General features: G+C 27.8%; 3 protein-coding genes across 7 annotated transcripts; 1 reads left to right on the forward strand and 2 right to left on the reverse strand.

The window, feature by feature from the left end:
• Positions 1–418: 418 nt before the first annotated feature.
• On the reverse strand, positions 419–32,406 carry LOC129957697 (serine/threonine-protein phosphatase 4 regulatory subunit 3-like). 3 transcript variants are annotated; one of them, XM_056070156.1, is made up of 18 exons: positions 32,006–32,405; positions 31,349–31,564; positions 28,168–28,223; positions 27,657–27,779; positions 18,234–18,857; positions 12,715–12,864; positions 11,775–11,819; positions 11,534–11,653; positions 11,208–11,282; positions 10,872–10,926; positions 10,707–10,783; positions 10,292–10,385; positions 4,249–4,407; positions 3,925–4,094; positions 2,695–2,837; positions 2,423–2,601; positions 1,458–1,609; positions 419–890 (listed from the first exon to the last, which is right to left on the reverse strand). In XM_056070156.1, the coding sequence occupies exons 2-18, from the start codon at positions 31,488–31,490 to the stop codon at positions 786–788; spliced, it is 2,469 nt and encodes an 822-aa protein (XP_055926131.1). In that variant the 5' UTR covers positions 31,491–31,564; positions 32,006–32,405; the 3' UTR covers positions 419–785. The 3 variants fall into 3 exon arrangements, with proteins under 3 accessions (XP_055926131.1, XP_055926133.1, XP_055926132.1); XM_056070158.1 differs by having other exon boundaries at positions 27,681–27,779; positions 31,349–32,406; XM_056070157.1 differs by having other exon boundaries at positions 2,695–2,834; positions 31,349–32,406.
• Positions 32,407–54,085: 21,679 nt separating this feature from the next.
• LOC129957028 (thyroid adenoma-associated protein homolog) lies at positions 54,086–152,390 on the reverse strand. 2 transcript variants are annotated; one of them, XM_056069137.1, is made up of 32 exons: positions 152,337–152,390; positions 150,783–150,898; positions 149,204–149,326; positions 145,193–145,322; positions 141,093–141,781; positions 138,094–138,203; positions 136,952–137,041; positions 135,174–135,342; positions 132,210–132,303; positions 126,446–126,679; positions 124,698–124,850; positions 122,986–123,095; positions 121,259–121,425; positions 118,128–118,264; positions 115,265–115,438; positions 113,811–113,941; positions 109,188–109,319; positions 105,037–105,141; positions 103,106–103,213; positions 99,256–99,505; positions 98,225–98,450; positions 75,742–75,966; positions 75,429–75,618; positions 72,408–72,620; positions 69,856–70,103; positions 68,827–69,000; positions 66,696–66,792; positions 65,943–65,975; positions 63,853–63,986; positions 61,632–61,716; positions 58,865–58,991; positions 54,086–55,516 (listed from the first exon to the last, which is right to left on the reverse strand). In XM_056069137.1, exons 2-32 carry the CDS (start codon positions 150,879–150,881, stop codon positions 55,314–55,316), a joined length of 5,160 nt encoding a protein of 1,719 aa, XP_055925112.1. In that variant the 5' UTR covers positions 150,882–150,898; positions 152,337–152,390; the 3' UTR covers positions 54,086–55,313. The 2 variants fall into 2 exon arrangements, with proteins under 2 accessions (XP_055925112.1, XP_055925115.1); XM_056069140.1 differs by lacking the exon at positions 152,337–152,390 and adding an exon at positions 152,161–152,206.
• Positions 152,391–152,898: 508 nt separating this feature from the next.
• LOC129956915 (ral GTPase-activating protein subunit alpha-1-like) lies at positions 152,899–222,401 on the forward strand. 2 transcript variants are annotated; one of them, XM_056068950.1, is made up of 45 exons: positions 152,899–153,307; positions 159,307–159,417; positions 160,104–160,156; positions 160,275–160,376; positions 161,088–161,334; positions 163,258–163,373; positions 165,134–165,278; positions 167,949–168,123; positions 168,620–168,842; positions 170,896–170,973; positions 171,117–171,212; positions 172,000–172,194; positions 172,286–172,359; positions 172,644–172,755; positions 174,696–174,818; positions 176,327–176,567; positions 179,410–179,541; positions 182,246–182,314; positions 184,694–184,819; positions 186,621–186,773; positions 189,581–189,777; positions 191,560–191,658; positions 193,102–193,257; positions 194,067–194,198; positions 197,468–197,593; positions 197,794–197,852; positions 198,245–198,353; positions 198,611–198,640; positions 200,382–200,492; positions 201,013–201,081; positions 202,787–202,894; positions 204,161–204,412; positions 206,411–206,614; positions 208,874–209,021; positions 210,809–210,981; positions 211,683–211,864; positions 214,120–214,227; positions 214,312–214,383; positions 214,695–214,818; positions 215,187–215,345; positions 218,782–218,940; positions 219,085–219,212; positions 219,841–219,971; positions 220,889–221,065; positions 222,056–222,401. In XM_056068950.1, the coding sequence occupies exons 1-45, from the start codon at positions 153,202–153,204 to the stop codon at positions 222,088–222,090; spliced, it is 5,925 nt and encodes a 1,974-aa protein (XP_055924925.1). In that variant the 5' UTR covers positions 152,899–153,201; the 3' UTR covers positions 222,091–222,401. The 2 variants fall into 2 exon arrangements, with proteins under 2 accessions (XP_055924925.1, XP_055924926.1); XM_056068951.1 differs by lacking the exon at positions 198,611–198,640.
• Positions 222,402–288,358: the final 65,957 nt, after the last annotated feature.

Below are 288,358 nucleotides of genomic sequence, written 5' to 3' on the forward strand. Positions count from 1 at the left end.
CATAATTCTACACTTAAGTGAATTACGTAATATTGCGACATGATGGTTAGCAGAAGTGTATAAAAATATCTTGCTGGACATAGGGCTTTTTATTTAAATTATTCTTTTTACACTGAGCTTAAGGAGGTAGCTTTCTGCTCAAACTGGCTTCAATTACCTAAACAGAAATTACTTATTACACTGTATGGAAGATCAAACTAATAGTACACATTTTTCTCATTAAACAATTGTTTTCTTTATTAACCAAACAAAATGAGATTTTAAATACAACTTTCCATCATTGCACTGTCATGTCTTATAAATATACATTCAGTTGGCTAACTAAAGACAATGCAACGATCAAAAGAAAAATATGCTCTTTAATAAATAAGCATAATTTTTGTGACTATGCTTTTTAATTTTCAATATTTTCCAACTGTTCTTTTTTTTTTTTTTTTTCCTTCCAACAAATCAAGATGACAAATTTAGAAATTAGACCCTTCCACTGGCATACATACAGCAAGTAAATAATTCAGTTCAAAACAAATATGGAATTTTTTTCTCTTAACAAGATAAAATTCTGTCTAGTGAATGACAATTAAATGCTCCCCCCCTTTGAAAAATTGTTCCACAGAATTTACCAATGAATAATGTCAGTGGACTGACAGGCACAGATGGCAGCTGACAATGAAAATAAGGGGGCAGTGGTGTGGAATTTTCTTGTGGTAGATTGAAATTGTGGTGATTAAAAACTGAGAACCCTTTTGTACAGCGCCGTCGGTGAAGTGCGAATTTTAAAAAATATGCTATGATGACACTCGTAGACGTTTTGTTGGTGGTGTGCTGTTAGTTTCTTCATCATCGTCATCTTCTTCTTCAGAATCTTCATCTGGGTAATCAACTAATCCTCCCTGAAAAAAAAAAAAATGTGATAAATTACAAACAAATTGATTAAAGAATTAATATATTTTTAAGTCATATTATCAATAAAGTGTAAATTTCATCAATTAACCAATGAAATTCTTAACCTATTTGATCAGATCTTCAATTCTACAGAAATTTTGCAGGAAGGAAAAGCTGATTAAATGAATACTAAAAATTACAATAAGATTAATGTTCCATTTTGAAATTATACAAGTACTTTTTTGAGATGACTTCAGAATTTTAAAACTGTAGTCAAATAACAAGACGAAATCTCAGCTGTCCACCCACTCTTGAAATCTATGTTCGACAAACATGATAAGAATTTTTTGAAGTACAAAAATTTCCATGTGAATAATTTGTTCTCTTTATATATATAAAGTGGGGATAAGTAGCTAGATGTATTTTTGGAAAACTGAATTCAATAATATAACTAAAATAACGGCAGAGAATCTTTTAAATGGTGCTTCAAAATGTTATAAATTTATATAGTAATGACTTTGAAAACAAAGTTACATTTTCTGCTACAATTACCCAACAGTAATAATATACAATACCTTTCTTGTTAACTGTGGAGTTTTTACTTCCACTGTTGGACTTGCAGGTGGTGTTATACTGGATGGGCTATTGCTCCTTCTGTTATTCATTACAGGTGAAAATGATCTGAGCGGAACATTTTTAACATTTTCTTTACCTTCTGCTTCCCGAGCTAAAAAGTAAAAAAATTATCTCTTAGATATTCTTTAAGTACAATTCGCTGATACTCATTACAATTACCAAATACTTTATAATTTCTTCATTAAATTCAAGAACCAAAGAAAACTCATACATGATGAACATATAACAGTCAATTTGTTTGCTGCCTAAAATTTGTACTTTTTCAATGAAATGTTTATCATTAATTAATTATTAACATTTCTTAGTATAATTTTACTTTTAGAAACAAAACATAATTTCAGTAATTTCAAGACAAAAACTCAATTCTTCATTTATCAAATTACCTTACCATCAATTTTTCAATTTTATTTTTGCATCCAGTTTGGATGCAAAATAAGCCCATAAAAGAGCAGAAAAAACTAATTAATAAAGATTTTTAGTTTCTACTTACAGATATTATCTGCTTGCTATTGGTTATGCTTTTTTGTGCTCTTTTAAATATCATTAGAAAAAGCAATCATAATGAAGATATAAGAACTTTCAAGTATCATTAAATAAAAGATTAATAAGTTAAAAAATGGTATAAAAATATATTAATTGTATTAAAATACATGTTGGTATTATACTGAATTACAAGAATTAGTATGAAATCATTTATTAAAGTCGTTCTTTAAAATGATAAAAAAAATCAAATAAGGAAATAGTTAAAAGCACTAGCAGTTCTAAATATTAAGATATAAAAAAGATGCGCATATTTAACTTTAATATGATTTAAGAAATGATACTACCATTAAAAAAACAATATACAGCATTCCTTGTAATTTTAACTAACAGTGGAGAAATAAGTTTTAAAATATAGACATACCTCGTTTATCCAAGATTTTCCCCAGTCCTATTTGATCAAATTCATCATCTAAATCTTTATTTTCATTAATTGGCTCTTCATCTTCAATTTCATCATCATCATTAAACCACATTTCTTCATCTTCTTCTAACTGTCTTGGATCACGCCTGTACCTGCTGTTCCTCATTATCAAAGAAACACTAAAAATACAAAAACAATTTTTTTAATTTCTGAGCATTTACACAACCAAACAATATATAAACATATATGGAAATTATATTTCAAATACATACTTATCAACAGAGGATCTATCTTTCCTATCAAGGTATTGCTCATATCGCAACCTTAGAGATTTGAATGTTTGCACATAGTCCACTTTGTCGAGTAACTTTCCATAACGTTCAACTACGTGGCTGCAGAGTGTTTTAATATCCTCCTAGGCAAAATTATTATGGAAACTTAATGCAATATCCACCTTATTACATCCAATATTATCAAGAGCAGAACAATAAATACCAAATAATTTCTAAGACATGCCAAAAATGGGGAAGAGAATATAAAGCAATGTATCTTCCTGGTTATAAGAAAATACTCTCAATAACAAATTATATTAAAGCACAGATTAATTCATTTTTATGATTAAAAGAATATGCTACCTCCTTTTCCCATTTAATCTGATACAGTATATTCATGCAAAATAATACAGTACAAAGGTATTTTAAGAAACAAATGTACATTATTGGTTTTCATGGATTTAACCAATGCTAATATTTTAAGCAAACTTGAAATGTTAAGTCATTTTCAAATACTAACAAAAATCAAAATTCTTCAAGAAATATTATTTTTAATATTAATTGATATTTGTGCAACTTCCAAATACAACTTTTTCCCTTGAGCATTTAGTGGTTTTTTTTCCCCTTCTTTCCTCTCCTCCCATGTTGGAATACTGTTTGTTTCAGTAACTTCACACTTTTTTGGCGATTCTTATCAAATTAAAAGATAGAAGTTGGAAGAATGAGAATATTTCCAGAATTCTTTGTCATTCCTTTACCTTGACTTGAATTTTCCTACATTCATGACACATTTTAAATTAAAATGAGTTTTGCAATTTTTTTTAGAAGTAACAGTGGTTGAAAATTAAAATTAAAAAAAAAAGAAAAAGGAATAATTCTTTCTTTTAAGGAATTTAGCTTAAATATTAAGAGCTGAAACTTCCTTATAAATAATATTCAACTTTACATTTGTGTGAAATTAGCAACAAATTATTAACCTCATAATTCAAATTAGCTCTCAATATTTGGAAGTATTTACACATGAGTTTCTAATGAAGCCACACACAAACACAAAAAAAAGTAATGTTAAAGTGAATTTTAGATGTGTATATCATGGCTAAATGAAACAGAAATAACTATAAGCATAACAATTAATTATAATTAGCTATCAGCTAAGGACATAAAAGTTAATAGTGTCAGAACTGACCCCCAATTATATAAATTTTACAAATATAACAAAGTAAAACTTACCACTTTAATGAATTCAAACATCTCTACTATGGCAGAATCTAGAAGATTATATCTACCATTGTTCCTTTTAAAAGCTTCAACAACAGGCTGAAATAGATTTCCACTAATTATGTAACGATTATAGAATTCATCTTTCATGCCTATAATTTTGCGCATAAATCTAAGAGCACCTGAAATATCAAAAATAGTAATATTTACATTGCTGAAAAGTCAAAATATATTCATTTACATGTTTAAAATCTTTAAAAACATATATATTTCATCAAATATGATAAATAAATATTATTACAAATTATTAATACAAATTAATAAAATATAGCTTACATAAAGCAAGGAATGTATGCTTGGATTTCATCAATACTAATATTTTACTCAGTAGATTTCTATTCATTACATAATTCTTAACATGATAAGTATGATGTTCCACGCAGAATGACAACAGTTCTAATATTAAGCCCATCAGTTGTGCAGTTTGGTTGTCTTCTGCAAGAAAATAAATAAACATTTTAGTTATAACAGTACAGAACTTTTAAAACATTTGAAATTCAAGATATATTTACTCATTTAAAACTAAGAGCAGAAAAATGAACAAAATGCTATTCCTTTATTTAAAACACTTCATTCGTTGCAAGTATTTTCCATTAGTTATTAAAATTGTATAACACTAAGAGAATCTAGACCTCATAGACTACAGCAGAAATTATAAGTTATTATTCAGCTATTAAAGCAGTAAAAAAAAAAAAAAAAAAAAAAAGATTATGATAAAGTTTAAAAAATAGAAAAAGTTGGAAAATTTTTAATATTGAATATTTCAATCATTATAATAGTTTCACTTATTAATATTCCATTTTAAATTACTATAAGTTCAGAATTAATTTAAAAAATTATAAGTCAAAACATTCTGTAATTTCATGCAGTTCAATGGACCAAAAGCTTCAGTATTTGGATAATTTTTACAGTTATGCAATAGCTAACAAATAAAAATGCTCACTTATTACTATCCATATATAATTAACTACTTTTATCTATAATTTTGTAATTATATTTAAATATACTATTTTTATGATAAGATAAGGACATCAAAGTTGATTGAGTTGATAAGTAAATCTTATTAATTAATAGCTATCTTTGACCTCCAAATTAAAGGTATTAATATAGTCGGGTCAGCTAATTTTGATGAAATACATATTATAGAAACAAAAGTGCTGTTTTAAATTATAATAAAATAATAATGATAAAGCATTTTAATTTATTAGCTATTTTAGAAAAATGGGTGAAGAAAAGTGGCAAAATCTGTTCAATCACTAAGTTGATATACTTTAATTTTATTTTGTAATATTTTTTGAATGTGGAAGTGAAGATAGTTGGAGAGGAGATGATCTTTGATGATAAATTTAAACTATTAAATAAAATTTGATATTTTTAAAGCAGGTATTTAATTTAACAATTAAGAACAGGAACTATCAAGACTTTCAATGAGAAAACGAACAGTAAACTAAGGTTGTTGAAGAATTGTAAGTAAAATTAATGATGGTAGAGTGCAGGAGGTCCCACTGATGATGTATCTATGCATCAACTTTCATGTGAATACAAATTTAGTGAAATGTATTATATCAAATTTCCCTAAATATAAACATAGAAGCTGTGTTTTTAAAAAAATTATAGGCCAAAAATAGTTTTTTTAATACTTACAAAATGGATCAAAAGCTTAAAAATGTATATTTTGTGCTTTCATTATTTTATACTTGAATATTAGGTAAACATAACTGATTTGAAAAAAATTCACTGAAAAATATCATCTTATTAGTCAATGTAAAATCGCATGTTATAAAAGAATTTTTATAAGATTAGAAGGGTTTCCCCCTCCCATATATCAGTATTTTATTTGAAGATTTATATCAACTTTAAAGTTTTGTAATCTAAAATATGACAAGATTCAAACAAAGGCAAGCAAAAATTCTTATTCTCTTTCAGATAATGTTAATCATTAAAATTAGGTTAAAACTAGAAAAATGAAAAATTTAAAAAATTATTTAATTGTTCATTAATCTTTAAGTTGATGACTTGACCAATATGTATAAGATGCAAGAATATATTTATATTAAAACAGAAAAAAAAAAAGTAATTCTTGCAGAGAATGCTTTTATTGAAAGCTATATATTTGGCCCTTAGTAAATTCAATTCATTTTATCATTGAGAAATTAACAGAAAAGAGAGTTTTTCTAAAATTCTAAATATTTTAATAGGTTATTTGTTTAATTCTTCAAACAACAGGGATGAATAACTTGTTATCAAGTATGCAACACTAATAATATATATATATATACATATATATATATCTCAAAAACACTGGTAGTATTGATTGGAATGATCTTAAACTATATAGTGTGTACAGGTAATATTTTTGATGAGAATTCTCAACAGTATGCAAATGTACATTTATTATATAAATCTGCAAATCAAAATTCGGTAATTCTAGGGCTCAAAGTGAGAACAACCACTTATTTTTTAAATTAGCAAACCACAACAAATATCTTTACGATCCAACAAAATAATAAAATTTTACATAATTTTTTTTTTACTTTAATTTATAGAATTCCTAACTATATTTTATAACAAATCTAATTTGGAAGAACTGCATATCACCAAAAAGATATATATATATATATATGCACACACACATAATTTTAATATTTGGAGTTTCATCAGAAAAAAATTTAAATATTAAAATCCTTAAAGGAAAAGCCTTCTTTGCCACTTTCAATTTCACCAAATATATGGAATGAATACATAACCATGTGCAAATGGATATAATAATGGTCTATTATTTTAAAATGTATAGACAATTGATGCACAGATTTGCTGGAAGTTGGAATTCTTGAATTTCCTGTTAATTTCAGAATTATGGACATTCACCTTTGACTGTTTTTAAATTAATCAAAACAAATAAAAATCTTTTGAAGTAAACATGATGGTAGCAGAGAAGATATACTAAATGTAAAAAAAAAAAAAAAAAAAATCATTTCCCTTTGGAGCAAACCTTAATAACCCCTTTGAAGTGCACAAATATAAATTTTCTGAATTTTTAAAAATTATGCAATTAATTTATCCGTTTAGGGTCTAAAGAAAAAGAAAATACATTTAAAGAAAATTATAATGAACTGCACCACGAAAGAGGGGGGGGGGGCACTTGAGTACCACTGCTCACCTACGACATTTTTCTTACCACTAATAAATACATTTTAATTCGTTTTGTAACATAATTACTCATTATTTTTTAATGGAAATGCTAAAATATACAATATTATTAATGAAAACTAATACAATCTCACAACATGCAAAATAAATAAATAACAAGTAATTCTCAAATAAAGCTAATAATTGCAAGTTTTTTAAGTTGCATTTAGACTTTAAATACAATCAACACTATATTCAAGTTATGAAGAAACATAATATTTAAATTAAACATTTAAAAATTAAGAAAATTATAATATATTAGAAAATATATTTAACATCCCCATAATATGGATGCTTGCTAATACAAGAAGGCAATTGAGAAGTGAAAATTTCAACCATCCTATTCGTATAAACCATACTCAAATATAAATAAATCCCTTCCCCACAAAACTCATAGCAAAATACGCATAAATTATGAACCACTTGACTAAGAGAGTCAGGGGAAGGAAAATAGATTGGTTTCGCTACCACATTTCAAGTGGTAGAAAATCTCATGCCATAGGTGAGCGGTGGTATGTCTCTGATACCACCCAAAAAGACATCAAGTATGAAGAACTTTTCTTTTACGATTTGATTTGAAAAAAATGTGTATGTTGTAGACAGCTTTCATACAACAAATTTATGAAGGCATTTTGAATTTGTTTATTTTTTTGCTTGATAAAAAAAAATTAATTGAAAATATTAAGAAAAAGATTTTAAAATGATGTATTTTTCTGTACGCAAAAGGGATATTAACTAGCGTGCTGACATCTACAGACAATTATTAAAGCTATAACATTATTTTAGAACCTTTGGTTTCGAACAGAAACCACAGCACGTTTAGAAATAATTTTTAGAAAGTAGTGGTTTCACTGTGAAACCACCGCATGTCAAAGGGTTAAGTGATTCTTGAATAATGTTACATTACCCAATTCGATTACTTGTTAAAGGGTTTTTGCATTTTATTTAGACTTCATCTGAAAAATTTAAAATACTTTCATATAGAATTTATATTGTTTCATTCAGAAATTAGTATGCATCTGATAAAACACACATCTTTACAAAATTAATTTGATCAGTGAATAGCATAGCAAGATACTTTTCAACTTCCAATAAATATTTTTACTGGGCAATTATTTATAAAAAATTAATTAATCAAATATTTCTCTTAAAATTTTGAACATTAGAGCATTTGTATACAGCATATAAAAATCAGGGTTGGTTGGAAAAATTAAACACCTTTGAAAAAAATGCATACAAAGGCTTCAGTATTTTCTAAGAAAAATTTCTGTTTTATAAAAAATTTCTTACAGAATTTTTTTTTTAAAAAATTAATTTTAAATATGTATTTTTAAATTTTAATTTGATGTCTGCACAATGTTTTCTATTTTAAAACAAAAGAATTATTTTCGGTTTGACGTAAAGAAAAAAAAGGTGTAAACTATCATTACCAAAAAATTAAGTCCAACTTTTATAACAATAAAAATCTGTATTTTCAACAAATTATTAATCAATTTAGATGGACAACATCAATGCTGAATATGTTAGCTTTGATGCAAAAAAAAAAAAAAAACATAACCAAAAATTTTGAATCTGTATTTATATATCCAGCAACAATCATGCAAAAAGTAAATTTCAGCTTGTGCTTATTACTTCTGAAGTTTAATAATGAGCTTTCTGGAATATTTCAGATTTAGAAAATCAGGGGTGTTTGTGGGACCCCAAAAAATCCCCGGAAACTTTTACGGACTTACTATTGACATTTTGGAGTTTCGAGAAGGGGGGGAGGGAGAAATGAAAAATTACGATTATGAAGTATTGAATGACCTAATTATAAAAGTTCAATGAATTACTTTTTTTGCAAAATTAAGACCTTTGAACCCAGGTCACGTGATCGCACATCTGGTCGAACGAAGTCTCTCCCTTTTTTTTCTGCCGCGCCTACTTGCCGAAAAGAATCCAGAAGAGAATGTCCGAGAACCGGGGGAATGAGTCATAACTCGCAATAAGGAAAGAACAAAAAAGAAGTTTTTCCCCCTTTTCACGCATTATTACTGCCTTTGGAGAAAGAAAGGAAAAGTTTTCACCACACACACTGACCTTGCATTTTCTGCTTTCAAAGCAAACAAAATTACCCAGATCAAAATAAATATTCATTATTATTCCTACTTCCTTTTGAACGACGATCCCCGAAACTTCCGGGTATCGAAGTTCAAAATCCCCGGAATTCCGGGGTTTCCCCGGAGCACAAACACCCCTGGAAAATTACAATATACTGCTTTTGAACCTTTACACAAACACCAATGCATCCTTGAAAATTCCTTTTATACTATCTTTAATGAACCTCAGCACAAATTCACAAAAAAAATTTATCCTCCATGAATATTTTTTTCACTGAAATTGAAATCAAAGTGTTCTTTCCCTCTGCCTTATATCAAATAATTTTGAAAACCATATCACTGATGTCAAATATTTTAGATTGTCCTTAATAACTATAAAGTTCTACAACAAGAAACAGTTCTTTCCCAGTAAGAATTGGGGGGGGGGGGGAATAATAAAATTTTTTAGGTAACAAAAATGATGAATGACTTTACTACCTTGAATCATTATTTGTTCTTATTCATAATGCTAATATGGTATAATTCGAACTCAAAATTTAAGAAACAAATAGTTTAAATTATTTAAACAGCTTCTAGGTGTAAATTAATTCTAATTTGAGAAAAAAAATTTAATTGGTTTTATCAAGAAATTATATGCTAAAAGAACATAAAATGACTACAATCAAAATTTCTGTAATTAAAGTTAAAACCTTTAAAAATAGCATAATAAATTGCATCAAATAAAATCTTGGTAAAAAGATTTCAATACATATCTATTATATCATAAAAATGCAATTAGGATAAAATTATATATAATAATATTTATGAGAACACTTCATTTTATTTTATTTCAGAAATATTCTCTAAATGAGCTGAAGCATGCAATTTGTTAAAGAATGAATAAAAAGAAATAGTAACATAAGACAAACAAAATCCAATTATTAGTCTATATTACTTGACATTATAAAAAAAACTATTAATTTAAAAAAAACTAATATTTTCAAATCAAAAAACAAAATAAAGAAATAAATAGGTCATTAAAAATCATTTACCTTTGCTGGGCTTGTCCTCAGCTGTAATTGCCAAGACTGGAGCAATCAGGACATGCATACAGCACTTGTAAAAATAGTTGAGAAAATCGGATTTCTGAAAGATAAAATAAGGCAAATAATTATTAAAACTGTTTAATAACTCCATTTTGCACTTTTATAGCGCACATTAGTTATAAATAGGTACCAAAATTTAAGGAAATTTACACACACACAAACTCTCTCTCCCACACACACACACGCAGCATCACAAGCCAAATATCTTTATTAAAGGTTTATCACTATATCAATGTGATTACATAAAAAGTAGATATAAAAATTATGCTGATTTAGTGCTTTATCAAACAATTCACCAATGCCACTTTTAAAGCAAATAAAACATGATTGTAATGGTTTGAAAAGAGAAACAAATACTTACATTTACATTTGCTAACATATTTTCTGGATCAAGTAAAATTTTTAGTATGCCGCAGAGATGTACGGCTCCACCCATTTCTGTGAAATAAAAATAATATGATCAAGTACATAAAATTAAAAAACAAAAGGCACTGCAATGAATAGGTACTTAATAAATAAATCTTACCTGGATCAGTATCACTAATCATCTGTTCAATAATAACAGTTATAAGGAAGTGATCCTATAAGAAAATTTCACATGATATATATATTGTTAAGATCAAGATAAAATTAAAAAGAAAGAAAAATGCAATTATAAAAATGAATAAAAACAATATCACACTTCTAAACTTCATGTTTAATTCAATATTAAATTTAAAAAAATATTTTCAACTATCAACAAGTTAAAATTTTCACAATTACTTCATTGCATTTTATTCACAAATAATATTGTGCTTTATTTGTTATATTGATCAATTAGTAGATAAAAATGATATAAATTTAATTATAACATAAAACTTACAGATATATTTTCATTAGGGTCGTCTGGAGGTTGATTCCAGGCACCTTGTCGGCTATTTCCTTTCTTAGGCGCCATCTGCCATAAAAAATGTTTTAAAAATTTAATTTTCTAAATAAAAAGTTAGCATTTATTGCTTTCAATTAAAATTCTTTTAATTGAAAGCAATAATTTCTGAATAATGCATTTCAGCAAGAGCATAAAAATCAAAAATAAGTTTTTAATAAAAATTCAATGATTGCTAAAGCTTAACATTTATGTTAATTACTGTGCTACATAGCAAGTTTTTAACATGCAACAAAAATTTATTTACAACAGACTAAACTTACTTCTTCCATTAGTTTGTTCGACTGCTGTAAAGCATATTCACGGACCATGGACGGATTAAAATCCACAATGTACGATAATATATCTGTTGATGCTGACTTGATAGCTGGGTCGCTCATACTCTACATTTTAAAAAAAATTTAAAAATTAATAAAATCTTGAAACTTTTCAACTAAATAATTGGCTAACATTATTCTATGCATTGTAAGAGAAACTACTGAAAACAGAAAAAATATAACTTACCAGAGTTATTTCTAATGCTTGTAAAACTCCAAGAGTAGACAATGTCTGGAAAATAAGAAAATACAAAATTTCAAAAGAACTATCTCAGCATATTGGTAACTTAATACAGATGAAAAAGATTGAAGAATAATTTTCAGAATGGAATGTTATTCAAGTTATAGTTAAGTTATATCAACATCCCATTTTTAAAGAAACTAGGGCTATTTTAGAACGGACTTCATAATTTTAAGTCTCAGTCAGAGACGAGATCGACCTGATTAAAGTTAAAGACTAATAAATGAAATACACTGTAAAAACAAAATGTGTAAAAACATCCATTTGTTTCTTTGAAAAAACTACAGTATTTAGGATAATAAAAGAATTTCACTATTAAAAAGAGGTAATTAATTGATACAATCCCAATAAAAAGGGCTTAAGCTCTACAGATATTTTAAAAGGAGATTGGTCCAGTAAAAGGAATTTATGTTAACACCTAACTAAAAAAAATAATAAACAAATAAAAGAAAACATCAGGGAAGTACATAATTTCCCGCCATGGTGATTCATCTATGATTTGCATGTTCCCTGCTGCAATCATGAATGATCCAATTTTAGAAGTGGAAAAGAATGAGATTTTAATCAAGAGGTCAAACAAAGGTAACTGATTCTAGCATCATAAGATGAAAAGTCTTTTACAGAAAACTTGGAAAATATATTAACATAATATCAATAAAACTCAATTCAAAGTCTATTTTAGATATATTTGGAATTTTTATTATAATAAAAATTAGCAAACTAACTATATCAAAAAGCTATATACCCATTTTTAATATAAAGTTTTTAGTATATAAAAAATATATCTACTGACTATATCATTTTTTAAAATTTGTTAACAATTAAGAAAATGTTAATAATTCTAATGATTTTAAAACAAATACAACTAAAAATATAATAAATATACCTTAAAAAAGGATTCCCTGCTTTGTGGTTGTAATGTCTGAGAAAACATACAGTATTCTTTGAGAAATAAGATAAGTTCTTTCCTTTTCTGATCATCTGTAGACTCATCAGTTAACTGAGCAAACAATTCTGATAAATATTTGGGATCATCCTATAAAAATAAATAAATAAAAAAAGGGCATACAGATTTCATTTTGAGAAAAGAAAAATATTTTTCATATATGAATGGTGCTAAAGTCTAAGAAGAACTAATCTATGCAAGAACATATTAATTATGATTAAAAATTGCACAAAAAACAGATAGATTAAAACTTTTAAAAATCAATGGAGCTTGGGGAAAAGAAATATATAAATGCTTAATATGCCTATCTTTTATAAAATTCACAAATATAATCCACAGTATAGAAAACTGAAACAATTTTTTAAAAATTTATTTAGTCCTTTTAATTTTCTATTTGCAAATATATTAAAATAAGAATATAATTTTTAAATCAAAACTAAAAACCAGATTAAAATTTTTTCATTTCAACTATTTTCATTTAATAAATGTCTACATCTTTCATTCACAATTATAGCATGTGAATAAATGTTAGTTAGTAAAAATAAATTTTTACAGCCTTTTTATTTCAAATATCATTTTGTTTCATCAATCACAATTCTCCAATACCTTTAAAAGCACTGTGCAAATTAGTTTGGACAAGATTAATTTTTCTTAAATATTGTCTTTTTACAAGGATTTCCAACCTCAAACAAATTAAAACTGTATTTTGTTAAGAAGCGATATTCACTCTGACTTATGTAAACTAATCTGATTATGCAATCATCATATGTGGAGCATTTTCACATCAATTATATTTAAATTGTTGTTGCAAGTGGTCAAGTGAATAAATTTTATTTTTCTCATCACAAAATAACAGATATCATATGCCAGAGGAAGTACTAGAATTGTTACCTCAAATCAGCATATCTGTATCACTATGAAGGATATTACTGAAGTAATTGGAAAAATCTAGTATTTCCTAAATTATTAATTGGAAATATAAGTCTGGGATAAAATGTGGACACAAACAAAAGATTGAAGCAAATTTCTTGATCAAAATAGTAAAATTTTCCTTTCTAGACATGTACAGATCTTCAGAGGGAATTATCGGCCTCTGGTGCGAGTGCTGACTCATAAAGCAGAGTTGGACAAGAACATCAATTCATAAAAGTTATAAATAATTGCAATAAAGTGGCAACATTTGTATTAGGTGAGAAAATAGCAGTCCTAGAATGCACAAGACTTGAATAAAGTTCAATACAGAGACAAAATACATTTTTGTGCAAGGGTTGCAATCAACATGTCAAGTGAAGTTCTTGAGAATTTATTAATGAATATCTTAACAATTAGGCAATATAAAAAGTGCATGCGTGGAAATTATTTTAGATCTGAAGAACTTAAAAGTGCCAGTTGATGGAATAATTAATTTCAAAAAATAAATTTCAATACTAGGTGACAAGATTGTATCTTTCATGCAAACATTTACTAGTAGTGAAGGTATATCTCAACACGATCTTTTCCCCTGCCTTAATTCAAAGCTTTTTCTTTAAAAAAAATAAACTGACCTATTAATTATCCAGATGCAGATCTCATAAAAAATTTGTGAAGCATTACGAAGAAGTGTGTAATATGAATAGCTCACCCACAAGAAAAATAACTGATAATGGTCAATAAAAGTATAACTCTTTTGATGACATGCTATGCTAAATATTCATGTTCTAAATTAATGGAATCTGTACTAAATGCTTACATGATATCACTAAAGCTAGAGGTGGATATAATTTTTTTTACTTAATTCCTATATCACCCATGTAGTTATACTAATTAAACTACAAATAAAAATATTTTTATATTTGTTCTAATTTGCACAGTAAAATCCAGTTTTTCTTGATTCTAATTTTTACCTACATTTAATTTTTATAGAAGCTTTGTCAGCTTCAAACCAAGTTCTAATATACAACATTCTATCCCTGCCTCGCCCTTTTTACCATACATTCCACATGAAATTTTTTCAAACAACTATACTTCATTTGTCAATTAAAAAATTTTTTTTCAATAACAACTATCATTGCATATATTTTTATTATTAAAAATATATTCTACACAATTTTTTCCAGCAAGATTTAAATTAAATATGCCTCTCATCAAATGCAATTCTTTATCAATATCAGCATGGCATATAGCCTGCAAACAAAAACGTCTTTCTAACAACTTGAGGAAATAGATAGTTTTTAAATCAATTGCATTTTAATGGAAAAAATTATATCCTTCCTATTTTCTTTTTGCTCCATACATAAATTTCATATAAATGCCATGGAAAGCATGATCTAACAGAATAAATTTTGTATCCAATAAAATATATAAACACAGCTAAAAATAACTAATTACAAAAAAAGCTTTATAAAAACTAAATATATATTTGAGCACACTTTTCAATAGTACTTAAAGTGTACAAAATTTGATTTTTTACCAACTTTAAGCCAAATATTGAAAAAAACTTGCCATATGTTCTCAAGATGTCAATAACTGGCTTACAACATTTAGTAAGCTACTATCAAAGAAAAATTTAAATTTGACAATGATACCAAACTATTTTAATTTGGCTCAGTATCAAAATTACATTAAAGAAATTTATATATATAAAAAAGGGCTTTAAGGTTCATTTCCTTTTGAAGGATTTTGTAAACAAAACTTTAAGAAGGGATTTAAATTACACCAATAATGCATTTTAATCCAGTTACTTTATAACAAATAACTGGGTGATAATTCAGAGAAAATTTATTTTTAAAAGTATCACAGAATCAATATGGATAAATATAAATCAGGTCAGGTATGTATCTGTCAGGTATGCTACATTTCCATAAAATTTAATAACTAGTATATTAATATATATCTAATCAGTAATTAGGTCGTAAAATAAGAGTCAAATGACTGTTATAATTATAATTAACATATTTTAATATCTTTAACAAAAATCATAATCCTATATCTATCTTCACTATACATATGCATATAAAGAGACAGTTCACTATACATATGCATATAAAGAGAGACAGTTGATCTATAATTTTCAAATTACAAAATACTGTAAAAAAAAATTATCCAAGTGAGGGGGCTACATTTCTATGTTATATAATATAAAAATATACTCCAAAGTTTTGTTCTGCAAAATAGTTTAGTACTAATTATTATGTTGAACTAATTATATATGTAATTAATTTTTTTAATATGTTTGACCACACACAGTATACATATAATTAAAGGGTCTTCTATTTAAATTTAATAAGAAATTATAAATTAACACAATTATATTTCTAACATATTCAACAAATTTGAAATGTAACCTATGATAGAAATTTAAAAATTCCATTTATTAACAAGTAATTAAGAATCTGCTTTATTTCAAAACATTTCTGTTTCGAAAATGTGGATGTAAAAAAAAGGAATTTTTCTATAATTTTGAATATTTTTATAAAAATGCTCTTCCCAAAGGTAATATTTTCCAATTTTCTTCAAAGCACTTATTATCATAAGAAAACGCTATATCTTACAAGAAAATGTCAACATGATCACAGAATATGCAATAAATTGATCCATTCTGACAGAAGCCTATTCAGGCACAACATATTTTTGATACAAATAAAAATTTATCTAAAAAGAGAAATCAGTGCTTTCCTTCAAATTAAAAACTAGAATTTTTTTTTTTTTTTTAAATAAAGCATCTATAGTTATAAAATAATCTTATTTGCAGTTTTGGCCACACAAACTTTAAAATTTCTGAATAAATAATAATAATAATTTCTGAATAAATAATAGAATAATTAATAATAAATAATTTCAAATAAATGCATTGGGGCAAAAAATGCAAACATGACACAGCTTGAAACTAAAACCGGGTTTCACAAAATAATGAACTGTATTAAATATAAATACTGAGAAATAAAATCTCATTAATTGAACAATAAAATGGGTATATTTATACACAAAATGCATGACAAAAAAAAATTGTAGATTCATTGCATAAAAGAAAAATTTATCGCAAGAATGATAAAATTCAATTCTGAAAAGATTGAGAAATATGGAATCAAGCAGAAATGCATCATATCTGAAAATGGCTTTCAGTCACAGAGTTTAATGGACGCATCCATAATTTTTCATATTTTTTTAAAATTTACACAGCAATAAAAAAAATCAATGTTAAGGCTAGCCGTAGTAATAACTCAACCTGAAAAATTACTTGATATAATTTTTAAAAAATTGGTTACGTAGAAGGATTAAGAAAATATAAAAATTGTTTACATTTTATTTAAAAAACAAATGTACAGAAGAGATTTTTTTCTTTCTTTTTGCTGTCATAAATGCATAATCAATAAACAATAAATATGATTATGATATAAACATTTTTATAAGAACCACTAATAAAACAAAACAGCACTATCATTAGGTTTAAAAAGGGAAAGGAAAGTTGATTTTCTCACCAATAGTTTATAATATATTTAATTATCATGTTATACAATTTATTAATCTAATTTGTGTTTTGAAACCTTCAACATCTAAAATAATATATATGATGCAACAACATCTTCTTAAATCAAATCAATAGTTAAGGTTATTTTTTTACTGGCAGACTTGAAAAATACAGCTTAATTCATAGAAGTTTCTCACAAATTTTCATAATTTTAGACAAGTTAAGAATTTTAATCTTAGAATTACAAAGATTAAGAGAAAAAAATTTATGTGAAATTATCATTTAGAAACATTTTAAACATTAATACATTTAAAAATAAATGTATTAATAGATCAGATATTTTTAAAAATGCAAAAGTCATGCAACTACTGAAATTAAAAAACACGGATATTTTGAAGATATTACTAATTTATTTCACACTTCAACAATGACATTATTTTAATCCTCTATTCACTTCTTTCAAATTTCTCTCTAATGAAACTATACATTTCAGAACATAATTCAAATGAAAGAAATGCCAAAATAAATAATATCTACTTTAAAAAAGAATTGAAAGAAATATATGGATTTAATCAATGTTTCAGCTTTTATCAATTTAATTGCAAAAAAAATTTCCTAATACTAATATATATTTATATTTGAAAACAATCTTTTATATATCAACTAAATATTTTAATGAATAAAAATAGTATAGAAAATTTGTTTCAGTGAAATTTTTCACAATTGCATAATATTACGTATAAAATAAAGTATAAATTGAATAAAAATGCAAATATAATTTTCAGAAATTAAAATCATGAGTGAAGAGCAGTTATGTACAGACAAGATATTTTTTTTTTTTTTTTTGTCAGGACCTCAAATTTTATATACTTTTTAAGTCATTTAGAAATAAAAATTATTTTATAATTTTGAAGAATCAAATAAATAAATTAATAATTAAGTTTTAAAAATCAAATAAAAAATCATTTTTAAACAATCAATTTTTTAAAATATAAAACTAAAGGCTACTTACCTGAATCATAGACACTATTTCAACCTTATTGAAGAAAATAAAAGAACTAAGCGTAGACAGCATATTCTCTTCGAAGACTGAAGGAGTAGGAAAGCACACATCCTGAATGTACTGGACGCGATATGTCTGATGGATTTTTGCTATGAGTTCCTGATTTGAGATGGGGATGACTTCCTTGAAATGAGAAACATTACGCAAAAAGTCCCTGTGCCTCTTTGGAGTAGGGCTTGAGGGGTCATATTCTAGTGCCCCCACAACGTCAAATATCGTGTCCTCAGCAAACATCACTTCAAACAAAGCGTTCTTGTTAAGCATAAATATATTCCTAAAAATTTCATATAGTTGATGTAGTCCTTCTATATTATCTAGGTCTTCACAGACATGGAATAGTTTAAGAAGTTTTTTTATATAATTCTCAGACTCGAGAATAATTGCTAGTTTTTCCCTCCGAGCAGGTGAGGGTAAACAGCTGCTAATGACTTCAGTTAGTTCCTCTAACCTGCTAAGCTCACAAGGAGGCAGTTCAATTGGAGGGGCGGAATCGGATACGTCCTCAAAGCGTTCATCTTCAGATTCTTCAACTAAGTCTTGCGTTATATCCACTGAAGGATCTTTTCCTTGAACCTGGAGAAGAAGAGAAACAATCATAAGTACTCAAAAATTTAACTTAATTTCAAATTTCATAACATCATAAATTAAACAATGCAAATATTAATCACATATTAATTACAAAAATCAAATAATTCTGATATTTTACTATTTTATTTTATTCATTACATATTTGAAATAATTTTTAGAAATGATGCAGGCTTGAGACAAAAAATGTTAAACTTCTAGAATAATGAATTGTTACTAAACATAATATGGAGAAATAAAATAAGTGTATTATAATTGAACTGTAAAACGAATAAATTTACACAAAAAGTGATTGAGATATTTAAAATATTAGATTTTGAAATAATTGTAAACAGCAAATTTCTTAATTAGGAACATACTGAATTTAAGAATCATTTCTTATTTAATTGATATAAATTTAGAAATAATTATAACATTTTTTTTTTTTTTTTTTTTGCTTTTTAACAGTTTGACATGAATTGTTTAAAATTAAATTGTCTTCTAAAAATAATATACTTGTGCACACAATTTGCATTTTTAATAAAAAAAAATTGCAAACAACATTATCTGACTTAAAGTCAATAAAATATAGGTGCGAAATTAAATTTAAAAAAAATGTTAAAAGTAAAAGAAATACAATATTTTCCTTAGTTGTTAATTTATAGATAATACAGACACAATATTTTGAATGTACATGTATTCTGGTTGTTGTGCACTAACAGAAAAGTATTATACATTATAATATTTTTAATGAATGATTTCAAAATAATCTGTAGATCAAGTTCTTGAAATGATTTATCATTAATGTGATTTCCATTAAGTAAATTATTATTTAATTTCTAACTCAAATTTCTAAAAAGAGTTACAAATGTATAATAATTCAGAAAACAATCATTCATTTAAATTTAATTGCTCAGTTAAAAAATTGAATAAAACCTGAATGCAATTTAAATTTAAAAAACAAACTTGAAGAAATGAACTTGCAATTATCATATGAATTAAAATAACTCTAATATTTTTAAAAAATAGCTTATAAAAGAATCATCACAAACTAAAATAACTGTCTGAATTCTATTTAATCTCACACATTACCATTTTTTAACAATCTAAATGATTATGTTTTAAAATTTATCCATTTAAAAGTATTTTTAGAAATAAAAAATGCATAAAATAGTAAATTTAACGCTACATTAACTATCCACTCTGAATCAGAGAAATAATTTTAAATCAAGTATAGCTTTAATTATCTCCATAATTAAATGGGAAGATGGGAAAAAAAACTTAAATCAATTGTTTATTAACTTTAAAAAAAAAAAAAAAAAAAAAGCTATCAGAATTTTAAGGAGGAAATCTGCATATAAATAGAATCCAAATGTTTCATTATTTAAATAAGATATAAACTGTCAAATAAATAAAGTGAAATTTTAAAAAAAATTAAATTAAAAAAAAATTAAATTTAAAAAAAACTTTTCTGTAAAAAAATTGTGAATGTGGAATAATATACGGGTTATTTATCGGTATATATCTTGAAACATTTGGCAAACATAAAATTTAGTTAGTTTTTTCAGCTTTTCTTTAAAAATGGAAACATGCATTTGAAAATTAAAAAAAAAAAAAAAAAAATTATAAAATAATTCATCTATGTGTAACACAGTTTAATAGGCACAATTATCATAAACTGATAATGAAAACTTATTGCATATTTATGACAAAATAAACAGCAAGAAAATCGGGATATAACATATTTGGGATGTTAAGGTCAAGAAAATTTGCATTAATGTACTGTTAGTAGCAAGAATTTAATATGAGTATTTTCATTGAAATTTTTGAATTCAGAAACTTTTAAAACACTGGACATCATAAAGAAACTTTTACACTTTCGTCCCAAAAGTCTACAGATAGTTATATATTTAAAAAATTGAAATTTGTAAAACCAAATTTAAAATCTCTTCATAAAAAATTTTTAGATAATTTTTTTTCTTAAATATGCTTATTCTTATTTTTTAAATATATGTATATATATATGGCTAATTAATTTTAAAAAATTGTAAAATATCCCAAATTAACTATAAGCCTACTTAATTGTAAAAAATATTGATTTCATACAAGTATAGGTGACAATAACTATTAGGAAAAAATAATTTTATTCATTCTTACTTTTACTTACAGTTTAAAGATAATGTTAATTTTGGATGCACATATAAACTATCAACAATTTGTAAAAATGATTAATTTATTTAGGGTACCCCATAAGTTTCTTTCCTTTTTTATACATGATTTTCCACAATTTGTTGTTTAAGATTGATTTACTGTATTAAATATGAATTAATCTCTGTCCTCTCTATCCTGTTCTTCCATTGATCAGAAAGCCTCATTACCCACCCCTTTCTTAAATTGTTAGAATTTACAGGGGTGTTTGTGGGACCCCAAAAAATCCCCGGAAACTTTTACGGACTTACTACCGACATTTTGGAGTTTCGAGAAGGGGGGGGGGAGAAATGAAAAATTACGATTATGAAGTATTGAATGACCTAATTATAAAAGTTCAATGAATTACTTTTTTTGCAAAATTAATAACCATTAATTTTGCAAAATTAAGACCTTTGAACCAGGTCACGTGATCGCACATCTGGTCGAACGAAGTCTCTCCCTTTTTTTTCTGCCGCGCCGAAAGAATCCAGAAGAGAATGTCCGAGAACCGGGGGAATGAGTCATAACTCGCAATAAGGAAAGAACAAAAAAGAAGTTTTTTTTCCCCTTTTCACGCATTATCACTGCCTTTGGAGAAAGAAAGGAAAAGTTTTCACCACACACACTGACCTTGCGTTTTCTGCTTTCAAAGCAAACAAAATTACCCAGATCAAAATAAATAATTCATTATTATTCCTACTTCCTTTTGAACGACGATCCCCGGAATTTCCGGGTATCGAAGTTCAAAATCCCCGGAATTCCGGGGTTTCCCCGGAGCACAAACACCCCTGAATTTACCAAAAGCTACAAGTTAGCCAACAAGTTAATTTTACCACAAGTTCATAACTACGGCTTGGCTACTCCGTTCCACTTAAATATAAAGCATAAGAATTAAATATGAATAACTGGATCGCAGAGTATTGGTGGGAGCTAAGGTTGAGTTCCTAAGGGTAATTAATCAATGACTAAGGTACAACCTTTCCCATGGAAAGCACATTCCATCATTGTAGGAGGTAGCTGATCCCCACCACTTCTGCACCCCATCTGGATGGTGAGAACCAATCACCATGCTAGAAGCTTCTCATCCTCATATCTCAGGTACCCCTCACCCCCTTTTCCCTTATGGAATGGAAACTTTTGATAATTTTTGCAAGTAACTGTGATAATATTTTTATGATACGAACAAAAAACAATTGGATATAACAAGATCTGGAGAGTAAAGGAGATGCAGCAGAAAATCTTCATCAAAATGTAACAACGATTAATTTGCAGCCCATGCAAATGCAGTTTTGTATGCCATGATTAAAAAAATGCCTTCATAGCTTGCTTTTTTTTTTTTTTTTTTTGCTAAGATGGTTTTTAATTTATAAGACTGATTGCAGTACTTAGCAGTATTGATGACTTCCACCTGAGGAAGGAACTTGTATTAGACTACATCTTTCCAGTCTTACCAAATGGGCAATAAATTTTTTGGGAGAAACAGGTTTTACAACAGTCAAAATCTATAGTCCTTAAACCAAGTTTGTTCCTGATGCACATGTTAATACAAAATTCATCTCTAGTGACAAGTATCTTTAACACATTCATCAATAAGGATGAATTAGATAAAAACTCCATGAAAAGTCAAACATCAATTCTTCTGGCTGTTGACATTTTTTATACAAAAAATAAATGAAAAAAAGTAAAGGTATTCTTCAGATATGTATTAGAAAGTTCAACCTATCTATCTAAACTGGCATAAGAGACAAATTTTAGACCACAGAAACCTGTAATTGAAAGTATCTGAAAGATGAGATATCTCGTCGGTAGCGTTGAAAGTGTTAAGAAACGTTCTTTTTCATGTTGCTGGGTAAGCAAATCGCACATTGAGACATCAACAGATGTGGAATCCATTCATGCTGATTTCACATATCTCATCCTATCAGGTTATTATGTATCAGTGTCCTAAGAATGTTAATGATATTCAATACCTCATGCGCATTCTATCACATAGTTTAACTGAACATGTCCTTAACAAGATCTATATCAATCCTTGTCATCGTCCACTATAGCATTAATCTTTCAGGTCATAATTGACAGCTTTTAAATCCCTTAAATGAATCACAGATGGTTGTAATCTTAGTGCCACTTCCACCTTTTTTTTTAAAACAAAGAAGCATAACTTGCCACAAATATTTCCTTTAGCTAGAGAGAGTGTCACAATGAAATGTACTTTAAAAGACAATTAAAATGTCAATGCCCTAAATGTTGATAGATAAGGCTACATGTTTTTTATCAACATAGCTACCTAAAGTAATTGAAGTGGTGTAAAAGAAACTTATGAGACATCCCAATAACACGACTATTTCCTGATTATATTAAGAGCATTGTTTAAAATAGAAGCATTTAAATAATGAACCAGAGGAAGAATAAAATATTATATGATCTTAAAATTATGTATTCTACTATAAAGATTTTTAAAACGTATCATAAAAATAAGGAGTGAATAAGAATTATTTCCATTAACAAATCAAAAATCTGATGCAAAAGGGTTGGGGACTATGTGAAAACCACATTTCATGTTCAGAAAAATGAAATTAATTGCATATCCATTTATGTGCTATTTGAAAATAACTATACTATTTTGAAACTATTTTTGAGTTCTCTTTATTAAAATAATTTAATATTTTTGCTTCAATCTTTGATTTCTTTGTAACCCAACAAATTATTTGAAAGAAACAATGATAAAATCAATAGAATTTTGTCTCAGATCACAAAATCCAGGGTGCGTAGTCAGATTTTATTTTAAAATATAAGTATTTTTTAAGACATCAGAAAAAGATAAAAAATTTTTTATTATAAAACAAAATGTTATAATGAAATGAATTTTGGATATTAATCAAATATCCAACTTCATAAAATATTAAAAAAATACCACCAATAATTGTTGACTATTTTTCACCAACACTAAAATTAAATTATTTAAAATGTCTTTTTTGCAAGTTTTTGTTTGAAAAATCTTATTAAAGCACATTTATTGCAAATCTAAAATAATTTCATTATTCTAAGTTATATTACGCAAGAAAAATCAGTTTAGTGCTACTTCATTAACATTTCAAAGTAAGCAAAAGATGGGATATAAAAATTATGATGAATTTATTAAACATAAAAACTTGTTTCATTAAAAATATTTTCTAATAAGTTCCTTCAATTTTCTTTCTAATAGCTTTTTGCAACTTATCAGAATTTTTTTATTAAGAAAATCTCCAGCTTGATGATAAAATGCTTCTTTATATTCAATTTCTATAATTCCTTTTGCTAAAGAAATTTCTTTTTCTCAAAAAATATCAAGACATAAAAATTCTAGCTTTATTTATGTCATTTACAGGTATTTATTAAAGCCATTTGTTTCTCAAAAAATGTGATCATTTTTTAATGAGTTGATGTTGATAATATTTTCAATTCTTTAGTAATTTTAAATAACAGATCCTGCCTGACTGCTTTACATGGTAATAGATCACAATCACACATTTTGAAACATGATACTTATCATCAGATGCTCGTTCATGAGAAATAATGAAAAATTTTTATTCCCACAATTTTGAATATGTACTGTCTTCCAATAAAGGATTTAAAAAGCAATCCAACCACACTTTCTTGACATTAAAATTTTTCAAATAGAGTACAGGTGATCAGAAAATCATCCATATACTCCAAGAAATGAACTTATGTTTCCATGAGAACAGATCCCCCTCATCTTCATCCTTTCTGATGTAAAAACAACATAGCATGTTCCTTTCTTTTTCTTTTTCTCCCCCATACTTACTATACCAAAACAACATTTTTTAAAACAAGCTACTGACAATCATGGTTGACAGCATATATTTTTATTAGATATTTCTTTTGTGGAATGTAAAGCTTTCCATAATTTCTCATTGCTTGCACATGCAATCACTCTATCAATTGCAGAACATGGTGCATTATTAGAAAAATTAAACTTTCATTAGCTATTAAGTGAAGAAATTTCACACAAGAAATTGGCTTTCAAATTTTTTTTTTTTTAATACAATGATTATTTAGTTAACTCATGAATAGCAGATGCATAAGAAAGCAAAAGAGAGTCGTCACTTTGATTTGAAGAAATGACTTAATAAGGTATGCAATAAATGTGACAGTAACAGAGGTAGTTTCTTCAAAACTCTTTTATACTCCCCAATAAAAGTGTTACAGATCATCCTTCCCTCTTACATAAAAATTTGGGGCACTGTCAAGGCAACAAAAGATGTGAACACTCAAATTTATATTTTCAGAATCTTGCTCACAAGTGTTTTGTGCTTCACAATACAACAAAGAAAACCAGGTATGTATTTTTGAAGCTTTTTTTGGTAGACCAACTGACAGAGAATTACAATTTTAGCAACAAGAATATTTTAAAAATTTCATTTACCTAAGCTGTTGTAGTTCTGCATTATTGTGATTACATGCATGAAAATATCATACAGATGACCAACTCTTTGATGGATTGGTTCATAAACTGATATTGATTTATACTCTAGATGCTGAAACTGCATCATTTTTTTTATAACTTTTGCCATTTTAAAGTTATAATGTTCACTTGCACTCAGATAAACAGACAGGAAAAAAAAAAAAAAAAATCAAGTAAGCAGAATTTATTCAAAATTTGAGGGAAATCTGCAAGCGTGGTATTATGATATTATACCAAGCTTCATCTTTCAAAAATGGAGTATTTTTAAGTTGCTGTTTACAAACAGATTCCAAAACTTTGTTTTTGATAGGTCTGAATATGTGGAGATCACCAAAATTTCAAGCTTAAATTTTTTGATGATTATAATTCTTTTTTTTTTTTTTTTTTTTTCCTATCAGAAAGGTAAAGGTTCACTGGTATTATTTTATTTATGATATCTTGAATAATACTATTAAGTAATGAACCACAAATAATTTTAAAGCACTATAAACTATAGGTTCATTTTTATTTAATGAAGTTTTGAACAATTGAGTGTATTAACCTTTGAAAATCCATGGTTAATTAAAAAATATATTTCCTCTACATATTGTTAAAAAGTTACATAGTTTTTTTGTTTGTATGTGCACAAAAATTTCTTGCATTAAAAAATTTAAATAAAGTATAATTGGTGGTTTATTATACTAAGTTGAAATAACAAATGTGCAACAAAATAAACCAGTGTGAATAAGCACAGAGCTATTGGCCGAAATTACATCGTTTTACACGAATATATAAAATTAGCACTAAAAAGCAATAATTAATCCCCCATCTAAACAAGAAAAAGGATAAGAATCAAGTAAATGAACAAAAATATATTTTCTCCATATTATCAGTATTTTCCTAAGCTGAGATAAAACTTATTTTCAAATTTCCCAATCCATTAAGACCCTATCAGAAATGGACATTCGACTATAGCAAAGAGGATGCAGTCATATAATATGAATGATGCAGCATAATTCTGTATTGTGGAGAATTTTTTTTTTTTTTTTCCCTCCAGAAAGAAAAATCAGCACTTATAGACACACACAAAAAAAAAAAAAAAAATCAGCATTTTTAAGAATCTTATCTAAAAGAAACATTAAAAATAACTGTCTTAAAGTATTTTTCATGACACTACGCACCCTGATTTATGTTTAAAAAAATGCATAGAAATTATAAACATATTAATGTAAAACTTCCCTATTTGGATATTTTATTAAAACAATAATTTGAAGATTTTTAAACATTAGCGATCATTTATTAAATTTGTATTAGTTGAAATTAAGTTTTTAACTAATAACTTTACATAAAGTAATTTATTTAGTTAGTGCCAAATTTGAATATCCATAAATTAGGGAAGTTTTGTGATTTTAACAAATATATTTTCAAACTTAGTGAACCAGGTTTTTTTTTCCCCAAATAGAAGGTAACTTTTAATAATTATTTTAAAAGTTACTGATTAATTTATTATTTAAAATACCAAAAAAAAATTAAATTCAGAAACTAAATTTGTAAAAATAAATACCTAGTAAACACTGCACTGCAGAGTAAAATTTAATTTTGTAACATTGTTTTATCAGTCATATTAACTTTAACAACTATTTGTATTTAGTTAATTGACTTCATTTTAGAAGAGAGAGTTTAATTAAACAGGCAGAAAAATAGAACATGTAAAATACAGATAATTCAAAGAGAATAGCCATAATAAACAATGCAAAAACAAAAATAAATAAAATTATTTCAAAAGATTAGACAGTTATTTAATAAAGAAATAATTCAGCAATTCAAAATGTTACATGGAAAAAAAATCATAATAAGCAAGAGAGGAGATTTTGCAATATAATTTCACAATCAAAAATTACTTACTGTGAAGCCTATACAAAAATAAACAATTCTAATATCTACTCATTCATGAAAGCTAAAGAATTCAGAATCACAATTTGATTACTTAAAATCAAATCACGAAATAAAATCCTTTAATAAAAAATCGATACACAGTACAAATCCATTTGGCACTGCTTCACGAATATTGAATCAATATCAAATTCAATAAAAAAAATGTTAAAAAAAAAACCTGGTCACTAGCAAATAAAGTTTTAAAAATTTTTCAGGAATGAGTAAGATAATATACTTACATTTAGAATACTTCGCGAACTTACTTGACATATCTTCTCCCATATCTCATCACAACCTGCTTTTTCTTGAAAACTAAGAGCTAAATCAAAATTGTCACCTTCAGACCAAACAATAAGTGTTTCCTACAATAATGAAATATATAAATATTTCATAGTAATTCCTAACACAACTAAAAATAGTATACAAAGTGTAGACTAAAATAAAGTACATAGTGTGCTAAGGGAAAACTATGTAGTTTTTTTTTTCCCTTTGTACACTATGTAAACAAAAGAATTTCTCACAATAAATTATTGCAATCATATTACATTACACAATTTTATTTTATTATTTGAGAGCATATAAATAATAATAAATGCCACTGTCATAACATACAAACATTTATTTGTTCTTCCTTATTTAGAGATGAAAACATATATAATTTTAAAGTTACATTTAAATTTATTTCTAAAACATCTTTTATAAATGTCCAAAAATTTTATTGTGGAACAGAAAACATTAAAATCTGCTTACTTGTTGCTTTTGATAAGCAGTGTCTGGTAGAATTTTAGATTCTAAAAGGACAGATCCTAAAAAAAAGATTAAATAAATTTAAATAAAACATATTCAATACTTTTATGTTTAAATTCCCATTTATCCAAACAAAACTTTATTTCGTCTAATATATCTATGTATAAACTTTCAACTATAAAGTAAATCTAAATATGAAAAAATTACATAAAAGTTTGTTCAACATGAAATAAACACAATGAAGGGAACATATTCCTTTATTACAAAACATAAAAAAATAGTCAAATAATTAATAAGCTACCAATAGCTAAAAAAAAAAAAAAAAAAATTAATCCCAAATTTAAAAATTGAACAGAAGCAATATTAATTAACATTCACATTATGTTAAAACAGAAATAAATCTTTTCATTTGTCTCCCAAATATATTAAAACTGAAAGATATTTATCAGTTTTTCTTTAAACCCTGTAGGTTTTTTTTATTATTAAAATGCTCTAATAATATATTTAAATTACATAATATGTTTCTGTTTAAATTTGATTTTATTCAGCTTTTTCACATATATTAGCATGTAACCCAACTTTCATTACTTTTTTAAAGGGTGGGAGAAATAGCATTGAGAATTTATTTACAACTTATAGGATAATTTAGACTGCAGAACTGCTCAACATTCTTAATTATAACACAATAGTACTTACGGATAAGACTTAAAAGCATTGTAAGGTAATTCTATATAAGTATGTGAGACACATTATTCAATAAAATCATTTATTTAAATCTTTTTAAAAAAGGGTTATATTTATAAGTAAATTAATAACTTAAAAAAATATTATGAGCTTAAAAAATCTGATTTCCTCCGCTAATATTCAACATCCCTAACACCGCCATTTAACTGAATAGGTAGATGGTCCACAGTGCTACACATTTATTATTTTTTTAGGAATGATATCAAGAAAACAAAACTCTTAAATTGCTATCTTGATGCATGATATACATCTTGAAATGTATAAAGATTTAATTCCAATATTTAATATTTTTGGTAATAATGGGCTTGTAATACTGTGCCCCACTTTTAGGACATAGTGTGGTACATATAACAGTTAAGTGTTACTTTATAATAGCAATGATTAATAGAAAGAATGGGCTTTTATAAATGCATTTGTAATAAAAGATACAAGATTATCTAATGTCTTCTTCAGCAAAAACAGATATGAATTTGTATATAATAGCTATACATGCAGAAGAAATTATAAAGTATGCCATTTTCACGTATTCTCCAGATACTAAGCCTAACTTTCTTTGTCTATTTCCCATGCTTAAATATTAAAAACAAAGTATAAGCAATTGTTAATATGATAAAACTGTTAATAATGTAAAGAAATATACTAAAAAACATCCTGTGATAAGATATATAAAGCTATATAGTGAAAAAGCTTATGGAAAATAAAATCTATTTATGTTACCAGTGATATTATTAAAATATGTAATTAAAAATTGCAGTACTACTAGGATTAATGAAACTCATGTCATGAAAATATGCTTAACAGAAATATGTTAAATATATTATATATGTAACAGAGTACCCAATTCTATTCTGGAATACTGTATCCCATTTGACACAATTTATGGCTAAATAACATGAATTAAATCATCTATTTTAACTTAACAGGACCTAAATACAATTAGCTGTACTACTAAAACTTTACTCAATATAAAATTAGGTATTTGTGTATTAATCATATGCCACTGGAAAACTTTTGGTTTAATCTCATATCTTTGAGGAACATAGTTAATAGATTAATATGATCTCTAATAATTTTTTGGTAAACACTGGTTGTAATAAACATGATATTTTAGGTGATTAATTCCTGGCACACAATTAATACACAAAATACTTAAAATTAAAACTACCTATTAATAGAGAAAACTGAATTATCAACATAAAATTTCACTTTTCAACTTGTAAAAATGTAGGTTTATTTTTTTTAAATATAACTAACTGTGCAAATTCTTTCAAAACATATGGCCAAAACTTTAATTAAAAAGAGATGAAAATATATATGTTATTCATAGTCTGTCACTTTTTGTTCAAAAGCTGTGTATTAAGTGTATTTGGTTTTATGTAGTTTCAAAATAAATTTTGATATTTGTATCAGCAGTTATTATCACTTACTATTAAAAGGAGATAATTAAAGTTAGGAAATCCATTAAAAATAAGAATGAATTATTAATACAGCTCACAAGATACAAATACATGTTGTTAATCGTACATTCTGACTATCATGTTTTTTATAAAGCAAAAACAGAATATATAAATATATTGAGTAAATAAATTTATGTAATAAATTTATTACATAAATAGATAATAACACACATCTATTTAATTACACATTTAATTTTAAAAATATTTTTCATTAATATAATGAGATTAAATATAAATATTTTTTCCAGACACAATAACAGTTAAATGAGCAATATTTGCTCAGACTTTTGTTTAGAATGCATGTAATTACAACATAATTCATTAACTCTTCAAGCCATTCCTAAATTCAATAAAAAAAAATATAATAATCAACATCAGAATATTTGATGATTTTAAAATGTAAATTAAGAGAAAAAAAACTTTATTGGAAATTAGGTTTAAAATTTAAAAAAAAATTAGAATAAATAATTAATAAATTTCTAACATTAATTAAAATATATCAATTAACAAAAAAAATTTTAATTTTTATATGGACAAAACATTAGAACAAAACAAATATGCAATACTACCACAAAAAAAATGGCTGGTTGAAAATTTATGTAAAAAAAAAGTGTTATCATTATATCATCATAGATTGTTGAAATTACTTCATTAACTTAATTACTACTTCTATAATGCACGATATAAACTGTACAACTAATATTCTTAAAATTACAAAATAATTTTAGAGAGAAACAAGTTCTTCATGCTAATAACAAATATTAAAATTATTAACGGATGTAAATATTAAACCTATAAATTAAAAATAGTACACATAATAAGATAATAAATCAAACTGATAAGCTATATAATACTTAAAAAAATTTGTTACATGTCACTTTTTATAAATGGTATTTCCTAAGGTCTTTTTATGAATTCATACTCTCACAGCACATGCAATTAAAAAAACTTTATTGATTCAATGAAGTGTAGGAGACTCTTACCATCTGATTCAGCACGTACTAATAATGACATGCCTTTTAATCTATCAATATATGATGATGAAACATGTCCAGTTCCTCTGTCATCCCACTGTCGATCAGCATTTAAAGCATAAAGTTTAACACGGCGCCTTGTATCAGCCATGCTGTTATATAATAGATTACAGGTTCAATAAACCTGCATTATAATGCTAAAAACCACATCTTCTGTGACAATGGCTAAAAAGAAGACAAAAAATACCGTTTTCAATGATGTATCTCCAATCAAAATTACTTTTGAACTCTTACTTCAACACACATATGGCAAACATATAGAAGAATTTCTATTAGCTTCTATATCATGCAACTACTATGCAAAGTACTCACTATTTATTTACAAAAACGGTACAGTATTAAAAATGGAATATGATCAAATGCTTTGTGCGATTTTTTTTAAAATTCGGAAACATATAACGTCGATACACAATATCACATTTATTTATATGATTTTATCCTTGATAAATTTCATGTATTATATCAAAGATATATCGAATATTACTTCGTCTGATATTCAAATACGTTCAAGATGATTTTCATTCACAACATTGGATAATATTCGATTGTATTCGGTACACTAGTGCAATGTAAACAAGACGATGGATTGACAATTGACGAACTCACCAATTAATTCTTAATGCTTAATACTGTGACACACAAAAAGATTTCATTTCCCGTCTTTCAAACTATTTTTTAAAACACAAACACAACAAATATATCTGTCTTTATAAAATGATGAACGAGCATTCCAAGTTATTGAAACGACGGTCAACAGTTGCCCTAGCTGGCGCTAGGCACTCGGGATTCCAAAACACCGCAAGTAAACATGGAGAATATATTTTAAAACAATACAGGCAACACCAAAGCACCTCTCAAAATTATTGCACTTAACACACTTCACACCACAACTACAACGGTGCACTTTCAGATGACTACGATTTTCGCAGGTTCAGATTTTTCAGATATCCATCACAAACACTCACCGATAAGAAGACGCCATATTGAAAACAGCTCACATCTACGGGGTTAACGAAGTACCTTCATGGAGTAGCGCCATTTTTCGAAACGAAATTTTTGTAAGGTATGCTTATGCAATAAAATATTTTTTTTAAATCTTCGAGGGAAAATGAACTAAGGGTTTTAATTAAAATAGTATTTGATTCTTAAAGAATGAAATTTAACATCAATGGCAAATTTAACTTTGTAAATACTCACAGAATAAGATGCCCTTATTCTAGAAAAAGATGTTGTAGAATGAGATATTTCGAAAACGTTATTTTATGTCTAAACCATTTCTTAAAAAATGAATACTTTTTCTGTTCATATTCGAAATTCTTCGTTTCAAACATCTTTTTTTATCATTTTCATTTAAGTAGAATTAACTCATTTTTTTTTTTTTTCAATCTTATGTGTAATATTTCTTTGTAATACTATTCGACTTGCGTACAAAAAAAAGCATTTCTAATCTTTGAATTACAAATTACGGTATTACGTATTTTAGGAGAATTGCTTCGAATATCTGTCTGTTTAGAGCAAACAAGAGATTTGAAATTAGAAAAGACGATCTAACCCTCCCCCCCCCTTCTTTTTCGCTTTTATTGTCTTTGGATCTTTCTAACGGAATGGCCCCAGTTTTTGATTTGAATTTATTGTTTCACCAATAAGATAATTGATAACAATAAAGCGTTTCCAATAAAAATAAGGTTTTAAACAGAACTTTCCTTTATTCTATTTCGATTATTTCTGAAATCTTAAAGAGTTTTTTTCCTTGTTATTTCTATTGAAAGCTCAAATGTCTAATGAAAATATAAACCAAACCACTTTTACTATTTCCTAACGATGTAATCCATCCATCCAAAGAAAGTTCGATTCGTACATTTAATTTTGCAAACTAACGTTTCATAAAACTTCAGTTGAATTAAAAATAAAACTAATTCTTCTTTAACTACTCAAGATTGGAAGGACGAGGAGAGGGGAAAGAGGGAGCGATCGTAAGTTCATGGGCAAATTAAGCATGGACGATCTCCCAGTTTTATAATTAACAGCACTTTATATTAAAATAATCCTTTGGTATAATCAATCACCAAGACCTTTTGAAATATGTTTAGACTGCAAAATTTAAAGGAATGTCATATCTTTCACACACACACAAAAAAAAAAAAAAAAAAAAAAAAAAAAAGGATTTCTGTATTTTCATAATTTTTTTAACCGATCATTTACAAAAGGCAAATACATCCATCTTGAATATGCAGTCAAACCTCGCTTGAAACAAATGATTCATATAACGAGAGCAAAGAAAAGGTAAGAAAGTGACCAGCTTAACTATATAGAGATGTTTCGCAAAACGAGTGGTGAGGGTATACCACAGGCACCTCAATCTCAGGAGACACCCGAGCACAAATCGAACCTGATTGGTTCGTTTAATCACATGACTTCAAACTATTTGTCATGGGAAATCTTCTGTTGGCTATTTATCTTTCCCTTTGGCAATTAGATGCGTACTTAGGCGAAATTAATTTGGGAATAGATATCAATACTGTAGTATTTTGCTTTGTAATTCAGTTGATTAAAATTTACAGTCACATCTATTTTATAATGAAGCTTATATAGAAGAAATCAAGGTCTGCTACATGTTTCTAAGTTTATTTACAAGTATACATGCATATTTTTTCGAAAGTATTATATGAAATAAATTAATTGTATATGTTAACTGAAATTTTTCTCGAATCCTTATTTTCAATTTTTTTTTTTATTTTCGAATCAAGAATTCCTTACACCCAAAAAGTGAGGTATGTCATTTAAAACTAACAATACTAAGGGTGTATGAACTTCATTTTGTGTTGCATATTGACTATAGTTTCTAACTTTATTTCAGCTTAAAAAAAGTAATTGATGGAGTAAAAGTAAAAGGCAAAAACTGAATTTTATTAAAAAATATTAATTTTTAATTTAAAGTACAATTGTTTTTATTTTCCAAAAATAAACCATATAATGACTATGGCAATTAGTGAAACTAATACTTTAAATAAAATTGCTTCATTTTTCTTCCTGGCACATAATATTTTCCCTCACAACGTAATGAATTTCCCCCACGTGTGTCGATAAACTTTTTTTTGGATGCGAAATGTTTTTCGCAATATACACATACAAAATCACTTTCAAAATTTTTGTTATCACTTTTTACTTCATGAAAGCGTGATAAATGACTTGTAAATTGCGTTTTTTATAAAATTCAGCGCCGCATTGTGCACACTTAAATTCCATGCTTATTGCTTATCCTTGCAATAAGGAACAATGCTTACCGCTTCGCGGATAAAAATTGGTTACTATAAAATTGGCGGGAAACGCATTTGGCGGTTTTCAATTCACTGATCTGACAAACCAATCATGTTCGACTTCTGCCCGGATGTCTCCTGAGATTGAGGCGCCTCTGGATATAACCTGGATGCTGCATGCAGGATTGGTGCATCTCGGACATCGGTTTATTTCGAGCGTATATTTGAAGAAAATTATTTCTTTTTCTCTTATTTCTGCATGGCAAAAGCTTTGGACTGAGCATTATCGAATGCGATTCCAAAGGATTTGAGAAGTTTCTGCCACCCTTAATATGTTCTCTGACAAGATTATGACGCAAGAAGTTGAAGTTAAATTTTACTGACTTGTTTTCTAGAAAATACAATGGGTAAGAGGTAGATAGCAATGACATCGATAAATTGATGGAAGGACGTTATCAGAATTGTCGAAGAATTTATAAAACAGCATTTTGTGTCACAGTATAAAGCTCTGAAGAAGATTTTGTGACTTAAGAAGGAAATAATAGACTCATCAGAGTAATAACTTTTTAATAAAATAAAGGAGATTTTGGATGCATGTGGAATTATTGCATCGTACTTTGTGGGGCTTCACCATAATAAGGCAGTAGATATGAGCACTACAAATTCATTTAACGATAATGCTATGTCCCATTGTTTTCAAATTGCGCAGCATATCTATGTCTTTAGAGAACTTCCTTACAAAAAGAATACATCATAAATCATAGAATTATAAATTTGTTTAAGTAATTTTTTTCTCGAATGGAATGCATTCTCTAATTTTACGTGGGAAAAAATCGTTTTACTTACTGAGTGCTTTGCTTATAAGTAAGATTTGGGAATGAATTATGCTCATTCCACTGTACATTGGAAATAGTTTTATATTCTAATGATTAAAAATTTTAAGAAATACAACACGTCTTCTTTTCATATATGTTCTTCCACAGATATATTGACTTGTAGACTGTTGTGAACATGCCAACATTCAACATTCCATAATATTTAGAGTATAATATGGGAATTTTTCTTGTGCCAATAATAACATTTAAATTATTTATACTGCCAAACACTGTGTATTAGAATTTCAAAAAACTGATGAAAAAAGATGTATAAATTCGAAAGCATATTACAAATAAAAAAAATATTGAAAATTTAGTGCAATTAATGCAAATTTATTTGAAAGCAATTATTATTTTTTTAAAAAAATAGAATCAATATATTGCTGAAGGAGTTCTAAAACTTCTAAAGACTGCTAAAGACTTGTCTTAGAAACAGAATCTACAACGATCTTTAACGCACCATTTTTTTTTTTTTTTTGGTAAAGAATAGCATGAGTTTTCCCCGAAACAAATATTATGGACTAGAATGGTGTTTTAATGGATAAAAAAAGCATTTATTATTAAATATATATTTCAAAAAATTTTAGCACATAGCTTAATGAAGATTTTACGCCTGCATCCCAATTTTGCAAATTGCGGAAACATAGAGACATATATATTCAATATCTTATCATGAACTATAAAAAATTGATTCGTGATCTTCATTTCGGGACCCCCCTGCATTACTTCACAATATTGAAGAAAACATTGTAAATTGTAAAATTGAGAAAATTCATGCTTCTTATTTTAGATTGTTTATTTGTGAATAATAAATGCATTATATGTAGATCCAAGTTCAATGAATATTTTTTCATTAATATTTTGGTGCACAAGATTACCAAGAGTGGCGGTTCAGGCTCACTCAAAAGCATTTGAATAAATTGAATGATCGGAACGCGGCGACAGCATATAGGTGAAAATACAATTGAAAACAGCGTTCACACGAGGCTGACTATTGCCCACAATAGAAAGTCACACCTACTTCAGTAGCATCACGTGACCTCAATGGGACAATGGCAAATGGTTGTCTCACCCGGACAACTATTCGGCTACGGTACAACTCCTCCATAGGGCAGGGATTAGCCGATCCCACACCATTTCTGTATCCATCAGGGTGGCGTAAAATAATCTCTAAATTGAAGACTTCTTATCCCCATATCTGAGATGCCCCCCTTGGGGGATTTTTAAGCAAAAGAAGTTCAAAGTTTTTCAATATTGCCAACTAAGCGTTAAAAAAACTTCTTCATATTATTTTATTAATTAAATTGACACAAAATAAATGGATTTTTATTGATGCGCCATTTAGAAATAATTCCAAAGCTAAGATATTTATATTACAAGGAAAGGAACATTAAGGATTGCTGCAGGAAAGGTGTAAATTTTAAAAAGTGCGAAAAATATATAACCAAATATTGCGTTACGCATTTCATATTGCGTAAAAGAAGCACATTGTGGTTATTACAATGCGCGAGAAACAATCAAGATATAAAAAAAGACATAAATCCAGAAATGTATAATCGGTCCTTTAAGTTTATTGCAAATTTTATTAAGTACTATCCGCCTTTGGGAACCGGCCGCTTCGGTGAAATTAATGGTCGTTAATATTTTATGTAATTTGGTCTCAATAGGTTTCTGCAGCAAGGTGTTTTAAGCTTTAAATTTTGACAGATATATGATTCATACTTAAAAAACCTTACACCGTTCGGTTCATTGTATAATCCATTTTGTCAGCTCCCCTAAAATACGAAATAATAATAATAATAATAATAATAATGGTTACACTTTAACAATGCAATCTAATTTCTAACCTAAAAAGGAAAATTTCTCAATTTTTCTGCATATTAATAGTATTTTAAGTATAAATTTAGATCTTTTTCAAATTATTCCAGCTTTTAAGTAAATGTAATGCTTGCTTCCCTGAAATATGGTTTACTGAATAATAATTTGTGTTAAGTACAAGATAGTAATTCGGATTGTCAAACAAAAACGAAAAACTGTTTGCAAAGTTAATAGTTTATTATCTAAATTATATAGATTGTTATAGTTTTTATCAACAACTTTACTCTTTTTTCAAAATTCTTTTTATGTTATCGTTCATGATAATTCGTTCAGAATTCTTAGAATTAATTCTTTTTAGAAAATACGGTTAAAGGATCTTTTTAAATTTGATTAATATATACATAAATATATTCATACAGTAAATATATTGATATTATTGAAAAGATAATTTTATGAATTTTTAAGATGGTGTAAAAATCATTTTTGTATTATAACATTTTTGAAAATTACAGTGGAAAAACGTCATTTTTTAAAAAAATTTTTTTTAATTAAACTTGTAATGAAAATTTTAAAAAATAGCTCCTAATTGCACATTCCCAACCCTCGAAGTATAAACGTGTCTTGTTTGGTAGCTCTAGATCTAACAGTCTGATCTGTTTAGAGCCACCACACACACAAACACACATACACGCACACATTCATGCTGGTTCGCTAAAACTTCCAATTAAATATTTTATGTAAATTTGTATCTTAATTAGTTTCTTCAACAAAATATTTTTAAGCTTAAAATTTTGATAATCATATAATTCATGCTATTAGATAATCTTTAAACTCTTCCGTGTATTGTATTATGTATCTCTCTAATTTTTTGTCAACTCAGCTAAAATTTGAATTAAAGTGGAAGTGATTAAACTTCAATTAATACAAAAAAATTTATTTGTTGAATCCAAGCATAATTTTTTTAAAGTTCATCTATTTTCTAACTTTCATGATGTTATAATTTTTTTTTTGTATCTGTCTTAAAAACTACACGAATATTACCCCCCCCCCCTTTTTTTAGCTTTCATCAATGGAAGAAAATTAAGCGATCAGATAGTAGATGAAATAATGAAAGCGGTGTGAACTTCACGGCAACAATGTTGGCAACTATTGTTGGGAAATAGGCAAAAAGAATATTTTTAAAAAATGTCAAATTTGAGCAAAAATTCATATGTCTATTAAATTGCTATCGTGAAAAAGAATATATTTTTAAAAATTTTGAACAGTCTAAAATTTATTTTTGTGCGACAATATTTTCGGAAATTATAGCAGAAAAACGTCAAAATTCAGCTTAATTTTTAATTAATTAAAATTTTTAAAAAATTGCTCCAAGATTCACATTTCTGATTTCCAAATATATACATGTGCCGAATTTGGTAGCTGTAGGGCAAACGGTCTGGCCAATAGAGCGTTAGCAAACACACACACACACACACACACACACACACACACACACACACACAGAAAATTCATCTTTATTATAAGTAAAGAAGTTTGGCAATTTTAAGTCAAACAGTCTAATCTGTAGAGCGCCAGTACATATATGTACGCACAAACAAACACTCCTTTTTTTTATAAGTAACAATTTTTTTAGAATTATTAAATCTAACATTTATACATACTGACAACAATCAACATTTGATAGGGACATTATATTGACAGGGGTGGGATTGACCAAAAGACGAAAAATAGAAGAAAATCGAAAAGTGCGAGATGAAACAATGTACGAAGGAAAAATACGCAAAAAGTATGAATTAAATGATCAATGTAAAGAAATATTATCAAAACTAATACCACAGTTGAGTTTTATATTCATTTCAAAATATTTAGTAAAATAAGAGTGGCAATCAGAAGTGACCCGGCTTGAATCGCTGATAATTTCCCCTCCCCCATTCCCATCCAAAATTCGCCTTCGTTTTCTCAAGGCTTTTTCTGCTTTATCTCTCTAATTGGATGCTTATGATCTTTAATATCGATTCTTGTTGTCCTGACAGAAACATGATATTTATTGTATATTCATCTTCTTTGGATAGAGAGGAAGAAAGATAAAAGAATTTTTCTAAAACTTTATTCAGATGAAAATTTTTATGAGGGTTTAGTTATTTTTAATTATTGCATTTAAAAAACGATGAAGGTTTCAGTTGATTTATTGCAAATCTTATTTGATATAGTTTATTTAATACATTTGAAACACAACAAGTTTCAAATATGACTTTAAAATTAAAAATATTTGATTATTCATTAGCAAAGCATTTTTTTTTCTAAATTGAAATCTCTTGTTGAATAATTATTACCGCATTGCTAATTTTCATGCTGACCAGCCGCCTTTGATTAAGGATTAAAAAAATATATAATACAATTTTAGTGGCTCTACAACACCAAATTTACTTTATTTTCGACTAGCTAGTATTCAAAGTTTAACTTTTGAGTTGCATGGGTTTTTCCATTTCAACATTTCAGAGTTTGTGTACATGTTTCTAAAATAAATGCAGTCGCAGCTAAATCCTCTTCTGAAGCCGTATAAATACTTAATGCCTTCCCACAGTCTCTTTTCTCGTGCTTTCTGATTTCTTATTCGGACTACATTACTATCTAGTTTTAGATTTAACAAAGAACATTTAGAAGAATCAGAAAATAAAGTATTTTTGAGTTGATATAGTTTATATATTATAAATAACCTTGAAATGGTATTATATAAATTACACTAATTTAAAAGGGTTTTATGATTCCTTTAATCTAAAAGAATTTAATGCATCCCAGCTTTAATCTCTTAATCGGTAATCTCTTAATCGGTAATCTCAAGCGTGCATCGATTTTCGACATCTTTATCCACAACTAGTTAAGGGATTAATCACTCACATAGAATTCAAATAAGGAATAATTCATATTAAAATTATAAAAATATAAAATGGATTTTCTTGAGATGGATCTTGTACTCCAAAAACTTTTTTTAAATATGCATAAGTCGCGTAATCCACAAGAAAATACTTATAAATGCAAATAAAAACTCTGAAATATATTGTTCACAGAGATAAAATATAAAAACCTTTGTAATTAACTTTATTCACATTATAATACCAGCTGCATTTCATGACATTTTACCAAATTTGGAAAATTCAGATACATAGCTTCGCTTGATTCGTGAGATATTATGAACATTAAAAAAATACATGTATTTAATTATTTTTGTCTCATGAGCGAATCATTTTTCATTTCTACATATCAACTCTAAAGAAAGAAAATATTTTTTATTCCTATCAGAACGCAAACGATTATTTAGAAAATGTAAAGGTATTGTGCTAAAATTGTAATCCGGTTCTGAATTCTTTTAGTGAAAGTAAAGTTGTTTTGAAACTCAAAGATTTCTTTTTTATAGCATATAAAATCAACTATTATTTTTTACAAATCATTTCGTTTATTTATTTCATCCTGAATTTTTTTGGATCATTTGAATGAATTTTAATTTTTAAATGCGAATTTGTACTTTGTTGCTGTTATTTCTATTTTCTGGAGTCCATTGACATGGAGTGATTTCTGATTCAAAACAAGTTTCAAGCAGTCAAATGTTTTAAAAATATAGGATTTGTTCTTCACTGAAAAAATAGGTGAAACATTGTCTCAAAAGGTCACCATTTCGAAACTGAAGGAAATTATTTTAAAAAGAAAAGAATATTTTGGAAAATTCATAATTGGTTACAAATATTTTGGTTACAGCTATCAATGATCGAAACAAAAAGAGAAATGACTAAGACAAGTAGAATATGAAGAATGGGAAAGACTAAGATAGCACGAACTGGAGTTGGCGCGAATTTCATGGTAAATGAGTATCAAAATCCTGTTATTGCTGGTGTAAAAAAGAAATTTAATCTACTGTAGTCCAGATAGTTTAATGGTAATATCAAGGTTAGCTACTATTTTAGAGCCAATTATAACATATTCAAAATGATGAAGGAACTGGGTTTTAAAAATAAGTCGTAGAAAAATTCCCACCAACAGAAGTCAACTATGCCAAAGCTGTTGATAATTTAAGAACACGATTCGGGTAAAATAAAATTTTGGTTGCATTTTTTTTTTTTTTTTTTTTTTTGTTTTTGTTTTTGGTTGAATGAATTTTATATTACAAAATTACTAAAAGTGATAATCTTGGTTCAGGAACATGGAAAATATGCAACGATATCTCTATGATTAACTCGAATCATATTCAAGAGTAGTGGACAGATAGAGATTGCTTGTTGATAAATAAATTCGAAATTCTACGCTATTGTTAAATTTTGTTTTTAAGAAAAATTCCTAAAATCATAGAATAGAAGTGCTTTTTCGGAAGCTTCAACTAATGCTGAAGAGCGTTTAATTAATCTAATAGCTTTCCTGGCAAAAAAAAGAAGAAAGAATTAATCGAGTCATGGCTGAATGTAGAACGGGTGCAGAGGAAACCAGCTAATAATAAAACGGAAAATCGGTAAATACGTGTCGAATCTGTTAGCTCCATAAAGTATCCGATTATGTTGAAAACACCAACATCCCACCATTTGGGCGAAAAAAAAAATTACTTTTTTTTTCTAGATCTGTGCTTTTTCCAAAGCTGCTAATCTTTTTTATTTTCTCATATACGTTGTATAAAGTATAGTAATCGTCAAAAAATTCGAACTCGAGATTTTGACGAATCTCCACGTTTTAGGCCTCTGTGAGTTTAAAAAACAAATTTTTGGAAAATATCCGTTTGTCTGTTACAATGATAACTGTCATGAAGACGGATAACCGTGATCTAGACGGATAAAATTTTGCATACGGTCTTTATACGAATTTTTAAAATTTATTTCAAATTCTGTGCAAAATTTGCTTGGAGGAAGTCTGTTTGAATATCATTTAAAACGAGAGATAGAGAGAGAGCTAGACAGATGAAATTCGATTCGCAGAATTAACATCTATAATCTAGAAACCATTCAAATTTTTAACCAAATCCAGTAAGAGATTGACCGTCTGTCGGTCTGTATGTTCAGAAATATGTAAACGCGCTAATTCAAAAACGCAATGATTTAAATATATCACATTTTGGTGCCAGATTTTGTGATTACAATTGTAATTCTATGTCAAATTTTTGTTGCAGTCTGTTGGGAAAAGCGTCTGAAACACAAATTCGATTTTCAGACACTATTAACCGTATGCCAAGGATTAATTGTAATTAATTCGTCAAGGATAACACAATAGAAACACTATATTCTAGCCAAAGGTTGATATTTCGTAACTATTGTACACAAATACCATACAAGGCGTTCTCTGATATAACTATGCGAAAACGATCAGTTTCTCTGGTTTTCTGAGTGTATTAAAAGAAAAAAAAAAATTACAGCGATTGCAATATATTTAGTCTGAAGGAAATTGGAAGTAGCATTCCGAAACAGAAATTGTCCTTAAAATTGTAATATTTTACTTTCTTTTTTGCGTTTTTACATATAATACAGTAGATGATATTTATAGTGTGAAATTTGTAAAAAAATTAGAATGTATTAGGCTTATACAGCACAATATTGGAGGGAAAAAAAAAAAGAAATCGAAATTGACCTATGTTATATCGATAAATTGCAAAATTACTGTGGAATTACAATTTGTAGCAACAAAGATAACTTACAACAATAATAAAAAAACAATGTGCTATTATTGCAGTATTTTTACCTTTTCATACACAAAGTACAGAGAAAGTATTGTAATCGTCAAAATATTCGAACTGGTGATTTTGTCGAATCTCCACTATTTAGACCTCTCTGAGATCGAAAAACACATTTTTAGAAAAGGTCTGTCAGTAACAAACAATTTAAAGTTGAGAATTGAAAATTACATGTTAATTGGATTAACATTAATTAAAAATGAGCCAATTAATGATTCCAAAAGACATTCTCCAACAAAAGCAAAAACTCAACAACATTTATAAAGATTCTTTTTGCCAAACAAAATTAGAAATGCTCCAAATAAGATAAAAGGTCGGATCAATCATTCTGAGAAATTTTGAACTTCTCAGAATGATTGATCCGACCTTTTATCAAACTTTGGAATCATGCTTTTCAATTAAGACTCATGACTTTTGGAATTATGATTTTTAATTAAAGGAAATCTTAAGCTGCAATTTTTTTGAAATGTTATTTTTCATAAAAATTTTCCACAGTTAACACCCCCCCCCGAAAAAAAACCCCTCGAAACCTAATAAAATTTATCGTCTAAAACTTACAGTAGAGGTTGCAAATAAGGTAGAAAATTAAACGAGGCAAATAGTTTTTGCAGTTGTTTCATATCGATTTGATTTAAATAACTCAACTTAATGATTTCTGGAAAAAACGCAAACGATAATTTAAGGATTTTTTTTTTTTTTTGTGTGTGTGTGTGTGGTAAATATTATGCCGGGATTACACTCGGCAGTTATAAGATGACCAGTAGGCAGCGCATTTGCAAAAAGGGATTGATTTATGTTTGCCATAATTTCATAAAATAGATTCAGGCATTCCATGCTTGGCTATAAACTGCCGTTTTGGCGCACCTGAATCTTTCTTTTTCCACTGTGTATAATATTGAAATGATGGATATTTGCACACACACACACAAAAAAAAACAGGGTCAGATAAAAAAAAAGTCATTCCTGTGTCAATGTGGAAAACTATAAAAAAAAGGAAGGTCGAATAAAATAAAAGAAAAAACACAACCTCGCATCAGAAGCAAAAGCAAAAAATATCGGAAATAATCTATGATAAATGATCAATTTTTTCACGCCAAAAAAACCCCGCCAAATTATACAAACGCATGCGCAGTAAGAAAAAAATACAACACAGCGGCATGTTGTCCCGTCGGGACAATTACTTGCCATCGACCGAACAGCATTTTTCAGCCTTTTTACACATGCGTTGTCTACTGTTTTACCGTTACCGTTTTATAATTGACCGAGTATAAACCCGGCATTAGATTTATTAAAATTCTTTTTTTTTTTTTTTCAACTGTGAGCGTTATTTTGTCACACAAGCAAATTTGCCTAGTTCCCTAACAATCTTGCGGATTACTGATGTTCTAGCATTTTGACAGAGAAATAATTTCATATTTTAGTCGATACTAAATGCGGATGCAACAGATGAAATAATTTTCATTTTATAGTCGTTTATATCAAAATTCAGCTGGAAATTTATTGAAAAATGTATATTTACATACATTTTCCCCAATTTACTTGTTTTTCAAATATTTTTAAATTTTGTGTTATTTCATAGATTATTATTTCCTATAACTTGGGTATAAAGAAAATTGTGATTGCAGTTTGGTGCAGAATGTTAACCGTTTTGGTAAAATTTCTCAGTTTCTGAAAACAATATTTTAATAAACCTAAAAAATAAATTAAAAAAAAATTTAAAAAATTAAAAAATATTATAAAATATACTTCTTAAATAAATTTTTTCATCATTTTCATATTTATAATTCAAAATGTATTTGAAAACAATAAAAGTTATTGAAGGATTCAATTTTCGAATAATTTTGTTCCGAACATAGTCGGTCACCTTAAAAAGCGTTTGTATGTAGAAATTAAAAAGCTTGATTCCTGAATTTGTGACATAGCAGCATCTGGCTTTAAAAGAGCGAGGAAAATCAAGACTAAAAACTTTTGAAAGCTATTGGCATCACCATAAGTTTAATAAAAAAAAGCCGCAGATGCGCCTGTTGCATTTTTGTGAAAAAAGAGTCGAAGGACGTGAAGACGACAATTACTTTACCGAAAAATTCTCATCGCTTATTCGTTAGATAGACTTAAGGATGTAAATTTTTTGAACATTGGATTTGATATTTTAACCATTAAAACTGCAAAAAAAAAAAAAAGACTAATATGTATTTATTAATTAACGGTAAAGAATTGGCGATAATTTCGTTGGCAAAAACAAACAAATAAATAAAATGTTTATTAGTTTTCTATAAACAGCGTAAACAGACGCTTATTTTCTTCTCTTAAGTTAGAAGCGTGCTCATAGGATTGCAATGCCAATTTGGTTTTGGTGCTACATTTGGCGAGTTTTGGCTCTTTCACTGTTAATTAATAAGTACCGACTAATCAAATGATTCATTTTGTAGCTAAATCTTCTTCAATTCAGGTACATATTATATTTCAGAAGATATTTTGATAGGAAATATTTCAACTCCCATAATAGGCACAGATTTCTCGTATAACTTCAAATTGATACCAAGTGCTCGAGAAATTTTTTTTATCGATTTTATAACGCATCAGCTCTCAGTGATTTTTGTGGGGCAGCGATATCCATCCGGTGAAAACAGTATCTGAAAACAAGAGTATATGAAAAATTACTATTGAAATTTCCAGAAATAACGAAACTTACTCGCTCAGATTAACGCTTGGTGATTCACTTCATACAAACAAGAGGTTAATTTGACATATGATTAATTGAAAATCGCGAAAATAGAAATCCAAAACACGATTAGATAATACCAAGCGACCTTCAAGAGGAATATGTTTTATTGTTACATATAGCATCCATTACTATACATTCAAGCCGTCGTCCTGGCACGGGGGTAGCGCGTCTTCCCCGTGATCTGGGCGTCCAGGTTCGGGCATGGTTGTTCTTCATCTGTGAGGTGTGTGAATGTGGCCCCTTGTAAAAAGAGGTTGTGCAAGCGAATGTGACGCATAAGTAGCTAAGACTTACTCTTGGCCCTAGATGGCGCCACTAAAACAAGAGACACTATCTCGGCTTAAAATCACTAACTCCATCAACGGGCTTGTCTAAGTGCCATTAAAAAACAACAACAACTATGTATTCGATGCTCAGGTGATAACAATCGAAAGCCAAATGTTTCAAATTTATGTCCGAATTAAATATTGCAGAAATCTTTTCCCTCAAATCTCATATAGTAATCTCAAATATATTAAATTTATATCCTCGAATCCCAATGCATACTGATGATGTCAACAAAAGTGCCATAACAACACCTACGGCACTTATTATAGCACTCGCATGTAGTAATTGCATGGCTGCCTTTTAACGCTTCATTGACGATTATTCGTGACCTAAAATTTGTCTATGCTTTTTTGATAGCCTTCTCGCAAATTATTAATTTTAGAGAAACCTCTGAGCACCTCAGAATTTTGTTCGAACGTTTACAAAATTACGAAATTAGTTTAAAGCCAATTAAATGCATATTCGGAATTACAATAGAATTTTTACTTAATTGTATGCGATGTATACAACAGAAAATATTGTAAACGAGTAAAAAAAAAAAAAAAAAAAAAAAAAAAATCAACTTGGGATTTTGACGAATCTTCTTATTTCAAACTTCCGTGAGTCCGAAAAACTCACTTTCGAATTTATGCTTGTCTGTCAGTGGGCACATAACTCAAACACTCTTTGGGCAAGATAGATAAAATGTGTTTTACGTTCTTTATACCACAATTATAGATTTCTATCAGAATTTGAGTGAAATCCCTTCAAAAGTCTACCTATCCGAGTACAACTGAGCACGATAAGTACAAAATCAAGAGAATTAAATGGATTACTGTACTTTCATAAGCATGAAACGCGATACCTCAAAAACGCATTGATTTAAATATATAAAATTTGGTACATGATTTTGTGACTACAATAGTAGAGCTCTGTAACAAATATTGATTTTAAACGTCCCGAAAAAAGACTATTAAACACACAATTAATTTTTAGTACTTTTGTGTAAACCATTTTCCAGCGAATAATCGACAAAGACCGAACTTTAACAGGCTCTTTCATAATGCCTAACGTTCAATAATACAACAAGTATATTTATTAGAGAGCTTTTTATTACAAAGTTTAAAGAGATCACGTCCGAAATAATTAATTAAAAACTTAAATTAATTTCAGAATCCAGAAATGAACCATAATGAGAGAGGATAGAACCTGGGATCTTGTGGTTCGCAGCCCAGTAACAGGACCACAATACAAAAGCAATTGTTAACTGGCTCATAAGCTTTCACTACAAGGACATCAGGTAGATTGAAATTTCCAAGAACAAATACAATAACCCAGTAATGAGTTTTTCAGTCATTTCACTTTCTCGTATATGTAATATAGAGGAAGTATAGTAATCGTCAAAAAAATACGAACCGGAGATTTTGACGCATATCTGCGTTTTATATCTTCCTGAGTTCGAAAAACGCATTTTTGGGAAAAGTCCACCTATTTGTCTGTCTTCTTGTGACTCAAAAACATTTTGAGCTAGACAGACGGCATTTAGCATACGACTGTGCGGGCTGAGGTTCGAACTCGCAACGTTAGGGTTCATAGCCGAGTAACATAACCACTAGACAAAAGAGTTCTCTCTTCTCCGGAAGTTGTTATCTGGCTTATAATGTTACCACTACACGACCTTTACATCAATTCATAAATTTCTGTCAAATTTTGATCAAAATCTGTTTATCCGGCTGTTCGAATATAAGTTAACCCAATAGTTACAAAACGAAGAGAGCTAGACGGATGAAATTCTTTACTCAGATTTAAAGTATGTAGAATTGACGCTTATGAAATTTTGAGCCAAGTTCAACAAGAGGCCAACAGTTTGTCGATCTGTACTTTCGAGAAAATGTAAACGTGAAAAACACATTTTTCGGAAAATGTCCGTCTGTCGGTCTCTGACAAAGACAACTCAAAAACGTTTTGAGCTCAATGGATGAAACTGATACTCGGTCTTAATATCGAATTTACCAAATTTTGAGCAAATTCCGTCCAGAGGATGTCTGTCTGTCCAAATATAAGTTAAAACAATAACAACAAAATGAAGAGATCTAGAGAGAATAAAATTCGGTACGCAGAATCAACATCTATAATCTAGACACATATCGAATTTTGAGCCAAAATCCAAAAAGGAGGAGATAGTCAGTCGGTCTGTATTTTTAGAAACATGTAAACAAGATAACTCAAAAACAAGGCGATATAAATACATCAAATCTGGTATACGATTTTTTTTATTGCAGTTGTAACTTTGGGTTAATTTTTGTTTCAATCGGGTGGGAAAACGCATCTAAAACACGAATTCGATTTTCGGATGCTATTAATAGCACGCCAGGGATTAATCGCCAAAACACTCGCCAAGGATTACATGGTAGATTTAATAAAAATGCTAAATTCACGTCAGTTTAGTTATATTAACGACCCGTTTTAAAGCAACACTAGGGCTATTTTGGGATGGACTTCGTAATTTGACCTCGTTCAGATGGCGAGGATGACACATGAGCTGGCACCCTAATGTCTACACCACACCAGCGGGAGGACGTTTGGCTTTAAGGTGCACCAGACCCGTTTACACGACGGTTCTTCGGTGGAATCGAGTCATGAACCTGAAACCCTTGGTTCCGAAGCCGAGACCTTACCGCGACCCAAATTCATGTCAGAGGTTAATGTTTTGTAACTATTGTGCGACAATGCTATTCAAGGCATTCTCGGAGTGTCACCTTTATTGCGAGAAAGTTTTGAGGTGACTACTTCCACTGATTAATTTTAATCTATAGTTCCTACCTCTCCAAAAGCTGCATATTTTGGTGCCATTAAATAAGTTTTTATAAGGTATTAAAAATAAAAGCGAATCAATTAAAATAAAAGAAGCAAAGTTAACCCACAAAATGTACTTTAAAATGGAAACAGTCGGGTAGGCATTTAATGATGCGGAAAAGTTCAAGCTGCTGCAACTCCTTTCCATAATTCAATTCCTAAAACAAAATTGTTTATGGGTCAATGCTAGTCATCACATTGTTGATAGCTCATCGATGTAACAGAATAGTCCTAATTAAGAGCCAATTGCTTTTCTATCGGTAAAGTTAATAAAATTTTAACAACGGTTTCCCATATTACTACAGGGAACTATTAGCCATATATATTGCCATAAATAATTATACACACGCTAGAGAATTGAAATTTTACTATATATATCAACTAAATATCTTTAATTTATACATTAAAGCAAAACTTGGATTGGATAAATGCAGTTTTAGGCGTTTTTGGCATACCCTACACAATATAATTGTCAATGTCCGTTCTAGAATTATAATAAATCAAAATTTTGATCCAGCATTTTTAAATTCAATGCCTTTGCAATTATCCAACAAATGAACCCGAAATAATACCTTGTCCATTTATTAAACATAACTTTTATTTGATACCTCAACTGATGCACCAAGGCCATTTGTGCAAGAACCTTTTCAGAGAATCCTATTTAAACACTTCCATATGCAAGAATAGAAAGAATATTAAAGTTAATTTCATCTAGATATATGTGCCACAATACGAGAAAAGATATCAAGATACGAGTCAAAGGTTGCATGGCACATTAATAACAAAAAGTTGTATTGCACGTTAACAATCAAAGGAACAGATGAATGTAAAGACATTTCTTATCACTGCTGCATTATCTGATTCGAGGTTTTCTCTTATTCACATTGATATAATAAATGCCATACCTTCAACAGAAGTAAAAGGCTACTGTTTGACCATTATGAATCATTATATATCCCGAAGTTATATCTCCTGCTGATATATCTGCAGAAGCCATTTGTCATCCCTGTTTGGTGGTTGGATCTGTCCTTTTGGATATTCTTTCATTATAACAACAAATCAGAGTGGGAATTTAAATCCTCTCCTCTAATTAAAATGAAATAGTTATTCGGTATGACCTAAATAAGAAAAAACTTTTTATCATTCACAAGTAAATGGCATGGCAGTGTTTCAATGTTCCTAGAATGTGCTTTAAAGGTGTTTGAAAATCTTAAGTGAACAGAAACACTTTCAGTAAATTTTCTGGCAGTTAGAAAGGTATAGCCCTAGCGTTGCTTTAAAACGGGACGTTCATAAAACTAAACTAAACCAAACTAAACTGGATATTAGAGCAATAATGAAAATAAAGATCAAGATTTTCAATGCTGTCTTAATGCATGACACTTCTTTGAGACTTCCAACTGAAATGTGCACAAAAACAATACTTCAGACTTGTTCTACGTATAATTTTGCGCAACAGCTGCGAGAAAAAAATGCACAATGTTGAATTTTATCTATTAAATTCTTCCAGTAAGATTTAATTATGAACAATTGTGCATGAAATAAACCTTTAATTTTTATTAGAAGAACTTGGTTCATTTCATAATTCATACATATTGTTAATTAAAATTATATTATTGATATGGATATAGTTGTAATTCGAAAGTTCATATTCAACACTTTTTCAAAAATATCTAATGACTTCGGATTATTTATTGCTACGTTTACGCTAGGCATTTTCCATAAATTTTTATTTATTTATTTCAGGCACATTATCTTATTTCCTTTCAATTCCATTCTTCTGATGATGTGTCTATGACTCCAGAGCGAGCATTCACTAAAATCACTTATTAAGCGCTAACAGCATTTTCGTCTTCTTGGTAATATTTCACTATCATTAGTTCCATTATCAGTATCAGGTAAATGTATGCTTATTTCACCTGATTTTCCTGAAACACGCTAATCACCTTGATCTTCATAGTTTACACTATTCTTATTCATTACGATGTTTATTTCGCAAATTCACTGACTAACAACAATTTGGCCGGACTTGTACCAAGGCAATCTAACAGCAAACAATATGAGATAGTGACTTACGATATCAACTTAAGTAATAAAAGTGCTGCCGGATTCAGTGCACTAGAAATTTAAACCAAATTTATTATTATATTCAACAGTAACTTCAGTCGCATGACGAATATAACTCGTCATTGCGCTGTATGGCATGAAAAACCAATGACGAGTTGTACTCGTCATTTTACCGGAAGGGGGTTAACAGTTTCAAACAGCTATATGACTTTTGTGCCAAAAGAATTAAAATACTGCCCACATGTTTTTCTTTGAATGGAAATGAAGTGTTATTCTGTTTAGGTTAATTAAATTAACGCCCCGTTTTAAAGCAACACTATTGTTATTTTGAAACAGACCTCGTAATTTTGAGCTGCGGTCAAATGACGAGGATGATACCTGAGCTGACATCCTCTCCAAACTTCCACACCACATCAGCGGAAGGACGTTTGGCCCCGAACGGATTTGGCGTGCACCAGGTCTGCTCATACGTCGCTTCTTCGGTGGAATCGGGTCTCGAATCTGAAACCCTCGGGTTCCGAAGCCGAGAACTTACCACTGGTCACCGCAGCACCATGGAGGAAGGGATATCCTCGAATCTGAAACCCTCCGGTTCCGAAGCCGAGAACTTACCACTGGTCACCGCAGCACCATGGAGGAAGGGATATCCTGGAATCTGAAACCTTCCGTTTCCGAAGCCGAGACTTTACCGCGGCCCTCAACAGATGTGGAATTCATTCATGTTGATTCACATATCTCATCCTATCAGGTAAGTATGCATCATTGTCGTGGGAGTGTTAATATTTGATATTATATCACGGGTTTTAAGCGAACACGTCTTTAACATCTATACCCATCCTTGCCGTCGTCCATTACAACATTCATTTTTCTATTTAAGTCAAGCGTGACCAGGGTTCTATGCTGGATTTTTTTTACTTTTCATTTCCTTCCAAAAATATTTCACAATTTACAAATAGTTTTAATCAATATGCTTTTAATTTTCAAAAGAAAAATAATTCTAAATTTTGATGTTTTTTTTAAAGATAATAAATATTTAAATTGATTTCATAGCTTAAAGGCTATTTCAATTTAATAGATTTCTAATTTCAATATTATTTATTTTAATTTGATATATTATTAATTTTCTATAAAAGCTTTTCAATTTAATGCATCATTAATTTCCAATTTGGTATGTCACTAATTTTTTATGAACAATTATGTTCATTCACATGGTACTGGAAATGTAATAATAATTAAATTTTCAAACATTAAAATATAAATACACCTTTAAAGATGATAAATAATTTAAATTATAATAATCTTAAAATATGAAAAGTTATAAAATTTTTTGATTCCAATCAAGTTTAATTTTTTGTTCTAACTCAACAAAATTGTATTTACAATGAAAATTAAAGAGAGCAGGTAATACTTCATTAAATATGGCAGCAAACGTTTTCCCAATATTAAAATCGAAAAGAAACAGAAAGAAGGTGTTAAGTTGTTGAATGCAAAGGCAGATGGTTCAAAATTTTTAATAACATAATACAGAATGCTTCAGTAGATTCCCCAAATTTCTGACAAAAAACAAAATGTAAACGAAAAATGTTTTCCTATAGATCTATTTAATATTGATCTTGTGAACAATCATCAATTGTGCAAGGTGTTAAAAAGTATTTTATTTCCAATGATTCTATGATAAATACCATTTTCATTCTTTATTGTCATTGAAAGTAATAAACTCATAGAAATATTAAGTAAAATTTTTTTGAAAAAAATGCATCAATATTTATAATTATTTTTCTTTTAAGAATTAAATTACAATTTGAGTATTAAGAGAAAAACATTAATTTTTATATACAAAAGTAAATAACATTGATTGAAATTATGGATAAATTAATAATTTAAATAATTTTGAACATTTTTGAAAAATGCATTTGAATTTATAATTATTTCTCCTTTTAAAAATAAATTATAATTCAAAAATTAGGAGAATAAATGTTTGCCTTTGCTTAAAAAAACATTATAATAAAATTTCTGCAAGGGGTTAATTCAATTTAAATATTTTTTATATTATTAAAAACACATCTAAATTTAAAAATATTTTTCTCTTAAAAATTAAAAGCATATTGATTAAAATTATCTGTAAATTAAAAAAAATTTTTGAAAGGGGGGAAAAAAAAAGTATGAGAAATTTAAATGTTTTTAATCTCGAACATGGAGTGGGTATTCTTCCAATTGCACCATCAGGACTTACAGCGACCGCTGCAGATTACAAGTATATAAGGTATACTCAAAGTTTGAATCTTTAACTCAATTTCCCAGTTCATGCCCTTCCTTTGTAAGTTACTATCTGGCAACATAAATTGTTGATGTTAAAAACAGTCAAAATTAGGGCTTGAAAATATCTTTTCAGCTTCTAACTTCTAAGATATTGCAGTTATTGAAAAACTTTAAATACAAAAGCTATTCATCTTAATGAGTTGCTAATTTGGCTAATTGGATTTATTTTTCTGTTTTCAATATTAAGAAAATTACAGCGAAATGAACATTTTAACCCCCTTTCAGCAAGATGGGCCATGTACGAATTCATCCGAGATTTTTACATTTCTAACAACATATTCCAAGCCAGTTAAAATCCAAACAAAATTACTCGAGTTATCCTATTCACAAGATAACATAAGCAAAGCGTTATATACATATACTTTTGAACGAAGGGTGGTTTTGGGTTCTAAGGACCATGATCGGTAAAGGACTGAAGTAATTTTCCTGAAGACAATCACTGCAATAGGTAGTCTTCCTATATATATCTACCTAAATTATTATTTGTAGTATACTTTAAATGCAAATAAATAATAACATTAGAAATTGTGTTTCCTTGCGATGAGATCTTCTCTTCTGATAACACTAACTAATACTCAAATCAAAACTAATCACCAAAATCGTTTTGAAACAAGTAGTCATCCATTAACAGAGAACAATAGAACAACACAATGCCAAATACAAAAATTTAAAAAAAACTGGTGAAAATAAATATTAGGAATAACCTTCAGTTGGTATATGAAGTGTGATTACAAAATAATAAAAACTACGAACCTCAGCTCACAGACTTTTGTTATTTATTCATTCTTAGGGTTTATTCATACATGGATAAATCAGCCAATTTAAACATAAAAGAATGACTTAGTTACTATATGCCAACACAGAAATTGGGATTTGCACATCCGCTAATGGTCACAGATAGAAGGGATGGGGTTATTTTAACTACAATTAGCATTACAGATGGCAGTGGACAATTATACATTCAGTCTCAACCTACAAAGGTACACCAGAATTTGGGAATCTACTGTTCATCATTTCAAAGGAATTCTTGTGACAAAAAATTCATGCATTTTATATTTTACAGATATAGATTATATACACATGTATATTAACACAAGTGTTATTGTACTGAAAGAACATAATTACCATAGCTTAGTTAGGAACATTTTAAACAGACTTCAACAGAAACAAACATTTAATTGGAAATTGCCAATTTTTATGCTCCTCGATTAACTGGTGATATTCAGATTACACCAAGTTCCATTATACATAAAATGCCAAGTGGGTGTATTCCTAGATTTATTTGCTGCATTTGTTTATTTTTATAGCCCTCCAAGTTTACTTGGCGATTTTCAGATTATGCCAAATGCAGTTGGAGGAGATACGAGTTTTCTGACGATTTATTATTGGAGCTATAAAAAGTAAACAAATGCTGTCTCACAGATATAAAATATATGCATGTATCACATGTGCAATTGTAAGACAGAAATCTCAACAGAAATAAAAATTTTATTTACATATAAATTAAAAACGTCTCCAATTATAAAAATCTTCAGAAATTTACAGTTTATATAAAAAAATAAAAAAACTGTACATTTTAATAATTTCTCCATTTCTTTCCATTTACAGGTAATTCTCCCTAACTGTTCTTGCAAATGAACATCTATGCTCAAGTGTATCCTTAGAGGAACTAAGATTTGAACTTAACACTGCAGCTTTTTCAAAGCTGGTGAACCATGCTGCATTTATTTATTTTTATAGCTCCCAAGTTTACTTGGCAATTTTCAGATTACGCCAAGATTGCCAAATGCAGTTGGAGGAGATATGAGTTTTCTGACGATTTATTATGGGAGCCATAAAAAGTAAACAAATGTTATGCCTCATACATATAAACTATATGCATATATATTAGCACCTATGCAACTGTAAAACAAAAATCTCAACACAAACAATAATTTTATTTACATATAAATTAAAAATGTTTCCAATTATAAAATTTTTTAGAAATTTACAGTTTTAAAAAAAACCAAGAAACTGTACATCTCAGTAACTTCTCCAATTCTTTCCATTTACAGGCAATCTCCTCTAAATGTTCTTGCACTAGAACATGTACACTCGGGCGTGTCCTTAGAGGAACTAAGATTTGAACTTGGCACTGCAGCTTTTTCATAGCTAGTAAACCATGTGGAGGGAAGACCAATCCACAAAGACCTGAAATGAAAAATATGAATCAATATAATAGAAAAAAAATATTTAAAGGACATTAAACTTTGGTTTGAAACAGCATTGCATGCTATTATCTCATCTGAATATGCTCATACAAGGGTTGTAAATAAAGCAACATATTTCAGACACATTGGCAACATATTTCAGAAACATTTTTTTTTAATGTATGTACAAGCAAGATTACATTACATTTTTACAATTTAATCATCAGCAAAGTCTTGTACCTTTTACTAGATGCCAGAGAGTCGTACGATACCATTGGTAAGGTGTTATTTTTGTTGTCAGCAATGGAGAGCCCTACTGCTCAGTTCACAGATGGCATGTCAGGAAGTCAAATGATTCAAAGGAGTTGTTTCAACTTAGGAAAGAAGTCATAGTAGCGAAGATTCATTCAATACCTCCCAAGACCACTGGCGCAAAAGATGATTTACAGCTTGTGCAACATAATAACAAACATTGTCATGCAACATGAGAGAGAGATTGTCTGTATGTTAGAGGATCGACGCGGAACACAGCGGGAAGAAAATTTCCTCATGTAAAGAGTTTTCTTCAGTATGTACCACACTGTTTGTTGACTGAGCCCAACTTAAATGGATAATTCATGGAGAGTCCAGTGCGGGGCTATGGAAAGGAGACTACTAATGATGTTGATGCGACATTGAGGAATGGATGAAACTTGTGTGGTGCAAATTCAGTCTCAATCCGACCTGCCTTAAACACTTTGACCCATCAAACAATCTCTTATACAGTAATGCATTCTTCACATAGCCTTCAAATAATCCTTGATAACAATGCAATGCATTTTTTCCATAGAGAACCTTGTTTTTAATCTATGACCACTGAGCACTTTTTGTAAACATGATTTAGAGCGATCAAAACACTATTGTGGATGTAAACACAATGTCATTCAGCAACTACTATTTTTACTGGATTGATGGTTTTATGTATTCTGCACATCGACAAACAGTACCATCTAACTGTTCTGATATCCTGCCTGTGCATCCCTGCTGTTCTGCGACTTTCTGAGTTACGTTGCCCTTACTTCATTTATAATTCTTGTGTAATTTTTAAAAGTTGCTTTTAATCACTTAGATACAGTAATGAACACACAGAAAAGTATTTATTACTGCAGCAAAACATTAGGGCATAAATTCTTAAATATTACAGTGAAGAATATTGTTGCAAAATATGGAACACATATTCTGACCATTAAAAAAAAAATGTAAATATTTGAAAAAAAAAATTGCAATTCTTCATTTCATTTAAAACCAGATAATAAATGATATAGTGTGGCAATTGGTTATGAAAGTAGTGAAAGTACAATTTCTATAAATATAATTGGTGAAGTTACATTTGCTTTATTTCACATGCCAAAAATGAAGTTACTAATTTAAATTTCTTCAAAAAATGGATAATTTCATTATTAGGTAAGAAGAAATAAATCAATATTATTTTATAAAATTGATAATCAAAATAATAGCATTATTTTATGTAAAGTTAATAATATATAAATGTAATTAATATTCAAAATAAAAAAAAATATTACTGCTATTTTAATTCTAGCTATTATTTATAAATAAATTTGGATTAATACAAAATATATTTTAAATGATATTTAATTTTTAATAATTGAAATGAAATGCTTCTTATAATTGAATAATTATACAAATGAAGTAAGTAATTCCATTCACAACCCATAAATAAATATTATTTTAGTTGAATTCATGTAAAAGAAACTTATAAAATGAAATTACATATTGATAAATTAACAGAAACTAAACAGACAAGACATTATGAATTCAAATTTTTGAATTGATTAAAATGCTAACCATTTATTTTTCTCAAAACAAGAAAAAATGTACTAGCAATACTTTCAAAATAATACTTAACATATTTTGTCCATATACTTAAACATATTTTTTGAAAATTTATTAAATTTAGAGAAAAAAAATCGTAAGAAAAAAAATGGTATTACAGGAAACTAATCTTTTAAAGTATGTAAAACTAATTTTTGCGCAATAATAATAGACCTTTTTGGTATGATGCAGATAATTTGATGGAGACAAAAGTTTATTTAAATTTTCATGTATTTTAATTCAAATACAATACATGCATACTAACAATTTTATGAGATGACATATTACTAGCAGAAAAAGAATGCTCCACTGATAAATAAAAAAAATATGGGTAAACTATCTATTAAATAAGTTTGCTTTAATTACATGGTCAAGAGAAGTATTATTTAACAAGAAATCTGAGAGGTCTCAACTTTCCAAACAAGAAATTTAATCTGTTATTAACGCTGTTCAAAAGTTTTAGATTTATGTAATTTTTGAATGTTATGCTTAATCTCAAACAAAATTTGAGAAGAGAATCCATATTTCATTAATTTGGAATTTCTCTTATTTCTAGAACATAATCCCATTTGACCTTATTTTAGAAAGTGTTGAGAATAGAAATCATATATAGTATTATAATTTTATTTATTTTTTTATAACTTATATAGTTATCAATTTTATTTTTTTATAATTTATTTATAAAGCATATTCAATATTAAAATTTAAAAATAAGCACAAAAAATAATAAGATCGAAAGTAGTTTGGCATTTATAATATTAAGTTTTGATATAAGCAATTTAACACATAATTAATGTTAAAAGGTGATAACCGAATTTACAAAAACAACTTCCTGACAACTTTTATCGACATATCTAAAAAAGACAATAAAACTTCTATCTATAGCAAATATCTACATAGATTCCCATTATGGCAACCATAGCACTGAGAAATAATGACTCCTATGAACAATAGCAATTATAAAATCAGTTGAATAATGTCGTTCATTGTGGTTCTGAATTCAAGTATGCAATACAAACAAAATGTAACAAACAGTATGCAATTTTAAATATTTTTCATTTTATGTTTTTTTTATTACTGCAAACACTTAAGGAAATTATTATATACAATGTAATTTTTCCAACACTATTTTAACATCAATTATTTGGCATATCACGGGCAAAAATGGTTAATATACCACTACATTGCATACAACCAATCATTTATAGCAGTCACAATAAACTATTAATTCTATTTGAATTCAGAAACTATTATAAGATCACCTTTATTAGAAGTGGGAAAAAAACCATGAGACTAAAAAAAGCTGGGAATTTATATATGTTCTTTTAAACAAAACTTATATGGAGAAGCAAAAATTTTTAGTTTTGTTTGAAATACTCATTCTCAAAATGCTGAATATTATTATTTACTGTACATATATTTTGACCAGACAAATTTAATTATTTTACTACTTTTTATCAATGAAAAATATATTTACTTATTGTCCTGCTGTCTTTGACAACAAGAAGGAGATCACTAATTTCCTGGAGCAAATCAATCGTAAACATTTCGAGAGTATGTGTCCAGAAAGAAGGGTTTTTTGAATGCTGTTCCTCTAAAGTCGCCTGCAATAAAATAAAAAGCTTAACATTTTCGAAAATTATTCAATATGCATCTAAATAAAATGGAATATACTGTTTATAGATTTTTCATAATTAGAAGTAGTAGACTTCATATATTAATTAATTGAAACGTCAATGATATATTTTGGTATTGGACCAAAACTTCACTATTTCAAGTGATTAACAATTTAATTCTACATTTCACATATTATTTTCATAAATGCTGATAAAGCACAATTATTAATATTCTGTATCAATAAGAAATTTGATGCTTGATAGACAATATAGGCATACAATATATACATTGGCCTATATTGCCCTATACACAATCAAGTCCACATAGATTATGGATCTTTGATGAGGTTAGAACTTGAATCAGAAATTTTTTTTTTTTTATATAAAAACTTTCACTGCCACTGTAAATTATTATTTTAGATCAATACTCATAATATTAAGAAATTTTTGGGGAATAACTTAGGAAATTTTGAATTGATAGTGATTAATTTTGAATTTGGAACCAAATTCGTCAAGGGGTTGATCATCTGTTGGTCTGTACTTTTGAATGTAATGATTTATATAAATGTCATCTAGTATGTTATGTATCTGGTATGTTATGACTACAATTCTAGCTTTATGCCAAATTATTACTTCAATTAATTATGGAAAAAAGTAGTTCACAATACATATCCCCACCCCTCTTGTATTTGTGTGCCAACTGCATGACAGTGATTAATCCCGTCCTCCCCAAAGAAATGCCACTCCCCCAATTGCATGCTAAATTCAAGCCAGAGATCGATATTTGAGAGTTAGTGCATTCCAGTGGCTCACAGTTAATATATAAGAAGTTTCCTTTATTTTGTTAAGAAGCACACAAGTCTTAACTACGGGGCTTGGAAAACATCTTCAGGATTTGTATTCAAAAGCTGCAGCAGATTTTCATTTATTATATTGGTTAACTTTGAATAAAAATTTTGAGTACAAAATAAAATAATAATAATAAAATAAGATCAATAAATGCTACAGCTTTGTAAAGATTTGTTTTTTTATGCAAAACTACAAACAGTTTTAAATTAAATTGTTTATAAAGTGCAAAATCTTAGATTTTAGTTCAATCTTGTTCATCTGCTTTTTTAAAATTAAACATTGGTCTATCATTTTAGATGAACGTTTGATTCTTAGAGATGCTTTTTTTATATCATCTCAAACATTTTTAAAGTGGCAATTGTAAAATAAAAACATGCACACACATTTCTTATATTCTATAATAATTCAACAATTTAGGTAGTCTAAAAAGTAAAATTTATTTTCATATTTAAATAAGATGATTAATTTAGATGAAAGATATAAAATTTGAAGGAAAAAATGTATATAAGCAAGCATTTAAAGTGAACCATTCTTAATACAATTCATCACACCAGTTTCCAACTCAAGAAATATTACTAATTTTTCTTTATATTTGAAATAAAAAGTTATCAAATAGACCAAAAACAATACATACATTTTTTTAACATGCTAAATAAAGTATAAAAATGAATCTTTAATATTGAAACAATTAAAACTATCAACACTGATTGCATACGGTAAAATTGATTTGTAAGAATACTTCATATGATTATAAAAAATTCTCATATTTTTTTATTTATTATGTTAATTTACCAGACAGGATAGTAGTCTTCCTCATATAATCACAGTTCAAGATCATAAAAGCCTTTCCTATAGTTTTTGTGTAGCAATAAAGTAGGATAATAAATCAATTTATATTTAATAAATGATCATGCATTAATGCATTGGGGCATTTTATTGGCAATAAAATTTATAATCCATTACAACTGAAAATAAATAATTCAATTTTAAGAATAAATATTGATTGAACAATGATAAAGTGCCATATCATGCATTTAGTATTTTTTTTTTTTTCAAATATGCAAGTCCAATATTCAAATGCTGTTTGGTAAAATTCTGTTAACATTAAGGAAAAAAAAAGTTTTAAAATCTTTGCTCTACATAATGAAATGTGACAATTTTATTATATTAACTATTCTATTTACTTAAAAAATTAACTGCTAAAATTCAATAATATTTGAAATGCACTTATAATAAGCAAAGTTAATTATTCCAAGAAAACTTCGACAACAATTATACCAAATTTAAATACGATTTTCAGTCTGAAATATTGAAATAGAATCAGCAATAATATTTTCATACTTTGATAATACATTTACAAACATTTAATAATTTTTTTTCAGTGAAAAAATATCTGAAGAAATTTTTATGCAATAAAATATCAAATTAAATAAAAAAAAACAACATATTATGTTTTTTAAATTTGTAAATGTCTCTTTTGCCTTCAAATGTTTTCTGATCTGAGAAAAAAGAAATCTATACAAGAGAAAATTAAAACAATAATTATTGAAATATAAAAAAGAGAAAATTTTTGTTTTATGGAAATGCCAAGCAAGCAGATTAAAAAAGCATAAATAAATAAATAATAATGCTCATCCAAACAAATAACAGTCTCGCAAATAATAATACTCATTGTTTGACCTGCAAAGCTGCAGCTCAAACAAATAATAATGCTAATAAAAATATGATAAAATTTTTTGAAATTTTCTTTTTTATGCATCCAAATTTAATGAATCATACCATTAAAAGACTTCGGTATTCCAAAAGAAGATTAACTGGTTCAGCATATACATTAACTACTTCTTGCTCAAACAGTGAATAATGCCTATAATAAACAGAAAAATTATTATATTTAAATAAAAATTTTAATAATTGTAAAACATTGTTAAAATGCCTATAATAAACAGAAAAATTATTATATTTAAATAAAAATTTTAATAATTGTAAAACATTGTTAAAATGCCTATAATAAACAGAAAAATTATTACATTTAAATAAAAATCTTAATAATTGTAAAAAACTGTTAAAAACTTTTTAATCTGATGTATTTTGTTTCAGTTAATTATATATATGTTAAATATAAGATTATTTTTAATTGTAAATGACAAATGAAAATTGGTTGAAGACATCAATCAGGAAGTAAATTTTTTCAGATTATTCTTCAATTTTCACAAGCAGTGATATTGGGACTACTTGTTCAAAAAAAAAAAAAAAAAAAGAATAGAAATAGATATAATACTAACAGTTTAATAAAAATAGTTAAAAAAATATTTATTAGTGTACTAAAAATTTTAATTTTTATTAGCTTTATTTGTTTCTATGCTTTTAGAAGTATAAATAAACAGATTTTTTTCCACAAATTCATTATCAGGTGGTGCTACTTTCATGGAATCAAAATGAAATTACACTGGTTTGTGAACTGATAATTTAGTATTAGAAATATTACTATTTTGTACAGTTCATACCTCAATTAATTAGCACTTCTCATAATAAATAACACAAAATGTTAAAAAAAAATGACTCTCTTAAATGAGTGACAAGAAGATTCAGGCCATCACATGCAGGATTGGGCTGTATCTTGGATATAATTCTATTATGCTACGTGTTCATTAGAAGAGAATTGTTATTTAAGCATGGAAGAAGTTTCGGCTGGATAACATTGTCGAAAGTGACTCAAGGGATTTGAGCAAGTGTTTGCGAAACTTTAATTCATGAGATTGTATCTTGATCAATTTGATCGACCAATGAGATTATGAGATTAGAAATTTACTTATTTATTACAAATGCTCAGAAGATTGGCTATGATGCTACTAAATCTCTAGCCTTCCAATATTTATGAACTTTACAATTTAAAAACATAAGTGCAGAGCACGAGTCAAAATAAGTAGCACCAAAAATTTGATGTTGTCCACAAGGATGTTTGTAACTCTCCCTTATGTCCAGAGGACATAAGGGGGAGTTATAAAGTCCAAGCCAATACAAGTTTGTGGCCAAATAGTCATGGCCTGCGAAGCAGTGAGACGGCCTATGGCTTACAGAGTCAAATGGTACTGTCTGCTTTATCCTGGTGACATATCTTCTTTTTATCAGGAGTTTAAATGAAATGAGAAGCTTTTCAAAGGTCTCTGGAGGACTCTTGAACCTCCTTCCCACCAAAAAAAGTCAGCAGCCTCATTCTCAAGAATCCCACAGTAAGCTGGGATCCATTGGAAAGAAACAGAGATTGACACTAAGAGCTCTCTCCACTCTAGTATATGGGTATTATCTATTTGCAAGAAATTGAAGAGCAGATAGGGAGTCTGACAAAATAACTGCTCTGCAGAATGACGAGGGGGTGCGGTTACAAATAGATAGCAACAACATAGACAAGCTGGACGAAAAACAGAGCCAGAACTACTAAAAGTTAATGAAGCTGTAATCTATATTAATGCAAAATGTTTTGGATGGGATTTAATCAGAAGTGGGAGAAATAGTAGTATCAGTAGAGCAACAACTTTCCAGTGAAATAAGAGAGATATTGAAAGCATTGTATGATAGAGATATAGAATAGCAGTATCGAGATTGCACTGTAATGTTAAGAGGCACCAATCACCTTAATCACAGAAATACTGTGTCTCACTTTTGCCAAATTTTGAAGCATATCTAAAGACAATGATACTGGATAATTTTCTTATAAAAATGCATTAAAATAAACTACATAATTATGACTTTGTTTGAACATTTTTTGGGCGAATGGAAGAATACTATTCACATTATGAGTAATACTCAGGAATTATACAAAACTCCAGTACACAAGAAAAGAGCAAAAAAAAAAAAAAAAAAAAAAAAAAAAAAAAAAATCAGTAATAAAATTTTATCTTTATATACAATAAGCAAGTTAAACAAAATTATGCAATACAATTTAAATCTCCAAATATTGGATAATGATGGCTAATTTAACAATAAAAGAAAATGGACATACGCAATGTTGGTAACAGAGTAGTTTATACTCATCAGAATTTTAGAGGTAGATGGAAAATTCTGAAGTCTATTCCATAAATAAAACACAAAATAGTCATTATCATGCAGCAAGTGAAACATGTGTTGAAGTATAACCTGAAAGAAATATTAAAAACATATATAATGATCATCTTAAAAAAAGATTTAAAAATTATGATAACACAGAAACAATTAAATATTGATACATTTTATATTGTTATAGAATGAAATAATCAATTAGAGGAGAAACCTAATATTTATAATGAATAAGAGAATTTAAAAAGAAATATAAAATTATAAACATAGTTTATAATCAATAGACATGCATTAACAATATAGTTCGTTTTATTTTTGTATTATAAAGATTTCATTAATATATATTTGAAAATAAAATTTGCTATATCATAGCAGATATGTAAATTGCATTTTTTATAGGAAAAATATATTTAAGATTTAGTGCATAATATCAGGTTTAAGTACATTACTTTCTCATTACAAATCAGTTGATTTTTAATGCCAGAATTCTAACTTAAATAAATAATAATAAATCTTCTTAGTTTTATAAAAAATGATGGTTTAGAAGATACAGGCTCTATTTTCCCAGTCATTATTCTTTTTTTATTGCTAAACAAGGGAAATATAATTTATATTGTAAAATAAGTTGGTGATAATTTATATTTACATCGTTAAAAAAATCTCAGCTGGCACCATGCAAAATGTTACTAAATTATTACTTCATAAAGATTCGATAGCTTTAAATATATCACTTTTACATATATGAAATGGATATGTAAGTTTGATATTTAACACATATTATTTAAGACATATTATTATACATCACTTTATTTCAAATGTTGATTTTTTTCAAAAATTGATACATATATATAATAATAAGAATTTCTGATTAATCTACAATCTGAAAATAATTTCCCAATCACTTTGGCTTCATTGTAACTTTAACTTCTGAATTCTCTGTTATTCTTCTCATGGAAACAAAATGCCTTGTAAATTCTTTTCTAAAACTATTTTATCTCTGAATATTTTCATATGGTCACTCTTTCCCGCTTTCTGCATTTCTATTCGATACGACTTGAACAAAGATCTTGACAAAAACTAACAGTTGAATCAGTTCTTCAAAGTTATGAAGAATAAAAAAAATTAAACTCAATAACTATTCCTTCAAATCATGCTTTATGCAGTAGACTCCCGAGTATCCGGCCTAATGTGGTGGAAGTACAGGCTGGATAACAAAAAAGCCGGATAGGCTGGAGTTCTTTGAAATCATTTCTTTGCCAACAACACCAGAAGACAAAGTTTCTATACCAAAACTCACTGTTTTAATACATCTTTTCTCATTGAGTACTAAGCCAGTCCATTGATCAGAAACCACGTGGAATGTGAGCGCAGCTGCGCCCTGGTGAATCATAGAAGCAGTTGCCGGTACTATCTCGTGTTAAAATAGAAGCCTTTGTACTGGCAATTTATAAATGTTTACACATTGCACTGTATGTTTCAAAAATTTATGAGAGGAAAAAATAAGTTAAAGGATATAAACTGTTCATATTTTAACCTAAATTCTGTAATCTTCACTGTTGTACACTTAAAAAAAAAACATTAAGTATACCCCAAGAACAATTTACGAATACTTTATGTACTATGCAGTCATAATCAGGAACAAGTGCAACAATTGAGGTCTGTTACACACTATGAAACAATGAACATCGATTTTTCAGGTCGAAACAGGTCAATTTTTCAATGTCAAGTATTTGTATTGCTCTGTATGAATTATAATTTTTACTATCATTATTTGAATTTTTTTTACTTATAACTTTAATATGTCTTTCACTGAGGTGCACCTTCTACATCATGAGAAGTGAGTACTATTCTAAACATGATGTATCAAAAATAGAGAACTCTTCATATAGCATTTTGTATATGTTCATTTTGAAAATACATGAGCTATAAATAGTAAAGCATATTTGAAAAAAAAATTTAAACTTTTCATGCATAAAATGTAATTTTCAAGAATGTAAAATCTGTTTTTTTCACAGACAATAAAAACATGAAACTTACTTGAAGCCCAATATTATACTGCAGAGAGTTAACCTGAAAATAAACAATTACAACTTAAGTAAAGAAAAAAATACGAGCAATAACAATAAAATTTAGTATTATAAAAGATTATTCTATATAAAGGATATTATGAGCATCATAATACTATACAGAATTTGATTAACTGCAAAATGTTAAATTATTTAACATGATAATACATGCTATTCTGATCTCTTGATAAATGAATTAAATTATCTAACAATTGGATGTTAAAGCTATATTAGACATTTAAGAATACTTCTGCAGATGTCAATTGTCTTTAATTGAATGCTTATTCATTTGTTAATCAAAAAGATTTCTATAAAATCAGGTTGTGCATATATATATATATATATATTCATTTAGAAAATTATTCTTAATTTTCTAAGAAAATATATAGATTAAAAATTTAAAAAAAAAATACTTAAAAAATTAAGGTTTACATTTCATATGAAAATTATGAATTATATTTCGTTTACAATGTAATAAATTTTTTTGGAAGAAGATGAAGAATTTCTTTAAGGTCAAATATGGGGAGTAATGTCACAATTTTGTAATTTTACAAAAGGAAAAATTATAGTTTCAAATAGTCCATCAAAATAAATAAATAAATATAAAAATGATATCTAATTATTAACAAAAATATAGGCACCATGAACATATTTTCATAGCTTAATTAATTTAATTTATATTATTTTGTCTGATATATTTAGGAAGTAATTTTTAATGACATACCTCATATTTATGATGGATAAAAGATGGAAATTCACAAGTTTTATTTCTTATTTCTTCATCTTCATCTTGCAATAGCACTATACTATTTTCACATAAACTATACAAAAAAACGAAAACAAATCATTTTTTAAAAAAGAAATTTAAAAAACAAACAAACCCTTATCTAAATTATAATGATAACAACCAGCAATAATAAAATTACAATTTGAATAGAAACAGTAATTTTTCAGAATAACTTCTTCAAATAATAAATGAAAGAAATATTATAATAATGATGACTTTTAAACACATAATAGTTATAATAAATTTTTGAGAATAAAATTTTATTTTATGAAAATGATTTTATACAATATTAAATGTTTGAAAAGTCTACCTTTGTCTAGACTATATATAAAGAACTACAAAAGAGCAACACATATCTAGTATTTAAAACATGACTACATATTTAAATAATTTTGAACTGCAATAATTTTGAAACTGTAATGATATCAGTCACATCTAACAATAATATATGAAGTTACAAGACACATATTAAATTCCAATTTTACAATTGATACAGAATATTTGTTTAGAATATTATTCTTGTTAATTAATAAAAATGGAAAAAAAAATGTTTAAAAGTACAAAAAATTAAAAATATCTAAAATAATATTTTTAGTAATAAAATTCAAGATAAAAGGTTTAATTTTTTAAAACTTTTCTAAAAATAAAATTCACATATTTCCACAAAAACTAAACTAAATTTAAACTTTTCAATTAATGCATGACTTTAATTTACAGAAAAACTAAATTCTCCATGAGGTAAAAAGTTGGGTAAAACCAAGCAGTTTAGATCAGAATTATTATATATAATTAATCATTTGGTCTTTATAGAGGACCCGTAAAAATTATTTAAGAGAGGATTTGATTTTTAAATATATATGACTGTTACAGTCAGAAATTAAAAATCAAAATTGAATCCTCCTTGAAAGACTAGTTGGTTTGGATTAACAAAGGTTTCTTTTTCAACTATTTTATGACTTTCAATTATATTATAATTTATTGATTTTAAATACAGGAACTCAAAACATTTTTTTTATATTGCTGAGTATAAGACAGAAACATTTAAGGTATCTGTCTACGTTTAAAAGTCAGTTTTTGGTCCAAATTCATAGCTTTTTTTATTGTTTTATTTTAAAACCCATTTATTTAGGTTTCCAAATTTGTGTTTGTTTTAATTCAACGATAAATAGAAATTGAGATATGGTATTTTTTATTAACACTGTAGCTGAAAAAGAAACTGGAAGTACCAACTGAAAGGTGAATGTTTCCCACGATTTTATCAAATGCATGCTTCTCTGAAATATAATTTATTTTATAACTTGTTCCATCAGCAAACCATGTGTACTAGAAAATATTTTGAGTAGTTTTTATGCCGAAAGGAATGGCATTTACATCTGCTTTAGAACACTGTTTATGATTATAAAGCATTTTTAGTACAAGACAAATGAAAACTTTAAATGCATTTTTTGAAAAACTTGGATTTTGCAAAAATTTTCATGCACTAAACATGATATCTTAAAAACTTATTAATATATAACCTTTGCATATATGTTACCTTAAATGTTCCAAAGGTAATGAACTAGGGATATAACTTTGAACTGGTTAGTTTTTGTTTTAGAGCTGCTTAAAGTAATTTTCAACAAATTTTGTCAAATTTTCAATACAGAAATGCTCGATTAGATATAACTTTTTTGAAAATGCATATATTTTTTAGACTCTAGTTCATTCCCTTCACCACAGCTGTAAGTATGTTATGTATAAAAATAAGGGTAATAAATTTTTGTAGAGTGTTTCACTTTTTATTGCAATTTTCCTAATTTTTTTTATCAAAATTGACACATTTTACAGAATCACAATTGACACAGAATTCTCTGATCAATATTTTTCTTATTTGCAATCACATTGATTCAGAAAATTGACTGGAATAGTTAATAAGAAGGATTTTTCAAAAATTTGTCTTCGGAAGTAGACAGATACCTTAAAGTTTATTTATGCAAAAATAAATATAGAACAAAATGCAAAGAATAAATAATGGTTAGATTTCATAAAATAGAAAAATATTAAATGAGAAATCTCATATTGAACTTACTTAAGGTAGAGGTAAACAGATTTCTCACATCCCTTGTTAATTTTTTTAGTCAAATGTTCAACAAGAACTGGACCAACACAAGCAATTGAACATGCAGCTTGCATTCTCAAAACATCTGAACTGCGTGGTTGAGAATAAGAACTGAACAACATGATCCATTTTTCAAGATAATAACTGTAAATATAAATTAAAATATAAGTTTTATGCTTATAAATAAAGGTACAAGCAATGACAATTGATACAAAGCAAAAACTAGTTATTGTCATATAAAGTCCCATTAAAGTATAAATTCATAATCTGTAAATTTAACATTTAAAGCAGCTAAACAAGTAAAAAAAAAAAAAAAAAAAAAAAAAAAATTAAATCATAAATATTTAATTTTAATACTGAACAACTATCCAATACAAAATATTTATTATATATAATTTTCCCCACTATAGAACATCAGATTAGTTTAGAAATATATAATGTTTAAAATGAAAATAATGCATTTTAATAATAGATATTTTTTGTTAACAAGAATACTTTAACAATTTAATTTTTTAGTTTTAGTTATATTATAGTCCTGTTTTTTAAAGAATACTTTTATAAGCAAAACTAGCAAATTTCAGATCTTGTATTTATATTGCATGAAACAAAGTATGAAAATAATAAAACATGTAGTAAAAAATATTCCTATTTCTTTTTCAAATAAGTGTAATTTATAACTGCAAAGAAGAATTCTGAACGAATATGAGAGAGAGAGGGAGAGAGAAAGAGAGAGAGAGAGAAATTGAAAAGAAAAAGAAATACAGATGCATAAAACAAAAATTAATAAAGAATTATTGAACTCATGAAAGAATATTAGTGACATTTTCTACATGTACTTTAATTTCAACTTTTATATTACAGCAACATTTATTACCTAACTTCAAACATGAACTATTTATGAAAAAAAGTAACAAACTTTGCAAAATCACGCAAATGGATAGAAATGGATGCAATTTGAAACAGAATGAACTAACATGAACTTTAGAAAATATTACATACATATCTTTTACTCGCCGAAGACTGCTCTTTAAACATAGTGATAACAAAGTCAAAGAATATGCAGAAGTTGATAAGCCTGTTTTCATATCCAAATGATGATGAAGCCTGTCTTCAAGAGCTTTACAAAGTATAGGATCGATGATATAGGCTCCAATTTTCCAATCACAGCACAAATCAATATAAAATTTCAAGGAATCCAGAATTACGCTTGGATGCCTTTCTGATTCAATGAAACTCAGTAATGCAATCTTAAAAGAAAAAAGAAAGTGAATAAAGTAAAAGGTTAAAAGTACATAAAATTTTTTTAAACAATACAAGTTTCCATCTTTTATGAATTCTTTTTCTTCAGTCATACCAAAACTAGATGAGATATTCCTTGTGAAACAAACTTTGATCAAATATTATATAACAGTACCTAATACAAAGTCACAAACAAGAATTTCAGCAAAGTACAACCATTCAATACAGAATTTGTTTTATACCTATTTTAAGTAATAATAATATAATAATAAACCCAATTTTTAAAATTTTATTCTAATAATCAGTATGTTTTCATTAAGTTACAGATACATTAGAAATAAATTACCGATTATTGCTGACTGTGGCAGATCTTGTGTCTTGCAGCCACAGGCAGTGTATAAAACTCACTTTTAATAAAATATTTAAACTAATTTAAAATTTCAGCACATTTTCTAAACATATTGATAATTTATATACAGGGCAGTTATAATTAAAGTTCTACTTTGAAATGGTTGTAAAAGGAAAACTACTGGATCAAATGGCATCAAACTTGTGAATAATTTAAAAAAGGCCATGGGAACTTTTTTTTTTTTTTTTTTTTTTTTTAAAGAAAAGAAGAATTCTGAATTACTAATGAATTCAGTAGTTCAGGCGCTGAATCAATATTGTTCAGCAAAATAAGACATGAAAACACAGGTTTAAAATGTGTTTAATCGTTTCTGAAACATGTTATAAAGCAAGTTCAATGTGTGTTATCTCAAAAGCACTGTTTATGGTGATAACCTAAACAATTTGGTGGAACTGAAAGATGCGATATACTGACATATGTGTAACATTCCTCATGATAGGCTAAGAGCTACTGTTGAGAATGCAGTAATGCACTTTAACTTGCTTTCAAGAAATGGTGGATGTTACATTGAAAAGATTAAACAGTGCTTTTGAGATAACATACATTGAAAATGCTTCGTAACACATTTCAGAAACAATAAAACACATTCTAAACTGATGTCTTCACATCCTATTTTGCTTAACAATATTGCATACAGTGCCATTTTTGCTTTTGTGGTGAGTTTTTTAAACATTTTTTGGAGGAAAAGAAATTTTCCTGACCTCCTTTAAACTATTACCAAGTTTGATAGCATGTGGCCCGGTAGTTTTCCTTTTATGACCATTTCAAAAGTGGAACTTTAATTATAACCACCCTGTACTTTGCTTACAATCATGTATCTAACACATGAATTGAATCATTGAAATTTTAATATTTAAATATACAATTAAGTGAAAGTATTTAGTAATTTAAATGCAAAAAAAAAAAAAAAAAAGCTTCAAGAGTGCTTTCAAGTCCCAACTGTCTTTATATGTTATTACTGATATTTAAATCACAATAAATATCCAATATCGGGTGTGCCATCTAATGAATGTCAAGAGATTATGCTTGGTTCTAGAAAATCAAATCATGCATGAATAGAAAAAGTGAACTGATGCAAAATTTTGGAAAAATGCCTTTTCTAAGCTTATGGGAATTGAATTTATTGCTCCAGAAATTTAACTTTTACAAGTTTATGAAAAGTGAACTAGGCACAATTACAAAAATGAATTCATGCACGGTTCTAGAAAGTGACATTATGTATAGTTCTAGGAAGTGAACTCGTGCATAGTTATGGAAATTTCATTGATGCAAAGTAATAGAAAATGAACTTTTACAGAACTTTTGAAAGAAGATGATGAAAGAGAGAAAGAGTTATGTGGATAGATTTCATTCTTCAGAGTTTTTTTTTTTTTATTATTGCTAACAAACACTTTTCCGCCTTTTCGTTTTATCAACAATATAATTTTTCTCAACATTTTTTTAACCATCTAACTACTGTTGGGTTAATATTCAACTATAAAAATAAGGAAAATTAAAAAAAAATTTTAAACACAAATTTTCAGCTTATATATAATGATAAGAAAACCTTACCTACTTTGAAACAAAGACATATTGGGTAACTTATTTTATTAATTAACTATTTAACTTTTGAAGACTTATTCAAAATGTAAGCATTGCAAATATGTAGTATTGAATTAAAAAATATAAAATTAAAACCAATAATTATTATAATTACATATCTGCTTTAAATAGATTATACTTTTTATGTGCATTAGGTTAAATTTACAATATGTTCATCTTGGAACTACAACTCCTTTTCTGAAAAAATCTCTGGTTTGTGAATGGACCTCTAACAGTCTTTCAGTTTAGTGACAAATATGAAATTTATAGAAAAACTTTTAACATGCAGCACAAAAAGGACAAAATAAAGTTTATAACTTACACAAATTTCTTTCCAAAATTTCAGATTTTTTTCAGAATGAAACTCTGATTTAGAACGTTCAGAATTGAGCATTTCAGTAAGAAATTGAAGACATTCATTCACAATAGATGTATCCTTTTGTGCCTGTTCTTTAATGATAGACGGAATCTCAGATCTTTCAGCAAATCTTAGTCTGAATATTATAGCCCTGCTTTCATAATAATAAGATCCAAGCTGAAATTATACATTATACATTTCAGGACATTTGATTTACATGATGTAATTATTAAAACAATAAAATTTTAATATCATATTAGTTAATATAGTTATAATACAGAGCGAATACAAATGATGGGCCCATTTTTAAAAAATCATATTTTCGAAACTACTGCACATATTACAATAAGTGATACATGAATTTAAAGAGAAATATACCAAGTTTTTTCAGTTACAAATGTTTGATATACGAGCCTCTTGTTACACGGCATATGTCCAATCTGTAATCCAGTTCGATCCAAAAATTTTGTAACATCAATTTGTTAATGGTTCTGAATGCTGCACAAATATTTCTTTAAGTTCTGGCAGAGTCTTTGGCATTGGTGGTACATAAACTATGTACCACCAATATATATTATGTACATAAACTATGTACCACCAATGATTTCTTTTGTGGGGTCATGCCAAAGATAACAGACAAAACAAAATGCTACAAAATGTTTGAAATGAACTGGATTACAGATTGGATGTATATAATGTAACAAGAGGACACACATTAGACACTTGTAACAGAAACTCCTCCCCCCCCCCCAAAAAAATACTTGGTATATTTCTCTTTAAATTCACATATCACTTATTGTAATATGTGCAGTGATTTCGAAAATATGATTTTTTAAAATCGGGTCCATCATTTGTACTCATCCTGTATACTGCTAAAACAAAAATGGGAAGATTAGAAATGAAACAGAAAAGCACAAGCTTAGTAATTTTTAAGGAGAAGGGGGGGGGGAGAGAAGAAATAGAATATTAAAATAATTTTGTCTAATAAACCAAGATTCAAAATTTAACAGCAAGAAAATGAATTTGGTAAAAAAAATCATTAAAAAATCATCTAGCAGATATGTATCTATTTATATTGAGTGTCTGTTTTAATTATGATTCAGTACATAATTTCCAATTTGTTAGAGATGCATATGTTTCTAGATGAAAATTATTGAATTCTTTAAATGTACTTTTAAAAAATTAGAAAATCTTAATTTTACACAGTTTCCTAATCCTATTTAGTAAAATATTCTTAACACCATAATATTTTAAACAAAGAAAGTTTCATTTTTCTGTGATCAAAGTTTACCAAGTGATGAAGCATCAAATATAACTATTTTGAACATTCAAATAGGGGGAGGAATATTCATAATTTGATATTTTTTAATGAAAAAGAGTGTTTTTCTTTATTATTATTGTTAGTTAGGTTTTTTGGAAACTAAGGTTGGGAAATTTTTTCTCAAAGCAAGCTTTCAATAAAAACTTGAACATTTTTTGCCTTTCTTTTAATAATGCTTGCTGAAAGCTCTTCTAGCCACCTGTAGTGTTAATGAGTTATCTGTTCTCTACACAGTTAGTGGGTTCTCAGTTGCACCCCCTCCCCCAAAATGGTATCAAATCCCCGTTTTAGTTAATTCGTTTTTAAAAAAATGCTAATTCATTAATTTTGCAGTTGAGGCTATTAAATTAAATATCACAATACTGAATAAATTATATGATCTTTTTCTACTGCATACTAATTGGGCACATCAACAATTTTGATCAATTTTATAATCACATATAAATAATATGATTAAAAAGCTGCACCATAATTGTTTTGGAATGTGAAATTATTTGAAATTTAATATTTTTTTCAAGCTAAAACTATGAGTTTTAAAATAAACTTGTAATTTTTTCTTATTTTTAATCTTTCAGCTAAACAATTTTTAATAAAAAACGTAGGAATTTATGTTTAACATTGTAAGATTCTAATTGCTTCTATTTTCTTTTTAAACTCTTCTCTTTGTGTATCATATAGATTACATTCTTCTGCTATTCCACAGACTAAAATAATTCATTATGTTTTATATTCATATATTGCATACAATATATACATATATGTGGTTCAAATCTCTTATAACCAAAATTACAAAACTTGATAAAATTCAACCAAAGTAACATTGAATATGGTTTACTTAGAATTGGATATACATTAATAATCTCTCATTTGTTAATGTATACTTATAAGACAATATAATCAGTATTGCTTACAATTACCACTTTGTGGCATAATATTATAGATATGGTAGTATTAAGCTGAAAAAAAAAGTTAAATGAAATGAATGAAAATATCGGTATAGAAGAGTAAGAATTTTTGTATATGGGATGAAGTTTATGAACTACAGGAACAAGTTGCACTTGAAGTTGCAAAATTCTGCTTAAAGCCATGGACGATTGTCTGTGGGCTTTGCATGAGTTAAACTGTTGATACAGTACCTGTTGTTGTGACAGATACAGAAACAGTCTATTGTGAGTACTTAGGATTTTTAATTGATTGATAATAGAGTGTATTAATAAAAATAATTTTGATCTTTAACTATCTGATACTTACATATTTTTACTTTTTAAAACATTTACATATATATGCCTATGCAACTAGATAATTTTAATTTTAGAAATTGTTGATGTAGCTTTAGTAATCGATAAAAATTAATGTTAGCAGTGTTTGAAACAATCAAAATATTTTATTTTTAGAAATGAATGTATTTATAATTTCTTATTTCCAGCAGAAATGTATAACTGTATGGTATGAAGCAAGCTGGAATCATTTAGTGTTTTAAAAGAATCAATGTGATTATTGGGAGTTTGTGAGAAAAGTGAACAGTTTACATAACCTTCCCAGTATACTTATAATTCTAAACTGTTTATCATTGCAAAAATCCTGATATGTAAAAAACTGTTTCCAAACTCAGGGTCAAAACTGTGAAGAAAAAAATTTATAGAATATATGTAAGAAAAATTTACCATAGAGCTACTTTTGTTTTCCAAGTTACGTAATGATTTATAAATTCCCTTCAATGTCGAAATTTCACAGTTTCTTGTTGTTACTAAGATAGTATCCAAAAGAATTCCAAGCAATAGTTGGCAGTTTCTTTTCTGAAGAATTTCATACAATTTCATTAAAAATTTCACAATATTGTAATTCGCAGAAGATCTAGAAAGAAAGAGGCACATAAATGAAATATCACATTTAAAACTGAAATAAATAAATAAATAATAAAAATTTATAGTAATAAAAAAATAGCATGTGAAACAAGATATACTAAAAATTACTCACAATTTATCGCGCTTTGAAACTTTTTGTATTAGGAGCATTATTCCATGAATTTTGTTACAGTTAATACCATGGGAATGCATTTCTTGGTTTAATTCTTCTACCTTCTGCCAAGCGTCATCAACTGTGATGAAGACAGAAAGAACCGAAGATACTAAATCACGAACTTTCCAAATAGGAGTATCAATAAGATCCATCAATAACGTGTTCAATTCTGTTACAAAATCTCTGAAAGAAAATTGTACACATAAATACAAACTGCTACTGGTTAAAAAAAAAAAATAGCAATGAATACATACCAAAACATGTTTAATCACTAATAAATACACTTTGGGAAAAATCTAGGAAAATATATAATTTTAAAAGGCTAATAGTGAACTTTTTAAAACCTATATCAAGCAAAAGACTGAAAAAGTTCTCTTTTTAACACACCCCTTAATCTGGTTGAGTATTATTTGTACACGCTTTCAATATAAAATTGACTCTCTTCAAGAAATTAAAATAATAAATATTGTATATTGTCAATATATTTCAAATTTAAAATCAATTATAGATCTCATAGTAGACATAACAACTAGTTGCTATGTCTACTATGGAGATTTTTTTTATTTTTTTTTTAATTCTCATTGGAACATTTATTATTTGATCTTCAAACACAGATGTTTTTCTAAATGTCAGTGATAAAGGATATATATTTATATATACATAAAAAATAAATAAATAGAAACCAATCTTTTAATCTTTAAGCAAAGCTGCACTAAATATTATGATCAAAAGTACAAAATGTTGGTTATAACAAAATCACACAGAATAAAAGAGAAAACTCCCAATTTAGTAGAATGCAATAGTAGTAATAAAATGCAATTTGCTACTCATTATTTTGTTCAGAATTCTGTAGACAGTTATGAGAAGTCTAATACAGCTAGCTAGCTGCCTTGAAACAGTCATAATAATAACAGTGTAAAGTTGATTTAATTTCAATGATGAACAGCACACTGAGGAAAAAAGGGCAATAAATATTTTTCCTAGCTCAATAATATCTATGAAGGAATTGTATATAACTTACAGACAATAGATTTCAAAAATCAACAGAATTTAATTTTATTTACTTAAAACCAGATAATTTATCTACAGTAAGCACTATTTTATGTTCATTTTGGTCAATGTTATAATTCGTTTTATATTCTCAAAATGCTCTGGTTCCGAACTGATGTGCTCATTATACAAAAAAATTATTCATTTCATGTGATCACTATATTGCTTAATGTTATCAGTTTTGAAGTAGATGATTGACCGATTCTTCACTTTCAACCATGACTGGCATTTTAATGTTTGTTACTTGAGAAAAATTTTTTTGACATTCCCCTTTTCTCTTATAAGGGAACAGAAGTATCTTTTCATGTGATATTAATAAAAAGATACCTATAGAAATAACATATTTTGTTTGGATTAGAATGTTTAAACAATCAGTTAAGCTGTCAGATTTGGTTTGAAATCTATTGAACAGCCAAAAAAGGCAATTTGAAATTTTAAAGGGGGGATAAATAAAATTCTTAACAAACAAAAATGTAACTAAAACAAGTCAACACAAGACTGAGTAACCATGAGCAAATCAAATACTAAACACTGCTGATTCTGAAAAGATAACTGCCTTGAAGAAAACCTACGAAAAAATTCCAAAACAAATGAAGCACTTGATATTTTGAAATCTGGTGTAGAGCATCATTCAACAATTTTTTTAAAAAAAATACAATTATGAACAGTATAAAAACAGTTAAGGAATAATTGTCCATAAACAATAATTATAGAATATTTTTAGTTGTTATTTTAGAAAAAAAATTATAGATTAAGCCAGAGATAAGTGCACTTTTCTTTCCCTTTGATATGATAGAAATATAGTTGACTTCACCTAATTCAATTATTGTTAGCAAGTGGTTGATGCGTCAAAATTATGAAGTCCCAAAATGACTACAATAAGTAGCATTTACTGTATTTAAAATATCTAGCAAAATCAAGTACAAGTCTCGCAGAACAAACGTTTAATCTGTTTTTGCCTATTTTTGGTTCCTATGAAATCTCATAACCTACAGATAAGTCATTATATGTTGCCTGCACCCATCTCTTTTCATATTAGAGAGAAATTTCAGAAACATTATTTCTCTGTACATTCTTTAAGGAAAACAAATCTTGATAGAGAGCCTCCACCATAGTCATTGTACCGATTTTGCTAATTAGGTAGATTTCTTATAGGAAGACTATCTATTGCAATAATTCTCATGAAATCTTTGTAGATCTTCATTGACCATATCTAGAATCCAAAACTAATCTTCAATCAAAAATTTATATACATATATGCAAATAACACTCTGTCAAAGCTATCTTGTTAACACGATAATAAGAGCAATTTTGGTGGATTTTAACCGGATGGGATATATTGCAGGGAGAATAAAAATCTCGGATAAATTCATAGATGGACCATCTAACTCAAAAGGAGCAGAAATAGTGAGGTGCAGAAATTTTTAGGTAAAATTCTAGTTTAGTGTACCCTTTACTTCGCCAAGGATGCTAACAGTGCCAAATCGCTGATCAAGATGGGGGACCAGTTAACAATCCTATGAAATAATTACAGTTAGCTATTATTTTTGTTAAAATTATGAGCTATATTAATCACTATTGTTTTATGTCAGAAGACTTCTTTTTAAACTTTTATGGATCCCTAATGCTCAATATTGTTTCAATTCTGAAATAAACAAGTAATACATAATTTTTTTTAAAAAAGTCAATTCTTACAAAAAAAAAAAAAAAAAAAAAAAAGAAAAAAAAAGCTTTTTATTAAATAATTACAATTAATATAAATATGTATATACATATGGCAGAATTATAATATTACGTAGCAAAATAGAGCTTGGCGATCATTTGATGACGGATTTGGCAACCAAATAGAAATTACTAGACAAATTTAATTATCGATCAAACAAACAAAATTTAAATTTGTTTGGTTTATTTTTAAAAAACGTTGCGCGAGTTAGGCAATAGCACTGTGATTTCCAAGGGAAATACTACAACAGCAGACGATAGATAGTTCAAAAGCTATACAGTGAAAGCCGACTTCAAAATAAAACTACATTAGCAGACGATAGATCAAAAGCTATACAGTGAAAGCCGACTTCAAAATAAAACTACATTAGCAGACGATAGATATTTCAAAAGCTTTGAAACTGTGAAAGCCGATTCCAAAATAAAAAAAAAGGATAATTTGTTGCCTATGCATTTTGAGGCTTCAACAATTTGTTGCCTTCAAATCGCTTCAAAAACCTCAAGCCAAAGCAATATCATGTTCTCACATGATAATAGTAAATAAAACATTCCTAATAGTGAAGCTACTAGGGGTGTATTATTTACTATCTTTAGTACAGAAGAAATTTCAAATAATTAATGCACTTTCTTCATTTAATTAATCTCCCATAACGAGAGGAAACGCACCACTTATTTTCGTGAAGAAATGACAGATTATCAAGGGAAAAGTTAATTCAAGAAAAGGATGTTTAAAAATGCAAAGAATTCCGTTGCAGAATGAATGGAAAAATTCTTTATAGATTTAACCAGATTATAAAGAATATTTCACATTAATAATGCAGACGATTTCAAAAAGTTTCTACAGACGTTTTTTAACTAAAATAATAAATTCATTTATTACGAATTGTTAAAGAAAAAAAAAAAAAAAAAAAAAAACAAACAAAAAAAAACACCCCTTTGGATTTTTTAAAAAATATTATTAAATTTTTTTTCTTCCAAAAAATAATTTTAATTATAAAAAATTAGATATAGATTTTAATTAAATTCTTTGTACCAGTAATGAATCATTTTTTACTCTCAGTTCAGATATAATCCTAAAAAGATATTTTTAATTAACATGAATTACAAAGGAAAAAATATCTGTTCGTAATTCATATCAAAAATAACATTAAAATGTTTCATTAGCAACACAATTTTTAAAAATTATAATATACAATTAAATTATATTCTTTAATTGATATTTATTTACGGATTATTTTTAATTTAACATTTCTCATAAAATAACCGTAGTTCATTCACAACTCAACAAACGCGCGCGCGCAAAAAAAAAAAAAAAAAAAAAAAAAAATCACTATTAGGGTTGCTGAAAGAGTGCTTGTTTGGGTTACCATATTGGCCACAAACTCGAGAGGTACATTAAACTAGGATTCAACCCAATTTTTGCACTGAATGTCTTTCTATCACTGCAATTGCTTAGAAATTTGAGGTTAAAAATGATATTCAACTCCTAAATTGGATTATTTGTAACATCAACAAATCATGTTGCCAATTAAAAAAAAAAAAATTTTTTTTACCTTTACTTCATTTCGATACTTTAAAATAGTTTTAAAAGCATGTGAACTAAAATTTAATGTCTTGAATAAAACTAATTAAATAAAAATAAAGAAGCAGAGAGATTTATTGGCATAATTATGTATAAATGATCAGCTTAAAAAATTGGAAGAATTCCGATTGGGATGACAGCCTTTGTAGCTAAAAATCCCTAAATCCCCCTCATTCAAACAAACAAAGATTTCCGATTGCAGCATCGACATGAGCCATTTGTGAGTCGGATCTGTGCTTTACAACATAAACAAACAGGTTCTGTAGCTCAAGCCATTTTGCTATTTACGAATTTATTTTCTTACGCCTGTTTAAATAAATAACTGCAATAAAGCCCATCATTAGCATAGATGGAAGACCAAGAAGCAATAACTAAATAACTAATAACCACACCACCATCAAGAGCTCCAACCGACTGGAATGGAAATTTTCTTCAAGGGTAGAATGAATGTCTGTTAACGCAATAAACAAAATGAAGAACATTATTTTCATCCCTTTAAAATAATATTCTGGATACTCTTGCGAAACTGGCAGCACCTTTTCTAACCATTATTGAATTGGGAAACTCGATTACATCCTTTACAATAAGCAAATTAAGTCCTTGATATGCATAATTGGAAAAAATAGTTTCGTTTCTTCTAAGGCTAACTTATCAATAGTGATAACTGCTATACAAATTCCAAACGATTTTGTCATTCCACCAATTTCTCGTATTATAGTAACATAGTAACCAAGAATAGCTGCATATTTGATCATTAAATTTCAGCAGTATCCATCAAAGCTTCTGTTACAATTCCATTGATAGTCACAATTTTCGTAATTACATGCTTCTCTGGATGTGATGATGATGAAATATTTACCAACGGATTACTGGATGTTTTGGAGCAGACTTTGGTTACATGCCCATCAGCTCGGTAAAAAGTACAAAGCTCGAGTCGTCAGGGTTTTGGTCTGTCAAGTGAAAATATACTTATTCCTAACAATTGTAATACCATCAAAAACATAACTTGTAAAAAAAAACCAAGTCTCGCAGCTCATATCTTCTATCGTAAAAAGTTGTGAGATCCATGTAATACCAAGTCGGTCAATTTATTCAGTCCCTACTTAAGGGTCCTTCTGTCTTAAGTTATTACGTAATTAGCTAACTTAACAACATCGTATAGTAACCATATCAATATTAAAAATCTTTTATGGTTAAAATAAATAGATTAACTTGGCCATCGCATAGATTGACTTGGCTTCTCGGTGAACTTCGGGATGAGACCCCATCGCATGAAATCACAATGTATCTATACATTAAATTAGATTACATTAACATATTATATTAAATTAGATTGTTTGGTGCGATTGCCAAGTCAATCTATTTATTTTAACCATAAAAGATTTTTAATATTGATATGGTTACTATACGATGTTGTTAAGTTAGCTAATTACGTAATAACTTAAGACAGAAGGACCCTTAAGTAGGGACTGAATAAATTGACCGACTTGGTATTACATGGATCTCACAACTTTTTACGATAGAAGATATGAGCTGCGAGACTTGGTTTTTTTTACAAGTTATGTTTTTGATGGTATCTCATTTCTTTTTGTATGTAGTCTTCCTCTTTTTCTTTTCCGATACTACTTCTTGAGCTTCAGCTACATTTTTTCTTAAAGCCCACTCCCTGTCTCTATGGGTTTTTCTCGTAAGCTTTGATGTCACAATTTTTGACAAGTCTGGACGGTAAATGCTTCTTAGTCTGTTGTATTCACAAACTGAGGATTCCTGCGCTTTAATGCTTCCAAAGTCGACATTAATTAGATGTAAGCCATCCAAACTTGTAACTCTCGAAAGTGCCACATAAGCTTGACCGGATGTGAATACTGCAGAACCTATATCCATCAGTGCATTATTTAGACTTAGGCCTTGACTTTTGTGTATGGTAATAGCATAGGCTATACATATGGGAAACTGTTCGCGATGAACATAAGCTCTATTAATAATTTCAAATTTAGTTTTGACCGGACTAAGCTCGTAAACATGTTCTTTATTAAATGTGATGTATATTTTCTTAATTATTTTTGTATTTTCCGGATCAACCTTTACTCTTTTCACTATACCGATAGAACCATTAACTAAACCAAGACTCACGTCAATATTTCGCCTTAACATGACTTTTGCTCCTATTTTTATAATTATGTTCTCTTCGAGGCCTGCAGTCATAGAAGCATCGTTTTCATATTTTTTTATGCATTCACGAGCTCTTTTTGTTAAGTATCTGGGGCAATCTATGCTATCTACAGCTGCAAGTTTTATTTCGGGATGTGGAAGAGATTTAAGCATTGCAGTATTTAATTGTTGACACATGTTTTTTGTAGGTAATAAGCAAACGGTATCATCAGGAAATTTCGAGAGGTGTTCAATTATTTCAATTAATCTGTTTTCATTTGAATTGGATTTGAGAGTTATTAATCTAGTCAAGAGTAAGTCGCGGTCTTTTTCTGTAGTTACACCTAATCTTATTCTATTTAGCATTTCAACAAAGTTAGAATCATTGAGCTGTCGCATGTTAATAGTAAGTTCATCGTATATGAACAGTTCAATCCACAGATTCAGTATAGTGAGGGAACTTAATAACTTGTTAGTTTCAGCAGTTGATAGTTTTTCAAAAGGTGACTTTTCTCTTACCGGCGGAAGCTGTAAGAGATCTCCGAAAACTACAAGATGTTTTTTTCCAAACCACCCATTCTGATCGTCGTTTGTGTCGAATATTTCAGATAAGCGTAAATGAATATATGTTAAAGTAACATTGGATATCATCGACACTTCGTCTATGATAAACAACACTGCTTCTTTCAAATCTGATCTCAGAACTTGGAGCACTTCATCAGAAAGTGGCTTGTACTTCGGTGTTTGCTTGTGTTCTACAGGCAGCTGCAATAGTCTATGAATAGTCAATCCATTCACGTTGAATGCAGCTATTCCTGTTGGAGCACTAACTGCCACTTTTTTGTTTAAATAAGTCTTAACCCAAACTTTCAGAGTTTGCATTAAAAAGCTCTTTCCAGTGCCACCAGTTCCACTCACAAAAAAGCGTAAAACGTCAGCGTTAGTATCAGGTGTGTCCATTTTATTTGTGATCATATCGAAGACTCTTTTTTGATCGCCATTAAGTTTTGCAATCATACTTTGAAGATCAGTTTGCTCTTCTTCTACCAGATTGATTCTCTGAAAGTCACTCATTGCGTTTGCAGCTTCCACAGCTTCAAAGTCTAAAGGATTTTCAGGACCATCGTCATCATCAACAATTTCCCGTTCTTCGTTTATCTCAGCAACTTTAGATTCTATCATTTCAAATGCTTTTTGTATCTTGTATCTTGACTCTATCATTGAATTACCATAATTGACTCCTTCTTTTAAATCTTCTTTTTCCAAATTAAAGGCCTCCGTGTAAGTATCACACCCCATTTTGAGTTCATCTAAGGAACGCCATGGCTTGAATAAAAGAAGTAAAGAGAAGAAGTATTTCTCTGGTACTTGTTCGCCGTCGTAGAAATAGTGATTGATCAAATATGGGTTAGCTCTTCTTTTCAGAAACTTTTTACCGTTATTTATCTCGTAGCACTCGACTTTAGAGCAGACTGGGCGTGTTTTAACAATATCGTAATTTTGAGCGAAACTGTACAAGTTAGTAGTCTCCAACTCTTTAGGCCGTTTAGGATAGTGGTCATCAATCCAAGACTCGTAATAAATATCGGTGGACTCCGGTTCTAGCATCATCATATCAGATTTAGATTTAACGCGCCGGTTGCGAAAAATGTTGACGTCCAGCCATCGAATTGTTGTGGTAGGATCTGTACCGTACAAAGGAATACCAAGTAGAGTGTCACTGGCTTCCAAAGAGCCGCACTCTCTACTAGATAAAACTCTAAGGCCAATGTTAAACAGGCGGCTTCTTAAAGGTTTTGTAGAGTTTATGTCTTGAAACATATCAGCAACGTGAGTTTTCTCACTTTTGGTGGTATATTTAGTGACGTAATAATTTAAAATAGCTGTTTTTTCGCCAACATATTGAATGTCTGTGTTGCCATTCCATGCCAACAAAACCGCGGGATTATAATCATTAACCATAACCCATTCTTTTTTGCGTACAATATAGTAAAGTCTACTATTAGGCGACAATGTTTTTCTTGCAGCTATTGATTCTGTTATATCTCTAATAGTAAGTACTTCTGTGACCGGGCGGGGGAATCCGAAACGACAAACTTTTACGAAACCTCTTCTAGTTTTCTTTTGTCGCATGCAATATTTATTATGTTTATGAGTCTGATATGACATAACTCGTTGATAGAGTGTTGGTGAAATATTCTTGTCAGGTATAGCACAAGTTATGTATTTTGAAATGAATGATGCAACTTCATCAAGTGAGGACTCGCGAAGTATGGGGGCGTCTTTTACCCATAACATTAAATGAAAATGTTGCACGCCACGTGATTGATACTCTCGTCTCCAAAAGTAATGTATTACTTTTCCAAGTGGCTCATTGGATGACATAAGGAAGTCCAACATAGCCTTAAACTTGTTATCAATAAATCGAGAAGTGGAGACAGGATCTAGTGCAACTAATTCACTTATGCTCTTGTTCGCCATTTCGGGACTATTAACTTCCTTAAGGTACTCACCTAAATCATCCCACATCCATTCTGAAGGACTCATGGTGAGAAACCAGGTTGCTGGCCCGTAGTGTTGTGTCATACAGTTGACATCATTTCTCGGTTTTTTCCAAAACTGTTCCGTATTTCTTAACCTACCAAATATCGCTGTTAAGTCACCTTCTAACTCATCTTTATTAAGCATCTCAAAATACTGTTCAGCTGTAATTTTTTGTTTTTGATTTACGCAATTCATTTTATAAAATATGCCTGAATTTATTTGACGTATATTAACATCATTAAGTAGAAAAAATAAATATTGTTGATTTAGGCGGAATTGAGAGTGTTTTGACATTAGTCTTGCTTTAATATATTCACTAGATGTTAACTTTTGCTGCCGAGCATAAAACTGTCCATATTTACCTTCAACATAAAGATCAGGAAAGCACTTTACATCCAAATCTTTATCTCTAGAATCAATTGGAGCAGCGTTGACTTTGAGCATTTGGTAGAGTTCTGAAATAGGAGCGTTTCTCCTTCTTTCATGCAAGGGGTAAATAGTGTATTGTTCATAGTCAGCCATTTTTTCTGATGTAACTTGTGTTAGTAGCCCATCGTTTCCTTCTACAACGTTATCTACTTGAGATTCTAATTGGTCAACTATATGATGGATATTGTCCTCTTCGTTAATATAATCGATCAGTTGTTGAGGTGAGTATGGAAGTTGTATTTGAGAGTAAAGCGCATTTACACTTTTTAAATATTGTAAGGCTTTGTAAACCTTATTGACATCTACAATATTCTCCCACACTATTTTTGATTTTGTTGGCGTACCTCGTACCATAATATACATTTCAGGCTTAGTAATCGGGTGTTCTGGTCTAGGCAGCTTTTTCAAAGTTTCTTCAAGAGGCAAAGGAAGGTGGAAAGTTCTGCCTTTTACTTTTTTCACCATATGCCTATTAGGTAAATGTTTGTTTGCAACGGGATTCATTTGCATTACTACCTGAAATGCTTTGGCGCGTTGAATTAATATCTTTTCATAGTCATTTAACTCGGTTATCTGAGGTGGGACAGTACTAACGTGTAGATCATTTAGAAAACAGGCTGCTGTCAGTTGATTTGCTCTAATTTTTTGTAAACACAAGTGACAAATATATGGACTGTGATCTAGATTGTTCGTTTTATAATAATTGAGAAGATTTTTCCAAATACTGGTGTCTATAGCTTTTCTTAATCTGTTTAGGAATGAAATATCTCTTGAATAACAAAGTTTTATACAGGACATGCATTCAAGCTTTGGAGTATCAAGACACTTTAGTTTTAGAGATTTAAACGCAGCCTTATGCTTATCTATGACCTCATCCTCTATAATTTCATGTGACTCTTCACTTTCCACAACAATACTGCAAACTTTTTGTTGTTTTCCGTGTTCTTTAATTCTTTCTTCGTCAGATTTTTCTAATGATTCATCAATATCTTTTAAAATGTTAAAAATACTCTGCACTTGATATATTTCTCTTGAAATTGTCCTTAGACGAGGAAAATGCGCTTTGTAAATGTTAATATAATTTAAATACTCTAATATTTTTTCTTTTACAATTAATGTGTAGTACTGAGCTGCACTTTTGTTCACCAAGCTTTCGAAAATGTTTTTTAATTGTATGATTACATTCTCATCAAGTGCACACAGATCATTACAAGACCAAACTAAACTATGGCCATGCTTTTTTACATTCCCAAAGACCGCTTTTCCTGTATCGTCAATTTCGATGGCTTTGTTCTTGTTTTCACATAAATTGTAAGCTTCTTCTGCGTAATATGGCTCCTGGTTACTTCTATGCTCTGAGTTTCCAAGAAAACATTCTAACTTGTCATTTAAAGAACTATCTGGAGGGCACGAACTTAATTTTTCTAACGATACTTTAAATTTATCTTTCAATTTATCAATAGTTTTATTAAAGTTTCCTAATGTTTGCTGCCTGTTATGAACTGTCCATTTAATTAGTTTCTCCGCTTCTAATCTGTTTTTAATTTTATTTGTTAGCGCTTGAGTAATTTTTTCTAAATTGTTTAGTTGAAATTGTAATTTTTTGTTTGATCTTTTCCTTTGGACAGATTTAAGATTTAGCTCAGGGTGTAAATCCTTATAACGTGCCACAGCTTCTCGGTGAACTTCGGGATGAGAAGCAGTATAACGTGACACTGCTTCTCGGTGAGTTTCGGGATGAGACACAGTATAACGTGACACTGCTTCTTGGTGAACTTCGGGATGAGATGCAGTGTAACGAGCTACAGCTTCTCGGTGAACTTTGGGATGAGATGCAGTGTAACGAGCTACAGCTTCTCGGTGAACTTTGGGATGAGAAGCAGTATAACGTGACACTACTTCTCGGTGAACTTCGGGATGACACGCAGTGTAACAAGCTACAGCTGCTCTGTGAGCTTCCGGACATGAAGAACTGTAACGATTTAATGTCTTACGTTTTTCGGGGTTGTTCTTGCGATAACGAGCCGCTGCTTCTTTGATTTGTTGAGAACGGGATAGCACATAAGTTTTAGGTCTTCCTTTATTAATCTTTTTAGGTCTTCCGCCCTTTTTAGGTAGGTTTATATTATTTTTATTCGAAGTTTCATCATTTGGAGGCATTTCTTGAAGGAGTACTTCATAATGACCGCCTAAGAAACTTCCAGAAAATCGTAAACGTTTCACCGGATTACCAGAATCACCACCGAATGATCCTCTCAAAATGCCGTTTTCGTAAACCTCGAAAGCATACGGATACAAAGCGGCGGCCGCCATAAGTTCAGACACGGAACCATAGGTAGTAGTTTTTACCATTGCCGTCCTGTACAAATCAGCGTTAATGTAAGGGTTTCCGCGCCCGTCACAAGTATACAGTTGTAACTCATCCCAACGCGCTTCCACATACTCGGCTATAGCAAGTCTAATCTCATACGGCGACTCAATATTCTTATACATAGAGAATGACAAAGAATGAAATAAACACGAACCATCGCCAGGTATAGGGACAATCCAGTGTGGGCAAGGATGGCCATTCACATACAGTATTTCCGAATCCATTGCGACTTCTAGTACTGGGACGCAAGAGTTTTTTTGTGTAAGAATACGGTTAATAGATAAACGTGACTTTAAGTACTTAAAACGTATTAATATATTTTAAAATCATCCAAACAACGTCCAAATCGTAAGCAAATAATATCAGTAAACTAATGAGTAAGCCTTTCAGTCGTCAAACAAATATAGCAATTGAAATTATGAACGAAAATCGCAAATTTATAAGTAAGATTTCTAGGCAAATTCAAAAGCAAGAGGTCGCTCGCGCGTATGAGCGTGGTTGCTCGGGCGCATTCACTTCTACGCGCCCCGCGCTCGCATTCACGTTTGCGCGAGCGCGGCTATTTACAACCTTACTTAAGCACATATGAATACGCACGTACGTAACTGGCATGGCAACACTCATTAAACATTCATATAAGTATGCATTATATATATGCATGTATTCATAATAATAAGCGCATATATATATATACTTATTATTTCATTATTATTATTTATACATATACTGGTACACTGAGTCATTCACTGCAAATGTAACTTTGTAATCTGGGGGCATGGCATCCTATATATTATATATATTTATATGGGATTGCAAAGTTATTTATGCAGTTGGTGTATCTAGAAAACTAGACGAAATTGCTAAATATTTTAGTTTTTCCTTGATTTATACACTAAACACTAATTGTATTCTAAATTTGAAGCTTCTATACGTCTTAACCCAAACTTTCAGAGATTTTGTTAAAAAGCTCTTTCCAGTGCCACCAGTTCCACTCACAAAACAGCGTAAAACGTCAGCGTTATTATCAGTTGTGTCCATTTTATTTGTGATCATATCGACTTTTTTTAAATCGGCATTAAGTTTTGCGATCATACTTTGAAGATCAGTTTGCTCTTCTTCTACCAGATTTGTTGAGACTCTACCTGAATTTCATTTCATTCAGTCGTTTCTCCGCTAATAAGATTCCAAGATGTGGGATCGTAATGTGAAATAATCCACTTGTTTTTAATCTGACTCCATTTTATTATCTATCCATATTACAATTCTATTTACATGCTATATTTATATTTAGTTGCCATATACAAAAACATACATTGGTTTCGCGCGCAGTTAATTCTGATTTTAGAGTTGTAAAAACAAGTTATAACTCTAGTATGATTAGAGTTAAAATTAGTTTTTTAGCCAAAGGCGCTCGTAACATCCTCCCACCTTTTGATTTTTAAATTAGGAGGTTACAAAATCAAAATTAACAAAATATTGCATTCAAAATATTTAGAAATCAAAACATGAAATGCACATATTTGAAAAGTACATAATAAAGTTCAAAAGTTAGTTAAAACGTGAAGGTTTAACCACTCTTCTTCCACTTCTAGTTTTTGTTTCATAGTTGTTATTTTCCGAGCTTGGGATTTCGATTTCTTCATACGAAGCAACCGGTTCGTTTTTTCTCGCACCCACAGGATCGTCATGGTCTAATTCCAAGGGGTATAAACGTTGCACTGGACGCACAAGTTCCCCACTCGCTGTTTTTAGCTTCACTACTCGGATGCAGCCATCTTTCCCAGGAAACACTTCGATTACCAATCCCAAAGGCCAGTCTAGTCGCTTTTTGATATCACTTTCAATTATAACAATATCTCCCACTTGCACTTGTCTAGATTCCTTTCCTTTTGGCTTCTTCTGGATTAACAAGCTTAGATATTCTTTTCGAAATCTTTTCCTCAAGTCCTCTCGTAATTTTTGTTGATACTGATATCGTTTGGAGATATTTACTTTATCCAAAGTATCCAAATCGGGAACTCCTACCTTTGTAGTCTCTTGAATGAACATTAAGGGAGTCAGTGGAATTAAATCATTCGGATCTTCCGATAGATAATTCAAAGGTCTAGAATTGATGTTGGCTTCTACGTCACAAAGAATAGTGAACATTTCTTCGTAATGAAGCGATGCCTTTCCTAAAACTCTTCTTAAAAGCTTCTTCACCATCTTAATCATGCTCTCAAAAAATCCGCCCCACCAAGCAGCTGTTGGGGGGTTAAATTTCCACTGAATTCTTAAGACGGAGGCGTCATTGACAATCTTGTCCCAATCAAGAGAACCCATCAAATTATTTGTTCCAGTAAAATTTGTTCCGTTATCGCTGTATATAGTCCTAGGTCGCCCTCGTCTTGCGACGAATCTTCTAAAACCTAGAAGGAATCCATTAGTTGAAAGACTCTGTATTAATTCCAAATGAACGGCCCTATATACAGCGCAAGTAAAAAGCAAGATCCAGGCCTTTTTCCCATCCTTTAAATGAAGCGGCCCTGCTAAATCCACTCCAGTGACTTCGAATATCAAGGCGTCCCGTACACGATCTTCCGGTAGGGGCGCAGGAATTGATTCAATTTTCTTGCTCGTATATCTTTTGCATCTTATACACCTTGAGAGCACTTTCTGGACAGTTTTTCGGCCCTGCAGAATCCAAAATTTTTGACGGATATCTGTTAGGACAACTTGAACTCCAGCATGGGAAGAGATCAAATGATGTTCGAAAATCAATCTCTCCACTAATGGGTGCTTACAAGGCAATACTAGAGGGTATCTAAAATTTTCTTCATCATCTCGTCTAGTAATTTTAGTTTTCAATCTAATTAGTCCATCAGAATCATTAAACACACAGAGTGATTTAAGTTTTGATCTTGCATCTTCGTTATTAAAGGTTTCTTGTTGCACGATTTGTATCACCTTTCTTTCGGCGGCATCTAGTTCTGCAACAGTTAAAAGATCTTTCATCTTGTTAATTGGATTTCGGCAATTTTGTACAAATCGTAGCATCCATGCTATCATTCGCACAATTTTGGAATATCTTGAGAACTTGTACAAATACCAGGATTTATTCAGATCTGTAGAGTTGACTAAAGTTACGACCCTCTTTTTCCTTTCCCGGAAAACCTCTTCAAAATTGTATTCAGAGTCTGTCGCTGGCCATTCTTCTTCTGGAAGTTTCAACCACTGTGGGCCCTCCCACCATCTCGATTTCAAAAATCCTTGGATTGAACAACCACGGGAAGGGAGATCAGCAGGATTGCAAGTGCCTGGGAGATGCTTCCAAGCATCCTTTGAAGAAAGTCTTCTTATTTCTTCTACTCTGTTATTCACGAACGTACCCCAATGATCTTCTTTTTGAATCCAATGAAGAGCAACAGAAGAATCTGTCCAATAAAAAGTAGGTACGTCTCTCAAAGACATAGAATTTTTAATATCTGAAGTTAACCTAGCTCCAATGCAGCATGCTAGTAATTCTAGACGAGGTATTGTAATAACCTTTAAAGGTGCTACTCTACTTTTTGCCTCTATAAAATATATTTTGACTTCCTCTCCCAAGGTATTTCTCAAAAATACGACAGTACTGTATGCAACTTTGCTGGCATCACAAAAGGTATGAAGACTTAGTCCTTCTGTGCAGCCATTGATCTTTACACACCTAGGGATCTTAACTTCAGACAGCAATTTCAAATCAACAATCAAAGTTTTGAATTTTTTCTGAATGTCATCTGGTAGAATTTCATCCCACCCTAAGTTTCTTTTCCAAATATTTTGCACTAAGAGTTTTAAACATATTGTCACAGGACATAAAAATCCAAGTGGATCAAATATCTTTTGAGACGTTGACAGAATATTTCTTTTACTGCAAACATCAAAATTAAATTCTGTATTTTGTAAATCACAGAAAAGGAAATCTTCATTTGTATTCCATAACAGTCCAAGTACTGAGGTTGGAACAGTTGGCTCGTCCCGACTTAGGTCCCTTGTATATTCCCAACCTCGAAGATCAAAACAAGCCTTGGAAAGCAACAGCTTTGCTTCTTGAATGAATCGGGTAAGATCATCTTCATTGCGCACGGATGTCACACAGTTATCTACATAAAAGGAATTCTTCAATATTTCGGAGGTTTCAGGAAAGCACTCTTTACTTTCCTCTAGATGATTCATCAAAACCGCTGCCAAGAGGAAAGGACTACAAGTGAGGCCAAAAACAAGACGGCGGTGACGAAGTATCTCAAATTTTCTTGTTTCGTAATCTTTCCACCAAAGAAATCGCAAAACATCTTGATCCTCTTTTGCAATTGAGATTTGAAGAAAGGCTTTTTTAATATCAGAAATTACCCCAATGTTATTTTGTCTGAATTTTCTTAAAATGGGTGGAATTTGCTCTATTAAATTTGGTCCCTTTTCCAGACAGTCATTTAAGGACGGAACTTTCTTAACTCGACAAGAAGCGTCAAACACTGGACGTACTTTGGTTGATGAGTTTTCCTTAAAAACACCTCGGTGCGGCAAATAATAACTTGGATTTCCTTCCTCCATTTTGGGCACTTTCTCTATTATATTTTCCTCAAGCCATTCTTCAAAAACAGCTTCATATTCTGCATATTTCTTTTCACCTTTTAACTTTTGTGAAGTACGGATACAACGTAGTTCAGCTGTTGATCTATTGTCTTGTAGAATTTCTTTTGCTTCTATCCAAGGTAGCTTAACTATGTATCTGCCATTTTCATCTCTATCCACTGTTTTCATAAAATGATCCATTGCGTTTCTTTTCATTTCTTCTTTAGATTTAGTTTCAACTGGATCCATAATACCTAAAGTTTCTAATTTCCAAAGATCAGCGATAGAGCTATTTTGTATTAGCATTGAAGTCACCAGTTGAGCGGAAGTATTTTCCTCTTTTCCTCCAAAAACTTTACCCATGATCAGCCAGCCTAATTTTGTTTCATATGCTACTAATCCACATTTCAGAGCATATATATTTCCTGAGAATAACTGTCCGCAAAAGTCAGATCCTATCAGCAATTCAATGTCCGGACAATCTTTGCCTTGATCAGAGAGTATTATATTCTTTTTCTTCAACTCCTTTTGCCAATTTCCTTTGTGGATCCGAGGTATTTTTCCGCATATAATTGGTTGATCGAGGACTTGCATATCGTAAGTGAATCCCGTATTCAAATTCTGAAGGGTTATTTCATATAGTCCATGATCTTGTTTTTCTAACGTAGATCCACCAAATACCGAATGTATGATATTTTTAACTTCAATGGGCCTCAGATTCATTTCTTTAATTGTTTTCTCTAATAAGTATGATCGCTGCGAACCACTGTCAATAAGAGCTCGTACTCTGCGTGTTTTTCCTTCTGCTTTAATATTAACTTGCAATGTTTGAAGGAGAACTTCTTCAGCAGCACACTGATTGGATAAATTGACATTTAGATTCTCTTCCACCTCAGGTGTTTTGACTTTTGGTTTGTTTGTTGGCAGATCTGGACACATCAAAGTCCAATGCCTCTTATTACAAAGCAGGCACTGTACATTTGACTTGCAAATTCTTGACCTATGGCCAGGCTTTAAACAAGTGAAGCAGCATTTTTTATTTTTCAAAATCTTTTGTTTCTTTTCAAAATCAAATTTTTTGGCATTGTAACATTCTTTGCTTTCGTGAGGGTTTTCACAAAAAACGCAGATGGTATTATGTTTTCTTTTTTCTGTACCTCCTGAAAACAAATCTGTAGCAGTAGCCACAGAATCAGAATTCCTCTCCTTACACACCTTAGGTGCAAATCCTGATTTCGCTAAGCGAATTCTTTCCTCACCTTCTATTTCTGTTTTCAGAAAGAGTAATAAGTTTTTCAGTTTTTCTGAATAAGCATTGCTTTCCGGGTCATGATTTGCTATTATAATTGGATTACGCAGCCATACCCTGAAAATATCTTCAGGTATGCAGGATTCCACCAGGGGGAAAAGCATTGCTGAATACTTGTCTGATGTTAAACCAATTGATTCTAGAGCTCTTAAGTAAGTTTCTAATTTATCATAAATTTGCGACGTGCTTAATTTCCTTTTAGCTTCTGAAGCATTTATTATAACTAATTTTAGTAGCTCACGAACGTAGTATTCAATAAGCAACTCATCCTTTCCGAAACGCGATTTTAAACTTTCTATTGCCTTGCAATAATTCGCATTTGTTGGAGGATAACTGTCTATAATTTCCCGAGCTCTAGTTCCTTCACTTACACATTGGATCAAATATTGAAATTTGTCTTCATTTTCTAATTTATCATCATCATGAATACGCTTAAATTGACTCCAGAAAGCCAGCCAATTTTTAATTTCACCGTTAAATTTAACGAGTTCTATTTTAGGTAACTTAAGTTTTCGTTTAATTCTAGGAGAAACAGAACCAACGCTTTCCTTTTCAGCGTAAGAAAGTTTAGTCAAATATATGTCCACATTTACTTTCGCATCAATCATTTTTGTGCTGTATTCTTCGATTTTCAAATACTCATCTTCATACTTTTCGGTATCCGAATTTTCCAGATGAAAACTACATATTTCATTATCTAATTTGGCCAAATCCGAATAAATTCGTTCCAAATTGCCGAAAAGTGATTTAATTTCTTTTTCCTTAGGTTCATCGACCTTTAATCTTTCAATTAAAACATTATACGTTTTCGTAAAGTTAGATCTAATAGGTGATCGCTTCTTAACGGACATCTCCATTTTTATTTCACTACTTAATTCTTATTGCAAATAAAAACAGACGTACCGTATTTTTAGCAATCACGTCCGGGTTCACCACAATGTTGAGACTCTACCTGAATTTCATTTCATTCAGTCGTTTCTCCGCTAATAAGATTCCAAGATGTGGGATCGTAATGTGAAATAATCCACTCGTTTTTAATCTGACTCCATTTTATTATCTATCCATATTACAATTCTATTTACATGCTATATTTATATTTAGTTGCCATATACAAAAACATACATTGGTTTCGCGCGCAGTTAATTCTGATTTTAGAGTTGTAAAAACAAGTTATAACTCTAGTATGATTGGAGTTAAAATTAGTTTTTTAGCCAAAGGCGCTCGTAACAAGATTGATTCTCTGAAAGTCACCAGTTGCGTTTGCAGTTTCTACAGCTTCAAATTGAATTATTTCAAATTTGATATTGTTACAAACCTGTAATTTTCCTTCCCAGCACAAATAGTGTCATCATAAGAAAGACCGTTTTACAGTAATCTGAATTGGATGCTGTCGGATGCTGAGCCAGTGATACGAGAGCTTGGTGACAAACTTGGCGACCATTTGGCGACGAATTTGCCGACAAAATGGATTATGCTCGAAACTTCGAAAAATTAATCGATCCGTCCATTATTACATGGATATTTTAGTTTTTCCTTGATTTATACACTAAACACTAATTGTATTCTAAATTTGAAGCTTCTATGTCTGCTAGAAGTGCCTTAGAGTTTTGATGATCTGTCAGTCAGTCAGTGACAAAATTCACAAACTTTGACTAGTTATAATTCTTAAACTACTGGTTCAAATTTAATGAAATTTGAAATATACCGTGTTTATATAATGCCTGCTTGGTTACTGAAAATTCAGGCTTCTAGTGTTATCCACAACGAAGTTATAGAGGGTTGAAAATGGCCTGAACTGCTTCGAGAAAAGGATAGTACGGCCGTGCCGCTTGTTTTTTTTTTGCTCGACTTGGTGGGGGCACTGCCGTGCCCCCAGATAAATATTTGATTCGAATCCTCTATGATTAATTTGAAGAGAATCTATCTTTTTAGCACGAGCTTGTCCCTAAGAAGAAAATAACTCAGTTTTACATCTGAATCGATCTTATATTTAAAGATATAAAAATCAATTTTTTCAACGAATGCAGTTGGGGATTTCAATAGTAACCACTCACTTATGTAATATTCTTTAACTTCTGACGGCCATCCTTTATCATCACTTTGTTTGATTCAGTCCGAAATTATTATTCCTTTTAAATCTTTCATTGTCTAAGGTTGTTTATTCAACCGCTGAAGTAAGCTAACGAGTTCATAATAATATGCCTGCCTTTTTTCCATCCTAAATTTTATAATAGTAAAATCATTGTCTATACTTATCAACACTTAATTTTTTAGGGCCGCGGTGGCCTGGTGGTAAGGTCTCGGCTTCGCGACCGGAGGTTTTCAGGTTCGAGACCCGATTCCACCCAAGTCTAGTGCATGTTAAAACCGACGGGGCCAAACGTCCTCCCATTGGTGTGATGTGGAAGTTTGATGAGGCTGTGCGGACTCAGGTGTCGTCCTCGTCATCTGACCGCGGTTAAAAATTACGAGGTCCGTTCCAAAATAGCCTTTTTTCTTTAAAATGGGACGTTAATATAACTAAACTAAACTAAATCAACATTTAATTTAAAAAGTTTAATTATTGACACAAGAATAATTTTCAGCTAATTCTTCTGGTTCTTAGATAATACACTCCAATATTTTGTTCGGAAGAATTCTTATCAAACATGCAATCTATAAAGAAGATTACATATCCTCTTCATTATTTTGACACAATGCATTAAAAATCAATTTTGCATTATAATCAATTTTGTGAACAAAATTTTGCAGCTGTGCTTGTCGTTCAAGTTTTGATTTGAGTAATGGGTTGTTGATTGCCAAAATTTGGCTTCAACTTCTAACTTTTTCATTGCTAGTTCATGCTGTCACATAGCTTCTTCAGTGGCAAATCCTTCAGATGCTTTTCTTTCAATGAATGAATCATATATTTAATAATAATATAATGAATCATATATTTAAATCATATATGATTCATTATATTTGTTACTTTTTAAAATCAAGTTTTTTCCAGTAACATGATTCTAATGATTTCCAATATTTCTTCAAAAAGTTCGAACGCAATCTATTGCAAGTTGCTCTTACGTAATCTTAATAAAAATACCATTATTTTATAGCAGTTCTGCTTAGCTAATTCCACTTTTGAATTGTAACATAATTGAAAAAAAAAAAAAATGTAAATAAATATAATTTAAAATCCAATACACAATGAGATGGGGGGGGGGGGCTGTCTATGTAGTTAAGATCCAAACAAGAATTGTCTAAAAATCATTAAATTCACATAAACACAGGGTGCTTATGCAACAAAAATATGAGAGATACAGTTACAGCTATCATCACATTACAAAAGCATAAAATAGGGTCTTGTTCGAACTTTGATGTGTATTTTGCAATATTCATTATATAAAGAAAAAATTTTCTGAATTATTCTACATATTTTGTGCAATAATTAAATGTTCTTATTTAAATGCATTGTTTAAATGAGTCTCCTTGTTTTGGAGCTTTTATTAATTTAGTATTAAAAAAACTCCTTATAGCTTTAATAGAAATATGAATATTTGTGTTAACTGCATTCTAATGATTTGTCACCTAAAAAATTGCTAAAGATGTATGTTCATTAAAATTAACGATTAAATGCCAAAAATGTCACATTTCAATAATGTAAAGTTAGTTAATAGGTTCACCAATGACAAGTGGAAAAGCCTAAAAATTGTCGATGGCAAACATATATACCCAAGTATTGCAGTATATTATATATATATAAAAAAAACTAACAATATATTCTTTTTTATTCCAATTACAACTAATTCAAAGGCACAATAAATAAGATCAAAATTCCAATATTAATTAAGAAAAGTAGACGATTTTTTCATCCAAAAAGATTGAAAAAAAATCAAACAAATTTTTAATTTGCATCACAAAACATTATTCTCTGCATTTAATTGAAGAAAGAATATTTATAAACAACAATTAATTTCATCAAATATCTCAACAATGCAGACAATAAACTTTAAATTCTTGCTGACTGATAGAATCGTTTCATATCTGCTAAAAAATTTCAAAGCTTTTCAATAACATAAACAAGTCTGTACACAATTTTTATAATATATGTTACCGTATTTAATTTGCAATAAATACAAAAATATACACTAAAACCATTATTTATGGTGGCTACAATATGCAATGTTTTTATGGATTGAAGGAATTTGAAAAGAATAATTTAGATAAGGAATCTAAATTTGCCTTTCAGCTTGCCTGGAAGACAGGACTTTTTTTTTTTTTTAAATTTTATACAGAAACTCATGATATTTAGATGCATCATTCATGCCATCCGTCACTCTGCTGTTTTAAGAGAAATCGCAAACTAAAATTTTGTCAAAACCCCTAACCTAAACTACTAGAGCAGTTTTGCCAATTAATAATATCAATTTGCAATATAGCTAACCAATCACATTGCTTTAGGTTTTTTATAAAAATAAGAAAAAATGGAATTTTCTTTTATTTTTGTGATGAGATGTAATTCATCAAAGTTAGTTGACATGACTAAATTAATCTGTTAACTGGGTATAACGAAATATTCCAATGCAAAACAAACTGAATATAAGTTGATTACCCAGTTAACAGATTAATACTATAATTAAAGTGGGCAAACAGTGGTCACTAAATGTAGCTATTGTATTTAATATTTTTTCTAAAATATTTGAAATGCACTTACTCATTTTCCTGAGGAGGAGATAATTTCACTAAAATTGATAAAATAGGGATCAGTATAGGGCAAACTCTCTTTACGTGATGGAACTTAACACAAACTTTCAATTTATCAAGTAAGAACACTTTCAGGTTAGGACATCGTGCAAACAATTCAGATGCAGAAATTTGATTATGTTCTGAGTCTTCATCTTTGACTTTTTTCTGACCACATATGCGAGGCAATAACACACCTATAAAGAATGATATAAAATAAATATCAGCATTGTAATAATGAAAAACAAAATATAGATTAATCTTTGTAGAGGTATTCGATAAAAAAAATAAAGCATATACAAGGCAGTTATATTTAGATTTAATCCATATAACAGAACCAAGGAAACTAAAATTTTCAAAAATCACAATATATGGACCATAGAATTTAAGAAAGAAGACATTAATTTTGGTATCATCTTCATAATCTGATAATAAAAATTATGAAGCCTGTCTCCAAATGATTTTTTTACATTAATATTATTTCTCTTAATATTATTATCTTGTCTGCATTTTATAAATGCTCTGTAACTTAGTGTACAAGACCTACCAATAGGAAGAGAATGTAGATGTATTGCTTGCCAGTTCTAGGGATCATTAAAAAAAGTATACTCATTTAATTTTAAAACTCAAAATAATATCAGAGAAGAATAAATATTATAGTTGAGGCATTATTTATCTTCGCAAGCATATTTATAAAAGAGGTTTGTGATTTTCATCTAATGTTTTTGCTTCTTTGGACAGGGTTGCCACTCAAATCTGGAGAAAAAATTTCTGGTGTATTTCTTGCCAGTCCTAAATTATTTTAATTTTGGAAAAGAAAAAACTAGTATTGAAAGAGTAGAACAACATTCGAAAAAGGTAACAAGTCAACATTTCACACATCTGGAGTTTTACCAATATTATTACCTCAATCACCCCTAATACAATGAAGAATCAAAAAATGCCATTTTAATGCTTTTAGAAATAAAAAGAAAGGAGAGAAATATAAGAACATTAACGTACCAAATAACTGCAAAGCACCATTTAGAATAGGCCATACAGGGGAAGTAAACCCAGTGATGCAGATTGGTATGATACTATCCAGATGAGATAAAATTGCCTGAGATAAGCTAGCTTCCATCACTAGAATCTTTAAAAGATGGTATGCATGGGCTTGAGGTATATCAATCTTGTCACTTATCGATTGAATGGGTATAGGTGGTCGGTTAAAATACACTTGAAGTTTTTCAATTGTAAAGGACAGCAACTTTCTCTTCAAAGAATATATAAAAATATTGCATAAATAAGATTGCATGAAAAACACAATTTCAGAAACTTGAAGATAAAAAAAAATCTAATCAAAATATCTTACAGATAATCAAACATCTATATTCATTATTATAAAAATATAAAGATGAAAAATTGCATCATCTTATTATTATAATTAAAATTAATAGAACAATAATCATATAATATAACCAAGGAATTAATACAATTGTTGCAACATAAATTATAAATATTTCATTTAAAAGTAACTCACGAGTAGCTTAATAATTATAAATATTATTTGGTAAATAGTTGTAAATTCCGATTGGCAACAGTGAAATGCTATTGAATTTTTTGAGTTTGTTGTTTAAAAAAGATACCAGAGTTTGAATAAAAATAAGTTGATGTTAATTTGGTAATATTATTCATAATAAAGGTAATATTATTCACAATAGTAAGTTTGTCTGCATTCCATTTTTATTGACACATGAATGCAATACAATAAGATTTTATAATCATCATCATTATGCTATAAATATGTGTTTCCTTATGTTTTGTTAAAATTTTTTTTTTCATTCCTTAATACGGAATATAGCTATATTTCATATATACAGGATACATGAATTCAGTTTAACCACCATTGTATACAGGTTGGATATAGCTTGAGTGTTTTTATCTATCAATCAACAATAAACATTGCCAGAAGTTTTGGTAGATGGCAAGTCATATTTCTCTGTTTCACAACATCATTAATAGATGAAAATGTTTAAGATTAATTGTTCATTAAGTGAGTAAAAGAACAATTCTACCAGAATTTATTATGACTGAATTACAAAATTTTTTGGGATACTTTTATTACGAATAATACCAGCTATCAATACCGAAAGCAAGAAGAAACTGTTTATCATTGAAACCATTATTTGTGTAATCTGAACTGAAATTTTTACTAACATGCTGGTAAAGAAAATTATTAAAAATTTCAAAATTAATGAAAATTGTGATAGTGTAGATTCTGTGAAGGCATTTTCTTGGCCAAACATGCTAGCAAGCAGATTATTGAATAAATAAGTATTACTGTAAAAGTACATTGCAACGTCTTACAGCTCTGACAAAATTAACAAAAAATATTGAAATATTGTGATAAACACACAGGGAAAAAAAATCAAATTTCTTATACTGTTCTGATTATTTAAATCTTTCACGACAATAAAACTAGCAGTAAGTATGTTGCGTTGTGCTATTAAAGAACATTATACATGTAAGCCATGCCTGATATTTTAAGAATACTTTAACAGATACTACAATTTGCTTGATAAAAATATATTTATTAAAGGAGAAGAGAAAGTTTATCAGTCAAAATAAAGCATAAGTTCTAATAATATTATTTAATAATCAAAATACTAAATAATAAATTAAAAACAATGCTATTGGGAAAATGGATGGAATTTTGCAATCAGTTAAATATTTCTGCACTAATTTTTCAGCTGTGGAATTAAAAACTGCTTTTGTTTAAAACATAAAAACTAGAAGAATTCCAGAAAAAAAAATAATAGAAATTTAAGTTGCTTTACGCAAAATTTATATTTGATGCCTAATTTTCTGAAATGCCATTATAATTAAAAGCAAATTTATGGAATATGATATAATATTTTGGAATTTTATAACACTTTGATTCTCACTTTGTCAACATTATCAAGTTGTTTTCTATGCCAATTATTAATTTTTTTAAATTTTACAGTTTAATTTAAAGAATTAAATTAATTGCATTTTATAATTTAATTTACAATTAAAATAATTGCAATTAGCAATTCTAATTAGATTATTTTATAAATGTTCTCATTAGATTATTTAACCAGTTAATGTTCAGTATCTTATTTATAAACAAGTTGCATTCCACTTTAAGAGCTAAATCAAACACATTATTTTATTTCTGTTTAGTTTTGTCTAACAAGTTATATTGTATTTTCTAACTTTTAAATACATTAATTACTTATTAATTTATTTTGTAATCTTTTCTCTTTTCCTTTGTTCTGTTTCCAAATAATGCAAGGAAACTGAAAATAATTTTTATTTATTGATATTTCCTTTTATTTAAAAATATTTTAATATATTTATATCTTAAAAGTTTTTTGTTTTATTTTTTATTTTTAAATAATTGTTAACTAAGTTCAACAAATTTTATAATTTTTTTTCCAATATTTTATTTTATATGTGAGACCTGTGCACCTAGGGCCAACTTTTTTTTCAAAGTGCTAATAAATACTTTTGTTTAATAAACAATATCTTTGTCACATAAACTTTTTTGAATGTTCAATGTTTTTAGATATTTAACACTATATTGTTGCTCTTTAATATCTATTATTTCTGCTATATAAAAAAGTTCAGTTTTCTGCCATACAAACTTGTTAAATAAAAGTCATCTTTCTCAACAATATCACTTATAAAAGCGACAATGGAATTTGTATCATCAATAGAATCGGAAAAATCGACTGATTGTCTAATAATACTCCAGATGCCTGAATCTGAAGCACTGATGTTTCTTCAGGAGTTTTCTTTTTCTTTTGCCTATTTTAATTGCTTGATTTATTTCTTTTCTACAGTAACTCTCAGGATTCTACATTTTTCTGATTTTTGACCGTCTTGACAACAAGAAAACCTCAAGAGGAGAAATGAGAGTATTTTCTTTGTCTTTAGAAAGCATTGCGCAAACAATACATCAGTTAGAATAAATACAATTTTTTTTCCCTATTTTCAAAATTAATTTCCAACAAAAATTCAATGCAATATAGTTTTGCTTATTTCAAACTGTCAAATTGCAGCTGAAACTAAAACTCAATATTTCAAAGCTGCTTCTGCAGTTGCATGATGAATATGTAATTAATGAATAATATTGATAAATTAGGAATTCATGGCGCAAAAATAGGATAATGATGAAAATTTGATTAAAAATGGTAGAAACTTTATTTAAATTTATATTTGTATATTTAAAAATATAAAAAATTGTCTTTTTTAATAAATTTTTATAATTATTTAAATAAATAAATAAACTGCAGTAATAATAATGGCAAACATATTTTTTATAAATCAAGCACATTGAAAATTCCCGCACTTTTTCCATTTAAAAACAACAACAACAAAAAAAGATTAACTTAAAATAATTTAAATAATTAAGGCTCTTTCTCTATTTTTTATGAAAATTTTTAAAAAAATAACAACATAAAGAATACGATTGCTGTCATACTTAGGCTCATAGCATTAAACCCAAAGGAATTATGTGGCCCTAGGTACAAGACTATGTAATTTCATAGAAAATGTCTTATTGAAAGACCAATATCGAGAAGGGACTTATTTAATATCTCAATTAATAATTCATGTTACAAATAAAATTATGTATTAGAAATTCAAAGGAAAGCATTACATTTATCTTTGTAAAACAACAAAAGAGATGAAATGCAAAATTTTATTTCAGACTATCTAAAAACTTTTTTTCACTTAAAATTTGCCGCAAATTCTTTTACAAAATTTCAAAATGGTTGGCAAAGTAACAATCATATCATACTGATACTGTCAGTGAAAGAAATTATAGAGTAATTGATTGAGAATCTACCTGTAAGTTATTATTTTCACTGGAAACAACAGCTTGAACCAATGATGGCAACCCAGCTGCTCTTCTGGTTACAGAAGTAGCTCTAGAATCAGTCAGAGAATCAAAAGCCTATGAAAAAAAAAATTTCATTTTTTAAAATTTCAAATCTACAAATGTAAAATATTAGTCTAGAACATATAACACATATACTAATTTGTAATTGCGAATAAAAAATATATTACTTGCTGTCATTAAATATTTTGTAGAAAGACATATTAATATTTGTGCAATATATTTATTTCATACTTAAAGATTAAATGTTTCCTTAACTTCAGGTTTATAAGTTTAGCTACATTAATGTCCCATTTGGAAGTAATACAAAGCCTATTTAGAGACAGACCAAATAATTTGAAATACTGGTCAGATGACGAGGACGGCACCTGATCTAGCATATACCTTCTCTCCAAACTTTTGCACCACACCAATGGTAGGACACTTAATTTATGATATCATATTTAATGTGTACTAGACAATGATAGAGGATCTTTACATGACTGATTTTTAGTGGAACCAGATTTCAAATTTTGAATCCTATGACCCCAAAGTTCAAAACCCTATCACAAGGTCACCATAGCCTTCATTTTAAGAATATTAGTAGAAGTCCTTTCTTCCAAGTAAAATCGACCATTCAAAGATTTAGCTACTCTGAAGGCATTATATTTTTGGTAGACAAGTTATGCACTAAAATAGTCCTAATTCATTAAATCTGATACTGTAAATTTTAAGACATTTAAAGGGAGGAGGAAGGGGCAAGAAACCACTTTATTCAAAGATTTCTTTTTTCTTCTTTTTTTAAAAACTTTATTCTCGATTTGATTACTAGTGTTGTTTCTGAATATATAATTTTTTCCCCACTTTTCAATAAAAGATCCACAGTCAAAGAAAAAAGAATGCATTTCATTGAAATTGAAAATAACGGTTAACCACTGGAAAAGGTTAAAGTGATTATTTCAAAGATTATTTTAAAATTATGCAAATTAGCCAAAATTCTAGGTCAAACAAAAGTGACTGTTGCAGGAACATCTGCACAGAGAAAATTTACCGTAATATAACTTAGGACTCTTATTATTATCATTAATATGATTCTTATAATTTTATTTATACTAAGATGATATTTTGCTAATTAAAATATTCATTCTTCATAATGTTCTTTTACTGATAGCAGTTATAATAATAATTTTATAGCATATCATATATTTACAGTGCATATATGCTTTGTTAAATAAAATATTCAATTTACATTACACTCAATTAGTTCTAACATTCATAGTGCATACCATAATATTTTTAGTATATACATTTCATATATTAATCTAATATGCATAAAAAATTGTTACATTTTTTATGCATATTATGAATGGTTAGTTAAGCTATAAAAATAATTATTATAATCAAGGAATTGTAACACATTTAAAAATAATAACCTTTTTTCTTAAAAAATTATCACAAATAGTCTTCTTTCCCCCATAATATTTAAAGTGCACATGCATTTTGCTAATTAAAATATTCATCCATCATTATGTTCATTTTCAAAACAATTCATGCTTAGTTTTTTTTCATTGTTTCAATAAATATTTTTTATTAACTTTATTTTTAAGCTTAACTGTTTCAGTATCAAATTATTAAAATTATTTAAAAATCCTGCATTCCATCATAGGAATTTTATCTATAACAACTATATAAGAGAATACAAAAAGTGAAAGGCAGGCAAATAATGGTCTGTATACATTTCGTCGCAAACAATGATAAAATAAAAGCATATAACATTTCTACAATTTTGCCAGTAAGTTTAAGGATGTCATAGAAAAATTTAAGTTTATAATTTCAAATGTCAGAGCAAACTTATTTTTGTTATCTTTAAAAATTAATAATAAAGACAAATAATGCTTTACTGAATTCAATATAGCCTTGCATATTTCTTCATGTAGAGCTTCATTTTTTTGTAGCAGCATCACACAGAATTTATTAAGGGCTATGCTGCATGCATCAACAATACCCTAGAAAAGAAAAGAAAACCATTTATTAAATTTAACAGAATTTAATGAATAGCTTAGTATGAGATTTGGAACAAAAATAGATAATATTTTAATAAGTACAATAAAAGATAAAGAAATACAATTTACTCAGTCTTTATACATATATGTGTAAAATATTACAGATAGAAAGTTGGATTAAATTATTAGCATTGCTGATAGAATTCTATATTCAATAGAGTGATATAACATATATGATAAAATATATAGAAAATGAATATATATATTTTTATATATATATATTTTATATAAGGACAGCACTTTACAAACACTTTTAAAAGGAGAAAGAGAAAGGAACCTACATTAATACAGAAGTTTTTATTATAGAATCAGGTGTTATGAAAAAATTCACTTAGATAAGAAATTATCCAATTTAATACAAATATAAGCACAGAATATAAGTAAATGCTGAATTTTTTTTTTTCATACATTGAAATGAAGATTAATTTTTTTTAAAGTTTCTTTCAAAAAATATTACCAAAGTACTTTGATTGCATCCAAAATTACTTTATTACACTATAGTTAGTTGTATTAAAAAAATATCATGCAGCCACTTCATTGGCATACCAATTCCTTGAAAGGAAATAGAAAATTAAGAACACAAATAAAGAAATCTAGGATATGAAAATCTACAAATTTTATGAACTATGTAAACAAAGAAAGAAGAATAAAGAGAAAAAAGTTTTAAAGAAATTTTAGTAGGAACAGAGAGAACAAAAATTTTAAGAAATTTTACTGTTTAATTCTTTTAATTTTCAGTTTTTTCATTAATAGCTTTTCATAAAATATAATAATTTTGCAATAAAAAAAAAAAGGATTTGGATTGTTCAATTTGTTAAGCAAATGCATTAGTTTTACATTTTATTCCAGCAAATTCCTTTTCTAAGAAAGATTTTTTTTTTTTTTTTTTTTTTGTTAAGAGATGAAGGAATCAGATTCTAAGTTTCTTTTATTTATATCAATACCAGCAATTTCCTCCAATTTTTTTTCTCCATTCTTTCTCTGTTGCTTCAAAAATAGGTGAACCTAGAATAGGTTTCCGTTGCTGATAATATCAACTCTTTAGTAATGATTCTTGGTTGACCTTTATTTTTGGATGTCTTTAACCATTCAGTATATTTGCTTTTGAAAGCAGAACTACATGTAGAAAAATAGCAATGAATTGAAGTTACTTAACAACAAACTCATGTAATTACTGGGGATACATAAAAGTTTTTTTTTGTCAGTATATTCAGAAAAAAAGATTTAAAATACACAATAAACGATTTATTTTTTATAAATATATATATAATACAAACACATATTTTTAAGCAGCACCGTGGCCGAAGAGAGTAGATACTTTGAAATTTTAAAACTTCTGATTTATGCCATCCCGGGAGGCATAATTTATGTACAAGAAAGAAGTGACAATAAAACTAATGTTCATTCACAAGAAATGCAAGTGCATAAGAGACTGAAATTGTTATCCCCAATGATTTTATATTATGAGATTCTGATAGGAATTTTTTACATATGGCAATTTAGGAAAGGGAAATATAGGTATCTTTTAAAAGAATTTGCTTAGAATTATAGATATTTATCCCTTCACTTGGAGTTTGCAAAAGTGCTGAGTAAAGCAGTTTTATAGAGCTCGTATAGCATTTATTAAATAAAAAAGGTGGAATTGGATCAGGAAATAAGAAATATATATATATTTTCAGAAGAAAAAGAAGAATAATAATTTTTCTATCCTACCTAAACAAGCAAAAGAAGGCGAAAGAAATGTAAGTCAATGAAAGAGATAGATTTTTCCAATACTAATAGTATTTCCCTAAACTGAGGGAGATTTTTATACACTGACCTCTAGGAGAATTTTCCATTGAGACATCAGAAAGAAAATACATTCATATAAGCTGGTAAATCTATTATAGAAAAAATTCTTTTATTTTCAGAAAAAAAAATCACCTGGATAAAAAAAAGCATTTTAAAGGTCCTTTTAAAAGGACAACTATGCATTTGAATTTTCTAAAGCAATTTTAAAAATACTATGCATCCAATTCAAGAATCTTGCTAATCTTATATTCATTCACAGACAAAGTATAAAGGAAAGAGAGATCACATGTTTGGCAGTATTTACTGAAATGGCACGTGACGATTTATGATTTTCTAGAAAATATTAAAAATATTTTCTCCAAAAATATCTCTTTTCTGGAAGGGCCAAACAATTTCCATATTTAAAAAAATATTATTGAGTATTCTGAGAATGAAACAAATTTACAATAAAAGAAAGGATCAGAAAATTAATTTTTGACTGAATCATGGTTCCATTTTATTACAGAAATATATTATTCATTCACAACTCTCACTTTGGTAATCAGATTAATTAACAATGACCAAAAGAATTAAAACAATTTAAGATGATATCAGAAACAAATTTATTATTGTATTAACTCAAAAAAAATCAATACATTTTTATAATTTATTATATATAAAAACTAGAAATGGTCATATTTTTTGCAAACTATATTTTTCACAGCTTATTTCCAATCCTATACATAAGCAGAATTTATCTGTATCCTATTTATTTAATGCCATAACATTAGAATTTTGAAATTCCATTTTTTTAAAAAAAATTACAAACTGTAGAAATTATGTAGCTATGGGTTTCAATATATTACCATAACAACAACGTATAAAAGTTATTGATTAACTTAACATCGATACATACTATTTTTTAAGCATTTAAAGATTAGAATGATAGCATAGCAAAATTTTTGAATGAAATATAGAGGTATGCTACAAAAGTATCTTGAAGCAATATGTAAAAGAAGTGTCAAATGATAAATTGACAGTTTTGAGAAATTCTCATTTCAAATGCAACAATTATCACATAAACACTTCTTTCAATCATTCCAACAATTATTAATGTATATTTCATTATTTATAAAAATATCTCATGATTGAAGGATTCAAATAATAAAACCAGTGCTAGTGGTTTCCATACACTTTCTCACATACTCTCTGATAAATGTGTTATCTCACAGAACACCTTGCATGACACTGACATACAATAGTAAGGAAATACTAATTTCTGGCCTCAATTTACCAATTCCTGAATCTATCGTGTGATCCTTGGCGAGTTTTCTTGGCAATTAATCTGATTAATAGTATCCAATAGTAGTTTTTTGTTTTTTAACATCTATTGAACGAACTCTTTTGGCACTAGGGGATAACAGCCTTTGTTGCCAAAAAACCCATTCTCATCCCAATTCAATCAATAATATCCAAAAATCAAATTTTTATTTTAGGTGCATTTTTTCCACATGTTTGAAATAAAAATTTGACACAAAATTATGATACATTTGACACAAAACTATGGTATGTTATTTTGTAGTCACAAAAATAACATACCAAATTTGATATATTTAAGTCACTGCATTTTTCAGTTATCATGTTTACATGTTCCTGAAAGTGGAGAACGACAGATGGTCACCATACTTTTGGATTTGAATCAAAATTTGATATGTATCTACACTATGAATGTTAAATCTGTGTATATCTAGTATATCTATATTTATATATCTGTGTATATCTATATTTATATATCTAGCTCTCTTTATTTTGTCATTATCATGCTATATTTGTACTTCGCACAGCTGGACTTCCACTGAATGTATTTTCTCAAAATTTGATAGAATCTACAAATTTGGTGTAAGAATTGGATACTAAATTCCATCTGTTTAGCTCAAAGAGTTTTTGAGTTATCTTTGATACAGACAGATGGACATTTTCCAAATTCAGGGAGGTTTAAAATGTGGAGATTCATTAAAATCTCGAGTTTGAATTTTGCTATACTTTCTCTATACTTCGTAAACAACTAAGTAAAAATGATCTTAAATCGTCCTCTCTCTCTCTCACACACACACACTTCCAAAATAATTACCATTTTTATAAACACAGCAAAAACTCTTTTGTTAATAATCTAATCTTTCTATAAAAACACAAATGAATTTTTTTTTTTTTTTACTTACTCTATGCCTACAAGTGATCAAAACATTTGATATCTGATCAGCAATATTGCATAGATAGTCTTTCTTGGTGTGTAATTCCAAATCCAGTTCACAAATGCAAGAAGCTAATTCATACATAACAAAACAGGAATTCTAGAATTGGAAGTATAACAATTAAAATATCAAGCATTACTTAAAATTCTGAAACATTAAAATAATTTTTTAATGTTACAGTAATTTTCAAAATATTCAAGATAAGCAAAAAAATTTTAAAACATTATAAATGGAAAGATTTGAATCAAAAATAATTAAAAGGGCAATGACAAATTTATTGAAAAGATAAGATAGATTATAGATTATGAAAGTTTCTAATTAAAAAAGAAAGAAATATGAAACTCAGCATAGTAGTGTTTTCAGAAATAAGATCTTATAATGATAGAATTATAGAAGTGGACAAATAGTATTTACAAAGTTCAGGCTAGTTATAAATGGTAGCAGAAAATTCTAAGTTAATCAATACAAATTTTTAAAAACAAAACATGTAACAAAATTAATTAACACTAAGTAATATTATATTTAATATAACTATTAAATGTAATTAATTAGATTAATAAGAAATTCAAAATATATTATTCATATCATGATGATTTTTATTTAAAATTTTTCATTAGCAATGCTTTTAACATTGCTTTTTTGCATTAATTCAGTGTTCAGTGTTTTGATTTGAAAAATTTTCCATGTAAGATCTTTTTATATTACTGTACTGTCAAATCCTTAAAAAAAAATTTCTGCTCTATTTTCTTTAACTCTATTACTGCTCTAATTGGATAGGAGTAATAATAATAACATATCAATTCATTGCAATTAAGTAATTTAAATTAAAAATAAATATTCAAGATATAAATACTTATATTTCTTTTATCTTTTCTTAATCAGAAACATTAAAAATGCAATAATTTTTTTTAGAATAGACAGTAAGAATAAGCAATACAAGGATGTATTATAAAGAATTTCAAAAATCACCATAAGTTTTTCAAGTAATATTAAGTTTACTAATCAAAGGTGTTGCTAATTTATCAGAGGATTTCCATAAATTTTAAATTGGTCGATTAATGTATTTTTTCCAATAATAAAGACGAATGTGTGTATATGTGTATTGGCACTCAACAGGCCAGATTACTTGACCTGAAGATAAAAAATTTGGCACAAATACATATTGAATGGTTGAAATGGGCATATCAAAAAAGATTTTCTGAAATTTTTAAATAAAAATTAATGTGAAATTTAATATTTTCTGCAATAACTTCCAAATATATTACTGAATAAAAAGTAATTTTATACCATTCCGAAATTTAAAAAAAACTGTCTTTTTAACGATACCAATTTAGCAGCCAGGTGAAATTTTGCTGAAAATTGACAATATTTTAAACATATATATATATATTGTGCCTGATTTCCAGTAATAGAATTAATTAATGTTCTGAAATTCAAACCATTTTCATTGTTTCATCCAATATTTAATCATATGATTTTCTTTCATTGTTGAAAGCTAAAGAAGAAGGATTCTGTTTTATATCTGTTAGTTTATAAAATAAATAACAAAAAAAGTGGAGCTACAATGCCACGAAATTCAGAAATTAAAAGATCCAGGCAATTTTATTTTTAATAAGCATTATATATTATAGGACTGGTCCCCATTACAAAGGTTCATATATGTAACAAAAAGAATTTAAAATAACACAGCAGCTTTAATGCTTTCATATACAGAATCATGAATATGAAGTTATATCTAAATGGTTTAAATAGCATTAAATATAATCAATATCACTGGTGAACCAGCTGATCACCAAAGGCAGCTAGTTACATAAGAATTATTGATTACTGATAATAAGAAAAAGAAATACATAAAATAAAAGTATTTGTATTTAAAAAAAATTCTGTAATAAGGAAAACTAAACAGTAATAGAACACCTGATAGGAGTTTTAATAAGGTTCTTATGTTTGTACTTGAATTCCATTAGTATATTATTCTATATTTAAGTTCTGCGAGATATTATTATACCACAAGAGAAGACTAGTTAACTTCTAGAAATGTTTTGGTGATTCTGAATTTTGGGAATAAATAATCATATTTTTAAATTTCCAAACTAAAATTGAGTCATTTCTGTCCAAAATAAACCAAAAATAACAAAATCTGCAGAATTCATAACTATTTCTTTTGCTTTAGGGACCAATGATGGATTTAGGGAATGCACATTATGAGTTTTTCTTTTTAAAATAGTTCTGCACTTTTTGTAAACATGTTAATAACTTATTTTAGGTTGATACTTTATTTCCCCAACTTCATCAGAATGTAAACTTCCTTCATTCATATACCTTATTATAATTCATAACTCTGCCTTTTTAACATTTATAAATGTTATTTAAACGCTTCATACTAACTAAATGAAATGATAAAGAGATAATCTTAATTATTTATATCTGACAAAGTAATATTACCTAATATTTATAATTCATAGAATTAATATTTTTACAAATTTATTAATCTATACTTATAATAAAGCTCAATGTGTGTGTGTGTGTGTGTGTTGGCGCTCTACAGGCCAGGTCATTCAACTTACAGCTACCAAATTTGGTACATGTATACCTTAGAGGTCGGGAATGTGCACCTGGGGTCCCTTTTTTTCAAATTTTAATTATTAATTAAAAACTAACTTTCCCGCCAAAAAAATCTTCCATTTTCCCCACCGCCAACTTTTCCGCCAAAATAATCTTCCATTTTCCCCAACGCCAAATGATTTAGGCTTTAGTTGTTTTTTCCTCCCAACAGTAATGAGGCTAGGGTTAACATTTTTCGGCGGATTATTTCAAACGATTCTGTTTATTTTCTTAATGTTTTATGCATTTAAAATTAAACATTGTTAATTAATCCATGTTTCAGATTCATTCTGAAGTACTTTTGAATTAAAATAACACAGAATAAAGGAAATTAAAAATGTATAATCTGCGTAGCGTTACCCCAACTGGCGTAGAAAAATTCACGTATTTGCGTTAACGTAACTGGCAAAGAAAATTCACGCATGCGCATTATGTTCTGACTGTTGGCATGACAACCAACGAATGATTTAAATTATTTTTAGGTTAGTTGCATGGTTTTGTAAGTAAATTGTATTTATGTTAATTATATATTTTTTGTATATGCTTATAGTTTTAAGTACATTGTTTTTTAAGTAGTTTTTTTAAACCTGTTTTCGACCGATTATTTTAAACGATTCATTTTATTTTCTTAGTGTTTGATGCATTTAAAATGAAACATTGTTAATGAATCGATCTGTTCATGATGAATCTGAGAAAATTTTGTTGACAAATTCTTGCGATATTACATAAATTAAGAAAGATATTCTTTAGTGCCCATAAAGTGTAAACGCTCAGTGACTCTGATATCAGTAATCATATTATAAAAAAATGCTTTGTTTCAATAAAAAATATTATGATATTAATTGCAGATTAATTCTTTCCACTTTAATTTAAAGCATAAATTCTACGGGAGCTAACAGAAAATGAGAGAGATAATATTACGTTATGACTGAAGTCATTTATAATATTATGAGTGAATTATATGACTATCAAAATTAGAAGTTTTTAAATATTTTGATGAAGAATCTATTAAAGTAGTGTAAAATACTTAATTATTAAAATTTAAACGAACATTAAGATTGACGAACCGGCTGGTCGCCAAAGGCGGCTAGTTAAACTATAAGGCTAAAAAATTCTTTTAAATGACATTCCTGCAACCTCCAGTGACCCTAGATAATTGCTTGTTTAATATTTGCTACCATTAGGGGTTTATATTTAAAAGCAACATATCAAAACATATGGATTCAACCATTTAATTAGATAATAGTGAAAACTGGATTATTAAGGGTTAAAAACATTATATGAAGTAGTTAAATGCATTATCTCAATACAATGATTGTGATTTTGCATGTATGTTGTTCCACATCTTCTAAATAGTTAGACTTAGTTCTATCAAACATTACATACTTATTTTTTAAGTCAAGAGAACGAACATTGTAAATTTTTAAAGTGTAAAAACTAATTACATATTTAATTAATTAGAAATTAACTGAATTTTTTTCAATTTTCTGCAGTAACTTTGAAGCAAATTATTTCCTGTAAATATTTTAATTCCACCTTGAAAACTACAATTTTATTCTTTCAGTGATACCAAATTCATTTCTATGAAATGCTTTATACATTTTTTATTAATACTTTAAAAATATAATGTAGACGATTCTTAAATACATTCACATTCTTATTTTAATAAATTTCATATTTTTTGAATTTTTTCCCATTGGTTTAAAGTAATTATTTAAGGGTGCCTAAAAGAATTGAAAGTAAATAAATTTGCTTTCCATTTTCAAGAAATACAAGTGATCAAGGTCCAATAGGAGTCAAATCAAATGATGTGGCATAAAAAAATGATTGCATATATTATAATAAATTAAAAAATTAGTTTTCATATTAAAAAATATTATATGTGAAAGTATTAAAGTATTTAAATTCTAAACACCAGGTAATATGTTCGTTATAAAGCACTTAAAAAACAACAGTAAATCAAGGCTGAAATAAAAAAAAACTAACCTTGATTTTTTGCCAGCAACAACTTAAAAGAACCTCTACTTCTTTTCTTATATCAATTATTTTTTCGATTTGCGAATCCTGATTTACAACCACTTTTTCCAGAGCCTCCCCAATGTCTGAAAAAGACGGACCTACACGAAAAAAAAACAAATAAACAAAATGCGTCACAAATTTTGACAAGAATTTAAAAAATGTACAAGAAGTGTATTTCCTTTTATTTCAGTATATTATCACAAATCCTTTTCTTAACCCTTTGCTAAGCACTGTTCTACTACAAGGAATACCTAAGGTCACTTCTAAAATCCTTAAATTCAACTATAAATGAAAAAGATTATATTTAAGATTAATTTTTAACCTTCTTATTTAATAACAGATGACAATTTAAGTCAAGCTGATCCATAACTTACAGCTATAGCACAGTACGTAAAAGCCTATTTTAAAAAGGAATTTTGTTAATTTTTTTTCTAGCAAAAAAGAATTATTAGAAAAATAATTTCAATTTATTCTGTTTGCATCTTAAAACTATTTATTCTATATTTTTGAAATTTTTTATAAAGAAAACATACATATAATCGTTGGGAAAAATCAAGCATTCTATCAGCTGGAACACTGTGCCGATCATGTTGCTCAGTGGGATACAATATATACAATTAAAAATACTTACACTGTTATCTAAAACCAGCATCAGTGAAACTCAAAACAAAGAGCAGGAAATTCCGTGCCGCTCTAAATAAAGATGACCAAGGCTATTAATACATAAAAAACACAAAGCTTCAGACCCATAGTAAGAGTTGATCATTTATAAGAATTTTGACCCTCCTAAACACTATTACTTGAATAGAGTTCATTTTCCATGAAAAAGGGAGAAGAACTAGAAATGAAGATACAGGTGTTCCCTTTCCATCATAGCGTCCCACCAAGTAACATGATTGGCATAGTGTTTCAGCTGATGGAACACCTAATTTTATCCAATGATTATATGTACATTTTATTTATAATTTTTTAAAAAATATATAGAATAAATACTTTAAGATACAAATAAAATAAATTGAAATTATTTTCTCTAACAGCTAATTTTTATTAAAAAAATTAACAAAATTTCTTTAAAAAAATAGGCTTTTACATAACGTGCTATAGTTGAAAATTATGGATAAGTTTGATTTAAATTGTCATCTATTATTAAAAAAGAAGATGAAAATTGAATCTTAAACATATTCTTTTTCCCTTTATAGTTGAATTTCACAATTTTAGAAATGAGCGAAGTTAAGTATCCCATGTAATGGAACACTGCACAGCAAAGTGCCAAGAAAAATTAGCTGTTAGATTTACATTCACATGATTATCAACAACTTTAATAACAAGAGAAAAATTAGAATCAGAATGAAATAAAACAAACAACAGCAATAGTTTTGGTAAATCTACATAAAAATAAATAATCTGCAATGCATACTCACAATGATTGCTATCATTATTTCCTCTCAGAACCTTCATCACTTCTCTAATAACAATTTCACAGAAATCAATAACTGTATTTACAAAAAGAACAACTTTAGTTGGCTTTTTATAAGAATAACTCTTCAAGGCTTCTTTTGAGTAACTCAAACAGTATTGAAGAGCCAATAACAAACCTAAAATAAAAATAACTAATAAATTTCCTTCATTAAAAAATTTTTCAAAATTAAAATGTATTTTTTTTTTAGAAAAAAAAAAACTTTAGTAAAAGATTATCTTTAGCATACAATATAGATAATGATGAAAAGATTTAATTTCAATCGAAGCAACTATAAATAATTTGAGAATCAAAAAATTGTTTGAAACATTAATCTATAAAAATAAAAATTGCCGAACTGTATATTATAAGAATTATTAAAAGAAATTTTCTGATGTTTAATAAAAAATAATTATTATTGTCTTCTTCAGTTTAGATATTAATTATTTTTAGCCATTCAGTTTCCGAGTTTAGCAGACAATATGTTCAATAGGCAATTTTTTTCTGAATATAATTATCATTATTGTTTGTTTAGAGACCTAGTTACGGATGAAGACGACGGAAGAAAATTGCTCAGTATTTACACTAATCACTGTCTGAAATTATCTTGTTGTTAATAAATAATTGCCGAATACATATTTTAGTTAAATACTAGAAATATAATATTGTTACAAATCTGTAATGTTTCTTCCATCAAAGAAAAGACAGTTTTATGGTCAGTTCTATAGGATACTAATAGGATGCCAGATCAATAACTCCTGGGCTTAGCGACCATTTGGCGACAAAATGGATGATATTGGAATCTTTAGGAAGTTTGGCGATACTACCAACAAGAGACAAATTATGCAGACTGTTCGAGAACCTTCTGTGTCATTCTGTGGAAGCTATAAGTCTAAACCGAAGTCAGTTGTATAGTGAGTCAACAACAAACTAGCTGGTTCAGTTTAGCGAAGCTCAAGAAATTAGTGGATTGAGAATTAACACCAAGTTCTGGTGACAGGTATTGAAGCAGCATCGAGCCGTGAGTTGAGTAGCCAGTCATATAGTAGTGAGTCGGCAATTCGGTATAGCTGAAGTGAGGAGACAATGGGCATTTGGAGAGATCTTAGTGAATAGCTATGTGACTTCTTTCTTCCTGCTGAGTTCCACCTGGCCACTTTGTGTGCTGCTTTGGTTGTTTACTACTTGTGGGTTTCTTTTTGTTGTAAGCGCTTCAGTGTGCAGCTTGTGTACATCTCGGTGTGTATTTGTTGTTTATGGCTTCATGTTAATAAATGACATTATTAGTTATTCAGGCCTTTTGACTGTGTCACCATATTCCCATTACAGCCAGCCCACCTATTATAGTGGGATTGTCGGTAATGTATATGATATATATATATATATATATATATATATATATATATATATATATATATATATATATATATATATATATATATATAATGATATTTTAACTCTAATTTCAACTTAATTCATTTCCAAGATTTTATCTTAATTTAGTCCATACTAACTTCATTCTAAAATATTCTCTTATTGTGCGATCCAATTCCACTTTCTCTACTTAATTAATTCAAGAAAAGCTAACTAATAAGGACTAATGTATGGTTGTGTCAATAGTGCTTTCAAGCATCATTGTGTGCAAAAACATGAGTGCAAATCTCTAAGGTGGTATGTAAATAATAAAAAGGTTTAATGTGTGAAGATGTAACAGTTGGAGCCGATTCTCGCATGGTGTTACACAAAAGCAAGAGAATCTGTATGTGACTGGTGGTTAGGAGGCTGAACAACAATCTCGACTCAGTCACCTGGCAGAGATAACATTGTTCCACAGAGCATCTTGAGAAAAGTAGCACCAAGATCTTCTAAAAATGTTGCACGTAAGCCAAGAAATATAACTGGCAAGGTTTCGGTCCATTGTACATGATTATAGCATTTCAGGGTGCTACAGGAGCTTTAAATGAACAATAAGGCCCACCTCACATTACTGGTGGAGATATCACATTATTTTCTTTATTTAATAATTTGTTTTTGCTGAAATTCATAATAAATTTAATAAATATGATTATCATTAATATACCTATAATGTATAAAATTGAATAGAAATTTAACTATTAGATGATTCTTGAAATTTTGAATATTTATTTTGAAAATAACATTTGATGTTACAATGGAGTATTTGTTCTAGTTATAAAAGTCGTTGTTAAACTCGCAAAAAATCCAGCGTCTTGGATAATGACAAAGAAAAATTATGTCTTGCTAAAGAAACCCGCAATCTTCATTTTTTAGAATTGCAACACAAACTATCCGAATTTCGTATTTGAAAAATTATTGTTTGGAGAAATATAATTTGGCAATTATAAAGACATTTTAAGTCTAGATCAGAGGAAATGCAGATAAAGTTAAAAAATTTCTGTAAAAAAAAGAATTTAGAAAAATAATAAATTTTGAACACAATCAATGCTGATAATTATTCTTCAATAAAGCTACAATACACGAATACACAAAACAAATTTAAATACTATTATGAAAGTATCAAGTGAAATAAAATAAATGCATTAAAATTCCAAAACAATAAGCCAATTATCATAAATAAAATTCACATATTAATTCTAGCACAATAGAAATCAAAATGAATGTATTTGGAAATGTTAATGACAATAATAACAGATTATTAGCATTTATATTATGACAAAGGGTAAATAAACATAAATCTATTAAATAATAAATGATTAATTTATTCATTATATTTTAAAATGTTAAATAAACCAATCATTAATCATTTATAATCTTGTAAGTGAACATCACAATACTAATAAAAAACATACCATGGGTAGTTTTAGCCCTTGTAACGTCTCTTTCGAAATTGCTATCTTCATATCCTGCTGTATGCAGAATATGAGACATGAAAGGTATTATGAAAGCTCCATTTGAATTAGCAAATTCATGAGTTCTAATATAAAACCTATAAAAATAATAAAAATATAATGTAATTGCCATTTTAAATATTAGTAATATACATTCAAATTATTTATGCATGATTATTAATATAAAGGGGGGAGGGAAAATGTTTCTTCTACCCCCTTCTTCCACTGTCTACTTAATATTATAGATAATACACTTTATGATGATGATGATGATATGCAGTATGCTCCAAAATATACAGAACAGAAATGAAAAGATGAAAATTACATTATTGTCATTTGTGAGATTATTTTTCATCAAAAGAAATTAAAATGCATACACACTATTAGCGTGTTGATTTGCCACAGTATGCATAATGTAAGTACTCAGAGCATGCATTGCCTCACTGTAGACAGTGTTCACACAGATTCTCAAACATATTCTGAAACAAAGTAGCTGCAGACTCCTGCAAGAATAGATAGTTTTCTCATATAAATCAGACACAGTTCTTAGTGGATCTTCACGGTTGAACATATTCTCCTTTAACGATTCCCCATTTTCATTTGTCGAAACAGTTTGAACAAACTTCTCCTTCCATTGACACAGTACACTAATAGAATGGCGAAATTTCATAATAATAGATAGCATAACTGTGTTACTTGGTGGCGTCTTCACAATCAATTCCATATGAGTGGAAATAATGCTCAACTATAAATATTTTTTTCTCCGTCGAGAGACCCATTTCCAAAAACTGCACAACACTGCACTTATTTTTCACTACTGTAAACATGTGTAGCTAGAGCTATGCCTCATCAACAAATGCAAACATGTGTTCGAGATGCGCGAGTTTCAGTACTGTATATTTTGGTGCATACTGTATTTTAAAACTATTTAATAAAATATTTTTTAAAACTATTTAATAAAACTGGATTTTTGGAACTATTTATCCATAGTAATAGTTCACTAAAAAAAAAAAAGTTTAAATGTGGCATCTATTTTATCCCACAAACTTTTATTGCAATATAATGTATGCACATGTGAATATATGTGCACTATCACAATTTAAAGTATAAAGTTCACAAATGAATAATAAATGAAGAAAAAACTAAAGAAATTTAATTTAGTATTATTATTTAACAAGTTTTAATTGAAAATAAACAAGATTGTGTTAATTATTTTGTTATTTTGCAAACAAATGATGCAGAATCTGATAAATAAACATATTAAAATTTCTACTACCTTTTTAATTTTACATCTAATTTGAGGTCATAAACACATTGTTTATAAAGGAAAACTCAAACCATTTGCATGACAATGAGCTAAAAAATTTCATCTTATAATTTTTTGAAATAATTTTCATGCAGAGATTTATAAATTCTAGAAAGAAAAATATGTATATACATTTAGAAATTTCAATATATTAAGAGAAAACACACTTCTTTTATATTAAAATACCATAGTAATGCTTTCTTTCAGCCTTAGTAAAAATTAAAAAAAAAAAAAAAAAAACAGTAAAGATGAATAAGTATTTATATGTTTTTTTTTTTTTTTCAGTCTTTCGATGCTTCCAAACTTATTGAATTTTGGTGTATTTGCTGAATTTAGAATTTTTCAGAATGCCCAAAGTGAAACACTATTTTTTGGGGAAACATTCAATACTTTTTGTGTAGTAATAAAAAACGTTTCTGTCATATAAAAAAAGCTTGAGAAAATGTAATAAATATAATTATCAGTGAGAGCCTGGAAATGAAAGAAGAAGTATCATTTAATAAAAGTATGTTCTTTAATCCTTTGTTTCCGCAATTAATTGCTTACAAAACAGAAAAAAACAGATCTAGCTACAAATCACTCTTGGCAATCAATGATTACTGCTCTGGTTCCCAACCTTTACAGCAAAAGTTTTGTACAGAGCAAGTATTGGGAGCCAAATAATTAAAAAAGGAACTACAATAGAAGTAGATGTACATGTCCATCTATGTATTGTTACAAATCTGTAACTTTTACATATTGACTATATTACATACATTACATACTGATATTAACATTTTGACTTTTACATATAATTTAATGACTGCTGAATGGATGTCAGGTTAATGTCACCTGATTTTGGTGATCATTTTGCAACAAAAACGAAGTATCCCGAATATTCTAGAATCTTGGTGTTTTGGATTAAAGTACCTGTTAGGACTAGAGTATTTGCATTTTTAGAAAATTTGATGCTTTGTAATGGGAACTATAAATGCAGATGTGCATAGATGATGGAAGGAACCAATCAAGTTGAGAAGTCAGGTGAATTCTTTCTTTAAAGTGTTGATTTTCAATGAGTTCTCTTTGCATGCTTTACGCTGCAGCGTTTATTTACTAATGAATTGCTACTAGCAAATGTGCGGTTGAATTTTTGCAAGTGTTTTCTTGCATACGTTTTGAATACATTCTGTAATCTATGTTATTCTGTTTTCTTTTTGAATAAAGCATTATTATTACCACTGATCTTGTTGGACATTTCACTATACACTCACCACTCAAATTACACAGAAACAAAAATTTGAGGGTTGAAACTGAATTAAAAATGAAAATTATGTAGTATTATGCAGGAGTTCTATAAGGACGTTGAAACCTCCTATGGCATAAACATGCACATTTTGGAAATGTGGGATTAAAGTACCTTGCATTTATTTTTTATTAAGAAACTTTCTTATTCACTAAGAAGAAATTTTTAAACAACATGAACATTATAAGTTAATAATGTCAGGTAGTGTACCTAACATTGTTAATCAGTTGCTTATTATATAACATATTAGTTTCTTGTGTATTAACCACATGCCACTGATGAACTTTTAGCTTAACTGCATTCGAGTGGTGTATTTTAGGTTTAATCCCATATCAATGGTGAATATTGTCAATACATCTTAAGTCATTAATCAATGATTATAATCAATATGACATTTTTTTGGTGACTAATTGTTGGTTACAATTTATATAACATTTCTGGCAGTAAATCGTTGGCACGTGTAAATATACAAGCACCGAATTTAAAATTTCTATATTAACTAACTTTTTAAAGACCAAACAAATAATGTAAGCTCCGGCTTCATTGCTTCTTGAATCAGGATTGCAGCAAAAGTCGAATCCAAACTTGATTAAAGTCTCACAAGGAAGATCTTTATATATACCAGGCCACGTAGAAAAATTTTCCAATAGATTATAAGCTAAAGCTCGAACCTGAAATTGAAATCGGAAATAAATTTATATAAGAGAATTTGTTCCAGGAAAATCAGTAAATAAGTATAAAATATAAAGTATAAAAAGTAAAATATAAAGTATTATATTTTCAATAGATGTTATTGGTACAGTGTAAATAAAAAAAACTAATTAATAAAAAGGAACAAAATTTTTTCAATTTGCATCCTTGTAAAAGTTTTTGTTAAAAAATAATCCTTTGGAATAAGATTTTTAAAAAGTAGTTTCTTTCAACTGTGATAAATATGCTGAGATAAAATTGAGTTCACTAATTTAACAGAAATTAAATATACGGAGCAAAGACAAATACAATAGCTTGGAAGCATTTTTTTTTATCATTCTGTTTATAACTATCAAATTTTGAGGTGAATATTTTATTAAATAATACTAAAAAGACAGAGAGAGATCATTATACCAGAGTTTTGAAAGATACATTCTAATGTGGAAAATGTACTTAAAGGTCCCCCCCTTTCCAGAATGAAAGATTCATAAAGTCCTTAAAATTATGTGATTCTATATAAACGAAGGAAGAAAAATTTACTGAAAATCCTAAGTAATACTTTGAAATTATTTAATTATTTTAAATATGACACGCAAGCGCGCGCGAGAGAGAGAGAAAGTCAAAATTCCGTCTTTTGTTCAAACAAAATTTAATTAAAACATTCATAAAATATTAAACTCATTTTAAAATCTTTACTGTGGCAGATTTAAAAATCTTTAGTGTATTAAAATAAAAAATTATAAAAAAAAGGTAATTGTGAATAAAAAGATATGTATATTAAAGATTGAATAAGCTTTGCAAATATTCAAGATTATGAATCTACAAATCAATGGTAATAAGGGGGGGGGATAGGCCAATTATTTAAAAACTGCTTGCACAAATAGAAAATTTAAAACTTTTAAATGTCGGTTCACAACTTCTTAATATATATTTCATTATTTAAGATTAATTTTTAAATGAAACATGAAGCTTATTCATATGCTCTCGGTTCCAAGTTTTGCATGTTTTTCTTTTAACACATTTGCTGCCACCAAAATTTATATATCCATCCTCAGAAGCCGACATTTCTAAGTTATCCACAGCGACATCACTATCTCTTTCCGATTTGCTCGTAGAATCCTAACCATAATCTTCATCGTCTACGCTGTCATAATCAGAAAGATCACTCTTTTCTAGTAATTCTAATATTTTGGCATCAATCAGTTTTTTATTTACTTTCCTTTTCTTAGGCTGTGAAGGTCCTGCAATACTTGTACTGTCTGCCATTTTTAAAAATGCACATAAAAAAAGTTTAAACACAAAATTTAAAAACCAAGCACTGAAAATATAAAAATAATGCTTCACTAACGTGCCTCAAAAACCTCATCGTTCAATCTCCAAATCCGAATCAAAAATAAAGCAGTTTACTTATCATACTCGGTCGTCGTCCCAGAGCGTCGCCAGCATGGGAGGTAGCGCCATGCTGACGCGCCAGTGGCAGCGAATGTGTTAATATAAGCAGATATAAAATTGAATTTGTAGCAACATAAAAAATTATTTACCTCATCTGTATAATCAGTGACACATGGAAAAATATTCAGGAGAGTATCATCCATAAGAAACTTCCATAACCCCTTCATTTGAGCTGTTTGAATGACTTGTTTCACAAATTCTGAAACCATGTAATTTTTTTTTTAAGATGATAATAATGTTTCACATGAATTATCAAAGAATTTAAATATACTTAGGAAATAAAAAAACATAAAATAAAAATTAGATCATAAGGAACTAATTACTTTCAGATTTTACAACTGGAATGCTTATTTCCTTTTTAAAATAAATAAAAAAGTCAGAGACATTGAAATGTTATTGATAAATTTAAGGAAATGAAATTAAAAAAAAAACTTAGTAAATACAAAAAGCTTTTTTAAATTAAATAAATGATACAAATAAAGATTCAAATCAATCAGCATTTCTTCAAAATTAATTAACCATTCTAATTATTTATTAAATTTATAGCAGGCAATACAAAGCTCTAATATATATCTGAGAAATAAAATGTTTATACTGTCAATATAGAGTTAAAAGTACCAAATTAAAAGACAAATTAAAAAAAATCAAATTATTTTAATATACCATCTTAAAAATCAGATACATTAATAAATCACCAGTATACAATATATGCTGCTCATATAGATATGCACAATTTTGTCTCTTACAGAAATAACATTTTAAAAATACTTAAATCTATTTTTTTTTTGTCTCCCTTGGTCACTTTTAGATGCATGCCAAAGTAAGTAACATCTTAGAGAACACCTCAAAAATCAAGGTATTCTCTAAGGAGAAAATCAAGATGTGAATCAGGAGTCAAGGCTGGTTCTTCATTTCAGACTAACCTACTTTGTCAATGAAAATTATTTTTTTTAGATTAAATTCACAATTCCAATTCAGAATCAGATAAAAAGTTTTGATAGAATTTTAAAAACTTTTTCCTGATAAAACTCATTTTATATTGAAGGGGAGTTGAGTGCCCCCCCCTTTTTTCACTATAATAGCTTTAAATATCAATTTAGATAACAAAGCATCAATTCATAGAAAATTGAAAAAAAAAAAAAAAAAAAAAAAAAAAAAAAAAATCCCAAACATTTTTTCCCAAAAATGTTTTGGGAAAAAAATTTCGTCCAAAAAAAATCCCAAACAAAAATGAAACGTTTCTTTAATAATGATATTTTCTGCAATAATTTGTGCTTATAAAAATTGGAAGATCTGGAAAAAAATAATTCCCAAATTGTTCTACATTACTCACAGAAAATATACCTCTAAATTGTATAACAGAATTTGCAATATTCTTTCATAAATTCATAATTTCTATTTTCAATCAGTTTCAACTTTGCTTTCCAAGGTAAGAATTCATTAATTTAATCACCCTTAAAGTTCTGGTAATTTATCTACTTACCTCCAAAAATAATTACATTTTCTATTTATTTTGTAAAATATCTACAATAATAAATCCTTTTTTATGAATCAATACTGTAAAATCATTAATACACCAAAAAGACAGATAATGGACAGCCACAGATATGTCATCATAAAAGAAATTTACATTTCCTAGTTTTATTGGAACAAGAATTTCCTCTTAACACCAAAAGTATTAAATTTCAATTTTTGTGCAGATGACTTAAAAATTTAAATGTGTATCAGGACATATAAATCAAAAGTATGAATAAAAAGCCTACATCATTTTATTATATAATAGCAAACATGTAACACTCACTAGATGGTTTTTCCTTTCGCTTATTGCCCTGAGGTGATACAATTAGTACATCAAAAATAATATTTAATATGCTAAGTGAAATTCGACGGCGTTGAAAACATGCTCCAGGGAAAGTGTTCAAAACAGCAGTTTCTACTAACCAATCAACAAATTCTAGATAAATAAGAGAACAAAGCTATATTAAAATACAACTAAATAATACCATACCTCATCAGATACAATATAACAGAAATATTAGAATCTCATAATCAAACTATTTTGAATAAAAAAAATCATTTGAAAAAAAAAACTGTTCATAATAAAATATCTTGTAATAATTAAATAACTCAATGTACATCATTGAATCAATATCAACTTGGAAACAATAGCTTAATTAACATCTTTATTCATTTTCTTACTTATTTCAATTTGTATTCTTTGATAAAAATAAACCAATTTAATAAAAATATTGTATGTAAGAATTAATGCCAAGCCTCGTCTTCATAATTCTACTTTTCTATTTATAGCATATTAGGAAATAAATCATATTATTTAATAATCAATAATAATTATGTAAAACTAAATTTCATTTATTTTATCAAAAACTTTAAGGATCTTTTCATAGAATACCTTGAAAGGATATAAAATGTTATTTTACACTTAAAAATACTGCTTCAATAAATTCTGTCCACATGTTCTGTAGTTTGTAGGATAAAAGTTTATTTTATTAGTACTATGTTATATTGATATAATTGTATAACAAAATTAAATGACACCTGCAGCAAGCATTTTTAACTTTTTTTTTTTAAACTCATTGTATCATATTAGGATTTAAAAAAAATGAACAAAACTGTTCTAGATCATTGTAATACCACCAATAATGAGAGAAACACATTGTAATCCCATGCCAATGAATTTACATAACTTCAGGTAATCTCTACTAATAATAAATGATGAATGTCTGTATATATGTGTCTCTCTGTATGATAATGTTGTATAGGCCAGGCCATTTGACCAACAGCCTCCAAATTTGAAGCATACATACTTTAAATTTAAAAATGTGCATTTGGAGAAATTAAAATTTTTTTAACTAAACAAAATTTAAGCTGAAATTTGAAATCAGTGACAACTTTTAAAAATATTAACACACAAAAAAGATTTTATATTATTTAAAAAATAAATAAAATCGTTTTAATGATGTCAATTTAATAGTTGCAAGATTTTTCCTGACTTAAGGTAATTTTTTAAATATATAAATATATATATATTATACACATTTGCCAAACTTCCAACAATACTTTACTTAAAATTGAAACTGTTTATATCTATATATATTAAATATTTACTTATGTGATTTTTTGAGATTTTTGAAAACTAAGGAAGGATTCTACTTAGTCACAAGGCAAATAAAAAGTGAATATATAATACTGCAAGAATTAGAACAGAAATGAATAAAATAATTGTACTTTTTAATAGTGCTGTGACGTCAATGGAACTTGCCTCTATTAGGAATATACACAATGAACAAAACATATGTAAAATAGCTCGATTTAATATCTGAGAGACAACTTGACAGAATCATGGACATAAAATTATATCCAATATATTACCAATATTCCCCATGAACAAACAAGTCCTCCTCAAAGATGGCTAATTGAAATAATAAATACTAATCATTACATTTAAACAAATTATTGAAAAAGGATAATGTTATTTTAGAGCTCACAAATCGATTAGAACAAGACAGAAATAAATAAAAGAAAATTTACCAAGCTCGATTTGATTAAGTTCCAATCGCACATTTCTGACTTTCAGACGATGTTCTGGAATCAAATGTGCATCCTTGACTTTTGAGCGATACTCATGGACTAAGCTGTCACGAATTCTAACAAGCAGCACTCTTAACTGTGATAAAAGCAACTGTTGGAATGGAGTGGAATCAATATTTAGATTTGAGATAATGAAATCTTTTAAAAGTATCAATTCAGCTTCTGACAGTGCCTCTAAAAAACAATAAAAACTTGTAAGGATAACAGATAATACTATGAAGAAACTACACAAATTTATTAATTAGAATTACCTTCTTCAAAAAACAAATTGATACAAAATGGTACCACAAAAGCTCCATATTACACAAATAAACATATGAATGCTGCATAAGATCTAATGTTTAATTTTTAAACATGAAATGAATTGTCAGAACCTATTAAGAATTTGTACATGCATTTTCTGTTATCTGCTCATTTTTATTTGCTGAATGATAAGTAATAATTAAATAAAATGTATGCTAAATTTAGATATATACACAGAAATAATAACTACAGAAAATCTTCGAATGAAACATATATTAAAAAATTCTTTAACACTAGTCACCCTTCATAAAACACATATTAAAGACACACAACTCAAAATTAATGCTTTGGATAAAGGGGCTTATTTATTTCTTCAAGAAATTATGATTTGATTTTTTTTGTTATAATAGATAAACTGCATCAGTTCAAGAAGTATAAAATTAAACTGTATAAAATGATATTTTTTCAGAAATTAATCTGCTACCTACATATAACAAACATAAAACATAAAGTCATAAAAAAAAAAAAAACTCAAGGGGACAAGTTTGTTGAAATAGACAAACTGATCAATTGAGTTAATTAACATGGTTAATTTATACAGTTAACATGGTAATTTATACGGTTTAGTTAATTAACTACTACATTGAAATTTCTCATTAAGGCTATCATTTTTTTTTTTTACTGAATCAATATGTCATTATGAAATTAATTAACCTCTCAATAGAATTTTATGAAATTCTGATGAAAATTTCGCGAGTTATATGGTATTGAAAAAGATGCTTCCAATGTAAAATTAGATTTATGAACTTTTGTTGACACCTCAGAAATTATTATGCATTTCTAAATCATTTTTTTCACTCACTTAAAAAAATTATAATTCCATAGAAACATGAAATAAATACATAAATATCACAAACTTAAAATTTCATATGAATTTTTAAAGATGAATGTGGGGAAAAAAACAAATTCTAACAAAGCAAAATTTTTGCATGCTAAAATGCCAGAATTCAAAAAATTGTGCGCATATTCCAATTAATTTTTGAAACATTCACAAAAATTGTAAAATTCCAATGGTTGATTTGCAATACCCAGTTTTTGAGAGACCATATATTAAATTTATTTGGATATATATGTCTACTTTTTATGAAGCATGAGCTTTAATGATTATTACAATATTGCAATAAATCATCATATCAGATGATTTTAATTTACAAAAATTTTGCTTTCTTTATAGAAATGTTTTTTTATTCACTCAAACAATATAAAATTAGATTACAGGACAGATTGACTGTTGGAATGTTTAATTAGTTTTTACTCTTTACCGGTAGTTAATAGTAGTTTGCAAGTAAATAAAATAAAGACCCAAGGCAATCCATATCTTTTTTTTTACCATTTAGTAAATTAATTAATGCTAAAATAATTAAATTAATTAGCACATATTACCTATATATTAAATGGTTTAATGTTGAGAATTTATTCAAATTTCTTTAATTAAATGGAGAATATTTTAAAAATATCCTAAAAATGATTTGTTTACAATTATGAAATAATCTCCTCTTTGCAATTGTGTTTATGTGGGGGGGGGGACCCCACATTGTTTTTAAACCTCTAGTTCAAGATATTGTATCATGATAATGCACTGACTCATTTCATCTTGATTACATCAGCCATTGCATAACAAGAGCATCACTCTGACATTCTTATAGTAGCAAACTGAGTAATTTTTTTATCCGAATAACAACTGTTTTCATCTGAAAATAAAAGTCTGTTCTTTTAATAAAAACTGATGATTTCATTGGCTTAGCGTACTTTACATCACACCAATCAGCTACTTTTTGAGACAAAAAAAAAAAAAAAAAAAAGGTTAAACAATATAATTCATTTGCCATAAAAATTAACATTATGATAATTTCTTATAGAGGGATCAAATAATAATCTATATACTTATAATAAAGCTCACTGTGTGTGTGTTGGCGCTCTACAGGCCAGGTCATTTGACATAAAGCTACCAAATTTGGTACATGTATACCTTAGAGGTCGGGAATGTGCACCTGGGGTCCCTTTTTTTGAAATTTTAATTATAATTTTAATTATTAATTAAAAACTAACTTTCCCGCCAAAAAAATCTTCCATTTTCCCCACCGCCAACTTTTCCGCCAAAATAATCTTCCATTTTCCCCAACGCCAAATGATTTAGGCTTTAGTTCTTTTTTTCTCCCAACAGTAATGAGGCTAGGGTTAAGATTTTTCGGCGGATTATTTCAAACGATTCTGTTTATTTTCTTAATGTTTTATGCATTTAAAATTAAACATTGTTAATTAATCCATGTTTCAGATTCATTCTGAAGTACTTTTGAATTAAAATAACACAGAATAAAGGAAATTTAAAATGTCTAATCTGCATAGCGTTACCCCAACTGGCGTAGAAAAATTCACGCATTTGCGTTACCGTAAAAGGCGAAGAAAATTCACGCATGCGCACTGTGTTCTGATTGTTGGCATGGCAACCATTATCAACGGAGGATTTAAATTACTTTTAGGTTAGTTGTATGCTTTTGTAAGTAAATTGTATTTATGTTAGTTACATATTTTTTGTATATGCTTATAGTTTTAAGTACATCGTTTTTTAGGTAGTTTTTTTTAACCTGTTTACAATGATTTAAATTATTTTTAGGTTAGTTGCATGCTTTTGTAATTAAATTGTATTTATGTTAGTTATATATATTTTTTATATATGCTTATAGTTTTAAGTACGTTGTTTTTTAAGTAGTTTTTTTTAACCTGTTTTCAATGATTTAAATTATTTTTAGGTTAGTTGCATGCTTTTGTAATTAAATTGTATTTATGTTAGTTATATATATATTTTATATATGCTTATAGTTTTAAGTACATCGTTTTTTAAGTAGTTTTTTTAGACCTGTTTTCGACCGATTATTTTAAACGATTCATTTTATTTTCTTAGTGTTTGATGCATTTAAAATGAAACATTGTTAATGAATCGATCTGTTCATGATGAATCTGAGAAAATTTTGTTGACAAATTCTTGCGATATTACATAAATTAAGAAAGATATTCTTTAGTGCCCATAAAGTTTAAACGTTCAGTGACTCTATTATCAGTAATCATATTATTAAAAAAAATGCTTTGTTTCAGTAAAAAAATATTATTATATTAATTGCAGATTAATCCTTTACACTTTAATTTAAAGCATAAATTCTACGAGGGGTAACTGAAAATTAGAGAGATACATATCACGTTATGACTGAAGGCCTTTATAATATTATGAGTGAATTATATGACTATCAAAATTTGAAGTTTTAAAATATTTTGCTGAAGAATCTATTAAAGTTGGAATTGCATAAAATATTTAATTATTAAAATTTTAACGAACATTAAGATTGGCGAACCGGCTGGTCGCCAAAGGCGGCTAGTAATAAAAAAGACTAAATGATGATTTTTAAAGTAATGGAAATGTTACACAATATTTAAATAAAAAGAAATATACTTATATTTTGAAATATCATACTTAGAAATCTGAGTTGTATTGTATATTTGTTTCTCTGAAATTTCTGGGATAAAAATGCAAAAAATATCTTTTTTTTTTTGCTATTAACAAGTTGAGATTTACTTAATACATAGACCGTTGGGTTGCTCTTTTTGGGTGCAGTTTTTGGCAAATAAAATTAAGTATATCTCAAGAATTATTGCGAATTTCGAAATGAAATTTGATACACATACATAAAAAGACCCGCTGAATTGAAAACTTTAACCTAATTAAAAAAAAATTTGAGTTCTATAACGGAAAACTTTTGAGATAGTAGATAATTAACTATGTTAATTAACTTGACTACTAAGTTCGTCTATCTTAATATATTTGTCCTTTTAATCCATCCCCTAAATTCCATTGACACCAATTTTGTGAAGATGTAACAATAATTGACAAAGTGAGTGAGTTTTTTTTTTGTTGTTAATGACTATACATAGCACAAAAATCGCTATACAAAAGTTTCAGGCGAAACATTTTTACAACTGCATTCAATTTAGCGTATTACTAATTGAGGAACTGCAAAATATTATTAGAAATACTCAGATGAGTCACTAAAAATTCCATTCAGACAGAGACAAAAAAATGTTAAGAAAATTAAAGGTGTCAAACAGAAAGTTTAACTGAGTGCAAAAATAGGCTTAATCATCACTAGAAAAGTAATCAGTCTGATTTACTTAAGGGAACTAATGCCTAAATCTTCCAAAATTATTTACCTACATAAATGGTTATTGAATTCTTTTTTTTAAAAATTATTTTTAATGATATTAATTATAATCTACAATAATGTTAAAATATTATGAAATTTAAACTCATTTATCAAACATCCAGTTGTGCGCTTGTGTAAATTTTAAAATTATGATTAAACAATTGCTTTTTATTGGATATTAACACCAAAGTAGGAATTTCATTTCTGCTTTTTTTGCAATTTATAACTTTTTAATTTATGCCTACAGTAATTTGCAGCAGAACGATACAATTAAATCCACATTTTTTAATTGTACCAAACAGCAAGATGAATGAAAAAAAAAAAAAAATATTCTTCCTTAACCTTTTAATAATAAATAATAACATGGGCAAATAAGCTAGTTGCCAAAGGCAGCTAGCTACTTATAATTCTGCAGAGTTGTAGAAATGTATTAAGAGTAGCAACAAATGTTCTATAATATTTAAGGTTTATAATTAAAAAAATGAAGCTGAAAACAAAAATTTTAAAATAAAAATTCCTCTTGGCGAGCTGGAAGGCAAAGGTACATTCCTTTACATCTAAGTCACTATCTGGTAACATAAATTGTTGATGTTAGAAAAGGTAAAAATTAGGGCTTGAAAATCACTTTTGAACCCCTAACTTCTAAGATATTGCAGATATCGAAAAACTTTAAATACAAAAATCGTTCATCTTAATGAGGCACTAATTTAGCTAATTGGATTAATTTTTCTATCTTCAATATTAAGAAAGTTATAACAAAATGAAAATTTCAACCACTCATTTCCCTGCTCTTTGAGCTAGATTGGCCAATTGCAAACTCACTTGAGATTTTTAAATTTCTAACGACATATTCCAAGTCAATTAAAATCTAGTTATTCTGTTCGCAACATGTGCAAAGTATTATATATAGAGAGAGATAGATATATATAAACTTTTGAAAAAAGGGTGCTTTTAAATTTTAGGGACCTTGATCAGTAAAGAACTGAAGAAATTTTCCTGAAGTCTTGTCATGAGAGCTTTTCTATAAGAATCTATCTAAAAAATGATGATTATTTATAAATATGTTTTGGATCCTTGAAATTATTTTCAGCAATTTCCCATTATTTTGAAACTATAACCAAACTAAACCAAAAAGCATTTAATAAAAAATTTGTAAAGAAAATTATAAAACTGTATTGTTAAAAAATAGTTATTTACAGTTAATTTACCTGATTTTTTTGAGGAACTGCATAAAAAAGATAGAATTTCATTTCTAAGTTGAACATCCTGATGATGCAAATATTTCCGAATAAGATTCAACTCCTAGAAAAAGGTAAAAAAAAAGTTACAAAGATTATGCATTATAAAGAAGTATGATTACATTCAGTTTTTATATTTGAAATGTGATTGATGATTATTTGGAATATGCACATTTTATATTTTAAATACAAAATTTTCAATCTAAGAAATGGTTGCATTTGTCATGATTTTTAACAAGGTTTAAAAACCTTAGAATGGAACTTTATATGAGGAAGAACTGTTTCATGGCAGTTTTCATTTCTTTAATAGTCTATGCATCCTCGGAGTGCTGAAAAAGAGTGGAAGTTCTCTGGCACCGTATCAGGAATGTTTTCCCAAAATAGTTATGAAATATTAACTTTTGGCATGAATTTACATTTCTACTGAATCTATTGCATCATTCTTGTCAAGTTTTTTAGTGAATAATCCCTGGCATGCATTAATAGTATCCAAAAATCGAATTTGTGTTTTAGACATGTTTTTCTCAACAAATTGAGACAAAAAATTGCCACAAAACTGCACTTGTAGTCACAAAATCCCATGCCAAATTTTATATATTTATCATTCTGTTTTTGAATTATCGCATTTGCATTTTTCTGAAAGTACAGACTGACAGACAATTAACCCACGGTTGGATTTAGCTCAAATTTTGAAAGTTGTCTACAATAGGAATCCTAAATCCTCGAACCAAATTTTATATATCTAGCTCTCTTTGTTTTGTAATTATTGTGTTAACTCATATTCAAACAGCCAGACAGACAGACTTCCTCTGAACAGAGTTTTCTCAAAATTTGACAAAGATCAACAAATTACATGTAAAAAATTCAACTTTCTAGCTGAAAGCATTTTTCAGTTATGTTTATACCAGACAGACAAACATTTTCTAAGTATGTGTTTTTTGAATTAGGAGGTTTAAAACATGAAGATTCATCAAAATCTTGAGTTCGATTTTTTTTGAAGATTATTATATTTTCTCTAAACTACATACACGAGAAAGTAAAAAAAACACTTATAGAGTTAAATTAATGTCAGATTAGCAAATTGTAGTTGAAAAATCACACAAAATTTTGTTGTAAAATTGAAAATTAAACTAGCACAATTTCATTTATAAAATATTCAAATTAATTTAATATTGTTACAAAATTTTTCTACTACAAATGCCGCCAATAAATCGTAATGACGCAGCACATTTAATTGCTAGTTCAGCAGCTTTCTTGCTGTCTAATCCTCCAGTTTCTCTACTTGTCGGCAACTCCGACTACTCTCCACACACCACTTCTCACGATTCACTGCAGCTTCAGAGTGCCCATCTTTTATAGTTCTGGGAGGCGGGGCTAGAATCTTCAAACCAATCAGGACGTATCAGAATGTATCTCTGTTCCTACTGGATGAATCGTGAAACTTCTCGAACTTTCCAGTATGATCCATTTTGTCGCCAAGCTCTCAGGTCATTGACGCACAGGACAGATCTTACATAGGGTTTTAACGGTTTTTCCCAGGATGACACTATTTGCACAGGGTAGCAAAATTACAGATTTGTAATATTTTTTTAATGTAAGGCTTTTTAATTTTTTAAATACAGATCATACAAATATTCTAGACACCAAAAGATTATTTTTCAGTGAAGGGGGGCAGTTTTTAAAAGTAAGGGACATCCCATGGTAGAAAAAGTTCGGTTTTCCCAATAAAACAAACTAATTCAGTTTGTATTACATTTACTTTTGGATCTATTTTTTTTATGGGAGTAATGATTTTCTTGCTTATATTTCATTAAGCATAATTTTTGGAATTCAATTCCTGATTACAATATGCAATTTGAAAATAGAATTTTATTAATCAGAACACAAAATGCTATCCCACTGCTCAGATGCATTAAAGCTTTGAAGAATAATCACCAGTGTGGATTTCTTTAATTTCAATTACTATATAAATAACATGTTAAATTAGTATTTTAAATCTTTTTTTTTCCATTAAATATTATGTGTTTATGCTTCAAATGATTTAAGATTTTAAAAAATTGATCCTTGGTTATTGGACTTGGAATTTATAGGGAATGATTTGTTAAGATTTAATATCCAAATCAGATAAGATAATATGCCAATTATTTTGACAATACTTTTGATATATATAAACATAATTAAAAGTATTCAATTTCAAAATTTAAGTTTTTGCAAAATTAATAGCTCTGTACACAAACCACAGTCCCATATGTTGTACACATATATATTTGGTGGGAATGTAAATAGAATTTAAGATAACCTAACTATAAAGAGGAACTTTAACAAAGCTTTTTGATTTGGAACATATTATAGGAATCTATAGGAAAACTATTAATACTTTTTATATTAAAATAAATTCAAAGAAATAGATTTCAAGATATGACTAAAAACATGCTATTTCTAGAATATTTTTTAATAACTAATTTGAGATTTTTTTTTTTTTTTTTTTTTTTTTTTTGCTAATAAAAGCGATAATGAGTGGAGAAATTTAGAAGAGAGGGACATTGAAGATTTTGTACTGAACTTAACATATAAATTTGCATGATGATGGATATTTCCATAATACTGTTTTTTAATTATTTTATATTAGGAATTTTTAAAACATTTTTCTATTAAATCTAGAGTCTGAATTATATTACCCTGATTTATTTCACGCACGCACACAAAATCATACAAAGGGTCAACAGCCATTAGATATCTGTAAAACCCCTTTCCTTACTATGAAACTAACTACACAGGAAAGCAATTTTACAGAATCGCAACAATAAATCCGATAATACGGAATCAAGGTTTATACGCGCAAACATATTTTGAATGCCCTTTGAAATTCTAACACTATTTAATTATCTTATATAAGAAAATAATAATATGTAACTGATTTTTTTTATACTTAACCTTATCTTTTGATTCACATATTCCAGATTCTTTGGCAATGCGCATTAGCATTAATGTTGGAGCAATATAATCCTCTGATTCAAATACATCCAAAAGTAGATCATAGGAATTAGGTATGGTATTGAAAGTCCACGGTAATATAAGATTAGTAACACCCTGGATAATTAACCTAAGAAAAGAAAAAAATTTCGATAAAAATAAATATTTATGTGAACAAGTGACCTTTTAATAAACTAAACTAAATACAAATTAACCTGCATAATTTATTTTCATGAAAACTGATACTGATATACTGTATATTTCATTATTAGATATAAAAGAAAAGATTTTAATCTTTACTAATAATAAGAGACAATATGTATGTATGTCTGTTCTCTACATGTCAGACTGATCAAAAGTACAAACATTCTTTTGAAGATAGGAATGTGCACCTCAGTGTTTATTACATTTCAATCAAAATTTTAATAATTAAAAAAGAATCCTGATGCATTTTCTCACAATAACTTTCACAAATAATCATGTCAACATTTTAAAATTATATATATATATACTGCAACACATAAAAAATGTTTTTTGATAAGAGTTTTTCAAAAATATTTTTTAACATGTTTTCAATGATATGTTTTATTGTTGCACAGAAATTTAAACTGTTTTCATTGTTTCATTAAGTATTTTTTTTTTCATTGCAGAAGATAACAGAAGAAAGGTTGTATTTATTATCTAGATAATAAATCTGATTAGGTTTATTATCTAGAACAGATAAATAAGGAAAATTCCTGATAAATAAGAAAATGAACTTTTAGGACTGTGAAAGGCACTAAGCAATTAGATTGCACTGATAGTTATGCTTTTAATTGCTCTAAGATGTCCAGTAACCTGGCATCATTAGGAAGGTTCATATATACAGCACAGAGAACAAATACCAAGGCATAAAAATAACACAATTTTAATCATAATTTGGTCTTAAAAATTATTTATGCAGGGTATTATGAACATCAAGTCATGCATAATAATTTTTTTTATTGGTATTAAACATAACCAATATTACTGGCAATCAGCTGGCTGCCAGAGATGGATAGTATTAAAATATAATTTAGAAGTCTTATTCCTGTTTTGAATTATATTTAGTATAAAGATGACAGTAAATTGGCATTGAATGTCAATTAATTATTGAATTATTTTATCTATTCATATGAAAAGAAAAGAAAAGAAAGAAAGTGGTGTACTTTCAAAGTAAGGAATGTCCATTTTCAACCAGATGTTAATTCATTGTCTGATTGCTTCTTTCTTTTTATTATTTTTTTAAGTAAAATTCATCAATCAAAGCATTCAAATGTGTGATTCAATCTATTTACAAACAGAAAATATAATTTCAACATTTTTTTAAAAATAAGAATTCAACATAAAAAATGTGAAGAAAAATTACAATAAATTATATGAAAGGAAAGAATGAATGATGAGAATATATATAGTTAGAAATTTGTACATACATAAAATACATATATCTTACCGAAGACCAGATTTCTTCCATTGATGAATACATAGGGTATCATAATATTTTTATATTCAACATAAAAACTGAAAATTACTAGTTTTTCTTCTCGTGATTTTAATCAGTGATAGTTATTGGATTATTATTATTATTATGTTCAGGATATTTACATCTGTTTGATTTCAAATCTTCTACCATAAAATGTAACTCAGACACAAGTTAAAACAATATCTTTCAATAACTTCAGTAGTCAACAATATGAAGGAAACTTTGGCAAAACACTCACTTATCATCACAGACAAGAGATGCAACAATAGGTGTTTTCCAATAAAAGCACCATTCTCTATGTAAAGATTCCAAAGACTTATTATTTTTCCTGCAAGAAAAAAAAATCAAATTAAAACGTTTTTTCCTATTAAACGTATTATAAAAATAATTTACAAATAAAATCTATAAAAATCTCTCATGGGAAGCTGTAAGGCAAAAGTAGATTTCCTATCATATAAATGTTTTTAAACTCCTTTCAATCTGAGACAAAAATGATGAAATAATGTATATTGAAGTAAACATAGATAACGATTTTATTATTATTGTGTAATTCAGCATTTATTGCAAAATAAATATTTAGTAACAAATATTATAAAAATAAAACACAAACAGGCTTGTTTCAAAATTTAAAATATATTGTTGAGAAGTCTAGAAGTTTTTTCACTTATAATGGGGAAGAACATTGTCTACTTTTCTTAATTAATAATGAAATTAAGATCTTATCTTTGAACTTTTAATTATTTTAAACTGATATATTAAAATTGAAATATATCATCAGATTTTTTAAAAACATTCCTTTAATAAGACTGTAACAGTAGTCTCTTTTTAATGCATTGTACTCTCCGTAATGCGGCAAACATCAGACAAAAAGATAACCATATTAGGCAAAAGTTTTGGATAACAAGGTTAATTTAAATATATGCAATAAAATATTAAAATTTATATTTATTGCACACCATATTAAATTTTTCACACCATACACCCACTACAAGCAAACCCGTTTCCTTTATGGACTTAGTGGAATTGAAGTTTCGTGACAATTTTATATATATATATATATATATGGTGAATGATACAATAATTAGTGCAAAACTGCAGAAATTTTTCCAAACTATTGTAATAGGTACTGTAGTCTTCCTATAAGGAATCAACTTAAAACAATTCGATTTAATGCATTAAAACATACAACATTTAAGCCTGAATGACTCAATGATTTTCAAATTAATGCAAAGATTCATAATATTATTAGAGGAATTTTTTAAAACTATTTTTCAATTTATAAAAACATAAGTTTAAGAAAAATACATTATTGTTTATTAGAATAATGCAAAAAATTTCTTTATTATTAAAATATTGAGAAATAAAAATTTAGAAACATACTTCATAGACTCAACAATAGATTTATACACTTCGCTAATAGCAGATGCAGCATAATTTGCCTTCAGATTTGATATAATTTCTTTCGGGACATCGGGATACTTCCTTAAAAACTAGAAGAAAAAAAGAAAAAAAAAAAAAAGATTGCACTATCAACTTGTAAGTTATCTTTCTCAAAAAAATATTACAGCTTGCAGACTGTTTTCAAATGAGGTTTCAATATCAATATTGATTCAGCATAAAAACTGATTAATAAAATTTTTCTTGCTTCTCAAATCTGTACATGGAATCAAATATACATCAGAAAATAATTAATAATTTTTTAAAGCATTAAATATGCAATTTAAAAATGCATTAAAATATTATTTTTTTTATAAATTTGAAGAACAATTTATTTTTTGGATAAAGTGCTTAAAATAGATTGTAAAAAATGTATCAATATAAATAAGTCACTATAACACAAGACATTTATTCCATGCTTGCTTTTTCAAAGAAATATATATAATATAAATTCTTTTTTAAAAAAATTGCAATTTTTTTTTAAGAATAAAAAAATGTTTTTAAAATTTTTAAGAATTTCTACATAATAGAAAGACTCTTGAAGATAATGAGGATTTGTATATTTAAGTTCCTTAAACATTGAGAAACAGGCTCTTCAATATAACTGAAAATAATTAACATACTGCTTGTACAAATGGGGAAAAAGAAGTAATTGCCACATATTTCCAAATGTAAGCAGACTGTGTATAAACAAAAGCACTCTTCAAAAATTTATTAAAATTTCAAAATTAGCATAAATTTTTTTTAAAATCTGTAATTTTTAAATATGTCCCTATGAATAGAAACTATTAATAAGCAGATACGTTAGGTAAAATATTTTTTGACCAATTTCTTGTAAAGGAAATCACCAGATGTCCACGACAATTTTAATTCTTGTAACTCTATCTGAACCAAAACACATTTTTTCCCCATTGTTGCCATTATATGATCTGCAATCTTATTTACAATCTTATTTTCGGCACAATTAAAAAATTTTTTTTGTTTGAAAGATGAATGAATCAAACTCTTATACGGCAATTTCAAACTGCAGATGATTGCATTTGCAGAAAATTTTAAAAACAGCATAACTACTTGGTATTTCTCGAAATATCCTTTGTTGAATGCAACAAACCAGAATCATATACAATTTTGAAAGTGAGAACTTATATTTGCAAAAAGAATAATTTATATAATTAATTTTTTAAATTATGAAATATGAACAATGAAAACAAAAATGCCATATTTAATAATATTAAATAATTTATTGTTTGATCCTATTGACAAAAACATATTTTTAGTGAGATTGGCAGATTCATATATAAGCTGACCCCTGTATTTCTAGCTAGAATTTAATGAGCATTTTGGTGATTGTCTTTCATTTCTATAAGATAAGAAATGATGTTAAACATTTCATCTTTTCTGCTAGTGATAATAGAATAATTTAACCACCACTGTCAAAAATATCATATACTTTTTAAAGCAACATGAGATAAATTAACTTTAAATGAAGAAAACTATTTAAATAGAAATTGGTGAAAGAGATTATAATTTAACAAGCAATTCAAATTTACGGTAATATATAACTACAATAAAATTTATATTAAATTTTAAAATAATTGTAAGCTACAATAAAATTTAATAACATAATGAATTCATTATATAAATAGAGTATTTTAAAGTTCCAGGAATAGTTAATAGCACTCAGATGCTGTAAAGCAATACAGGCTAAATTAATTTCAGACAAAGAAAACTATTTAGAAAGATGCTTGTGAAAGAGATTATAATCTAACAAGCAATTCAAATTTATGATATACAATTACCATAAAAGGAAATAATAATATAATGAATTAATTAACTTGTATTTGTTAGTTAAAACTAATAATACAATATTTTTATATTAAACTATAATCTCTTAAATCATTATATAAAAAAAGTATTTTAAAGTTACAGGAATAATAATTAACAGTAGTCAGATGCTGCATAGAATAATTTCTGAATAGAAAGACAAAGAATTGTTTTTAATCATCAAATGAAACAACAATTTTCACATTTCCTCATGTTCATGTCATAATTAACAAAGGATGAGTTAACTTCATCTTGCCTAGACTTTCTGAGAGAAATTATTTTTTATTTTGGCAGTTACACCAGAGCAAAGGGTGGAGTCCTAATAGCTATCATCAGCCATGGCTTAAATCCTCTAACTGCAAAATATGTTCTACCATTGGAATGGGAGTAATCAATCTCCATCCTATTGACATTCCTTCTCCACTGGAAGAAATGATAAACTACTTACTTAACAGTTCTTTCCATCCATGTATTAGTAGGACCCCCACCCCCAAGAAGAAATGATAAACTGCTTACTTATCAGATTTTTTCATTCATGTACTAGTGGGATTCCCACTGAAAGAAATTTTAAACTACTTACTTATTAGATCTTTTCATCCATCTACTAGTCCCTCCCCCCAAGCAGAAATGATAAACTGCTTACTTATCAGATCTTTTCATCCATGCACTAGAGGCATCACCCCAACCCAGGAAAAGATTTAACATAGAGTGATTCAACATAGTATTAAATTAAGAGAAAAAAACTTGTTAAATTTTAGTTTTAAAGGTTAATTTTTAAGTTAATTAGTTTTTAAGTTAATGTTATTTTTTAAGGTTAATGTTAAGGTACATTTAAAATTAAATTTTTAAGGTTACATTTTAGAAATCAAAATCAGAATAGAATTCATAACACCATTAGTTAACTGAATTACTTGTATAAAGTTATTAAGAACAACCAAACCATTTATGCAATCAATACCATTAAAAGTATGTCAAATCGTTAAAAAAAAAAGCATATGCACATTGAATTATGTAGTGAAATGTATTATCATGACATCATTTTTTTATACAAAGTAAAACAACACTATCAAATTTTCTTCACATGTAAAAAAATTAATACAAAAAAAAAATGACCATACCTTTGCATAATCAACAAACTGTAACAGTATAGATAGAACCAAATATTTTCCTTTGATTTTCCAGCTAAGTTTACATGTTTGATTTAGCAAATAGCATGCTAAATCAAAATCACAGTCTTTTAAATCACATTCAGTTTTAGATAAAACTATAAGGAGTTTATAAGCCTCTTTCACAAAAGCACTGATTCCTTTTATGGGACTTTCCCAGTTCGATTCTAGAAGATATAAAGTTTTTTTCACAATCTGAGTGTCAGATGAGAAATATACATCTAATCTATGATCATCATCACTGAAGAGCTTATGGAAAAATTTTTGACATGTTTTCAACCAGTTGACAAGTGTGCTGAATGCATGATACTGATAACTACATGGTGTTAGACAAGATAGATAGATGGAATTAAATATTGCAATCAAAAAGGGCTTATGATTGAAAAATCGTGATCTGAAAGGGAAAAGATTTGTCCTTTGGCATGATAATATTCCATGTAAAACGGCAATTTGATGAAATGTGGGAATTTTTCCTTTGTCAAGGTGAACTTCATCCTGGACGAATTTTTGCATCATACTAACTAAATCATTTTTTTCTTCAGAGGAATCAGATGGAAATTCTTTGATTTGCTCAGCAAAAAACGAAATGTTTACTGCATTCATTTGAGCTTCATTTTCGGTAAAACTATCCTGAACTGCACCTAAAAAGCAAATAATAGTATTTAAGAAAATGGAATTTCAAGAGAATTGATTATAAATTTATACTAATTAATATAACAATGCAATTTCAATCTAATTTAAAGATTTGTAGTTATTAGTTTTGAAAAAATTTATTACAAAACAATCGTCTTACATAAAAATTCTTTCATATAGTTTTTTATTCATATGAAACGAACGTTCTATTTCTGAAATTGTTTTTCAGATATCTGGGAAAATGAAGATTAATTTAATAATGAATTATAGAACAAAAAATATAGTACTACAATAAAATTACAAAGTTAAATAAAATGAGTATGTAAACTTTTATATTATAACAAGAGAAAAGTTAACAATTACTACTCATTCAATTTTTGAAAAATGAAGTTTATTAAAAGCTTTAATAAATAATTAAAAAAACAAACCTCTTTTAAATCTATATACAAAAATAAATTTAAAAAATTTCTTGCTTTAGCTTTAAAAAAATTACAGAAAAACATGATTATATATTTTATGAAAGAATGAAATTGATTTCACAATTTCAAATTTTTATAAATAATGGAAAAAAAAAATTAATGAAGTTAGAAAAATACCAGCTCTACAGTTAAAAGTAAAAGAAAGAAAGAATATGAACAGTTAATGCATTTTCTTAATTTGCACGATCAGTCTCTTCAAAATTTTCTCACATATTTTCTAATAAAGATATTATTTCAGAGAAATCTGATATGGCATTGGCGTACATTAATTATGAAATATTAACCTCTCACATGAAATTAGCATTTTTACTTAATCTATGACATGATCTTTGTCAATTTTTGTGACAATTAATTTCTGGCATGTGGTTAATAATATCCAAAAATCAAATTTGTATTTCAGACTCGATTTTTTTCTCCAATCGATTGAAATTAAAATTTGACACAGAACTACATTTGTAGTTAAAAAATCCAATCCACACATACATGTATAGACACACACACAAACATATATATGTGGATATTATATATATATATATAAAAAAACATTGGTTATTGAAAGCCTATAGCTTTAAGTTGTTTCAACATATTAGAGTTTACATAATAGATTAAAGCAATTACAGACTGTAAATATTACAATTCAATATAATACAGCAACATTTTTTAATGTTATTCAAGAAATTGAGGGATATATTAATGATATCAATGATTTAATGTGCAATAGACTAAAGAGGCTTCGCTGTAAGTGTTTTCATCAGCATCTCCCATGTTCGATATTTGGGAATTCAAATTCTTACTTTCATACAAATTGTTTCTATTCCTTGGGTGCACAATGTCTCGATTTATATACTAAGTATTTGATTGGTTCCGACATTGTGCGAAAGCATATACATCAGGAATATGCCTCTCATTTCGGTAAATTTAATTAGTCAGTTGTTAGCTTTTGTTTGTTCACTCAAGCATTCTTCAGCTAATTTGCTTAGATTTTTAGTTGAAATCGAGATAATGGCTCTTAAATTCATATTAGTTAATAACAAATATATTCTTTTGATATCTTTTCCCAAGCACTGTATCCACCGAACTTTGCTAAAAATTTCTTCCATCAATGGTTATAAATCCAGAATATTTCAGATTTCGAGTTCAAAGAGAAAGACGACATTTAGTTTTCCTCATTGTGTGAATTTTCCAATTTTCAGTCAGATTTTTTTCACTTTCAAAGACTTCAAGAAAAGGAAAGTGGGTTACATAAGCAATACAGGAAATTTATTAAATTTATTCAAGTTGAACATTTTAAGTTGGTTTATTCTTTAGATCCTGATTTTGCAGGCTAATAGAGACGTCAGAATCTCTATGGGAGGGGAGGGAGAGGGTACGTTAATAAAGTTTGATAAGCTCCCAATTTCGTGGCATATACTTTTACTTTATACCTACTTTTGATATATTGCATCAAAGAAGCTGCAATAAAATTTTGCCATTCATCTATAGAAAATCACAGGGCAAAGCATATTCACTTTTTAAGAAACTTAGTCGAAAAGAATTTTCTACAAATATAATATATCAATAATAATAATAAAATAGCAGATATATTTATTAAACCCTTTCTAATTGTTAAGTCACGATCAGAACTTGCAAATTTTGAGTATTTTTATAAAGAAGTAATTGGTACGAGAAGGACTCCTGTTTGAAATTAAGATTCTTACTTTCATGGAAATTGTTTCTATTCCATGATTCATCATGATTTATTTACTAAGCATTTGATTGGTTGTGAAGTCCTGCACAAGGAGGAAATTTTGTATTTTGGTGACCTTAGTAAGATTATGGTTATTTTTGTTTGTTCACTCATTCCTCAGATAGTTTGTTTATATTTTTAGTTCAAGCGAAGGTACTGTTCGTTTCAATATCCTGAGACGACCACTCTTTGATGATTCTATCTCACCAAGGGGTGAGATATGAAAGGATAAGTGCATTTTTGGAATTCTTTGACCTTGATTCCCACCCTATTAGATACTTTTTCATTTTCATGTGCATCAAATTCATTTCAATTTTTTATCATGAGTATATGAATATCATGTTGTTTCTCACTTTGTTATTTTATTACAATTTGTAAAAATCCGAGTTTACTTTATTGTTAAATGTAAATATCTCCTCTTTTCATCTTTCCTCTCAACCCTATTTTGATGAATTAGCATGCACAAAAGCGATGATGGATTTAGAATCCACTGGTAAACATTAATGGCTCTTAAATTTGTTTAATTAATAACAATGAAACTTTTTAATTCTTTGATTTTCTTAAGCTCTGTATCCATAAAATTTGACTAAAATTTCTTCCATCAATATCATTCTGACAAATTCATCTTGTTATATTCATATTTTCTGTTCATCAAACCAGTTTACACATTTTTCTTCAGCAACGCATCACACATACATTCACCAGGTATAATTAAAACAATTTTGTCACCACCTTTGAATAATATTGAAATTTGAACTTTTTTTAGTCCCGACAAGTATGACATAGTATGCATTTTGTATTGTCCCCTATGGGTAACCTTCCCAATACTTCAATAAACAACAACACACATTGTTGAAGAAAGAGGGAATTGGGAAAAAGTCATTATGTATTATCTTAATATGTGTTGGCACTCCTGGATCTATTTTACCCTGGATTCCTTCTTAAAACCCTTCCTTTTTATTAGTTTTCTTTCACAAAACATTCTGTAAACAAACTGTTATGACCATACTTGTGATTTATTGTACACATTGTATAGGGAAATGAAATAAAAAGTTTTTAAAGTGTTTATAGATGATTTTCAAATATAAGCACTTTACATCATGCTCTGCAGCCTGCACTTTTAACGAAGGTTCTCTACAGAAAGAGCACATAGGTAATAAAGTTATCAAAACAATGAATTTAATATGGAGATTATATATATATATATAACTTACCTTGTGTCTTTTTTCCAACTGAATGATATAAAAAAATTAAAAATTTTGAAGCAAAATCAGGTGAAAAGAGTTCTCCAATTAAAACAGCAATGCAGGTGCTGCTTAAAAGAATGGAATCTGCAGGGAAATCCTTGGGAACAAAAAAAATTAGAATTAGCAAAAACAATGAAAACGTAGCCCTTGATTAAAAAAATTAATAAGTTTTTATTTAGCAGTATTTATATTAAGATGAAATTAATTAATTAAACAAATTGAAGAAGACTGTAGAATTTATTAAGCCTTTTTACTTGCTATTTCATTTTGAAAACAAATATTTTCTGCTAATCTAAGGGGAAAAAAAAAAAAGTAATAATAATAATAATAAAAACCTACATACAGACTTATTATTCTCACTGAATACATTGAAACTTGACATGTAAATAAATACAATTACTAATTCTATATTTCTAAAATGTAACAATAAATATGTTAAAAATAAATGTAAAGTAATCTTTTTTTTTGTATAATTTAAAGCACAGAAAAGAAAATCATTTATCATCAATATACAGTTAGTAATATTCAACAAGTCAACAAGAATCGCTGTTCTTGACATTTTTGTAATATGGAAAATACTTATCTTTAACATAAAATGTATGTTCACTATCTTTATATACATATACTATATATATATACTGATATCTATAATTTTTGTCACTTTTAGCTATGTTCTGATGAAATGTTTACCGAAAAATCTGATTCCTTTAAGATTTGCAGCAAAATTATACAGTTTTGTGTTTGAGATATCACTAAAGTGTTATTACATGTCAAATTCCATATATTAAGTATATTCATCAGAAAGATATAAATAGAATAGTTCAAACTATACTTTCAAATAGTATAATTCGAAATAGTTCTATTTAGAACTAATGGAAGAATAAAATATCTAGATTAATCGAAACTTTGAAATTAATATTTGCTTATGATTACAGTATTTTCTATGGGGATATTTCAAAGAAAAATTTAATATTAATATGAATTCACAAAAGAAGAAACAGAAAAAAGAATTTAACACAGAAAATGATAAAGATAAAAAAAAATGAGTTTGAATTTTGACTTGATGGCATAAAAGGAGAAAGATAAAAACAAACAGAACTTCCTGATGTTGAAAAAAATCTGAGAAAGCATTTAAGAATCTCAAAGAGTTCTCAACATCACAGCCCATCCTGTCATATCTTGAAGATTATGCACATCCTGATGTAATGACAACTATTGCAGATTTGGATTTTTAGATTCAGAATGCCACTTAAACTTCATTCTGAACAGGCAGACATTTTATTTTCAATGTCTGTAAAAGGCTTTGTCAACTCCTGTAAATTAACAAAACAAAAACAACCCCTCTTTACTCACAAGTAAACAGCCTCGTAAAGAGGTTCAATGGAACAAACCTAAATAATCTTTTCCTCTCTATCTCAAAGAACCAACCAGATTGGGATTGGAAATTACCTTTGTTCTTGCTTGTTCATTGAAGTACTGTCTATGAAACAAATAGATTCACTTAAATCCCGAATGTTCTTTAATCTTGAATTCAATCTGCCCGGTGACTTTTTATTTGGGTATCTTTTTCACTTGAGGACTACAACTGAGATCTTTAAGCATGGTTAGAAGCTTTTCGAAAGTTCGACTAATCTTGGATCCAGATGGAAACAATGAAGGTACAGTACAAGAATTTTAAGAAGGCAACAAAGAGTTGTTTTGGAATCTAATTGACGCAGGGTACTTTTTACAAAATTGCAATAATCCTGGAAAAACTCTTATGCAGTCCTAAAAAGACTGAGTGGAGTAATGGTTTACATCTGAAAATTATGAAATTCTTGAACTAGAATTGTCTATAATAATCAGCTAGTCCTTACTATGGCAGCACTTTACATGGAAAGATTAACTGAAAACCATAGTTCTATTCTTTTGAAGAGGGCAAATAACAAGTATGCCTGAATTGTATATAAATTTTATTATTCTTTTGAAATGCAAATTTTTATCATTCTAATAATAATGGGTGTTTTTTTTTTTGTAATATTTGCTTTATTCTGATTCTGAAATTCAACAGTTTCTTAATTTTAGTTATATTAAATTGCTTCCTGTTTGACATCCTGGGCAGGGATTACACTGTCAGGATGTACAGTCCTTGAGGAGGAAATATTACAAATTTTGTAAAGTGACAATATTTTGATTGATGCAGGAGTTACTGATTTGCTTTCATTGAAAGAGGCATGCAGTAGTCATTGTTTCTGAGGTCAATGCAGCAACTAAACTCGCCTAATAATCAGAGTATCTTGAATTTGTCTTAAACTCTGTCAGTGAATTACTGCAATAGACTATTGAAGACTAGATTGCTTTAATTTTAATAAATGTAAACATTTGTAGATAACTACCTAAGTATTCTATAGAATGTCGACATTCTATACATTGCCTATATTTTGATTTTGTAAATTTGATTTTTTTTTTGATGTAAGATTTTTCTAATCTTAGATCTTTTGAATCCAATTAATAAGGACAATACTTTTTGGGCACATCACATATTGATTTCATTGGTCCCTTATCACAAGATAAGAGATATTAACACATATTAACAATATTATTGATGCCTTCACCAAATTCGCTTTGTTCCATCCAGTTAAAACAACATCAGCAGCAGAGGAATTGCAAAAACACAAGATCCAACAATCTGTCATCAGAAATCCTTCGAGAATTATTTCCAACAAAAGTTCTGCCTTTACTTGTAAAGACTTTGAGGACTACTGCAAGGATGAGGATATTCTTCATATACAAATCAGAACAGGAGTACAAAGAGAAAACAGCCAGACAGAAAGAATACATAGAACCCTTATTCCAGTGCTTGCAAAATTGACGATCCTGCCAAGTGCTTCAAGTTCGCCTATATTTTCAATGAATATATTCATTGAAAATATATTCAATGAATCATTAACAGCACTATCAGCAGATCCCCTAAATTCACTTCCTTTGAGTTGATGACAGGTGTGAATATGCAAAACAAAACGGACCTAAGAATCAAAGCAATCCTTAATGAAGAATTCCTGTGTGTCATGATTCAAGAGAAAGAAACTTTTTGTGAGGAGGTGAAAGCAGACATCTTTAAATTGCAAGAACCGACGCCAATATAATAAACATCATAGAACTGCTCCACTCTACAAAATAAATGACTTGATAACAGTTAAAAGAGCCCAGTTAGAAGGAAGTCTGAAGCTTAGACCTAAGTTCCTAGGACCTTACAAAGTGGATACGATAAGTTACATGAACGTTAAGACGTAGCAAAAGTAGAATCCTATGAAGGGACTGAGGCAATTTCCACTTCAGTTGATCACATGAAGCAGTTGTAACTTGAGATCAATGCATTTCTTTTTTTTCATCATTTCTCTTTTTTGTTTCTTTATTTCTGGTGTTTCTCTTCAATTTCCTCCCTTCATTTGTGTGTTTCAGAGTTCAGAGGATTTCACATGTCGATGGCTGAGTGATGTGGTAAATTAACTCCACAAGAGGGTACTCTGCATTCTTCCGATGATAGCTAGCAGCCAGAGTTATTTCAGAATTCATAGAGAGATGTCAGCTGAGAAGGGTTGGACCAGAGCTCGAAAAAAATATGATCCTCTAAAATGGTTGAAACTGGAATTCCTGCGTCAAAGAATTAATTTACAAATGCTCAATGTATCACGAGTAGGTGGGAAAGCATTTGAACAACATCCATCTTCATGTAATAGAAATTCTTTCTTCATTATTGAATTCTCACTTGTAAAAATCAAGTTATAAAATGATTGTTAATCAATAAATAAAATCCCTTGTTAATCAAGAAATAAAATGATTAAGCTAATCCAAGAAGACTGATGCATTAAAACCAATCACAACCACATGTATGCCTTGGAAGACTGACTTTAATTTAATTTAAAACTGAGATGCCTGTAAAGAAATGAAAAATAAATAAATAAAACACAGGGAAAAATATTTGATTGGAATACTTACTGGATTGGCAATGATTGATGTTAAAAGATCACAAAGTGAAAGAAAAGTAGTTTGAGCAGAAGGTGGTAATGTACTGACATTTTCATATTTTGTACCACACTGTTGTATAATCTGATATAATTCCTGCAATAGAAAAATTTATTTTATATATATATACACACACACAAACAATTTTTCCCTACACAACAATCTTTACTATGGTCTGTCATATTTGTAAGTTACTTTAAAAATTAATCCTATGATATCACAGAATGATTTTATAGCCTTAAGAATAAAATTTTAATATAATAACATTAACATAAATGCATGTTTGAAGTGATAAAGCACAGCATATGTAAGATAAACTAATGATTAAACAGAATAAATGGATAACTGAACAGACACAATATATATGTGGGGAGGGGGAGGTTCAGAGGGAGCAATCGGAGATTAATAATTTTCTTTGTTTAGTTTTGTTCCAGTTTGTAGTCAGTTTAAAGAATATATAATATAAATTCAACTATTCATTTTTTGGCATAGTGCTTAAATTTGAGTAAGGGAAGCTAGGTTAAAAAGAAATTAAGAAGTTTCACTAGTTGGATATTCTGAAATTAGATAAGCACCAAGGAACATTCTAATAAACACATAATGCTGAAAGGCAATTATGATAATAATGATACATGGGCAAACATCCTACAAGTTCAACTTTAAAAGTGCATTATTATTACATTTAGTGTATATCCATAACACAATATTGAGTTGAAATTATCATATTAAAAAAATAAGATCTTTTAGTCACAAAAGCAATACATAATCAGTATCAACTACAATATATAAAAGTAGCTCCCACACAAAATCGACAAAAATATTTTTTATATGTTTGAAACAGTACTATGTATGAAATATGTTTGAAACAACTGAACATAAAAATATTTCTATAGTAATGTAATAAAGATAATTAGTAAAATTTAAGTTGATTCCTCTTCATATAAACATCTCCACTACAAATTAAATTCATTTGCTGAAAAAATTACAAACAACGGAATAGGAAATATTTTAAATTATCACTTTTACAATAACCCAATAGCAGACAGGATATATTTTTAATTTGTCATTTAATTTTTTGAGAGATTACTACAAAATATTATCAGATGCAAAACATGCAATTTGATTCAATATAAAATTTTCATCCACAATATTTATAGTTACTATGTAAGGCTTTTAAATTTGGAATTCATGAGTTTCAACTACTGATGACATTTAAAAATTGAGAAAGAGGCATTGTTTTTTCATTACATTTTTTATTGGTAGTGACTATGATGAGACAAAACTCTTTTGAATAAGATTGAATTCACATGTACATTAAAAGAAAGGTGCACAGTGTGACAGTTCTAATTAAATATAATATGATTATTTAAACAAAAGTTATACAGCAAGAATGAATATTCTTTATTTAAAAAATCTCACAAAGTAAATATATAAAAATAAAAATAATTAATTATTTTATATTAAATTTATGAAATTTGATAAAAATTTCAAAATACTGCACTACAAGTTCATATAAATATCCTTTTTAGAACATTAAGTAGATAATACATACTTTTAAAATTTTATGAGTAGCAGAAGGTGTTTTTTCAGCTGACAGCTTTTTGGTTATGTGAAACAGCTGATCAAAAACATCATTTGCTTGAGAATTCATATTGTTTAACTAAGTGCCTAGAAGGAGAAAAACAATTCTAAAAATATGGATTGACTGACTATTTTTTACATACACAGAAAAAAATATATGCTAAATATCTGACATACATATGAAACATAACATGGAATAGAACAAATAAGAATTTCCTAAATAAGTATAATGGTTTTTAAAAATATATTTCTTATTGAATCAAATCATAGCAATGGAGAAATAAAGAAAAAATAGTATTATGTAAGTGACCACCCTCACCTTTTATTCGATAAATTAGATTAATGAATAACAAAATTCAAGACCATCAAAATTCATTAAAAGAAGTGAATTTGTATGCCTTGATATTAAACTTCTGATCCCATTTTTAATATGAAAAACATATATAAAAAAAAATTCAGAAATTAAAATAATAATGGGACTAATAAGAAATTTAAATGAATCTCAACTAATTAGCCACAGCAAATAATAATAATACCTTTTTGAATGTATGATATGGATAAAAAAACAAAACAAAATATAAGTTATGATAAATTAACTCCCTATATTCAAATAAAATTAATATTTTATGACAAATTCAGTGGGAGGGAACAACAATATTCACTATTTATTCTATACTAAAGTAAGAATTTATCACAGATTATAACAATCTATGAACTTAAAAAATTCTCACTGCTTCTCAAAGCCAATTAAATAACATATTCTTGCCTTTCACATTAGTTAGGATACATTCAAAACAATATTTTGGGTCTCTTGCCGGTTATAGCGGTCCCCTAATTCAATCGCCAAACAATCGAGATATATCAAGATGGCTGCATTATGTATAAGACAGATTGGCGATCTTGGCGTAATCCTAAGGTCGCCAAATATGCCCGGGAATTCTATAATACCTAAGTTCTATTTTTAGAATGAAAATTTCAATTAAAAATGCACAGCATTTATTTCGAAGCAGTGGCATTGCAACAGGGTAGCAAGGGGGGTATAGATGTCCCAGGTGCTCGTCATAAGGATCACCATATGGACAAAATATTAGTGCATTTATGGCACTTTTTAAGAGAAGTATCAAGAGATTGTGAAAAAATAATGTAATGCCCGGGTGCTAAATACTTTCAATAATCCACTGTTTTGAGATGGGATTTAAAAAAAAACAAAAGAAAGTAATAAGTTTGAAATGAAGAGAAAGATAAAAGTAAATACAACATAAAAAAACGACAAAGAGACGCATTTTAGTCAAATGATAGATTTATTTAAAGTTTAAATAAGTAAGAATTTTAAAGTATTCATTGCTTACAGAGGGAAAAAAACAACATGAGCATTTACTCCAAAATTTAAAAAATGAAATATTAACTAGAATTGAATTAATATAAAAAATAATTAGCTTTTTTATATTTATAGTAATAAGAGTTACAATTTTCATACTTTAACTAAGATATATAAATATTTGTAAATAAATTTTGAAAAACATACTTTTGATTCCACTGTGCACCCGGTCTACAGTTAATAGTGTAAACAATAAACATTGAAAGTGTTGCCATGAATTCGATGCTTATGAATTGCTTTACTATTCATGATTAAAGTTTTGTCACTAGAACTCTACTTATTGTTAAATTCATTCTGCACACAAATCATATATTTTATTAAAATAATTCTTCTTTTTTAGCTTTGCATATCTCATTTGTCACATATTTTATCTATTTTACAAACTAACTGGCAATTTTTAACAATTAAGCATTCATATTTTCTGTTTATTAAGCTATTATGTTAAAGTATACTTTGTACTATTTTTATAAATGAAATCTAATCCATTATTCCAAAAGTATTATAGTTTGTTCAGAATTAATTTCATTATAATTGTCCTTTATTCGTGAATTTAGAGTATTTTAACATTTAGAAGACTGTTTAATCTTTCCTTCGTTACATTCATTTTTAAAAGTTGAAATATTATTTTTTTCAAAAAATTCCGAATGAAATATGCTTGGTATTTAAACTAGTAGTTAACTGTCGACCTTGAATAAAATGTACACAACACTGTGTTTTGACAAGTAACTACAGCAAAAGATCTTTATCATATTTTCTATTAACCATAAATTTGGCGTGAATTTTTAAAATTAAAATCGGAACTTCAAGAGCAGTTTATTACATACAATCGGAGAGAAACCTGCCAATTTTGGCAGTCTCTTTAACAAAGTAACCAATGGGAGCTAGAGTGATTTCTTCTACGTGAAGATAATTCCTCAAAATAACACGTCCCGCGAGAGGTGGGAATGCAATGGGATGCCTGCGGGGAAGTGGTGTCAACTTTGTTTAATAATAATATATGACGTTTTGAACGATGTTTAGTAAAAAACCTCATTCAGATGTCAAGAAATCATCTCAAAAGGTGTTAGATCCGAAGAAAGATTGTCTTAGTCGTTTGAAGCATTTGCGAATTGTCTTGGGTCAGTAGAAGCACTTTAAAAATATTTTTAAAATAATCTTTAAATATAAAATGTTAGTCTGTTCATTTTATTTTAACGACATTGTGTCTTCTCTAGTTGATGAATAAATTTTTTGTAAATGTGTGCTCTATAGGAAGGAATATATTATACATACGATATACTTCTGTACACGGATTTCAGATCGTAGGTTGTGTTGATATACTTTTTGTATTATGTGTGAAGCTATCACGCGAGACAAATTTCGTTTCCGAGTTTCATTACATTTCCTGAAAAATAAATTCATATCATTTGTGACCTCCCTGATATATTTTGATTAGTATTAATAAATATTTAATTGTAGTATAAACATTAAATCGTATTACACAGCCCTTTGAATTTCAGTAGAATTTCCGTCTGTTGATGTAAATTTGAATTTAATTTTCTCAAAATTTAATTTCTTATTAAGTGTAAATTGAAACAAAGACAAATCTTTCTGCTTTTTCATGATGAATTTTCTTATATCTTTTTGCGACTTTAAACCTATATATTTGAAATTTTTTATCTTAATAAAAAATATGGTTTTAATAAAAAATAGAGTAAACATTATGCTTTCTGCTGCTGTTGAAGCATAATATTTAAGATGCTAAAAAGCAAGTTATTTAATGTGAAGAAATTGTTAAATTGACGGAATGCTTCATTTATGATTCATTGATGGATTTTGTTAAAAAGTATTTATATGTTATGTATATCATTATAATATTAAATTTCTTATGATTTCTTTTGCATGAATTTAAATTTGTATAAATTTATTTGCAAATATTTAAATTAATTTTTATTGTTAAAAAATTTATTTTAAAATAAAATTGGAGCAAAAAGTCTGTATGTTTAACATATCCATCACTGACTATGATAGAGAAAATACATGAAAAAATAATGCACATTATACATGTTTTTTTTAAAATATTTTTTGAAGATATAAGTGCTGAATGAAATGAAATGGAGAGAAATAAGCAAGAAAATTTATTATCCTCATTTAGTATATCGATTCTTCTCCCCATTGTATGTTCTTATGCATTTTGAAACTCTTTGAATTTTAGTTTCTCATTGTTGCAGACAAAATGTTTTCGACAATTTTATGCTTTATTTTCCTTATAAACTTAATTAATTTCTATCTGCCTAATAAACAGTTTGAATTAATAAAAAATTTAAGGATTCTTTTAATCGTAGAGAAATTGTATTTATTAATAAAACAATGAAGGAGAAAAAATGTCAAAACTTATTAAGGAACAACCGAGTTATGATTTCAGAACTGCAAACTTGAAATATATTGATATATAGTTTTAAATTTTAATTCGATTTTCGAGATGTTTACAGTTTAATTTTTTAAGTAAAATTTGAATTTTATTCCATTAATTGATTCTATTCAGAACCTGCCAAATCATAGCACTGACTTGTATAAGGAATAGTGCCAACATTTAGCTTGGTTTCAGGAGCTTGGTGTTAGGAGACCTTACTAATGGAATAGTATCAAAATATGCAGATTTTATATAATAGTTTTATAAAGATATATGTTTAAATATGCATATTTTTAGTTATCTTTGTAGCTGTCCATTAGGAATGTTGAATGTGTTTTAGTAACATTTCTTATGCATATAATATGTTCATAATCATTCCTCCAGCTAAGTATTTTTGAGCTTCAGAATATGATAGAAATTTAATTTGTTAATCAAGGAACTGTATGCCTGTTTTATTTCTTGTATCCATGTATTATTCTGATATTAATGTTGGATTTTGGGGTTTTAAGGATATATTTGCTTTCAAACGCTTTGCGTTGAATTGCAGAAAAATGATTGAGATTGTTAAGGAATCTTAAGTGTAATTATGAATGCTATCTTGAATGTTCTTGAATTTATGTTGCAGTATAACATTGGATTTGAAATTGCCAGGCACAATTTGATCAAAAAGCTAATTGGATAAAATTTGAATAATTCTTATTAAACATTCTGTAATTGATTTCTTGAATTTTAAAATTTAGGACAAAACAAAAGAGTAAATAATTTTCTTATGTTGATAATACAGGGTTGCCACACCACCTGGTAAACTGGAAAAACACAGGAACTTAAAAATTGGCAGAAAAAGATTGGGAAAATTTGAAGATTTTCATAAAAATAAAATATTGCAAGAATAAAAGATCTAAAAATAAAATTACCAAAAATTTCAAGAATAAAAGATTGTAGTTATAGTTTCCAACAGTGGAACAATATCATTTGTGATTGTGCAAAAACTCATCTGTTTTCTACTCTCTTCCTTTTTTCTTTCTTTATAAATCAGACTGGTTTCGATTTGCAAGAAAGTTGTTCCTTTTCCATGAGATTCCTGAATTTCAGCAAATGAACATGCACGAGACTTTTGTAACTGCATAAAAGAATAGAATATATTTCTTTGGAGGAAATATTCAATCTGCGAAAGAAGCTTAATGTGTTTTGTTAACCTGAATTTTTAATGGTTTGTTATTATTTGAGAAAATATCAGCTTATTCAAACTAGATTAAAGAATTTTTTAAAAACAATGAACTGCTCAAAATCTGTCTTAATATGAATTGAATGGATAAAAAAAAAATATCAATCCTTATTTTGCTGAATGGGTTAGAAGAGCTCTGTAAAATCCATTTGTCAGATACTGCTCACTTTGTAAGAAGATAATAAGCCTGAGAAATGTGGGAAAACAGGCACTTATTTGGCATCCCAAAAGAGGGAATCATACAAGACTACCTGCCAGTTCAAAAGAGTCATCATTGATATTGAACTTCTCTAAAAGGAGTCTCTAAAAGGAATTCAAGAAAAGATGACACATGAAATCCAATAACATCAAGTTTTATGGCCGAACATCAACTGATTTCAAAATTTTTAGTTAAAGAATAATCATTTAAAACTTAATTTTTATGGGCATTAAAATTTGAAGTGTCGCATTTGTATTTTAATGCATTCAATGATGTGTCGGCAATGTCTTCACATGTGTTCACTTAAAGTGATATAGCTAAAAAAATGTAGGTTAGGCCATACAAAAATATCGTTCCTTTTTTGTTAAGGATTAATTCCATGAAATTGATGCCCAAATACATAAATTGGCAAAAATGCATAAATAAAAAAAGTAATTTTGCTTTGTAATGTTTTTTTTTAGTTGTTTCTAAGTTATCATTAAATTATTTGTATCATGATAACAAAAATATTTTATGTTTTATTTCACTCAAATCCTTAATTCTGTGTGACTCACAGTAAAGAGCATGAGAGGTAATATATCTTCCCTCTTAATATATAAATTTTGTCTTTCTAAATTCTAGATAATAAATAAAGAGAAATTGTTATTTTTTGTTTGTAAATATAAATTTTCTTTTAATATACTATTATTTTGAATAATGTTAAATTGTTACTTCCTTTCCTTGCTTTTTTCACTCCTTAAAATCACATTGCAGTATTACTTGTGTATGTTATTCGTGCATTTCCTCGTATCAAATATTCGTATAGGGAAAGTGCAGGGAATTTTTTTTCAGTTTTAAGTGGCAACCTTGTTGCAAATAATGCATAAGGGAGATTGGACTATAACTTTTCTATATAATATCTCATTTGTGGAGATGAGAAGGTTAAAAAAATGAGAATTCATCACACCAAATCTTCTATTTATCAAGAATTAATGGAATTTCTTCAGGAAAGAATATGATGTTGACTAAAAAAGGACTTGGGAACCATATCTGTAATTCTTTCTTCAGAGCCTTTTTTTAAGTATTTAGAGCTAATATTTTGAGATGAAATCCAATTATTAGAGTTACTTACAGTAATATGTATAAGGAGGCCTATTGGAGACAAAATTAGCAAATTCATTCTAGTTGTTTCTCTATGACCTCAAATCCAAATTTATTTTAATGGAAGATATTTGTCCACTTTATATGTAATATAATATGTAAAATAAGTGAATAATAGATTGTATTTCTTGAATCGCTTTCTGGTTGAAAGAATAATAATTCATTTTGTTTTTTACCAGAAATTAATTAATAGCATAAAGAATAGCAATTACTACTCAAGGGAGGTTACTATTCATACTGGCATTTGTTGCCACAGCTCTACCCCCACCATTTTAGGTTTGAAAATAATTGAATTCCAATTAAAGACTTTTGACGCAACATTTGTTATTAAAATCTGTTTTTTCCCTAACATGTCTTTATGCATTTGAAAGGAGGCTTGTAATAAATTGCCTGAAAGATCTTTCTGTTGGAATTTTGGAAACAGAAATTAGGAATATAAGACTTTCCTAATTGTGGATTTACTAATGAATAAATATCTCATCTAAAATTTGAGCTAAGATATACAAGTAGAAATGATGAAAATCCGACTAAATTTTTTTTGAATTGAAACAATCTATAAATTTCCACTTTAATGAGAATTTGATTAATTTATCCAAAAATTGTCTGATATTCTTTATATTTATTAATGTTAAAACATAGTTCTTCATTAGTTTTTTTCTTAAACATAATTTCTACCACTCCATTCTTTTTAGGCTCGTAATATTAGTTATTAGAGAGAAAGATAGAGTAAGTTTACACCTTTTAATTCTGATTTCCATTTTGATCTGTGTATGTGATGAAATCTGCTCCTATTAATCCTTTGATATTTCATCTTTTTCTGTGCATTTATTATGTGAATATGATAATAAAGTATAGCAGTATAAATCTGTATTGTTTTGCTCTATTTGTTCTATTAAGCATTTCTGATTCAAAATACAAAATTCTCTTGTAAAAATATTTGTTGTTTTAACTCTTCTTTCACATTATAATTTATAAATTTTTATCTTAATTATCAAATTCTTCTGGATAATTATTATGCATACTTTAATTATATCTTTATGTCATAATAGGAAAAACAAATCACAGTTAAATTTGTGAGCTATATAGATGCATTACATGGTTCTAATGTGGCAAATTAAATATATTAAACTAAAAGATATTAATTCATGAATGAATAAAAATAATATTATTGGCTTTAACACTTATAATAAATCATAATAAAAAATTATTTTATTTTAGATGATGAATTTAAAAATTCAATAGACGGTAATAAAAAAATCATTCCTGGTACATTTCTATATACATTTCCCATATATTTTCTCATTATATATATGAATTAATATCTTTTTTAGTTTAACACATTCAACTTGTCACATTAGAACTATGTAATGCATCTATATAAAGTTCACAATTCCTGAATTGAACTATGGATTATCAAGTGTAGAAATTATTATTCTTTAGCAGCTTTTTGAAAGAATTTAAAATAAGTAAATTCAATAGATCACCTTGAGATTGCAGCAGTCATATAGTAAGTTTTGGTACTTTTGGGTTAGCCAAGTGCAAGTGAAAAGTTGCTAAATAATTTAGACCTGCTTCAAAAAATAAAATAAATAAAAGTATCACCAGAAGAACAAAAGTTGCAGTGTTAAATTTGTATACAAGTTGACACTGGTTTTGGTGGAGATGTAAATTATTTGATCTTTTGCTTTCGCCCAGTTAATTGAAAAATACCTAAGTTTTTAACATTGAGATTAAAATCACTGATCTTGGCATTTTGAATTCAAAGTTCAGTTTTACCAAAAATCTATTTTATATACTATCTTACTGTATAAAATAGATTTGCAGGTTATTACATGTTAAATTATTAAGACCTGGGTCAGATATCATCCTGTTGGTGTAGCCAGGAAATTTTGGATATTTGCTTCAGTGTAATTGTCTATTCTCAAATAGCTCTCGGAAATTTAAGACTTTTTAGTGCAATTAAACCTTTTTTTTCTACTTGCATCATTTTTTGGTAGAAACAGAGGATCTTGCATTTTGTGTAAGTTATTTGTTTGGAGACAGTGCATATGTGGTTGAAATTTTTTTTTTTTTTTTTTCTATTTCATAACATATTTTTCTAGAATGATTTTAAAGATTTTATTATGTTTGTTTAAAAGTTTTTCTTTTCTTTTTATTATAGATAATTCTGATACAGCTGAAGCAAAGTCATTTTTTGAAAATAATTACAGCCATATCTATTACATTTTTTATGATGTTTTCATAAGTGCTGAAAATAATCTAAAACAAAGGGGTAAGCAAAAATTATCTTGTTTCTGTTTTATAATAGTTCTATTAGAAAAAGTTTATATTTTTTAAAATTGTATTGAATTCTTGTGAATTTAACTTTTAAGTTGTTTCAAACTTTTTTTTAGCATTAACTTCTTGAAAGTGTAATAAAAAATATTATTTTTTACCATATCATTAAAAATCTGACGGTTAAAAAAAAAATCTCTTAAGAAATATGTTTTGCACTGTTTGTGGTTAAAGCTACTATTTTTTTATATTTAACTTCTGTTGAAAGGACATAATTTCATATTAAAAAAAAAGCATTTCTTAAAAATTACATTTTTTGAATGAATATTGAAATTCTGATTTACAAATTTATTAAATTTGCCATTTAATAAATTTATATTTCTGCCATTTATTTATTCTATAAATCATTTTTTTATTCTGTAAATTTATTTATTCCATAAATAAGCTTAATTTTGATGTATTAAAACTATTAATAAGATAGAAGATCTTAGATTCTTAATGTGTAAAACTAGTTACACTGTACAATTATCCCAACTGATGTACTGTGTAAATAAGTGTAATAAAATCATTATTGTGAATAAATATAAGATAAATGGAGGCTAAAGTAAAATGGTATATTTTGAAATATATATAAATAGCTATCTAACTTTTTATAATAAACTGTCTGATTATTTGGATTTACAGCTCATCATCGAACTGCTAGAGAAGATTTAGAAATAGTTCGATTCATATTTGAGGTAAAAATAAAATTTAAATTTTTTTCATAGATGAATATCTAATATTTATTTCCCCTTTGAATAATATTTTTTAAGCAAAATGTGGCTAAAGTTTTATTTATTGTAACACTTTTTCCAGAAACTTTTAGTTTTACTTCCTGAATTAATCAATCGCAGATGGCAATGCCACAGCATAAAAAGAATAATCAAGAAATTTCTTCATTTTGGAAATTCAACCAAGGTGATATTTTTATCTTTTGTTTTGTAAATTGAATTGTTTTCACTCCAGTTATTCTTTCTGCAAACTTATGTTAATATTTTGCATTAATTTTAAAGCTAAATTATTATAAATTTATAACGAATGCAGAATGATCTTAGAGAAAAACTGATTTAATCGTGTTTTGTTTTTAATAAACATAATTTAGAATGTTAGTAAACAACTTTTAAAATCTGTTTACTAACATTCTAAATTATGCTTATTAAAAACAAAACACGATTAAATCAACTTTAACTTTTTGATGTTAAGTTCCTTGATAAGAATTTTTGACACTTATTTATTTTTATGGCCCTTGGTTTACTTGGTAACTTTCAGATTACACTAAGATTGCCAAGCTTCCTTATACATAATGCAACCATCTTAGCAATATATCTGAGTTACTTGGCTTTAACAATAAAAATTGTACCAAGTTTTCTTATAATGCAACAAAAACATCCCTCCAAAGAAAGAATTTTTCTCTGTAAGGAACAAAGAAAATTTGTTTTCTGTCTGTAAAAAAAAGTTGGAGTGTGTATTACGAAAAAGGCATTTATAAATAAAAAGTACAAGGCTTAAATATATTTGTTTCATCTATTCTTTGCTCAGTCTTGCTTAACTAGTAGTGAATTGTAATCCTATTATAGATATTTAATTTATGTACATGTAGTTATTAAATTATTATTATTATTTTTGAAGCTTCGAAGAGATGGTGTTCGACTATTTCTGTTATGGTACCAGATATTAGGGGAAAATGCGCCAGAAGAGTTGGATTCCATTTTTACGTCGCTTGTTCCCGGTTTAATACCCGGAGTACCCAATCCATTTATTGTTCCTCCAAATTCAAGTCAAGGTCATGGGCTTTATAACAGAAGTACTGCTTCAAGTGAAAATTATCAAGAAACATCTATGTTTTATGCAAACACTACTGATACACCTGAAGCTGGTATGTTTGATAATTGTTTCTTTATTGGAATTAGTTCAAAAATAGGTTTACAATGAGTTGGCATATACCTATTCCTACCAAAGGTGTCATTTTGACCCCTTCCATTATTTAATTAGAAAAAATATAAATTGACCAATCTATTATGAAGATATAGTAGAAAAAACTTTTATATTTTCAATATATTTGTTGAGGTGTGGCGTGATGAAAAGGCAGTTCATCTGTGTTTATTTACTGAAAAAAATTGTTTATTTTCTAATCAAGGTCTTCAAGACTATCTATTTTTCTACCATCATCTTCTATATAAACACTGACTCGCATGTCTTTTTACTACAACTTATAATAGCTTCTATTTGACTGATTTTTCTCAGATTCATCATGAGCAGATTGATTAATTAATAATGTTTAATTTTAAATAAAATAAATTAATAAAAAAATGTTGCTGTTAATTTTCAAATACTTGTGCTTTTTAAATTTTCATGTGACCCCTCTAGACAAATTTAGTCAATCCAAAATTTTTCGTTACATCCAGCAAGATCATTAGAAAACACTGCATAACTATATCTTTAAAACCAATTGAATTGTGATACTGAAAAAAAAATGACTTATGCCATTTTTCACATTGCATAAAACACTATTTCTTGGGCGGAAAATAGGACCATATACAAATTAACCGTGGAAATTTTTAGATAAAAAATGTGATAGTATGTTGAAAAAATCCCAAATGCTCGTAAATAAGCTTTTATAGATTGAGATAAACAGCAGTTTGTCTATACAATCAACGGGACGCATGTGGCTCTCAATTCCATTTTATGCGGTCTTACTGTTGGCGTATATAATAATAAAAAAAGTATGCATACAAGTCGATAGATATTTTATAAAATTATTTTAGAAAGATCTTGTGATAAAAGAAAATCGTCTGCATTTCATACTGCAGTTAAAAAAATATTTTAATATAAATATTTGGAACAGCTAAATTGCAGTTAAATGAAAAAAAAAAAATCATCTGTGAATTAATTTTTTGAAATGTCATTTGGAAATATTGTAATAAATTTGATAATACATTACTTGCAAGTATTTCTTTTATATTTTAATTTTTTTTTAATATTAGAACATAAATATTAGAAAGGTTAAATTACAGTTAAATGGTAGAAAATAAATTATCTGTTAATTAATTTTTTAGAATGTCATTTTGAAAATTTTGTCAATAAATTACTTGCATGTATTGCTTTTGTATTTTAATTCTTAGAAATAAAAATGGTAGTCAGAACATGAAACATGAAACAGAACATGAAAGTGCCTCGAATTTGCTCTAAGCAGGCGAAAAGGCCTTTCATGTAAATATTATACATTTTATATTTTTATAATATGTAACAAAAAAAATTATTTCTATTTTGGTATATGATACCTATGCAGTACGTTCTATTTTCAATTCATTGCAACTCACTCAGTTTTAAAGATAGGACTATGCAATTTTTTGTAATAATGTTTTTACGTAAAAAATTAAAGCTTTCTAACTGATTGAATTTGTCTAAAGGAGTCTCATAAAAATTTAAAAAGTGTTAACATTTGGAAAATTAACGAGAATTTTTTTTATGAAGGTTTTTTTCATGCCTTATTTTGAATTACTGTGTGATTTAAATTGCCCACTTATCTCTGAAAAGTAAAGAATTAAATAGTGTTTCAATCTTTTTGGGACTCCCTGTAGATTTCCATTGAAATTGAGAGGGCAGATGGAAGTAGTACATGTATCTTTTGTTTTGTTTTATTATTAAAATTGTTATGTTATTCTTATTTATGTAATCTAAAAAAATTATTTTTTAAAATATGCTCAAAATTATGGAGTGAATAAAAAAAAAAAAGTTTGTATTTTCTGAATTAAATTTTACCATGCATTTTGTAATTCTTATGAAACTTTATTTTCAGCACCAATATCTCCAATAGAAATTATGCCTATCTTGCCTCCTTTAAGTGGGGAGCAGTTACCTGATGATTGCACTCGATTTTATTTAGATTGTTTATTAGAATACATGGTATCTCAGGTAAAATATTTTATTCTTTTATTATTATCATATTATGATATTAAATATGCCTTTTATCACTTATTTATTGTGACGACCAGATGGTTCAGTCAATATTTCATTAAGTATCTAAAACTGGTACATTTTATAATTATCTGTTTGTGTAGTATAAAAGTTGGAGGAGAGGATATTGGTTTAGCCATTTTTCTCGTCATTTGATAATTCTGATTCCAAAACCTGAGAACCATTTTAAAAAAGACTATCCATCTAAAAAACAATGTTAATCTAGCCAAATTGTGTATCAAGTACATATTATGAAAAGAAAAACAAACAAACAAACAAACAAAAAAAAAACACAGTTTATCTTATAACAAAAAGGATTATGGCTTTTCAGCTTTCTTTTTTTTAATGTAGATTTTTCTATCTCAGTATTTTTTCAACTTTCCCTCTATTAAGACTTTATTTTGATTATAGAATTATTCTATGATCTCATTGTGAATAAATGTTTTTTCTTTTTATATGCAAATATAAGAACATAATAGCAAAATGAAGTATTCATGAATTTTAAATATTAAAAGATTTTCTGATATATTTATTTATAAAATTAAAACAAATGATTAGAAATGAAATTAATTTTAAAAATGCTCATAATTTGAGTTTATCACTTGCTATGCACATACCCTGCACCAAATGTAAAATCTCTTCTTTTTTTTTAAAAAAAAAAAGTAGAGTTAATTATAGTTATCTTATTTCACGAATATTAATGTATCATCATTAAAATGAACTTAATGTTGGTCTGTTAAAATTTTGTTTATTATTCTAGTAAATATTCTTCCTTGTGAAATTTCTTTTTCACATATAATACAAAAACAAATAAAATTTAGTGGCATGCTTGTATTAATAATAATAATAATAAAAAAAAATAATAATAAAAAACATAAAAATGACAAAACAATTTGTTAAAGACAAAAAGAAATTATTTATCTGTATTTTTGAATGATTAATTTCAAATAAGAAATTTAAAACTGCTAAAAGATGACATGAGTAAAATAATAATAATAATCTTTCCAAAGTCATGTTAGAGAAAGAAAGAAATAGACTCGTAGATAGATCTATATCACTTTTGTTTACAAATAATTCCAACCTTTTCAAATCAATTTTTCAGGTAGGAAAAAAGAAGAGGGGCACGACATTATTCTCTGTCTCTCTTTATTGAAAACTGATTAAATGTTGTTAGTTCATTAGCAGTAACAAAATTCTTTCCTTCCCTTTCTTGTATGTTTTTTTTCCCATCCCCCTCTTCTTTTTTCCTACCTGATATTCAGAGAAAAAGAATAGAATTTTGGTAAATAAATATGTAAAAATGGTCTTTCATTAAATATTTTAGATTATGATATTGCAATAAATATAAATGAAGTGTATAAATTGATATTTAATTGTTTTATTTGTTTCATTATACTTTTTCCTTAAGAAAAATTAGATGTAAGTATAATTTTATTAATTAAAAGACATTGATTAATTTCGGTCATTTTGATGCATGTAAATAATGGAAATAATTCCTGGTTGGAAATAAAAATGCATATTTCAACTTTCAATTTTTTTGTATTTTATTATTTGCCTTGTGTATTACATTTTTTAAAAATTAAGTATTATTATGAAAGTTTATATTAGATATTTCATTTTATAGATTTTATTTATTTATGATAAGTATTACAATCATAACATGAAATATGGGCTATTTTGATTACTATAAAAATAAGATTTTTTTTCCTTGTCTTTAGGTTTGTAAAGTAGAATGGAAAGATAAATCTGAAGCTAGGTATCTCAAAAGTTTCCAGTTCCTATTTGAAAAATTCAAAAAATATTACCTACCACATATATTCCCAGGATTTTCCTGTACAACAAATTTATTTTCGCCCACATTAGGTAAGTTTTAAGACAGTTTAAGTTTGTATTTATTTTAATTAGCATAGTTAATTTCATGTGACCTTTTGGATTCTAATATTAAAACTGAATCTTGGTGTATGTATATATATATATATATAATTATGAAATTTGTTTCCCCCCCCCATTTGATGATCGATGAAGAAACACAATCAGCAGGCCTCAATAACAAAAGACTACTTTTATTAAACAAAAAGAAACAAATACAAGGACAGTAAATATACATACTATGGTTGCCAAGTAATTTGAGGGCCAGTGTACTACAAAAATACCAAATGTTTTTAGTGAGGCAAAGAATTATATTTTTTGCTGTTTGAGTTAGTAAATATATTTTTGAAACATTTACTATGTCTTAATTTTTATTCAGGCCCTTGGTGATTCTGTTAACCATTTTTAGAAAAAAATATTCTTGTCATTCAATCATTTTAATTATATATATTAATAATAAAATTTCATGTGTTTGTGTTTTGGCAGTCTACAGGCCAGATTGTTTGACATGCAGTTACCAATTTTGGCATATATATATTTTGTAGGGTAGAAATGTACACGTCACAGCAATTTTTTTGAAATTTTAATTAGAATTATAATTAAATAAAAATTAAGCTGAATAATGGAGTTTGTCTGCAATAGTTTCTAAGTATTTATTTATTACAAATGCCCAGAAGATTGGTTATGACGCCATTAGATCTCTCCTTCCAGTAAAGGAAAGAGACAAAGCCGTAACAGATTTAACGTTAACCAGGGTGCGCTGCATGAAGAGCTGCTACATTACATCTCTTTCCAAATATGTTATTGCACAAAAAAAAAAAAAAAAAAAAAAACCAATAATAAAGTTTAAAACATTTTCTTTTTTATGATGCCAATTTTATAATCATGCAGATTTTCCCCAAATTTTGGAAATTTTTTAGAAATGTATTTTTTCCCAACTTCCAACAATAGATTACATTGTTACCTTGAACTTCAAATCATTTTCATTGTTTCATTAAGTATCTCATAGCCTGATTTTCTTCCATTGTTGAAAGTTAAAAAAGAATTTTGTTTTATATCTATGTAATTTATGAGATGGATAAAAATTTGAAGGTATAATACTGTGAAATTTAGAAGATAGATGATTATACATTTAAGTTTTTAATAGTGCTATGGTGTCATGGATTGATCTCTGTAAGAAAATTACATTAAGTGGCACAATTGTAAAGCAATTAAAATAAAACAGCTTTAACACTTGATAATTTTCCAGAATTATGAACACAAAGTTATGTTTATATGGTTTATATAAAATTAAGTATAACCAATATTCCCTGCAAACCATCTGGTCACCAAAAGTGACAGATCTCCTTCATTGATCGAATAAGGACTCCACAACATCACATAACTTTAGAGTAATAAAGAAATTAAAAAATTTATGAACAATATTTAAATCGGAGTCTTTTAAAAAAAATAAGTATTTATATTTTAAATTGACATAACATTTCCGTGTTGTAATTATTTCAGAAGTTGCAAGCTGATTGATCTCCGTTGGAAAGGTTCATATACACAATGAACAGAACTTGAAAAAAAATCAAAATAACATTTTTAAATATGTGATAATTTGAGGGAAGCATAAAGTTATATTTAACGATTTAACTGAAATTAAATACAGCAAATATCACTAGTTGATCATCATAGCTCCAATAGATCTTCCTCATCGGTTAGAGAAGAACTGAATAATACTATGTGTAATGTTATGTTAGCTTACACTAATGAAGACCATTTAAATATAATATTTGAAGTAACGATTAAAAAAATAAGTATTTAGACTTTAAGCTTGCATATTAAATAATTTTTTGCAATAATTATTTCAGTTTCAAGATGAAGTATAGTTGAACAAAATTACTAAAGTTTTACATGTATTTTTATTATTTACTTAAATATTTTTAGAAATAATTAATTAAAAAATAATAATATCATCAAGGTTTAGTATTGTAAAAGTATTTTGTTGAGGACATTGTTTTGACAAGGCTTCATAAACTATTTATTTTTTAGCAACCATTAATCATTAACTGTTAGCAACTATTTAAGCAGAAAACTAACTGATCACCAAAGGTTGCAAGAATTTTATATGTATAAGCTCTTCTATGTCTAAAACTACCCAAATTTTGAAACTTTGAATATCACTACTTTTAATGATTTTAGACTTTTTGAGGAAGTTATACTAATCAACACAGTTCTTCTTTGAGGCAATTGTTGATTAACCTGAAATAATGAAACTCCCAACTCAGTCAGTTTTGTTTTTAAAAAGTTAAACTTTTTTTCTGTTACTGCTTAAAATTTTAGTGTTTCAAAGAAATTTTACAAAATATTAATAATTGGACCAGAAGAATGTATAAAAATATAGGCTTCATAATTCTTTTAGTAGTACATTTGTTGATTCAACGAGGAATAATATTCCTGTTATTTAACATGATTTACTGATTCAGAGTGTTATTCTTGTTTCTAAATTAATTGTTTTTAAGTTCCTAATGTTTAAAAATTAGTTATTGGGCCATGTTTAGAGTATATATTCTGTATACCCTTTTTCCTGTTTCTTATTTTCTCTTTAAGGTCATATAGGAAATTTGTCCACTAATATTTTTTCTTAAATATCCATTACATGGTATTTCTTTATTTTTGTAGATCTACCTGTGTTGCGACGTGAGAGTGATTTGAAAATAGAACATGATAGCACCAGATTTTCTCAAAAAGACACCATCTTGCATTGCCAGTCAACTGTTATTCGGTGGACAACACATTTTACACAATATATGAAAAAGACTAATGTTACTTTTCAGCAACCTGTACAGAATGAAACGTAAGTTAAATGTAGTTTCATTTAACTTGTATGCTTATATATTTGTTCTAATTTATTTTTATGAAGTTTGTATGTGATTTCTTGAACCTTTAGAGCTCTTGAATTTATATTTCAGCCATAAAGAAAGTTGAAAAACATTCTTAGTTTTGTGCTATAAATTTTATTTATATGAAGAATATTAATTTTTTTACTGTTATTTTGAAATTAAAAAAATGAAATATATTTTAATAAAATATTATCTGCAAAAAAATCTCATAAAATAATTTATTTTAAAATAAGTTCATATAAGCTATTTTTTCATTTAAGAGATGTATTACGAAAAATGTGTGCATGAGTTTGTGTTTAATTATTTGTTATCAATCAGTATGGCTTGTATCGCAGCTCTTTCATTTTTATTTGATTGCAATTCTTATCATTATGTGTACAAACTGTAATTCTGTTTTATTTATTTATTTAAATTTTGAATACAATATTTTGTTCAATATTTATTTTCCAGGAAAGAGCAAAGTGATTCAAACCGTCCAGCAACTTCAAATGAGAATGAAAATAACCAATCATCAACTAATCTTCTCACTGCTTCTTCCTATGGCTTAGAGAGAGATCCCAGTAGTACTTCTCTTGGAAATGATGATTTATCATTCAGAGATTATACAATAGTTCGTGATACATTATATAGTAGCCGAGAAAATATCAACATGATTAATGAAGTATTCCGACAGGTAATAACTAATGTCAAATTTATTCGTAATTAGCATAACTGTTACTTTAATTTAGCATAATCTTGTTATATATTTTCTAAAATTTTCCAAATTTGGTGAAGACTTGTTTTGAAGAAGCACAGAAGACCTATTTTACCAGTAAGCATATCAGAGTGATTTTTAAAAATTTTTATTAGAGATTTAAAACATTTTTAAAGTTATTTCTCTCACTGCCAAAAAATTGCTTAATTTCGTATTCAGATTTTAAAAAAGTCACTCCGAATTTTCATTAGTATTTACTTGAGGACTTACAGATATTATTCCACTCTTATGGTTTTAGGTCACTTTAAAATACAAATACTCAAAAGTATTTTTTTAAAATGCAATTTACAGTAATGTTTTCTTGTATTATTGTTGATAAGGTATTGTTCATTTCAAAATGTTCAATTTAGCAATAACTTCATGAAGAGAATTGATGCTGAAATTCAAACTATTTTCAATGTTTTGTTAAATTGTGATTTTCTATCTTGTTTTGTTAAATCTCAGAAAAAAAAGAGATTACTTATTCTTTTAACATTTATTTCCTTAGTAGATTTTTGCTATAATTTTGAATTCTCATTAGTCTTGTAAAATAAGATCAAAATGAAATGGATTGCGGTTAAAAACAAAATATAAACTGTTTGTTTTAAGTAAATGAGTTTTGGTCTGTGTAAAATTTTTGAATCACAATCTTGAAAAAAAATATTGTACCTGCAATTTAAATGCTCATTAAATTTTTTTAATGTTATAAGCATGAAGAAAAATAACAAAATATTTTTAATTGGCTTTCACAGGTTGAATTCTGATTCATTTTTCAATTGGTTTACTAAATTAAAGTAGGAGAAGAGAAAACACATTGCTTTAAATTAAAAATGAAAACTTGGAAATGACTTAATTTTCCTATAAATAAAAGATTAAACTGTCCTTTTTTCAATTATGTTTAATATTTTCTTTAAAAATGTTTATATTGAAAACAAAGCAGGCCATGTTCATATTAGTGCAATGGAGGTTAAAAAGGATTTCATGTTTCACTCCAGATACAGTGAAATCTCCATTTATTTAACTAAACTAAACTAAAATTTCCTGGTGGGCAGGGGAAAAAATCTGTATATATAGAAATTTTAGTATACAGAAGTACATAAACTGCAGCTTTTTTAAACATTTTCCTAAGAAGTACAACTGTTTATAGTAAATTTTTTTAGGAATAATTTTTTTAAAGAATTAATCATACTAAGGAATTTTAAAGATATACAAATATGCTTAAATCTGCAAATTAGTGATAAACTGTATCTTTGATCTTTTTCAATACTTTTAAGGGTTTTATTTACCTAGTCATAAATTTTCAAAATTGTTTATCTGTAGCAGTCAAAATTTCGTCCCACTTTTATTAAGCTGAATTTCTATTTCATCTTTAGATTTCTAATTAAAGGCCATGATCTGTGTATGAAATATAAAGCTAAACTGAATTTAAAGTCTATTCAAAGTCAAAAAAGAGAATTTTATTACAAAAATTAAGATTAACATATGGTGAGCAAGTGAGCATTTTTTCTGCAGACAAGTTTCGGATGATTCATGAAACATTGTTGTAATCAGAACTGCATAAGAACTTTTTCTTATTTAATTCCATTCTTTTTTTTTTTTATGAATGAAATCCATGGATGCCTTTTGACTGCTCTAGATAAATATAATTTTATTTTGAATCTTATGTTTGGTATGTATAGCAACTTAAGTGTAATTTGTAGTGATTTAATTTGTTTTATAGAAACTGTTTTTATAATGAAAATCCAATATTCTACAATGTGTAGAGATATTTTTATAAATATATGGTTGGTTTAACTGTATCAGAAGTCTTAGCAAGGCATCCATAGCTGTAGCTAAAGTCTGTATTTATTGAATTTATTTTTATTATTAATACTCGGAGTTAGTTTCAGTTGAGAAATGAGGTAGATTGAACTGTAGTAGAAAACAGATTTGACTTCCATTATTCTTTTGTATTCTGATTTATTATTTTTTGATGAATGTTACTTTTTTGCAGGCTTTTCATATGCATTTTCGTTATGCTTCTACTATGAGGAAAGTAGTAGCAGTATATAGAGAATGGATACATAAAAATGTAAGTTGTTACATTTTTCTGTTGATATAATAGCATACTGGATGGTTTTATTCATTGCTAATTTTAAGCAAATTTTAAAAAATTATATTCTGCTGTAAATTGGTTTAAATTAGTGCAATTCATATACTTTAATAATCTTTCAGAGTACAGACAAACCACTGTTTTTAGAAGAACCAATTCAATCTGTTTCTGATTCAAAGGAAGATAAAGTCGATGGAATTGCATCATCCAAAATTCCAGTAAGTACTCTTTATAATGTTGCTCTATATAAGGAACTAAATGGAAGTTTAAAATATTGCTTTGATAAAAAAAAATAATTACTCATTTGTCTTTTATGGATGAAATAATTCCTAATGTCAACAGTTTGCATTGTAATAATAATAATTCATGAAATAAATTTAATTTTCAATATGTTTTTACATATAATTAAAGCATGCAAATTATGCATAATGTCAATTTTTACTTATTATTAGAAAATCAGATATATTTTTGCTTTACTGACTTTAAAAGGCAATTAATATTTCTCAATATAGATGAGAGAAATTAAACTTACGTTTATTATATTTTTATAAATATTGCAAATCTATTTCTAAACACTAGTTTTATCAATTATGCCAAGTCAAAAGTTATAGTTAAAAAGATCTTGTCATGCCTTGCTGCTTTTATTTTCAAATTTGTGCTTTCACTTTTGACTTTTATTTCCTGCCTCAAATCTCTCCATTTTTTTTTTTTTTTTTTTTCTAAATGACAATTTGCACTTTGAGAGGGAAGGATAGTTTTTCTATCAAGTTTGAATTATTTAGGATTTATTATTTAGAATTATTCAAAATGTTTTATTCTTTTTGGAATATTTTGTAATTATTATGAATATCTGAATCTTATCATATATTATGTCAAACATTCATAGCAAACGAACAGCTAAATTTAAGGTAATTTTATTTTCTTTATTACAAAAAAGATCTCTGATGTATTTATCTTTAATCTATATTTATTTTTATGTAATTATATTTATATAATTTTTTACAGGATTCTGTTCTTGTTAGTCAAGAAGAGTTACCAGGGACTCGTTTAAGGAAAGATTCTTATTTAAAAGCTATTCATAGTGATAATAACCATTTGAGAGCTGGCATGCAAAATATGCTTATTGTTTTTCTAACAAATGCTGCAAATGTATTTTTGCTTGATTTATCTCATGACAATTTACATATGCTGGAAGAGCAGGTAATGATTGATTTAGAATTATATTTTTATTTTATGTTTAATTTAATTATTTTATATGTTTTTAGGTTTATTTATTAATTTTTAATTCCAGGTGGACATGTGTAAACGAGTCCTGAACATTTATCGTTACATGGTTATGAATGTACAGATGGAAAGAAGAGTTTGGTAATTTTTTACTTATGATCTTAATGCAGTTTACATTTATGTTTCTCATAGTTTTAATTTTTATGCACTGTTCGAACTCTGCTTAATTTTTTTTTCTGAAAAAATTTTAACATTTTTGAATTTTTTGAAATGTTTTTATGAATTGGTCTCAAATTATGTGCTATCTCACTTTTTAAAAGGAAATATATTCACATTGCTTTCAAAATAACCAGCCCAATTGTTTGAATGATTTTTGTTGTTGATGCGAGAGTTATTAATGTTGCTCATTTTTAAATGCATTGTAGGGAGCAATTATTGAAAGTTTTACTTCAAATAACCTCATTAGTACTTAAAGAAGTTCCACCTGCCAGAAAGGAAGATACTCTGGGCGGTCGATTGGCACCAGCTCTGTTTCAGGTAGTTTGTTGGATAGAAATTTTTGTTACTTTCATTGTAATTTAAAAAAAAATATATAAATAAAATTTAAAAAAAAACTGTCCTCATCTTATTAATCTTTTAAATACTAATAAAGAAAATGTAATAGATATTTTTAAGCATAAACCAACCTTGCATTATGCATTTTTTTTTCAACTGTAACTGTATGAATAATTTTAAAATGAGTTGAAAATTGATTTCTAATTGTTTTTTCAGTTAATTAAAAATTATGTTATTGTTTCACACATTCTTAATTAAGAAGCTTTTTATTTCAAATGAAAATGTAATAAATTATAAATTATCCAGAATAAAGGTTATATTTATTCATTTATTTTTTTAAAGCAGGAATGTAAATGAGGCAAATGCAATGTAATATAGTTCTTTGCATTGATCAAAGATTTTTTTACACACTATTTACAATAAAGATGAATGTGTTTGCATGCCTCTGTGTCCATATTGGCATTTGCCATGTCAGATTGTTCGATTAACAACTATCACATTTGGTGCATATGTATCTTGAAAGCGGGGAACTCAAAGGGGCTTTTTTTAATTACTTAAAAGTTCAATTAAATTTTATTTTTTCGGTAAGAACTTCAAAGAATATTATTACACAAAACTAAATGTTGATGCATTTCAAAATTCAAACAAATTGTCTTTTTTATGATATCAATTTAATAATTGTGTAAAATTGCCTGAATTGTTTAAAATTTTGTTTGCCCAATTTCTTTCATTAGATGACATTTTTTCCTTGTAATATAATCTGCTTTCATTGTTTATTCAATTGCATGATTTTCTTACATTTCTAATGAAATCTGCACAGTTTACAAAATTAATATTAAAAAAAATTGAAAATGCAGTTCTGCAAAATTTAGAAGGTAGATTGATTAGACATTTATGTTTTTAATACCACTGATGCTACAAAACTTTCATTCCTTAGAGAGGTTCATATATACAATTGACAGAACATTTGCTAGACAATAAATTCAGGTGTGAATGTTAATAATTTGGTGGAATCAAAATTTGAAATTGTATTTAAAGGTTTTATCTAAAATTAAATGTAACCAATATTTCCAGTGATCTAGAGGTGATTAGTAAGTCTGTATATATTTTGTTAAAAAAATAAAAATGTCTAATTTTTTATGCAGATTTACAGTCATGTTAGTAAAATATTATTATTTATTAATATATTTATAAAAAATATTTGTACATTTAGAGATTCAGTAAAGTATTTTTGATATATTTACCATTGAAAAAAAATTCTTATAAAATAAAAAATGGAAGAGTTGAATTCAAAGCTTCATAATATTGTCAGTTTTGGTCACAGAAGAAATTGACTTTTATAAAAAATTAATGCATCAAGAATATTTTATTAAATACTAAAAGAACTGGGGTTTTTTATAAAAATTAGAACATTATAATTTTTCAGTTTCTTATTTATTGACTCAAAAATTTTTTAATGATATTTAAAACATTTTTGCAATTATTCTAAATTTTATTGGAAGTATTACCTATATACTTCAAATGGATTAGAAATACACACTTGTGATATATCTAATTCTGTGCTATTGGAATTATATCTAATTTCTAGTAGTTTAAAAATTAGTTATTGAGGCATATCAGAATGGATATCCTGTGTATTTTCTCATATCATCCAGGAAATAATTTGATTTTAAAGACTAAATGGAATAACTTAATCAGTAGAAAATTATCATGTTTTTATATTATTAATTAGCACTGCAGTATTATAAATAAAAAGCAAAATATTCTTATTGCATGATTGCTATAAGAATCATACAATTATTCATTGAACATAAATATCCATTCATTTGATGAAGTTACTCACTAAGCATTAGATCTAATTGTGTAAAAATGTAGGTGGCCTGGCTATTGAGAATTCACAGTTTGTATTATTTTTATTTCAGACACTCATTGTTACTTGGATTAAAGCTAATTTGAATGTAGTGATATCTACAGAATTGTGGGATCAATTCTTATCTGTTTTGTCATCATTGACATTGTGGGAAGAATTAATCAAAGAATGGGCTGTAAGTATTTGAGTTTATGTATATTTGCATAAAATTTGGTATTCTATAAAATATTATAATATCCTTTGTTTTTGTCTTAATGTAGAATTTTTTGCATTGGAGTTTTTTTTTTTCATAATAGAAAAGGCTATCATTTAATTTAAATCAAAATTTTTATTTAGTTGCTAATTATATATTTCAAACGTTTTTGAAATAATATTTAAAGACATTCAAGTGTGAATAATTGAATTTTATTGATACAATTTTTTGATAGATAAGTTTGATATTAAATATTTTCTCAAATTAGTGTTAAAATGTTTAGAATAGCCTTAATTATATATGCTTATTATTAATTGATTCTTAATTTGAGAAGCTCTGAGAGACACATCCATTAATTGTGCCTTTTATTATATAAAACCAAAAAAGTTAAAAAATTATTACATTTAATCTTATTAGCCTTGATTTAAATGTAATTCTAAAAAAAAATTAAATTGTCAATATTATTAGACATTTTGAACACATCCACTTTCAGTCTTGTCAGTTTAAACTGTTAGTTCTTATGACATTTGAATAATTATAATACTTATATTGTGGTACAATTATTTAGACTTCTTTGGTTCTTTTAATTTTCACAAAGCTTTCTATGTACTGAGAATCGGTAGTATTTTATAATGTAATTTGTATAATATTATGAAAGTTTAAAGGCTTGTGCATTCAGCCAGAATGACATATTTGTTATTTAAAAAAATTTGAAAATGATATTAAATCTGTATTTAGGATACCCAAAATTATGGATTAGTGAAAATCAAATCAAGTGAAAATTAAATCAAAGGATTCTAACTGTATCTAGATTATAGTCATCCCTGTTGATAATTCTATGGATTATGAAAATACCCTTGCATTTTACAAATAGTAATCCAGAGGTTATTCTTTTATACATTAGAAGATATGTGCATTTGTGTTGATTGTTATGAATATTAGATATGATGGTCACAGTTTAACTGGAAAATGTGTGATTGAAAATCTCATGCGCAATAGTGCTTAAGAAGCAAAAATAATAAATTTGTATTAGTATTACACTCTAGATGTAAATATATAGTTACATTATAAATTTTGTTTTCTTGCAGTGGAATCTTTTCTATCTAATAATGCTCATGAATACTCAAATCAAAATTAATCAACAAAATCAGTTTGAAACAAATAGTGATTCACTAATGGGAAAGAAAATACAAATTAAAATAATAAAAATTTATCTTTTGTTACAATTCAGTATAAAAAAATGTAAATAAATCTAGAGTTTACAATACCATAACTAATTTTTTTTATACATGTTTAGTTTTACTCACACTGATAAATCATTCAACTTAAACATTAATAAAAACCTGTGTCAGTTGCTAGGATTTCACATCTAATAATTTTGCAGACTAAAAAGATAGGAATATTTTTTAACTTTGCCCATCATTATAGACAAATTGTATTGATGTTTATTGTGAAATTTAGTGAATTTTATTATTCTTTTTATTTTACAGAAAACTATGGAAACATTAACTAGAGTATTAGCCAAGCAAGTTTATTGCCTTGATCTAAATGATCTCCCTTTAGACAGATTGAGTGAACAAAAGATGAAAAAGAACAGAGGCATTAGGAAGACTATTATTGGAAATTTGGATGAAAAATTTGAAAAATGTAAATCCAAAAGTGAAAGTGCAGGTGGCAAAGGAAATTTTTTAGCTGGAAGCCTTTTTGATGAAAATTCAACTCGGGGAGCAAGTATGCTATACTTATGTGATGTTTTTGTTAACTTTAAATTAGAAAATTGTATTTTAAGTGAAATCATTTAAGTTTAATATTATGACTATTTTTTTTAAATAAGTTTGTTGATTTCTATTCTAAAAGAAGTTCAAAATATGGCTTTTGATTAAAAATTTTTCATGGTTTTTGTGCCATTTTTTTAATTATATTTTCTTTCAAGTTTAATAAAATGGGCATAATTCATAGTTCTATTGAATATAAAAGTACAAGATTACTTTTTATTCTTTTCTTTGTTTGAGAATACATAAATTAAGATGTGAGGTAAGTAAATATTTCTATTTAATTTTTTCATGAATCATTTTTATTCAAATTTTAAAATTTTCTTAGTTAATCTTAAATTTATTTATTCATGATTTTTCACATACAAGTAATATTCTTTCTTTTCATATATTTTCTGTTTTATATTGTAAAGATTCATGTGTGATTTTTTTTGATGTGATCAAATTCTTTTGGTGTAAAAAATAACATAAAAAGTAACATGTAATAAATTTTTTAAAGAATGGATGATTGAGGAGATTCAAAATTTGCAAGTTTTTTTTTGTTTGTTTATGAGAGAATTTAAATTTGGAGAAAAAAAGTCTGAGGTTGTTTTCTTATAGTTTAGAATATTCAGTTTTAATAGACTGATAATGTTTTATTGCTGTATATATTAATATATTATTATTTTGATAACATTTATTTTGTTCCCAAGAGAGATAATTGCTATAATGTTATTAAAGTATTCATCAGTTAGAATGAAGATGTATATTTATTTAGGATAAGGTTAGAAAATTGGCTTAGTTCTTCTTTAGACTTAACGTTTATTAATTAAAATGTTCCAGTGCTCACTTTTTATTTTAATTTGTTTGAATTTCTCTTTGTGGATTAATTATAATCTTTTATTTTTTCTTTTAGCGTAGGTATGATTGTTAAAATACCTAATTGTTAATATTTGGTAATCTTTCTTGTTTCCCCCTTATATTTAATATTGAATGTTTATTTTTTAACAATCTGTACAGTTGTTCTGTATAAATTTTCCTATATACTTATTCATTTTATTTTATGCAAAATATTTTACAAAGGGACATTGTTCTTAAACTATTCTTTTTGTTTGAATTCCATCTGCTTCTGTTTTAGAGATAATTTCTCTGTCAGATTAATATTTTTTTGAAGAAAAAATTGCACTTATTAATATTTTATCCATGAAGGATAAATTGGTGAGCTGCTTTTAATTGACAGTAACATATTTTTTTTTTTCTTTTTAAATGCATAGAATGGAATATGAGGGTTTCAATGATTTATTTTTTTTAGTTTTAGTTGAATGATATATTTTTCATCTTTTATTGATTGTATAAATATCAATCTACTTTAGAAAAGGGGTATTCTACAGTTTTCTAGGAAACATGCAGCTGCTTTATATTAGTTTTTTTTTTTTTTTAATTATTTCAGCCTTTTCTTTGGATATATTATTTTTTTATGAATATCAGTTGTGATAATGTTTTTTCCCCCCTTAAGAGAGAGTCTTTTTATAATCTGAAATCACCATAATTTATTTAAAGTTGAAAAATATACTTTATTTTATTGCAAATCTTTCAAATCCTAAAATCTCTAATTTTTTAAAAATAGTGCAAATTTCATAAATCAATAATTATTTAATTTTTCTATCTATATTGAAGCTTTCTTCCTTTTGTATCTTTGCACAAATTTTACATATAGGTTTCGCATATGCATGCAAATTACATTATATCATAAAGATATTAAATTCTCACCCATTTAAACAACTTTGATTGTGTTAATTATAGGTTAAACATTTTGGCAAAAAAAAAAAAAAATGATATTATTATTATTAAAATCTATTGACATTATTAAAGTTTTATGTCCCTTCCCTCCATTAAAATTATGTTAAAGTGAAATGTTGCAGAAAGGTAAGTGTGTGTTGAAATTTTTAACAATAAATAATTTCTTATACCTTCTAGGAACATTTTAAATTACGAGAATATTTGTTCTGTAGTTTGTAATTAAAATATTTTCATTTTTATTTTGAAAAATAATTTATCTTATGTTTCACAGGTGATTAATGTGAAAATTTTTTGTGACATGTATATTATTTTAAAATTTCAAATAAAGAAAGTTTGTATAATTTTTATAAATAACATTGTTTTTTGTAAAACAAATTAAAAAGTAAAGTTTATACAAAATTCTTGCTTAGCATTTAAAATTAATTATTATAATTTATGTAAATTATCTCATAAAGATTCATGAAAAAAATATGTACAAAATTTTGTGTTTATTTTTTTATTTATCAGTTGCACAAGTATAAATAAAAAAATGTATAAATGGGATTTCATTTGTTGTATTAATTATGTTTTTAAAATTAGCCCTTAAGATATGCTATAAGAAGTTCCAAATTTACTCGTTCTCTCTATATACTATCCATCCATTTCTAAATATATGATAAAAATCTAAAAAAATCTGTAAAATAAATTTTTTGAATTTAAAATGCATATTTTTTTAGGGTTATTGTTATTTCGCAACTATGTCCGTATAAGGCTGGAAATAAATCATTATGCTGGTAAAGAAAAATATTTACATGTGTTTTCTTTAATAAGTAAAACTGTGTCACTTTATTAACTTATTTTTGATGAAATTCAATTATTACTGTAGGTGGTGGCGTTTTCAGATACTTAGCAGGTAAAATGAAAGATACAAATCTCTATGTTAAGAAACTAATAGCCTAAATCCAGTTTGAATTTACTAAAAGAATATCTATATACTATATATGTTGCAATTATGTATTTTTAATGTAATTCTTTTTCTGCAGCTAATAGAAACAGCAATCAACCGATTACAAGAACTCGTTCTGGAAGTGGTGATCATATTCATAAGCGTGGCCATTCATCTGATGGAAGTGGCATTCGAAGAACCAATAGTGATTCAAATCTCTTTAAAAGACGTAATTATTTTATTCTATTTGTATATAGGATTTCTAATTAATCTACATTATAAAAATAATTTTCTGATCATTCAAACTCTGTCTTCGCTGTAACTCCTAAATTACCTATTAATTTTCCCTTGAAATCAAAAAGCTAAATTGATAAATTCTTTTTGGAAATTGTATAAAATATAAATATGTCCTCATTGTTTTTTTGCCGTGCTTCTAATTTTTCCTCCATCCTCTCTGGTACACTACTTGACTCTTGTCATAGTTTGGTCAAAGATATCTTGGCAAAGATTTAAAACTGTATTATTTCATTAAAAGTATAAAGAATTTAATGACTGCTTTCTTCAATCTTGTTTGTGTATGATATATAATAATAACAGAGTAATGTATATATTCTGTTAAGTTCTGAGTTTTTAAATTTTCGAAAACTAATTAATTCATTTTATTTTTCAAATTTTGATTTTAAATAATTCAGGTATTTACAGATATATCAAATGAATTATATTGTGATAACATGTATAATATCTTGAAACACTGGCAATTTAGATTCTGAATGAATTATAATACAGGGTGTGGCAGAAAAACCTGTACAAACAAATTTTAATATAAGTTGATTAAAAATTAATAAATTAGCAAAATATAACAAATAATAGTAAGAGGAGACTTTCACTGATAAATAAATATAATTGTTTTCAAAGTGGCTGGCTTTTGCAGTGACACAGAGGCGCAAATGCTTTTTGAAGTCTTCTTCCTTTAATCTATCCCATTCTAGCTGAAGTCATTGCTTTAGAGAGTCCAAACTTTTATGTTGTTTAGTAAAAGCCCTAGACTCCAAAATGGGCCATACACTTTAATCATGGGATTGAGATTCGGTGAGTATTGTGCCCATTCTCGAGAAATCACGTCCAGAAAATGTTCCTTCCACCACTCTTTTGTCTTTTTAGTCTTGTAAGCTGATGCAGAATCTTATTGAAATTCCCACTTTACACTGCCGAAGTGCGTTTTGGCCCACGGAAATATAACAGCTTCTAGAATGTTCCACTGCTACACTTTTTGAATTATTTTAGCTCCCTCATCCACAAAAACCAGAGATGTTTTGCAGCTTTCTCAAATTCCGCTTACGATCATGACCGATTTTGGATTTTTGCGATGTTCCTCAATTGTTGAAGTGCTTGGTGTGTTTGCAGACCAGATTTTATAGTTCTAGGAGTTAAGAACTTTTGGACGATTAAGAGCTTCTCGTTAGTGAAAAGGAATCTTTCTCAGTTCTGACATGCAGCCTGTTTCAAAAGTTTTTGGTGTCTTTGGAGCCGCACGAGTTTGTTTTTTTCAGTGAGAAGCTGAACTTTCTAGACCTTGTAAGGCTTCAGTCTAAGCTCAGATTTTGCCACTCGTTGCTCTGATTGGATCCCTTATTTCCAATTCACAAGCGATCTTTCTCATGGGAATCTTCAAATTTCATTGAATTCGCTTTTTGATAATCTAAGGCTACTGAAAGTGTTCACTATATGTTTTAGTTCACTTCCTGGACTTTGACCATCATTAACAAGCTTTTTGAAACGATAGATTGCATCAGACACTCTTTGCTGAGGCATATTAAGCAAACGAACGACTTCATGCTGTTCGTTTTCAACTTTAAAATAGCATATCTTTTGCTTGGCATTGTAAAAAGGCTAAAAATCAGTACATAAAGTAAATATGTTATAATTGAAGTGGTAGACAAAAAGAAATAAACAAAAATTAACTAAGAAAATTATTTCAAAATTCATCAATGATCAATATATATCACTTTATGATCTGAATTATTTGCAGTTATGACAGATATTTTTCTGTTATTAGATATGGGGTCATAATCACTCCCAGGATATTTATTCTTAAGGAAAATTATGTTTATGCATCAAATCAGGAATTATTTAATGTGTTCTGTTTGAAGAATCCACTTTTAACTTGAAGTATTTCAGATACAGTGAGTGTGGGTTGCCAAATTTACTGTTACTCTCCTGGTTTTGTACAGGATTATGAGAGCTGCACAATTTCAAAGAAATTGTATTAACATTATAATTTTTTATTTTAATTTGTGATGTAAATAATATAGAAAATACGATTGATCCTATTACTCTTCACCTTTAAAACTAATTATTTTGCCTTTAATACTTGTTTGATTTCAATTAATCTTCTTATGTATAACATCATATTTATAATTCCATCACCAGAATATTTCCAAATTTGGGAAGAAATTTAAGTGGCATTATTTTAAAGGTCTTGTATATGTTTTTCTTTTTATATATGTAAACTTACTTGATGGTGTGAAGTCTCATAGCAGTTCACATTATTTAACATTCATTTAGTCATTGCTTTATGTTTTGCTATAATTTCACTTCCCTACTTTTCATACTTTGTTGATTACTGTTAAACTGGGTACTGCATTTTATATGTATTATGTGAGAACATCTTAGGCATATTGGCCAAACTGAAATTACACTTGAAATGTTAAAGAATAACTAGCATGATCGCTTACCATACCATTATTTATTTGATTTTAATGAAACTTAAACTAACAGAAAAGAACAATAAAACCTTTATATGCAGATTTTTAATTTAAACTTGAATAAAAAGAGATCAGAAATATGTTTTTTTGTTTTTGGTTTTTACCTTTTGTTGTTTTTCTGTGTTAAATTTTTTTTACATCTAATTATATTCATTTACCTTCTTTTAGATCGCTTCCAAACTGGAAAAGATCATGGAGCTGCCTATTCATCAGAACAGAAACAATTCTTTGTAACAGGTATATTATTGCTGATATAGAGTTTGATAAATTTTAAAGTACAGATTAGAATATTGTTTATTTTGTTAAGCAATATATACATGATTTGATATTTAAATTTTTTTTCCAATAGGTTTTTTTAAAAGCTAAAATTATTATTTTTTATTATGATATAAATAAGATTTTTTGTATCTCTACAGCATAATTTAAAAGTCAAATTCTTTGCAGAATGAATGTAAATAGTTATTTTGTTTTCATAAAGGGGATTGGCAGAATTAAAAAGAAAATAATTTTTTTTAGTATATATATAATTTCTTAATATGCCAATTCTGAAATAAGTTATCACTAAAATTATTATTTTTAATTATGATATAAATAAGGATTTTGTGTATTTCTTTAGTATAATTTGGAAGTCAAATTCTTTATAGAAATGTAACTTAAAATTTAATTATATACACTTGCCAGAAAATGTTTCCATACAAATAATAAAATATATTCCATAGAATAAAAGTGCATTAAAGTGGCTATATTGATTTACTTATTATTGAAAATATTTCTTGAACAATTCATTAAATATTAATAACAATTTCAGAAATATAATAGACATCATTTTAAAATAATAATAATAATTTAAAATTACGCAAAAAGTTATCAGAAAAAGTTTGTACAGATGAAAAAAAGTCTCCCTAAAATAGCTTTCTTGGACTGTCAATTAAACTTTATTACCTGGTTGGATAACCTTTATATCTAAGAACATCTGTCAATCGTTTAGGCATAGATTGAACAAACTGATGGTTTTCTCAAATGAAATATTATTCCATTCCACCACAATAACTCTTTTCAGCATATCTTTCGATATTATGTTATGTTGACAAATCATGCGTTCCAAGAAGTCCTATAAAATATTCGATGGGGTTTAAGTTTGACAATTGTAGTGGAGTATGCAGCTGATTTTTGATATTGTACAGCAGCCAGAACTTTGTGTTGTGGGCTGTAGTTTTTGGATCATTGTCTTGTTGAAACCAAAAGTCATTGCCAAGGTTCAAATCTTATGGTCTCGGTTTCAAATTTTCTTTAAATATATTCAGATATCCTGTATGATCTAATGTGGAGTCTATAAAAGTTAATCGACCTTCTCCATTTGTTGCAATGAACCTCCAAATCATTACTCCACTTCCACCATGTTTAACTGTAGACACAAAATTTTGCTTCTCAAAAGCCGCACATTGTTTTCTCCACACCAGTTTAGCCATTTGATGCCAAAGATACAAAACTTGTTTTCATCAGAGAATAATACTTTTTTCCAAATCTCAAAAGGTTTATTTGCATACTCATTGGCAAAACTTAAATGTTTTTGCTTGGTGACATCTAAAATATGTGACCTACATGGCCATGATAGTCAGTCTTTTTCAATATTTTCTGTGTAGTGTCTTCATGAAGAGATTTTTTAAATCTTTTCAAAATTAAATTACTATTTGAGATATAGTAATCTTTGGATTTAAGCATATGGATTTCAGGATGTATCTTTTCTCATATGAAATTAGATTAGATGGGCAGCCAATACATGGCTTTAAGGCAACAAATTTCAATGGCTTGTAATTATTGATCACTCTCTGAATAGAAGAATGAGTTCTTCCAACTATCTTGCCAATTTCTCGAAGGGTTTTACCTTCATTCCTTAGTCTTAAGACGATTTTCGTTAACAAAACTAAATACTTGTTTGCAAGTGTGTATCATATTAACAAAATCATGGTTTTTTTTATAAAAAATTTTATTTGTTTTATTGCCATCACCATTAAAATGAATAAGTAGCAAAAAATAAATGCAGATGATATTCCATTTCATGCAAGTTCATATAGGCTAAAAAAATGATGATTATTTTGCAAATATGCTTGTATTAATTTGTACTTGTACACTATCTTCTTCTGATAACTTTTTGTGTAATTTAAAATTTTTATTATTATTACTTTAAAATAATGTGTTATATTTCTGAAATTGCTATTGATATTTAAAAAAATTGTTCAAGAAATGCTTTAAATAAAAATTAATATAATCATTACAGTGCACTTTTGTTGTTTCTTGAATGTTTACTGTGCATTTGTAAGCAGACATTTTCTGGCAAGTGTATATATTCAGATGTAATATGATGTTATTTAGGGAATCTTATAATTAAATGTAAATAGTTATTCCGTTTCGTAAAGAGGATTGGCAGAAATTTTTTTGTATATGTAATCTTTTAATATACCAATTCTGAAATAAGTTATCACATAAAGCAAATAAGTTCATCTATTATTTTCTTTGTATGTAATTTTATTATTTTTTGTGGTTTATTTTCATTTTTTATAAAGATATTTCTTTATATTTGATGAATTAAATGTAATCACCCCCCTCCCCATCTAGGTGCCTCGCCATCAGTTGATGATGAATTTTCTAAAGCTTTGCCATCATTTGAAGAATATAAAGATCAAGTGAAAAAAATATACTACAAGCATAGAAGCAAATCTTTAGATTTTCTATCTCACAGAGGTATAAATTCCTATTTAAGTATTATTAATATTTAAATAAGGTTTTCTTATTTATTAATTAGTTTAAAAAATGTTTTCATTTGCCTTTATGGTTAGCACTTTTTTACTGAAATCAGATTTGTTGAGGATCTGCCATGGCCAACAATTGTTATGTTGGTATGGTATGAACCTTTGACAGGTGATGCATTTTCTTAGATTAATTCTGATTTTTGCCCTTATTCTCAGACCATAGATCAAAATTACAAGGCCCCCCTCCCACATTAACCCTCTCACTGCATAATTCTTTTATCAAAATAGGTTAAAACATTGAGAAACGTTTCTTTCATGCATATTTGAACTTTGAAAAAAAAAAAAAATGAGCAAAATCCTGCAAAACATGCTTGTATATCTTGCAGAACCATGGACAACTAATGCTATCTGTTAACCCAGATATGAATGAAACCATGAACAGGAAAAGAGCGGGTTGCACAGCTAAATAGACAGGAAAAATGCATCCCCATAAAAATCGCAGACCCAAATTTTCCTACTACAACGTTGCAAGTGGAAATAATGGGTTATGCAGCAAAGGGTTAATAGAATTTTAACTATTTCAATTAAATTAAATAAAAACTAATATTTTTAAATGCTTATTATTGAACTGAATAATAAAAATTTAGTCAACTGATTTTTGTATTTTGTATATAGATATTTATGTGGATGCCAATGGATAACACAGTTCTCCTTCAAATTTTTTGGCTATTTTACTATCCTCTACTTCCTTTATTCTAAAATGAACCTACTTAGAAGAATGAAAATTTTTATCAGTAACATTATTATTTAACTCTTTATAGTTCTCTAGTATATATTCTTATCACATGTAAAACATTTTTTATGAGGGCACAAATAAGAATTTTAAAATGTTAAATAGGATAAACAGACGCTTAAAATTCGATTGAGCTACCTTAATGTATCTGAAATGCATTAAGTTATAATTAAATGTCATTTAAATTTAAAAGTGGTAAATATGCATGCTACTGCACATTCACAATGTAAAGAGTTTCGTAGCGATTTTAAGTTTTAACTCCTGAAAAAGTTTTCAGACATGAAATGGCAGTGTGTTGTGTTGATTATGTATGAGATATTCTTATATTTAATTATCATTATTTTTTATTGAATTTATTTAATTTAAATTCGACATTCATTTTTTTTTAAATGAACAAAAACTGTTGATGAAGTTGGCATTTCTTAAAATTCAGAATCTTTCTGTTAGTGACTTTATGCATATTTTGACTATATGTATTGATTATTTGAATACTGTAGTTTATGACATTTTAATTTATTTCTTACAGCAAAACTTGGCTAAGATGTTATTAATAAAATTGCAACGTTTTTATTTTTATGTAATGTAGCAATCCACCCAGCCAACCTAATAAATGCAAAATGGTCTAAAGACTTTAATGTAAGGCATTATTGAATTTGTATTCTATGATTTCTAACTAAAAAAAAAAAAAAAGAACTGTATAAGGTTGTTTTAAATTATCTACAATAGAGTGGTAAATATGCTTATCAATGAGCATTTGGTGATATTTTACCCTTAATGCTCAATGTAAGTATGCTTACCATTCTCAGTTTCTCCTGAGCAATCTCTGGTAAGTATATTTACCACCTCTTATTTCATAAATGAAAATGAAAATCAATGAACTTTTGATATTTTATTATTTACATCATCAGTTTATCATGATATAACTCTGAAAATGTTTACTTGTTAATGCCTTGAATTATACCCCATAGGGTTAATTAACATCTTTTTTAAAATATTGCAGCTGAATCTCCTTGTTTTTCTGAGTCCTCTGAGTGTCGAAGTAGATCTCCATCTCCCACACCTTCCAGTGGCTTGGAAAATACCAGTATTAAAGATTCTCCTATGCAAATTGATGCTGTTGTCTCTAGTACAGATAATTCTTGTAATAACTCAGGTGAGCAAAACTGAATATGTTTCTAAAGGGTTATTGTTCCTTTTAAATATCACTTTTTTAATCCTTATTTCATATACATTTTTCTTTCTTGTTAAATGGTTAGATTTTAACTCAGTGCATACAGCACTCTGTGCGCTCCCAGGACCTGCACATTTTTTAATGCTCTAGAAGCATGCTTTACAAGCACAATAGCAAGCATATATGCACATTTTTAATTTGCATTTGGTATTAAATTTACATTAAGCATTCTTAAATATTACTATATATTTTATACATCTATTTATTATATATATATATATTTTACACTTTAAAAACTGTTTCCATACGAATTAGAACATAAAATTTGAAGTAAGAAAATGCTCAATGATAAAACACTTTATAAGGTATGGTAAAGGATCGGCACAGATCTACTGAGTACCACACATAGTTTCCACAGCTTGAAATGCCGACGTTGTTATTTTGTTAATCATTTGTCATAAGAATGTGTAAAGCTTCATTACCCTGGTAACATAACAAAAATATTTGCCTCTGGTTGGTTATGCATTAATTCATCCAAAAAAACATGAAAATGACATATTTTGGGTCACTACCTCAATGTTCGGCCTACTAAAAATGAGAAATCTTATGACCTGTATGCAATGTGCTAACAACATTTTAAACATTGTTCATTTTGTATCATTTAAGAATGGTGTTTTTCAGATTTTACTTTTTAATGTAGTACTGCTAATATAAACTAATATTTGAATTGAATATATCAGAGTAATTTCTCTGTTCCCTTTTTAATTTTATCAATTAAATATTGGCATCTTCATGTTTTTCTTAAATTTGTATTGAAAATGAGTTCCAAGTCTAATAAAAGCTATTTCAAGTGTCAATAAAAGTTTGACTTATACTGATTTTAGATGTGAAAATAGATTTATCTTGGTATAAGATTTCAATATTATAAATAATAAAAAAAAATAATAATTTGCTGGCTATTCTTATTTTTTAATATTTTATGTCAAGGCTTTTTTCTCCTTCGTGATAACAGTACTTTGGAAGTACATTTTTTTCCAGTGCCAATATTCGATTTTGTTAATTAACTGTTATATATTTAGTAATAATTCATAATACTTGAGGTCGATTATTTGTAAATTCTAATTTTTTTATACTATCTACTGTTTAAAGTAATTTTCTATTAATTTTTTTTTCCATTTTGTTGTTATGAAAATATACTTATTGCTTATATAATCAGTATGTCAAATGTAATCTTAATTATATGCTATGTTTAAAACGAAATCACCAGATGTCATTTTTTTAAAATAAGGTATAATTAAATTTGTAATAATAAATAACTAAACATTTTGTATCTGGTAATAAACAACTAAACATTTTGAAAGTAATATTCATGTTTGGATTTAACTGCATTTATTCAAACATTCAGGTCTTTCTGAAAGGAAAAAGAAAGGTATGTTTATTCACTTTATAGGTTAAATGTGTTTATTTTTAGACTGATGGAAAACAAATTATTCTTTTATTGTAGGAATGAATAAGGTAATTTTTATAATATTGTTATCAATTTATTTATCCAGAAAAGACATTTAAATTATACAAAGTCCTTTATATGCAATCAATTCAATACCTTTCAATTGAAAGCACCTAATTTAGCAGATTCAGACTCTGAAATAAAAATTTAATTAAATTACTTGAAGATCATTTACTAAGTAAAATAGATTTAAAAAAAAATGTAAACTACTGATTTTTTTTATTTTTACAATCTGGTTAAAATAACATAATAGCTTGTTTTGTCTGTTAACACTCTGTGAGTTAATACTGATTGAATATCTAACATATTCTTTTGAGATTTAAAACATTTATTCTATTTATTATTTGTTTGGACCGCTTCAAAATATACTTAATACCAGGATGCAATATTATTGGATATATATATATATAATATATTTGTTTTATTATTTTTCTTTTCTGAGAGTTACTAAGATGAATTAATAATGTATGATTGATTTTTGTAATATTTAATGCAGTAATATTATCATATTATATATGTTTTAAATTTTTTTTCTACATTTTACATTAATTTACATTACAATTTTTTTTCTACATTAATTTTTCTCTTAATATTTAATTAACACATTGATGGAGTAATGTCCTCAGAAGTCAAGCTCATGAAAATGATATGACAGTACACCTGTGAGCGTCGTATTTACATACAATCAGTTGGGTGGTGCACTTGTGAGTTGAACATGTTTTTGTGTGCAATTGTTTTTCTAAAAGGTAAATGGTATTTGTTTTATGTATACGCCTGTTTATGTACGTTATGTATATGTTTTATTTGGTAAAAAAGAACACTAATTTATTGTTTAGAAATCTTGTTGAATATCAAATAAGTGAAATTATTTTGAACATAATTTCATTGTATTGCATTCAATACCCACTTTTTACAGATTGCATCACGTGATTCTTATGAAAATGAACAAAAATGGATTCAAGACCTATACGATGCAGTGTATACGCCTATATCCATAGTGTCATATCATTATAACCTATATACATAAACTGTGATCGAACGCTTTACAACGTAAACGGCTTAATCCATTCTATCACATAATTTTATAATTGTGCATTGTGAAACTACACCTTTAGGGAATGTATGAAATTTAGTTGTGTCTCAGCAGGCACTGTCACCCTGGTTGTACTGTCCATCAATGTGTTAAAAAATGTATATTTCTTATGATATTCTATATTTAAAATAATTTTTTCTGCGTGATTTTTTTTTCATTTGTTTGCTATAAATTGTTATTTACTTCCAGAGATCGGAACTGGGAATTCTATGGAAGCAAGAAGTGTTATGTCAGGAGGTACAACTCGTGGTTGGATGCCTGATGTAGCAGTAGTTCTATGGAAACGAATGCTGGGGACATTAGGAGATATCAACAAAATCAAAGATGCATCTGTTCATGCTCAAGTTTTAAAGTACCTGGTTGATCTTTCAGAGCTTTTCATTAAAGTAGGTCTTACCAATCACATTATTATTTATGCCATTTTTTTATTCAAATATTATAAATTCGAAGGCTAAATTTTTTAAACAATAATGTATTATTTTACCCTGTTTTTTAGTGATTTTAAATTATATTATTTGTACAATATATATATATTTTAAAACATGCATTAGGTCATCAAAAAAATCATGTGTTTTAGAAATAGGTAATGGTCATTTTTAGAATAACTATAATTATTTGTGTCATTTGTTATGCATCATTTGTCAGCTGAAAATTCTGCTGTGATTTTTAAAAAATAAATTAATGATTTGATTTAATTTTGGAGATTTTATAAGCTGATGGAATTTTACAAGCAAACTATTTTAGTGCATTTTACTTATTACTTTTCAAAGGAAAGATTTTAATTCATGTTTGTGAAAAGTTGTGCCAAATTTATGATAACAATACCATAACTCTTTCACATTGAAAAATTTGACAATTGAAACTATAGGAGGCATACTATTATATTTCTAGCTCCCACTCACCATATCTCTTCACTTAAACAAACCCATCTAGGACTTTTGTCTAATCTACTAGACAATGTAATGAGAAAAAAAAATAATAAATAAAAACTTCAAGCAGCTTCTCTAGGATAAAGAAAACTTTCTTTTCCCATATCCAGACTCATAATATTTTTTTTTATTTCTTTTCATCAAGATTTCACTAAATATTTCAAATAAGCTCTTATTTTAAGCAAGATGAACTGTCTCTTATGTCAAAATACATAAAATCTTTGATCCTCTTATTCCAGATACCTAATGTATTTTGTATAGTTTTATAGCTTTTACAATCTAATTCATTTCTTATTTAATTTCTAATTTACAATGAAATTTTTTTTAAAAGAAAACTTTATATTCAACTAGTAATGAATCCTAATGGTTCTGAGTTAAGTATATTGTGATGTCAAAGGAAAAGTACAAAATATCCTTTGAATTAATTGCTGTTGTTGTTTTTATTTAGGGGAATCTATCATTATGGAAAATTCCTATTAGTACATTTAATTTGTAACTTCAGACTTTAAAACCATGCTGCATCCAGCATACTAATATTATAAACATCTGAAAAAAATCGGGATGTATAAACTAAAAGCAATCTCCCACCCCTAAATTCAAAGAAGTTTTTTTCCCATGAAGCATTTAAACATCTAAGTTTCACTAATTGAAACATAAAAAAAATTCTTTTTTGAAATGATTGATAACTGGTGATGAGAAAATTATTTGCCGGAATGGGGTATTAATTGGTTTAAATCTCCACTTCATGATTTACTTGACACAATATTAAAAGCAGACTTTTATAATTGGAAGGTTACTCTCTCAGTATGATCCTTAAATATGTTGGGGCTAAATGCCCTTCTGCTGGTGTAGTGTGAAGTTTGGAGAGGGGGGTGCCATCTCAGGTGTCGTCCTCGTCATCTGTCCGTGGTTCAAAATTACGAGGTCCGTCACATAATGACCCTAATGTTGCTTTAAAATGGGACATAAATATAACTGAACTAAACTCTCACAGTATAGTAAAATATCAATTTTTTTTTTTTTCCCTCCCTTATTTCCTATTAAAACACTAAATGCATAAAGTTGGTTATGCTTTCTGTATTGTTTTTACAATTGGACACAAATTATTGCTTCATTATGACAACATTAAAAGTTTGAAAAATATAGAAATAATACATTATATATATTGTAATAATTCTAATAATACAACTTTTTTTATATTAGATTCTCACAAACGTAAATTTTAATGTTTTGTTTCAGATACGAGATAACTTAGGTGTTACTTTAGATAATCATTCAACTCCTCCACCTCCTGAACTTGTGCCTCCTTTGCTACTGGTTGCTCCTTGGCTGTTTGAAGTAATTGTTTATTATTTCTAATTTTAAATTTAAACTTATAAGTGATTTTTTTTGTTTACTTTCATGTCTTATATATATCCTTTAAATCATTTTTTTTTTGTAGACGTACTAATTTCTTTTTTGCTTTAAGTATTGTTTTATCTAATACATATTACTGTTGAAATATATTAGCAATTCCTTGTGACTTGAATGATAATTGTGTATTTGTATTGCTTAATTTTTGCACAATAATTTTTATATGTCTTTTTTTTTAATGAGGAATGAGCAGTAATAAGAAATTGATATAATTGAAAAATCATTAATATTATTTGCCTTAAAAGATGCTATCCCACTTACTCATTTTGTTTCCTTGACAACAATAAATCTAATAAAATTGATGGCAACAAATTATACCCAACTACAAATAATCCTACATATCAAAAAATTTTGTTATCTTCAATTCAATAAAGCTGATTTCCCCCATCTCTACAGAAACTTATTTCTACTGGATAAAAAAATTAGACTGGCTTTTTTAATGTAGATTTGAATGTAGGCTTTAAATGTAAATTTTATGTTTTTTTTTTTTTTTTTTTTTAAAGAGTGTGAATATTCTTGTATTTTGGTGATAACCAGCAAAGATTTATATTTATGAATCTCTGCAAACTAACTTTTAATAGTGGGATTCCTTTATTCTGTAGTTTGCTATTCTTTCTTAAGTTAAAATTAATTTAGTTGCATAACTGTACAATTATGAATATTGTAAATGATTCAAGATTAAAACTTTTTTTTTTTTTGCATGTGTGTATGTTTTTGTACATTCAGTTGTCTTATATGTATACAGCGTTGTACATACATTTTAAGTGTTATATGTTTTAAATCACTCTATTGATGCCATTAAAGCAGATTGGCCGATCTTTCTTGAAGCAGCCACAAAAATGATTAAAAATAGTGATGTTCAAGGCTTTCATAACCATCAGTTTTAATTGAAAAAGAATGAAACTTTTTTTTTTGTTTAAAATGTATTTGTGCCATGAATGTTTTCTTAAATATGATTTACAGGATCAAATATATAGTATGTGTTTATATTTCTAGAAATATATCTGTTGATTCAAACACTTTAGGATGCAATTCTTTGCATAATTTAAGAAAAAAAAATTTTGAATTAAAAATGTAATCTAATAATATAGAATCTAATAATATCTAATAATATAGAATAATTATCTAATCTATATCTAATAATATAGAATAATTATCTAATCTATATCTAATAATATAGAATAAATATCTAATCTAATCTATATCTAATAATATAGAATATGTAATCTAATAATATAGAAATATAATCTAATAATATCTCTAATAATATAGAAATTATCTATGGGTCTACAATTAGAGTGGACACCCTATATGTTATATTAATCAGCATGAGGAAAAATTGTTATATGATCATATATACTTTTACAGGCATTGAATCTACCTGACAAGTACAAAGAAGGAAAACTACTGGCCTTTAAGCTCCTTTGCATTTTAATAGTAAGGCGGCATGATATCCCTTTACCCAAAGAATATATAGCTCATTTTTATTATGCTCTCCATTATGGACTTATGGCAAATGATCAAGTAAGAAAAAAAATATTTTTTTTATTTATAAAAATTATTTGTGTAATGAGGCATCAAAGATTTGAGGATCAAATGTCTTGTCATAACTAGGAGTTAGAAAAATTCTAAAAACTCAGCATTGTAGAGTAAAGCTAAGCAAATTATATGCTGTAAATAATTTTAAGTTCTGTGACATCAAAATATGAATATAGAAATGCATCCTGATTTTTTGATATTTTTCATTGATGATTTCATTATTGCATAGATTAATTATTCATTATTACACATTAGTGGTTTCATTATTGAAATTGCATAAATTATATTGTATTTGACCATCTTCTTCATTCATTTATTTCAGATTTTTAGATTATTGTTGTATTGCTTATTTTTATTTTGTATTTTTTGTATTATCTTTGCTAAAATAGTTTTAATGAATCTGTTTGGAACTGTACAATATTTCTAATTAATTTTTGTTTTGTTGGTAATCATTCAATGGAGATAATTTTATTACTGATTTCTTTCTATACTATCTCTTAGTATTTTATAAAAGAGTTAAATGTGATTTTCTAATGACTTAATTGAGTAAATAATAAATGTTTATTACAACAGCTGTTATAAGAGGAATATATTAAGAATTTTTCTTATATCATAAAATTGTTAAAGATGAATAAACAAAACTTTATGGCAATAAAGTTTTTTAACCCTCCCCCTTTTTTTTAACGTTCATTTTAAGCATCAATATTGCACATAATATTTGATCATTAATGACTTGAAAATATCATGTAGACAATTATTTGATCTGTGGTGGCATTATATATTTTTTGTTTTAGGATATCATCAATACAATTGTGAGGCATTGTGGACCAAGCTTTTTTTCTATAGGCTTGCCTGGCAGTACTCTTTTAATAATGGATTTCATCTATGCAGCAGATACAGTTATTTCATCGAGTGATATAAAAGGAGTAAGTAATGCAGTATATGTTGATTATACATTTCATAATTTTTTATACTTACTAAATACATAGATATGCATTATTTTTATCTCTTGCTACAGCTTGTCAATTTTAAATGTACTAACAATAAAAAAATACTTCTCGACAGCTAAAATATATCCTCAATTGAAAAAGATATGAATTTTTATTAAATAAAATTTCTATCTTAATACTTTAGCTTGGTTTTTGCATTTTAATAATACTAAATAAACAGTATTTGAGACCTGTTCAGTTTAGTTGTGTAAATGAATATTATTGTTAACCGAGTGTTTTGAAAAGGATGCTTCATAAAACATATGTAAAGCATAAACCCCATTCCCAATGACCATTAGAGGGCTGCCCCTTTCTTATTGTTCATAAATTAAAATGGGCATATTTTCTTTAATTTGAATAATAATAAAAGGAATAAGATTTTTAATAATGCATACTAATTTGAAAGTGTTTTTCTGATGTGAATATTATAGTGAAACAATGAGAGGAGGGCCAATTTGGGATTTTTGCTATGGTTTTGTATGAATTGAGGCATTTTCTTCCCTAGATATATCATTTTTCCTTACATAAGAGGAGTTTCGCTTGCACACTGATTTTGAGAATAAAGATGTTCTATTTTAGGTCTTGTACAGTTCATACTTTTAATTTCCACTTGCAGTATTCTTTGTGGAAGAACAAGAGACTATTATTTGTATCCTAATTGTTGCTATACCATAGGATTGATAAAAGGCATTTTTTAAGATATAAAAAGCATTGATAAAAGGCATTTACGAAAACTCACATATATAAAATAAATAAAACTGTGATGTAAATGCAGAACTGACTGTAACCCAAGAAAAATGTTATTAAATTTGCTGAATAATATTGATTGATTTTTACTACAATATACTCAAAATAATCTGGCCCTTCTTACAATTTGACATTTTCAGAAGGGCGTGAAAGTATGTTTATTGTGTATGAGGTATTTAATTAAAAACAGGTTAACTGAAGTGATATCTATAATTTTTATTTGACATACAAAAATATATTTTGAATTTTATAATATTTGTTACATAGCAGAAGTTTATTATAAGAACACATTTATTGTAGTGAAAATTAATTTTATCACGTTCTTCACATTTTAAGCAAATCATTGTGAAAAAATACTAAAAATAAATTGTCCTATTTAATTTAATTTTTTTTATTTGGAATTATTTTTATTTAAATTATTAATTCATTGCAGAATATGTTTGCATCACAGCGTTGATTAAATAACATAACTAAACTTTTCAGAATACAACAGTTTCTCAGAGCTTTAAAAAATTTTGAAAATATCTAATAATATTCAGTACTTCTACCAAATGTTTTAACTGCAGAGTTTTCCTAATAATTTCATTGTTGTTGACTTCCTCTATCTTTTTAAAACTCCTTTGTTAAATTCAGTGGTTTACAGTTATTAAAAGAGAACCTTGAACTTCTGTTAAAGTTTTAAGGGAAGCTTACTTAATTTTTTCTCATTATAAACACAGACCTTTTTCTTTATAGCTTTAACATTAGCTCATTAGTGACACATTGCAAAATATTTGTGTTAATGAAATTCTTGTTAAAAACTATTTCTTTTACAGGGTTTTCTCCATATGTAGAATAATTTTTGTTGTAAATTTCGATATTATAACAAGAATATATATTTTATGCATAGTACATTTTTATTATTAACTACTTTCCTGTTTACCTCGTGTTGATTTGAGTTTTTATATATTCTAATTAGTATCCCAAGAAAACTTGGGCATTACAGAATTCGTCAATATGACTTATTTTATCTTGTTTTACTGATCCTGAAATTTAGAAAATATTTGCTTTGATTGGCTTTGTCAAGTTTTTTTGGAGAAGTTTGTCATTTAATGGTGAGCTGAGCATGTTTTTCCTCATTTGTATGTATTGTAATTGCCGGATAAGTAAGGATAACAGATAGCAATAGCAAAGAAACAATGCAGATTTTTTTCAGATAGTGATTTTGAATATTGTGGATTAATATTTAATTTTTTCATTTGTCCTATATAACTCAGGAGTCATAACTGGTAATAAATTAATACATTTGTACCTGTAAAAAAAATATTAAAAAATTCAATTTAGAACCTTTATATAATGTTTTGTTTCTGAATCTCTATATTATACTTTGTTTCGGTTCCTTATATTTAATATTGAAATTAAAAAAAATATATATATATATACTTTTTATGCAATTTATTTCAATACATTGTTAAGGAAAGCAGTAAAAATTCCCTTTTTTTTTTAAATGAACTTTCTTTAATCTGGCAGTTCTTTGGTCTAATATCTACCAGATTACTAATTATTTAGTATAGATGAAATAATTAATTATAAGCTAATATCGAGGTTAGAATTGACTTTGTAATTTGAATATTGCAGGCTTGTTCTTTATTTCCTTTAAGGATATAAATATATACTGGTTTAAAGATATAAATATATATTAAGGATATAAATATATACTGTTTTAAAGATATAAATATATATTAAGGATATAAATATATACTGGTTTAAAGATATAATTATATATTAAGGATATAAATATATACTGGTTATAAATATATATTATTCAAACATTTATGTCACATTGTATGAAATCTTAGAAAGCTTCATTTACCTTATTATGTTTCTAACAGAAATTTAGGGCTGTGGTGGCCTGGGGTTTCAGGTTTAAGACCCGATTCCACTGAAGAACTGTCACGTAAGCGAGTCTGGGGCACGTTAAATCCATTGGGTCCAAACGTCCTGCCATTGGTATAGTGTGGGAGTTTGAAGAGGGGGAGTCAGCTCAGGTGTCATCCTCGTCATCTGACTGCATTTCAGAATTACGAGGTCCACCTTAAAATAGTCCTGGTGTTTTCAATAGGGACGTTAATATAACTCAACTAAACTAAACAGAAATTTATTGCTAATTATTTTCTGTAAATTATAACATATATCAATTAGTATCTTCATATTAACACTTATACAAACAGTTACTGTAAAGAGAAATGTAAAATTGATCAATGATCAGTAGACATGAATATGTAAGTCTTTTTAATCTGTTCACTTGATGTAAGATACTAAATGAATGATTTTTTCAAGTATTGAAAATCTGCATGTTTTTATAGTGTTGTAAACCTTTAAATGTTCTGAAAAACTTTTATTTATTTATTATTTATTTTTACTGCATATTAAATTAATAATGCAATTAATGCAAGGTATTAATTTTTATATTTTTTCAGGTGCCTAGAACAGAAGCAATGTCAATCTTAGGGGCACTTCTATGTTTGACTAATGTATATAAAGAAATTCCTACCTTGCAACCTTCATCTACTGAACTTTTTACCATTGCTTGTAAAGATGCAAAAGTAAGTTTAGTTTTTATACATCTATATAATAAATTAAAATAATGAATAAAAATAATATATTTATGTAATAAAATAAATAATATATAATTAGTAGTATTGTTTTATTCTAAAATAATTTTTATAATAAAATAATAATAATAATATATAATGAAGTAGCATATTATTTCTAAATAATGATTTCAATTCTTTGATAATTTTAGGATCACATCACCAGTATTCTTTTCAAAGCAGGAAAGCGAGAGCCAGCTGGACTGGCCAGGTAAATAATGACAATTTAGATGTTACTTTATTATTGAATAAATCACCATATTAATTTATTTTTCAGTAGGGTTTTATTATTAAGTGATTTAATAAGGATTTGCATTGTGTTTCAATAAGAAATTGTATTAATTACAAACTATTTTTACTCGACTACAAAAGGAACATGAAGTTGCATGTGTTCATTTAGTAATAGGGAAAATTTTATTTATCACATGATGAGGAATAAGAGCTGCAAATAGAAATCTGCATTTTGATTATACTTCTTAAAAAGAAATTCATAATGGAATATTTTTTACAAAACTTTTATTTATTCTCTGGTCATTTGAAAAGTGCAAGAATGGTATAATATAATCAATGTTTATTTGATATTTGAATCTGTTATTCTTTCAGATGTATAGCTGTTAACAGTATTGGTATTTATTTATATGAAGAATTGATGAACAAAACCAACCATTATCGCATAAAAGAAGCAGTTACAGTCTTACTTATTGCTGTTAGGGTAAAAAATTTTATAAATATCAATTTTTTTTTTGTTTGCTTTTAGCCTAGAGTTCTTATGATTTAAAATAGTCTCTATAGTTATCTTTTGCAAAGCATGTAGTTTTTCTTTATTAAGACTAACATTTATTTTTTATGTAGTATTTTAATGCTTTTTTCTTTTTCTAATGAGCTTATTTTTAAGTTTTTCACCTCTTTGTGTTTCTTATGTGGTGATGGGGTTTCTGCATGATTTACACTAACACTTTTACTTTGAAGCCTTGGTTAAATAAGCCTAGGACTAAAGAGGTACAGTTTATTATTATTTTTTTTTATTTCAATGCATTTATTTTCTTTTTAATTTTTATTATATTTTCATTTATAAAACTGCAAATTCAGTTGAAATTTAATGCATATTAGTCTGAATTATTTCACATTTCATTTGTGAATTGAATATCTTATTTATAATAGTTACTTTTGGTGACTAGTGGTTTGCTTGGGGATATTGTTTGCATTTAATTCCAGATAAACTATTTAGATATGTTTTCATTTCTGTGATTCACACAAGTTATCAGGCATTACAGTTGTGTTTTTAAAGTTTTTTTTTTAACATAAGTCCTGTTTACTGTGTAAATGAGCTTGTTTAATAAAGATGGTCATTACACAATTAAAAACATAAATATGTGGTTTATCTGTTTTCTAAATTTTGATGTTATATATATATATATATATATATATATATATATATATATATATATATATATATGTGTGTGTGTGTGTGTGTGTGTGTGTGTTATGATATTTTAAACTCTTTTAATCCAAATTAATGTCCTAGATTTTAACTTAATTTAGCCCATTGCAACTTCATTCTAAAATATTCTCTTATTTCGTGATCCAATTTCACTTTCGGTTTAATTAATTCCTCTGTAAAAATAATGCGCCATCATTACTACGTATCAAATGAAAGTGATACTTCCGCTAACTCTTCTCAAGGTCAACATATGTATTCCCTCGATGCGTGGCCAGAAATCCAATGTTATATAAGACTAGTGATCATTTGTTCGCCCCTTTTTGGCTCCTGCGTTTGTGCCGAGGTGCGCCTTCATGTAAATAATCATGTTTGCCTCCCGATAGAGAATAAAACAAAAATTAAAAAATACAATGTATCTTCTATGTTTTCCACCTGCAATCTGCTTCAACCAAAAATTATGTTATATATATATATTTCTTGTAAACTACACAGATACTGTACAAAATCCATATTATTTGATTTTCCAGCTATGGGAGAAAGCCACACATTTAAATATTTTGGGAAAATGGCTTGAATATCAAGTAAATAATGTAATAAATTTGCATAAATTTTTTTTAAAAAAAATTAGCATAACTATTTATTTGATATCATTAAGAAAAATGACTTTTGAAACTTAAATTGGTGTAAAAACCATCTTTTTGTTATAATATTTTCAGAAGTTGTATCAGGAAATTCTCAAAATTCAGAATAATTTTTGATTAATTCAAATTTTAAAAAAATCACTTTGAGATGTATATTTATGTGTATCTATGTACATTTTACATACTTATCAAATTTTATAGTTGTAGGTTAATTGGTTTGGCCAGTAAAGTGCTAACACACATGAGCACACACATATATTCATTCATTTCTATCATTAGTAGAGTCTACACTTTGTTTTGTATTTCTGTGATTTTTAAATTAATGACATGCATATATTAAACAGGGAAAGCTAATAACTAAGTCTTCAATTATATTAATTTATGTAAAATTAATCTAATTTATTTTCATTTTTCAGTTTATATCTTTTTTCATTTTAAGATTTCTTTTCAGTAATAATTTACCAATTATTGGTTGAATTCATTTGAAAGCTACTCTTTACAATGGCAAGCAACTTAAAAAGTCATTGCATGATTTATTTAAAAACTGTATTAATATGAAAATAATAAAAGCATAAATTTTTTAATTCTGTGTTATTTCTCCTTAATTATGTGCTTGCGTATTTTTTGTATCATTTGTGAATATGCAAATTTTTTGTAGTTTAACTGTAAAGCTGTGGCTCGTGTTGCTTCTGACATGCTGCTTCTATTATGTGACCATGGAGAGGAATTAAGAAAAAATCATTCTGATCTCTGTCGAACAGTTATTGAAGTAAGTTTTGGGGATAATTTGAACATATGTTTATTTTTATTTATAAATGTGGGTTACAATGGAATGGTGGTAAATGGTTAGAGGTTAAATGGCTTTAGAGCCAAAGGAATCCTTGTTTGAAACCTGATTTAGCTGAAGAATCGCCTTGTGAAAGAGTCTAGAACGTGTTAAATCCATTAGGGTTAAATGTCTGCCTCATGGTATGGTATGGAAGTTTGATGAGGGGGGGGGGGTTGCCTATTCAGATGTCAAAATCACATTAATATAACTAAATTAAATAGTAACTTCATAAATAAATAATTAGATTAGTTAAATAGTAAGCAGAAATAATGTTTTTTTTAAATTATTTTTATTTCTAGTCTTTTGTATCTAAAGTAAACTGCGTTTTAGTTGTCTAATAATTCAAAGTTAATTTTAAATTAAATATAAGGTTATAAATATAATTAATGTATATATAATTAATGTAAGTTTTTTTTTCTGTTTGATTTTAAGAAATCTAATGAAATATTACATCTTGCAGGTATTGTCTTCCACTTTAGAAAATCTTTTGCCTAATTCTGATGCGGCTATAGCAGAAGATGATAAGAAGGTAATAATTTATATTTTCGTATCTCTAAGTTAATTTGAAATTTTCATTAAGTCAAAAAAAAATTTTTTTTTCTACCTTTTTCAAACATTTTACAAAAATTCAAATTTTTATTCTTCATAATTTTAAGTAAATAATGAAATTTTTATACATTGTAAAAATTTTTGTAAAAGCCATGATGAGAGAATGATGCAGCAACCAGGTAGGAAGATAACATGAGAACATATTTGGAACTTGTAAAGAATTTGTTAACACAACATTTTGATTCTGTGGAGGAAATAATAAATGCAAACTTAAAAGTTGAAATCAGTAACAGTAAAGCCAGATTTCATTCATTAGGAAATTATTGTTAAAGTGTAGATTAATAAGAAAGAAATTATAGTATATACATATATACTTATATACAGTATACTTATAGTATACTTACAGTATATAGTATACTTATATATATATACAGTATATATATATATATATATATAATATAAGCATAATTTTTTTAAGCAGAGGCTGAAGCGAGAAAAGACGCTATTACTTTTTAAACTTCACTTTTATTCTATCCCAGGAGGCATAAGTTATGTACAAGCAGTAGTGACGAGGCACACAAGAGCAAATGAAATATTTATCCTCATGATTTTATACTGTGAGATTCTGATAGGGATTTCTCTACATGTGTCAATTTAGGTAAGGGAATTAATTATAGGGATCTTTTAAAAGAATATGTTTAGATCAACAAATTTTTATCCCTTCATTCAGAGTGTGGGAACTTGTCGATTTCAACAATTTTACAGAGCTTCTGTTGCATTAATTAATTAAAAAAAAGGTGGAGTTGAATTAGGAAATAAGAGAACATTTTAGAATGAAAATATGGATTAAATTAAGATAAAAATTAGGTAATTATGTTTAAATTAGATTTAGAAATATCATTACATAGATATTTTATTAAATATTATTTATATATACAGTAGACTCCCGATTATCCGCGCCTGCCGCACTAAGTTTTTTTTTGCTTCCAAGCAAAAAAAAAATGCTTTCAAAGCAAGAAGCAAACACAAATGACTGATTTCTTCAAAAAGGTGTAGTTTTACAGTTATGCTTTTGTAATTACATAATACATTACAGTATTAAAACAGTACATAAGTATTAATTTTTCTGTGTATCCTTGACGCCTCTCGTAAGTACATAGCACTTTTCTGTTTTCATTAACAAAATGCATTTTAGATTAGTTTTGAGTGATATATTAAAATATTAAGCGTTAGTTAAACATTTCCTGCTGTTTATTTTACATTTCATTGTACATAAAACGATTTTTTAAAGTTGGAATGACTGTTTTCTCTTTTGCTATACCCGTTTTTAGTTTTTTTCGGATTATCCGCGATTTTTGTTATCCGCGGCGCCCGCACCACCCAATTCCGCGGATAATCGGGAGTGTACTGTATGTAAAACATGCTTTGAAGAAACATTTGTGGAGTTCTTTAACAGCTTTTATTTTTCATAATTTTAAAAGACAGCATTTTAGTTCTATGGGTAAAATGTAAATTCAGAAGTTGAAGTTACGATAAAGCCAGAGCTCAAGTGATTAGGAAATTATTTTTAAAGCATAGATTAATAAGAAATTATTGCATATATATATATATATATATAATATTAGTTTGCAAGAATTTCTTTTACTTGGTGGTTTTTAAAAATGTGTTCTTTCATTTTTTTACAGCTCATCCTGTCATTGATTCATTGCATAGGAGAGTGGTGTTTCGTTACAAAGATTGGTTCACCTTATGCAACTGAGCAAGATTTTGTGCCACTTTTGTCAGTATTTAAGGTGTGTAATCATATAATAGCACTTTGTTTCAATTGATTATTCTTTGATATTATCTTTCTGATTAATTATTTGTATTTAGTATCTAGACAGTCATAATTGATGATGGTGGCAATTATCTTTTTATTTTTCATTAGGTTATGTACATATTTGATGTTAATAAATCTTAGTTGCATTTAGATCGCTTTTCCATTCTAAGAAATAAAGGTGACGATTAAACATTTTATAAGGGGGAGGGGGAGTGATATTTTCAAGTACTACGCTAATTCAATTTGAACTAGGTTTTCAAAATTAATATATTTTTTACATCAGGATTTCTTTTTCTTTTTTTGCATTTAGTATTCATTTTAGTATACATTTTAAAATCAAAAATGTACATTTTGGAGAAGATTTTTTAAAAATTTTAATTAATAAAAAGTTAAGTAAAATTTTGATACCTTTTCATGATAATTTCTAAGAATGTTACTCTACAAAAATATTATACCATTTTAAAATTCAAAAATTATCTTTTTCTTAATACCAATTTCTTTTGTCATAAATATATTTTAATCATATTTTCAAGAAAGAATTTTGAATGAATATTAAATCTATTACTAAGGATAATATAAAGACATCAGAATTCTGGAAGAAAGTCAAAGTTAATGATATAAGTCAATGTATCATATTGATTTATATCAATAACTGCTGATACTTTTTTCGTTACTATCTGTCATTACTGTAATCATTACTGGCAAAACAGATTTGAGAAAAAATAATGAGATTTTTTTTTTTATAAAGAATGCATAAAACAAATTATAAAATACTATCAACATGAAGAACAATGCAAAATTTCATATTGTTTTTGGTAAAAAAATATTAATTTAAAAATTAATATGTCAGTTGGTTATGACGTACTTGCATCTATAACAATTGGTAACTGAACAAAATAAAATTATGGCATCTACCTATCTAAACAATAACCATGCCATGTATTTAGAGTTAATGCAATGACTCTATAAAATTAAAAAATTTATTAATAAAAAATTGTTTAAAAAATAAAAATATGGCTTTATTTCAATTTATATCAATTTCTGTTTTACAGATTTAATTTTGGTCATATGTATCAATTGCTTCTAAATATTTTAAGTCCATATTAGACAAAATAAAATAAATGTGTGATATCTTCCTCATATTTTCAATTATGCCTTTAATTATTATTATGTTTATAAAAAATAAAATTTATCATCCCCTACAGCAATCATTGAATTAATGATACTAATATCATCATAGGTGTTGAATGCTGCAGCAAGTGGTAGGAAACTAGATGCTCCTCAAGGCACCCAATCTTTGACTGAATTATCAACTCCAGATGTGGATCCCAATGTTCAGGTTGAAAATTTTCAAGAGGGCACCACGCCCACCCCATCTGTGCCTCCTAGATCACTTCAAAGTCCAGAAAAAGCAAGATCGGCAGATAGTTCTTTCTTCAGAACAATCCAGAGTCAAGATCATAATTTAGTTATTAGATTGGCATCAAAAAGTGTGAGTAATTACAACGTTTTTTAAAATTTCCATGTGTTGCTTTATGTGGCTAGTGAATTGATATAATTATAGAATTAGTATCTGTTAATCTAAGATGTATATTAAAATTCTTTAATTGTTCAGATTTTTAAACTTTTGCTTTTGCTATTACGATAATAACATATATAAAAATTGGAAAAATCTTTTTAAAATCCTATAAATTATTGCAAAAGTGTAATATAAAAGAATATATATATATATTCAACATTTATTTATTTGAGAACATTTTAAAGTTACTTTTCAGAAGAATTCCCTGCAAAAATGTTTATCTCTTAATGAAATGATAGTGTAAAAATGAATTTCTACCACTATATAGAAACTTTAAAAATTAATTTTGTCATTTTTTTAAAATAAAAATATATTAAAAACATCTTAGTGATTGAGATTCGTTGAAGATAAGAAATTCATTTAACTTATTAGATAAAGTTCTTTTGATTTATAGCTAATTTAATTAACCAATCAGTATATTTCATTATGAATTTAAATAAGAAATTGAAATAGCTAGTTTTTTGTTTCATTAAAATATTTATAGAGATCATACAAATCTTCATTTCAGCATTCGATTTTGGTACATTGCTTTATCATTGTAATAATTAAGGAATAATGAATTTGATATTAAAGGCCTAGTTAAATAGTCCAAATGTTTATTTATATAATTATATACACTGTAAATTAATATTTAAAAAAGCCAGTTCTAACCATTGAAGGTAGGATAGAATGATAAATTTGATGGAAGATTTACATCCAAGATTTAGAAAAGTTAAATAACTTTTGATAACTTTTTACAGCACGCAAAATATATGGGATGTAAAAGTATGATTCATATGATGATATGATACATAAATCATATTTTTTTATGAAAGAATATGATTTACGACCTGGCTATACTTTAAAATTTCAAAAGTTTTTAAGTCTAAAAAGTTTTTGTGAAAATAATATCATGAATTTTTTTAAAACTGAAATAACAATGTGATAGAAAATTTAGAAACATATTAATAATTTGATGTTATGAAAATTTGATATTTATTTCTATCTTTCACTCTTTTAAAAGTATTATATGTAAAAAAATAGAACTTTTCTTAAGAAAAAGTTAAAAATGGTAAATATTTGAAATGAGTAAAATAATAATTTCAGAAAACTTGTAAAAATATACTTGAAGAATTATAAAGATTTAGGGTAGTTTTTTTTTTGAAATCTACATTTAATTAATCATTTTATCTAACTTTTTTAAAAGATAATCTTTATGTATCTGTTAGGAATTTATTGATTCTGATTGAATTTAGAGATGTATACATTTTTTCTACAGAGAGTTTTATTTCATAAAGGATACAAATAATTCTTCTTTTTTGGAAAAGTCGAGATATTTATATAAATAAACAAATAATCTTTGTATTCTGCTGAATCCACTTCACTAATTTTAGACTAAAGTTTGCATTTGTATTACTGTTAAAGAATATTTTTCATTATTCTTTGTCTAATCTGATTTTAGTTAGATAATCCAGTTCTTCCCCCCCCCCTCCTCCAAAAAATATTGTTGATTAACTTTGTACAATAAAATCTGTTCAAAGAAAAAGGTTGTGTAAATGCCAAATGATAATTTAACTAGATATTTTTAAAGACTATTAAAAAAAATCCCACCTATTTCAATTTTCGATAGGAAAAATATGATTTTAGATTTTTTTTAATAGATTACTTTTTATTTACTGTCATATTAAAATTAACAACTATTTAATTGTGGCATACATTCAGAAACAGTTTCTACTCAAATTGAGTTCTGGTGATACAGATAAGGGCTCCAAAAACAATTCTTATTTTCTTTTTAAAAATTTCTGTTATATATGCAATAATTTTAATTCTCAGTTTCATCTGAGAATCATAATTATGTCCCATTTTTTGAATCCCTTTATTTATTTAATGTAATTGGAATTAATCAAAATATAAATTCATTCTTTCTTACAGCTAATGTATCATTTAATTAATCATTTGGGTCATTTCCCAATGGGTATTGGAGCATCCCGTTTGACCAGCTTAGTGAATGAACATGATGATGTTCCAAACTTGACAGGCGATGAATTATCAGCAGAAGTATTCCATGCACCAAATGTCCAATTTTTTGTTCTTAACAACAGTTCCATCATTTCTTTTGTGGAGATACCAGCATTGGTAAGTTAATTGAAAATGAATTTAAAAAAGCAACAAAAATGTATTGAATAAATTTCTAAAACACATTGGGTTTTAGCACTTATCTTGCTTTTCTGTTCCTCAGTAATGAGTAAACTGAGTAGTTTTTCTTTTAGAGCTGCCTAATGTAATTTTCAACTACAATTTTCGTTGAATTTTCAGTACAGAAATACTCGATTAGCTATAACTTTTTAGAAAATGCAAATATTTCGTAGATTATTCTCTTTACCATAGCTGTAAATATGTTGTGTATAAAAATAATTGGAATGTCCAATAGAATTTTTTGTAGAATGTTTTACTTTTTGCTGCATTTTCACTATTTTTTTTACCTAAATTGACACATTTTACAGAATCTCAACTAGCACAGAATTTCCTGATCAATATTTTTCATTATTTGCAATCACATCGATTTAAAAAATGAAATAAAATAGCTCATTAGAGGGATTTTTCAAAAATTTGTCTCCTTAAGTAGACAGATACCTTAAATTTAACTTATTCATGGTGATGCAGAATGGAAAGTAGCTATATAAATAATGCAAAAGAAAAATATATATATATTAGCTTGAAATTATCAATTGTTGTTGGAAATATATTATATTTTGTGAAAATACCCTCAAAGTAATAACCCTAATTACAAAGTTTCATTATTTTAAAGTTGAATTCATCCCTTTTATCGTATATACCAACTATTGTTTTATCATTAGCAATTTCGATTTTTAAATCCAGAAAGGTAGCTTCAAGTTGATTTTTATTGGTTTCTGATAGAATTTAATCTTTTGGATAACAATTATTGATAATATGGCATCATCTATGTTTATCAAAAGTAAGTCATCAATATATCTCCAACCGTTTATTAAATTATATTTCATTATTTTCTTCTCATAGTAATGTAGGGGAAAAAAAGCACTTGAGCTCTTGAGAAAGCTGTTCCCATTGGAATGCCCTTTACTTGTTTATAAAAATTAATTCCATTAAGAACATAATTTTCAGCAATATTAAAATTACATAATTCTAGCCAGTTAATTTTAGTAATAACACTTTTATTTAAATATTCGTCATATATAAAAGTACAGACATTTATTAATTTTTCATGAGGCAGATTGGTGTATAAATTTTCGACATCATAAGTATTAAGTTTATTAATTGTTGTTGTCTTTAAGAAAGTCCAAAACTTCTTTTTTGCTATTAATTATAAAGTTATCTTCATCTTTGATTTTGTCCAGGATAATTTTTAAGTATTTAAAGAAATGTTTACCCATAAAATAATTATAACTGCCAGTGTTACTAGTCACAAATCTGAATTTTAATGTTTTTTTTTTTTTTTTTTTTATGAAATTTAACTGTTGGGAACAAATAAGGATAGTTTAAAGAGCAAGTCTTAATTTTGGTTTTTTTCGTGAAAGCTAACATTTTTCTTTATCTAATTCCTTTTTCCCCGTGTTCTTTAAAATATAAGTGGCATTAAAGTTATATTCATTAATTAATAGTTCTTTACAAGAGTATTTGCAAATTAAACAGAAATTATTTGCTGATTTATCTATTACTATAATAACACATTTTTCTTTTAAATTTTTTATTTCTTTTTCTAATGTTTTGCTAAAATAAATCCCTTGTTCTTTAGATCTGTCAACATCTGTATTTATTTTTGTTTTAATTTTCTCTAAAATTCGCACTTTCCATTCTCCAAAACCTTTCGCAGGTCAATGGTGTTTTCTAGATAATTTAGCAATAAAAATATCCATATCTGTTCCAGTAGAAATTAAAATTTTATTATTGTTTATTTTTCTCTTAATTTAAATTTAGTTCCGCTTTCCATTAACTGTCTTAAAGAGCTGGATTCAATAATTTTTCAATTTCATGTAATAATATGACCTTTATCCACATCTATAAAATTATAGCTTTCTTTTTTACAGTTACAATCTGTTTTATTTATTTTATCTAAATTTTTGCTATAGTAATTATAATTACAAATTTATTTCCTTAAAGTTGATGTATAACTAAACGCTATTGAAACAGCTGTTTATACGTTAAAGGAAAAAATATATTATTGTTATGCACAATTTTATGTCATTTTAGTTTTTTGAAGTAATTGTTATTATATTGTACCAAAAACTTATCAAGTGAAAGTTTGTGAAATAAATTTCACTCTGGTGAATGACCAAAAACTAAAAGAAAATACCAAATTTTTCTTGAAAAGTATCATAGTTAATATATTAGGAATGAAATGGTTTGTTACTCTAGGATATGCCTGGTGGAGGAGCAACTGCTGGTTTAACCACATCGAAATCCCAAGTGCGAATTATTATCCGAGATTTAGGTGGAAAATTTTCTTGGGATTCATCCATACTTTATGGCCCCCCAGATCTGTATTATAGTTCCCCAGATTCAGGTAATTTTCTTTGAATATAATTGAAATTATACATGTCAGACTTTTAAAATAGAAACACTCTTATATGAATGTGTATGTGACTCGATTACAATGGAAATATATTTTTATTTTATCTTTATGATTTTTATTAGTTTATTTTATGATAATAATAGAATTCTAAGGTTCATAATCTTTAAGATATAGAAACTAAATATTTGTTGAGGCCAGGAGTTCCCCTAACTGTGCGTTATGAGTCTATTTTTAGTATGTACTGGCATGATCTTGAATGTATATGTATCTTTCCCCAATTTGCAGAGATGTGGCATGAGCTTTAAGTTATATTAAATAATAGTTTTTTTTCACAATAGTTTTTTTAAAAATTTTTTACCTATAAATTCTTTTTGAAAAGACCATGTACAGTTTATTTATGGAAAAAAATATCAGTGTGCCATAATTGAAATGGGTCACTATAGATTCAGATTTTAAAAAGTGTTTCATAATGTTTGAAATTTAGGAAGCATTGGTACAGGCAGTCTAACAAATTTATTAAATGTTTATTGTGCAGTTATTATCATGTTTATACATTTAAAGTTATTTTGCTGTTATCAATTTGAATAACCTCCAGTAAACAATAGAATTTCCCCTATTTTATTTGGAACCGTTATGTGGAATATCATTCTTACTTACATCTGGGAAGTAATGCAATAGTTTGTAGTTATTACTTGAATTATTTTCTTCATGATTCAAAAAAGAAAAATTATGTAAAATATCTTAAATGGGAGAGCGAAAACCTTAGAATTATTTAATTTGCTGTGAAGAAGATATGCATTTTATAAATTAAATAAAGTAAAACAAAAATCCAATGAATATGTATATACTTTCCAGTTAAAAATCAAATGTAAAATGCATATACATCCGTTTTATAAATTCCAAGCCAATCTATATATGTGGTATATTATTTCTCATGACTGCATAAATTTGTGCCTCCCCCCCCCCTAATTTATGCATATTATTTTTAATGAAAGGAATTATAAATGTTGTATTATTGCTCAAAAAATATTTTGCAATTATTTCATATAAATCAATTGTTATTTATTATAGCAGATTAGAAAATATGATCTTAAAAAAAATTAACAATATTGAAAGTTGCAAGCGTAAATTTAGTAAGAAAAGCTTTTATTAAGATTATAAAGCATTTATATTGATAAGAGTTGATTTTTTTTTTGTTTGTTTAAAGTTTGATCTCATTTAATACAGATTATTATATCTCACATCTAGCATACAATAATATTCAATATTTGGCAGTTTGGTAAATTGTATCTTATAAATCCTGAGACTTGAGGAGGTGGGGGGGGGGGGTATTGTAAATTACACTATAGAAATTCCTAGCATTTGAAAAAAAGGAGAAATATATTTTCGAAAGTTCTAGAATTATGTTAAAGTTGAATTGGGGAACTAAGCTTCTTGAATTTTTATGTACAATTTCTTCATCGGAAAAAGAATTGTGGTCTTTATTTTAAAAATGTTGAAGGCATAAATCTAAAGTTAGTTTTTTAACGGTTTTTTATTTTTGGAAGAATAAATATCTTTAAAAATTTGATAGTTGCAATAAAATCATTTTAACTGATAAAGTTATTTATGAATTTATGATTTCTTAAAAAAAAAAAAAGTGTGTAAAAATTGTTTTCTAGCATTATCTGGGAAAAAGATTATTATCATGCAATAATCAGTATTTTGTGCTTAAGTTCTTGATGAACTGTATGATTTTTTATGGCTTATATTATTTATTTATAATTTATTTTCGCTAGACCCATTTAGTGCTCCACCAAGTCTAGAAGTTTCTCAGGGACATCAGCCAACAAGTAGCCTTAATAAGGATGGGTATTCCAGCTCACTATCTAGTCAATGTCTAAGGCATAGGCCGAAAGACTTGTTACCTACTGTTGAAAACAGTGCTGATGATTTGGATAATTTGGATGATGTAAGTAATCCTTTTCCCATTTCAGGTATTACTAATATAATTTCTGTAAATTATATGAAGCAGGATACAAAAGTTATTGAAAATGTTCTATATAGCAGAATGCTACACCTAAAGGACTGAATTTTGTATGAAGTTACTTCTTGGATAAGAGGTGCTCAAGTTTTCTAATATTTTAATTAGGATTTACTTATTGGAAATTAATTGAAGCTTTGAAGTTTTTCCAGAATAATTTCTGAGTACATCTTTGCACAAAAATCATTTTTATATGATTTTAAAATTGTTTTTAAAAAATCTGTTCGGTGATATCATTTTTATGTTTGTGCAATTCTTTTCTTTGATTTTAATGAATTTTTAAAAAGGTTTCCTGCAACAGCTAATTAAATACTTTTTTATCGTTTCTTCACTATTAAAATGCTCAGTAGTCTGTTAATTGTGAAGTCGACTTTCATAAATAATCTTTAATTTGAAAAATTAGCAAGTTTTCATTTAAAATATATTGAATTTTGCAGCATCATTCTTTTTTTGAGTAAAACGTGGAATAAGTGAAGTTTGTGTAGCTTAGACATAAATAAGTTAAACAGTATTGGACTTTGCTGTTTGTCAATTATGACAGTTGCTACGCATTAAATTTCATGATATTTAATTTGTTTTCTAAGTATTACTCTTCTGCCATTTTATAATGAAATGACTTTTTTTCCCAGTTACTTCAATATATAGGATATACCAGTTCAGAATGCGTTTGTATTCCTGGTCAGCCTTTAAATTCAGCATCTCGCTTACAAAATGAAGATGGTCGTCAAAAGGAAATGGAAACAATAAATGTGATCCTAAATCAACGGAATCAAGAACATTCACAATCTCTTAAATTCTCTCTGAATAGCTGGTAAGCTTGATACTTTTATACTTTTATTTATATATATATATTTTTTTATTATCATCTGGTGGAATTATAGATACTGTTAATCTAGAAGATGCGCTCGTATAGATGGCATGTTATCCTGTTTGCAGTATTTCAGATATGATTGCCAAACTGAATTTTATAAAATTATAAATTATGCCAAATATAAGCACAGAAAAATAAAATATGATTAAAATGAACGATAAAAGGAATAAATTTACCAAAAATATTTCAAATAATGTACAATTCTTACATTAATTATTATTCATATTTACATTCATTTTTAGCAGACATAAAAAAATAATAAACAGATGCCAAAACAGCATGACTGATATCAGTAAGAGATTATATATAATTATGGAGCATGGATTATCAGATGAATTCACGGAAATTTAAACAGGTTTCTGTATTATAACTGTGCATATTTCTAGTGTTATATAAGTCTGAAATAGTATTTAATTGAAAATAAACTGTAAGTGATAGTTAACTTGTTAAAAAATATATAAATAATTTAAATGACTTTAACTCTTTAACTGTTTTGCTTTTTTCATAATATAATTAGATTACATTATTTTTTTGGGTATTAATGGATTATGTGTAAATTTTTCTGTTGAATTACAATATCTTTAAATTATGAATTCGAGGCAATAATGCCTAATGAGAGCTGATTCAATGATTAAAGAATTAATTAAAAGTTAAATAAAATATATTCTTATATATTTATTTTTTATTAAACTTAATTTTTTTAAAATTACCACTTACACAGTTTATACATAAACAGCAGCTATTTATATACATTTATATCTAACTAATCTATACACTTCTTGTTCTAAAAAAAAAAAAAAAAAAATCAAATACTGTATGATCCATTAAATATATCCTATGCAAAATATGGGACTGTTTATTGCAATGCATAAAACTAGTTGATTTTTTGCATTGGCATATATAATTTCCTAGTGCCACTTGTAACATTGGGTTAAGTTTAAAAATAATTCAGCCAATGCAAAATCCCAATTTCTATTTTGATATCCAGCAACTCAGATAGCTTAGGGTTTTTTTCCTCCTTCTTATGTGCATGAATAAAGCATAAATAAAAATTAGTTATGGTATCATAAACTTCACATTTTATTTACATTTTTTTTTAAGTTGGATTAAACCAAATATCAATGAGTTAAGGTTTGATTTTTTTTTATTTGTATTATATTGGTTAAATGGATTTTCACTACACAGGACAAGTTGGATGTGATTTCTATAATTTTCTTTTAACTTTTCTTTTCAAATTTGTATTTGGTAATGCCTACTTTTTCTATTAGTAGATCATTTTTAGTTTCAATCCAAACTTAATGAATAGTTTTGATTTGAGTGTTTAGAAACAGTTTTGCTATAGAACATTCATTTCATTGCACAGAAATAAAACTGTTTTTAATATATATTTACAGTTAAAGAGTGCTACAAATAATTGACATATTTTAATTTCTTAAGCTTTCTGTCAATGTACATGAGTTTTTTTTATTACAACTTTCATTAATTAATTTGTAATGATCATATCCAAGATATTTTTAACAGGATAACAGCCCATCGAGACAGATATATCTTCTACTTTTATAGGATAGTTCTGTATATTTATTAATAATTTACTTGCAAATTAAAGAAGCCCTAATTTTGAGAAATATTTTTGCTTATTCTTGTTCAATACTTAAAATACTAGTTATATATACTTACAAATATATGCATTGAAAAAAAAAATGAGATTGTCTACAATTCTAGCATTCCTCTTAAATGTTTTCATATTTTGAATAATTGAACTTCGATTTAAAAAGTTGTTCTTTCTGAAAATATAAAAGGCAAGAAAATTTATAATACATTTTAATTTACATGTTTACAATTGTGATGTAAATAATTTATATGAAACTAGAAATATGTGTTATATTTTAAAATAGTCATTAAATAGTTATTAAAGTAGAAAAAAAAACAGTAATAATATGAAAACAAATTTATTTTCTACTAATTAAATAATTTTGGATTTGTTATAAACTTTTATAGTCATTTTCTATAAATGTTATTGTCCAATCAATTTCTACTTTAAAATTTTGTCTTCGTACATTGCATGCATTTAAAGAAAATTAAAGCTTTTTTATTTCTGTTTTTCTAAAAAGCAAAATAATAGTTTTGATTTCTGTCAAATCAAGAATTTGAAACATGTTTTTATTATAACAATTTATCTAAATTGCTTATTGCAGTATGGAGGCAAAAGGAGTGCAGTCGCCTCATCCAGTTGATGCAAATTCTCAATTTCAGCATTGCAGATTGCTTTTAAATCAATTGGGATTTACATCATGGGAAAGGAGGTAGGAATTGGTTAAAATTTTATTATCTTTTACATTTTTTCTATGGTTTTTTGTTTTTAATTCCCAAATATTTAAACTTCTTAGGTCACAGTTTGATTTATTGAAGAAAAATGAGCAACTGTTACGAGAATTAAGGAATTTAGATAAGCAATTCTGGTTAGTATTTGTATGCTTTAATTTTTTTTAAAAAGTCTTAAGTCTATGAATAACTTATTTTGAAAAACAAAGATACACTATTTTCTGTAAAAATTTTATATTTCTTGAATGAAAACAATTCTAAATATTTAAATGAAGAAATTGAAAAAATTTTATATTTTTTTCAACTGTTTGAATTGAATTGACTTCCACTGGATTAAATTTAAATATTTTAGAAATTTAATGTTAAGTTTCAGAGAATCTTTTTTGTTCACTTTTTATGAAGATATAAATGAAAACATGTAACTGCATATTTTCTTTCTGTCTTTCAGCCGAGATACTCATAAGATTGCTGTTATATATGTTGCTGTTGGACAAGAAGATAAAAATTCTATTCTATCAAATTTAGGTGCAAGTTTAGAATTTGAAGAATTTGTTGCTGGTTTAGGATGGGAAGTATGTTTTTATTGATTTATTTAATTTATTCTTTAAAACAATTGCTAATAGATTTTTTTTATTTGAAAATCATTTTCTGGATCATCATACTAATTCATTTAAATTAGTTTATTTGGTTATTTTTCTCAGTATTAAAAATTATTAAATATCTATTGTTTTAATATTTAAAATTTGTTGATTGCAAGTAAATGAAAGTATTCTAGATTGATTGAAATGCCAATAAGTACAAAATTTTGTCATTAATACAATAGTTTACTTCTGTGTTTTTATTATGTTCTGGAGGAAATTTAATGCTATATCACTGCACCATAATTTTTAATGTCGAACCTTACTGAGATAAGGATTTAACATTTCATGTTTTTTTATAGGTGGAATTAGAAAGTCATCCTGGTTTTCTTGGAGGCTTGCAACGAAATAAGAGTACTGGTGATACTTCTCCGTACTATGCAACTCCATTCACTGAAGTGATGTTCCATGTTTCTACAAGAATGTCCACAATTTTTGAGGCAGACACAATTCATAAAAAGGTTTTTGAACTTTTAAAAATTTTCTCTTCTTTGATTGTTTTTAAAAGAATTAGATTCATAACATTTTTCAACTTGCTATTTGTACTCGCATTGATTTTGATTGAAATCTGTAATAATTGAATGGGCTAATGTTATTATAGTGGTGTAAGTCGCATGTTCTTTTTTGCAAATCAGTGTATCACAAAAATTACTATAGTGAAGCGATATGGGGATGGACGAAGGATAGAACCTGGGACCTTGTGGTTAGCAGTCCAGTAACTTAACCATTTTACCAAAACGATCGTTCGGGTAGAAGAGTTGTTTATTGGCTTATATGCTATTCACCACAGTACTCTCCCTCCATTGAGTCGAAGGGGAGACGAACGATATGGCTGTTGAGTGATGATGTATTTTAGTAGTAGCTGTTGTCTTACTGGGCCAGTACCCAGTTGAATAGCGCCAAATGTGTCTGGCGACTTTGGGCTGCTGCGTCACGTGAGTCTGACGACTTTAGTTTGCTGCGTTAAGTGAGTCTGACGACTTTGGTTGCGGGTAGATGGCGTCACAACAGCTGTTACGAAGGTTGAAGGTTCAGCATCCGAGGTCACCAATGAAGCGATATGAGGATGGACGAAGGATAGAACCTGGGACCTTGTGGTTAGCAGTCCAGTAACTTAACCATTTTACCAAAACGATCGTTCGGGTAGAAGAGTTGTTAACTGGCTTATATGCTATTCACCACAATAGTATTCATGAATAAAAATGTTGTAATATCATATTATTGTTCACTTAAATCCAGATTTAATATAAGAGTTGAATTGAATCAAATTATGCATTGGATACAATTTTTTTTCAAAATGGATTTATACTATTATACTTTTATCCATCCATTTCTGGATTTTTATTTACTTGAAAATTTCTGTAAATCTTATGTGTAATTATTACCCAGCTTTACTCCAAATAGATTCAAACTCATTTATTCACAATGATTAAAACACAGGAAATTTCTTTAATTGCTTTCCATCACAATTCATAGGACATGTGTGGAAATACAAATTATTTTTGTTGCAATTTTAAGTTAATTTAAATTATAATTTAAGAATTTTTCGTAATTTGTTTATGTTATTTACTTAAGTATCTTTAGAAATGATTATTTTCTAAAGTTGAAAATACTGCTTTATACATAGAAATTATCTCTACAATGGTGTATGTAAATTTCCTGCCACACTTGAAGGTGTTCTGATAATTGCATATATATATTAAAAATATTCAAAAAGTAATTTTTGTATCACTCAAACTCCCACTTAAGGTATTTTTTAATTTTTAAGAAGTATGGTTCTATATTTGTTCCTATGGACTCAAAATGCTGTATTGAAAAATTCTTTTCTAAAACTATATAAGTTCCAAATACTTTTAGATGGCCCCTCTTTCCAGCTTTTCATCTTCCAGTTCAGTCTTTTGCGTTATACTCCTTGTGACTTTTAATAAAGAACACATATATATGTGTGTGTGTGTGTGTTATGATATTTTAAACTCTTAATTTAATCCAAATTAATTTCCAAAACTTTATCTTAATTTAACCCATAGTAAAATATTTTCTTATTTCCTGATCTCATTGAAGCTGTGTAAAGCTTTTCTGTATGAAGCTGTGTAAAAATTACTGTGCAATCACATAAACGTATCAAATGAAAGTGATCCCTTCGTTGCCCTTGACAAAGGTCACCACGTGTATTGAATTGGCGCATGGCCAGAAATTCCATGTTATATAGGACTAGTGATCATTTGTTTCTCCCATTTTACTTCAGCTTTTGTCCCGCACTGCGCCTTCTTGTAAATAAATCATGCCTGTCTTCCTAGAAAGAATAAAACGAAATCAAAAATACAATGTCTCGTCTATGTCTTCAAATCTGCAATCTACTTTTCAGAAATAATGTTACATACATACATAATGTTACATATATATATATATATATATCATCAATTGAAGACCAATAACTTTTAGAAGTAAGTTTTATTTAGTGATGAAAAAAATTCAACATTTTTGGCAGTGGCACCTGTTGCACTGTATGGAGAAAGCCTAATACTATTTTGGATCCAAAAAATTTACACCCTACAGTTAAAATGGTGGTGACTCCGTTATGATTTGGGATTGTATGGCTGCATCCGGGGTAGGAAATTTAGTTTCTAAAGATGGCATTATGAGTCATATGGCTGACTTGGATATACTTCGCTGCAATCTAAAGGAAAGTACTAAAAATTTGTATTTAGAGGGATATTTCATTTTCCAGCAGGACAATGACTCCAAACAGAAAGCATGTAATGTCAAAATGTAGTGTCTTATTCATTATAAAGAGCATTTACACACACCACCACAGTACCCCGACATCAATGTCACTGAATATCTGTGGGCCACACTCGAAATAGTGGTTCAAAAACCCAAAATTAGAAACAAAACCCATTTAAAACAAGTTTGCTCGAAGAATGGGGTAAAATATCTTCAGATACTACCAAAAATGGATCGAATCAGTACCAGGACGTTTAAAGGCCGATATAAAAGCCAAAACACATGCAATTAAATATTGACACTTTTTTTCTTTGCGAGATATTACAAAAATTTCACTGGTGTATTCTCAATTTTTTGAGGCAAAAATCTGCATATGTTTATTTAAAATGCTTCTGAAATATTTCAGTTTAGAGGGGGTTTGTTGATTTTTCTTTATTTTTACCTTAAGTTAAGCCTTTTTTTATGTGTAAAAAATAAAAACATGTTTGCACTTCTCGGTAAAGTGTTATTTATATTGAAAGTTGGATTTATCAAGTCAAAGTAAGGTGTACTCTCAATTGTTTGAGCCACTGTATAAATATATATTTAATGTATGTATTCAGAAAATTAAATGACCAATAACTTTAGAATTTAATATGCTGCATTTAAATTCTAAAGTCATCAGATGTTAAATGAATTTTGCACACGATAAGGATATTATTGATTTTGAATTAGCAGTTAACTTCTCTATCTAAGAGCATTTTTTTTTCTTTCTAATATTAATATAATTTATCATAATAATGAAATCAACCATATTTTAACCCTTGCACTTATAATTTTTATTCTGCTATTAATCTGATTTAAGGTAAGCTATAATAAGAAAGAATTATCTTCAGCAATGTTTTATTGATGTAAAGAGTTGGAAATTTCTAGTGACTACTAAAACTTGTTATATATTTTTATAGGTCCCTTATGATATGGATTAATTTTGATTTTAAATTTTTGGTATTGATGGGTAGGATGGTGAATCCATTTTAAATCATTCGAAAGCAATATACGTAATATAGATAACTTTATGTGTTTGTGTATATATTAGTGTTGATTCCTTTTACTTTTCTTATTATGGAATTTTAAATCAAGTATCACATTTAAAATCAAATTTCTGTTTCCTAAAGCAGATATTTTTGTGCTTAGGTCTGTCACCTTGGAAATGATGAAGTTCACATTGTGTGGTCAGAACACACAAGGGATTACCGAAAAGAGATTATTGCGACTGAATTCTGTGATGTCTTAATTGTGATATATCCACTTGGTGGAAGAATGTATAGGATACATATTTCCAGAAAATTGGGAGTAAGATATTTTATGCAATAAATATTTGTCACTTCTTTGTAAATTAATAGTTTTTTTTAGATTATTTATATATATTCTTAATTTTTAAAAAGTTGATGCCTTATTTCTTTGAATAAATTAATTATAATTGTTTTTTGTGTACAGATTCCTTTCTTTGGGCCTTTATTTAACGGTGCTATTGTTGGACACAAGGTTTTACCAGGCCTTGTTAGGGCAACTGCAATAAATGCAAATAGAGCAAAGAGGTCTTTGATCTCTCTTTATATGAATTAGTATCCTTTTTCATGTTATTTGTTTAAAATTTGATTGTGTATTCTAATAAAAAAATTTTGATGCTCTAATCTTAGAATTTTTTTAGACAAAATAATTTTTTGGCAGAACTTTTAAATCAAATTTTCCTATGACTTAAAAAAATGTTGTGGATAATTTTTGCTCACGTTGTAATCAAAATAATATTGTTTTATAGATATTTAATGCAAAGTATTTTGAATATATTATTAAACAAAAAAAGTAACAAGCTTAAACACAGACTCAAGTTTTTTTAATTTTTTTGTTATATTTCTATGCTTTTTTTATATATATTATGTTGCATATATATTTGAAATTTTAGATGATTTGAGAAATTTTATAATAGCTTTTTATCCCACAAAAGAATATAAATATTGGAAACTTCTGCATTGATTGAATCCTATTTGAATTTTTAAACTACCTATTTTATACATTTCATTGAGATTTGATTAATCTGCTTCCAAATTTAATTTTTTTTAAAAAGGTGTAAATTTTATTATTTATTGGGTAGATTGTGAATTGATTGAAGATTTAAAAAAAAAAATATTTTATCTAGGAAGTTTCTGTTTTGTATGTGCTATGAAACATTTATATTCCTTTAACTAGAAATAGCTTTGAAGAGAGGCATAAATCTCTAGAAACAATTGTACAGAATCACAAAGACCAAACTACATTTGAGCAATTTGCTGCAAGTGTATATTCACCAGCCCCTTCAAAATCGTATGCTGCCAGTAGATCATCAGGTACTATTGCCCGAATAAATTTCCATTTTTTTTATATTTACTATTTTACTTTTTTATGCATTCTTTTTTATACTAACATTTACCAGATCATTTGCTGAAAATAATAAGTTTTATTTCAGTTGAGTCTCTTTTGCATAATTTGATATTTATGATGCCTTTAACATTGTATTTTCCAATTTCAAAACTTGATAAACATTTAATGCATGTTATTATACATACCCTCCAACTACAGAATCTTATTCCAGCATAAATATAAAAACTATGGAGATACTTCTCATTGCAAAATATGCATGAGTTTGTTATGGTGTTAAATTGAGCAATGATAATTTTTAAAAACTAGTGCTACTATTTAATAAAAAAATCTGTATATGTTAAAAAATAATGTTAATTGGTTTGATCAACAAAATTATGTTGGGAGATTTTTTTAAAAATGACAGTATTTTACTTACTTATTTAGTATATATCTATAAGAAGTACTACAAATGGTTGGGTAACTAATGTTGGGGGTTATGTATTATAATAATGTAATATTTATTCTGTTCATTGTGTAAATGAGCATCTCTAATGCTAATTTTTATTGGCTTATATGTTAGTTAATGTTATAAGTAGTATGTTTGATTCATAGGGAATTTTATTGTTTTAAAAATCTAATAACTCTTCTATAATTTTAATATAATGTAATTATTGTTTGATTTTTTTTTTTTTTTTTTTTTGCATTAGAAATTTTTAAAACTAGTTAGTTTTTAATATAAGTTTTGTTATGTTTCAAACAAAATTCTTTAAAGTTTATGTGGATAAGTGCCTTATTTTTTATGTTCTGTATCAGATTATGAACATCTCTTATATCTGAAACAGGCTCTTTTATTGTATATAAATGTATTTTATTATTTTTAAAATTAAAATTTCTGTTTACGAAGGTCCTCCTAGTCGAGCAGACAGTTCTTGTTCTAAAGGTATACCTAATCTAGCAGCAGCCTTGTTGGACGCTCACAGCAAAGGAAGTGCATACAGTCCCAGTATGAGAAGTCGGACAGTAAGTCAGTCGACGGCTGAAGATATGTCACCTCACAGTTCACCCCAAGTTTCTCAACGAGGTAATATTTGTTAAAAAGTAATTATTATAGACAATATTTTATTGTTGTCCAAAGTAAAACCATCTTAGAAATTTAATTTATACATGCATATACTTTGTGTATACATGCATGTATGTGCAAATTCAAACAAACTAGATGGGTAAAATTTGTTAAGAGATCTTAGAACAAATGTATATCTATAAAATTTAGGTCTAGATTCAATAAAGGGTAATCCATTTACCTATGTAGTTAAGCAGAACATTTCTAAAATTTTACCAGCTGGTTTCATGAAATTCGACATATAACCTGTATATTTCAGTTTAAATATCTCTGTCAAATATTATATTTATTCTGTCATTCAAAAAGAAATAAATCACTTTTGACAGTGGAATGTTACAATTAATTCGTAAATTTTTTTAAAAGCGCAATTTTTTTGGCCACTATTTTAAAGTTATTATTTTTTTGTGTATGTGGAAATGTGCAAAAAAATTCTGAAACAGTATTTCCTTTATTTTTACTTATTCCAAATATTTGTAAGTATTCAGAAGAGTTATTTTTGCTTGTGTGTATATATTTAAAGAAAATCATCTTCTTACTTACTAGGCAAAATTTTTTTTGGCTGTTCTATTGGCAAATTTGATGCTGAAAAATAAAAAGAGAATGCAAAGGAAAAATTTTTTTTGTCTTGTTTTGTACTATTTTTCATTATAGGAAGCTTTTATATATTTTTAAAAGAATAATTCATAATGGTGAAGTTATCTGTTTATATGCAATATTTCTCAGAATTCATTTTTAAGGTAGAAAAGCCTTATCAAACATTCATTCTTACTGAAGCATTAGAAAATATTTTTAAGACGGATCTTTTTTAAAAAAAAATGGATTCATTATTTAAAAAATAATATAAATTCTGAGATGTTAGTTCACTATTTTTATAAAAATTCTCTTTTTATAATAAATTATGTGATTTTTTTTGGTACATATACTAATTTTATGGTTTTTGTTCTTTTTCAGATCGTCCATTATCTTCATCTCAAAGCCAGACGTAGCATTTTGCTTGTAAATAAATTGTGGATAACCATTAATATAATTTTCAATTCTCTTTGCTAGTTGGACTAATGTGAGTGAGGAAGAGTGATTTGGCAGATGTGTGAAATTAAAATACACGAATGCCTTTGTTCTAATGCAATACAACGTGATCCAAAGTGCCATTCCTGGTAGTGATAATGTTCATTGATTTCAATTATCTGCGATCGACTTACACATTCCAAAGACTTGCACGGTCCTCAAATGCAGGATGTCCCAAAAGTTCTTTTGCATTCCACTTTTACAAATTATGAAATAAAAATGTATATTTTTCTATTGGTTCAATTCATTGTTTATGATGATATTGAAAAAAATTATATTTTCAAAAATTTGTAATTAATCTTACATGATTATTTTTAATAGAGTTTTGATATGAATTGACTGAAACAAAATGGTTATTGATAGGAAAGCAAAATCTGAGGAAAATAGGGGGAGGGATGAAAATATCAGAATTCTTTTAATGAACTATGATCATTTCTTCAAAAGAAAAAGATAATCAAAACAAGAAAAAATAAAATCTATTAAAAGTTTTTTATTTAAAAAAATTTAAAAATTAAAAAGTATATGTCTACTAAAAGAATGCGATGGCAATTTGTTTAAATCAGTAGAGCCAACAGAATAATCAATATTTTCCATGAAAAATTAAAAATTTATCTAATGTTTTAGATTCTGAAAACTGTTGGTCAAGTTTTAAAAATTTCATTTTTGAGATTATCAGCTGGTTATTTTAAATATCTTCTTATAATTGACTATTTCTTTACCTGAAAAGTATTAGTGATAGACTATATATAAGATTAATCATAACTTTCTCTTATTGCAGCAAAAGCAAATTGTTCCATGCATTTGTATTGTCAGAAAATTATGTATTAGACCATTTTGTTGGAAGGTTTTTTTTTTATTTAAGGGTTAATAATATATTTTTTATTGATTTAATTTAATACTTTTTATATATATAAGTATTATTTTAAAATCTTTAAAATAATATGTTATCAATCCATGATTATTTGCCTCAAATTTAATTTTTTCTGAAGTAGAAATTTTTTAAATCAAAGTTATGTTCTTTTAAAAAAAATTCTAAGCTTCTATTACCACACCAATTTTAAACAGATTTTTTTTTTTAATGTTAAGGTTTTCTTATTAAGTGCTAAACTGTTTGTTGTTTTAAACTTACTTACTATTGTATCCTTTTAAATCATAAAAAAAAAAAAAGAACTTTGACACGAGTTATTAAATTTTAGGATGTACATTTATCGTAACCAGTTTTGCATTGTGGGTAAAAAATTCATGAAAGTTTTTCATATTTAGTAGTTTTAAAATGTTTTATGTGCATCCATATGTATAGAATAATTATAATCCAATAGGTAACTTTTAAATTGCTGGGGATAGGCATTTAACCTCCATTTGATAAAAACAGTCTGAATGATATAAATATAAAATATATAAATATAACTGTTTAAATCAATAAATGTAATTCTGAAAAAATGAGTTAGGGGACTTACAATTTTTTTTACAGTCTCCCTACTTCTATTACCCATATTTATTAAATTGTTCTTGAGACACTGATATTTTAAGTGAAAAAGTTTTTCTCTTCTGCATTTAAAACTCATTTCAGTTTTGAATATTGCTTTTTTAACTGTGTTTACGTTAATACATTGGCAACACCAAGGAAGATTAATTTCCATCAGGCAGTCATTAATTGGCTTAAAATAATGGAATTCAAAGCTTCACAATTGGGTTAATTTTTAATGCAGAAGAGTAGATTTTTTAAAAAATGTTGAGTGTCAGAATATTTTACTGGGTATAGCAAATAAAACTAAAGGTCTGAATAAAAAGTTATAAATTATAATATTTTTCATTAATGGATATATAGACTCAAACAACACAAAACATTTTCTTTACATCATTTAGAGAATTTTTTCAGAAGGAAATATTATTATAACCTAAAAGTTTAGAATCTAGATAGTGGCTACACTTACACTGAACTCTCTGTGTAAGCAAAAGTTTTCAAGTTTCAAAAGTCAAGTTCAAAAGCGCATTCAAGTTTTTATTTTTGGTGTGATTTCAATTATTGAATTGAACCAGAATGTGGAAAATAATTACTGTGTGTACCATATATAATTTTTAAAACATTTTTTTTTTCCATATCATTTCTGTTTCTCATATAAGTTTTTCTTTAAATGTGAAATGTTCAACATGCTAATGGGACATCCTGTACTTTAGCAATGTACAAATCTTTTTTCATATAAATTTATTGCTGTTTGTTATCTTTAAGAAAAACGACCTTTTACATTTAATCTCAAATGAGAGAAAGGTGGCGTATAGTTGTAAATATTTGTAAAAAATAGACATAAAAATCAATCACTTTAATATTGTTTATTTTACAAGATATGTAGACTAGATCTTTTTTCACAATGCGACAGAATTTAAATTATTTTGGAAAGCTCGTGTATAGAAGATTTCTTTTTATATAGATTGTTTGTTTCTTTGTGTGAATTTATTTTTAAATGAAACAGTAAGTGAAAAAAAAATTGGAGATCTCATTTTTGTGTTATTTGTTGACCAGAGATTTTGTTGTCAAGTTTTTGTTTTATAGAGTTGAGTTTTTTCTAGCTTTCAATGAGCTTTTTGGATTTCATAGTGTTAATAAACAAGAATAGTTAACCATGACAGTGATGCATCTCATTTCAATAATGGTCTCATCTTTAAATAAAGCTTATACAAAATTTATTTTATTCTTAATCGAATTTATCTCATTTTTGAAATATTCTGGTTATTTTCTTACATTTTGGTGTATGTGTTAATTTCAATTGCATATACTGATACTAATTTTGAACTTCATACTAACATTTTTTTTGTATACTTTTTGATTTGGTATATGTTAACCTGAGCAATAAGGCTTGAAAAGCCTTCCTGATGTAATTTTTTTTTGTAACTTTTATTATTGGAAATTGACTTGATTAGTAAAAACATGTATTTAATGTAATTAGAAAAGTAAATGTCTATTTTAATTATGTGATATTACATTTAATTTAATTTAATAGATTTTGGTTGGCTTTTTACAGGTCAAATAAATAGAATTTTCACACTGTTGTTTGAGTTTTCTCTTTGTAGTAAGATTTGTATTAAATACATTAAACAAACTCCTTAGAAAGTACCACACTGCAATCCTTACGAAGTCCATTAACTTTATAATCAGTAATGTAAAACATGAAATATATATTTTAGTTTATTGATCAATCTCAAGAATCCTTCTAAAACAGTAAATATTAGCAACATGGAATTTGTATATACCATTCTGGGGTCTATTCTGGGTTAAAGTTTCTGTTTTCAGCTTTGAAAATTAATTATTTTTTATTTAGAGATTTATATTTAAGATCCAGAAGACTATCTGGAAATGACTATCTCGCCTGGAGTTATTGGTCATATTTGATTTCAAATAAATGGTTTACATATGATTTCATGTCTGTGATTTTGCTAAGCTGCCAGACATTGAAGCTTTGTTCTTGTAATTGTCTTATTTAAATTCTATTTATTGTATAACTTTCTAATTATTGTTAACCTGTGTTCTATTTATTGAACCTTTCTAATGATAATTACTTCCCTAACACCAAAGTGCTATTGAAAACATAAAAATACAGTTATTCTATCTTTTAAATTTCATAAAATTGTAATTTCACTTTTTTATTCGTTTTATAACCTACACAGATATTAATCAGAATTCTTCTCTTGCTTTCAACTGTGAAAGAGTCACACAAACAAATATTTGATGGAATAATGAAAACGGTTTGAATTTCAGGGCAATAATGCAATCTATTGACAGAAATTAGGGGGGGGGGGGATTGTAAAATTGCCGATATTCCGAAGACATTTTTCAATTATTAAATTCGTATCACTTCAAATATTTATTTTTTTTAATTTTGAAGTAATAAAAAATTTATTTTTGTGCAATATTTTTGGAATGTATCGAAAAATAAATAAATAAACCTTCATAATTAAGCTTAATTTTTTATTAATTAAAATTTCAGAAAAATTGGTTCTATGTGCACATTTTTGCTCTTCAGGATATGTAATTGGTAATTGAAGGTCAAGCGGCCTGGCTTGCAGAATGCCAATATACAAACACACACGTCTTTATTAGTAGTAAAGATAAAAGAACTTAAACTTGGCTTCAGCATTTTTCCACAATCTTCCGCCTGTAACTTCTGAAGTTATCGTCACAAAAAAATTATTATATTAAAAAGCAAAACGATTATCTTTCCAATAATTTTAGTTTAATTACTATAAATACTTCATTCAATTTTCACAAATATTTAAATGTTCCTAATCAGTGTGGAATTTAATTCAAAATTACTGAATCCTCTTTCAACCAAAGCAAGAGGCATGGGGTGAAAACGAAAGCGTATGATGTAGTATGTTCCTGCCAGGCACCAAAATACAGAAAAGAAGAAACTTCATGGCAGTAAAAGTCAAGATATGAAGAAACCTGTGCTTTCTCTTACTTTCATTAAATTTTGTTCCCAATAACCAACGAAGCACTTGTGGATGTTTCCTTACACTTATTGTTAAGCTTTTAATTAATTAGAAATCATGTTTCTTTTTATAGGGGAAAAAAACACACTATTATATCTTTTGTTAAGCTATTCCAGCTGAATGAAAACATTCTACATATTATAAACTTTTATATATTTATTTCCAAATCAACTAATTTTAAGTATGTATGATTATTTTAATGTTTCGGAATTATTTATTTGGTGACTAATTTTCAAAAATTTCTTAAAATTCAATAAATTAATGATTGTAGAAAATTAAATTTTATAATAATAAAATATAACATTTATTAAAAATAATAAAATCTAAATTTTGTGTAAAGTTTATTAAAAAGTTTTATAACTCATTTAGAAGATTAGTTTTTGATGATTTTTAAAATTCTTTAGTTTGACTAATAGTCTAATTTGAATTAATTTCATAAATGGGTTAATTTGGTGGAAACGAATGTTTTTTTTTATTTTATTTTATTTTACCCTTCTAGATTCTAGTAGATATATCGAGTAGTATTTTTCTTAAAATTGCTATACTACTAACATACAATACTTGTATGACTTCACTGATGTTTTCAATTCATAATACCATTGGATCAGCGAAAAAAAAAAAATGAACTCATCTGGGAAATTATTAATAGAAAATCGATCAATGAACGTATTCCAGTCGTTATTCTTTTAAATTAGAAAGAAATATTCGGATAATAATGACAAAAAATTTGAAAATATAATGGAAATAGAATATAGAATGCAAGAATTTTAATTTTAAATTTTTTAGAAAAAGTGACTAATCTTCAAAATTTTCTTAAAATTCAATGGATTATGTCTGAGATCCAAAACAAATTTAGAACGACAAGAGTTCATACTACGAGAAAGAAAAATCTTTCAAAACAGCACAAGACATTAAATAAAAAAATTTCTACATTAAATTTTAAAACTCGGGTTTTGAGGCGTATTGATTCGCCATTACGATTATCTGTATGGCGAATTTCATGGCTGCATGATACATGATACACAACGTTTATCAATGAAAATTAGACAGAATGAACAAGATGAAATAATAAATTGAAAAAAGAAAGTACTCCCAAATACAATTAATATGCCTATCAAATGCTTATGTGACTACAATTAATATACTTAGTTTTCAGTGCAAATTCAATACCTCCCCCCCCCAAAAAAAAAAAAAAAAAATTAGTGAAGTTATAAAATCTGAGGGTTCGGTTTTTCTGAAACCTCCACAATTATTCTCAAATTAATTATTACTATTAATAATCGTAATAATCAGTTATTACTATTAATAATATCGTAATAATCCATTATTACGAATGGTCCTATCCGCCTTCTTCCCGCAGAAAAACTGTGAATCTTGAATATAGCCTTAAACTCCTCGAAGGGTTAAAATTTTTATTCTGAGAACTTCCCACATGGGAGTAGTGTTTTTAAATCCATTCTGTCTAATTTTTAAGATAATAAAATCGAATATGCATTTTGGGAGCTTTTTTTTTTCCCGATCAATTGACCAAAATTTTGCAAAACTGCTTTTGAACCCAATCGCATCCAAATTTCATTTATCTAAATTGTTGAGTTATCACCTTTATATACATACGAAAATACAGACAGGTACACGGTCAACTTTTTCAAGGATTTGGCGCAATATTTAATACGTATCTCTCAATTCGAATGCAAAATTTTTATACCAAATTTTGTTCATCTAGCTTTTTATGTTTTGTAGTTATCGTGTTCATTTGTAGACAGGCTTCCTAATGAGAGATTTCGTCCAAAATTTGAGAAAAATCGGCAAATTTGTCGTAAAAACCGAATATCAAATTTCGACGGCTTTCTCAAAGCATTTTTGAGTTATCGAGTTCATAAGAAGAGCGAAAGGTTGTTAAACATAATCTTTTTTTTATCATGTGAGAGCATGATGTTGTTTTGGTTTGGGGTTTTTTGAAGCATCAAAAGGCAGAAAATCAAAGAATATGGGCCGAAAGAAGCTGTCGCCCAAAGAAAACAGGAATCAGCTCGATACAGTGAGGCGTGGTATCGAAAAGTATATATATATATATAATTAATATTTTTTTTATTTTATTTTTTAATTTAGCAAAAAAAAAGTTTTGGAGCTCGAACGATATTCAGATGAGAAAAAACAAACAAACAAGTTCTAAAAGTTGACGATTGCACAATACAATAGTCACATAATCATTCCCAACCAGTTTAAGTCGGATTTTTTCAAAAATAAATAAATTTAATTTAATTTAATTTAAAAAAAACTGCTTTCTAGAAAATGTTTTGGAGCTTCAACAATTTTGAGATTACAAAAAAAAAAAAAAAACTTTTTTTAATTATTGACGCATGCATAATTTGATAGGCGATTTTTTCAAATCAGGTTAAACTGATTTTTCACTGAAAAAAAATTCTGGCCTCGAGAAAAACTGTTCGAACTGGTTTGATTTTGAGATGTTCAAAAACCAACGGTTTTCTAAATGTTGGTGACCGCGAAATATGAGTAATGCGAGAACATGATGTTTTTCTTGTCGGATCGACACCACATGATTTAATAAAATAAAATAAAATAATGTTCTCATATAATAATTTGAAATTTGCAATAACATATCTTTTTTTGTTGGTTTTAGAAAAGTCTGAAAAAGCACTAATTCTATTTTCACCCCACGGTTCGTCTAACCTCGATTTTACCGCATTCGATATTACTGTAAACGTTTTTTCTTTCATCATTTCTTTGGGCGATCCGAACAAAAATTGTTACACAAATTATATGCACTTTATATTTTTGAAGACCTAAATTCCAATGATACATGAGATTAAATTATTAAATCCAGGAATTTTAAATATTTTCTAAATTCGAGTTAGCTGTAATCTTTTCACAAAAAGACTGGCATCTAATATACAATTTCGGAATATCATTATGGAATGTTTTATTTTCCTCTTCTATTCATTTCACTTTGTAATCTGCATAGTAATGTAGGAATTCGAGCTAATGCTATTATTTTTTTAAATTCTATTCAGAAATAAGAGAAAAAAAAAATCCTCCACCCCACAGGATACGAAAGAAAAAAATTCCCTTTCAAAAGTTTTTAGTGCAAGGTTGATGAAAAAAATTAAAACATAAAAAAAAAAAATCACTCCTCGGAATTTTTTTTTTTTTTTTTTTTTTTTTTTTCTCTTTCTCTCTTTCGCCTTTGTGAGCAGACGATTTCGTGCCTCAACCCTTTTGAACCCCTTTGGTACATTTTTGGCTGATGGGGTTGAATGGCGTAAAGCAAGGGGGTTATCTATAAAATCCAATGGGGAAAATTGTTGGATAAACTCACAAATGCTAATTTACGCAATTACGAATATGAAAAAAACCTAGCACGTCAATGTCAAATTTTAACTATATGATAATTGTAAAATGGATTAAAATGTCAGTTTAGAAAAAAAAAAATTTTAAATACAAATTTGTAGGCAAAATTCTAACAGACGGCGGAAAACTTGTTTTATCTTCTGCTTCAGAAACAACAAAAAACATTTTATTAAAAAAAAAATCTTTAATAAAAAGTTTTTTTCGCTCAAAAAAATTTCTTATAAAAATTTGTTTTGTTTTATTAAATGCATATGAGAAAGACTTTGCATTTAAGACTTTGTTTTATTAAATGCATGTAGATTCACTTTCGTTTTGAGATAAATTAATATCAAGAAAATATTGTTCGTTATAATAATTTTGATAGCTGTAATTTTTCTTAGAATTCGGATATATATGAAACATTACTATTTTAAAATAAATGCTTTTTTTTATTCGTTTACATGAATGCATAATTCTAAATAGTTCGATTATTTCTGATTTCTGATTAAAATATAGAATAAAGAATATTATTTGGAAAAATCTTATAAATAATGCCAATATACCTATGTAAGTGTAATCATAATTACATATAAAAAATGCGACTAAACAAAACTAAAACTCTTATCAAAGATTATTTTTAAAAAAAAATATCTCTTTTAATGCAGGCAAGAACTGCAGGACTAAAACTAAAAGTTAGTTTATAAATCAACGAATTTCCTGTGAATTTTATTTGAAACTGAGGTTTAATATAATATTCCCTTTAAAAATAATTATTGAGTTTACATTAAAAATTAATCCTGAATATGTTTGAAGAATTTATAAAATAAAACTAAAATCTACATTTTATACCTAACAAAAATAAATATTTAAGAATAAACAGTTATAACGTATTCTGATATAATTTCTGCCGGAAATAAAATTAAAATCAAGATTAACTTATTAAGAATATGATTATTTTCCTTTTTAAAGCAGAAAATAATCGTAGTGTTTTATGCAGTTACAAGAAGGGCATTCTACATGTGTATTTAGAAAGATAAAAGAAGAAAAAAAAATCTTCATGCATTTCGAAAGAAAAAGAAGAAGGAGAGAAAAAAAAAAGAACCTTTATTTTGAAAGGAAAAAAAAAAAAAAAAAAAGGCTAAATTTAAAAGCAGTGCATTAAAATTTAATGAATGAATATTTTAGGATTTTCTTTAAATCGCAAAACTCTATACGCAATTTTTTAGCAGCTAAAATAATACTTGAATTTGAAGTAAATGAAAAATAATATGTTGAATAAATCTTATAGTTTTTTTCATCATTTCATTGTTATTCTATTCCATGGGATAGCAAATGCATTTGAAAGACATTTGTAGATGGTCCCTGGAATTCGGGCGATTAACCCTCTCATCGAGTATGGGGTATTTGAAATGATCTTCCACTTCAGCCTAATTACCGCTGAATAATGAAATGATGTCACTTTTTTGTTAACTTTCTGTTTCAGACTCTAATTTCTAGGTTACTGTATTTGGGTGGTGTTGCTCCTGAAATACGCTCTACTCTTTGGCGACCGATATTTCAAAAATTAGACATGCCCTTTCTAATATAAGCATTTTACACTTTATTTATGAATATTATTAAATAAATTTCAAGATATTCCAGTAAAATATGTCATGTTCTTTCCATTAAAATGAGATAAAAAATTGAAATAATAATCATTTTTTTAACTACAGAATAGAATGAAACTATGCTTAAAATGTATGTCATTTTAAAATGAGTCAGTTTTTGAAGTTCTGATAAAATGATGAAAATTAATGTGAATAATTCAAGTTGAAAATCGTTTGATTGTCACAACACAATCTGATTGTTAGCTGCATTGATTAAAAGATTTTATTCAGTTAGCAAAAAGCAAATGACGATCGTCTGAATGAAGTTTAATGCAGACGATTAATATCAAGTTAAAAAAAAAACTAGAATAAAAAGGTTACTGAAATCTAATTTCAAACGGAAGTTATTCTAACATAACGAAAATTTGAGATCGTATGGGATAGCTTTTATATAAAATCATATATTTTTTAACTACTTTTTAACAAGAAATCTCAGTCATTAAATAAAGAAAAATAGGTGAACAGGTAAAAAAAATGATCACTAATGGCAAACACTATGATTCCTATTCACAAAATTTGATTAAAAAAATCAAATAAAAAAAGATGATGTATTAAGTACAGTACTTAAAAATAATTAATAATAACAAGCATATTAAAATTGATATAAAAATTTATTTTGAAATGATATCAACAATTAAAATATAAGACAGCGGTGCATTTAGTATCTTTTTAGTCAAGAGTCAAACAATCCCTCATTCTCTTTTTCGCGAAAATATGGTTATTTCTTTGTAATCATTTCTTACTGATAACCATTTAAGAAGTTAGCAACTCTCCTGATTTATTGAGCTATATCTTATTTTGAAAGTACCACATGAAATAATTTAAATCATACGATTTAATGGCAAAATTCCAGCTTTTGATATTGTGCATAGGGATTGCAATACCGGGATACCGAAAACCGGTATTTTGAGCCATTTGTATAATTTTGTAATACCGGTATTCACAAGTTTAAATACCGGTTTTCCGGTATTTACTAGAAATATTTAAAATGGTCTTCATTATATATTCAGGTATTGAGAACATAGCAAAATAGTATACGTTTTCGTTTATATGTCTCCCTAACGGGCGAAATTAATTAGCCAATTAATGGCTTAAATCTAAATTAGCGAAACATGGATTATCTCTGAAAGAAAATATTGTAACCATAACGACTGATGGGGCAACAATTATGAAAAAAGTTGGAAAGTTGTGCTATGCACATGGAATTCAATTAGGAGTAATAGATGTATTATACCAAAAAAATACCAAATACTGTGGATATAGAAATTTTGGATTCCAACTTTGAAGAGAGTAAGAGTGAGAGTGATATTGACAATGAACATAATGAGAATGTAATTCTTGAAGAAGATATTGATAATGAGGATGAAATATTAATCTATCAAGAATTGCTTCCTATAATTTATAAAGTTCGAAAAATTGTTAAGATATTTAAACGTTCCCCTATAAAAAGGATATATTACTAAAATATATACTAACTGAAAATAAAACAGAATATATGTTAATATTAGATTCTAAAACACGTTGGGAACAGTTTACTCCTAATGATGGAACGATTTTTGAAACTGAGAAATCCAATCTAAAAAGCAATAATCGACTTAAATAAAAAAATTTCAACGAACCAAAATACAATACAGAAATCAGCTATATCCAAAACCATCCGACGAGAAATCGATTTGTTTGAAGATAAGGGGTTTAGAGGTAAATACTTGGAAAAAGTATATCGCGCATTGCTAACAGTAATACCAATTAGCGTAGATGCCGAAAGAGCGTTTTCGACAGCTGGTCATTTTTACACAAAATTGCTTTTCAGGCTTAATGACAGTACAATTGATGATTATGTTTTTTAAGATCACATTTCAAAAATTTGTAATAGTATCAAATATAGTGATATTTACACTTTTTTTGTGATTTAAATAAATAAGATTTTTCTTTACTTTTTTGTGATTATATACTGTTATAATTTATAAGTTGCAAATTATTTTTTGTGATATTTACATTTTCTAATAAAACTGGCAAATAAAACAAAGAAACACCTGTGTTTTCTTTCGTTTTATAAAATTTCTAATACCGGTATTAAAACCAGTATCCCGGTATTCAGATTTAAAAAATACCGAATACCGGTATTGAAATTTTGGTCCGGTATTGCAATCCCTAATTGTGCATATATCGATATTCTGAATAGCGTGTAATATATTAAAAATATTATGACACTATTGAAGAGTATTTTGTGCTAGGGATGATATTATAGTTCTACATAGATGATGAGCTAAGAAATTAGCTTCGTTTAGAATTTAAATATCATGATGACGCTTATTCGTATTCCAAACTTTCAACAAAAGGTAAAGAAAAAAAAAAACGGTTTTAATTTATTGATCACATTTAAAAATTTATAAAACAAAATTTATTATTATAATTTCTCAATTCAAACATGCTTTGTATTGGAGAGAAACTCTAATCTAAAACCATGCAAACAATAAGAAGACATTTCACAGCGAATATGCTCCTGATTCATATAAAGACAAAGTTTTTATATCATTATTTTTATTCATTTGTAATATGTAAAAAAATTCTGCCATAAATATGATCTTTTATTATAATTTTTTTTTTGTTTCTTTATTAGAAATTTTTTTATTTTTATTCTGCCGAATTTTTCAATTAAAATATTTCATCTATTTAAAAACCCATTTGAATCTTCACAATCATATATTTTTGAAAAACTGAATTAATAGATTGTTATTTCTTGAGACCAAAGAAATATTTTCATATTCAATATTAGTCAATTGATATTCTTTCTTCATAATAAAACTGACAAATGAACAGGTAAAATTGATTCAAGGATGTGGTAAAAATTTGTTTTATTCTTACTTAATCAATTACATTTCATTTAATTAATTCTTTTACAACTATAATTAATTAAGTACTAATAAATTAAAGATCTTCTGAGGTATTTTTCCTCTTTTAACAAAAAACAATTTGTATCTTCATTCTGCCATGATAGCGATAAATTCGCCAAATAGAAACCCCTCGCTTTTTAATTGTCTTCAATCCCTGGATACCAGCGGTAGGACTATGCGATTGAGGGGACGAAAGAGTTGAGAGCAGTTATTCCAAGTTCAACATGTGTCTCAAGCTGTGGAAAATAGCGCTGTAACCGCGTGAATAACCCTTTCGTCTGATTGGATGAATCATTAATCACACGATTTAGGAGTCTTCCCGGGGTTTCCAGGGATTGCAATACCTTCAGTAATTCGGATCCTTGTTCCATCTTTGATTCTTTTTTTTTTTTTTTAAAGTGAGTCATAGATATTAGAAGAGGACGATTTTTAATTAAAATATCATCCGAGATTTAGTAGCTTCTGGCAGGTGGTACGAAATGCAAAATGAAATCGGTTAATATATTTATGAAAAAAAGGTTCAAATGCTGTACGATTATGATACATTCGTTCTCATTTAACTGATTTTTATTGTACGGCAATTTTTTTGTTTTTTTTTTTTTCAAATAAAGGCATTTTTAAAAAAAGTATAAATTTTAAGAAATGGTGTAAAATTCTCACGTATATAATTCTAAAAATCTTTATATATTAATCCTGTAACATTAAATGTTTTAATGGCTTTTAAATTTGAAGTTTCAAAAACAATAATAAAATTAGTTAACAAAACTAGTATAATTGATTAATAATAATAGTATTATATAATAATGAATTAAATGAATTTAAAATAAAATAATCATAAAAAAATAAATAAAATAACGATAAAAATGATAAAATGAATTAAAAGTTGAAGTGCACGAGAGTTAGTACAGGATTTTAAAAAAAAAGATTAAATATATGATTTTATTCAGGATTTAACAAACGCTGAGATTCAGTTCAAAACTGCTGGCCAAATATAATGGCACAACAAGACCTAGAATAATAATAAGAATGCAAATGAATATATACGACAATGTTATAATGCGGAAATATATTTTTGAAAAGAAAAAAAATAGAATAAATAAATAAATTTACAATAAAAAATATGAAAATGTATCATATTTACCTTTTCAGTAAGTTTAATTTTATTGAGAATTAGGTATTTAAATTTTGAGAGATTACATAGTAAATAATGAAAAAGGAAACTTACATTTAAAATTCCATCCACTTCTTTTTTAAAAACCAAAAATTTATTTTGAGTTTTCCAACACTCACTATTTTTATTTTATATTATGCTTAAAGAACATGGCAGATTTAAATGAAAATGATATTTGTAAGAAAACATATTGTTCGTTTCAGTATTCGGAGACGACTACTTTTCGATGGTTCTCTCTCATTAAGGGGTGACACAGGGAAGGATGTGCGCCATTTCTGAAATTTGCTTTATTATTAAATGTAAACATCTCCTCTTTTCCTCTTTCCTCTCACCCCTATTTTGTCGAATTAAACCGATGCGCATGTGCAAAAGCGCGGAGGGTTTTAGAATCCGGTGGCAAACAATACTACAAATTCACTAACAATAAACCGTGGATTGTTTTATTTATAAATCAGTTATGGAGTTTTTAAATGTTTACTGGGAAGAAGAATCAGTAGTGTTTTAATTAAAAATCAATCAAGAAAACAGCTTTGGAACGTAGGTTTTGCGAAATAGCTATTATAAATTGTGCGAAATTAAATATATGATTTATATATGAATATATTTCTTTCTTCTGGATATTGATTTTAAAGAATTACTTGACCGATAATGCTGATTTATATTTTTTTATTAAAAAAATCCCTTAAATTAATCAGGAGATAAAGATGAAAAGATAAGTATACAGTGTTCAAGATTAATATACACATAGACACTAGGCCCTGGTTATCAAATAGTCAAAGTAGACAACTGCTTATGTATCCAAACAGATAGCTATAAAAGACTCCATGTCTTAGATATTTTTGTGATATTTAACAATTAGGTTAATTAATTTTTTAGGTTAACAATTTTTTCCCCTTTCATTTACAAAGTCCATGTACTCGAACATATTCAAATCAAAATCAAATATCTGTACAAAATGATTCGTCAGTCAACACTTTTGACATTTTGTATTTGAGTATTTAGAAAACGTTGAAAAGATTTCTTTATTATTATTATTATTATTTTGCGTAAGATTCTATTTAAATTTTTTTTAAAATTATGCACAAAATACTACGAGAGTATTTTGTGCATAATTTTATCATACACACTAGGGACAGATGCATTTTGTGTCTGGGGAGGGTCCTGACCTTCTCCTAACCTTGGGAAACACATTGTAGTCTGGAAGAAATGCTGTTTAAAAAGTTTGATAACTTTTGAGCAGTTGATGGAGCTATATATAATAATTTGATTTTAAAAAAAACTTTGATCGGAACAGGTTAGGTAAAAAAATGAAACAAACTGGCTTATTTTTATAATCCCTCCTTTTGTGGCTTTAAGTATTCAAACTTTTTTTTAAACTTTCATTGATGAGCAGTTAATTAGCCATAGGGGACCTGTGCGAAGTCACTTTTATGAACACTAGATGTAATTCATTCTATACAATCGAGTCAAGAAGCGGGTATATGAAAGAATACTTATGTTCCGTTATTTTAGTTGAGAATAATTCATTATGAAACCAGTATATCAATAAGACTGCAAAAAATGTCTATTTATACGATGACTATAAAATAGTTCTAAAAATCTAGGGAATAGAAATATTGCTGATATCCAAAATAAATAGGCGAGTGCTCGACTCAAATCGTTTATTTTTTCGTTAGAGTATAAAGGATTAAAAAAAATGAAATAAAAGAGAGCAAAACAAAACATTAAGTTCGATTACAATTAATGAGTACCGCATAAATATGAGGTATGTACCTAGTTCACTTGAATTAACAATATGGAAGTTGGATTTCACATTATATGCTATATATTATCAGAGAAGTTGTAATATATTTTATATATTATTCATAGATTATTATATAATCAAAGTTTGTTGTAAATTTGATATTTTCAAGTATGGAAGCTTTAAGTAATGATTTGAATTAACACTTTTTTTATTTCCTTTGAAATTATTTAACTAAAATTTGAAATTGTCAGCTCTAATTTGCATTTAAAATAAAATCATATGGTTTATAATGGTACATTTTAGTTCCAAACATCTTATTCTGTTCATTTGGTGCTTTTTTTATATTCTCAAATCCATCCAGGAAATTTCAGTATCCAAGATTATATTTTTGAACATAATACACACTTATCTTAATACACACACAAATTAAATACCTTCAATATTTTTGAACCAGTTACTAAGTTGTTCGATAAATACTAATATTTGGATATATGAATTTCAATAATAAGCACAGTAAATTTTATTTTTGTTCTTTTTCAGAGAGTGGTATAAAACAGAAAGTGACAATAGTTCACCATAATTGTTTGGCTTTTTCCTTTCTTCTTGACGTGAGTAGAATACTATATAGTATTCGTAAAGCAAAATTACCGGAATTACTAATTATTATTTCTATAAGAATGCAATAATTATTATTTTCGTATTCTAAATACAATTCTTACGGAAACAATTTATACTTCGAATCTACTTACCTTTGTTCTGGATGTTAAAAAAAAAAAAAAGGCTTAAACTCTGAAATTATTTGGAATTTGAAGTGCAAAAATAACTAATAAACGAGCTGCCTTTATTGCATATTATCGAAATTTTGTTTTGCTTGCTGAGTCAAATCCCGTCGCAGGTGTATTCTAGAAGCTGACAAACGCACAGTCATCATTAGTCAATCATTCAGCGCTTGACAGGCCATCATTACAAGTTTCGTGAAGAGCTAAAATTAACCGAAAATTCGTGACGGAGCTTTACCAATAAATCAATGCCTTTCATTGGATTCCAAGATGTTGACTGTTTTATATGCACTGTCTATTTATTTATTTGAATGCTCTAGAAAAAGATATCCGTCATTCCAATACTAAGTTTAATGAGAGTTTATTGCGGCAAAGAAAAATTCTTGTCATTCCGACAATCAATAAAAAAGAAAGGGAAAAATTTCCACCTGCTCTTGCTTGAAACTGCCATAACGGAAATTTCCCCTACGCTTGAGAAGAAATGAGAAAAATATTATTCATTCATTTTCAAAGCAATGTATATTTTTTTCTTCTTTTGTAGATTAATGAAAATATTGATGAAAATTGTTTTATTTTATCCACGTGACCAGGCATACACATAGCAAATGTAATCCATAAATGTACATGACAAATGTAATCCATATTCACCTTCAATCATTGGAAAAATGATGAAAGCTGTAAAAATGGAGATGCAGGTGGTAGAATGTGTAGCTTTATCCATTTTAATCCCTTTTCGGATTCCAAAATAAAATTGGTATGTTGCATTGCCGTGTATCACTTAATCACGAAATCGAATTCATTGATATTTAGATAAACAACAGAAGCTTAAAATAATCTGAAGTTAGATAAAACTTTTAGAATAAAAGGCTTATAAATAAAATGAATGGAATAATTTTAAATTCTTTGGAATAACTGCGAAATAATTAATATACTTTTTTGAATACGTAATCCTTTTTTTTGGGGGGGGGGTAATTTCATATAATTTGAGTACTATGGAGATTATTATTTCTGATATGAAAATATACAAGAATTATTCTTAGGAGACCTAGACTTTTAATTGGGAAATTTTTTGGAAGCTTTTGTATTTATTAAAGTGTTTAAAAAATAACAATCTGAAATCATCCGTCATTTATTTTATTTGAGCGATATATATTTTTTACAAATCATTTCCCAGTGATTTAGTTTACTCTAATGAAAGATAAAATAGTTAAGAAAATAATAGTATAAATATATATAAACAAATTTCAGAATAATTTTACAAAACAATGTCCGTTATTAGGGTTTGTATTATTAATAACATTTGAAAAAATATTATACCTGAAATTATTTTAAATTGTATAAAATCTAAAAAGGTTATTTTTTTAAGTAAACAAACAGACCAACAATAAAAAAAAGACAAATATAAGTTTTAGAAAGTTGAAAAATTGCCTCGATATTCATCCTTTCAAAGCACTACATACAATACAGTAGTTATAATCTGTATATCAAATTCGATAGGTTTATTGTTATTATCATTATGCAAGATCCTCTTTTCAAGGAGTTATTGTAGACATTTATGTAAAAGAAAATATATAAATATACAGAAAAACAAGCATGCATTGTATATTTCAAGGCAAATTTTTGAATTGAGTTTGACTGAATATTTGTTAAAAAATGATGATGTATATTTATCTGTGCCAGTAATAAAAGAGAATATGATGTGTAGATCTGACTATCGTCAGAGTGCGTCTGTTTGTTACAACAGTCTGACCTTATCCGGAAAATAAATTTGGATACTGCTAGCGATATTTTAAAGATTTTAATTACAAATCTGATTAACTAAAAATGAAACGAGTTTTTAGTGTTTTGCTGCTATGACTTCCTAAAATATTCTATTTATTTTTAATAACAATATTTTAATTTTTTGTAAATAACAATATTTTAACAATGCTAGATATATTGTTGATTTTTATAACTTTTTTGCACAATCTTAAAATTAAAAAAAAAATTCTGTTTTTAACTATACCAATTTAGTTAATATGTAATTTTTTTCCTGAATTTTGATATTTTTTTTTTAAAATATTTTTAGTACGATTTTAAACAATACTTTCATTTTTGTCACAAAATTAAAACTGCTTTTATTTGTGTCATCTAATTAATAATGTGATTTTTTTTTCTCTGTTGAAAGCTAAAGAAGAGATTATTTTTTATTATCTGCTTACCTTATATGAGGAATCAGAAAAGTGAATCACTGCAAGGAGCATTTAGTTAACTAAAACTAAAGGCACTTTAGTGTCTTAGATTTTAATGTCACTATGATGTCGTGTGGCTTGATTCTGTTAGGAATTTTCATGTATACATTAATAATACTGATTAAACAGAACAAGTGAAAAACTATTAAAATAACGCAGCTTAATGTCTAGCTAACAAAATCTGAACTATGAACAATCAAATAAATGAATCAGAAACATTAATTTATCCATCAGAGATTTAATTAAAACGAAGCAAAATTAATAATACCAGTTAGTCGCCAAAGAAGACTAGTTAAAAATAAAGAAAACTCTTAGAAGGTAGAAATGTCATCGTGTAGGTATAAATGGGAAGGGAAATATATGAATCACTCATTCATTCAATTTTTATTATTTCAGGGAAAAATATTGTTCATTTTTTGTATGAATTTCTTTTGTTTATGCATGTGTACTGATGTTATATAACTTTATCGATGAAAATAAAATAAATTATCGTGTACAACCAACTGATTAATTTTGGATTTCAGTGCTTTTAATAATATAGTAATTTATTACCCCCATTTCTTTATGAAATTTATTTTTCTAAAAATAAACATTTAAGAAGTAACTCATGTTTAGCTTATATTCTAGAAAAGCAGGATTTACACCGTAACTTTTAAGTATTTTTTATTAAATAACTGTTATAAAACTTACGAGGTAAATTATTAACATTTTATTATGTTCATATTTTTTCTAATAGATTAATATCAAAGCAATTCCATATCTATATAAATAATAATAATAATACAATAAAATATTAAAGATTATTATATAGGATTAATCAAATCAAATATAGAATTAAAGTAATATAATTCATTTCAACCATAACGGATTAATTTAATCCTCTGTAAGCGGATATGTAAGAATAATGAATTTAAAAATATTGCCATTTTCTATCTAATTAGGAAACAAACAAGTGAGTAATTTAAGTGGTAGAAGCAAGAAATTAAGCATTATTTCTTACTTGCGATAAAATGAATTATTCTTTCTGATTTTATGCAAACATTGAAGGCGTCTTTAATTTTTATTTTTCAAAATATGCCGAAGATCGTCTTATAATTTTTCTATGATGAAAGTTGTGAAATAAGAATGATGAACATTTTACTTATCACAAAAACAGACGATAAATAAAAACGAAAACAAAAATTATGTTTTGCTCAATGGCATATAAGCAAACTACAAACGATACTTTCTTTATAGATCGAAAAATTTAATCATTTGAATTCTTTCTGGTTCAGATTTGTAATCATAAATTTTTTCTCATTGTAAGTAGTTTTCTTTCTATTCTTATTATATTCTTTTATTTTTTACATAATGTTTCTTTTTTATTGTAGCTATTTGATGATATGTTCTTTATTACCAAAATGTTCTAGATTATGATTTTATTTAATTCTAAAGCTTTAATTCCATAGATAAAATCGAATGCCATTACCTATTAATTTTTACAGTATACTCGAGTATGCCTTAAATTGCTAACTGTTACTTCATAATGAAATAAATATTTTTGCATTCATTTCGGTAATTCTTTATAATTAAGGATTTTTAAATTTTTTTTTTTTTTACTTCTGATTAGTAAGATTACTCGTTAAAGACCGGGAATTTGAGTTTGGAATTCATTGTTGGAATTACAAAACGGTTTTGAAAATAAAATAAAAAATTAACAATACTGTAAATAAATAAATGTTTTCTACGATTCTCCGAATTTAACATTATTTCATTTCTTCCTTTTTATCATAAGGAAAGAATAATAAGAATAAAAAGAGAAAGGCAATCATAAAACGTTACAATTGTGGTATCTTTCACAAAGGCATAAAAGAAACAATAAATAACAGATCGTTATTGCGATAAACGGACATTTCAAAATTTAGAATATTATTAAATCACAAAAATAAAACGTAAATTTCAATTTTTGTTTGAATTAATACCATTTAAATTGTCAATTCTCTTAATATTTTTTATGTCTTGTCATCAGAACTTTCCCCACTATGTAAATTATATAACACATTTTAGCTTGAAAACATTTTGCTCTATTTTCTACTTATTCACTTTCGAACCAACAAAATTCTCTTAATGTCTAAATATTAAAAATAATTCCTGTTATTAGTAATATCAGCTGCGACTTATTTAATCTGAAATCCCTTGATTTAAAATTCACTGTGCAAGTTCAACTACTGAGCTGTAATCAAAAGGTTAAATTCAGCAGATAATTTTTTTTCGATAATCATAGTTAAATATTGTAGACTTAACAGCTCCTCTCTGTTCAGCAATAATAATTTTTTTATGGAAATGAATTAATCGAAATAAAATTAGATATTATTTAATTTGTCATTAGGAAGAATGCAGTGCTAAGTATTTCCTTTACAATGAATTGCAACTTTTAAAGCTACACTGCTTGTAAACAGCATTGCTCACAAAAGTTAAGGGATATTCCAGAATAAACATGAAAAAAAAGCAATTGATTTTTTTTATTTAACAAGAGCATAAGAAATGATTTTATCAATTATTTTTTCTGATAAACTTGTTTAATTAAAAAAAACCAATTACCTTTTTTGTATTAATATTCATTTTGATATGTAATCAAATTATTGTAAAAAAGTATAATTGCTCTTTTAAACGTAACACCTGATTATAATGTACACAATACAGAAATCCATAAAGTATGTATATTTAAAAGAACAGAAATAATCAGTGTAATAAATAAGTTTCTACGCTATTTAATTGCTTTAAATTAATTGAACTCTTGCAGTATTTAAAGAAGAAAAAGGCTTAAGGCATTTTAAATGTATTAGTGAATTTCACAAATATATTTCGAGAAAAATATAATGGTAATTTTAACTTTTAAATCACATTGTAGTATGATGTTGTCTTAGGGCTGATTCTTCAATATTCATTTTAACAATTTACTCTTTATTATATAGGAGCGTTGCCAAGAGCACAAAAAAAACAACAACTATTATTTAATATTGTCAGAATACACATGAGAATAAATTTAATAAACAAAACAATGATAAAATTTCTTGTAAATCATATGTTAAAAAACATTTCGAAAATTTATTAAAATTAGAAAAATTTAGCATGAAAGAAAAGCTTATTTTTTGATTGTATAAAAATGATTTTTGTGGAACAATATACTTCCGCGTATTAAAAAAATAAAACGTTAAAATTTTGATTCTTTTTTGATTAAAAAAAATCTTATTTAGTTTAGGAAAAACATTTTATTAATAAATAACTACTTCAAAAAAAATTGCTTGAGATTTTATCTTTTTCTATTCAATGGTTAGGATTTTTTAATCAAGCATATCGGATTGCAACTAATATTCCAGCTTGCAAATGTTAGTATACATATATTAAAGTTTTTTTTTTAATTTATAAAACTATAAGAACCACATTTCTTTCAGAGCTGAATAATTTTTGAGATGGCAGATTCCGAAGAAAGTATATCTGAAGAGAAAAAAAGTCATAGATCCACTATATATAACCTACGTCAGCCGAAACCGAAAGTTATAAAAACCGAAGCAGAATTGAAGCCTCCCCCTATTCCGAAATCTATCGTTAAGACGAAAATTAACAAAAGACCTACAACTTCGAGAAAAGGACGGCGTGCAATGGTTCCTCAAAGGCCTAGAGCCGCACCATATGTTCCTCAAGCATTTCCTATTCAAAATCAACCAAACGACGAAATCTTCTGTTCTATTTGTTTGGACACCACTACTGATTTAAGAAATCGGCAGCTATTTTGTGGTCATAAGTTTCATTCAAGATGTATCAATGATTGGCTTCGTTTTAGATACTCTTGCCCGGTTTGTCGTTTGCCAGCGGATGAAATTACTAGTCGTTACCTGAATCGATTCCGAGAATTCGCTGAAAATTTAAATCATTGGTTTCTTCAGAGAGCGTATCGTGGTTCTAATGTCAGAAGATAAAGTTTCATTAACGGTACTGCAAGATATGAAAAGTTTTGTCTCATCATCTCATATTTGCTTAACCATGGCTTTTTAAAGCTTTAGAAATAAATTTTTGAAAGATTTCAGACAGTTGTTAACAGTGTTTTTGTAAACAGTTTTGATTCTTTAATAAATAACTTTGATGTAACGCAAAATACATTGAGTTTCATTGTAGCTAAAAATTAATATCTAATTTAATGCGTTTTAAAAGGATTCTATTGCTTGCAGTATATTTTATTTTAAATTCTGATTTTGATGGTTTCTATACATGTGTGATATTTTTAACCTTTTGTAATATTGGGCAAATTAATTACAAAAGGAAGACTTTAATATAAAAAGTTGCATAATTCCATGAAATAGATCTCTAAATTAAATAGCAGTTTTTTTTTATAGTTTATTTTAAGAAAAAACTACTAAGATATACTAATATTTGTAAAAAGGATGTTTTGAAATACGACTGAACATACTGTTGAAATATACAAAAAAAATATTAGTATATCTTCATTAATATATAAATGCCCTGAGGTAGAATGAAAAAAAAAATGCTTAGGTTTCATTGAACACCTTCTGTTAAATTTGTCCTGAATTAAAGTTTATTCCATTTTAAAAAGTTATTTTTGTTTTGAGATATAGCTTTTTTTATTTTCTTTGAAAAGCTTCCTAATTGCAAACATTTTTATTTTTTTAAAGATTAAATGCATATATTTTATCACTTTTATTTATTTTTGAAGTTTGTTGTCCGATAAAACATTTCTGGAAACACTACAAAGCCTCTTTTTTTTTATCCTGGGGAATTTTTTCCCTTCAATAAAATATCGGTATTTAATCGGGTAAATTTCGTAGAACTGATTGAATCTTAAGTACAGTAAAAGTCGTGAGGAAAAAAAAGAATTTATATTCCGATTCTCAGAAAACATGCAGCAAGTTAAAAATGTTTTTATTTTCCAACTAATCTCGAACACTGAAAAGAGCCCATAAAAAGCCCATGCTTTCTAATTTAAGCGGATTATCTAAATCTTCCTAGTATTTTACTTTGCTTTCTGAACTTTAATTTTTTGAAACTTTATTTTTACAGCCCAGAGTGTCTTTCTTAACGTCTCACACGTTTTTAGATATAATCTACTTACAAAGAGATTACACAAATGGACTTTCGCCTTTCATTTTATACTTTATAATTATTTGGCACTTCTTTAGAGACTTTATCGAGAAATAACTGCAAGATACAAAAAAGTTGGTAATCACCTTTACTATGCGCTTGAAAGAACCGGAGCTCCTTTTTTTAATTCTGAGAAATTTAAAATTTAAATCCAGAAGCAAAAAATAAATCTTTAACATGGAAATTTGTAATTAAAAGTAATTAATGTTTTTTATATTAAAGAGATAATTTTATTTAATTTTTCTTATAAAGACTTAGCTTTTATATCGTAGAAGTAAAAGATGAACTTTATCATTTATCTGAAAATTCTAAAACAGTCAATTTTTTTAAAGCAGAATTGCTGTGAATATTAATGACAGACAATAATTACAAAACAAACATTTTAAAAAATAATATATTTATTTTATAATATTCGCCTTTAATAAGCAGCTGATTCTCTAGGATTAATGCTCACTAAAATTTTCAATTAATTATTTTATGTAACTAAGCCTTAAGGGCTTCTGCAACAAAATATTTTTAAAATTCAAATTTTGATAATCATATAATTTATGAATCAGGTTATTTTAGAAACCTTATACTATTTTTTCATTATGCGGTGCAGTGATTGAATTTCAACAAATACAAAAAAATTTTGCTAAAAGTAAACATGCTTTTTAAAAATTTGAGCACAGAAAATATACTTGTTCTGTATAAGTATTATATGTACTACAGAGTATTATTTTTAGTTTATACAATATATCAGAGGATTATTAAATAAAAACTGATTCAGTATAACAGCAAGTTTTCAGTATTACTTTCAAAACGAATGAAATGACGCAAATAATAATATTTTGAAATTATTTCAATCAATAAATGTAGATTTGAAACATTTATGATGTTTAAACTTTATTCAGTACTTCGGTCCTACGAATTATATTCAATAAAATAATTTTAATACTCTTAAAAAAACACTTCAATCATCTCGGAACAAATCAAACCGAGTTATGAAGCTTTGAATATCATTACTTTAGAAGAATCCAAAATTTTATTATTTTAGATTAATCAGCCTAGGGAATCATAGGGTTTGATTGGCATATCTGCTTTTGAACGGTCTATGAGTGGTCTAAAATTGCACTTTCTATAAAAGAATAGCATTCAAAATTTCATAACTCAGTTTTAATTGCAAAATATTGGAACTTTTTTTATTTAAAATTTTAATGCCTTAAGAATATTTTTTATATATGACTCACAAGATAAAAAGCCTGTATAAAAATTAAAATTCTTTAATTCCTGAGAATATTTATTGATTTGAATTAGATAAAATAGGCAATTCTTTACTACATTTAGATAATTTTTTCTTACTAGATGTATATGTCTATTATTAACAGTTTAGAAATTGGATGTAGGGACCCGATTTGAGTATATATATAGATGCTTATCTTAAATACTAGATAATTATTTAATTAATAATAAAGATATTTTAGAAGTTCACAGAAGATTTTTTTCTTGCACTTCTTTTTCTAGATTTATGTTTATTTTAATTCTTACTCATACGTGCTGAAAATTATAGTTTTCTATGTTTAGTTTGTAGTAAAAGTTAACTTAATATTTTAATTTGAGCCACGTTGATAAAAGCTATTTTTTCTCATGAATACGAAGCATGTTCGAGCAGAATTTTTTTTTATTTTATATGAAATATATTGCTGAAAATATGTTTATAATATTTTATTCGAAATTGAAAAAAATAGGGAAAAAAATCATGCGGCAAAATAATATGTATAAAAAATTAAACTTTATTATTTATTTATTTATTTATTTTATTAATATTATTATTTACTTTATTTATTTTATTAATATTATTATTTACTTTATTTATTTTATTAATATAATTATTTACTTTATTTATTTTTAAATTTATTTATTTAACTTGGAATTTTAAGATGATTTAAATATTTTTTTGTGCTGCAATATTTTCAGAAGTTTTTCGAATAAGCAACAAAATTTTATTTTATTTTTAATTAATTAAAATTATAATTAAAAATTTAAAAAGTCTCTTTGAGATGCTTATTTCCACTCTCTGAAGTATTCATGCAAGTTGATAGTTCGTGGTCAATCTAATCAGGTGTTGTGTTTGATACACACGCATTCATCTGTATTATAAGAAGGGATTTAACTACAATAGTTTTGATTGTAAAGAATTGTACGCCTTTTTTCACGAATAAATTTTAAAATTACATCCTTTTTTAAGGAATTTCAAATTTTTTAGCAAACACATTTTTAGAGAAAAATGATACAACAATGTGCTTTTTTCTTTAATTAAAAAAATCTATTGAATTTTCTATTTATTTTTACTTAAAAATCTAACTAAAACTTTGAAAATTCCTGTCTAAATAAGCTCCTACTACCCAAGAAATAACTACGCACCAAATTTAGAGACTCTAAGCTCAACTTTCTGCGGTGTAGACAATTAGGATATTTTTTTTTATCATGCATTTCGCATAACACAATTCACACGTTTTATGCCAACTTACAAATTTTATCATTATATAACTCAAAGAGTGAAAGTGAGATCTCTCTTCTTTCTGTACAACTAGTCAATTTATTAGATTCCTCGAGAAATTGAAACAATAAAGGACTGGAAAATATAACTGCGTTAAATACCATGCAGTTATATTTGATATCATTTATTTTCTTCCACTTAATTCAATTTAAATTGATAATATTATATATGGTGTACCATATTTTATACTTTACAGTTAATTTAACAGGAAATAAGGACAAAGAATGAGGAAACAATTGATTCCTTCTATAAAGCTATGTGTGGAAAAAAAATTTCAGTACATTTCTTTCTGTAAAAAATCCCATTTTCAGCGAATATATTGCAACAAAAGTCACACCATATGCCTTCTGGGATCACCTCCACTTCTATAGTTATTCTAGAGGCCTCATTTAAGGTGCAAATGATACAAGGTCACCTTCACAATAAGGTGCCTCTTATGGAACAAAAACTGAGATAAATATGCATATTTTTTTGCAGCCAACACGCGAATGGAGGGGAAATATTTACAGTGTATATCATGACTTGATGTAAAGTAGCGCACGCGCATTGCTGCCACGCGCCTCGGCAGATGTTCACAGGGGGGTAGGCATGGAACATTTTTTTTATCGTTTGGGGAAGTATGTGCTTCCTTATTGAGGGGTCCCACAGCGGTGTTTGCTCTCGCGGGACAGTTCCATTGTTCCATAGATCGGATGGGGAAAAATTCTGTGGTGCCAAAGTTTCAGAGCCGAAAAAACACATTCGCCAAGGTAAGGGTGGCGTGCAGCTATGAGTCATAGTGCATTGTATGTGGTTTGGGACTATTGTTAAAGGATGAGGGGTGACCAGTTACGTACCTTCTCATACCCTTATTGTATCCCAGATTTATTTAGGTTAGAGAAGGCTGCTGAGGTTACTACGTCTAACAGCTTTGGGAATGTGCACCCATGGGGAAGTGATTTTGCGTAACCAGCGACCCTCTTGATAGGCGTGAAGTTGAACTATCAGAATCACATTAATACTCTCAAAAATTAATAATGATTTTGTTTTTATGAAACAATAATTAATCAGTTTTTTTATTTGTTAAAATTTTAAAAGGTAGATTGAAAAGGTATAGGAATGAATATTAAAATATCCTTTTTTAATGGGTGAGTTAAAATTATAATGGTGTAAGTCATGTCTTCTTGTTTCCAAAAATCAAAGTATCTCAAGAGGTACTATTTTATTCGGGAATAAAAATAGTATCGTGTTATTATTTATTGAGAGTATGAACTGAAATTTAATATAGGAATTGATTTGAAATAGATTTAAGAATTAACTACATTTTTTTTTTCGTATACGAAGTCTTGGGGAAATATAGTTATCAACTCCTTTCGAACTCGTGATTTTGACGCATCTCCACGTTTTAGACCTCTCTGACTTCAAAAAACATATGTTTGGAAAGAGTTCGTTTGTTTGTCTGTTAGTCTGTGATAAAGCTAATGCCAAAACGCTTTGGGCTACATGGATGAAATTTGGTGTACGATTTTTACACCAAATTTGTAGATTTCTATAAAATTTCGAGCAAATTCCATTCATAGGAAGTCTATCTATTCGGCAGTCCGAATAAAATTTAACAAGAAAAACTTCAAAGTGCATAGAGGCAGATAGATTAACATCTCTAATGTAAACATCTATCAAAATTTGAGCCAAATCCAACAACGGGTTGACCGTCTGTCAGTTTATACTTTCAGAAACATGCAAACGTGATAACTCAAAAATACAATGACTTAAATATATGAAATTTGGTATGTGATTTTGTGGCTACCAGTGTATCTCTGTGTAAAATTTTTGCTTCCATTGGCAGAGAAAAATTTGTCTAAAATAGAAATTCGATTTTCGGATACTTTTAATCGCATGTTAGGGAGTAATCATCAAAAAAAAAAATTTAATTAAATCTACGATCTCAAATTTTACGTTATCATGTGAGAACATTATTATTTTTTAAGTCATTATTTGTCTTAATTAATTCAAGTCTTTAACCAGTTTAAACCGGTTTGAAACAATCACGAGACTTCTCTATCGGTCTCTCTCTCTCTCTCTCTCTCTCTCTCTCTCTATATATATATATATATATATATATATATATAATGATAATTTTTTTAAAACTTTCATTTCAATTTTTCAAGCTGGCAAACAAGGTTTGGGAGCTCGGCTGATTTTGAGATGAAATAACAGCTATGATGTCATTGTTCTACGTCAACCTTTTTAAAAACGCCTCTGCTGTCAAAGAAGCATACGTAATAATAAAGCAATACTGGTAAAAGCAGGTCAACCTTTTAAAAACGCATCTGCTGTCAACGAAGCTTACATAATAATAATCCAATACTGGTAAAAGCAGGTAAAAAATATCTGTGATTAAAAGATGTTGATGAAAGTTGCCATTTATGCTTTATTTATTGCCTGCGCGATTTCGAGATTCAAAACACCCTAACCAAAACAAGATCATTTTCTCGCGAGTTCGCAAATTGTACAGACTAAGTCTATGGCAAAGGATACCGACGTGCTCTGATTGGTTTAAGCCTTGGCATCTTTTTGGCAATGTTTTGCACTCATAATACTGTAGTTTTTGCTTATTTGGCTCACACCTTGTACCTTTCATTAGTTTTATGGAAGATATGAGTGAATATCAACACGATCTAATTTTTATTAATATAATTGTTTTCTCTAAATATTACTAGTAATACTACTAATACTAATTATTAATAATAATAATAAATATTACTAATAATACTAGTAATACAAGTAACGAATGTTGTTTATGCACAGAAGTATAAAAACTAAATGAAAGTAATTACTCACCATATGATGCAGTAATTAAATAATTCTTATTTTTCTATGATTTTTGTGCCTTTATTAGATAATTTCTGCAGTCATTGAAACCTGTTGCTGAACGTTTCTTACTTTCCCATCAACTACATATGGGGAGATGATTACTTCATGCCCAAAACGTATAAATATGTAAGCTTTAACGGAATACTTGATTTCGTAGCTAATTTTTTTAGTTATATCAAAATAATATTAAGAAGAAACACACACACAAAAATATTTTTAATAAATTGTAATTTTTATATTTCCTGAATTTAGGTTTCAGGATTTGATCTTTTCTGCTGTATATGTGTTCCAGATTGCTGTTGTATATGTGTTCAGGATTCTGTTGTATATGTGTTCCAGGGGAGATATATTTTTATAAAAATAAATAAAATTTGTGAATTTATTTCGATATGGCATCTTTTTGGCATTGTTTTGCCAAAAAGATGCCAAGGCTTAAACCAATCAGAGCACGTCGGTATCCTTTGCCATAGACTTAGTCTGTACAATTTGCGAACTCGCCATTTTCTCACGTAATAATAATAATAATAATAAAAATAAAACTCCTCGCCAATGATGGACAATAGATTCAGTAAAAATGCCAAATTCACGCCAAATTTAATATTGCATTATTATTGTACACAAGGCATTCTCTGAGATAACAAATTTATTAGAGAGTATGCTAGAAAATTTTGGGAGACGACACCTGCTGGTTTTGAAAAGTGACTTACATCGCTGTATATTTAACCTATCTATATATCTCCAAGTGGAAAGATTATAATTGTCAAATAAAAAAAAATTTGCTCTAAAAATTATGATGAATCTCTTCATTTTATGTCTCTTTGATTCATCAAGAACGTTACAAATAAGTAAATAAATAAAATGAAAGATAAATTTTAGTCTGCACTTTTTTCTCAAAATTTATCCATATTTGTCTTTTTGATGTTCTTCATATGCAAAATACATAATCTGCATACTTCAAAAAAGAAGTGTAATTCATATTTTGCATACTTTATATATGGGAAAGTAAATATGCTACTAACATATTGCTAAATGTTACTAATATATAAATACTAATATAAAAACAGACTTTAAATATTTGAAAACTTCAATTAGCTCGCTATATGTGAAATTTAATTGAAAGTTTATATGTGCGAAATCCGGTTTTTCTAGTTCCAAAAGGTTAGTCCTGTGAAATATTTTGCTCATGTCCTTTACCGATAGTGTGCCAGCCGAAAAACATTATTACGCTAAAATTGAACCCACCTTCCGAAGTTCCCCAATACTGACTTCTGATGCATCTATACCTCCTTATATCGCAACTGATAATCAAGACAAGATAATTTGGGAAAAATGCTTTGTTTAAAGATCATCATAAAAGAAAAAAAAAGAAAGGATAAAAAAAAAAATATGTAACAAGATTTTGAAATGTGCCAAAACTGAAAATATTCAACAGCAAAACACAACAACAAAAGTAAACATTCCAAAGTAAGTAAAGTAAACAAAAGCAGTTGTGGAATAGAGTTATTACATAACAAACGTAACTGCGCTGCCATTTAAATATGTGACTAAAAGCTGCTTTGCATGACACAGTACGCTTGCACCTGGCGTTTGAAATCTTACGCTGTGCTATGACTCTGTGTTTGTTTAAATTTAACGTACACAGTTTATTTTTTTTTTTTAAAAGCATTATTATCCAGCTTTTGGCTTTTGTAATGAAAATGTGGAAGTCAGTTATTATGATAAAATGTTTTCTACGCTTACGATTAAAAATTCGGATTTTATTAAAATCATAGAATGGGAACAAAAAGCTTTTAAGCCTACATGATATTGCGTAATTTGTTCTTTTAGACATTCAGCATTGTGGTATACATATTTTATTAAATAAGATGATATCAATCTAATAAATTAATTAAAAAATTTAAATTCAAAATGGGCAATGCAGTGTAAATTGGATTTATTCCTATAAAGCTAAAAAGCGCGAATCTAGAGAAAAAAGCAAACGATAATAAGCAAGTTGAATGATAAAAAATAATACTTAAAGCCTAAAAGAATAACAAAACTTTTATTAAATCCGTAATTAAAGAACAAGAATTATACTATTAAAGAAAATAAAAGCAAAAAGAAGAAAAAATTCTTGAAGCAGATGTAGAATTGTTCTTACATTTATGAGCAAGTATTGCAGGACATATAACCTTATTCAAAATTTTAATTGATACATATCATTTTATGTTTTTCAAAAGTATGAAGATTGAAAAATCAGATTAAAGCTTGTCATTGTTTTTCAGTAAGTAAGATTTAAAAAAAAATGTTTAATTAGAACTACCGAAGAATACTTTATAAAAATTAAAATAAGCTATAGTAATCAGTGTTAATGGAACATTCCAATATTGAAATATTTTCAAATAATAATTAAAAAATAAAAGCCGTAAGCTCATTTTTAATATCTTTTTAAGCAATAGCATAATGTTTCTTTAACTTGTTCATTTTATTATGATGCTATTAAAACAGAATGAATATATTCTGAATGATTTTAAATATTTATTTTAAAAGGAATTCTTAAATTTTGTTTTAGAACGAAAATATTAATCCCTTTCCACTATTTTATATGTTGTTGTTGTTTCTTATGGCACTTGCCATGGACAAGCCGATTTTAGCCTGAGGAGGAGCGCCTCTTATTTCTATAGTAGCGCCATCTAGGGCCAAGAGAACGACTTAGCTACACATGCGTCACAACCCTTTTTACGGGGCGGACTTCATTCACACATATCATTTACTCACAGATCGTAATTTAGACCTGAATCAGAGAACGATCACCCCTGATCCAGTACCCCCAGTGGTATTACTCTCGACATGGAGGACTTTGTGACTACGACAGATTTAACGCGCGTCAGCCACCAAGCACGCGGGAATCTTCGGCCGGCGGGGTTTGAACTCGCAACCTAAGGGACGCGAAACCGACGCTCTACCAACCAGGCTATCCCGGCCTTTACTATTTTATATTCAAGCTAGTAATACAATTTTAAGTTTCTTTTCTCTTTTTGATAAAGTACGAAAAGTTTTCATTACTAAAACATTCTGAGAATTAAAGGTGTAAAATCGTGATGTTTCGAATCATTATTCGAACAGTATTTTTTTTCCCTACAAAAAAAAAAAAAAAAAACAAAAAAAAAAACGAAAAATAGTAGGGTTTTTGGAATTGTTTATCCATTTGGAGAAGAGCAGATGTATTCCGAGAAAGGCATTTATGCAAAATTAATTTGTATTGTCAAAAATTTTATCAAATTAATTGTCCAGTCGAATTGTACTTTTTCCCAGGAAAAAAATATAGCAACTAATTCTTTTAGTTGAGTTGGTTATTCAAAATAAGCCTCTAATTTTATCGCTATTCATTTTGAAGTTAACAATTTGTCTCTGTTCTTAAGGCCAAATTCGTTTTTCGATGATCGCTATTCTCGCGATTCTTACTTTAAAAATATTTCGAGAATTAGTCGCCATTAAGAGATCAGAGAAAATGATTAGGAGTGGTAGTTGATGAATTTATTTGGTAGTTGTTGAAGTATTTTTAATGGTATATGATAAATAGAAAGTGAAAATTTATACAATTCCTGCTTGCCATTCCACAATACTTGGCCGTATTCTTGAGGGTTTATTGTGATGCTAAAAGCATAACAATTAGGACGCACTTATCCTTTCACTAAAATTACTCTTTTAATCCTTTCTACGGCCGTGGAAGGTATGCTTCCCACTAAATTTATCAATCTTTGTATGAAATTATGTAGGTTGGCATAAGTTCTGACACATTTTTTTAGAAAGACAGAAACTTAGATGCTTCAGTTCTTTATCTCACACAAAATGATGTGTCTTGGTTTGTCACTTCATTATTAATTAACCAAGTTAATTAATTAATCAAATTAAATTTATCTAATAAGCTAAATGAATCCCTTTTCTTATTCTAATTTCAAGCCTAAAAATATTTTAACATAATATTGCTAGAAAAAAAATGGCCCTTTAAAGGGTTAAACGAATATTCGAATAGTTTCCTAGGATAAGTGGAAACTTTTGATAAATATACTAAAATGTACTACTTTCACCGAAACATTCGAAAATTTCTAACACTCAGTTTCCCACGGCAATAATTTTTTTTTGGTTTGATTATTCCTCAGAAAACATCCAAAAATTTTTTCATCAAACCAAGTGGAATAGCTCTGTTAAGCAAATTCTAATCATTTAGTTTCCTGAGAAAATCGAAAACTTTTGATCTGATGTTTTCTCAGAAAATATCTGAAAGGTACTTTAATTCCTTCCTTAATGGTATAGGATATGATGAAAGTGAAAACTCATCAAATTCCGATTTCCCATTCCACTGCACTTGGCCGAATACTTGAGAATTTATTAGTATTACAATTAGGACGCACATTACCTCCCACATAAAATTACTATCTCTAAACGTATATTTGAATAGTTTCAGCTTCTAATTTCCTAGGATAATCGGAAATTTTTGATCTAAAGATCTCAGGGGGAAATATACTAAAATGTACTTTTATCGAAACATTGGAAAGCTTCAAATACTCAGTTTCCCATGACGATAAATTCTTATGATTTGATTATTTGTCAGGAAATATCTTAAAGACGGTTTCATCAAACTAGTTGGAACAGATCTATTGTGAAAATTCTTAGCATTTAGTTTCCTTAGAAAATCAAAAACTTTTAATCTGATGATTTCACAGAAAATATCCGAAAGGTGCTTTCGTTGACTCAATTGGAGCAGCTCTATTTTGAAAATTATTAGAACTCAATTGGAAACTTTAGATCTAATGATTTCTCAGAATATATACAATTCTAACAACTCTTGTTGGTGAACCTCAAAGATCTTCGCCGAAACTCATCCCAACCACCATAACTCACCAACACACGTAACGGCCATTAAGATACCTTCCAACCACGTGTTGGATCGGGAGCGGAACACACTCGAATCTCCGCAGTCTATAGACAGAGATATGCTTTATTATGAATGATGGCAGATGCGAGTGATAAGTGTTGGGCTGCGTGGATTCTGTTCCACCAAAAAACCCATAAATCAAAAGATTACTCATCCCTTTTCCATTGGAAAACTGATAAAAAAGATGACCTGCTTTCGTAAGGATTGGGTGATGGTAGTTTATTATGGGGCATTATGTTACGCTAGTCTGTCAATCGGGGGGGGGGGGGAGGAGGGTAAGTTCGAGCCAGGAGATAAGGGAATTTGGATGGTCTGGTGGTCTGGGATGGAATTCAACTTAGTTGAATAGGACTTTATGTGGAAGCATTTTTAAACAACACTGGAAACTGTGAATGTTTGTCTATTTTGTGTTAATTTAATTTGATTTTAATTAATTTCCTTGTAATTTTTCAGGTAAAAACGCTATATTTTGAAACCAGTTTTAATAGTTGTCCACAAACAATTGCTGCACTGTAATGAAGGGATCCGATTTATCAATTTGTAGATTTAAATATTTTGAAATTTTGAGTAATTTACTTTTTCAGCATTCATAAATGCTAGCAGACTTTGGCGACCAGTTTGTTCGCCAAGATTACAGGTTTTTAGGTTGTAAACACGTTGATGAACAGTACGCCCTCAGGCGCCAAGCTCATGAAAATGATGCGACAGATCGCATTACGATGAAAACGGCTTAATCCGTTATGTCATATCACATAATTTTATAATTATGCGTTGTGGCGCTACGTCTATAGGTAATGTGTGAAATTTAGTAGTGTCTCAGAAGCACTGCCACCAAGGTTGTGCTGCCCAGCATTTGATGTCACTAAAACACATGAATTCAATTAAAATAGCTTACTGCAAATTACAAAGTGCATATATTAAGAAAGCGAGTTCGCAAATTGTACAGACTAAGTCTATGGCAAAGGATACCGACGTGCTCTGATTGGTTTAAGCCTTGGCATCTTTTGGCAATGCTTTGCACTCATAATAATGTAGTTTTCGCTTATTTGGCTCAAACCTTGTACCTTTCATTAGTTTTATGGAATATACGAGTGAATATCAACACGATATAATTTTTATTAATATAATTGTTTTCTCTAAATATTACTAGTAATACTGCTAATACTAATTATTAATAATAATAATACATATTACTAATAATACCAGTAATACAAGTAACTAATGTTATTTATGCACAGAAGTATAAAAACTAAATGAAAGTAATTACTCAACATATAATGCAGCAATTAAATAATTCTTATTTTTCTATGATTTTCGTACCTTTATTAGATAATTTATGCAGTCATTCAAACTTGTTGCTGAACGTTTGTTACTTTCCCATCAACTACATATGGGAAGATAATTACTTAATACCCAAAACGTATAAATATGTAAGCTTTAACGGAATATGTGATTCCGTAGCTAATTTTTTTTGTTATATCAAAATAATATTAAGAAGATACATACAAAAAAATATTTTTAATAAATTGCAATTTTTATATTTCCTGAATTTAGGTTTCAGGATTTCATCTTTTCTGCTGTATATGTGTTCCAGATTAATATTACATGTAAACCGTAAAAAATAGGGGGCGGGGATAAATTCACAAATTTTATTTATTTTTATAAAAATATATTTCAGTATGGCATCGTTTTGGCAAAACATTGCCAAACACAAACAAAGCTTAAACCAATCAGAGCACGTCGGTATCCTTTGCCATAGACTTAGTCTGTACAATTTGCGAACTCGCATTAAGAAAGGGGAAGTGGAAATCTTACTACTGATTTAATGATTGGCAAATGCACGCGCTTGAATGTTTGAACGGAGAGTGAATTCGTGCATAGCATTTAAAACATTTTTTCGGATAGTGTATAAAATTGAATTAAAAAATATTATTAAAGTTAAATGAAAAATTGTACAGAAATGTAATTTATATAATTAAAAAAGGTAATTTTTTTAATTCTTAAGATAGTACAAAAATCATTTTCATAAGATAATTATTTAAAAAGAAATGGAAATAAATTTCCGTAGGCAAGTCATAACGATTACGGATAGATTTAAGATTAATATACGAACAACAAAATTGAAAATTTTTGGAGCTATTTATCACCAAATAGAATAGTGACAATTTTTTATTGCAACTTTAAAAACAGTTTATGAGTATTTATGGTATACATCCATAATTATTGATCTTTAGAGAGTTTTAAGCGAATGGCACGATTTTGGCGTTCTTGGAGAGAAACCGTCCATTAAACTTAATTCGATAACGTATCTGGTCTGATAACGTAGCTTCATAAGTCAGTTAACAGCCTTTGTACAGAGGTGATCACTTTTGTCTAGTGATTATGTTACGCGGCTATGGAGCCTAGCGTCTGAGGTTCGATCCTCGCTCATAACAAATCGCCACAGTGGCAGTGAATTAGCCGATTTTTTGGACTTTATTAAACTTTTTGCTTGAAACGTTTTTCTTGATTTCTTTTATATCTTCTTTCCTATGACTGAATGTCCTCTTTGGTGACATGACGAACTGTCTTTGAAACACTTCTAATAATATTTTGGTGTCCATTAATTAGAAAAATGAAGCATTTGATTCATTACAGCTGTAAAAATGCTCAATGAATGAAACAAACTAGACCTTAAAGATAGCGAGTGGATGAAATGATCTTTGATCGATCCGAGCCAATGAAATTCACGCGAAATCACGCGTCATCATGACGTCAGAGAGAAATAAAAAATACGAGAAAAACAAACAGAAGACTTTGGTTGTGAACATTATTAAGTCATAATGGGTATGAGTATACTGTATTATTGAACTGATTAAATAATAATGGTATTTTATATGAAATATATGATATTATTTATATGAAAAATATGATGCTGAAAAAATTCTGACCCAGCAAAATAATAGGCTTTAGATTTATCACCCATGTCAACCAAATCCTCAATTAATTTTGGCTTAGCTGAAATTTTTAGTTTATGTAATTGAAAATATAGATAATTTTTGGCTCCATATCGTAAAGATTATAATAAATTTTTTTAAATGTATAAGTTTTAACTTAAACTGTTAGACTACTTTTAAAATAAATGCTGTCGTACTTTGAGAAAATGAGTTTAGGAAAGAATAGCAGTAGCAGTAACGAACCATTAATATATTAAAAAGGATTCCCAAATTATTAACAATTACTGAAATCGGAAAGAATAATATTTAATTTTAATTTTGTGAACTTGCTATAAAAAGATTGCTGTAAAAATTTAAAACTTTTAAGTATCTTGGCCACAACTGAAGCATCTTTGTGTTTTTTGGAATATACTTTTGTCTGTCTTAATTATGCACAGTTTTTATTGAAAGATATGCACATCTTAGTTTTAAATGTGCATTGTTTTAAATATTTAGTTCTCCTGTTAAATAAAAGTTCTGTTGTAAAATAAAGGATATTTTAATTTGCAAAAAAAGAAAATATATATATATATTGTGTAAATTGCTTTACTAAAAAAATTACCGCCAAATCTGTTGTTTTTTTATTTCTTTCTGACGTCATGATGACGCGCGATTTCGCGTGAATTTCATTGGTTCGGATCAAGGATCATTTCATTCATTTTTAAAGTCTGGTATGAAACAGTCTGAAATTCGTATGATATTTTGTTTATATATGAACTGTTGCCATTCGGTTATTAGCAATAAACTCTATTTCTCTGCCACATACGCTATCATTTTATTTATATAGATATTTTAAGTCGATTAAAAATGTAATCATGTAATTGTCAGGAAATTCAGACTCGAGATTTTGATTGTGTGTTTTAGATTTATTTACATGAGGGAATAAAATCATTTTTGAAATTATGTCTTTCTTCAAACACGACAACTCACAAACTAGACAAACAAAACTTCGTTTATCTTTTTCACTTTAATTGTAGATTTCTATGAACTATAAAACTTCAATTTAAGAATTAACCATAAGCCATTTTTTTTCTTTTACCGTCACTGTATAAAGGCGCTCATTAAATATTTTCACCATAATGCCGATTATGCTTGGCACTATTTATTTCATTATATCTGTGGTCTTGTACATAATTTTAGATTCTTTCACAGCAGCCATTGTCTCTTATATTACAAAACCCGGAATAAACTATGACAGCTATGTTGATTTTAGTATACTTATTGACAAAAGAATTTAAAATTATTGCCGGCCTCATGGCCTAGGTGTAGCTCGTCTTCCCCTGATCTAAGTGCCCCGGATTCGAGTCCTGGTTCATGCATTGTTGTTCTTTACTCTGTGTTCTATTTGTGAGGTGTGTGAAAGAGCCCCTCCTGTAAAAAAGGGTTGTGTAATTGAGTGTGTGAGTGTCGTTTTCATAAGCTAGAAGTCAGATTTCTGCCTCGGGTGTTCAGGGGCCTTTACCCTCAGAAGCTACTGCACAAACTCGGCTTAAATTGCTGATTTGAATTTACCGGGATTATACAAGTGCCATAAGTAAAAACAACATTTAAAAGTATTTTGTCGAAACCGTGCTGCTGAGTGTCAGATGTAATGCTGAGTGTCAGAATTAGTATAGAATTCTTAGTTTTTAAAGATTTGATCTTGCTGTAACTTTAAGCTTGCACTTAATTTAAGTACTTTAAATGAGAGTTTTGATACATTTTGTATTCACCAAGCACCGAAAGGAGACATTTATTCTGATTGCCACCGTCTGTAAATCAGCACAGCTTAAAAGGGAGTGTGTGAAAGCGAAACCGCAAGAGTTGTCAACGGCTGGCATGACAGAAATGACCACTGGGACACGCACATCGGACAAACACGAAACGGAATTTCGTGTCAGTTCGATTAAAACCCTCACCGTAATGTGTCATAAAATACTTCCTAAAAACGCAGGGAAAAAGAAACAAAACAAAAAAGAAGTTCCTTCACTTAACAGGTGTATGCAACAGGGGGAAAAATTGCGTGTCAAAAAGTGGAGCTCTGATGGAACTTGAGTTATTTATAAGGTGATTATACTTGCCAGGGAGGAGAAATTTGGGCTATTGGCAATTTCTGCAGCCACTTTAAGAGCTGTCGTAAATGTTGGATAGCGTTGCATCACGTGAGTTTTGTCATCAGGTGGGAGGAACGTTCTGGATATTTACCAATACACGTACTGGATGGCTAGAATTAAAGTTACCCTATTCGGATCCAGTGGCGTAGTGTTGAAAAATAGAAATACTTTGAAAGCTGTCATAGATATTATATAACATTGTATCTCAGCTACTTCCTCAGGTGAAAGGAATGCACTCGAATATTTACCATTAGATTTACTGGCTGGCTAGAATTGAAGTTTCTCTCTACAGTGCCATTGGCGAAGAGAAGAAAGATGGAAATAATTTGAAAGCTGCCTTAGATCTTGGATGTGGAAATTTAGAGAGGTGATGCCTACTCAGATGTCGTCCTCGTCATCTGACCGCGGTTCAAAATTACGAGGTCGATCCCAAAATAGTCCTAATAGGGATATTAATATAACTAAATTAAAGAGACATTTATTACTGATTATTTTCTGTACATTATAACGTATATCAATGAGAATCTTTATATGGAAACATATATAAAAATTTACTGTAAAGAGAAATGTAAAATTGATCAATGTTCAACAGACATGAATATCAAAGTTTTATTAATCTGTTCATTTGATGTAAGATACTGAATGAATGATTTGTTCAGATTAATGGCGTTGCAAGAGCTAAGGAAAATACAAGGTAACAACAAGATAATCACGAGTTCTAAATTCAAATAATTTAGAGAATATATTTTGAAGTTCAAAAGCTTCCGGAACTTTTAAACTATTTTTCAAATGCAAATAAATTATGCCATACCATGCTGAACAAACAGAGGTAATCATGATTATGACTAGTCAGAAAATGTTCATCTTTTCAAACATCTGCAATGAATGGAATGAAAATCAAATATGAATATATATAGTGTTTACAAGCTTTCAAAATTTGGTTATTCTATTCTAATAAGATACCAACTAATAACAACAAGATAATCATGAGTTCTAAAGTCAAATAATTTGGAGAATATACTATAAAGTTCAAAAGCTTCCGGAACTTTTAAACTATTTTTCAAATGCAAATAAATTATGCCATACCAGGCTGAACAAACAGAGGTAATCATGATTATGACTAGTCAGAAAATTTTCATCTTTTCAAACATCTGCAATGAATGGAATCAAAATCACATGTGAATATATAGGGTTTACAACCTTTCAAAATTTGGTTATTCTATTCTAATAAGATACCAACTAATAACAACAAGATAATCATGAGTTCTAAAGTCAAATAATTTAGAGAATATACTATGAAGTTCAAAAGCTTCCGGAACTTTTAAACTATTTTTCAAATGCAAATGAATTATGCCATACCATGCTGAACAAACAGAGGTAATCATGATTATGACTAGTCAGAAAATTTTCATCTTTTCAAACATCTGCAATGAATGGAATCAAAATCACATGTGAATATATAGGGTTTACAACCTTTCAAAATTTGGTTATTCTATTCTAATAAGATACCAACTAATAACAACAAGATAATCATGAGTTCTAAAGTCAAATAATTTAGAGAATATATTATGAAGTTCAAAAGCTTCCGGAACTTTTAAACTATTTTTCAAATGCAAATGAATTATGCCATACCATGCTGAACAAACAGAGGTAATCATGATTATGACTAGTCAGAAAATTTTCATCTTTTCAAACATCTGCAATGAATGGAATGAAAATCAAATATGAATATATATAGTGTTTACAAGCTTTCAAAATTTGGTTATTCTATTCTAATAAGATACCAACTAATAAGTCTATTTTGTTTACCAAATTATCTGTGAAAACAATTTATCTAGAAAGGGCTAAAGATTTTATTTATTTATTTTTATAATATAGAAAATTGTCATAAAAGGAAGAAAATCGAAGACATTTAGTTCAGTACACATTTGTGAATAAACTGAAAATTTTGTAACTTAACCCTTTCTAGGGCCGTGGGAAGTACGCTTCCCACCAAATTTATCAACCTTTGTATTAATTTACGTAGGCTGGCATCAGTTCTGACAAATTTTTTTAGAAAGACAGAAACTTAGAGACTTCAGTTTTTTTATCTTACACAAAATGATGTGTTTTGATTTGTTACTTAACTATTAACTAACTTAATTAATTAATTAATCAAATTAAATTTATCTAATAAGCTAAATGAATCCCTTTTCTTATTCTAATTTCAAGCCTAAAAATATTTTAACATAATATGGCTAGAAAAAAATGTCCCTTTAAAGGGTTAAGGAGGAATTACCAATTAGTACTGATGTTATATTTTTTGAAATAATCAGTGCTAAATTAATTTACTACTCATTTGTAAATTAATTGCAAATCAGTAGTAAATTATTAATTTTTCATTTTTATATCATCTTTTGGAGCCGTACCAATATTAACAGTTTTTTCTAGGGAGCTTGAAAAGTTTGGTTTGCTTTTTGACAGTATAGGCTTCTCATATAGAAAGCAACATTTACAGCGACGATAACGAATTTTCTCTTGAAGTTCTCTTATTCAATCAAATCATAATGAGGGTGTTTTTTTTTTTTTTTTGTTTTTTTTTTGTTTGTTTGTTTACAAATGCAATAGGTCAAAAAATGTAATAATCTAAATGGAATAAATTCACAACGTCGATTTTACATCACAAACATCAATCTGAAATAACTTTCAATCTAAATCATCATTAAAATTAGATAATTTTTAAAACATTCGATTTATATTTTCTTGTATGCGAAATATAGAGGAAGTATTGTAAACATTAAAAACTTCGAACTTACGATTCTCTAAATCCGATCACCCTGTATTCGAAAAATACAATTTTGGAAATATGTCTGTGTGCGAACACGATACTCAAAAATGCTTTGAGCTAGACGGCTGAAAATTGATGTATGGAATTATGACCAATTGGAAGAGTTCTGTCAAATTTTGAACGAAAGCTGCTTCGAGGAAGTCCGTCTGTCTTGCTGTTCAAGTACAAGGTGAACTCAATAACTATAAAACACAAAGAGTTACGTAAATAAAATTTGATTTAGAAGCATTTCGATTATAAATACTTATCAAATTTTGATTTCAATCCTTCAAGCGGTTGGCTATCTACAAGTTTGTACTTATGCAAATGCAATAATTAATATGTATGCACGCATACATATTAATAATGCAATAATTAATATGTATGCACGCATTCATACAAATGCAATAATTAATAAACGCATTAACAATTTTTCTTATAACTGCAACTGTATTTGAATGTCTAATTTTATTGTCGGTTGCATGGCCAAAAGGCATGCAAAATATACTGTATTCTCACGATGGAATTAGTAAAATCAGTATTCTCACGATAGAATCAGTATAAATATCATATTTTGTAACGATCGTTCATCAATGCTTGAAAGAAATTTCCGGTGTTACCCGAGGTCTACAACATGGAAGAATGTTTTATATATTTTATTTTATTTATTTTGCTTGCGGAAGGGGAATAATTTCTTTATTGTAAAATATGCAAGAACGTTTTGGGAAGAGCATTTCCGCTGATTCTTCGTTGTGTTATGGAACTACTTGAAAAAGGAAATGTTTAAAAATAAATTTTTTTTGAGAGTTGTCCTTTACTATTTTACAATAAAATATTACACCTTTGCTGTCGAGATTTTAATTAATCTCGAAATTTCACATCTTCCGAAATATGCATATGTGGATGTGCATATTTTGCATATGTGGTGTATATATATATATATGGATAATGTGGTATAAAAATATGCATATTTTTCACATATATGCATATGTGGTATATATATATATATATGGATAACGTGGTATAAAAATATGCATATGTGGATGTGCATATTTTCATATGTATGTATGGATAATGTGGTAAAAAAATGTGCATATGTATGTATGGATAATGTGCATATGTATGTATCCATACATACATATGGATGTGCATATGTATGTATGGATAATGTGGTAAAAAAATGTGCATATGTGGATGTGCATATTTTCTACATATATGCATATGTGGTATAAAAATGTGCATATGTGGATGTGCATATTTTCTACATATATGCATATGTGGTATAAAAATATGCATATGTGGATGTGTGTGTTCAAAAAGTGCATATGTGGAATCATGTCTGTCTTTTTGCCGGTTGATCTGTGCACTACTATTAAATTACTCAATTATTAGTTACTCAAAAATTTAGTTAGTTGACTAGCTTAGTTTAGTTAGAAAAATTTAGTCACTTCATGTGTATTATCTGTACCAAATTGTGACTTAAACCCATCCAAGGTAAGTCTGTCTGCTCATTCGTTCATGCCCAAGTCAAAATGATAATTCAAAAACGCAAATAGCTAAATAGATGAAAAACATCATATATATATATATATATATATATATATATATATATATATATATATATATATATATATATATATATATATATATATATATATATATATATATATATATATATATATATATATATATATATATATATATATATATATATATATATATATATATATATATATATATATATATATATTAGGGAGTGTTGAACGTGATGACTCAAAATTCAAAAACACGATGATTTAAAAAAAGAAATTTGATATTTGACCTTGTCATTAATACTACAAATCTGCATAAAATTTTGGATTCAAGATATAAAAATTTTTTTAAACAATTTTCTGCATTGGATTATCTCTGTATGGTGTTGCCTGACTGATACAGAATTTGGCGTTTTAGAGGGCATCTCCGAGCAGTTTAAAAAAATTTAATTAGAATTTTAAATAAGTAAAAATTAAGCTGAATTCCAGAAATTCCTCGCGATAATTCCCAAAATTATAATTGTACAAAAATAAATTTTGCATCTTTACAAAAAAATTTGTTAAAAGAAATTTTTAATGGTACCAATTTAATAGTAGTCAAAGTTTTTCCAGAATTTTGGGAATTTTTAAAAAAGAAATTTTTAATGATGCCAGTTTAATAGTAGTCAATTTTTCCAAAAATTTGGCAATTTTTCAAAAAATATCTTTTTGCTGTTTTCCAACAACAGCTTATATGTTTTTTGAAATTCACATCGTTTTATCAAATTTAGTTTTAGAGTTTTAGTTATATTAATGTCCCGTTTTAAAGCAACACTAAGGCTATTTTGGGACGGACCTCGTAATTTTGAGCCGTAGTCAGATGACGAGGACGACACCTGAACTGGCATGCCCTCTTTAAACTTTCCCACCACGCCAACTTATCAAATATTTAATCGCGTGATTTTCTTATATTGCTGAGAGTTGAGAAAGGAACATTCTGTTTAATATCTGCGTAATTTATAAGACGAAAATGGAGATACAGTATCGTGACATTTAAAAGATAAATGAATAACACGTTCAAGGTTTTTGATAAAGCTGTGGCGCTATTTGAATGGTCTCCATTAAAAGGATCCTTACCTAAATTAATAAAACATATATACTAAACAAAATAACACGACTTTAATATCTGACAATTTGATAGTTTCATGGCCATAAAGTTATATCTTAGTCATTTAACTGAAACTAAATACAACCTTATCTCTGGCAAACCAGCTGTTCACCGAAGACTTACAATACATCGTGACAGTGAAACTTAAAACACGTCGTATTTTAAGCATATATTAACAAAATTTCGAGGACGAATTTTTTCGTGATTACATAACTTTATCTTTGCATATTTAGTATTTAAAAAGTATGAAACCTCAATGGAACCAACTGGAGTATTCACATCTCTGTTTTCCTCAGTTATTCGCACGATCTAGCACTTTCTTCCCTGTTTTGCCCTACATGTACAGCAAGATTTTTTTTTTTAAGTTTTAGTTATATTAACTTCCCGTTTTAAAACATCACTAGGGCTATTTTGGGACGGACCTCGTAATTTTGAATCACGGTCAGATGACGAGAACGACACCTGAGCTGGGATCCTCTCTCCTCACCACACCACACCAGCGGGAGGATGTTTGGCATGACGGATTTAACGTGCAACAGAAACCCCTTACACGACGGTTCTTCGGTGGAATCGGGTCTCGACCAGGAAACCCTACGGCTCACAAGCCGAGACCTTACCACCAGGCCACCGCGGCCTCATGTACAGCAAGAATGGTGAGTTTAGGGAAAAGCTAGCAAACCCTAGAAAGTTACGGCAGTCCGCAAGCGTGAGAGTCTTCACTCCTTAGACAACATGGAGCGTTTTGTTCTTCATTATATAATGAAGATATTTGAGTATGCACTTTGGAAGCTTTACTCTCTTTTTACTGGATCTAAAATCGGACACAGATATGCAATTTTGACCACTAAATTACATACTAAATTTTATTTATCGACGTCATTTTAGTTTGTGTTATCGTGTTCAAAAACACGCGAAAAAGGCATATTAACGAATGATCCACTCACTGACAAATTTGACTCAAATTTTAAAACTGAACCAAATAATCTGCAACTTGATAAATCTGTAGAACAGTTTTCATCTGTATAACTCTTTGTGTTTTTCAATTATCGTTTTCATTTGATATTCATAGGCAAATATAACATAACTCCCTTCATAACTAACTTAACTATATATAACTATAACTTAACTATAGTCTTCAATTTAATGTGATCACTTTGGTATTTATGAATTTTGATAACATTAACTGATTGAAAACAATAATCGAATTTCGTAAGATCAATATATTAGTATCATAACAAGAGAAAAGGGAAAAACACTTATCGCAATGCTACTTATAACTTATTCTAAAAATAGTAATAAAAATATTTATTAATTGCTGCATATCGACAAAAAAATCGTTATGCGAAAGTTTCAGGCGGCTTCATTGACTGTTTTTACTGCTAGCTACGCTAATTACGCTAATTACAGGAGTTGAAAAATATTACTAGAAATGCTCCGGAGAGATTTTCCGTGCATGCAAAATTCCATTCAGTCAAAAGTAACAAGATGCAAAAGAAATCAAGAAATAGACGCCAAATAAAAAGTTCCATCTAGAGCGGAATTAGGCTTAACCGTCTTCAGATGGATAATCGCTATGAGTTAACAATGGAAATTGGTGTCCATATCTTCGAAAACAATTATCTTTCAAGAATGTTTTCTGAGTTATCTTGAAATTCCAAAAACTCGATATATTTTTTAAATATATGTTTTGATATTTGGACAAAATTGAAATTGAAATTTCATTTTTGTAATTTTTTTTATTTATTTATAATATTTTTAATTTAAATAAATACACTATCTACAACAATGTATTTAATGTTATGCTTAAATGTAAATTCCTCCGTCGAATCATTCAGTCATGTGTTTTTACGCTGTCGATACTACTTCTTTCAGTGGTGGAAGGGTAATCGGCTGTACACAAGAAGTCATGTGCTTTTGTTAATATTATAATTAAGATTTAGATACAGTATTTAAAACAATATACTTAATGTTATGCTTAAATTCAAATCCATCCGTCGAAACATTCAGTCATAAACTTTTATGCTGTCGATTCTGCTTCGTTCAGTGGCGGCGGGGTGGTCGGCTGTACACAAGAAGTCATGTGCTTTTGTTAATATTATAACTAAGATTTAAAAAAAATTGGACATTAATTCCGAAATGTGATTTTCGTTTCCGTCTTTATTTCATTACATATATATTATTTAATTTTTAGCAGATGAATTCAAATTAAATTTATGTTTTTCTGTCTTTTCAAATAACCAGGTGAATGTTTAAAAAATACATTCCGCTTTAATTGATTAATAGCATAAAAGATTTCAGTAATCTAGAAGGCACAAGATAATCACCAAAGGAAGCCAGTTTGATAGAAATGCAAAAAATAAAATGACAGTAATGGTGAAATTACAGACAAACTTTGGAAGGATTTCTTTCAACAATTTGAGGTAAACTTTTCTGTCTGGAATTTTTTACTGCAAACACTGTCAAACATTTTCCGACTCATTTCATGCTAGTTCTATAGAAGGTCTCTAAATACTCCGATTTTCTTATTCTCAGAGAGCACTGGCACTCAATCGAGTTTAATTTAGTTTAGTTTTGTTACATTAACGTCCCGTTTTAAAGTAACGCTAGAGCAGTTTTGGGACGGACCTCGTAATTTTGAACTGCGGTCAGAGGACGAAGACGGAACTTGAGCTGGCATCACTCTCTCCAAACTTCAGCACCGCACCAGTGGAGGGATATTTGGCCCCGACCGATTTAACGTGCACCAGACCCGCTTACAAGGCGGTTCTTCGGTGGAAGCGGGTCTCGAGACGGAAGCCCTCTGGTTTCGAGGCGGGGACCTTACCACCAGGCCACAGCGGCCCGGCACTAAATCGAATATCTAAGGTAAATTACGGATTTTGTATTTCTGTGAGAAGCAACTACTCGCTCTTTCGACTGGAATTTCCATTTCATGGAAATAACAATATTAATTCATAAGCAAAATGTGGTTGTAAAACCTAAATGAAAATGGATTTCATGTTTAACTTTATGCGATAATCGAAATATTTAGAAAAGGAAAAATTGTAATGTTACGAATAATAAATTAATACAATCATTAACTCAATTAACGAGCATCTCCTGTAAGGAATGATTGACGTAACTAGTATAAAAAAATATAAACCAGCAGAAATGGTCTCCCAAAAAATTTCTCGCATACTCTCTAATAATGGTGTTCTCCCAGAAAACGCCTTACACGACATTGGCATACAATAGTTGTGAAAAACTTTGACGTGAATTTAGCATCTTTACTTTATTTGTTGTGTAATCCTTGGCAATTTTCTAGTTTATTAATCTCTGGCATGCGGTTAATAGTGTCTGAAAATCGAATTTGCATTTTAGACGCGTTTTTACCAACCGAACCGAACAAAACTAATGCAAAATGACTAAATTTGGTATATTTAAATCATTGAGTTTTTTAAGTTATCGCGTTTAGATATTTCTGAAAATACAGACCGACAGATGGCCAACCTCTGATTATATTTAGCTCAATATTTGGTACTGTAGATGTTAAATCTGTTCACGGTATTTTATCTTCGAATTTTATCTATTAACTTATATTCGAACAGCCGGACAGACAGAAGACTTCCCCAGAACGGATTTTTCTCAAAATTACAAAAAAAAAAAAAAAAAAAAAAATACAACTTTGGCTTAAGAATCGTATACAAAATTTCATCCGTCTACTTCAAAGCATTTTTGAATTATCTTTGTCACAGACAGACTGATGGACATTTTTCAAAAATGTGTTTTTCGAACTCATGAAGGCATAAAACGTAGAGATTCGTCAAAATTTGAGTTCGAATTTTTTGACGATTACTTTCTTTATACCAAGCATACGAAAAAGTAAAAAAAAAAAAAAAAAAAAAAATGTCGTGTTTAATTTGTATTTCGCTGAAAGAGTGTGACTACGAGATATCTTAAATTCATTTATATACTACTTTTCATTTCTGTGCTATTATTAAATATATAAAGATACTGGCAGAAAATTTGGGAAATGCAATGTACCATGAATAGAATGGCGTAAGACTTGGATGTAAAATTGTACGAGTCTTTCAAAATTTAATGTTTATAAACATTTGTTGAAACCCATTTGCACAAATTAATTCCGATAAACCAAATGATCACCAAGGTGGCGATTTAAACATAAGATTTAACATTCATGTGACTCACTCATAAAGCAGTACTGAATAAATACATCAGGTTTATAAGAAAGAAGTAGCTACCCCTATTACGGCACTTACGCCTGTAATAAAGTCTCTTTATAGAAGACCCAATTAGAAATCGGATTCTCTCAATCATTTTATCTACGAAGACAAGACTTTTTGTAAAAATTCCACTTCCTTTAAATATCCACCTCTTTTCCGCCATGAAAATAGAATCACGTTTTCATTGAGATTCAAACTCAAAGCAATTACCCATAATGAACAAAATATTCCGGAAGCCGTGGAAGGTTCCTCCTAAAAGCCCGCCAAATATTCCCCTAATTGGCGGCAATCAGTCTCACTATTAAAATGTTTGCCATCCAAAGAGTAATACCTTCATTCTGGGCCTTTTTTTCTAACTAAGGCATTGAAAAAAAAAATACTACTACCTTTCACTCAATGTTGATGAGGAACAGTGAAAACCCTTCCACCTCCACCCCCCCGATTTGCCCAATTACTATTATTCATAAAAGCCATCCACCCCACTTCATTTATAAAGTTCTCCAACCCCATCCCCTCCCTGCTTGACGGTCTTGACCCAAGTTCCTAGCAGGAACAGATTTTAAAAGGCCTCTAAAAGATTAAATTTCGAACATCGGCCTCCCCTCCTCAACCCCATATCATGACCTCTTTTAGAGTTGAGTTGAAGTCGTGTGGCAGCCCTACTTCAAGGGAAGGACTACCATAACAGAGAGCTGAGGATGAGGGGGTGGGAGGCGAGGGGGGAGGGCGTAAAACCATACTTTATAATAGACCCATATGTATTTTGAATAAAAAGTGGAAGCAAAATTACATAATAATCATAAAGAATCTATTTAGCATAATCAAACTTATAAAAATCATGTCAAAAAGTTTGATCATGCAGTCAACAAAAATGAGCAAAACTTTTAAATACGTTGAATAAGGGTTGGAGTTCAAATAATGGCATGGGTTAAATAAAGTTTTCGTTATGCGCATACATGTAAACCAAATAATTCCTCTAGGCAAGCCTGAAAGGGAAAGGTATATTCCTTTTCATCTAATTGTTTTTAAATTTATTTGAATCCTTACACAAAAACCAATAGGAATGGTCTTCCTGAAACATTCTCCAATACCATCCAATTAATTATTTCTCGTCAACCCGTATATAATTGTTGACTTTTGAGAAGGCCACGAACACCTTGCAAGTTCACACCAAAATTTGACAAGAAACTACAATTGCAGCGACAAACTACTTAACGAATTTCATTTATTTGAGTCATAACGTTTTTGATTCACACCAAAATTTGACAAGAAACTACAATTGCAGCGACAAACTACTTAACGAATTTCATTTATTTGAGACATAACGTTTTTGATTCACACCAAAATTTGACAAGAAACTACAATTATAGCGATAAACTACTTAACGAATTTCATTTATTTGAGTCATAACGTTTATGATTCACACCAAAATTTGACAAGAAACTACAATTGTAGCGACAAACTGCTTGACGAATTTCATTTATTTGAGTCATAACGTTTATGAATTACCGCGTCTACATGCAGGAGAATGTACGAACCGAAAGATGATCAAACGGTTGATATATTTGGTTCAAAATTTCCTACAAACCTCTATTTTAAATGCTAAACCTGTGTACCAAATTTTGTTTACAGAACTCTTGCGTTTTGTGATCATTGAGTCCATTTGTGCTCAAACAGCCGGACAAACACACATCTGAACTGACTTGCTCACCATTTGACAGTAATCTACAAATTTGGTATGGGAAAAAACCACATATGAAATTTCGTTTTTTATCTCAAAAATTTTTTGAGTTACTTTTGTTACAAACAAACTGATTGGCAGATAGCCCTAATGAAAAAAAAAAATGTTTTTCGGACTCCGAAACGAAGAATTTAATCAAAATCTCTAGTTAGAATTTTTTGACGTTTGCAATATCTTCTCTATACGTCATATACGATAAAGTAAAAATAAGATATTACATATTGAAGCAAACACAGGTAATGCTTATATTTCTATCGAATACTTCAGTATTCATTGAAAAATAAATAATATCAAAGTACAAATATTATAAAAAAAAATATACAAATCTTGGCTTGTAACAAAGTTTATATTATATAAAATCTTCAAAGTTTTTAGAAAAAGCCAAAAGTTTGTATTAGTCGAAAAGAATTAAAAGAAAATATATGCATTTAAAAATTATTTGAATAAATTAATTATCGTTTGTAAATATTAATCTTTCAATTAATTGCAAACAATAACATTTGATATTAGGAAGTATGAATTTATCGTTTGATTTTTAATTTATATTGGAGGGAAAGAATTGTCTGCTTTTCTTAAATAATATTGTTACTAAGATTTTATCTGTTGCTCATTTAAATATTTCAGTAATACCTATTAATTGGAGTAAAAGGAAATTTACCATCATCTTAAAAAAATATTCTTTGGCACTTAGATCATTGGTAATTGAATGCTTTTAGTCGGTGAATAAAAGTACCCATACTTGGATAAAGCCATAACGATTGTCTTTTATTATTACAAATTTTTTAATACATTATATACTCAGTAATGCGATAGACATCAAACCAAAGGACTATCCAATTAACAAAAGCTCCGGAATAATGAGGCCTATTTTTAAAAGATGCATATAAAGACCTAAGAAACACGGAACTTCTGGAAATTAATCTGATCACTTTTACATAACGTTGCCATTAAATCTTTCTTTTCCTTTATTTTATTTACTTAGTTTTATTCAAGTTTTTAATTTTTACACCACGTGCATTTAAACACTTTCAAACTATGGAAGTAAAAAAAAAGTAGAAGTTTTATTGTATTTTTTTTTTCGAAACTGGAAACATAAATTTTTGATGTTGGAAATCGTCAAAATTAGCAGCTTGAAAATTACTTTTTAGCCCCTAACTTCGAAGCAATTGCAGCTATTTAAAAATTTTAAATACAAAAGTTCTTCGCTTTAATGAGGCATTAATTCTTCATTCATTAATTCTTCATTATTAAGGAAGTTATAGCGAAATGAAAATTTATATCCACCAAACATTTCCATCCCCTTTTGGCTGGATGGCCCATCTGTGAACTCATCCAAAGTTTTTACATTTCTTACAACATATTCCAAAAAAGTTTACATCCAAACAAAATTAATCTAGTTATTCTGCTTGCAAGATAACATGGTAAAAGCGTTATACGCATATATATAATTACACACACACACACACACACACACACACACACACACACACACACACACACACACACACACACACACACACACACACACACACACTCACACACACACACACACTCACACACACACACACACACACACACACACACACACACACACACACACACACACACACACACACACACACACACACACACACAGAGAGAGAGAGAGAGAGAGAGAGAGAAACAGGCATATACAGATAAACACGCAAAGACACGTACCCACATACACCTACGCACACAGACAATTTTCTATGCTTCCATTTTTTTACAGAAAAATGTGTACGTGGTTTCCTATTTATCATGAACAATTTGCATTTTGTAATTTATAAATTTTATAATAACAAATGTTAAATAAATGTTCAAAAACATTGTTGAGAGAAAAAAAAAAGATTATTTTAAGCCAGAGGAATACTTACATGTGTCCAGTTAATGCATTTAAAATACAAGAATAGTTTCTTCATTAATTTAAGAGTTACAATTGATTAATTAATATATATTTCATTACTTAATATGAATAAAATTGGATTAAAAATACTTAATATGCTTTTTCATTTATGAGCATTTTATTTGTGACTTTTATCCAATCATAATCAATTTAGAAAAACATTCACCCAACATTCTATTCAAAATTAGAATATAATTAAAAAGAAATTAGAGAAATTATTTGCCAAAAATATTCCATGGAAATATATTTCCCAACTTCCTAAAAGTTCAAAAAAATTATGGATATAGAAATATTTCTGCAAACGATTATGTACTATTACTATTGAATGCCAGAAACTAATTTCCAAACCCAACAACTATTGAAAAAATAATCAGTTATGTTAATTGTGAGTAATTTGGAAGAATTCCATTAAAATTGCTCCGAAGAGAAGAATGCCAGTAGATCAAAATGTTTGACGCCAGAGGGAATGTTTTGAATGCGTGCATTATAGGAGATGTCACCGAATAAGTATTGATCCCCCAATATGAGTGATTACAAGTCCAGGTGATGTTGATAGTACAGATCACGGACCCCGAGTCCCTCTTTAACTTTTTCACAAAGAAAGGCTTTTTATTTTGTTTTTGTAACTCATCATCCAGTTTTAAGATCTATCGGGGCAGCGATACTGCAGGAGTCGATGTTTTACGAAACTTTTTTACTTTATCGTATATTTTTGTTTTATAATGAATTATACATAGTGAAAGATTTAGATCCGTGGAAAAAATTCGATCGTGAGTTTTAAATGAATTTCCACACTTCTGATCGTCCCCATTACTTCCCCCTCTCCACCCACCTCAAAAAATGATTTTTAATTTTCTAACTGACCTCCTGCCAACGCTATAACTCAAACCAAGAGTGAGATATACGACTGATATTTAATCTATGGTATTTTTTATACAAAAAACGAAGGTTTATATTAGATTTTGTTCGAAATCATTCTGTCTATCCGTCTATGGTTATATGAACTTAATAACTAAAGCATTATTTGGTGAAAATCGTCATACTAACTTACCATCAAAGTAAGAAACTTGTATCATCTCTTTGACCATATATGTCTACGATTCGACTCCATGTCTCACTGCCTATAAAGACTTGATCACATATAAAGTTGAATTTTATTTGTGGTTTTATCATTAAAATTCTGTATCTAGGTAGAATTTTGATTTCATGTAATGTTTTTCTGTACATCGTATATTTTTACTTTTTAAGTATGCAAAGAGAAGAATTTGGAATAGAGGAAAAAGTTCAATTCCGAGTTTTCAACGAATCTCTAAACTTTTGACCGTCCTCATTTCTTTTCCCCCACCAAAAAAAAGAAAAAACGATTTTCAATCATCTATCTGACACTGTCAACGCGAAAACTCAAAAACGGAGTCTGCTGAGATTTAATCTGTGATATTTTACATAGAAATTGAAGAATTATATTATAGTTTGGTCGAAATACTTCTGTCTGTCTCTCCGTCTTTGGTCATTTGATTTTCATAAACATAATCAGGTGAAATTCGCCATATTAGTTTAGCACCAAAATCAGATACTTCAACCACCTATTTGACCATATCCATCTATGGTGTGATTGTATGTCGTTTTGCGTATAAAGACTTGACTTCATTTAAAATGGAATGCGGTCTTATCATTAAGATTCTATATTTAATGTAACATTTTTGTTTCTTGTCGTGTTTTCACTTTATCGCATATTTTTACTTTATAAGTATACAAAGAGAAAAATTTAGAATCGAGAAAAAAATTTCGATCCCAAGTTTTTAACGAATGTCTACACTTTGAGCCTCCTCATTTCCAGTTCCCCTCCACCAATAAAAAACGATTTTCATTTTACCTATCTGACTCAATCTCAACGCGATAACTCAAAAATGGAATGAGTTGGACTTCTAAGATTTAATCTGTGGTCTTTTACTCAAAAATTGAAGAATTGCATTAGAATTTGGTCGAAACCCTTTTATGTGTCTGCCCATCTGCGGTCATACTTAATAATTAAAACATAATCAAGTGAAATTCATCATATTAGTTAACTATCAAAATTAGAGACTTATCTCCTCTTTGACTATATCCGTCTACGGTTTGATTGTATGCGCACAAAGACTTGACCGTATAAGAAATAGAATTTTATATGTGGTCTTATCATTAAAATTGAATATATGAGTCGTTTATTTTGAAAATGGGACAAGTCCATTTTTTTTATTGCGAGATATTTAAAGGTTTGCGTTTCAATAAATTTAAAAATATTGGAAAGTACTAATAGATATATTTTTTTTGTATTTTGTGGTTCCAGATAATGTAGGTTTATAATCCAATAGTGTTTACAGTGATGACTAAAAGAATAAGAGTTCCGTTACAACTAAATGAACTTGCCTCACTTTCAAAATTAAAGAATTATTGCAATCATTTATTTAATTGGGAAATAATATTTCAGTTGCATCAGCCTTTTTTTAAGAATAAAAACAAAATACCATTCAAATTTTTATAAATATTTATTCATTTGATAAAAAGGGAAACAAAACCAAGAATATTCTAGTAGAAAATATAAAATAACAACAAACAATTCAGTTTTATTAAGAATTTCAATGAAATTATATATTTCAGTAAATTTGAATTTTATTCAAGATTTATTTAAAAAAAATTCATGATGAATGGGAGGTATATATGGTAATAAATCCATCATATCCTTGTATTTTTCAGATTAATAAATCTCCTTTTTTTCTTATATAAAAGGTAATTTTATATTTCTGAAATTACTTGGAATTATTTACCTTCCCCATTGTGATGGGAAATCGATCATTTTAAATTCAAAATCTCGTTCTATCGAAGTTTTGTTGAACATTTTGTATGGTGCATCCCTTGTAAATCTGATCCAACATATAGTTAATCAATTCACGGTTTCTCCATCGGTATTTTTCTTTCTTTTTAAAACCGCTTTTTCCAGAGGTTGGGTTGGAAATAAATTTCCATGTTTCATTTCACGTACTAAAAATTTATTATGTTTTCGACAATTTTGTATTACTTTATAGTAATCCTGGGGAATATGCAAGGAACTGGTTTTTGGATTGAATAGTTACTGGATAGTTCCACTCCAAAATCACGATCTTTCGATAGAAATGAATGCCCTGCCAATAAAAATTTGTGATCAATGATATTTATTTAAGAAAAAGTTTTTGAAAGGCTATTTCATGAAATTTACTTTCTTTCTTTACTTTATTCCCAAAACAATAGGAACATAATGGTTTGCATCACCTTATCAACCATATTTTCAAAACGGTTTTAATTAATTTAAAATTGAAATAAAAAAATAAGCAAGCATTTAATAACCTTGTTAAAAATTGTATTTCATTTTTTTTGTAATAATTAAATTAGAGAGAAATCCATTATTCTAATGATGTTACCTCATATTGGATTGTCAATTTCTTAATCCTTGCAAAAACTGTAATTAACTGTCTGAAAATCAGAAATAAAAAGAATCATTTGGTCAGTTTGTATACGATCCCTGTAGTACCGTGATAGATCTGACATCTAAGGCAAATGATGGTTTCACCTTTCACAGAGGCAGGTGTCCGGAAAAGGCATGCTTCCAAGTCGCTTCCGCAACTGATGCACTTCCAAATTTCATAAAGCGCATGATTTTGCTTGAAGTAAAAGAATGAATGTACTTGATTTGAATTGCAGGTGTCATTGCATACAATTTGTTTATTAAAAGTTGCTTGAATAAACTTTTAATATTTCATTTTGTCTTTCAAATATGTTTATTTAACTGTTTTTCAATTGTTTAATCTTTTTTAAATGTTGTTTTTATCTGACTTTAGTTGTTTAATGATGAAAAATTGAATAAAGATGAAGTTTTCTAATCTTGATATGGCAGAGTTTAGAAATTATATACAATTGTGTTAAACTGGATGGCAAATTTTTATATTAGTATTTCTAGAATTGAATTATAAGTTTATTTTGATTAAAAACTCTTGGCGCCACCTGGAATTGAATTTTAGGAAAAAAAATATTTCAAGAATGCATTATATCTAATAAAATGATATAATATTGAAATACTGAAAATTAGATATTAATTAAAATAATACAGTTCATTGCTTAATAAATTAATAAAAACTTTCTTAGAAGTAGATTTAATCATTAAAAATGGTTTTTATTAAATTTATTTTATTTTGATTTAAGTATACAATCTTATTTAAAATTTTCTGAATCTGATTTTTGGATATCAAGCTAAAGTTTTACAGAAATCAGGTAATAATATTTTTTTTCGTTCAAATTACAATAAAACAGGTTAATTAAAATAAATCACAACCGTACAAAACTCGACATCCAATTCTTTTTCTTTATTCACACTGTTGCCATTCGCATAAAAACAAATATTCTTTTTCGATGCAAAAACTTTTTCAATACAAATTTGAGTGTTTCATTTGCTATTATAAACTTCTTAGAACTTTGAAATTATTTCAGTTTAAATATATATATTTTAATTACGTCTCGTGGTAATGATATATGAATATCTGTTAAAGTCTAGACATTATTTGATTGATTTGTAAACGGAGAAATTCTTTATAGTAGATTCATTTGCATTCTAAATTAACATTTTCTAAATAAATTAATAAATTATACAAAACTCAGTTAATTAAATCAAGGATAAACTGAAATAGTTCTGAAATCGCAAATAATAATAATAATAATAAATGTAATGTACAGAATGGAAATTCGCAGATTCCCTATGCCAGGACGCCGGCAGAAGCAATTAGTAATTATGTCAATGGAATGCATTTTAGAACACGAAAAAAAACGAATGTCACAAATAAGTTTCAAATATGAATGACAGGTGGAAATAAATGATCAGGACTCTTTCTTTAAACATCGTCCAAGAAAGAGCATAATAATTGTTGCATAATAATTCTATTATCAAAGAGTGGAAAATTATTCTAGAATCGCAAGTGATATAGTGTCGCAATAGACAATAATATTTGTCACAAATATTTAAATGTTAATTCAATTAATACATCCAAAATAAATTAAGATAAATATTTCTTAATTAAAGAAGAAGAAATGTTGTCTCCTCCGGCTTTTTTTGTATTATAACTTACGCTATATTTATAAATACTTATATATTTAAATAGGCTAAACTATATCAATATGGGAAAAAATTTAAGGACACTTCAATTCTGAGGGATCCCCAAGAATTTTTTTTTTTCAAACAAATTCAGTTATTAAATTTCATAACCTTAAATCTTTGTTTAAATTTTATAGCCTTATTCCAGCAATATTCCAAAATAATTATCGTTTGCAGGTTTTGCTTTCGCTGTTTTTTTTTTAACTTTCTAAAAGAATATGTAGTTTTATAATTTAAAATATTACGAGATAATTAAATAATATTTGGATTGTGTTAAAAATCTGTCGCTTTTTATCATTTTATTTGAAATTATTTTTAAATTTAAATTTAAAATCTTTTAAAGGCAATACTAAAATTAGCTTCATTGAAAGTGACATGAAATCGAAAGCTTTATTATTTCCTTTTGTCATTTTTTTTAAAACCTGAAACTGCATATATAGAGATTAATTAAAAAAAACTAATTAGTTATCTTTACTAATAATTAAAACGAAAGATTGTGTACTTGTGTGATTTGTCATTTTACAGGCCAGATCGTTTCACTGCAGCTACCAAATTTGGCACATAAATACTTTGGAAGATGTAAAAAAATATTTTCACGTAGGTACTCTAGTGTAGAATTCAATGACACATACAAGAAATAGAGCTAAATCAATTTCTTAATTCAACTCAGAACACAGTGACTGACAGATCTTCTGCTTTTATACTAGCAGGGAAAGTTCCAGAATGCTTTTCTAGAGACAGTAAGAAAAGTCCAGAACACTTGTCTGATAAACTAAAGGAATGTCCAGAATCTTCTGGAACATGAAATAAAGGAAAACATAAAATCAAGGCATTAAATATTTACACAGACTGTGAATTGCATTGTCTCTAGCGGGGGATTCGAATTTACGATCTCTTGATTATGAGATCAGTGCTATGACCATTCGGCCATGGAGAGCCGACTGCCTCTTTTCAATGCGGCAATATCTCGATGCTATTTTTTTAAAAAAAATTATTCATTAAGAGTTATGCAAAATTTTGGCGTTTTCTCACGATAACTTTCAATGATGTTATTGCACCAGTAAGATAAATTTCATGCCTTATCAAAAGTTTAAAAAATTGTTTTTTTAATGAAACCAATTTTTTAGCTAATTTTTAGCCAATGATGTTAATTTTGAAAAACCCAGTTTTCAATATGTGCACCCACATCAACCTAAGGAAGAGGCTGTATGTGAAATTCGTTTGCAGATTTAGCAGCAGCATCGTCTTTTCATTTCTCTGGATATCAACATGAGGAGAAATCCAAGAAAATAAAATATTAAAACAATTCTGAAATTGAATACGATGTAGGTACTGAATTTTAAGTATGATTTGATGTTCTGTGTTTGAGCTAGTAATAGCTAGCAGAGTACTCCAAAAGTCAGAGTAAATAATGATTTTTGAAAAACTTATTTCTTATATATTGAAGGCAAAATAAATGATAATTTCTTCATAGGTGAATGCAGAGGAAATGTATTAAATTTTCGACTTAAAACTTCGTCATCGCAAGGCATAACCCACATCACGGACATGAAGTTATATCTAAACGATTTAATAGAAATTAAATATATTCAATATCTCTGGTGAACTAGCTGGTCACCAAAGGCGATTAATTAATAATAATCGATCAATATGATAAATTGATAAAACTCTGTGACCGGTTAATATTAATAACAAACAATTAATTTCATGAACTAGAGTATAAATGTAATGATTTTAATCAAAAGTGTAATTTTCATGAGCATTTTAAAAAGTCGCCATTCAACAATAATAAAATTAAAAATAGATTTTTCTTTCGAGAATAATAAAATGAAAAAATGCTGAATGAATTAAAAATATTTCTCTGAAAATTGGCGGGAATAGTCAGTTTACAGTGACAGTTCTCGGCTCTGAATGAGACGAACACACAACTAAAATAGTTTCAAGGGTATCGAGATTATTCAATTCTGTTACGCAATTTTTCTTTTGAGGGGAACAAAGGATTACAACTGTTGAAATTTTTTTTTGAACTAAAAGGATTCTATTTATTTATTCGAGTTCTATTTTGGAAAATGAATTTTATTTTATTTATTTAGGTGGGCGCGTCATTGAAGACGACTCTCCTAAACCATTCTGAGTGCGGAATTCTTCCCACGTATTTTTCTCGGCTGATGAACCGTCATTATCACATCAATATTTTGCAAAGAAATATGAGAATTTTCTAAGAGAATTTTCGCTATTGAAACTGTTGAAGAATTCACTATCACTTTTTCTACTGAAGAAAGCAAAGGATTCGATATACTGGAAATAGCTCTATTTTGGAGAATGAATTTCATTTTATTTATTTACTTGTACCAGTCAATAGGCATAACTGTTCAAATCCATTTTTATATGCAAATGAGTGCAGATTTCTTTCCTCTTATTTTTCTCTGCTGATAAACCGTCATTATCACTTAAATATTTTGCAAAGAAATACGAGAATTTTCTAAGAGAATTTTAGCTATTGAAACTGTTGAGGAATTCCTCAGCACATTTTCTTCTGAAGAAAGCAAAGGATTCAATATACTGGAAATAGCTCTATTTTGGAGAATGAATTTCATTTTATTTATTTACTGGTACCACTCAATGGGCATGACTGTTCAAATCCATTTTTATATGCAAATGAGTGCAGATTTCTTTCCTCTTATTTTTCTCTGCTGATAAACCGTCACTATCACTTAAATATTTTGCAAAGAAATACGAGAATTTTCTAGGAGAATTTTAGCTATTGAAACTGTTGAAGAATTCACCTTTTTCTACTAAAGAAAGCAAAGGATTCAATATACTGGAAATAGCTCTATTTTGGAGAATGAATTTCATTTTATTTATTTACTGGTACCATCAGTGGGCATGACTGTTCAAATCCCTTTTTATGTGCAAATGAGTGCAGATTTCTTTCCACGTATTTTTCTCGGCTGATGAATCGTCATTATAAAGTAAATATTTTATTTGGAATACGAGAATTTTCTAGGAGAATTTTAGCTATTGAAACTGTTGAAGAATTCACCTTTTTCTACTAAAGAAAGCAAAGGATTCAATATACTGGAAATGGCTCTATTTTGGAGAATGAATTTCATTTTATTTATTTACTGGTACCACTCAGTGGGCATGACTGTTCAAATCCATTTTTATATGCAAATGAGTGCAGATTTCTTTCCACGTATTTTTCTCGGCTGATGAATCGTCATTATAAAGTAAATATTTTATTTGGAATACGAGAATTTTCTAGGAGAATTTTAGCTATTGAAACTGTTGAAGAATTCACCTTTTTCTACTAAAGAAAGCAAAGGATTCAATATACTGGAAATGGCTCTATTTTGGAGAATGAATTTCATTTTATTTATTTACTGGTACCACTCAGTGGGCATGACTGTTCAAATCCATTTTTATATGCAAATGAGTGCAGATTTCTTTCCACGTATTTTTCTCGGCTGATGAATCGTCATTATAAAGTAAATATTTTACAATATATACGAGAGTTTTTATAAGAGAATTTTAGAATTGGTTATAACGATTAGAATGTTTATGTTGATAAAAGTTAATATCATTAATTTTAATAAAAGCAGTTTTACTGAGAAATATAATTAGAAACTATATTATTTTTCTGAAGTGGTGGATCATCATTATCAGTTATGTATTTTCCAAAAAACATGAGATTTTCTGTGAGAAAATGAGAATTTTCCCATAGAAAAATCAACATTGGGAATTGATTAACTTCTATTAAGTATTTTTACAAGAAACACCAGAATTTTTCACTCAAATTTAGAATCTAACATTATGATTAAAGATATTGACAAAAGAGTAAATGTATTTATTTTAAATAAAAGTTTTTATGTTCATAAATATAATTTAAAGCCACATTATTCTTTTGAGTTCAAGAACTGTCATTATCACTTATGTACGGGATTTTTTAATATTTGATTTATGACATTTTTAATATAAAATAGGATGAGAAAATTAAGAAATATGAACTTTTTAATAAATAAAATGAAAGTTTTTCTGGAAAGTGGGAACTTTAGGCATTATGTTTAAGAAGTGTATACGGATAAAAGTAAACAGCTCTTGTTTGGAGTAAAAATATATATTATTTGGAAATAAATGTAATATTATATTTTTATATATATTATATAGAAACAAATATAATAGTATTTATCTCTAATATTAAATTTATTAGAAAGTTATTTCATTGTTTCCAGTTATCAAATCTCAGTGATCAGTTCTATATGTTCAAAAAAATACAAGGACTGCAAAAAAAAAAAAAAAAAAAAAAACCCGAGGATTTAAAAAATTATTGTTTTCCACAATAGGCATTATTTAATCATAATTATCACTTAATTAGATTTAAAGAAACACGAGAATTTACAAAATGAAACGAAAATCAAATTTTCTAGGGAAATTTCAACATTGAATTTTGTGATTAAGAAATTTAAAATTTATATTGATAAAAATAGAAATTGTATTAATCCCATATAAAGGTTATTTATCTAGAAATATTAATAGAAACCATATTACTATATTAAGCTGACAAATTACTATTATTATTTCAGTATTTTCCGAGAAATACGAGATTTTTTTAGAGAATTTCAATATTACAATTAAGATGCTTATATTAAAACAGCGGGATGTTCTATCCAAATCTTTCTCGTATACTCTCTAATACACTTGTCATGCCAGAGAACGCCTTGCGTGGTATTGGCGTAAAATAATTACGAAATATTAATTTTTGTTGTGAATTTCACATTTTTACTGAATCTGTTGTGTCATTCTTGAAGATTTATTAAGCAGTTTATCCCTGGCATGCGTTTATAATATCCAAAAATCGAATGTATCTTTTAGACATGTATTTCTCAACCGATTCAAACAAAAATTTGGTACAAAGTTGCACTTGTAATAACAAAAATCCCAAACCATAGACTGAAAAACACTCCATCCATAATTGGATTTGGTTTGAAATGTGGCAGGTGTATACATTACAGATATTAAAAATGTGTAACAAACTTTATCTGTCTTCCTGTCTTCGTTTTATAATTATCGTGTTAATTTATATTCTAACTGACAGACAGATGGACTTCTTTTGAACAGATTTTACACAAAATTTGAGAGAAATCTGGAGATTTAAGGTAAGGATCGTATACCAAATTCCAACCTTCTTGCTCAAAGCGTCTTGAATTATCTTTGCCACAGACAGACAGATCGTCATTTTATGAAAATTTGTTTTTCCGACATAGGGAGTACTAAAATGTGGAGATTGGTCAAAATCTGAAGTTCGAAATCTTTACGAACTATACTCTAGGTACTATGTATACGAAAAAGTAAAAAAGGTAAACAGCATTAATTTCGAATAAAAGTATTTATTCTGATAAATATTATTAGAAACTCATCACAATTTTTTTTTATCATCATCACTTAAGTATCTTCCAAGAAACGCTGGAAAATATCTAGTGTGCCTCCAACAGCCAGATGTCTTCTAAAGAGTATCAACAGTTCCCGATTCTTCGACAATAACATGAAAGGAAAAAAAAATACAAAGAACCTATTCTCACGCAATCTTTAGCAGAGCGAACATCATTCTTTTCAATTCCGTCGTATATCCTTCCTGCGAAAAGATCAAGAGGTAGAAACCGTATCGTGACCACTGTCCATTAGGGTCAAACTCTTCCCGATCTAGCTATGACAGACAGACGGGAACCATTATGGCTATTAAGTCACTTCGTGTGCTCGGTATTTTTGCTTCATTTTTTGTTCTGTTCCGATAGCGCAGCATGCGTTAACATCGTGTTTTCAGAAGAATTGGACAGGTAAGTGGTTGTGTGATAAGGGGAGGGAAGGCATCCGGCGGGGATGGCTAGAGGGTACTTAAGAATGTTGAAGTGTCTTCCATGTTATGTGGATCGTTTGCAGTCATTCCGTTTATGGCGGAGAGATAAAGTATTTAGAACTTGGTTGCCTAGGTAACGGATTACCAAGTGTTTTTGGTATTTTATACTTATTTAGGCGCAGTCAGTACTTTTTCATCTTTTTACTTTTACGGAAACTATGTCTAGAAAAAGTATAGTAATCGTAAAAAAAATTCGAACTTGCGATTTTGATGAATCTACATTTTAGACTTCACTGAGTCCGAAAAACTAAATGTCCATCCGTCTGTCAGTCTGTCTGCGACAAAGGTAACTCAAAAACTCTTTGATATAGAGGGTTAAAATTTGGTGCATGGTATTTATACTAAATTTTCAGATTTCTATCAAATTTTTGCAAAATCTGCTCAGGGGAAGTCTGTCTATCCGGCCGTTCGAATATAATTTAACACGATAACTACAAAACGAAGAGAGCTAGATAGATTAAATTCGATACACAGAACTAACATCTATAGTCTAGACATCTTTCAAATTGTGAGCCAGATTTAACTTAGGATTAATCACCTGTCGGTCTATACTTTCAGAAACATGTGAAGAAGATTACTCAAAGATGCAATGACTTCAATATATCAAATTTGGTATGGAATTTTGTGACGACAATTGCAGTCAAATTTTTGTTTCCATCGGTTGTGTAAAATGCTTCTAAAACACAAATTCGATTTTCAGATGCTATTAACCTCATTCCAGGGATTAATGACTAAATAATTGGCCAATCGTGATACGATAGATCCCATCGAAATGCTAAATTTATTCCAAAGGTTAATATATCATCACTATTGTACGCCAATGACATGCATGGCGTCCTCTGGGATAACACCTTTATTAGAGAGTACGGGAGAAAGTTTTGTTGAGACCACCCTGCTATTTGTAAGAAATATATAGAAAGAAAAAACAGTAGTCCCCCGCATAATGTCGATTCGTATAATATAATTAAAAAAATTGTAGTTGGTACTGATTGATAGAGAAGAACATTCCCATATTATATAACTTTATTATATAAAATATTATGTGACATGTATTATATACAGGAATATTACGGCAATACGCTTAATATAAATTTATTACTTTCACAGTGCTTCTGATTTTTATATTCCTATAAAGAAATATGAAATCATAGAGAAAATCTTGTAATAGCCAGAGAATTAAACTTAAAGATTTTGACGAATCTTCACATTTAACGCCTGCAGGAGGCATATAGTCTGTGAACATAGTAGCTAAAAAACGTTTTCAGTCAGACGCATTAAATTTGATATGTGAATTTCACACCAAATTGGTACACTTTTTTCAAATTTTGATCGAAATTCTTTCATTATAATTGCCTGATCGAAAATATATACTATGACTTTTGTTGCTAAATAAATAAAATTTAGAATTTTATCTTCTTAAATGCGGATATATTTCAAAATTTGGACTAAATTCATGTACTGGATGACCGTCTATCGTTGTGTATATATATAAACGTAATATCTCTAAAATATAATAGAAAAATAAAATTTGATATTTCATCTTATTATTGAAATTGCAGTTTTATGCCAACTTTTTGTTTAGATTGGTTTTCAAGTTTAGTTTAGTTATATTAGCGTCTCGTTTTAAAACATCGCTAGGGCTATTTTGGGATGGACCTCGCAATTTTAAACCGCGGTCAGATAATGAAGAGGGCATTAGAGCTAGCACCCCCGTCTCCAAGCTTTCACACCACACAAGCGGAAGGACGTTTGACCCTGACGGATTAGGTGGGCAACAGCCTCGCTTACACGACGGTTCTTCGGTAGCATCGGGTTTCGAACCTGAAACTCTCTGTTCTGAAACATTACCACCAGACCACGGCGGCCGTCATATTGGTTTAAGAAAAACCCTAAAAAATGTATTCTAATGATGATTAGGTGTATGCCAAAAATGGCGTTACACCGGTAAAAAGCTCGTAATTAAAATAAAAAAAACAACAGAATTTAAATATCTATTAAAGGATTAGCTATTCAAAAAAAAAATCTTTCATACACGTGTGTATTAGATGTAAAAGTAGCTAAAGATAGCCAAAGGAAAGAAGAAAAAAAAAAGGAGCAGACATAAAAAGAAAAAGTGGAGAAGGTCTAAATGGCTCAAGCAGAAGAGCCTACATAATATTCCACAATAAAAGTATCATTGAAAAATAATTAATAAATAATAAAATTTACCAAGAATAGACAGTTTAAATTTTGAAACAGAAAAATATAAATAAATAAATGAAAAAAATATTAATAAACAGAAAAAAATAAATGTACAGGATTTTGAAAACAAAAGTCTGAGTACTCATGGCCTTCACGGCTTTGACCAAGTTTCACAATTTGTATGTGCAGGGGAAGGAAGGGGGATAACACCATTATTAAGTAGTATGCGAAATAGTGTCGAATGCTACATATGGATGATTTTGTTTAGAAAAGAAAATGTATATATTTACCTGTTGTTTATATTGGCAGTTTTAAATTACATGAATTAGTCTTCTGAAATTTTTTACCCATTCACTCTAATAGAACAGTTGTTCCCCTCCCCAGCATAAAATCGTAAATCTTTAAGGTGTACGTACACACTAGAAGATTTTTTTTAAATTTTAACTTTAAAAATCCAGTTATTTCACAGTAGGTCATTAATATATGTTTAAACTCATTTCAGTGAGAAAAAAATCGTATTACACTCATTATTAATTAAATAAATAATATTTAATGAGCCAATTAGCCTATTTTTTGAAAAATGATATCTTAAATTCTAATTTGTACAGACACACAATTCTAGTTGGAAATGATGCCTAATATTAGTCTTCATGTTCTCTGCCTCAATCAAGTTATAAAAATATATAGTTTTTTTAACAATTTTTTCATCAACGATGAATAGAAAAAGCGAGATTTTTTCTCCAATTTCAAC

Source organism: Argiope bruennichi, chromosome 11 (genome assembly GCF_947563725.1).
Source record: "Argiope bruennichi chromosome 11, qqArgBrue1.1, whole genome shotgun sequence".
Taxonomy (NCBI): Eukaryota; Metazoa; Arthropoda; class Arachnida; order Araneae; family Araneidae; genus Argiope; species Argiope bruennichi.

What these genes read in the sequence shown, in the direction of transcription:
- LOC129957028 (XM_056069137.1), bottom strand. Translation starts at nt 150,881, where the DNA reads ATGAATTCTCAAGCAAATGATGTTTTTGATCAGCTGTTTCACATAACC. An exon ending in GTTGCTGGCAAAAAATCAAG is followed by an intron (nt 109,320 to 113,810) that starts GTTAGTTTTTTT and finishes TTCCAATTCTAG; the next exon opens with AATTCCTGTTTTGTTATGTA. An exon ending in TGATCACTTGTAGGCATAGA is followed by an intron (nt 105,142 to 109,187) that starts GTAAGTAAAAAA and finishes TTTCTTTTCTAG; the next exon opens with GGTATTGTTGATGCATGCAG.
- LOC129956915 (XM_056068950.1), top strand. Translation starts at nt 153,202, where the DNA reads ATGTTTAGTAAAAAACCTCATTCAGATGTCAAGAAATCATCTCAAAAG. An exon ending in GAGAATGGATACATAAAAAT is followed by an intron (nt 170,974 to 171,116) that starts GTAAGTTGTTAC and finishes ATAATCTTTCAG; the next exon opens with AGTACAGACAAACCACTGTT. An exon ending in TCTGTCGAACAGTTATTGAA is followed by an intron (nt 200,493 to 201,012) that starts GTAAGTTTTGGG and finishes TACATCTTGCAG; the next exon opens with GTATTGTCTTCCACTTTAGA.
- LOC129957697 (XM_056070156.1), bottom strand. Translation starts at nt 31,490, where the DNA reads ATGGCTGATACAAGGCGCCGTGTTAAACTTTATGCTTTAAATGCTGAT. An exon ending in CTGCTTATCAAAAGCAACAA is followed by an intron (nt 27,780 to 28,167) that starts GTAAGCAGATTT and finishes TCATTATTGTAG; the next exon opens with GAAACACTTATTGTTTGGTC. An exon ending in TGTTTGAATTCATTAAAGTG is followed by an intron (nt 2,838 to 3,924) that starts GTAAGTTTTACT and finishes AATTTTGCCTAG; the next exon opens with GAGGATATTAAAACACTCTG.